The following is a 288,358-nucleotide window of genomic DNA, read 5'->3' on the forward strand; positions in this document are numbered from 1 at the left end:
ATGGGGGGCGCGCTCCGTTGAGATTTTATGGAATGAGACCACACATTAAGCTCTACAAGCAGTATGCGTTTCAGTGCATTCAAGCCTGCGGAACAGTTAAATAAATCAGGTCAAACTCAGGAGACGTACCCTCTCCGATGCTCAGACTGATTTGATATGAGGCAATCACCTTACTTTTCGTGTACATATCCATTCAAGGCACAGTAATCGATTAAATTACTGCACTTTCGTTTTATACGATCTTGCTCGGGAAGGGGGCGATTACATTATAGGATATTTTTGTCAATGTGCAAGTGGAGCACGGACAGTTGGATGTTGTGTCCAGTGTCACGGACGTTACTTGGTACTTGGGAATGTGCAAAGCAATTGCGCCATGTCCGAAGACATATGCATTCCCGGATGATTTTTTATTCACAAATAGACGAATCTAGGATCTTTGTCGACAACGATGAACTATTCCTGTTAGAGAATGTGGACCGAAAACCCTTTTGCATAATTATGTATAACGCATTGCACCATACATAATAATCACCACAATTGCCTGAGCTGTACTGGGAGTAAGGGAAACTTTCTAGTTCAGCTCAGGTTACACATCAATCATTTCGTACCTTTCAATACCACGTGTTATGCTTGTACAATGATAAGTCTTTTCTGCGAACATTCCTGTCTTTTAGATACGGTGCACAATGTGTGAAATCATAATTATCATTCAATTCCACTTATTTGGTCTATAGCGATGCCACTCAGCGGAAATACGACACATGATTACGGCATTCTCTTCCGAGAGGTTTGCCTCATATCAAGCATCAGAGAGTCTGTATTTGACCCGATTGGTTTCCCTGTTCCTCCGGCTCAGGTGAGATGAAATTCAGTGCTTATAAAGCTCAATGTGCAGTCTCATTTCCATAAAACCTCAATGGAGCACATTTCCGCTTTTGAGTGATATACACAAAATATGTCGAGAACATTCGCAGCTTATGGGCATTTCCATTGTATTGTTGACCCATTTTTGGCCATGGTCTCTCTGAGCAATGACCACCATTATTTATACGTAAACGTCTTAGGCCACGACCTCTTCCCACACCAAATTTTATGCTCACGACGCAAACGGGAAAATTGGCCACTTTTGGAACAGCTCCTTTAAACTCACTTAAGATGCATACAGTAAAGAGTGTTTAATTTGGAGCTGAAATTGTGAATTCGTAACAGACGAACATTCGAAACATTTCTTCATCGGTGGTATAATTTATTATAACATTATTAGTTTTTGTTGAACAAAAATATATAAAATGTAGATATTAAACTTCTCGTTTAGATTTATAGCAGAGACAATTCTCAAAGGAAAGGAAAATATTTATGTAGGAGACAAAGGTGTAAGTTATATCTGAACATAGACACAGCGTTGAGAGCTATACTCACTACTGTGCAATTGTAATCAGAGCTAAAGTGTAGTAAGTGTCTCGGATACGCAGGTGGATGTTTTTCCTATATATTCATTTATACACAAAATCCTCATTGTTAACGATGGTAGTAAAGATAATTTTATGGCATATATATTCGTTTGCATGTTATAAATTTGTACGTAGTTTTTGCTGTAAACAAAAGAATCGAAATCAAGATTCATTTCAATGTAGAACGGCGGTATTGAAAAGTGTCAATAAAACCATGTATTCCTGATCTGAATGTAAGCTTTGTTTCTTAAAATAGCGTGAAATAAACCTAACTCAGAATCCACTAAATGTAACTTGATTTTCAAATACTTTTCACATTAGCTAGATATCAATAAAGTGATGATTATAAAGGTAAAATGTATTTGAAGTTCCCTTTGAACATATTCTAAGTAGATTTAGGTATTTCAATTACTTTAATCCCTTTTTATTTCTGTTGTAAGTTGAAGTAAATATAAAACGGATCAAAAGCGCTTTATCAATGTATACATACATGGGTTAAAACACTAGATACATTAGCTGTTGTTTGAGAATTGAAATATACGTTTTGGCGACGTTATGACAAGTTATTCGTATCGGATAATATTCTTAAAGCCGTAGCGTTCGTTTGATGTAGTTATTAACTCAACCCCAATAGCTACCTAGCAGACATGCTAGTTGGAGTTAGCGTGTCCTTTAGAGACTAAGTTCGAACTGCAGCTTAATGTAGAAAAATGAAATGACATTTAATTTTTCAGTTTACATTCCAAGGTTCTGCTCTTTAGGCTAAGGGAGACGATGATGAAAGCAAGTGAATGCTGACGGAAAAATTCCTGGAATGATAAAGTGGGAGAAAATGGAGTACCCGGAGAGAATCCATGGACCCGATGTTGTTCTCCACCAACTTACTTGGCCGGGGATCAACCCTACGCACCAAACGTAGGTGATACCGCCGACACCGCGCCCCCAGCTCAATGATAAATACAAACAATAGGAAACTATCAATTTATTCGCTAAGCGCGCAAACTCTACTCGTATAGCTACGTAAGAAGTATGTAGCAGACATGCGAAACTCTGAGATAACAATAATCCAAAATGTGCTGCAGGACAGCACACAAAAATCCCTTATAGATTAGATGTAGCATCATTTATAAATTGGTTTGTTCATAGCACTGAATACTGGTATAGTAACTTTGGTCACACGGATTCCCGATGGAAGAGCTTCCAAATTTGAACACATTACGATGGATCATATTCCACCTTAAAGTGCAGGTCGATGTCTTACAAAGACTTGGCGCAGAAATAGAGGTTAGATCCAATCCAACGATTAGTGCGTTCATGCTTCATTTTATATGCGAGGAGAGAGTTTTCTGCCCTGAACTACATTTTCCTAAGCTTCAGCGTGATGCCTCCTTTGTGGGTTATGTACATCAGCTGTAACAATCTGTTATTTAACTGATTCTGTACATTTTCTCTTTAGATTGTTTCGAACCATTTGTTTCTTATATTCAAGCGCAAATATTTCATTCATTAATTCTCTAATGCATTTCCTTTCTCGCAATTATTATAATCAGAATAATTATTTTCATCATGACTACTTAAATATTTGAATACTATGTGTCATTAGCTATATAATTTGGCTTACTCTTGCATAATTATTATATAGTTAATTGTGTTTTCGAGGTAGACAGAAAACCTACAACAATGGGTTAGAATCTGGGCTAAAGATCTCACTGTCATACACTCCGTTATTACTTAAGTTTCATACGGAAAACACATTTAAACTTGAAAACTTTAATTCATTCTTACTCCTACTTTCGTAGATTAAAACATCTTAATCGTTTGCAATTAGAATTGTGAAGTGATCAAATTTTTCATTTTGCTCCTACCTTATTATAGCTTTGAGACAACTTAGGATGGCAGTTTGTGCCATATTTGACTGTACTGTTCTTTGCTGGTTGAAACTGTAGTTATTCATAGCTCTCAACGCATGAGAGAAAAGAATAAGCAACAAACTTGAAAGAGATTAATGTTCTGGAGACAATTTCCCGCTTTATAATCAAAGTAAAAGGACTAAGCTTCAATGATGCGGTTAGGTTTTGTATGTAGGTGGGGAAACACATTTAAATTTTTAGTTCAGTAGCTTGAATTTAATTAAGCACATATATTTTCAAAACACCTGTCTATTGCATGTAACATGCATAATTGTCGTAAAAGATAATTTCTATCGCTACATTTTTTTCGTGGTAAAATAACATAATTTGATAATACTTTTTCACGATCTCCGGTGTCCTATTTGACTAATTTCCGATAAGAATTAATTTTGTATACCATATTTCCATTTATTAAAAATTTGATTTCACATGCGATTGCTGAAATTGCATTTATTTAGATATAGCATGCCACAATAATCGCAAAGAAATTAATCACGGTTTTCACTATGTACTAACATATGGCGTTTGAAGTACGTCCGCTTAAGAGATTTCTCACAAATAGGACAAATTTGAATTCCATTCTTCATGTGTTTTCTTATATGAGACACAACATGACATTTCTTTTTGAAACATGCGCAACACATATCACATCTAACGAAATATGAAGAATTATGAATGCTTAAATGAATTGATAAATTGTGTTTAGATGCTAAACTTTTGTTACAAACTTCACATATAAAAGACGTTTGTCTTTTATGCTTACTCAAGTGAACTAAGAGGTACGATCTTTGGGAACATGATATACCACATTCCCCACAAATATACTTCTGTTTCACATGAGTTTGTTTATGCCTATGTAAAGCTGCATAATCGGCAAATGATTGTGTGCAAACTGAGTAATTAAATGGCTTAATTTTACTTTGAATAATTTTATGTCTTTTGGACGCACTGTTATCTGAAAATGATGTGCCACATTCACTACAAGTAAAAGGTTTTACTCCAGAGTGAGTACGAAGATGTCTATTTAAATTTCCTTTCTCTGCAAAACATTTTCCACATTGTTTACACGCAAAGTCTTTTATACCAGTGTGAGTTATTAAATGTCTCTTCAGGGCACATTCCTGAGTAAAGCTTCGTTCACATTTTTCACAACAATATGGCCTCTCACCAGTGTGCACTCTGAAATGAACTTTTACATTCTGGCCATCCTTGATTCCTTTTCCACATGCATTACAGCTGAAGGGGTTATACTTGGAATGAAATGAAATATGATCCTTCAGGTCCTCTTCATTAACATAGAAGTTACCGCACTCAGCACACAAATGAATGGCATGCAATTTCATATGTTTATGCACTACAGTCATGCTTTTGAAACCTTTACCGCACAAAATGCACCTAATGACATCACTTAGAATATGTATAACAGATTTATTATCAGTAAGTTCTTCATGTACTTTCTTATAACCGATTTCTCTATTTCTATCCTGTTTCTGTGTTTGAACTGAAGATAGTTTTAAACACTTATTCTTCTGAAAATATCCATTCAAATGGAATTTTGTATTATACTTAGTATTAGATGATATCTGCATGCGGTTTCTTAAAGGAAAAAAAAAAATTAATGGTACACAAGTATAAAACTGGAGTGACCAGAATCAAACAAAACTAAAATTGAACCATATTGTATTTTAGAATATGAATATGACCATCTTAAAAGCCTTAAGATAAGGAATAGGGAAGTAAATATTGTTTTTTCTTTTTTTTTAAATAATGCCAGGCAGTCCCGAAAGTTCTGCACCATACAAGAAGGAAAATGAAACACGAATATCAGAAACAACGATGAGCTTCACCCATCTTTGGGACAACACTTCATAACGATAGCGATACCAGATGTCAGCTTTAGAATTCAAAAACTCAATACAAGCAGCATGTACCTCATCATATAAATTGAATTGCCACACAAGAAATTAGAGGGAGAGCGAGACAAACCATAATCTGAAGGTGCAACATCTGAATTATAGGCAGGATGAGGTAATAAATCAAATTCATCTATTTGGTCATAATTCGAGACTTATGACTCGAAGCATTGTCAATTTTCAGCAATAACCTATTATCCTCGTTAATGCCGGACGTTTTTCGTTCACAATGGCATACACTGGAAGTAATTGTTCAGAATCCAGTTTATCTGCTACAGCACGACCCTCTGGAAAAAACTCAGAATGAATTATTCCGTCAATATTCCGCCAAACAAAAAGAATGTGCATTTTCCCAAATCTCTCTTGTTTGACATTGGCTAGGACTTCCTTTTCCTTCTTCACTCACTGTTTACGTGTGTCAGGTTTCTCAAAGACATCCAATTCTCATCCCCTGACAATTCTTCTTCAGAAACGAAGATCACGCGAGTATTTTTTTTTAAAAAGGGCGCGTTTTTCTGTTAGCTCACGGGGCTTTGTTAGGGCGATTCATTGACGTAATCCTTGTCATGCAATCCAAAATTTACTGTCGATTTGGATGTCCTAGCCATTCTTGTTAACATACGCGTACTCTTTTGTGGTTTAGTACTCAACGCACCTTGCAGAGGGCCGCTAATATCCAACAGAGGTCTACCACTGCGGGACTTAAATCACTCGAAGTAAATTTTTTAAACCATCGAGAAGCTGCCAATCGATCCAGTACTGCTTTGTTTTCTAAACGACAAATTTCCTCCGCTGCGGCTCTTGCGGTTAGTAGTTTTTTTTTTTTCATAAAAATTATAGCACACTTCGAATTGGAATTTGGTCGTTAATCATGTTACCCGTTTTGACTTTACGGGAACACTCGCTACACACGCAGTACTTGCCTTCACGACCGGCAACAGTTATCAGTGGAAAAGCCACCCATCTCTCCAAAGCTTTTCGTGTACCTCATGGAAGTGAGTGTGCTGGTGGTGAAGGACTTCTGGGACAGCTTGGTATTATCAGCGATAGTTTAATACTTTAATATTTTCCAATACTACGAAACCTGCATACAAAATGCGTATACATATACTAACATTATAATCGTAATATAAATAATATTAAGTAAAAGTAATCTCTGCATTAGTTCAGAAACGCACTTAGCTACGTAGACATACTTCCAATCAAAACAAACCACCGGTCATTCCTTACTGCTGTACTAAATTCCTGAAACTGTCGCATTAAATAAGCATCTTTTAACACCTTTCTACCCGTAAGCAAGCCAGTAAAAGGTTTAAAAGATTGATGAAGATTAGCATTTATTTTTGGCAACCATGTCAATTTGTACGTGGCTTATTGTCTAAATTGGAATTCGAATAACAGTTATGAATTCAGTATCTCACGCCTATACCATTCGTACTAAGTACGGGCATTGCTGACGCAAAAACATAGATGAAAATCGAAAATAATCAGATTTCGGTAACAATAATATTGCACGAATTCGAAACAATATAAATTTTTTATAAAGATCATGAACGATGATTCTTGAAAAGCAAGGAGATTAAGATGTTTGCTCTGAAATATTGGTCAATTCTCTGCACTGCACTCGAAATTTTTAACAAACAATTTTGTCATTTTTTTTTTTTTATTTCCATGGTATGATTTGACTTTCATGGTATGATTTGATTAGCTAGGCCTGTATTATAAAGCTATTATTAGAGTAAATCGCAATGAAATTTACTCAAGATGATACTTGAGTAAATTTCAATGCGATTTACTCTAATAATAGCTTTGTAAAGCTATCAAATTGATAAAGAGATCAAATTTACGTAATGAAAGAGCCCATAATTAAAGAGATACGATACAACGTAAGTTAATAGTTGAAAATCTGTTGGAAAAATAAGGAACCACAATTGGCAACAAGCATATTTGATGTATTACACCAAACGAGTTTCTAATTTTAGGAGGCATGACACGTAGAGCTTCAGTTAATATGCATGAACATACAAAACCACATGGAATACAATTTAATACGAGTGGAATACTGAGAATATCTGACTGAAATTATATTTTAGAAAAGCAGGAAGTAAGCAAGCATAAGCACCAAAGGTAATTTAATCAAATGTAATAGGATTTTCAAAGGTATTGACGAAAACAAATTCTATAGAATTTGGACAACTTGATAACTGCATTTCAGCCCTCGTCAGTCTCTCACATTTTTCTTAGTTATATTTGGGATTGGAGGTTATAAAGAAGGAAAGTTATACAAGAAGGAGAAAAATTCGAAAAATATCCGACCAATCTGGGTATTCTTCTAGACTCTCGTGGTTATGTTTTCAGTAGGTCCCCAAAATTCCTCAGTAGGTCCTCTATTTGAACATTTTTATTCATTCTTTGGGGTATATATCCGAGTATCTTTAAAATTATCTTCGAAATTATAGTTTACGAAAAAATATAATCACCAGAGAAAGTGTACTATATAAAATTTTACACAAAAGGGTCCTCAGGTTCTTTTTGCAGAATCATTTTCTTTTAAATTTAAAGGAACCATGAAGTTGCAACATGTTTTTCAAAACATATATTCATTTTTTAAACGATCGAGAGGGTAATGGACTGACTATTTATTTTACTGACGTAGTAACCCAGTAATTTACATTGGCATACAATATGATAAATCAGTTTGCTTATTGGTCTATTCTACCAGATCGATTTCCATGTGAACCTCTTCACTTTCCCTAACAATTTGACCGATACGATGAAGTGTTGTTCAGCGGCGCAAATTTGTCTTCAGCATAGGGGAAGACGATTTTTTTTTTTTTTTTTTTTTTTTTGTTAAGGGACGTTCAACATACTTGTGAAGTTGAAAACATTCCTGTGGAGGAAAAGGGAGCAGAGTTGTCTTGAACATTGGGAGATGAGCAGATTTGAGGCTTATTGTGGAGGGACATCAATTTCATCTCTTTTCTTTGTAGCAATCGGACACAAATAATAACATTTTTCCCAAAAAACACATTTCAAATCAGATTATTAGGTGGGACTGTCTCTCCAGTTCCAAGATTGGAGGGGGCATGTCCTTTTTATCCTCCAGACATGTGCGCCAGTGGTGGTGTTAATTCTATAATTTCTGCAACTAAGAATACTCCTAAATCTATTCCTGTATCTATGTCTGAGTTATTTCTCTGTTTCCAGCCTCGATGTTTCAAAGTGTCTTTGGAAATGCTTGCATTCTGAAGTACAGTGTAGGGATCTGCTGTTTTGTAACTGCGATTCGCATTACATGCTATTTAAAAAAAAAAAAAAAAAGAAAAAAATTAAGATCTAGGAACACATATGATTAATCGAAGTTAATGATTGTGAAATTTTCGTGTGCTCCCCACCGAAACTCGAATCAGAGATCACGTGCACCAAAAGCACACGCGCTAGCTTATAGACGGGTGTAGACAGAAGTGTTTATTGCAATTACGAGAAATATTATTTACTAATTAGTAAGTAAGGTGCGAGAAAATATTTGGATTTCTTTGCCAGTTATGTGTCTTAAGGTCACATGATGTTCAACCACTATGAATAATGTAATCCGTAACGTTTGGTGTTTCTGTAGATACTTAAAAAAGTAATTTTCGACACTATTTTATTTTTAATATACTTTTTATACAGTTGAAAATCATATTTAATATCATAATGGTTTAAACTAGCATTGTCCAGAGGCAATTTATCTTGCAAAAAATTGATTCTATGAAAAGAAAAAATAACCTCTAAAGCTCTTTCCTCTGAAGAATTTTATAAATTGCACTTTTCCTTATGACCGTTTTCCTCCAAAACAATTCCTTGTGAAGATTGCAAGAAATCAGAATTGACAACCAAACGGGAGCACGTTATATTACGCATACTTTTCAGGATGTGCGGACGATATCGAAGCCAGGGAACAGAATATCCACTTTGGTCGGAATTTTTTGAAACCAAAGTCAAACTTTACCTGCCATCATTCGGACATAAAAGAGTTTCTGATGAATTTTGTCAGGCATATTTTTAAGCAAGATGAACGAAGAATTCCAAAGTATCTCGACGAAACTAACACTAAATGGGAAGTATTTTATTAAATATTGTGTCACATAAATAAAAAGCACACGGTCTTCCCATTCCAAGATAGAATACACACAAAGTGAAAATTTCCAAAATGAAACATACAGAACTTTTCAATTAAAGTTATATTTCATTCAACTTAATAACGACTCACTTCCTTCTAGATATAGAAATTATAAAAAAGCTGTTTACGTACCTACAGACTGCTAAACCCTCAATGAAGGCATTATCAGTCGTAACATTTTTCGAATTAGATACTTCCACTTTACTCTTCATGTTGAGCGGTAATTGACATTTTGAAGGAATCATGTGTTGTGATTCATTTCTGCTGTTAGGAACGTGACATCCCATGACAACGGGACTTTTTTGTAGTTTGGAATACGGAGGTTTCAAGTTCTAATTATAATAGTCAAATGATATTCCATTGGCTACACTTGAATACGCTTCTGAATTTTCGTAACAGCCTTCGTATTTAGGTTTGATATTTAGTTTCAAGCATTCTTGCAACTCTCTCCGTTTAACTCGAGGTTTCAGATCTTTTATTGCTAAGCATCTGAATTTGACTGCAAATTATTCATGCCATTACATTCGCTAAAAGAAAGGTAGTCTTGCACAATGAATATCTGTCCATTGTATAACGTTGGAGTATTACGTGTGGTATCAAGCACATATTCATCATGTCTTTTAACTGATGGTAGCTTTCAACATAACACAACTGCTTCCTTACTTTTCTTATCGAAGCACAAATATGCGGTATTGCTATTATTGAAATCATAAGATATATTATCCATTTTACGCTGCGAAACATTCTGTTTTGAATCACAAAGATATGTTAATCTCTCGAGCGAAACAAACGGCTGAATTTTTAATTTCTTATCAATTTTTTTTCATATTCATAATTGTAGTGTCCTGAAAAGATACATATACAATCAATTATTTCTCGAGAAAAGTCTTTTAAAACACAAAATAGAGTGAACATGTCAGGCTTTGACTTGGTAGTAACACTTAAGGCAATTTTGCTATCACTAGAATATGCCTCGTAAAACAAACAAAAAGAAACGCAAAAACGGTTTACACAAGGTTTGAACATTTTAATACCTAAGTGCTAGAAATTTACACAACCTTTAAACATTTTAATTATTACCTGTTAAGGGAATAAATTTAAGCACATATAAGAACATGGAGAGCACAAATAAGCTGGTTTCATTTCTATTACCTTATACTATATATATATATATATATATATATATATATATATATATATATATATATATATATATATATATATATATATATAGAGAGAGAGAGAGAGAGAGAGAAAGATTGTGATCAGAAAAACGGAAACACCTGAACGAAATTACAACTTACCAGATTAATATGGTGTCGGGCCACCTTTCGCCTTCAGAACAGCCTTGATGAGACGTGGGATGGAGGCATACAGGTCGTGAATGGTAGCAAGTGGAATTTTAAACCATTCCTCGTGCAGGGCCAGTCCTGTGAGAGAGGATGGAGGTGGAAATCGTCGCCGGAGTCGTGTTTGCAAGACGGACCACAGATTTTAAATTATGTTGAGATCTGGGAATTGGGTGCGCCAGGGAGGTGTTGAACTTCATCCCGATGTTCCTCAAACCACGCTGCAACAACGCCAGCTATGAGAATGGGTGCATTATCATCCTGGAAGATGGCGTCATTGTCTGGGATGAACATCCGGACCATAGGATGCAAGTGGTCTCTTAAAATTGCGACATAATCGTTGGCACTGATTCGTCCGCTAAGTGTGACCACAGGACCCAATGAAAACCATCATATGGTGGCCCACAGAATCACCGAGTCGCCGCCATGTTTCACAGTTGGACGGAGACACTGCAGATCATAAGCTTCATTGGGAGTTCTTCACACAAACACGGCCCGTGGTTGAGAATAGGGTGAAGGATGACTCATCCGACCATATCACACGTTTTCAGTCCTCAACGGTCCAAGTTGCATGGTCGCGGCACCATTTGCGGCGTGCGAAACGTTATGGTCCCTGATGAGCGGTTTGGCCCGTGCAACACGACCCCATAAGTTCATGTCATATAATTCGCGAAGGACTGTGATTATCGAAACAGGGTGGGGGAGGTGCTGATTGTGTTCCTCCGTCACTTGCTCCTCAGTGGCATGACGGTTCTGCGTGACTTTGCGCTTTAATACCCGGCGTGACCTGTCACTCATGATTTTCTTCCACTCACTGTTCAGCTTCCTCGATGTGGTTTTCCTATGTGTTGTGTAGGCCGTCATCACCTCCGACACATCTAACACAGAAGCCACTGCCGGCACACTCACTCCACATAACCGCGCACCAACAATTTGCCCTCTTTGAAAATCTGAGAGGTCTCGCCTTTTACACTACCTCCGTCTGCTGCAGCCACTGGACACTGCTCTTCCACTGCGCATGACGTAGCATGGAGACCGACCTAACACACCACCACCAGCGGTCCGGCGCTGCAGGCGCCACGACACCACTGCCAACCCATACGTCTGACGTGTTGCCAACTACAGGTGTTTCCATTTTTCTGATCACCATATATATATATATATATATATATATATATATATATATAATTCTTCAGAAGTATAAATTCTCAACGCTTTGAGAAACTAAAGATCTCAACTACATGGTTCTCTTTGCAGAATTAACCCTTCGATAGTGTTTAGAAGCTTATATATATATATATATATATATATATATATATATATATATATATATATATATATATATATATATAATTAGTTGATATATAAATTTATTTCTGAATTTCGCCTGCTGGTGTTGATTTTTTGTTTCTTCTTACAAAAATAGATTTGAGCGGTAACTACTCCCAATGTTTAACTACACACTATTTATAATTAGTATCACATAAAATATTATTTAATTAGCTAATACTAGTGATAGGTAAATTCCCGGAAAGATATTTTTCGGGAATATTCCCGGGAACACTCACGAAATGGGAAATTTTTCCAGGAATTTATATACAATCACAAAGAAATTGCATTCTCTTACCATATTATGATTTCAAAGAGGAATTCTATTTTTTCACAGTATATTATTGCAGTTGTCTTTAGAGGTTTCTTTAAAATGTATATTCTGAACGGTAGGGCCTACTATGTTACTTCATTAAAATTTTATTATAATTAGAGTGTACGCATAAATGTATATTTACTTACAATATGTTCTATGAAAGTAAAAATGTGGAAAAATGATTACAGCGCTGAACAGTTAATATTTATAAGTAAGTGAATTTTTTAAACTTCACTCTACTACTGATATTATAAACATATTAAATTTTTAAATGTTATAAACAAATCAGATTGGGTAATTGCCAAAAGATACATGTCTCACCAATTTATCAAGATTTGCGCATAAATATTTATGTTCAAAATATTTGCAAGATACTGACTTATCTTTATAATTTTTCATGTAACATTGCAACACATAACGTTTCTTCCTACTTATTTTTCGAAGCTTCATGCGTTAATTCACATGTAAGAGACGTCCGAGTACTTTTTCAGAAATTCGAGCCACAGACAGGAGACAGACCGAAGTTTATTACTAACGATGGTTCGGGATGTATTAATTGTTATTCATCTCTACTTCTACATAAGTTCTGCATTACTTTACAAACTGGTTCCTTTTCATCATTTGTAAATTAGTACTTTGCTATTTTTTAGTGCAAATGGAAATGAAACTAATGAATTATATGATTAGTTATATAAAGTACAGTCAACGAATTTTATTTTTCGTAACCACCAAATTATTTAAAGCCTAGAAGTAAATCATAATAAATGAAAATAATTAGTCACACGGTTCTTATAATTTGGAGGATAAAATAAAGAAATAGAAATAAATTCCTTCCCGGGAATTTATATGCCAGGGAAAAGAACCGGAAATATTCCTTTTTTTTAAATTCCTTCCTACCGAGAATATTCCCACTGCCCATCACTAGCTAATACCAATACATTCTTTCAAACACCTTTCACACAATGAGATGAATACAAAGCAATCAGTTCGAAAACTGTTAATTCTTTGGAAAGAGAACGAAAAATCTAAAGTAAAACTATTTTTTGCTAATACTTAGTAAATTATTTTCCTCTTGTGAGCTGTTTCGCGCTGTCCTTCAGAAGCGTTGTAATCATTCTTCACAACACAGAATCACGAAATACGACTCTTACGGGTGACTTGAGCTTGGTCGCAAATTAATAGTTAGCAAAGGTACCTTCGGTCTTCGAAACATGTTTTCAATTTTCATGGGAGGTAAATGTGGTTAATCTTTAACTCCAAATCTGAAAATATATCGGTGAATGAATGTAGAGTTAATCTCCAAATCAAGCACAGAATCGGATTAGAAGTCTCGTCTCTTCTTCCGAAATAATTATATATCAAGTAATGTGAAAAGTACCGAAGGTCTCGCGTACACGATGCCGCCAAAATCGTACGGTCTATAAATCGATGCATGTCAACCTTAATATTATCCAACAACAGAAATTAGTAGCTTTACAAAAAGTTAAGATATTGTACCGTCAAGATGAGTAAACTTTCTGGAAAACTGCGCAAGATTTACAATTTTAGTTCAGTAAGGCGAGGTTGCTTCGTAATTACGTGAACAAAATTTGTTGTTTATGGCAAAGATCGTTATCCAATGACAGGCAAAGGACACTTTAGTAGGTTTCATTCTGGTAATTTTTATGGCCAAAATCCTCCCCGTATTTGGCGTTCAATCACAGCTAAAGTAGAGCAAGAATGGCAAGATAGCCACGAGTTACAGAGCCACAGCGGTACCACATCTAGCATCCTTTGCATGTCTTTAGCATCTAGCATCCTGCCCAAATCTAGCATAATTTCAGCAAGTTTATCAATAAGCCTCAAAACCTGGAAATGAGAAAGAACTTGATCGTGGGAAGTAAAAGAACGGCAGAAATGTATCCTTTCCCATTGATTTATACAGTTGGTAAACCATACAGGCAGTCTTATTGTTCGAAGAAAGTTTGAAACCTCGGGAGGTCATCCCTTTATCGATGCCTTTAGAGAAGTGTCGTGGGAGTAAATTGACCCAGTCCACCCCAGAGAGCAGTTTTTTTTCTGGCTCCATCCAGGGTTTTCTAATCCTTTGACTGCGAGGTCATTTTGTTTCAAAATATGTTAATAAAAACTTTGTATTCACTTATACGACGTATTTTTCTTTCTTTATTCTTAGAAGCCAAGCTTTTTCTGCTCTTAAAATGACAGATTATTCAGAATAATCCCAAGTTGTGAGTCTCGCAATTACTGCACTAGTTTAGTTGAATTAAAGATTTGGTGCTTGAAGTATTGAATTCTATCGTTGCATTCTTGCGATCTGCATATTTTAAGTTACGTTATAGGATCTCAACCTTGATTTTATTCTTTCTCTAAAAACTCCTCAATTAGTAATTATGAGGATCTAGCATAATTTGACCGAATGTAGCACAATTTCGATCACGTTTTGGAATAATTCCTAGCTGTGAGTCTGGCAACTCTGCAGAGCTAGTGCCCCGCACGCATATCTTTTTTCTTACGCCCGAGAGTCCACATTACTCTATTCTGATTGGTTGAGTGTTCTGACGTCACAAATCCGTCCGTAATCTTTGTTTTGATTCCGTGATTTCAATTCGACTCACAAAACTAGATCACCGGAATAATAAACAAAAAAACGAGCACTGAGCGTATTATGAATTCTCTAATTAAATAAGCGTGTTTATGGTTTACTATAGTATAGTATTGTGCTATATGCAGAGCATAATAGAGAATTCTTAATACATACATAGCATAATTCCTTGTAATAAGCACAATTCTCTCTGCACAAGTAGAATAATAGAAATACATTGCGTTTTCGTACTGCAAGAATAAACAATAGAAATATCAAATGAACGCCAATTACTTCTATGTGCCACAAACGAATATGTTACATTAATGAAATTAACACTAAAACATAAGAAGTTATTTTTAACATTTAAAAATAAGTAACCAATCCAACATAAAATAGCTTAGATAAATTCAATACAATACAACATTACCAAACATCTACTCACCTCGTTCGGTGGTCCTCTGGATGATTTAATGCTTGAAGAATCTGATAATTTCAACTGCATTTTTCTTCTTCATAAATACACTTTTTGGACTTTCTTGTCTACATTTCTAGTCCTTCGACGAACTGAAAGATCTACACTGCACTTAGACTTATTGTGTTTCGTTTGCATTAATATCTGCATTAATTAGTTCGTAGATGAACTGCGAAATAAATTCTACACTGCATTTTGTTAAACTGTAGAAGACTAAACACTATCCTTGTGGTTATGTACGTGTGTGTGTTTATATCAATGATCAAGGAAAAAAGGACTTGTAGCAAAGCTATACAACAAACATATTAATTATTTATAGACTAACATAACAACACGGATAGGGGTGCAGTCCTTGTCTACAGCTTTACAGTGGACAGTGTAGAATTTGTTTTAAAGTTCCTCTATTAACTAAGTAATGTAGATAATAGTGCAAAGGAAATGCAATACCTTTGACTAAGTACAATGTAAATTTTTCAGTATATTCAAAGACTAGGAATGTAGACCAGAAAGCGCAAAAAGAATATTTTACGGCTCTGACGAAGAAGAAAGAAGCCTTCAAAATTATCAGATTGTTCAAAAATATTGCTAAAACCTTAAAAATAGGTTTGCAATCTACCTTATTTTTACTTCAACAAATTGTTTCGTTCGAGGCGGAATAGTAACATCATTAACCAAAACAAACGCAGGGTTCATATTATTACAAACTAAATTATTAGCCTGTGGTGATAATTCCTTTGAAATATCCCTGTTATCACTTATAGCAAACCTTGGAGGTTTTCCAAATCTACGTAGCAACAAAACATTTCGATTCAAGTCTATTTGTGCTCTCTGGGATACTAAAAAGTCATTCCCTAACAACATGTCTTGGGAAAAATTGCTTAACACGCGAAAAGCATGATGAAATGTTATCCCATTAATCTTAAAACGAACAATTGCTATTTTATTTATCAAAAGAGAATTTTGAGTAATTCCTTTTATGCGTGTATCAATATTCAAAATCTTAGCCTTTGGTGAAACTAAATCTTCTCTAATTATTGATATTTGTGAAGCAGAATCTAACACAGCATGAGCATTCTTATCTTCTATCAGTATTGGCATTAAAATCATACTGTTTTGAGTGATAATGGAGGATTTTACAACATGACCCTTTTTCCCGAATACTGCGTTATCTGTAAATGTACCTCCCACATTTACAGACATTACGTGTTTAAAGACTGTTTCCGCAATAAACATGTATCCTCTGTGTGAAATCCATGACCACACACAGAACAAATGGGATGTGTTTGTGCCTGTCGGATAATGTTGATAATTACTACCATACATAGGTGTTTGGAACTGGTAATTATGAAAATTACCTCTAGGATAAAATTGATTTCTCGACTGGCCTCTAAAATTTCTATAGTTACCACGGAATCGACCTCTAAAATTTCCTCTTTGACTAGAGTTATGATTCTGATTTCCTCTATTTTGTCTGAAAAAGTTGTTCCCTTTTCCTTGAAAATTCTGTCTACTTTTATTACCATTGTTTTTATTACTACTATTACTGTTATTCTGATCAGATTGTTGCTGACTAATCTGTAAAGTTAATTTCTCTAACTTTTTCTCTAACGACTGTAATTGATCGGAGCTAACTGGACTTTGTGCCTGATTACTTGATTGACTCTGCACTTTCGGTTCACTAGCCTCCTGCTTAACTAACTTTTTCTTTTTCTTCCTCTTTTCCTGATTTTTCAGCGCTTTCACCTCTACTTCACTATCTGACTTGACCTCGGAAGAATCTGCTGTTAACGAAGTTTTCAACTTTGGAAGTACGGACTTCCAAGATTGTTTCGTAACGGAAGTATTACGTTCGCGTTTTTCCCTTCTCTGTACACGAGCTTTATTTTTCTCAAGCTTAACTAAAACACCTAACATTTCTTCTACAGTTGTAAATTCATATACTGCAATACGCTCTAAATAATAAGGTTGTAATGCAGAGGCTATAAGAGCAATCACCCTTTCCTCTTACAACTTGCCATCAAATCTCTGAATCAGCAAAAGCATGTCATACACAAAGTTAGTAACTGGTTCATCAGGTTTTTGTATTCTTTCTCGCAATTGATCTTCTATGTCTAAACCTAGTGTAGATCTACCAAATTCCTTAAAAATAAGTGTTTTTAGATTGTCATTAGATTGTGGCTCTTCACTTTGTCTCTGTAAAAATACCCGTAACCTTTTTCTAAATTGCCCTGTAAATGCTAACGGTAACATTTCCTTTTTCTTAGTTTCGTCCCAACCATTGATCCTACATACGTCATCATATTCTTCCATAAATAAACGTATATCATCACCACTTTTGACATCGAACCTCGGAATAGGCAACAAATCTCGAGCAATCTCAACCTTAACCGAATTGTTTGCCGGAGTTTCTGTATTCGTTCCCTGATTCATTTTGCTGTTTAGCCTAGTATTATATTTATGTGGAAATCTTGTTTGCGTTTGCGCTGATTTTTCTTTAATTTCACTACATGTAAATGTATGTCATCTAACAATTCTGTTAACTCATCAATGGGCATGAGCAAAATAAGGCAAGAAAAATAACCTCTTAACTTAAAAAACTAATATAACATTGTATTCTATGTAATATAACCTTAAATTCCTAAACCACCTTAAATACAACCTTAGCACTTAAATTCTAAAACGTTTAAATACACTTTGAAATATGATTGCACACTCCCGCTCTTGGTGAAACATTACGATACCGAAATCAATTTGAACAGTGAATTTCAACATACAAAATAGCTTGTAGCACTATCCAAAAGACCGCGCACTCCACCATGCTAAAACCTTAAAAATAGGTTTGCAATCTACCTTAAACGTGACCGGTTTTGTGACGTAAAAGGCAGTTAGAAACTTCTGGAGGCATGTCGAACGGAGACCTCTTGTCTGGGTCGCAAACCCCAAACAATTCTCATAAATGGAAACTACTGAATGGCCTTAACATCCACCCAGTTCCTCCAAGAAGTAATTTAAACTAGTGCAAGTCTTGGGGGCGTAGATAGCATAGCTCAGAATTAGAAACATGGGAGTAGAATTTCAAAGGTAAAATTCGACAACACAGAAATAATTTAGAATAAGAATTTAATGAACTGATCTTGAATGACTGAATAACTACAGAGCATGATGTGGACTGGTCTGACTTAAAGACTAGAGAAGACAATGCATAATCACTTACTTTTGGTAACGATGACGAGCAGAACCTCTGGTGGACAGAATGACGGAGTGACAAAAACTAATTATGAATAATATGACTCGCAGAGTTTCGACGTCAAAATAGAACTTCTCATACCCGGAAGAGAATCCGGTAGTATTTATATGATTTTTCCGTCATGTCAACATTCTTGCACATTCTTTCTGAGTCTTCCTAGTTCTAGAAGTCATAGCCGATCATTTGCATTGTAGAAGTCAAGGCACTCTAAATTTTCCATTGGATTATGAATCCTAAAGAATATTCAAACTGCCTCCACTTCATACATTGCCCGTTTTATACACATTTTAAAATTCGATTAAATATTTTGTTTCATTACATTGTGGTACACAATAATATTAAATGAACAAGAGGACCACAGTACAAGGTGACTAGAAGTTTTGTGTATCAATAAACGTAATAGCTTCCATCAATATTCACAGTATTGCCAAGGTTAAGACCGATGATCGCTTCATTAGATTCAGCATAATTTTTGAAGTAACAAGTACAATCAGATGCTACTGGTAAGAAGACATGAATATCCAAAACTATCGATATATTACTGAAAAAATACGTCACATCTGGAAGCAAATTGAAGTTAGTGAAGTTTATTACGATGATAGCTCGTTTATACACTTGCAAAATACATAAAAAGTGATTAAATTAGGTTCTATTATACTGAACGTAAATTTCAGACGATTAAGTTTGAACACTCCTTTCGCATCTACCGTATTAAATGTTGTTAGGCACTTTCACTGTGATAAAATATAATAATTATTTATTATTATTTCTCTCCGATTGTTAGTAACCGAACACTGCCTAACAACTGATTCCATTTATCAAAAGGAAAAAGCAGGTAAATCGTATAGTTATTACTATTTAATATGTCTGTCAAGTATTGAGATAAACTACTAACACAATAAAAAAGATGTAAGGCAAATCATCTTCACATTAGCTACAACCAGCACTAACTAAATCATTTAGATTAGTACTAATAAATAGCATGTTATAGGCAGTTATAGTTAGGCACAGGAGATAAATTTCAATTATCAAATATTGTTTCACTTTCAACTATTGCAGTGCTGTTTGATATGCCACATTTGTGCAATCATTCCCTCCCCCATTTATGATTTAATCTTAGTTAGTTTGGCCACCATTAGCACATATAATATGCTTAAATCTAACACAGAAAATTCTATCTTTACATATTGTATTTACAATTATGTTTTCAAACGAAGGTTATGGTGAAATCAAATTTACAAGTATTCGAAGTGAAAATAAAATTGAACCTTGAAATTAATGGACAAACATATTTTCTATCTCTCACATTTACGAATTTGTTGCCAATTCAGAATGTTAATTTATGAAAACCACGTTTTCCATAGTAACCCCTTCCAGAGGCCTCATCCGATTAGTTATCGGTGGAAATGAAAAATTCTTTTTTCCATTCCATAGTTTGCAAGCTACTCCAACTATACAAACTGAAAATTAACGACACAACATTTATACGTATGAGTTATGAGTCAATTTACGTGACTTGTAAAAAATTGATTTACACTTTCGGTTACATCTGGCAACCCTGTGTGGTACCTAGTGTATTTCAATCGTTGTTTCCCAGTTTAAAAATATATGCAAGAACAATGTTTTATTTTGGTATAACCAATATTTGTGTACCGCTTCCGGTTCAAAAGTTCTACTATCCCAAACTCCAGGTTGCATTGTCTATTGGACACCCTGTATATTAGTAGATAATACAAGATACTTGTATCTTAACAGTAAATCTTAGTACAACTTGCTTTCTTTTTAGTAACTTTTCCCTGCGTGTAAGCCTTTATCAACCTGCACATTAAAACCTACATTTAAGTGAGTTTCACGACATTTTTTCATTTTTTTTTTAATGTGATTTCCCTAAGGACGCATTCTGACAAAGAGTGGGGAGCCGCCGCTTTCTGCCTGTCACATTTTGGATGTATAAACGAGCGTTTACTTCGAGAATATCCGTACTCGAGAGTGAAACTATACTTAGGAGGACGTCCAGTTTGAAGACATTTTCTTCCTGGAAGCTGAGTTCGCCTTCGTGAGACAGCTGTGGGTTGTACAGGAATAGTGGTTGCTCTGCGTCCTGCCGATACTTTTAACAATCCCAATCCCTTTTTGCCATACGAGTGGAGAGCTGACAAAAGTGAGGATTCAGTTATAAGACGTCTATGAGCCCGATGTAAAGCTTTAATAGCAGAACGAAATTTTCCGGGATTATTATCGTATTTCATCAGTATATCCTCAAAAATTTCCTGAAGTTCTTCTGTGGCTTTCTCTTTCAGTTGCGCTGTGTGCTCAATCATTGGTAATTCACCAGAGATTAAGGCACGTTTTGAAACGTGTTCTTCACCATTCTTCTCTGAACTGGCTATATTGCCACTTGCCGCAGATGATGGTAGAATGGCTTGTCCTTTACGTGGGCTATTATACGTAAGAGACCCAAACCAATAAGGAGGCAAATCCATTTTTCCGGTTGCTACCCAATATAATTCCTCCTTGGTCTTCGAATCCTGGGGAAGTATATTAATTGAGGTTACGTTAGCTTTTATGCAAACTGCATGTTTGTGTTTGCATCGTGCACCAGATTTTCCCATCATGCAATCACACCTTCCCAAGTCCATATCAAAAGGGTACGTTGTCGCCTCATCGGAAGCAGATGCTACACTATATAATGATCCACTTACGTAATGCACTGCTAGCTTCTCGATCATCTCTGGATTTGTTTGTAGCGTGACTGCAGCACCTCATCCCATCTACCATTAGCAACATTAATGATTTTTTGTTCATAATACGATGGCATATCTCTTACCAAGAAATCTAGTAATTGAGGGATGCTGAAAGCTCTGTGCCTCGTTAAAATTCTGTCCTTCAAAACTCTAAATGCTGCTTCAGTAATGTTATTTGTATTGTTTCCATGAGTTATCATAATTTTGCGAATATACAAGCTCCAAGCATCACGTCTTTCACTATAGGTTTTGATGTACGAGACATATTGTGGATATTTTAATGAATTATCGCTACAGAGCTTCTCCAAACCATCCTCAAATTCTTTTTTGCTTGAAGCGTATACCAATTTAGAAAAGCTCCTGTAAAGGTTTTGTCTGTCACTTTTGTCAATGGAGTTCGTGGCACAATATAACCAACGCCACACAGCTTGAAGGACATGAAAAATGCAAAACATTAACAATGTTTCCGGAAAGCACACAGATAAACTATTCCGCAGTGCAATGCAGTCATCAGTGATAAATATTTTTGGCCCGGAAAGAGCACGACCACCAAAAGAATACTGTGTAAGTAGCTTTTTATATTCACTCAAGGCCTTAGACAAAATATCCTCTTTCTCAGAACTTGTAACAACTACTCCTATCGGTAATCCCCCAACAATAGTGTCAACCATTAAAAGAAAAATCCTACAGTTGAACCTATCAGCCTTACCTGAACTATCAACAAATGCTATGTCCGCACTACTTTTCAGACGGTTCACACGCTCCATTAATGGTGTACACAGAACAACGATAAAATTATTGTCTACTTCGCAGAAACTTATCCTAGGATTTTCACACTTTAGATCTGCCACTTTTTTTTTTTTTTTAAATACTTTCCATTATTTTGTTCGAGGTGTACTCCCCATATTAATTTTTAAATCTATAGATCCATTGTAGGTCTGGACAAATGGAACGATCCGCTCGGACAACAGCATAGTCTTCGTGTTTCTCCATTAGTGTTCTCTTGTGGATTTCCATTGCTTGAGATGGGCTGTTACCTGCCTTGAAAAGCTCCAAAAAAGTTCTTCTTGTTTCTGTAGACGGGACCCGAAATTTCAAAGCTTCAGATCCCGTGGTGCGATGGTTGTGGTCACCAGTTATTCTAACGATTGTTGGATGCTTCGACATGTGTATGTTCTTAGACCTGAAATAATCATAACAAAAACAATTAAATAACTAATTGTATTAAAAAGAAAAGCGAGAAAAGCTATGAAATTTAGCGACAAACACGACTAATTCCCTTACAATTATCTGAAATAGAAAGTATTTAACTGTTTCATTTATATCAGCGTCTCCAAAATTTTTAATGTTTTTGACACCCTGAAACAACGATTAATTATCTGCAGCCCCCAAGAAATAAAAGATTAGTTAAGAAAGAAATTACATATAATGAAAATCAAGCAAAATTACGATTTTATAAAACTAATGCTCAATTGCACCAATCGAAAATTAAAACCACATAAGGCACTCCGTTATTTTCATCTTTGCATAAGAGTTGATTTTGAGTTTAACGTTCCTTTCAGCAGCGAATCTATAGGAGACGGAACTTACTGATTAACGTGGAATCTGAACCACATGAGCTCTCGCCGGGAATCGAACCTGGGTGTCCCACGCCAAAGGCGCGCACGCTAACAGCTAGCCACGAAGGAGCTTTCATCTTTGGATAAGAATCTTACATTGTTGCACCAAGAGTCTGTGAAAAAGAATTAACAGGATGCTGGTGGACACACTTTTTTTTTAAAGCCATATCAACTACTGAAAATGAAATTGCATTTCTGCTTTTTCAAAATATTAAGGGTGCCCAGTGCACTATAACGGGATTTAGATATTGAAGGAAATATCTGCAGGAAATCTGTGAGTGTACCATTTGGAGTTATTATTTGTCGTTTTATATGCACAGTGAATAGCATGCACGAAACACGACCAAAGTCCAACAGCTTCGGATCTGAAGGTGAATCATCTAAGTACCTTTTTAGGTCGTTCAAAAACTTCAGGTTTACATTCGGCCCGTCCATTGATACTTGCAGCATCTTTTTCGTATCTAAACCAATGTCTTTCAAGTTTCCCAAAATGCCATCAGATGGTCCTTAGCAGTAGCATGACCTAAAAATGCGGACATAAGATGTCTTGTTCGTCCCAAAATCTAGAACTATATCTATTTGACCCTTCTGAGCGACAGGATTTAAACTTTCATCAAAAGAAATACAGATGATAGGACACTCTTTAACCACGTTTGTCAACTCTTCTTGAAAGTGTGGGCACAGTCAGTGTGCATCTTGAACTGCTTCGCAATTTCGCCAAGAAACATCACTTTAAAAAGATCACTACAAATGCCAAACTTTTAGCAAAAGAAGGGTTATAACTTGATTAATACTCCACAATATTTCTGCAGTAATAACTTCATTTTGATGATAAAATTGTTGAGTATTTCTAGGCATAACACAAGTATTGAATGTTGTGATTCTGTTATCAATAACACAAGTATGTTCGTTATTAACAACTCAAGTTCGTACTTCACTAAGTTCAGTTTTCACCGAAACAGAGTTGTAGTTAATGGAGCAGCATTCACCGGAAAAGAATCTGTTGTTGCTGCCTTAGCAGGTACCATGTGAAACAGTTTTTTGCTCAAACTTGAAGAATTTAATCTTTTAATATGCATTTTGCTTTCGACATGAGAAGGAACTGAAAAAATCCCATATTGCTAATATAAAAAATTGTCATCCATAAAGAGCAACACCCATACTTATTTTCTAAACTCTGAAGCAAATTCCAATTTGAATTTATTGTTCTGTCCAACCACTCATCTCTGAAAGAAGTCTTTCCTCTTATTTCACTCATTCTCTGAACAGATAAGTGCGACACTAATGTAAGTAAGTAAATACATAACAATGGATGCAGTATATTATATACCGTACATAATATACTCAGGTCTGCAAACTAGCTGTAGGGTAAAATTTACTAACTAAAAATGAGGAAATGCTGACTAAATACCTGACAGTACTAACATCAATCCTCATTTAAAATATGAAGCAGGCTAGGCTACAATAACAAATCAAATAATTAACTGTTTTTAAAATTGGCCGCCACCTTCTCCTCACTAAGCAGCTGTGAAAATTGAAATTCGATCTTGAAACGACAAAGAAACGCGATAACTAGGTAATGCTGTGCAATCAACTGGGGGGGGGGGGGGAGAGAACAACAGCTGCTTAGGCCAATTCCGTTGCCTCCTTCTCAATATACAATATAAAAACAAAGAAGTACGTACACAAAAATTTGTGCAGCATTGTGTACGGAAAAAAAAAATTCAACAAACACTTCGTAGACTTCACAAAATATTTCTTAAAAAATCAATAGGTAATGCGCCTTGCAACAAACACACTGACCTGAAACTCGATATCACTACTTGCATGATCTCTTGACCGACATCCCCACCTCATAACTTTCATGTCGAATAGACACCCTGCTCAGAGGTCTGATACAGTAAGCCTAAAGCATTATTTTTATTATATAAATGTATTATTAATTTATATTACAACTTGTATAAATAATTGTATATTATTCTATTCTAGTTATAATACAAGATTGTTATTACCCTGAACTTTTGGAATTCAAAAATCCAGGGTAGATTAAAAAGAATGATAATATTTGAATATTTCATAATTTTTCCAGTATGAGGGTCAAAATTCCAGTATCAAAATTAAATTCCAGTATAGTTCAAATATTTCCACTATCAGTATATACCATGAAATTGACAAGTGAAAGTGAATCACTGCGATCCTACGAGGAATTTCATAGTTTCATTTGTACAATGGAATATGATTGTTCATATTGTATTCTAAGTAGGATTATAGGAATATGTCTTTAAATATATATGCAAATTTAATAAAACCCAATATTGCCAAATAAAACCCAATTTTACCCAATAAAACCCACTGGCCTGGGCTTTAAAAAAATGGGTTTCTCACAACCCTTCTTTTAACAAATGTGAGAAGAGAGCAGTCACCAAATACCTCTTCTCAAAGAATATGGGAACGAAGAAAATTTGTGATGAATTGATACAAACAATGGCCAATGATTGTCTTTCATATAGCACAATGAAATCTTGGTAGCAGAGTTTGGAGGAGCACTAAAGATAAGGAGAGATGTGGAAGACCAAAAATAGTGGTGACCGTGGAAACTGTGGATCGTGTGCACGACACGAATCTTGCAGACAGGTGGCCTAGTCTTTCACGTATTGCAGAGACCCTTGGGATCAGTGTGGAACATGTAAATTACATCGTGCATGAAAAACTTTGTTTAAAAACGTGTCGCAAAGTGGGTACCCAAACTCTTCACAGCTGATCAGAAGCGGACAAGACGTGACTGTGCAGCGTTTTGCGCCTTCTTTTAGTAAGTGCTTCCAACTTTATTAAACAAAATGCCGAAAAAATGCCACAGAGAAAGCGAAGGATGTCGATTTCGGGGATTGTTAGGGGGTAATATTGAGCGAATAACTGGAAAATTACACACCGCATTGAAGGAAAACTGGTGAGCAAAATTGTCCAAACGCACAGTCTTCTTGCCAGACAATGCTCCTTGCCACAAAGCAAGCCATCGCAATGCACAATCTGTGTAAAATGAAGTTTGATATCATTGACCATTATATTTTCCGAATACTTAACATGGACCTAAAAGGAACTGAATTTAGACAATGACTTCATAGCAGCTGCAGAGTTGTGGTTTGTACAGCACGACAAAATGTTTTTTCATCATGGGATAGAATTGCTGCAGGATCGTTCTATTAAGAGTATCAACTTACAAGTCAACTATGTTGGATAAAATGCTACCACTGTGCACCTAGCGTCATGTTTTCACTCTGAGGCCAGAAACTTAAGTAACCCGCTTCGTAAATGGATATTCAATAAACTACAATCATACCAGGTAGGCCAATAAGTAAAAATTCAACGATCACCTAATGTGATAGCTGATGCTGTTTTTGAGATGTCAATTTCCGCATGTCTGGAGTAAACTGGATAATTTCAGACCCAGATCTGGCTGCATGTTAAATGATTTTGTATTTGTTCATCTTAAGAACGAGGTGAGAAAACATTATATTAAACAGATATGTAGTGGCAAATGGAAACAGAAATCGTACAGCCCTTTTGGAAACTTTAGGATAAACAGCCTTAGTTTGGAACCAAACTCCAGCAACGATAATACAGTAAAAAGCATTTTGAACGTCGAATTACAAGGTAGCTCGAGAAATCGGAAAATACAGGTGTAGGTGAGACGCCAATCATCTCATTAAGATATCATAAATTAAATATCACATAATCTATAAAAATATAAGTTTGTAGACATACCAACATCTCTTGCCAACTTTCTTTATCGTCACTCTGATGTGGGACGGGCATCCTGTGTGCTTCGCTGAAGCTTTACTTTTATCTCTGGGATGCGTGTTGTGACGACACCGATAATCTGCCTATAATGAAAAAAAAAATGAAATTGATGTGATAAATCCATTCTGAAGTTCTTATTAATTACTATAACAATAAATAAAATCTACTAAAACTACTTGAAGTTCAGAGATTGTAGTGCATAATTTAGTTACTGCAGTAGCGAACCATATGTATGTCACACAATGTATATTACAATAAATTAAGTTAAGCTTCTGCTCCGCCCCCAGACCCTTCGACCTATTATTACAATTTCAATTAGGGCCTACCGAAACCATGAGATACGTATTTAAAAAATCCAATTTAAATAGGATGAAGATCAGGATGGATTGACTTAAATCAGTCTGATTTGAATCACTTGATATTTTAAATAAAAATCGTTGATTTAAACTGAAAATAAGTAAAGTTCCGTTTCTGTTCTGTTATTTCGATTATGGAAGATGACAATCATAATACAATGAGACTCAAATGTACAGTATGTACAGCATTGTATGAAAACAAGTGTCATGCAGAGGATGATTAGGGAAAATCCCGTTTTGAACGGGTAACAGGGCAATCCTGTTTTCTTCTCTTCGTAACATATGGTTTATATTGTAAATCGTTAACTATTTTAACGGGGAAATCACCATCGACATTTAAGACGAAGATTCTTTTGTGTGCGCGTCTATATATTTGTTACCAGATAATAGGGCGTATTTAGAAGTGTCCTATCCCCTCTCGATTTTTTTTTTATTTTATAACTTTGGGCAAAATTTATGTATTTCGCACCGCAAGCTAGTTACAATTTCCTTAAAAAGTATGCCCCTGCCAAATATCAGTAACTTTTGTGAAAAAAAAAGTGTCACTTTGATAAGCGTTGCTGTGTTTTTTCCTTAACGCTTAACCTTTTAAATTGTATCACCTATTTTTAGGTGATAGGCTAAAATCTTCATTATTCGATTAAAAAAGTACCAATAAAGCTTTTTACTTCGTTTGCTCGAAGGCATTGTGGAGCATGTTACATATGCTTTCACGCCTCTCTGCGTCAAGACATAGGATTTAAAAAAAGATATTTTCTGTTGTGCCTATTTTTATTATTTTTAGGCAGGCCTACATTTTGCATTCAGAAGACAAAATCTGCACACTCTTTCAGTTCACCCTTAGTATTTTTTTAAGATGATTTCAGATCTCTGCGTGAAAACAGGGGGGTCTAGAGGGGCAAAAATGTAAAAAATGGATATTTTTAATAAAAAATAGCATTTAATAAAGTTTCCATACATTTTGCTTAAGTTTTCCGACGGTGGAAATTAATATCTAATAGAGTGCTCTTTTGTATGCAGTCACTCAAATTAACAACAAATTTACTTTTTTTGGCCTACCTATGCTCCGTCTTTACCATTTCAGGATTGTAAGCATGCAACCATACAAGATGCATAATTTACTTCATGAATGTAGTGTGCATCCTTAAAATGGGATAGAGAATTTTAACCGTTCAGAAACACTTGCTAATGTTGAAAGACTATTTTGTGAGAAAAAAAAAAAGATAAACGTAAGTATGCAGTCATAGAATAAGACAGTAGGGAATATGCCGTAAATACTTGTTTGGAGGGTTGGCTGGTTTAAACCACAAACCAAAAAACGAAACATGTTTTTAAATCTTGATGAATGCACACTTGTGGGTTATCACGATTCACTCCCGTATATTATTAGTATTATATTCAGATCTAAATTCCCCATTCATTCATTACGCAGAGATTATATTACAAAAGCATCTTTTTCTTTATAAGTTTAAGAATGTTTCTTTTCTGATTTTTTATAGTTGTATATTGCATTATTGTTACGCAATTGAAAAGAAAAACTCTAAATATTATTCCGGTGCTTGGGGTCCCTGGTTCGATCCCAGCCCGTCTCATCCCACTTTCTTCATTTCACTCATCACCACCTCCTTTAGCCTAACTGGCATAAAAGTGGGACGTAAAACTTCAAGAGTTCATTTCATTTCAAAATACATCGAAATGCCGCACTTTTTTGGGAGGAGGGGGTCATACAAACCCCACAAGAGGCATTTTTTAAAATCAGAAGTATCTTTGGTATCTACTTATGTATAAATGGGTCAAAGCCAAAGTGAACTCAAACAATTCTTATCTTTATTCACTTTTCTTACTTATATGTAAATTAAGTCATCGTATTTCTTTAACTTGTACTAATAAAAGTCGTAGCGAACTAACTTGCACTTAAAAAGTTCTGCACTCTGCACTATTTTGAAATTGTCCATATAATTCTGTATAATGGTTTCACTTGTGTAACTGTTTATCTTTAGTCCTGAAATGACTCTTGATAGTTATATTAACAAGCAGGGTTGGCAAAAACCATTGTTTTTATTGAAAAAACAAAAAAAAAAAGTATATTTTGTTTAAACCTGGTTTTTTTGGTCGGCAGACGTATCGCATTTGTGGCCAATTAGTCCCGGTTTCGAGTTACAATGGAGGACAATTTCTCTCGGATGTAAGCCGAGAAGCAGTTTGGATTCCGCTTTTACCTTATGTGACCGTTTCCTGCATAACCTGATTGTTGCATAATAACACCAAGTTGAAATAAACTTATTTCTGTCCGTATGTGATACAAATACATAGAGCAAATTATTTAAACAAACAAACAAAAAAAAAATTAAACCCAAAAAAACGGGTTTTAAGTGCATTGCACGTATAGGCCTAGTCGTTTTTCAGTCAATCAAAATTTACTATGTCAATATCTTTAGTAACGCACAAATGCGTAATTCAATACGTTAAAAGCATTACTTGAGCAGACGGCTCTACCAAATTTTCACACATGTAACGCATTTTTCGATTTCTTCTAGCAGAGCATGCTCTGAGTGAAGAGCTAATGCTTAAACCACGAACCAACTTGTGCTAGGTGGCCAATAAAAGCACGAATGCTATAAACCGAGTCAGAGCCCGAGCGGAGCGAGGCGGTACGTCCGTAGGGAGCAGGCGCGTCAGCGACGGGGGCATACACATAAAAAAGAATAGCGGAAAAATACATAAAATATCCGAATAACTTTCAACTTTAAAAACACTTAAATAATTGTAATAACTCTTACCTTCAAAATGGCTTCACTAGTTTTCCGGGTACAAATGGCCCGCTGCGAGGAGAAATTCATTTGGGAGTATGTTTAGTACAAGGGGTCCAGAGGCACGTAGAAAACTCAAAATTTACAGAAGAAATGAATGACGCAAGTACTTAGACGTAACATAACGTAACCAAATCTAAGCTAACCTAACATAAACTAACCCAAACTTCCCTAATATTATAGAAATAAGCGAAATTCTATCATTTTTTGGAAAATTATGCGGGACACATACACTAACATAACCTATGGCTTGTGTATAGCCCGCTCCCCCCAGTTCTTTGTCACCGGAACTGGAAGAGTCACTTCTAATACTAGTGCTACTGCTACTAATACTACTACTATTACTACTACTTAAATCGAGAACACAACCCAACCAACCCCTGCGGGGCTTCTAACCCGTTCCTACTACTACTACTACTACTATTGCTACTAACTACCACTACTACTACTATTGCTACTAGCTACTACTACTACTGCTACTACTACTACTACTACCGCTACTACTACTAGTACTACTTATACTAAAGCTTCCTTACCACAAGATTTACATCTTAAATCTTTATAACATGCGATTCCGATTCATTATGAACTAGTGTGAATCGTTAGAATCACTATGATTCGTTAAAAATCACTGGGGGGAGCGGGCTATACTCAATCCTAACCTATTTTACAGTAATCGAATGTGAACAGAAATTACCAAAATTGTAACATTTTTCAGAGAAAAGAGCTGGAGCCCTTCTGGTAAACATAGTCCTTCGTTTGTTTTGAATTTTTACTTACTTTTCCACACTTCGCGTAGTACATTATACGTTTCAACAAACCATGCCGCTGCCAAAACTTCATGATATGACGCTCTTTATCACATAGTTCTTTGTAATAAAATCGTATGTTTGCATTATATCCATCACAAATTTCCATTGCTAACACGAACAGAACATTCCGTCATTTATTTCCACCTTCTTCGCATTGTTGTATTCTTCCGCCTTCCGGTTCAGTAAATACCGGTAGTTACACTTACAATACGTTCACTCCCACTCAAAATGCATTTCAATATATCTAATGACAGAAATTACTTATGTTCACACTACTTCTTTCACGAAAAGTGTTTGACATCGTATTTAACCTATAAATCTTGTTTTTGGTGGAGCCGTCTGCTCGAGTGAACCCTGTTGAAAATACTAAATTTTCATTTGTGTGTGTGTGTGTGTGGGGGGGGGGTTGTACGTACATAATAAGAATATGAAGCAGAAGCGTCAGCGAAGATCGGTGAACACATAGAGGATGGCGCAAAACAATGTATATGGCTTAAAATCTTTTACTTTACGTATTGAATTATGCATTTGTGCGTTACTAAAGACATTACAGATTGGTGTTGCAAAGTAACATAACACATTACCAGAGTAAGTTTATTAATTTCATGAATCGCTCAACTCTCGGACATTTCTATAGTAGCGCGTGATGAGTTAGTACATTGACTTCGGATACTCCATTTCGTATCCTGTGCTTACTAGCTACCTTATGGGTGAACCCGTGGTTAAGATCGACTTTATGTTTTCTACGTAGACACGTGTCTCACAGATAACAACACAAGCATTTAGACTTACACACTAGTCTATTAAAATATTATTACGAATTTGTTTTGTAAAGTTTACAAATATGTACAGCAAATCCACACAATTATTGCGCTGAAAATTACACTACGATACTTACAGTTAAATTTTACCATTGCAATGTTTATACACTGCACAGTATTTGCAATGTGACGCCTGTTGAACTTGGAAACTACTCCTCTTTTAAATGTGTTCTTCTATAAGATATTGTCTGAAATGTATATAGCATTAGCTTATATACACAGCTAAATTACGGAATAGATTTACAAGGGTTATAATAAATCAAATCATGGAGTTCACTTACCTTATATATTGTTTGTCTTCCATCATTGTTAGTTCCTCGTTCAACTGGATAAGTAAGTGGATTTAATATTTCAAATTCTTTAAACAAAGAGATCCATTCATCCCTTTCTCTTACACAAAGTCTAAGGTCTAATTACATTGTTTTCTAATTTCACGTAATTAATATTTGTAGGTAGAATATACATTATTCTTCCAGCCATTATGCCCACCACAGCTCCACTAGTACTTCCAATCCAAGTGAACGATTCGATTTGTGTCACTACTCCGTTTCTGTCACAGGATGGAATTATAACGTATGAACAATTCAACCAATCTGAACTGCGAAATTTTTCCGGTTCTGGATTCTCGGGCGTGAAAAAAAAAAAAAAAAAAAAAATATGCGCCCCGCACTCACACAGCAGAAGAGACCGATGGGGAGTTCGGCAGTGGCTCTCATAGAGGGTGCTCATCTTGCAGTGCTCTGTGAGGAAGAAGGTTAAGTGGGCCTTTGCTATACACCCACACTAAACTTACACTTTCTCTTACATTTACTGGTACACACATTCCCTTCTTTTTTACCCGCTTTCTTTTTCATTTTATACCAACATTTACCCTTAATTTTTTGCCCTGTTCATCTTGGCTTTTCGCCCTCTTTCCCTGACTGAACTCCTTTCCCGATTTTGACCTTTCCCTGACTTGTGTCATTTCTTCTCGATTCTGTCCTGTATTTTATTCTATTTTGCTTTTGAATCATAAATCCTCTGTTTGAGGTACACATTTGACCATTAAGCACTTGTAGCACATATAACTGGTGAGCTGGTGCACCCACCTATTTGACTGATAATAGTCACAAGACAAGACAAGACGAGACGGAAGCAAGGAAAGTAACGAGCAGTTGCCACGTGGAAACAAACATAGTCAAATCTAACTGAACTGTCCAGAAGACGTAGCGTCAGGGCAAAAAGTTTCACAGGAAACTCGAGGAAGGGAGTTCGACATTGGCCGCTATTGTGTTTAGGCATGGGCAGTGGGAATATTACCGATGGGAAAGAATTTAAAAAATATGGAATATTCACAGCTTATTTTCCTGGCCTATAAATTCCCGGGAAGAAATTTATTTCCATTTCTTTATCTTCCAAATTATAATAACCGTATGATTAATTATCTTATTTTAATATATTATGATTTACTTTAGGTTTTAAAGAATTTGGAGGTTAAAATTTTTTTAATTATTTGACGGTACTTAATATAACTAATAATATGATTTTTTTAAGTTCCATTTCCACTAAAAGTAGGGTAATTGTTTAATATTGGGGTCCAAAACTAGCAAAAAGTAGGATGATTTACGGAACAAATGAGTTGATAGTGATGTTCAAGTAGTCAAGAGAGTATCGAACACATTTTTTTTTTTTTTAAGGGGAGTAGGGGATTTATACAAAACTGAAAGGTAAGTGGAAGTGATTTAGGGTTAAGTTCCAAAGTTGGGCGTCCGTTTCCAGCAAAATTTTTAAAATTTACAGGAAATATATGGATAATTTGATCGTTTGTGTGCTTGATAATATATAAGAGTCTCGAAAAATCTGTTTATTTTTTATATATAAGCGGTTATAAACATGGGACTATACAGCGAGCGGAGGGAACTACTTCGCGCAAGGTAACAAAACAGTTGCATTGTGGAAAAAAAACTAGCATATATGTTATCAACATGCGAATGTACAAGGGCAATGAAGTAACAGTTTTAACATTTGTGAAGCAATACGTTGATAACGAACAAAATCTTTTAAAAGTTTGTGAAGAGCACGGATTAATGAACCTAGTAACAAACTGCAGAAAGTGTGCAAAGGAGATAACAGCGATAAAAACGTGGCGAAAGCGGTTGCCCAACTTCGGAATAAATGCCGTGATTTATGTGAGAAAAGAAAGTGAATTGGTGGTAACGAAGATAGAAAACAACGTGCCATGCGGGGTTTCTAACCCGCCTTCATTCGCTAACGCTCGCTCTGCAATGCTGTCTGAATTTAATGTTGGTAATGTAATTTAACGTATGAAACCATAACACAACCACATCGGAATAGAATGTCGCAAAAAAAGTAGGTGCAAAAGCTGGCCAAAGTTACAAATGGTGAAAAGGAACCGCTTTGTAAAGTAACTTATAATTATGTACAAATAAAGATGAAGTACTATCAATAAACCCTGAACCACCATTAGTAATAGGCGTCGGTCTGTTTCCTCTTTCTGACTCGAATTTCTGAAGATGTACACGGACTTTTTTTTTTATATGTGAATTGACGTATGGAATTTCGAGAAATACGTAGAATGAAAGGTCCTGTATGGCAATGTTACGTGCTAAAACATAAGTAAGTATCCTACAAATTTTGTGAACATAAAATTGGTGAGACATGTATCTTCTAGCATTTACCCAATGTAATTGGTTTATAACATTTATAAATTTAATGTGCTTATAATATCAGTAATAGAGTCAAGGTGTATCCAAAATTGAACTAGTAAAATAATTATTAAAATCTTGGTATTTATCGCTTGACTATTTGGCTACAAAACAACGGTATGAATTTTTTGTACGGTACCACATATTTGTAAAATGTGCAGAACAAATTTGTAATAATATTTTAATAGACCAGTGTGTAAATAGTCAAAATATGTTGTGTTATTACCTGTGAGAAACGTATCTACGTAGAAAATTACTAAAAACAAAGTTAATCTGTAAAAAATGATTTCGCCCATAATAGGAATGTGGTAAATTCACAGTGAGTAGGTGGGTAAGCGGGGACGGTTCTAGAACACAGGTCCCACCATGTAGGTTAGTGGCTAGGTTGGTTCCTTTCTATACCAAATATAATATTTAAATCACATGGTATTGCCTAGCGAGCGTCAACGAGTGAAGGCGGTTTAGAGCCCCGCAGGGCACGTTGTTTTCTGTTTTTATTACACATATATGGGAAGGGAGACCTGTGTTCCAGAACCTTGCTGGGTGAGCGACAGTGGGTATACGTTAAACGTGACTAATCGAATCAATATTCCATACGGCATAAGAACGCACACATTGAGTGTGGCTTAGCTTCGCGACATTCCATTGTCACTTTGTAGATTGCCTTCGTATAGCACTTCTATTTATAATATCATGGTAAGGAGCGCACACATTGTATTTCGTTTAGTATACATATCAGAAGAAAGATCCCACTATATTTCAGTTTGTCATACAGGCGTATTGTCATGTCAGTTTTCATATTCTTTCCGCATATGTTATAGATTCATACGCTCTTAAAAACTACGATAGTATCGAGGTCGAAGGGCAATATGTTGTGGAGTACTCCTGAGTGTTATTCGGCATGTTTCTTTCACATATTACATCATACACTTTCTATGTCGGTTGCTAATACAGTGGATATGTCCTCTCTACGCAACTTCATATAGTGCAGCATTAAGCTTCATTTATTTCCATAATTAGTCACCGTACAGTAATATCTTTATTACATTTTTGGTTTTTCTGATGCTTAAATTTCATATATTTCTACAATTTTTGTCGTAATTTTCCCAACCGCCAGCAACGGAACCTAACCCAATGTACTGTATATGTTACTCCGTATATGTAAATTGCCAACACATTACTATTTTTCTGAATTAAGAATTTTTACCGGTAAATTGATATTCTCGTGTATTTTATTTACACTTTATGTAGAAATTACCATATAAAATTTGTAAATCTTGAACTTTATAATATATTAATTGGTGAGACGAAGATTATTATTTGACATAGATTGAATAAATGGTGGAAGAATTCGACTTCAGTTTTCAAATAATGTATTTCTACGCTAAATTTCTCTCTGTAATCCATTTTGATGCATTAGCAAAATAAAATTCCATAGTATGTCCAGGAGCAAATTGATGGGAAAACTTCAGTACTTGCTATCGGAAGACAACGATTTTTTGCCCTTATTTTTCCAAGATGATTTCACAAGGTATATTCTACTTTTATGCCAGCCTGATCAGTATGGAAAAAGTCTTAAGGGTCTTCACTACAGCGAAATTAAACTACCGGTAATTTTAGAGTTTTTCTCTAATGTTTTCAAAACTAAAAATATTCGAAAAACAGCAACGTAGTGAACTAAACAATACGATCTTTCATGTGACACCGTTATCAAAACTCATCTATCTGCTTTCCATTTGAAACTGTAGATAGATTCAGCATTTTTTCAGGTTCTGTAAATAACGACACACCAAAAACAGATAGGTTAGTTATTGTAAAGGTATTACTTGCAAAATTGTATTGTCTAGTTCACTACGATTCTGCTTTTTGAATAATTTTATTAGTTTTGAAGATATTACAGACAAAATCTAAAATTTGCGGTAATTTAATTTCGCTGTAGTGAAGACCCTTAATTGCATGATTGTATATATTTGATACAGTTTCTGAGTCGGCGAATACGTGCTGTAGTTCTATTTAGTATGAATAACAAAATAAGGAAAATATAAATCCATTAGTAGATCATACTGCTAGTGACATATACAGTATGTATTCAACGCTTGATTTTATATTTGCTACGTACGATAAGTACGTGCCAAAGACAGTTGAAATTTCAGAGAAACACCGATATGTTACAATTATGTACTACCGCAATTATTCTTATTATAAAATACATTGAAGTCTTCTTCAAAAATATTCTAATGATGATTCCTCCCCCCTTTTTTTAACACATAGTATTTTCTCTATGGTAATTCATCCATTTTCTTTCAAATGGCTTATGTGTGTCTGAAACATGATTCTTTATTATTATTATTATTTTTTAATTAGACACATGCTGTCCTAAAAATACAGGGTTGTATTTTTCAGTGATGCAAGTGTTATTGGAAAAGGAAGTAACTAGAAGTTGAGATGGCAAGTGTTTAAAACATTTTTGGTAATTTAAGAGTTTTAGTTACATCTTAGAAAAATAGCAAATAGTTCTGGCCTAGTAGCATGAATGAGCACGCATATATTTCAGTTAGTTGTAGAGATATTAAAGAGGCTCGTATAGGATACTAGGAAATATCGTAAGTTGCTAATACAAGATTCTTGAATTAGCTAGTATATCTGTAACCAGAAGTTTAATAGTTGAACGTTGAATCTTTGTGTATGCCTAGTAAAATCAAAATTTTGGTAATTGCTAAGAATCAGTCGATATTTCTGGAGTTAACTAAGCGTATTGGCTTCCAACCTTTGTTGTGTTAGTAATTTTCACTTCGCTCAAATAGTACTGTAGGTCTTAATACATATTGAAAAAAAAACTCTTACTGAGATAAATACCTCTTATCTGCTATTTGCTTTGTTCTCAAATTTAATAATCATGAGCAATATTCTTAAATTTAGGATAAAATAGTATGTAATTATTTGAGAGATTAATTGATTGTTCGAAATTGTTGTAATCAGACAATACGTTAATACAGTCATTTTATTATTTTAATTGTTATTCTGGTTCCAAAAAATAATCTTTCGAATTTTCCTTGTAGTCTTGTTCACAGAGAACAAAAACGGAGAGGAACGTGAAAAATATCTGGGAATGTGAGAAGGAACGATCTCACTGAAATAGAGCAGTGCGTGGACCACTTTGTGCTGGCTGGTCCCTGTAACTCATTGAAGCTCCAAAGCAACACAATATTGGTAAACTTGAATGGCTTCTCTATTTTCCAGTATTATTGTTTGCTCAAAATATTAAATTCCATTTATATGAAGATTTGAATCTACTTTAACGTTCTAACTTTTCATTTGTGTACTTTACGTTTCTATAAGAAAAATCTAAAAGAAATTTATGAGAATAATCTCTCAGATACAGAGGTCACTAATTATATGACACCCGTTTTAGTAGTATTGACATCTTAGTGTTCATATTGGATGTTCGTTCTTTTATAGTTTTTTTTTTTTTTTTTTTTTTCAAGATTGTAATGGCAACGTTGAGCTGTAGTTTCAGTTATGTGTAGGATCTCATATGTGCTTAAAATTGTAGAGGCTGTTGCATAACATTTCAGTTTTCGTTATCAATATCCAACCTAACAAAAACGAAAAATTACAGTTTATTTTTTTTCACTTTTTATATTAGCGGAACTATATTGAGATATTTGGAACAAAATTTATATTACCAAATACTCATATACCTAGGTGTATAGTAAATCCTTGAAACAAAACGCAAAACTGGTAATGGAAATGGCGTACGGGCAATATGTTCCGAAATATAATGCACGACTTTCCTTCGGCAATACTGGTAGTTTTTACTTTCAGTAATTATTTTTCTGTGGTGTATACAAAAATCAAAAAAATTTGAGATAATAAAGTAGTAGTGAAAGCAAAGGAGGACTATTGTAGATTGATATATATTTAGAGAGGTTTATTGTTTTTGTCTATAAGTGTGCGAGTATCCATTTATTTTAATTGGCTTCAGAATATTAGAAAATTTATATTTCGATCAATGGTCAGTCATATTTCGATTTTATGTAAACAGCAAAATCTACCTAATGCCCCTTATTTGTTTGATTTTCTGTTAATACCAAAAACGATATTGCAGTTTTTAACCGTAACTTATGGCACATATACTATAAGAGAAGTAACATGGCAAGAGTAAGCATGGCCAAGCTGTGACATATTGCCAGATCAATTTGCTCAACAAACATATCATTTTACTATTACAGCTTTGATAATACCTAATAATATCACTTGCAATTGATATTTAATTTTAGACAAATGCTTGTGACGACGTATCTAAATTGATTCTTTATCGTCACTACTAAAACGTATTTCGCAGTCTTGCATTTTCTTGCCATATATTTCTTTCTTCAACTTAAAGGAAAAATGAGAGACAGTTGGAATTCCTTTTACAAATGAGTGATATTTGTAGGAACAATTAGATGCTTCATTTTATTTCCCTTTGTTTTAAAATCCTGCAGTTAATTTTCGTGAACAAATTTATACCATTGTCCGGTTTTCGAAAACAGTGTATCGTTCATTCCGTTGAGAATAACACACTACGAAAACGTTTCTTGTTAAAGGTTGCAACGCAATCATAGAGAACTTCAGGTCATGTTTACTGTGTGTACTTACGAAGTAATTGATATTACATTATAAATAATTAGTTATTTTCGTTGTAGAGATTCCAAGGTGTATTTGAAGTTTTAACAGTGACCTAGTTGAACTTAATACAGCTAGGTAATCCTCTTCTATGCGTCTAGTTGAAGCTTATAGGGGCGCGAATGCTCAATGCTAGAGCGTTCAGCTCTGGTCCGTTGGGTTCCTGGTTTGATCCCATTCTACGCGAAATAGAGCTCGTGGTAGACAAACATCGTGTGCGTCTTTCCTTTTTCTTTCGTTTCGTCCCACTCATTGTTTTTTGTAGCCTACAGACTGAAATGTGGGAGCTAATTCTTATGTTTAAACCTATAATATATTTGACTTACATATAATCTATAATATAATAAATTTGGTAATTCTTTCTACCATATTTCTTATGAAATTTACTTTTGTGCTTGTATCTACATCACTTTTCTTATTACAGTAAATACCTGCATTACATTCTTTTTTATACCATTGAGTCTTAATTCTCTTCCCTTCCTTACTCATTAAAATGTAAAGATAACATAATACATTGCCCTGCTCTGTCTCTAGTTCTAATTCATTTCCCTTCTCCTTATCTTCAATACGAGCAACGAACTTTATCAACTCTTCTTTTGATCCTTGCCATATCCCAAAACAATCATCAACGTATCTACATAAAAATCGAATCTTTACTTTCCCCTTTTCTACCACCCGCTTCTCCTACAAATTCATAATGATATCAGACAATACCGGACTTATCTTAGATTCTATACTTCAACCATCCTTAATCCCATATATGCCATTCTTAACTTTACAGAAACCAAACTCCCATATTAAATTGATGGCGTTCCTAACTTTCTCCCATTTGCAGCCCTTAACACATTCTCCCCGCATAACTCTCTTAATCGTATCAAGTATACCACCTCTTTTTAGAATCGGGAACATGGCTTTATCATCTAAACGAAACAAAACACACACATTAATTTTAGCATTACTGGTGTAGTTTATTACCATTTAACTGCTAAAGTCTCTTGTCTATCTCTTACCTACTCTAACACTGGTTACAATTCACTTTCTAGGGGCTCCAAATAATTATTCCTACAATCAATAACTGGCCTAAGCTTTACTTCTTTTTTCTGTATTTTTGGAAAACCCTTTAACAGTGGCACTCTTCCATCTTCATTCAACAATTTCTTAAGCCCCTTCCTTTCACATTTTTCTTTAAATCCTTTTATAATTTGTTGTTTCTTCTTGTCAGCTAATTCAGACTGTCCATCCACTAAATCCTTCACCTTGTCCGCATACCATTATTCATTACCACTGTCGCCACTCATTTGTCAGCTGTCTCTCAAATTCGAAGATCTTCTGTTGATTTCCTTCCTTACCAAAACCACTGCCTTCCTAAGTAACGGAACCTAATGAAAAAAAGAAAAAAAGAAGTCTTCATTATACTTTGCCACTAAAACAAATTTCCCATTGTCTTAAATATGGTCCAATGAGAGAACAGATAGGGAAATGAATTGTGTATGTATACTTGAGTAGTTTTTGTATAACTCAGTGTACGTCTGATGAGGATCTTGGCTAGAAGGTCGAAACATCACGTGTAAATGTGTTTTTATTAAATAAGTACAGTCTTGTTCAGCAGTGTGCTTATTTTTCCTAATAAAGTGCTTTCAGTATTTTTTGAATATTAACAGCATTATAGTGTTTTATTTTATTTACCATTCGTTGAAATAACATTTAATACGATTCAAACTACACAAAATATTAAATCAAAAGTGCTCAATGGAATGTAATAGTGGCGGTGTAAGTGTTCTTTTGTTAACTTTGTGCGCACTCATGTGACGAGTTATAGTTTAATTATTTAGTTCACCCCTATATGAGAGGTTCTTGCCACATCCTGATCAGAACTCTCTAGATTATCAGCCAAACTATCCTTTAGTAATCAACATCTGTATTACACGTTTTAAATAAGTGAAATGCTATTATTGTTAAAAAGAATTAGGAATTATTTGGTAACAATAGCGGATAAATTAAAAACAGGTCAAATTCATTAAGTGGAATTCAAACAATGTTCAAGAGGATTAACAACCAATAGACAGAAGCAACTAATATCGCTATCGTGACGACTAAAGAACTATCCTTGTGTGTCTTTAAATCTACGAGAGCTTTAGAAACACAATATTTTCATTTATTTTCTTCCTTCAATTTTAATGTTCGAGCAGTAAATCTTGCGGGATACAAGGCTTTAAGCATGACCAAGTCACTATTTTGTTCTAAGAGTATTTTTCTTTAACTGACATAATTGAAGCTTTTTTGCTTCGAGTAGTAATTATGAGGTTTGGTCAGAATTTCCGTCACTTCCATGTGCTATTGCTGAGATCGTTCAAAATTTTAGTTACGGAATTACATATGTTTGAAATACATTTTTACCTTTATGTGCAGTACATTTACTCAAACAGTAAATTTAGAAAATATCGTTATACTTTGTGCAAAACCGCTGAATGTGTGGTAGGAACATATTCTTTTTATTTATGTCGTGTATAGTTTCCATATTTTTATTAAATTATTTATCGTTATGATTGATCATGTTGCATATAGGAACCACATCTTTACTGTATTAATGAAAGTCAAATGTCAAGCCATTTAAAGCTTAGTATCCTTATGCTAATTCTGCAAATGAATTTAAATGAAAATATAGACATTACATTAGCTTTTTGCAACAGATTGACATCACTGTCTCTCTAGTCTAGATCTTGCAATTAGAGCTATATGTCAATAATTAATACTAATATATGACTTATTATTTTATATCTTGGAGTTTATACTAAGTTAGAATTTCCTTCTAAGATTTGAACAGTAGGTATAAGATTCTCCATTCTTGTAGTAGTATTGTTATATCGACCCTAAACAGCAGACATAGATATTAAACACCAGTTAATTTTATGTTAGAATACTATTTACAACACTATTAGCGCACAAACTACGTTGTCGTAGTGAAAAGTAATGGGGTACCCATAGAGAAAGAAGCGTGTATTTTTTAACAAGGTCGCGTAAAATACACCATGATGATAGATATGAAGCCACGAAACCATAAACAGAGCATTTGTACTCGAAATGGCGAATAAATGCACTATTAGTCGTTGGTTTGATAAATCTTGTTTTAATGTTACCGTCAAATTAGTCCACTGGGTAACAAACATTTTATCTAGATGAGATCTTAGAAACACGAAACAAATAGACCAATAGAAATATGTTTGTTCTATTGCTGAACAGTTAGTCACACAATATGCTACATCCCTTAAGAAGCTATGTGAGATGGGTAACAGGAGAAGTTGGACTCATGAATAAACGCTAAAAACACGAATGAAGGTGTGTAGTTCTTTGAGAGTAAAGTGTTGTTCAAGTGTTCTTTCAAAAAGTAAAGTGTTCTTCGTCAAACCGAAACGTCTGATATATATATATATATAAATTGATCTAATATGAAATTCAGAAAATGTGAAGGTCACTTATTTGATCATAATCGACTTCTAGGATAATTTACAAAACCACAGAGGGCTTTGTTGGTGAAACAATAATCTGGAAAGCATTAATCTATGATGAGGGTAAAATATACGCAGTCGCAACCATTGTACAGGTACGCACTGCAGATTCATTCACTCAGTTAGAATTCAGTTTGTTGCTGACTACAGTCATGTGAGAATGTACAATAGAAACACACAGTTCAAATAATTTTTCTTTATGAGTTTCAACTGGGATACTATCTAGAACTAACTAAGAATATGGCCTACTGAACTCGGAGGTTCACTGCGGCCTTTGAAAAAGGTCTCCATTTGTTTCTGTCCGTGTCAACTGGATCCAATTTCTATTTTATATTGCTATTTCTGCGAGAATCATCTTAATACCGTCCTCTCATCTGCGCCTAGATTTTCACAATAGTCGTTTCACGATTGAACTCCCAGTTAAAAATTTGAAAGCGTTCCTATTTTCTTCCATTCTGGCAACGTGACCTGCCCACAACTTACTATTTAGAAATTACCATTAAAACATACCAACTGTCAATATTGATCAATGTTATAGAATTAGTCACAAATGCTGTTTAATTCTGAAGTTTCGGTTAGTGACACAAGATTCATAAATAAAACAGCATTTACTGATCAAAATGTGATCTTGGGAGTTATTCAGAAGAATCATGAAAGCAAATCTAGCAAAAGTAAAAGTATTGATGAAATTTGAGACGAGTAGGAATTAATAATAACACAGTGAATACTATTAGAACAACCAATTAGACAAGACCAAGAAATTTGAAATTGTTAATGTAACATATCGCTTACGATATGGATTATGAATCCATAAAAAGAGTGATCCTTTTTCTTTTACGTAGATGGAGCGTACAAAATTTAAGTTACTTTATTAAACTATGGCTCTCTTATGTTCCGGAATATTATTTCGGAACGTATAAATACATTTACGATCTGGATTATGAATGGAATTCAAATTATGGTTCAACAACCAGGATCGTGTTAAGATTTATATTGTTCTGAGAGTAACGTTCATTATATAATTGCATTTATTTACTAGAACACTTCTCAGTTTTAGTTTCTGTTCATCATATTCTTGCTTCTCTTAGTTGGATTGAATTGTTCCTAATCTATTTGGAAATATTTAATAATTCAATTGGCATGATACTCTACATTGTATATGACTTTTGATGCACAAGGAATTTACGTGTAATTTATGTCATTTCGGTTCTCTTCCGGAGAATTCTCTAAGTGATTCAAATATATTTGTCTAGATGTTGTAAATAATTCTTATAAGAAGAGTGATCCTTTTTCTTTTACGTAGATGGAGCGTACGAAATTTAAGTTACTTTTTCTCATAACGTTGGCAATTGTTCTTTATTCCTTATTGTATGAGAGCTCCCTCGTGGCTAAGCGGTTAGCATACGCGCCTTTGGCGTGGGAGACCCGGGTTCGATTCCCGGTGGGAGCTCATGTGGTTCGGAATCCACGTTAATCAGTAGGTCCACGTCTCATATAGCCTCGCTGCTGAAAGGGACGCTAAACTAAAATCAACTCAACCCTTATTGTATGAATGCCATCAATAGGGCGAATATGTTGAAGTACAAAATAATAATATGTGACTTTTGTTCCAAATTCTGCAATTCATAAATATTTTTTTCTTAATTTACTACAACTATTTAAAATCTTATTTTTCGGCTGGTTGATATGATTACAGGAAACTTAAAACACACCATCTAGTCTTCAATTTAAAACTATGTTATTGGGGTAATTTTCACATACTCAGCATTAATTAGATGTATTTGATTCTACTCCATATTTAGAAAATTTTAACGTCTTTAATAAATTTTGATAAGATAAAAAGTTTATTTTATTTTTAAAACAATCAGAGAAATTTAGATTTATTGCGTATAAGAAATTTGATAACAATTAGATTTGATTATAAAGTGTACAATAATTTAAATAGTTCATCTTCCCACGGTGAATTGTACGTAGTGTTTTTTCGTCAAATGTACTTGGAAAAAAATATCTTCAACTTCAGATTACGTTATGGCGACTTAAGTAAACTTAAGATAATCAGGTTACAAGTTCTAGATTTTTCTATCAATGACCTTAGGATATGAGTAATAATTACGAGCCTAAAGCTCAACAAGTTTTAAATTAAAATTGTGAAACATTTAGTTTGGCTTTTCTCCTTACAGATATTTTCCATTCCTGAATTCAAACTGGTCTTCAAAACGTCGACAAAGTGGTTGGCAGCCTCCTAGTATCTCTGTTCTTCCGTCTTGTTGTGGGTTATATAAGGAGCAATCAATTGAAACCCGTTCGTTCCACGTATTATTGGTATAGTGTGTAGGAAGATATTGTTTGTTTAATAGTGTGTAATGGCTAATGTCCCTGTATGTTTGGTGTAGGAACGATCTTGATAAGGGTTTCCGTTTTGCAGACATAGAAGGTGAAAGATGGCGTTCAAGACCCCCCATCCGCCCAAACAGGACCAACCTGCCGTCATCCAGTTTCTCAGTACCGAAGGTGTCAACCAGCTGAAGTGTTCCGGCGTATGAAAGACGCGTATGGTGATCATGTGTCTGCAAATCAACAGTGGTGGACCGGGCCAGAAAGTTTCGGAAGGGACGTGAACAAACCACTGATTATCCCCGTCCCGGTCAAGCCCATGTTGTTGTCACAGAAGACACGTGTGAAAAGTGAATGTGGCTATAGCTGCGGATAGACGCATTAATATTCAATCCATAGCTTGTGACTTTCACATCTTTGGGCATCTAAAGAAGGCATTCAAAGGTAAAAGATTTCAGTCTGACGCTGAGGTTGAGGACGCTGAGCGTGATTTGTTTGATAGTCAGCCATCCCAATTTTACATGGACGGCATTTATAACTTAGTGACACAATGAGACAAGTGTCTCAACGCTCATGGTGACTTCTTCTGAACAATATTTTTACGCAAGCTAACCATAGACGCCTCTAGGTAGTGTACAAGCTTCCGCTCGAAATAAAATTTACTTCATGAATTATGACCACTGAACGGGTTTCAGTTGATCGTCCTTATAGAAGAAAAATCTCGTTCAGTTCTTTACCACGAGGTAATGTGCCAGAACTGTTGTTCAATATTTGGTATGGTACAATAGAATAGCCCAACGAAAGTGTATAGTAGCAATTTATAATATATATATTATTTGTTCGAATTTTTAAATATTATTAAATTTTTCGTAAAGTGTTCGCGTAAATAGTTTATATTACGTACTTGCAAAATATTAAATAATACTTTTGATAAAGTGGATAGTTTCAAATATCTAGGATCAATATTAACAGAGGAAAATCATATTCACGAAGAAATTAAGTTTCGACTAAAAGCAGGGAATTCGTGTTACTATTCGGTTCAAAATCTCTTGTCGTCGCGAATTCTGTCGAGGAATTTGAAGCTTAAAATATACAAAACGGTAATCATGCCTGTTGTTTTGTATGGCTGCGAAACGTGGTCCCTTACTCTGAGGGAAGAACATAGACTGAAAGTATTTGAGAATAAGATCCTGAGACGAATATTCGGACCCAAGAGGAACGGGAATGGGGAATGGCGGAAACTTCGTAACGAGGAACTACATAATTTATATGGTTTACCCAACATTGTTAGGGTCGTGAAGTCTAGGAGGCTAGAATGGAAGAAAGTAGAAACGCGGGTCATGTAGCTACAATGGAAGAAAGTAGAAACGCTTTCAAAGTCTTGACTGGAAGACCGATCGGAAAACGCCCATTAGGAAGACCTAGGCGCAGATGGGAGGACAATATTAAGATGGATCTCGCAGAGATTGGAATACAAAGTAAAAACTGGATGCAGTTGGCTAAGGATAGAGGTCAGTGGAGAGCTTTTGTGAACGCGGCATTGAACCTCCGGGTTCCATAGGCCATAGAGTGAGTGTGTGTGTGTCTGACTTGCTACAGATTTTTACTTCATTCTTACGGACAAATCTAATAAAATCTTAAATAACCCCATTCACATAATTTGGTATTACCTATTACACTAGATGTAAGTAAACAACCATGAAATGAAGTCTTTAAGTTTTATGCCCCATGGTTATGCCGGCTAGAATAAAGGAGACGGTGATGATGATAAATTAATGCAATGCTGGAATGAAGAAAGTGGAAGGAAACGGGAGAACCCCTGGGAAACCGACGCGCACGGTGTTTGTCAGTAAACAACCATTTCACATTCCCATATATCAAGGGCAGTACTGCTTCTCGATTTTGTACCTCGGAAGCTCTATTGTCACATCGATATGAAAGATTTATAGGAAAGCATAATTTACTTTTGTTAAACACAGTCGTTATTGTAGTTCGAGACATAAATAATTTATGAAGTCTCTAAAATCACTATTAAGAACTGTTGTAAAAATGAAATAAAGCGACACAAACATTCCTTTACAAACGACATTCCTTTAAAATATGACTTTATTTGTCTTCCAAGGATACGACCTCAATGCGGTTAATTAGTTAGACGTCACGTTTTTTTAAACACAGACTAAAGCTGTGAAAAACTCTTCTATTTGATAAACGCTGCTTTTTTTTTAACTAAAGTAATAGCATAAAGGGAAAAGAAGTATGTGAGAAAGTGTTTGAGAATAGATCACAATGACGTCTGCCACCTCTAAGCCTGCTATCTTCAGTTTTACACAAGTCTCATAAATTGAAATCAGAGCACGTGCTATGTCTTTTTTATATGAATTTCTCTTACATATTATGTTACTTTATTTTCATCTTAGAGCTATCCATTCCGAAGTTATGACTTTTGTTTCACCTAACCAAATACGTTAGTCATACATTAAGGACTACTCATTGTTACTGGACGTGTTAAATGTTTTCTCTATTCCGGTCGATTCTCAGATCCACTCTAGGATACCAGTCACGTAAAATTTTGCGAAAAGTATCGGCTTCAATGTTGGAACAAGTGTTTGTAATTCATTCCTTGAGATACTGAGGTTTCCTAGTATTCATCACATACACAAACAACTTCACATGTACCCACTGTATTAGTCCAGTCGTGTCAGGTAAGGGAAATGAGGTAATCACTCTACAAGACTTTGCCGACCATTCAAAGTATTAGGAAAATACTGATCAATGTGTATGCGTGCACAGTTCCAGGAATGAGGTGGTACGCCATTTGCTGGGAGCAGTTTACAAATGACACATCCTTCCACACTAGTAAAGGTAAGATGTCTTTTAACATGCACCGTAATGAAGCCCTCGATGAAGATTGAATCCACAACGGGAATCCCACACACACCATTTCCTTGCCAGGAAATTCTATGAATGCATTCACTAAAGCAAAGCAGATTACTATCCGTATATTACTGTACGTTCTATTTGTTAACCTTTCCCGAGACGTAAAAGTTTTCCTCATCAGCTAACAAGACCTTAGAAGCGAATGTGTGGTTTGATTGTAGATGCTCCGTGGCACATTGAGACATTCCGAATTTCGTGAAGTTGCTGCTTATTAAGGTGCCACTTATTCATTGACATATTGCATATTGTTGGGGTGAGAATAACATTACTATAACGTCATACTCTACGCGTGTTTATCTTAGTACTTTACTGAATAATGCCGTTACTTCTACTGTTAATGCATCGTCTGCCACTAGGCATGGCCTATCAACTTTGTGTTGATCTACTACAAATACCGTTTTAATTACTTCCTCATTATTTTGAACACAGCATTGTTGCTGTTTAGAGTCTTTTCCAGATGATAGTTGTCGATTCGTCTGCAAACACCCTACTGCTCATTCACCAGAGTTATGCATGATTTTCAATGGCTTTGTATTCATCAAAGCCATCTTTTGCTAGTAAATAACCTACAACAATACAAACAAAGAGACGTTAATAACTTTGTTCTAGACAAAAAGAGCAACACTATTCAATTTCTATAAAATCGTGCTGTTAAACTGATATATCACGTGCTTTAGTTTCCGTTAAACTAATATCGTAAAATTCAAGAAGGAGCTCAAAATGAGAGAAATCATTATGAAATGTTCCCAAACATATTCCTTGTCCCTGTTACCTACCTACGTTATTATGTAAATTGTATTAGAAGCGTTAAACACTTTTCTACCAACCTATAACATAGTTTTAAAAAATTGTTGGGGGATTGACGTTTAGTTAGGTAGAGTGAATTTGGTGAAAACCGACCAATGTAAAGACGCACGGTTGTCTAGAGATCTAGGTGACTGTTAAAGCATCTTAAAGTCATATAGTCAAAGTAAGTTGTTTCAATATGCGAAAGAAGAATTGAGTTTTTCCTAGCATTGAGACCAACCATACTATCTTTGCGTAGCCGCTAGCAGATACCTATTGAAATAGAATTGTGAAGAGGAGTCCCTTCAGATAGACATTATTAAAGTTTGTAAGCTCTCCGTCGAACCCAAGCTCAAAGACACCGTCAACGGGATTGTGTATAGGAAATATTGGGAAAAGTCCGTTTAGTCATTGTGTCTGATAGATTGACTGTATTGAAGAAATTAATCTTCAGACATTTCTTCAATTTTATCGTTTTTCTTGTGATTCTCTTATTTGCTATTAATGTATTATTAATTAATTAGTCTTGTAGATGCATATTTCGTTTACATTCCTAATTCACTGGTCTCAATACGTATTATAAAACATAGACGAGATTTGACAGTTTCTATCCCAAAATATCATTTGACTCGAGTATATTAAGTTACAAGGGCTGACAGCTGTGGAACCTCACAATATAATATTATTTATATGTTCAAATATTACAGTCCTTAAGTAATTTTTGCTCTAAACAAACAAAAATTCCTGATACGAAGGATACTGAGGGTCTTGAAATCTTAAATCAACAAGCTAGAAATCTTTATTCTTGTGGTACATGATTACCATATTGCATGATCTTACACATTTCTCTAATGCTTATTCTGGAGCAATATTAATTATTTCTCTATTGAAGTGTCAATTATTTTTGTAATACATTTTTAATCTTCTGATGTCAAAGTATTAATTGTGAAATTACATTGTATAAGATTTCGAAATAATAATTATATTTTGCATTTGAGATTAGTTACTATAAATGTGAGAGAAGAATGAATCACGATAATTGTAAAATAAAATAATTCTTTGTATATTTCTTTTAGGAAAATTGGCACTAAAATGGGAATGTATTATGTAATTTTGTTTATAATTTGGGTAATAGGAACTCCAATTACAGAGAAAGGCAACGAACTATCAATTATCAGAATAGGTGAATCAAACACGGAATTGTTCGATTGTGTTTCATACGTTACTAAGTTAGCATATATCAAAACGAAACACGATGCTTAATAATTTACACAAATAACACAACCGTTAAACATGTAAATAGAATATCAAGGTACAAATATGGATTTGTTATTATTGGTAATCAATCGCAAAATGAAACAAATACACCCAAATTGACAATGAATCAATACCTCTGTCTCAAGTTGGTCAGAAGACTCAATAGATTATTTGATATTATTGCACCATAAGGATAGATTTTCAGAAGCAATTCGAAACTTAAATATCTTTTATTTAAATGCTAGATGTAAATTTGAAGTTGTTTTTCTTAGAAGAAATAACCCTTCAAATGAAGCAGCAAGTATTTTTGATATTGCATTTCGACGAAGTATATACAACTTGATTGTTGTAACAGCAGACAATAAGAAGTTGCTTCAATATATATACGTATTTCCCATTCTAGGAAACTCACTGCAAATCAGTGGGAAGAATAACACTTCTAGACCGGTGGCTTAATGGAAACATGATTAAAGGAGCTCAGTCATTTCCTAATAAAATTAACAATCTTCATTCCTGTGTGTTGGCTGCCATAACATGCCATACCCCTACTATCACATTGGAAACCAGGGAAAATGGCAATGTAGTAGCTAAAGATCCAACGCCAAATATATTGTTTACAATCGCAAAAAAGTTGAATCTTACTTGGGACATTTTTATGAGAACTAATATAGTCGATAATTGGACACCTCTACTGAATGGAACCTTTCTTAGTGATATGCAGCAAATAACATCAGGAAAGTTGGAAGCAAGCTTTATTGTTTGGGCACCAATGTTACATCTGTGTGGACAATTTCATCTAATTATAATAGGAGATTTCTACCGTATAGTATGGATAGTTCGCCAACCCCAACTTACCCTAAATTCATGCTCATAGTCTTTCCTTTCCATTTACGTTGCTGCCTTTTAATCTTATTTAATTATGGTGTTGCCTTTATTTTCATAATACTTATGAAAGTTCTTTTATAAATAGTAAGGGTTTGATATTTCCATCTACTGTGATGTACAACTTTTCAGTGCTGTAAGGTATATCAGTTCCTCAGCCACATCGTATACCTTTACCAAAACTACTATTTTTAATATAGGTGTTTGGTTCCTTTTATTTTGAAGAACATTTATCAGGCTTTGTTCTTTTCGTTTCTAACAAAGCCAGTTAAGTGCCCCTTAATTAACACAATGAAAGATCTTGTGGAATCTGGTATTCCTCTTGGTAGCTTACACTACAGTCGGGATTTTTAATGACCCTTCTGATCATCTAAGAGAAGCAGATTCTAGAGAAATAGGGTGACGTTTCTAAAGATGAATTAACAGAAAACACGAATATTGCATGTGGTGAAAACTGAGGAATAGTTATTGTATCCGCTATGGTTGACTATTATATTATTATTCTCTTTTTTGATTCACAGGGTAATATTTATATTCACAAAGTTAGAGATAATAGCTATAATGCCTAGTAATTATCTGCTGCGTCCTAATTCTCCTTACGTGAAATTTTTCAATCAGGTGATTCAAGAGTGTGTTCAGACCGGGTTGCTTAAGAAATGGAAAACTGATTATTTGAACTGCTAATAAAGAAACGCCATTCCGTGTTGCATGATGAAGCTGACAATTTAGTAATTATTTCCTTAAATAATTTAGTTCTTGTTTTCGTATTGTTTATGCTAGCCTTGAATGTATTGGCATTCATCTTATAATTAATATTTAAATGTCTGCTCCGGATTAGCAGAAAGTAAACACTATTCAAGGGTGTATCTTCAGTTGAGTACCTTCAACACGTTAATTACGCCAGATATTATAACGTTTCAATGCGATATTCTGCATTTTATTAGAAACTTGTACTTCTTAGAAAATGGTAAGTACGACTGATTTCATACTAAATTGTAATATTTAATATCTATATCTATCTATCTATCTGTCTATCTATGCGTATCTATGCTTATGTGTATATGTAAAATATACAATAATGTGATCATCTCTGTTAGTTGATACAAACATAACACATTTAAAGTAGCAATTTGTAAACATTGGTCGTAAATAAAAGGCAGGTTTACTAGAAGTTCCTAGAACATATTGTATAAGAAACTTAATGTAATGTAACTATATATATATATATATATATATATATATATATATATATATGCATGGGAAAACTGATTTCACGAACACCATACCAGCACAACTCAAGGAACATAGTTTCGGAAACATGGTATTATGAATAAGAGCCACACCTTGTAAAGAACATAAATTATTTTACACGTTGGAAAATATATTCATTTTCTACGGGAAATGTACAACTATAATGTCAGGTCTTGATAATAAATCAATATAGAATTATGAAACATTAAAACACTGAGTATATGCCTGAATTCATGGAGAAATCTGTTAATGAGAATTATGATCACAGTAAAAAAAAATGCTGGTTCTGAATATTTAGTTCTTGTTTCTTCAATAATAGCTTGATATACCGGCCGCCTACGGACCACAGACCACTGAACACTATTCTACAGACCAAATGAAACGAAAATGCCATCCTCCGGGATCACCTTCAACCGCTATGAAACATCAAAATTTCACAATGCGGCAACGTCGCAGATTGGACCCATTAGCATTACTTTACGAATACAACAAAGTTAAATCGATTGCTAAACTAATAAGTGATGCTAGTGTCTATTAATATCGACTTTAACTGTAATCTGCAAAGAATCGATATGCTCTAGCAGGATTTAAGTTGTACCTTGCGTGGAGGTATGCCTAAAGTTTTTTTTAACGGAATTTGAAAGATCTTAATCCATAAAATAGAAATACGAAGGGTGCCAGCTTGGCATTGTTGAGCAGTTTGATATACAAGCCTTTTTCAATATGGCGGCCTGCGCATTAATGGTTTCTTTTCTGGAGATACAGATTTGCTTCTTATATCAGCAAGATATTCAGTTATTGTTTTAATAATTTTGCAGATCAAATACCCTTTGTCAACGGAAATTTTGTACTATAGAACAAACTTCATGTTCACATTGTTTAACAGTGTTGCCCATTGAAATTTATTACTAGTGTAAACATTATTTTGATATGAAATGACAACTTTCATTAAGGTAATAATATTTGAACGTTTTTTTCAGTCCTTTAGGTATAGAGGAAAATTATATTTATACCTGGGATTATTGTACGCTGACATACACCCTTCTGACTTAACGTGAGGAACGAAAACAAATGTTGGAATTTTACGTCCAAATATCTACCAAATTACTCTATCTACTTTAATAAATTTGAAACATTTTTCTTTCTTTCTCATATAAGACTCTAATATGTATTAACAAATAAACCTGAAAGGGCTGGATCAATTGGGTCGAAGAAAGTGCAATCCATTATTTTGTCTAGTGACAAAGACATGATAATTTACATGTACAACTGCAAGAAATATTAAGTGAAAATTAAGATCAAGAGTTAAAAAGCTAATAAATCATGTGTATCTTCATACGCTTCAAAAGAACATATTTTAAGCCAGTTTACGAAAAAATAAATCTAAGTGTAGTTTAGGCGTAAACATTCCCGAGAAGCGTATAAGTAGATCACAACTGTCTAAATTTTACTTTACGCAGCATTGCTTGTTTTGTGGTGAAGACTGTGTCATTGAAAGAGATGTTTTCTTGAAAAAGCATCTAAACACGTGAAGAACATCAAAATTTTGCAGAATAGCTAACCGTGGTGTAGAAAACCAACATTCAAGGAAGCTATTTTGAGTGTTTGTAATCAAAGAAACAATAAATGGGCTGATGAAATTCGCGTCCGTGTTTCCAGCGCAATAAGTAGTATTCTTGCAGCAGACGCGAGGTATCACGATAAATGTAGAAAATTATTTATTAGTCAGAGCTATATAAACGAAAGTATTACTAATGTTGAAAGCTAAAATAAGGAGCAAGAACCTCTGACTGAGGTCATCAGATAAATCAGTACTCGGCATGTTGTTAAATCGAGACTTCGATATCAGAGGTTTATTTTCAGCATGAGCTTTCACCTATTTCAAAAACTTTATTTAAAGACAGTGGAGAGATGAGAAGCACCAGCAAGTCCAAAATGAAATCCATTTTGACTGTAGAAAATTCACAAAGGTTTTACTCTGCAGTGGATGAAGTATTCCTTGATGGTTGTGCTATATTGTGGATAGTTGCATGGCCAGCAAATGGAATAGTTAGAGATTATGTTGTTAAATTTTCTGAGTATCTGGAAAAGCATCTTACGCATTCAAGAGTTTGTCTCATATGTAATCGATATATTGAAGGCAGCTTTAAAAGTATGACGAGGTCCAAAAGAATGTCAGACAAAGGGTCCAAGAAGTATTGCCTCAATTTTTTGACACAGCTTCCACCACCAATGCTGTGTTGCAAGTGTACGAAAATAAAGTTCAACTCATATATATAATATGCAAATATGTAGCACAGTGGCTATTCTCTGAGAACTTGCAAAAACTTACCATAATTGATCAACTTGTAGTGCCTCTCGAAATTAAGAACAGTGTTTTGATGGAACGAATTGACCTCCGAAAATAACATGAAGAAGCTGATGTACTAATTGTTCAGAGTGTTGTGAAGAAAGTACTAGATTGCAACTACAATAACTGAAAAGTGATTTGTGATGATACAGATGTATTTCTTTCACTACTTCACTTTTATAGTCTTTATAGTTTGAAAGCAAATGTTATGGAATTGACAAGACCAAACAGGATGGTAATAGACATCAGATGGAGCAACAGTTATGAGACATAAGGACATAGTTGACCAACTGTGAGCAGCTCATGTTCTCTCAATATGTGACAGTGTAGAAAATATTTACGGAATTGGTAAAGGTAAAATAGTCAAGAGGCTTCAAGAAGTCAAAGAGTTACTCCTTTTAGGATTCCTAGATGTTAATATGTTTTCTATTATCAGTAAGGCAACATGGTTTATAGGATCATGCTATTGGAGTGCTGTTACTGGAAAGCCTAAAGCAGTACTTGCTCCACCTCTTAAAACATTACCACCAACAACTGAAGCTTTTGCAAAACATGTGAAACGAGCACACCTTCAATGTGCAATATGAAGACCTGCAATTGAACCAACTGGTCCTACTCTTAATCCTTTACAATATGGTGTCACGATAGTTCAACAAATGTTCTCGTAATAACAAAGGTGCCGAAAGGAACAAGTTGCTCCGCCACAGGTTCTACAAATTATTAAATGCAGGTGTTGAAAAATCCACGTCTGCTCATACAAGTGTAAGTTTGCATCTTCTAACCTAAGTTGTACTGTTTTTGTGGCTGTCTTGGTGAAGCAAAGTGTTAGTTAGACTCCTGCAACGCGGCTCCAGAACTTAACAGCTGAAAAACCAAACGCAAATTTCACCGACAAAGACCCTGATGATGAATGACTAAATACCCAATACGAAAGCAATCCACTTATCAGTTTGCGAACTTTCAACACGACTGGAGCAGAGTTGCCTGGAAAATAACTCATTTTGTAGTCATCGTTTTCATATCTTTGTTTTACTTAGAATCTAATAATGTGGAGTATTACTGTATGCAGAAGTTTCTGCTTTTCTTCAAAAACAAGAATGATAGAACTGTTTTTCATTATTATGTAAGATAAGTATTAACAAAATACCACTAAATCCCAGTAATTCTACAAATAGGTTTTATATTGATATTATTATAATGAGAATGTACTGTCTTTTTTATAAATTAGGTTAAATTTTCTTCAGCTTCTTTTCTATTTAAGATAAGATTAGGAAGCAGCAGTGTTGCTAACTGTTACTCACTCTAACTAACGAAAGCTACTCTATAGACTAAATATACTTAACTGACAAAAAATCAACCTATTTTATGAAAAGATCTTTGTTATTGGTAAAGTAGCTCATAATTTATACTCAAAAATAATATTGAGTTCTGCTTATAGGTAATAATTTATATGTGAATGTTACTCAAAAAGGTCAGAATAACCGCAGAACAACTGGACTGAATAATACTCTACATATTTTAATTTTTGTATCAGAAGTAAACCAAGCGTAGAGGAGAAAATGAAATCTTTGAGTTTTACGTCCCACAGTTATGCCGGTTAGGCTAAAGGAGACGGTGATGATGAGTAATGAATAAAATGGAAAGAAACGGGAGAACCCGGAGAAAACCCACGCACACGGTGTTTGTCTACCACAATGTTCACTTGGTGGGGGCTGGGATCGTACCCAGGACCCCAAGCGCCAGAGGTGAACGCTCTACCACAGAGCCACCGCGACCCACCAAGTGTAGAGGAGAGGTGGGCAATGACGATCACCTAAGAAAAATGGGTTATTACGTAGTTTCATTTGCAAAATATATTGAAAGAAATTTGTAAATACGTACTGCAATTCTTGTACAATAAGTGTGTAAAATAAAAAGAGTATCATTCTTTCAGTTCGGGAACACAGTGGAGAAAACTCAAATTGTTACTTTGGTCGCCATTCCCATCACACGTTGGTAATGACGATCACAGTACAAGCTTGATAAACACACACAGTTTCATAGGCAGTTCAAGATTTTTTACTACAGTGAGCCTTCGAAAGACTGAGAAACGTCAACTGAATGTTTTATTGACGTTTTTTCAAAGACACATCACAGATATAGTCATGTGATGAGTCCACAACAATACAGTCAGTACAATGAGTCCACGATCCACAAAGGTTACACCGATACCAAAGTTTCATTGTTTGACTCAAGTAGGCGTATTACCTATCTTAGGTCTAGCCTCCCTTATAATTTCTGGCTGGAGAAGTATTCCAAATGTTTTTTAGGAATGGCGATCACCATGATGGTAAACCGATCACGTTGATCGGCATTCACAACATTGCGCCATTTTGAAAATTGAGCTCATTGTACTGTAAAACGTAGTTTATTTGAAATATAACTATGTGTCGTGCATTAGACGTAAATATTACTTTTTATGAATCTTAGTAACTTCAAGATCTTACAACTTAAAATTGTGCGTATCGTGAATTGAAATGTGCAGATCCTTATAAGAAAATCAACAAAAACAAGTTTCAGTACGCTGTAGACTTTAGTCTAATCTGACAACTTCCTCGAAGAAACACAAGAAACCTTGCTACAAGAGACAGATGGGGAGCTCCTCCGTGGCTAAGCGGTTAGCGTACGCGCCTTTGGCGTGGGAGACCCGGGTTCGATTCCCGGCGGGAGCTCGTGGTTCGGATTCCACGTTAATCAGTAGGCCCACGTCTCATATAGCCTCGCTGCTGAAAGGGACGCTAAACTAAAATCAACTCAACTCAAGAGACAGATGGCAACACTAGTTTGACTTCTTCTCGGGTCACGCAAGAGGGCAAAGTAGGTTGATCTCCATTCCCTTCCTGTACTAGAGAATTTTGATATCTTATTTAGCATGTACCTTGGATTATGCTTCAACTTTACAAAACTCTTTTTTAAAATAAGATTTTAGGTTGGAAACGCTGTTTACTTCTTATATCAGGATGATAATAATGTGGTATAAGACTTTGTTTAGTCAATCTTAACTTGCGTGCAAAAAATAACTGCAATTGAATAAGTAGTAAGTGAATTACGATAGAAGTATGAATTTTTCATAACAAAAATGATGCGCAGGTCGCCATATTCAAAAAGGCGGCATAAGTCAAAATGCACAACAGTGCCGAGCCGGCACTTTCCGAATTTAGATTCTCTGGACTTTGAACTATCAGATACAAAAAAAAAAAAAAAAAAAAAAAAAAACCGCGAATACCTCCACGCAAGATATGGTCCGAATTTTGCCAATTTCTGCTAGACTAATATAACTATTTGACAGATTAGTAGATCTAATTCATGGCTCTTTATTTGCGACGTTGCTATGTGTTGCAATTTATGTCTAAACACTCTCAACATAAGGACTCAAAAAATATACAAATACTTGCTTTATTTTGACTTGGAGAATAATGCTCAGTATTCCGTGGGCGTCACTTTTAGAACATCCGATATATATATATTTACATCCGCTAATGATTATGACACCAAACACTATTCGAAGCTTTCTTGCACCCGCTGGAAAACGTGAAGTATATTAATATTTATTTGCATATATTGTTATTGCAGACTGTTTCCATAATGTCCACCGACTTCGATTTTACAAAATTTGAGAAATAAATTTCACTTTTTATTTTGTGGTCAATTTGAAGGCATTTTGCTATAGTACCATTAAGAAACCCATATACATCATATTACGAATCAATCATTATGGAACAATTTCATGTGTTACATGCTGCAGTGGTACCAATCTTTGAAAGTTTCATTTACAACTTTTTTTCTTTTTGTATTGGTTTTGTGAGTAATGGTGCATTCAGTATAAAGGTACAACAAGATTTTCTCTCTCTCTCTGTCTGTGTGTGTGTGTTTCTAGTTTCCGGCGTAAGCGTGTGGATACTACCAAGTATACTTTGTATACTTTCGTGTGTACATATGCTAGTGTGTGTGTGTGGCAGGGGTATATGAAGTATTAATTGGGATCGCGTACTGGAACTTATCGATATTAGTACGTACATACGTGCGGCCGTTACTTCACACGATAACTTTGGACGAATGCGAATTTTTTAATTCAGGGAGTTCCTTAATGGAGGTGATTCGCCTACTGGAAGTGGTAGAAATGGACCATTTCCGATTTTAACGTTGATCACTATAGAGCTTACAAAATTTGGACGATTACTGTGTTTGAATTTCATCGTAATCTTTGAGTCTACGTCTCATATAACCTCGATGCAGAAAGGGAATCCTAAACTTAAATAATTAAGTAACTCGAAACCGATGAGAGTACAAAACTCATGGTTTCGGCAGAAAACTAGCACAAAAATTTGGAATAGAAAAAGTAGCAAGTATCCAGTTGGAGGGCGAGGGAAAGGGTGGGAACACGGACATGAGACCATAAAACACATTAATGAAATGGCAGTCACTGATGATTATAGAGGCGGCTCTTGGGCCTAGAGCTTCGAAATTCCCTCTATGGCATTTCCCGAGCGTGCACAGTCTGAGTTACTAGAATTTTCACAGTACTATATTCATCCATCGTTTATTCAATTCCCCTGCCCGGAAATCTAAAATGAACATTGCCTCCTATAGTGCTCAATATGAATTACATATATTTTGCAGTACTGCTTTTCACGTCCATTTAGACAGACCCCCGCCTTTCAAGACTCAATCGGAAATGGTCTCAATCGTTTGTCCACAAATGTGCAGGCGAAATTTTCGTTTGTACACAATTACGGGTGACACCAGGACGAAAACAAACTGGGGGGCTGTCCAAATTTTAGCCCCACACGACGTCAAATTCAACCACAAATCGACGCAAACGATGTACAAATGATTACGGCTATTTGTGATTGAATTGGACATGGTGGGGGCTACCATTTAGACAGCCCCTACATCGTTTTCGTTCTGGCGGCGCCTCTAATTGTGCACAAACGAAAATTTCGCCTGCACATTTATGTACAAACGATTACGAGAATTTGTGATTGAATTGGGCATGGTGGGAGGGCTGCCATTTAGACAGCCCCCACATTTTTTTTTCGTTCTGGCTGCAACCCTAATTGTGTACAAACGAAAAATTCGCCTGCACATATCTGTACAAACGATGTAGAAACGATTGCGTCAATTTGTGATTGAATTGGACATGGTGGAGGGGCTACCATTCAGACAGCCCCCACTTTGTTTTCGTTCTGGCGGCGCCCCTAATTGTGTACAAACGAAACTTTCGCCTGAATATTTTTGTACAAACGATTGCGATAATTTGTGATTGAATTGGACATGGTGGGTTGCTACCATTTAGACAGTCCCCCACTTTGTTTTCGTTCTGCTGGCGCCCCTAATTGTTTACAAACAAAATTTCGCCTGCACATTTCTGTGCAAACGATGTACAAACGATTGCGATAATTTGTAATTTAATTGGACATGGGGGGGCTACAATTTAGACAGACCCCACTTATTTTTCCTTCTGGCGGCGTCTCTAATTGTGTACAAACGAAAATTTTGCCTGCACATTTCTGTACAAACGATTGAGATAATTTCCGACTGAGTCTGAAAAGGTGGGGGGGGGGGGCTGTCTAAATAGACGTCTGCTTTTCACCTCTAGTGTAATGAAATTCTTCCACGAGAAAATATGTAATCAACACTGTCAGCAGATACGTCCCCGAAAAAAATATACATTTATTTTCGCACATATATTTAATAATATTCATTTAATAATATAAAGCGCCCCGACAGCTTTATTTTCGCATTTTTTTCAACAGTTAATTAAAACCGTATTATAATTCAAAGTACTTATCATATTTCTATCATAAACAAGAATATGTAGTCAATTTTTTTTTAAATACTTTGCTCTGCAGGAACCCGTTCAGCGCGTGCAACAAGCTAAAACAACATATTTGGCATCTCACAAATGACAAAGGAGAAAAAAGAAAAGCAAAAGCAACACAGCAGTGCCTTAACGCAGTCAGAGCTGACAACTTAGTTTCGGTCGTCACATACGCCAATAGTCCTACAAGCGGTGTACAAGAGTTATACAGTTACAATATACGTTGTGCCACAATAGCGCCACAGGCGGAATGTGCACGAACTACAAATGAATATATTTCTTACAAGTATCAGTTACTGTTGTATCCTGTTTACATTCTACATATCCTTTTTTCTCCCACTTTTTGACCTTGACAAGCAGAAGTACCAGGCTTTCCGAGTTCACAACCATAAACTGTTTGTGTACAGAGTACGTTTTCAGTTCTTCGAATGACTGTGCGCGCGAAGAACAAGGGTGATGATCGGGCTACCGTATACGAAAGTCAGAAACACCCGGTTGCAATAATAAATGTAAAATACAAATATAGAGCCTTGACAATGCCGTGAGGATATATAATGTGTGTGTTCGTATCCAAAATAAAGATGGTTAATTATCACATTTTCACAGTACTGTTTAAACAATAATTATAGTTATTAGTATTACTAATAAGAAAGAACAAGTTCCAATATTATTTTTACTAGTTAAAACAGTAATGATGCATCTTAGGACACTAAATACGTTATTGTTATTGCAAATAGGGCAATATGTAAGATTACATAGACTGTTTTGAAGTCTGTCTAAAACATTAATTTCGCAACAAACAGTAGGTAATTTTATGTTACATGTTCTATAGCCTTGAAGGCAGGCTTCCGACATCGAATGTAGTGGTTTTGGGCCTCAGCTGAATGAGGAGGAGAGAAATGAAAAAGATAAAAATGTTAAATCGGAAAGAGGGGATGTGCCCGAGAATGAGCGAGGCAGGGAAAAATTCACTTTCTCAGCTGTTGTATCATGTATATCATCGACACTTTTCCTGTAGCTATAGATGGTTCCATAATTTGCTTCTGTGGACTAGTGTTTAGCTGTAGTGTATGGAATCCGCATTGTATAATACTGGAGAAAAAATTATTTGTATCTTCTTCAGAAACGAATAAATGGATTTGCATGAAGTTTACAGGTTTTGTCTAGGACGACGTTGTGTTTATTGTGAACTAAAATTAATTCAAATGCTTTAGTGTGTGCTTACAAATAATGCGTTGTATTTTGCGTAGTACTAAAGATGCACATAAGAAAAACAATTGACCATCATCGTCACACAGTCAGTATTAAGCTATCAAAGTAATTCTAGTTTATAAACATTATTATCAATATGACTAACATCACAACAAATTTCAGAACGATATACCGTATGCTGTCTAAGAAAGAGGTACACTCATATCCAAAATTATTGTAGCATGTCTATAAATATATTGTTCTAGGAATATAATTTGATAACGAATTCGCCCGGTATTTCTTAGAATCTTAGTATGTGTATAATCGGCAAAGACATCTATGTGCAAAATTTAATGTTAAAAGAGCAGTAAATAAGAACCATGAAACGAAAATAAAATTTTCTTGCCCATTTAGCAACATTTTGTTTTATTCATTCTAATTTTCGTCTTTATAATTCTTTTTCTACGAAATTTACCACAAATATACATTTCCCAATTGTACATATAGTATCAGTGTTAAAAGTAGCCTGCAAAATCATTATCATATTATATCCTTACAAGAAGACAGTTATAGATATGCGACAATTATTTTGGACATGAGTGTACATATACGTAGAAAAAATGTGCTTCTGAGAAAAACGTATGTAAAGGTTAGCAGAGTTTAAATGCATTACTGGTTACTTGCAGGACTTAGAATGCACCATAACCATATTTTTCGTTGTGTTCTGTGAGTTTCTCCCTCTTTATTCTCTGCTCTTCTCCTTGTTCTTGAGTCTTTTGTCTGTCTTTCCATTGATATGTCTGGTTTTGCAACACGTTTCAGATCAACGTCCTTCAGAATTGCTCCTGTCTACTCACCTGACGTTGTTCATAACTTGTTCAGAACCTCACCCTGATCGAAAAACCAATATTAAAACAACACAATGCTCCATACACAGCTATATGTACCACTCTTGCACTAGCAAATGGCGTTTTTGGACAGCATTGCAAATCATGCTATTCAAACTTTCATTCGGATTTTGAGTCTTGCCGCGAAGATAGTTCTTTCTTGAGGAGCTGTGGGGCAGCAAATGAGCCAAAGGTTGGGTTAATATGATTCATTACTGATTCTGTTAAAAAGTGTTTGTGCTCGTAACGTTTCCTTGTAACTTTGGTTTCTGTTGTAACCACACCACGAATTTTCTCCCTTTTTACACAGTACATACATAGTTTGGTTTGCTTTCGGTTGATAATTTATGAAAATAGATTGCCGACATAGCCTTTCGCATTGCTTGTAAACCACTCAAGTCTTCTCTTATGGCTTTCCTATAGTATACTTGTAGGGAATCGATTTCCTTTCCCGTAAGTCATCCCTCAACCCCCAGCGGTTTTCCATCTTTAAGTTTCTGTACTTTGTTATGTTTGGGTAGACGCCTTTGTCTGCCATTCATCCTTTTCCGTACATGACCAATACACTCTAACTTTACTATTTCACAGTTTTCGCCATATGGTTTACTCTCAGCTATTAACTTGAACACTAGAGTCACCATCAACAAAATATCTTGTATATCCTACACAAAATTTCCTCTTAGAACTGTTGAAAATGATTTTCACAACCGCAACCTCCATGCGTCCACACGATTCACTGTAGTTTTGGAGCATGACGATAGATGGTTTTCGTTAAATTTTGCGTTCGCTTTGTGCAATTTTGATGTAGTGGAACATGTATGGCAATATTTCGAGATGACTGCATATCTAAGACTTTGCCTGAATAAATGCTGATAAGTCATGTTACACCATATAATGAAGTATGGCCTCTTTTCATCCAAGTCCCACCTACATTTACAAAATAGCAGTTCTACATTCCTCATCTTCATGTAGTTGATTTGCTTTTACAGCTTCAGAGTAAGCTGCTTTTGAATTTTCTTTCACTACATGCTCAAGAGCTGAATGAAGAGACTTGTTTATTTTGTCAAATTTCTTTGCAGGTGGAGATATATTCATCAAAATACAAAACATTTGAGCACCTTATAGTCCTTTACCTAAGCAACGCGTTTCATTAAATTAATCTAATATTAGACTCAAGGCCTGATGTCTTGTTTGAAACGTAGAAATCGGTCTTGCCTTCACATGCTTAGCAATGTATTTCTAAGAGAAATGTAACACCACAACGCTTATCCTTGTACTGCACTAAAGACATCTGACCAGGGGTAGTACAAGAAACACATGAACATGTATTTCGAATTGCTGCACACAACGATATTAAGTCAATGAGCCGAAAAATACTTTCATTGTAGAACAATCAGAAATGCCAGAACAAGTATCGAGAGACACTGCGACTTTACTCATGGAAGTACTTCCACGTCCGAAATCAAACTCTATTTGCAAAGAGGGGCCGCGCTGGCTCAGGGGTAAAGCGTTTACCTCTGGTGCTTGGAGTCCCGGGTTCGATCCCAGCCTCTGACAAGTGAAATTTATGGTGGACAAACACCGTGTGCGTGGGTTTTCTCGGGGTTCTCCCGTTTCCTCCCATTTCTTGATTCCACCATTTTCATTCATTACTCATCATCACCGTCTCCTTTAGCCTAACCGGAATAAACGTGGGACGTAAAACTCAAAGATGTCATTTCTATTTTCAAAGCTCCTCTGGGCACTGTTTTATCTACCAAATGCGATGTAAATCTGTTCTTTCAGATTTTATGTTTTATACACACTCTTTCACTTCTTCGCATAGTCAAAAGAAATAAGCTAGCACTGCAGCAAAGTAAACAGCAGCCAGATAGAAAAAATCATGGAGTGTAATTAAAGAAAACAACGTTCGGTGGAAACACGCATGAAGTCAGTGTTTCTTCCAGACTTTTTTTTTTTTTTGAGTGTACCTCCGGAAGAGACCAAAATAACATTTCAATAATATAACAATAAATATAATAGTACCAGCAATGCCCTTCCGGATACTGTGTGTACCCCCGGAACATTTGTGCTGAAAGAAACACTGCATGACATACTATTTTAAAATGAGAATCCGCTGAATAGAGGCAAATATGAAGGTGATGTCAGTTCTCGACATTAACAACTCCTAGACAGACGTGAAAAATACATCTTTAGTAGAAAAAAATAATATAAGGAAAGAACCATGCAAAAACTGAACACAGGAGGAAATTAAATAAAAATTACATTTTACATTCGTTGGAAATCTCACATCTTTACTCATACAAAGTAAAGTTTTCCTAACCTAGACTCTCAATAGCTTCATAAAATTTACCGGCTAAAAAGTGGAAGTTACATACTTCCAGGAAACACATATTTTGAAGAAATGAAATTTTGACCCCTCATCGGGTACCATCTCCGGGAATAAAAGCTTTTTGGTAGTTTTTCTCAGTCACAGATCTGGAAATAATTGTATGCATATAATGGGTATATAAAAAGAAAATCAACTTGTACTACAGTCTCATTTACAAAAGAAAAGAAATGAGAGAGAGAGAATAAATAAAAGTTAGTATTAAAACAATTCTCCCACCGTGATCTTAAAACCTGCAAAAAGTCCGATAGGGGAATTATTCCACCTGACTGCAATTGGTGCTAGAAGCGAACGATGCAGAACAATCTCTGTCTCTTCCATCTCCTCCAAGTCCAGAGAATGGGACGTAGCACACTATAAAAGAAGGTGGATTTGGCCTTGAAACGGTTCTTCGATCACTTCACCTCCATGCTGAAAAACAGGCGCGCAGCAGCCACAGAAGCGGAAGCACAAAGAGCTTACACAAATTTTTAGTATCTTAGCAACTATGAAGTTAACTTAGAAAACTCGGCGGGCAACATCGTGCTTAGACTTCATGAGGGTTAGGCGGCTTATATCAGCGTAATATTCCACTCGAGTCTGGATTCCTTTTTTCGAGATCTTTTTCTTTCATTTACTTCATCATTCACAACTAAGCGTGTTCTTATTAACTAAAGCAAAGATTATCACGTCTTTGTTTTTCAGCAGTCTCACGTATAAACATTCTCAATATTACTATCGGAGTTATTCTCGTTCAATTATGCAATTTAACAGATTTTGTAACGAACATTTTTTAATAAACTGAATGTAAATTTTCCTATCTTTTTATAATAAATCTACTTTATTACGAAAAGGAATTATCACTTCAGTGAATTCATATTCCAAGTCCTGTTGTTTTCAGTAAAGAATGTAGGAATTGAATAGATACTGGTTCCGAATTTTCGGGAACCTCATTTCTGATGCTTCTATCCCCTGAGACTTCTCTTCAATTGGGGTACCAGATATCTTAGATCAATTAAAAACCATCGAACTAATAAAGGTGTTCTTGTCTGAAAGTACACTGCCAGTCATAAATTAGGCAACAAAGACAAAATGTGCAATAAAAATAAAGGACGAGGGGGAGGTGGTGAAATCCAAGGAAAATGTATGTCAATATATAAGGAGCATTGACGAAGATCAGGGAAAGATTGGTTGAAGAATTTTGCGATCATGTTCTCCTCACGACATCGTAAAGTACTAGGTGCTACCGAGGACTGCATGACTCACGGACTTTTTGGCTGACATTGTGTGTAGAGTGCAGAGGCAAATATAGTGGAGTGAAACACGCGAATATGACAACGAGGCACCATTTGCCGAATGAGTTACGCTAGCGTGCCATAAGTTGATTGGAAGCAGAGCAGCGTCAGGCCGGCGTGGTCCAGTGGCTTGTAATGTCGATCGAGCAGGGCTCAGCAGGTTATGGAGCAAGTTCCAAAGAACGCAAATTAGATCCGAGACGTTACATTATTAGTAATATCAGGAAGGATGATCGGTATATCCGTTTGACAAGTCGTAGAAACAGGTCTGCAACAGCAAATCAAGTACATGTGGAGGCTGTTGTTGCCACGTGACGTCCACTTTCGACGAGTACAGTACACTGGCAACTTCACGATGTTGGGTAGTATGCCAGAAGACCAGTGGTGTCTATACCCTTTACCCGGGGTCACAAGAGGCAGCGATTAAATTTGGATATGAACTCATGTGAATTAGACCCAGGAGCAAAGGCAGTCAGTTCTCTTTAAGGAAGAGTAGATTTTCTCTAGAGAGTGATTCTTGACGCAAATTTGTCCGGCGAGAAACAGGAACCCATTACCATGCATCCAACATTCTCGAAAGGGAATATTATGGCAGTGCAAATTTGTTTTTGAGAAGTGGCATCTCGCTTGGAGGACGTGCTGATCTCTGTGTTCTCCTGCGTGACATAATGACAGCTCAGCACTATGAAAATACTGTTCTGGATCGTCAAGTTGTACCTCTCGCACGTGGTAGAGGTCAGAAATTTATTCTAAACGATGATAATGCTCCTATCCACAAAGCACATTAGGTCGCTCATTACTTCGAGCAATAGCATGTTCAACAAATGGAGTGGTCATCGAGGTCCCCGGACCTGAGCCCAATCAAACATATGTGAGATGCTCTAGAGCAACGCATTGTAAGCCTTATTGTTCAACAAATGGAGTGGTCATCGAGGTCCCCGGACATGAGCCCAATCAAACATATGTGAGATGGTCTAGAGCAACGCATTGTAAGCCTTGTACCCCTGCAAAAACTCTCCAAGATCTTCAATGGGCTCCTTGTTAACAATGGACCCAGATTTCAAATGATCTGGTACAAACACTTACTGCCAGCATGAGACGACGTTGTGAATCCTCTATTGCTATGCTCGGCGAGCATATCGCTTATTGGTGTCAGCAAACTATCTTTTTTATGGCTTTAGTGCTCTTCAGTTTCAGTGCCACCTACGTCCAACATCATTTTTTCTCCACGAGCGTACTTTCGTTTGGTAATTTTCCTTGATGTACGGCGTAAAATAGCTGCTCCTTTAATTTCAGTAACAGTTTGTTCACCAGTATGCGTTTACTACCCTTATACTCCTGAGTATCCATTTGTTGCTTAATTTATGACGGTCAGTGTAATAGTCTTATTCAAATCCGTCAGCTGCAAGGAAGAGACGGAGAAGGAGTTGCCGTACTAGCATTTCTCGTGCAAAAGCGTTATACACACATAGAAAGGAATTCTTCACTCGAAATCCTTTCTAAATGGAATAGTGTGGCGTTCCAAACAATGATCCCATACTGTTTCATAAGATCACACATACTACGTCATAACTAGTTTGGTAGATTGGCACCGGGTAACAGCAGAGCCACATGTCTACACTACATACACCTAGTTTTCGTAACAAAACTGGTGGGATTGCGCCGCGTAAAAGCTGTAAAAAAAATCCCTATATACATATCTTGTTAGAATAGGTTAACATACATGTACCATTTCTTGTTGAAAACCAAAATTTTTCATTTGTTTTATTCCAAAAATGCGAATTGGGTCATACGTTAGCTTCAGTAATTTTAGTTTCTCTCACGCCAGAACATGTAAAATTATATATAATCATTAAGGACGTTGTCCCTTTCATTTCATGCATTTCCTGTTCCTATATTGGCTTGCTTTTCTGGATAATAATTGCCTTTAAATATAATTAAAATGTGTACATACTTGAAAAAGTCAATAGAACTAAGTTATTGCATACTTGTATTCCAAATACATATTGTACTTTGCATGTTGTGATAAGTAGACATTAGCACTGTCAGTTTCAGAAAACATACAGTTCCCAAGTGTGTAAACCATGTATTGTACCAACTGGTGAATATGTAACTATTCTTGATATTTACAATGTTTGTATCAAAATAAAATTTTTCCCTTCTATTGTTTCAGCCTTACGTGAATTAAACATTTGCACAGCTTTACAGTTCAATTATTTAACACGCCCATTGGATACGGACGAGAATTCAGCGTTGGAGCGCATCTTCAAATAGAAGTTTAATATATATTGATAAAAAAAATATTTGATTACGGAACAAATTTTTGAGGTAAAGTAAAGTGTTAATGAGAATTTTTCATTACATAATTAAATAAGGTATTATTTTATAACTAGAATAACACAATTCAAGTTAATGCAAAATATACATTTTGATGTGTCGTTCACATACGGATTACCTATTGCACCACTTTCTGTTAGAACTGAAGCATTTTTTAAATAGAAGACAGTTGTACTATTCAATTAATATTTCCTCATCATTCACATGTCATTTCCAAATATCATTCAGCATTTTTTAACTCTAGTAGAACATTAACATAAACCAAGACACGAAAATATTCGAAATCAAAGTTAGTATATCAAATCTTGTTTTCTTATAACATTTTTCGCAAATAAAATGTCGTACAGATATTGTCAGTTTTCTCAAAATATAATAATTATACGTAATTTTCAATGTGTAGTCTTCAATTATTAAAAGGGGTAATGACATAACTGTTAATTACAATGCAGGATTTCATACAATATTTACTTATATTATTCATAAGAAGAAGCAAAGTCGCACTAATTTCTTCGAGTATACTATGTAAAATATTTTTGCACATTCCACTATCTCATTTCATTCAGTTTTGAAGACATTTTCCTCTCTCTCTCTACTTCTTGAGGGTGATTTCACGTCGTACGAGTAATGAAACATCTTAATCATTTCGGCAATTAAACAAAATATTAAGCATTAGAAAGCGCGTAATTTATCTGCCAACAAATCACTAGTATATGCAATTTCTAAATAGTTAATTTCAATTGTTTATCAATTAATTAAAAATAAACTACTAGAGCCCTGAAATTAGAAACCAAAGGCGACGGAATTGAAGTTCAGCCCTAGATATTAGAATAGATAAATACAAGTTTAAACAGCGTAGCTAAGAAATACCATATCAAAATATACGGAGATGCTCCTGATACTATTGTTTTGTTTAGAATTATTTTGTTTAAAATACACTTGATAAATATGAAATTTATTTTTTTTTTTCAATTTCCCTCACAGTTAATCAATACATAATTACTTCTATTTTATATTTATGCAAGTTAGCACCGTCATTTCAGGCTTCTTTTAAGGGGACCAATAGCATCATCGACATAAGACTTTGACGTTTTGTACCAGTACATTAGTAGACAATCGATTAAAATATATGTATTCCTCGAGCTCTTGGAGGGGGGCAATGCCCCCTCCTGCCCTTCCTAAATGGCATCCATGCTTCAAGTTTGATTCAGCTCACTTACTTATATTTTCTTTAATGTTAATGCCCGTAAGGTACAAATCACCTACCCTACAGTCTTCTTTTTTTTTCTTCTTAAGGAAATGCCTGTTCTCTGTTCGTTATAGTGTTTTCCAACAAGTAGTAGGGTGATTAGTTAAATCATGATTTGCCGCTCCTCCTTTTTTTTCGATGATCATTAGTTCCTGCTCCGTGCCAACAGTATTTTTAAAATTTTGTTCGGGAGATTTCGTTATACAGCTCTCTTCTATTAATAAAAAGTCTTTGATATTATTCATTTTATGTTAGTAATTTAAATATTCAAATTGTTGCCTTTCAACGTGTTAAAATTATCAAGAGTATTATAGAAACTAGCAGCTTCATTGTCATAACGCGAAAGTGAAACTTGAATAAAACTTAATCAACATATCACTAATTTTAATGACGAAGGAGCTAAACCATGGCTATACAGAGGATGGCCGAGGATTACCCATGTCTGTCACACCCTTTTATTAGAACTAGTGTCATCTTAGTTTTCAAAAGGACTTCATAAGCAATACTTAATCTGCCTATTTTAAGAGTTTCGGAAGATACTATATCTTTATCACAAATTTTGAGCCGATTTCTCCCTTAGGATACCGATCCTAATGAAAGCAATATGATAAAAAAGAAAACTGATTCGACTATCTTCGAAGTTTAATTTCAAGCGATTCAGTCATTATCCGTGATGAATGTGATGAGTACAAACTATTTCTCCCGAGGGATAATTTCAGTAAACAGGGTTAAAGTAGCACTGCAAAAATACTGGTTTCTTCGGAAGTTTGGACGGAAGTGGTAAGAATTTCATTAGTCCCAGAAAAAATGTGCCCCTGTGCTACCCCCTGAAATCATCAGTACGTGGCGGTGAGGCAATCAACATCAACTTAATTTTTACAAATTGCCCTTTCTCCTTTTAGAAGGCAAGCTATCGTAAACGCTGGGATAAGTCTTCACTGACTTCATTGAGGAATTTATATTACTGGATACAAGCCCCTAATGTCGGAACTCGCAGGAAACAATATTTTTGTCATGTATTTTGAATCTCCTTCCATTTTAGGATATATATTTAGCGACAATGAGGTGGTCAAATCACGACTCTAGCCAAACGATTTGGCGTGGGAGACCTAGGTTCGATTCCCGAAGGGTGCTCAACTGGTTCGGATCCACATTAATCAGTAGGTCGCGTCTCATATAGCCTCGCTGTTGAGGCTTAAACGAGGGACTTTAAACTCAAAATCAACTCAACTCTAGCCAAGCGATTCTGATTTTCAAAAATTCGTTTTACATAATTCAGCGTTTACCTGTGATGGGGAGACAGAAAACTTCGATTCATATTTATATGTTGAGAAAGTATTATATAAATTACTTTTCTACCTTTTCCTGTAGATGCTGAATATTCGAAAACTCGATTACACCGAACCATTTATTTTATTGAGGAGTTTATATATCAAACTTCATCTATATAACATGAGGGACTTTTGAGATACTTTATTTATAGGTTAAATTTTAAAATTCCATTTCCCTCTTAGGATGCAAATCTTAGCAAAACATTGACAAGACGACAGTGCTAATTATGTTCAGAAAACCATTTAACTAAACTAAAAAATGAAGCAACCACTCGTTTTCGTATAATTTGTTTATATGTGTTGTCAAGATGTATTTAATAAGGTAGCAATCGCACAGAAGTCAGTTAGTGGACACTCACTAAATGTTCAAGTTTGGTGATGATCAACAGTTAAAATCCGGTATACAACATTTTTTATTTATTCTTCGGTATACCACATTTTTTTTATTTATTATTATGTTTACATTTTGTTAGTGATACTTTGTTAAACGACTCTTTTAATCCAGCGTTGGAGGCCCGGGTTCGATTCCTTTCGGGACCTCATGTAGTTCGGATTTCACGTTAATCAGTAGGTTTACGCCTTATACGGTCTCGCTGCTGAACGGAACGTTAAACAATTCAACAATCTCTTTTAATCAAAAAATATTTCTTAATATTATTAATTTAATACTATTCAATTTGAATATGTGCAGAAAGTGTAATTAAACTTTTATATTTATCAAATATTACAATCAGCAAGATTTCAATAAAAAGAAGGAACTTGATTGTCAGAACCCGAAAATGAAACTTTAATAAAAGTTTAGCCAATATACCTGCAACTTTAATAGAACATTACTTTCCTATTTATTATGCATCACGTAGTACTAACCATATTTGTTGTATAATTTTTCAATTCAAATTAATTTAAATATTTTAGAAAAAATAACTACATTTGTTAATCCCTTTCGTACACAATGCTGTGATAAATCGTTACATTACTACACAGACAAAAATGAAAGTATCAAAATTATTCTATCGAAAAATTTTTCTATTTCAATGCAGAATATTTTAAAATCATCATTCAATGTTTTGTTGCATAAAAATGACCATAATAGGATTGCTTTTTTTGTTTACTCTACATATGTACTGCAAGTTATACCTAAATGTGGTCGAAATAATTAATATATATATCAATTGGCGATTTAAGAAAGTGTTCGTCAACATGAAGATTTACAAATATCATTTTACGCGAAGTTGTTTAATATATATGTGAAATTAAAATTAAATATTTTTAATGACAGCACTCCAAGTTACTTTGTTTGATTTTAAATGCAATATTTAAAAAAAAGCGCTTAATACTCTTTGATGAGTGTGAAAAGGCGACGTAAATAAGTTTTCGGTTTGATGACAGATCTTGAGTTTGTCGTCTCTTTGAGCACTGAGGCTATATGAGACGTCGATCTACAGCTTCAGGTGAGTTCCGAAACAAATGCGCTCTCAGCGGAAATATGAAATGGATCTTTTCCGTTGGAAAGGCGTACGTGAACCTTATAATCACGAAGGAACAGTTTTCACTTCAAGGAGAAATCCCAATCGGAGGTAACATGAAAGAGTTTATTTCGGAAGAAAGATTAAATATTTGCATGAACTTCAGAAAGGTTAACTTTTTCAGGTCTGAAAAACCTATTTAGTCGCGGCTGAACTTCTGGAAATGTCATTTTGAAGGTAGATAGGGTCTTGAGTGTGTGTGTTTTATAATGTATTTTACAGTGATCTTATTGTTTCTCATAGTCATTCTCTGAAATGAAGTTTCTAAAGTGGCAATTTTAGTCGAAATATTCTATTTTAAGGTATGTGTATGAAATTAAGTTAGAACTCCCCCTTCAGTATTGTTTGAAGGATTGATCTTAAAACCTTTATACTTAACACGTTATCTTTCACCCAGTGTTTCTTCCGGACAAGTCCTGACAGTGCCTCCTCCAGTAATACTGAAAAGGAGAAGGCAGACTTTGGTAAGCGAACTTTGGAGCCATTTTTGCGAGGCGGTAGTGCAATTTAAACAGTTAATATTACAAACTGGGAGAGCGCTGTGGCCAAAAATAAGGTAGAAAAACCGTCTTAAAGTTTTCTATTCTCCGCATATATCGTACGACGTAAGAGTTTACCAATTGACGGGGTGGCAGAGTGAGTAAAATCTGTAACTTAGGTGTAAAGTGTCGCGGGTTCGATTCCTGTTCGAGTCACACATCTTTCTATTCTTCAACCAATAAAGTAGGCATTTGTAAATATAAGTAAAATATTAATTCACTATATGTTTATAATGAATAAAACAAAATAAATTTTCAAATCACTTGTAAAATCTTTCATTGTTCCATGTTAGCTGGCAAACAAAATTTAATCTATTCCGTAAATATACTGATATCACGAGTTATATTATCGTTACGACCAGTGGCGTATTTGCGATTTTATTTCGAGGGGGGATTTGCCAACTTTAGTCCTGGAAATGTGAAAATTCTCGAAATATTTCATTTACTTTAATATAGTAAATAACATTCGGGGGGGCTTAAACCCAGAAATACCCCCAATAAATACGCCACTGGTTGCGAAAGTCGTTGTGTAATAAATGTTCTTGACGCTTCGTGTCTACATCTGTTGACAGTGTACGAATTGCAAAGGAGTTGAGGGGAAAATCCCCTTTGCTAATACTGGATGTTGCTATAACCAAAAGAGATTTCCTCCTCATTCCCCTTGTAATTCGCACACTGTCGACAGATGTAGATACGAAGCGTCAAGAGCATTTTTTTTACGCAACGACTGCGGTAACAATAATATTTACGGAAGAGATTAAATTTTCTTTCTACCGTAGTTAAAATGGAACATTGAAATATTTCACAAATGATTTGAAAATTTCTTTTGTTTTACTCATTATAAACATATAGTGAATTAATATTTTACTTATAGTTACAAATTGCTACTTTATTGGTTGAAGCACAAAAGAGGATGTATGACTCGAACAGGAATTGAATCCGGAACCATTTACGCATGAGTTAAAGATTTTCCTCACTCTGCCACGCCGACATTTGGTAAATGTGTGTGTCGTACAATATATGCAGCGAGTAGAAAATCTTTAAGACAGTTTTTCTCCGTAATTTTTGTCATTACGTTCTCCAAGTTTCCAATATTAATTCTTTAGATGTGCACTAACAAGTCGCAAAAAATGGCCCGAAGTTCACTTACCAAAGTCTGCCTTATCCTCGTGAACATGCCCCCCCCCCCCAGAACATTAATTCTGAAAGAAAGTGAATTCACCGATTACTGACTTTTGTTTCTAATCTTGTAAACATATCTGCTGAGGTGGTACTCATAATTTACGTTTTAGCAAAATATTTTTGAATAGAATGTCGTTGAGACAAGGGATGACAACAAATCTATACTTCCTACACATTATGGATTAGAGGGAATACCTAGTACTTTGCCGTACTATGTAAGGTATGCCAAACAATTGTTCGTGAGGTGAGTGCAGAAGAAAGTAAATACGCAGTGTCATCTTTAGATTTTATTCAAAACTTTCAATTGAAAAATAATTCGTTGAGCATTGAGACAATTTTAAACATATTCAAAATACATTGATGGATTCCTAATTGAAATTCTTAATTCAGAAATCTGAGGACGATTATATTCTAAGTGACGAAAATAGCAGAGGTTCTTGTCTAACGAGTTAATTGGCTTCCTATCGTAACTCTTTATTTCTTTTCTGTACACGAAAATACATAGATTAATTCCTATAATATTAATCAAAGATACTTCTTTCTGACGTAACAAGCAATTATTATAACCACACTTATTTCTAATTTAATATGACGCGTAACTCTTGGTATAGATGTTATATCAGCTTGAGAGTTTACACTGTAAAAGTTATAGGAAGAAACTCCTTAGCTATCTGATGATTAGGCTGCTCTAGAGTGTATTAACTACTAAGGGGTGCGGGATTAAGCATTGTTCTATTGTTAAATTATTATTTATTATTTAACACTATTTTGAAGAGGGAACATAATTAAATTAACTCTCGCAGAAAATAATAAACATTTTACAAAAACGACTAATTCAAAAACTTTATCACATGAATGGTAACTAATGAATATAGATGTTCAGTTAGCACTGGCGCTTCAAAATCAGGAGTCTCCGTGTTTCAGTTAAATACATGTCTTTTTGGCTATAGATTCTCCATCTCATTCGCGGAGGCAGGGATACATATTTTTAATATATAGGCCATGGATGAATTAATAAATATTCTGTTCATTTTTTGTTAATGTTTCAGTGCACCTGGATCTTTTGGGCTATCAACTTTATCTAAAATCTTTTAAATAAATTAAACACATAACGCAATCACCATAATTTGATCCCACATTGTATACAAAAGTGAAGTCAAAACATACTCTTACAAAACATTATAGAGCTCAATGAAGAGAGTAAATATAAATTATTCATTCTAATTGAACGTTTAAAATAAATGTGAATACCATATTGTATGTATACTGATATAAAATAATTTCCCTAATATCAGAGATTCCGTTATTCAAATAAGGTTAAATACTAGCATGTGCGATCCTTCTAGTTGAAAGTTTTATACAGGTTGTTTCAAAGAACACCGACAATATTTGGGATGTGATTAATGATACCAAGATAGGACAAATGTATAGACCAATCTAGGTGCACAAATGTTCCTTTCGGAGTTATAGTCTGCCAAAGATATGCAAAATGAACTTAAAATGTTCATACGTCCAAAAGTATGGCACCCATCGTAGTCGGGCCAAGACTTCACTAAAGAACTATATGTGCTCTCTCCAAATATCCAAGTTTCAAAATCCTGTGGTATTTCCGCAACAATTTTTATAGTGGTTGTGTGTGAGTACTTCAAATTATATGCCTTTAGCCATACTCCCTCTATAAAAATTATTGCGTGAGTACCTTAAGATTCTGAAACATGTACTTTTGGATAACGCACATATTAGTTTCTGAGTGAAGTCTTGACCCTACTACGGTAGGTCCCGTACTTTTGGACCTATGCACCTTTAAAATTCATTTCTTTTCATGTTTTCTGCAGCCCATAACTCCGAAAGGAAACATTTGTGAATCTAGGTTGGTGCATACTTTTTGTCTTGTCTTGGTTCAGGAATCACCTCGCAAACGTTATCGGTGTTGTTTGGAAACATTCTGCATACTTGATACCAAATAATACATATGGTTCAGAAGTATAAAAAATATAAACTCAAAATTCAGTAAGGTTTCTCAAATTTTCTTTGGAAACACGCGAAAATCTAGTTAAGAATTTCAAAAGTACTTAAAGAAATTTATCCTAATTTAGAGATACGAATCCACTTTATTTTAATGACGTAGAGAAGTAGGATTCGATTCACGGTGGGAGCTTATGTGGTTGGGATTCCACGTGTGTTAGTAGGCCCACGTCTAATATAGCCTCGCTGCTGAACGGGACGTTAAAATTAAAGTCCACTCAACTCAACTCAGCTTCATTTTAAGTTTGATTATGAATACGAATTTGCTTTAAATCACTTGCAAAGAAAATAGAATTTTCGACTATTGCATTTTCCTTTTCATCAGTCAATAATGAAGCCCTACGTTTTCAATGCAAGAGACGTCTTCTTAATAATGCAAAACAATGGTAGTAATTAGGTATCTCTCTTGTACATAATTTCTAATTACGAAGGAATGTTACGTATGAAATTTTGGCGGCTTGGGAGCAATTGTGCAAGGTACTGTTAGGCAGTAACCGCTAGTGAGAGGCTAGAGTAGAGGTAGCATTTCGGCTTTACGTAGTGATGGTTGTGAGATCGAATCCCACTCAAAGCACATTTTATTTTTTAAAAATATAAATCTATGATTGCATCACGATTTTTTTTCTGCGTGTTTAATCTCATATTCACATAACATTTTAAGGATGAAATGTTGCCCTTAAAAGGGCTGTTTGAAACTAAACACGTTCTTAATATGATGTCCAGTGATCACCTGCTTCAACAACCGCTAATATTCGACGAGCATCCTTAGTATCATTCGACGGACATAGCCCGTTCCATTCGCAGCAAGATCTTCCCAAGCATTAACGACCGAATCCCAGAGCTCATTGGAAGGTTTAGGAACTTCATTAGCCCATTTCACCCTCAAACACCTCTTTGCCTCTGTCCAGACATTTTCTATTGGGTTAAGATCTGCTCCGCGTGAAGGCCAGTTGATTACTGCTACATCATTTTTCTGCCAGCCACTCTTGGACAACTCGTGCCACATGGACAGGTGACCGATCGTGTTGAAAGTCGATTGCTTCCTCAGGATAACGTTAGCGAACAGATGACACCATAATAATCTCCAAGATGAACTTATACTGCGCACTTGTAAGGCGCCCAACAATCCTGTGTAGATAAACAAATCCATCTGCATAGATCCAGCCCCAGACAGGCACTGATATGCGTCCACTGGAACGCTTCTGCCATATTTATCGAGGGTCGAACCTGAAAACTCTCTCACGAAAGACACAGACTGGTCCATCATTTGCAGAAAAAAATATACATTTATCGCTGAAAATGACACTTGTCCAGTTCCGAAAGCATATTTTCCTCTGCAAACTGACGTCGACGTCTGATGCGTTCCGCGGAAAGAAATTCCTTAATGGCTGCACGCCGAAGAGAGCCTCCCTAAGTCGTCTAATAGCTGTTTGACGGGATCCAGGAAAGTCAACGGCTTGTCGCAGTTGACGCGAATTTAAATGGTGAGTTTGCTTGGCTTCTTAAATTAGACGACGGTCTTGCTCGTTTGTGGTAACTCGCCGTCTCCCATTACCACGAAGACGAATTGTTTCTCCGGTAACACGATATTTATGTGACCTGTTCTAGGGCGAATGCCTATATGTTCCGCGGCTTGCTTTGCGCTGTAACCTTCGTCAAGAAGCGTTGTGAATCGAATTCTTGGTTCCTTCATGACGCCTACCTTTCAAATGTAAGTGAATATCTATAAGAAATCTCATGTATTACGTGGCATTTAGTAGACACGAACTCCCTTTTATCGAATTTTGATTATTGTCATATCAGATATTTGGTAGTGTGAATTGAGTCCTTATTTAATATTTTTACAGTATCACACGAAACACAGCCAGAGGCGTTTTCTTTCAGCTTTACCTTTGAATGTTCATAATGTAACTTGTATTCTCCAGGCGTTTCAATAACCAAACACACTTAACTTCAGAACTAGTAACAGTATATATGTATATACCTCAGTTTCATTCAATGACATCTAGAATACTTCTTACAGCATTGAGGTTATATAAGACGTAGACTTACAGACTAGCGTTTAATTTAAACAAATGCACATTCACCGATAATCGAATCCAGTTTATCTACGGGAGGGCCCCCCTAAATTTTTTGCTGCAACCTAAAATTTTCACCGTAGGCTTGCAAATGAACTATAACATGGTGATGAACTATTATATGGTTGTATCGGGCCTCCTCTAACTTCAGCCGTTCCCGATCCAACCACATTTTTGAGCCGACTACCGACCTGAATCCAATCCAAAGTGCCCCATTCCTTTCTCAAGGATACCCCTTAGCCGCAAGTAAACACAACATTCCTTTAAATTATATATACTTGAACCACTTCAAATCACATATAGACCCTATTTGATTCACTTTTAATTTACTTCGTAACAATAAATTCTATTTAATGTATGGATACAATTTATCGGTAAAATAAGTACAACTGATATAGGAATTAGGGATGGCCAATTCCAGAATTTTTATTTCCCGAAATCCGGAAAGTAAAATTGGAAACATTCTAGATTTCGGAAAATTACGATTTTGGAAAAATTTCGGAATTCGGGAAAAATCCGGATTTCAGTAAAATTCCGATTTCAGAGAAGTATCATATTCTTTCCGAAGTCCGGAATATTTTTAAATTCCGGAATTGTTCCGACATCGAAATTTTTCCGAAATCCGGAAAATAAACTTACCGACTCCGGAAAATACATTTTCTGGATTCCGGATCGCAAAAAAGTTTGGCCATCCCTAGGAAATAGTAGGCTGTAATCTAAATATCAAGGTTGCACTTCGTTAAATTTCTACATTTATTTCTTTAATAGCAAAGATGTCCCTTCATTTTACGGGAAGAGTAGTTTTATTTGAAAAATATTTTGAAGGTTGGATTGGACCTTCTTCCTTCTCTCAGAATACAGTGAACTGATGAAAAGTAAGCTCGACTCAAGTGCTTACTATGTGCACAAATTCATTTAAAATGGTTAAGTCGTTTTTCGTAGTGAAACAGAAAATATTGATGCAATTTTATACTGTTTACTGAGAAAACAGAAGAATAGTTGCGCTTCCTCCTAAAAGTGAAAATTTCGGAAACTTTGGATTTTGTGTCCATCGAGTTTTAACAAGGATTTTATATACCAGATTCCATGTTGCAATCATTTGGGTTTCGTGAGATGCTATATATATATATATATATATATATATATATATATATATATATATATATATATATATATAATATGTATTCATAATTTTTAAACCGGCTATCCCCCTAAAGCCTTTTAATGAAATTGACATAACAAAAGCAATGTCGAGTTAATTGTTCATAACTTAAATTTAAACACTAGAGATTGCTCCTTCCCTCCTACGTAAAAACGGAATTGTTCAAAATGCTAGAACAAATGCCTATGTATTTTAAATTAGGGATCTATTCGGTGACTTTCATATTCTTTACTTAAAGATCTCGAAAGATACTCTATTTTTATGTATACTTTGAATCATGTTTTCCTTCTTAGTATATGTGTCCATCCTTATTAATATAAAATAAATAAATAAATGAATAAAACACATTACACATTAAGCACATTACACCGAGTTAGTTACCGTGATAATTTTGGTTTGGCTACACTATATGTAGAACTCAAGATATAAGGAGTACAATAAAAATATTGATTGAATGAAATATATTAATTTCTTTTATCAAGGGTCACAACATTTATGTGGGGCTTTTAAATCGAGTTTTCGTTTTTTTTTTTTTGCATAGTAAGCAAATGATACTGAATTAAATGATAGTATGAGCTTGGCTACACTATATGTAGTTCTCCAGGTATAAGGCCTAGAAGAAAATTTTGCCTGAAATATATTGAATCTTATGATCCAATAAAACAAAAATATTAAGATAGGTAATTTTTAACAATGTTCGGTTTTTTTACTTTAATTAGCGCGCGTATATTAAAGGTGATGAAGGATTAAAATAAATAGGCCAATAATAAAATACATCACAGCCTCTCAAGTTACGCCCGTGGAACTCGATACAAATGTCTAATTATAAGTAAGTAGACATATATCCTAACATTTTCGAAAATTCCAGCTTTAAGAAGTAGTGGAGGGAATTTCTTCAATTGTGTTACTCATATTTTTTTTATGTATTGTATCATCACAAGAAACATTTCAACCGTTTCAAGTTAGTTTTTAAACATAATTATCACCGTTTTCGAACGAAGGCTTTATAATGTTACTTTCGTGTAAAGTCCATAGAGAAAGAGGGTGTAAAAATTTGTGCTTAAAAACAGTATCTCACGAAACTAATAAGGGGAAAGCAGACTTTGGTAAATGGACTTCGGGTTCATCCTGCGCAAGGTAGTAATGTATATTTAAATGTATATATTACAAACTGGGAGAGCACAACAGCCAGAAATAGTGGAGAAAACGCATCAGTAGGGGAGATATATATGTTTTGCCCCACTTTCCCCCTCTACCCCCTAACTGCCCCCCAAAAATTATGAAGCCGCCACTGACCATTGTACTTTAACACAGAAGGATACCCCAAAGTGAGATCGAATATGCTTTTATGACATTTAAAATCATAAAAACTTACATCTAAACTTACATCTAAAACTTACAACTTATAGCGCTGTCTTTGATTGAAAAAATAGTTTTTGTTTGGTGTAAATTGCTTCAAAAATAACTGAATTATAAGAAGATAAAGTTTACTATGTTGCATACTACAGATATATGTATACGCACTCTCGCTCAATCGCACACACACACACATTTACAATCAGCTGTCGAGCATACATATACATATATAGCAAAGAGGAAGAAGCAGGAAGTAAAACTTGGACGCTTGCCAATTTTTTTTCTCTCTCTTTCTCTTTCTTCCCCATCAGCTCTGGACGACAGAGAGGTTATGCAATAGAAAACAGAGAGAGAATTATTAACGGCGGCATATACGTCGCCTCTCATATACTTAGTATTGAAATTAACAGCTAAACATAACTCGGGCGCTCTATCCTTCGCTCAACTTTCCTCTCGTAACGATCTCCTAACGATCAGAATTCAAGCTAAACATTTCGCGCTGTTATACGAAGGACTTTGGCCGCGAGCATCTTTGTCGACAGAGCAGCTATTTAGTTCCAAAACGTGCCGCATGCGCGCGCTAGTGCTGCCCATATACGAAATGTATTTCTCTCCACAGATCTTCTCTTTTTCTTTCTGCATTTCTAGAGTTGAAAGCATTCAATAGCTGAGTTGTATATCCAAAGATCTCAGTTTTATGGCTTTATTACCATAAAACACTTAGAACATATTTAAAATTACAAGTTCGGATACTGATAATGGAATCTTCTGTTAACCTCGTTCTCTATAGGAAACAATGATTTCTTAAACTCTGTCCACTTATCGTAATTTAAGCTGAATAGACAGCCGTTAATATCGAAAACAACTTGAACTTCGGTTTGCACATTTTTCACAATTACATTGAAATTGTTAGTAAGTATAAACTTCTTTTGAGGATCCATTCTAATCACACCATTTTTTACTTCTGACAACATATTTTTGTTCATTTTCATTCATTTTTGGATTTACATACAGAACTCAACAGTTGGATAGTTACCTTTTAGACCAGTGTATTTGATTTTTATTCCATCTTTAGCAATCTCATCAATCATTTTATCTGTTAAGTGTTTTGTAAATCTAGGTGGAAGAAAAACCTTGAACTTCTCACACTCAGCCAAAATGCTCTTTCCAAATTTAGTTTTAATCTTTTCCATTTTCACAATCTTATATTCTGTATTTAATTCTAATTCTCTTAATCCAACAACTTCTTTCTGCTCAAGACTTCCAAGCTTGTTTAAAAAATCAACGTGTTTTGCCACCGTATTTATTATATATAAAATCAATGAACACTTTTCAATTTTTATCTTCACCAAAAAATATTTAATCATTTTCGTCAATTTCGTTTGATGGAAAAAACTTCCATAAAACAATCGTTAATGAAAACAGTTTGAGGGTATCTTTTCGATACCCTTTAAAGTCGCCTATGGTTAACTGATAAAGGACCAGTGATACTGGCTCTTAGATTCTTGAACCGTAAGGGGTGAGCAAAACGCTCACCCTTAAAATCTCTATATGCCCGTTGATATTTTGCTAACTAACTAAAACTCTTCTACTACTTTCTCATTCTTAGGATAATATGTAAAGTTCCTTCGTCCAATTAAAATCGCATAGCACATAGTATTAGCAGCTGCAACTTCTGCAAAGTCTACAACAATCTTTATGTTCGTTCTTTCATTTATCGATACATTCTTCCTCTTACTACAATTAATCACATACATTGGCCTGTTATCTATAAACTCTTTAGGGTCATAGTACATTTCGGTGTTGCCACACGTTATTCTCTTAAACGCAGTATAATCTTCGTACATCTTAAAATAATCCTTGTTAGCAATATCTAAGTTTCTTGATTCTTTTGGAAATACCTCATTCCTCCCATTCTTAAGATAGATATTCTTTACCTTACAATGATTAAACTTACTTGCATCTACCGTTTGTTTGCCACTACTATCAGTTTGGAACATTACAACTACGAAATCAGGCATATCAAATTGTCTAGAATTAAATTGAGTAGTAATGTCAAACTCCAAGAAAGAACCTACAACAGTCTTCTGAACACATTGATAAGTATGGAATGAAAACATGATTTTTGGTTCTTTAAGAATGCTCAACTTTAACTTGTTTTCATAATTAGATTCGTATTCAACAATAGGCATTCTTATCTCCATACTTTTTATTGTTATTTTTCCATCATGAGGAGCTGCTCCTGATCCAGCCTATTTGTACAAAACATCGTTATTGTTGTTAGCTTTTGTAAATGTTATTCTCAATCCGCCTTTCCACATAACCTCTTTATAATCACTTAAGAAGCCTGGAATTAATCTTAATGGGTACAAAACACTAAAGTCCTTTCTTAGACCAAGTTTATCATCTGTTTCAAATCCTGCTTGTTTTAAATATTCAACTTCTGGCTTGGAAATCTTTAATGTTCCGACAGCTGTAGATGTAATTCCAGGTAGCTCGATTTTATCTACAACAACTCCATGCTTTCTAACCTCGATTTGAGAAAAGAAGAATGGGAAGAAGTTATCTACAAGTTTTATAGTATCGTTTGCGCCAAATGTTCCTCCGACTGATGCACCAACAACTTCAAAAGTCATATGACAATCTGCTTTGTGTGGATGTATAAAACCATCCCCCACGTTGAAATCGAACTCAATATCTTTGTTAGCTTCATTCAAATTATTAAATGTTCTTGTGTTAGCTTTAAAACTCTGTAACTCGTAACTTTCAACACTATCCATTTATTATAAAGAACATCTTGAAACAACGCTTTATGGTAAACACCATCAAGCTATATAAATATTAGCATTGTCGTAAAGTCGACCGAGGAAAAATTTTCCGAAACTTATAATCCCCATCCCAACTTAACCTTAGCATTCATTGCAGTACCAACTCCAAAAGCAGCTAATCGTTCACCAATTGGTGCGTCACTACTAAATGCTCTTTTCCATGCTTTAGTTTCTAGTTCCTTATCTGCAATATGTCTCGACTCTGTATCTTTATTGTCTCTGTAGTATATATCGTGTTCTTTACAAGCCTCATCTAATGGGTTAATACCTTCATCACCTCTCTCTAACCTTTCTTGAAGCTTAGTCCCAGGCCCGCAAAATCTGAAACCTGGAATATGTAATTCAAATGGGAGTTTATTAATCAAATCATTTACTAATCCTTTTCCAAGCTTCTCATCATTCCAGAATCGTTGTGGTAATGTGTTTAAGATCTTAATCAAATAGCCTATACCTTTCGGATCATTAGGAATAAACTGTGAAAGCTTATTATTAATCATACTCACTATACCTACTTTCTCATTATAAAAGTTATGATTACCAGCCCTTTCTTCTCCATCTATAACTATTAACCGATCAATTAACTTTCTCACATCACCCATCCATATATATTCTTTAGGTATCTCTGTATATTGTTTAATTCCTTCACCATTCCTTTTAGGTGTCGTGTTCTTTTTAGGAGTTGGGGGTAAAGTTGGTTTAATATAATTATCCCAAATAGGCTTGATAATATTAATGTACTTTGAACCTCTACTAGATGCTACCTTTTTATCTCGATTATATTTTTGGAAGGCAGCATCTGAGTCTATTATTATTTCCTTGTACTGTTCAAAATCATCATCATCATAATCTTCAATGGTTTTACTAATATTCATCGTTAACAATTCCCATAGACCTTCTGTTCCTTTATAAGTTTTACAATTAATTATCAAATCATCACCATTCACTTTAACTTCCAAATTTCCTATCTTGTTTATTATTTTTCCATCTTCTGCAGCTCTTATTCCAAATACGCTATCATTTCTTTCACTATAATATTTCGTTGCAATCTTACCAAATGACTGTGCTGTTGTTAAAGGTTCTACTCCTTCCACTTTGTCTTTAATTTATTTTCTCATTTGTTTTATTTCTCCCGTTATAGATGTATCACTACTACTTGGAGAACTATCATAAGTTATCTTTTTAGGTGTTTCTAGTAGACTGGGATCTATTGAGACCGTCTTATGTGCAACTGGAACGAGTTCAGTTATTAGATTTTTATTTTGTTCTGCTACTTCTTTGATCTCACTCCCTAAGTTTTGAATAGCATCAATTACAGGTTGTTCTTGTGTCTTAAATTTATCGTATATACCTGCTCTTTCTTTCTTCCAAGATTTGAAGTCCTTTATCAAGAAATCCTTCAACTTAATATTCTTATCAATTTCTTTCTCATCCATTTATTGTATAGCAAACGAACGAACGTCAATAATCGTCAGAGAACGTCAATAAACGTCAAAGAACGTCAAAGAACGTCAAACGTTAAAACGTCAAAAAACGTCAAACGTCTATAAAGTGTTTTATCTTGTTCCTATACTTACCATTGTTTACCTTCCTTGTCATATCAATTACTATGAAACCATAATCTTCTTGCCAACATTTTGAACATATCTCTTTAAACTTATCATAAGACATATCTCCTCCAACAAACTCATTATACACATGTTTGAGATTAGTATCATTTTGTCTGAATATGCATAGGAAGTTGACGTTATCTCTTATAAGCTGTTTAGGTACTTTTGAATATGTTTGTGCAAGATAGAAACAGTCTAAATGTCTATGCCTACCTCTTGTAAAGTAATTTCTAACAGTATCTTGATTTTCCAAAATGTAATCGTCAAACACAACAACAGAGTATTTTTCACATTCATCAATAGGTACAATATAATCATTACCGCTTAAGAACGTTGCTATTTGCTTTTTAAACTTTAGTTCTGCCTTTTCAAATCGATCTTTTAACTGCTCATGCTTTGGCTGACTCATGCTTTTAGAATATATGTAGAAGTAATTATTGTTTAACCAACCTGGCTGTAATAAGAAGTTAAATAGCAAAAACGTCTTACCACACGCCGACGGACCCACGATAAGACATCGAACATCATCAGGTATAAGTTCTCCATTTCTTTTCTTAGCTGTTGTTTCTTTTATCATCTCTTTTACATCCCAATTAATAGTTTTCTTACTCATTTATTATAGAGAAAATCAGGGGGCCACCAGCACTGGCCCCCTTTCAAACAGTTTGAGGATGAACTGTAGGGTGAGCGTTTTGCTCACCCTTAAAATCTCTATATACTCGTTGATGAAGATTGCTTTACCATCACAACGGCCGTCGATTTTCCCGACGTCTGTAAAAGACTTAAACTCGCGCCTGTCTTCAATATCAACGTGATTGTTTACAGCGTCTCTAGTGTTTTCGTATTCAAGAATTTCCCCAGCATCCTTACCCTTGTGTCCGATATGGTGTTATTGGTTTTGTTAGCTGCTAATTTGACTTCATATGATGCTTGTTTGAAACGGTCGGAAAGCCGACCGTTAATTTTCTTCTCATAGTACTAGTACAGACCCGATTCGTTGATGAAGTTTGTGTGAGGATGTACAACTGACAAGGTCCCGGAAAACGGGACCTTGATTTGTTTGTATGTAACTTTGTCTTCTTCACCTACTCTGAAACTTTGGTCTTACGTGATGCGAAGGAAACAGTTGAAACGTTTACAAGACTTTTAGGCCCTACACATGTGAAGGGCCAAGGATTAGAGTTCTTTATACAAATACGAAACATTTTTGGACATTCGAATACAGCGGGGGCAAATCCTATGATCTTATATCTTTAAGTTGTTCTCTGATCTTAAGCAACGTATCTTTTATATATTCGCTATCCATTTCACCATTCAATGTTATTATCATCTCTAACTGTTCTTTAAATGAGTTAATACAAGTGACAATGGTTTTATACTCGTCTTTTCTTTTGCTTATGTTTAACTTCGAAGACAAACCTGTTATTATAGCACTTCCAGTTGCAAGAGACGTTGTTAATATCGAGTAAATTGTTACAGGTATAAAAATATTAATAAACCCAGTTGTCGCAGAAAGTATAACCGACAACGTGATCAAAGTGTAGTATGCATATTTAACAATTCGTAGTTTTCTCTTTTTCTTCTTTAAACTGCATTCTAACTTTCGAATGACATCTTCTATTAACTTGATTACTTTCTCTCTTGGAATATCTTTAGGTAAATCGAACTCGTTCATTTATTATATAATAAATGGCTAAGGTATTTAAGCTAACGAGTGATACTTCTGTTTTAAAGAAGAAGCTCCATTACGAATTAGACAACTAGAGCAACTATTTAAGCATAGGACTAGTTGGGTTTTACAGTACATATCTGACACCAAACATAACAACACAAAAAAAAAACAGTTTCTCATATGGTGATAGACAAGTTTTTATACGAGAAGGGCAATACAGCTTAAACAGTCTTAATGATTATTTAAAATCTCAATCCATCAACATAACATTATCAGAAGACCACTTAAGAAATAGAGTTAAAATTGAAACTGATAGTAATGATGTTACAATTGGGAGTATAGGTACTGTCCTCGGGTTTAATGTTTTTGAAGTTTTAGAAAAAAACAAAACACATATTGGAAGTAAGTTGCCAAAGTTTCATCCGTTTGATACTGTAAATGTTCACTGTAATATAGCAGATGGCATGTTTGTTAAAGATACAGAATACACACATAGATAAACAGGGATCATAGCATCATTCAAAACAGATGCCGAGTTCAAACATAGTATTATTTACGAGCCTACTTATCCATTATTTTTCCCTGTATCCAAAGACAAGGTTGACAATTTCGAGATAAGGATAACAGATGAGAATGATTCCTTAATTGATTTTGGTGGAGCAACAACAACTGTACTTTTGCAAACCAAGATTTTCTCTTAAATAAATAGGAAGATGTGTTCTATTAAAGGTTGTATGTTTAGTGTTCCTTATAACGAACTAAAGGATTTAAATATTGATCATGTATTAACAAAGAAACAACTTAACGATAAAGCCAAGAAAATTAAAGAAGGTAAAGGAATGGATTTAACTTTAACTACTGCACAAATGAAAAAGATTAAGAAAGAGCATATTGGCGGTTTTATCTTTACAATTCCAGCCATTCTAGCAGCTTTAAGGGCAGTTGGCTCATTAGCAGGTGGTGCAGCAGCGATTACTAAAACTGTACTTGATGCTAAGAAGAATAAACAAGAACTTGAAGAACAAAAGAGACACAATATGGCTATGGAAGAAAAGCAGGGAGCAGGTAAACCGAAGAAGTCAAAAAACTAAAACCATTGACCAACTTCGATATAGAGAGGTTGGCTAAAGAACTAAAGATAAAACGATTTAGAGGTGTATTTATGAGTGATGAACTTTCACAAAAACCTTATGTAAATGAGTGTGGCGTAGTTAACCTTGATAAATCAGAAAACATTGGTACTCATTGGATATGCTATTCGAAAGATAACAACATAAAGTACGTGTTCGATTCTTATGGCGGTGTTCCTCCTACACAACTGGTGCAATATCTTGGTACCGAAAACTTACTTTACAATGACGAACGAATACAAGACTTTAACTCAGTTATATGTGGTCATCTTTGTGCTAAGGTTTTAAATCTTCTAAATCAAGGGTATTCTTTTAGCGACGTTATGTATATGATTAAAAATGATTAAGTGCTTTTATGGTTTTGTATCCATAAAAGTTTTGCTTTAAGATAAATATGGAAGCTATACACAATTGATTTTTAGATTATTTTGAGAAGCATGAGGATGAGCTAGATCCACTAGTTAGTTATAATTTTTATCAGTATTTTGAGTATGTTAGCGAGGTATACAATGTTATTGATCTATGGAAAATGCTAATACCAAAATTTTTCTACACGGAAGAAGAGTTGAAAAAGTTACGTCCAATAACTACCTTAAAGGACTTGATGTTGAATTATAGCTCTAGACCATTACAATGCAGTTATTGTGGTAGTAAGTCATTAACAAAAGGTATAAGTAGTTACATTTGTGACGATTGTTTTGTAGAGAGTGGTTGGGTTTACAGTACTTGTGAAGAAACGAAAGCTGCTTGCGTACGAAAACCATGGTACGATACTACAAAAAGATTTAAGTTACAGTTATCTCGTTTGCAAGCTTTACAGGATAGAATTATTCCCGAAGAGGTGCTCAAGGTGTTAAATCATAAACTTAGAGATATACCAAGAGATTTAATATCAACAAAAGATGTTCTAGAAGTACTAAAGAAAAACAAATACACAAAATATTATGATGATGTCTATTTAATACACTATCACCTTACCGATCAAAAACCATTAAAATTACAACATATGGAGGAAACACTTATAAACGACTTCGAAAACTTACACGAGGTCTTTAGGGAGCTGTATCCGGAAAGAGCATTGTTTATTAACTTGAAATGTGTATTGTACTATCTGTTGAAAAAGCATGATGTTCATGTTGATATTGATTTTAAACACTCACCTAGACAAATAGAGATGTTAAAGAAATGTTTTGAAAAACTAGGATGGGCATTTTCTGTATAATAAATGAGTATGGATATATTTTGTAATGTTAAAGATAGAAGAGATCATGTTGATATTAGCGAAGAAAAATTAAAATTGTTGCAGAACTTAAATGATGTTGTTAGCGTAGGTCAACTTAGATCAATAGAAGTTCAATTAGAGAACGATAGAAAACGATTTGAAGATGCATTAGAAACGTTACAAGACGCATACATCAAGAAAGAAAATTTTCAAAAGGTTAGGATGGATACTACTAAATTGATTATGCAGAAAGAAACCATAGCTCTATTATGTCGATTGAGAGCTAAAAACGTTAAGGAGCCAATCTTTAGAATATTTAATCTCTCTAACGGTTACAAATTTCTCTATAATGGGAAAATAATGCACATGGAGTTAAGTTTGGATAAATACTTTCTAGAGATATATTTGGGTGATACTTTGATTGAAAATTTACCTTTTAACTTTAACAAGAGTGATATAATTACAATTAAACCAACTAAAAATTCAGCTATGGAAGAAGGGCAATTACTGTTTGTTGTAATGTACATAGAAAGAGAGCTTTCCTAAGGACGTTTGCTATATAATAAATATGGATATCTTTGGTAATGTTAAAATGACATCACAGTTAGATAATACAGTTGTGAGAAAAGATATTGCTATGTTGAAAGAAGAGCTTAACTTCATCAAACGGAGTCATGTTATAGAGCTTTACGGTCGATTGATATCAGAAAATGTTGAAACTCCGTTCTTTTTAATACATAATCTCTCTATCACATACAAATTTCTTTATAAAGGTAGGTTAATGCATATAGAGTCATCTTACAATACGTATTATATAGATCTATATTTAAATGATTCTCTAGTTGAAACTTTTCCATTGCACTTTAATACAAATGATAATTTGGCAATTAGGCCATCTAAAGATTCTGGTCTGAAACATGGTAAATTACTATTGCTTCTTATGCATGTAGAAAGAGAAGACGAAGATAGTGATGATGATGGTGAGAATGTTGAAAGCATAATATTAAAGAGCGATAGTTATTGATTTTCTATATAATAAACAGGATGTATTGTGTTAAGTGCAAGAAATCGACAGATACGAAGAAAGATACTATTAGAATTGAACAAACAAAGAATGGAAGATATCTAAAGAAAGGTATTTGTTCTGTATGTGGTATTACTAAAACTCAATTCGTTAAAAAGCCTGATTGACTAGAAGAAGGTAAAGGTGTTAGAGAAGACATTGTAGAAGAAATTCACAAACCATCTAGAAAAAACTTTGACAGATTAAGTGTGGTTATAAAAGGTATCGATGATCTTTGGCAGGCTGATCTTGTAGAAATGGATAGTGGGATGTTAAAAGGTGTTTCCAAAATCAATAAAGGTTATAAGTATTTGCTAACGATTATAGATGTGTTCTCGAAATATGCGTTTGCTGTTCCTGTTAAAGATAAGAGTGGGAAGAATGTTACAGAAGCATTCGAATCCATATTAAGAACGAGAAAACCTAGTAACTTACAAACAGATCAAGGTAAAGAGTTTTACAATAAAGAGTTTAAGAAGTTAATGGAGGAAAATAAGATTAATCACTACTCAACCTATAGTGGTAAGAAAGCTTCTGTGGTTGAAAGATTCAATAGAACGCTTAAGCAGAACATGTGGAAAAGATTCACGACACAAGGGAATTACAAATGGATAGAGATATTACCAACACTAGTTAAAGAGTATGATCATCAAATTCATAGAACAATTGGTTTAAAGCCTGTAGACGTTAATAAGAAGAATGAGCGAACAATATTGGAGAAAGTGTATCAAAAAGAATATAAGCGTGTTAAGCCCAAATACAAGTTAGGTGATCATGTTCGTATAAGTAAGTCGAAAGGGTTATTTGAGAAAGGATATACACCTAATTGGTCAACAGAAGTATTTGTTATCAGCAAAGTTATTCCATCTAATCCGCCTACATATAGAATTAAAGATTTAGAAGAAGAGGATGTGCAAGGTAGATTTTACGAACCAGAACTATTAAAGACGAAACATAAGGATGAATACTTGGTGGAAAAGGTGTTAAGAAAGAAAGGTGACAAAGTATATGTTAAATGGCTAGGGTTTGATGATTCGCATAATAGTTGGATAGATAAAAGTAATGTTGTAGTGTAAATATAAATGTTTGTCTTTTATGGTTATTACGCCATAAAAGGATAGTTCGAATGAGATAAGGGTATCGAAACGATACCCTTCATAGCATATTTCCGGGGTCGGTATTTCGGCTGTGGAGATTATCAAAAAATAAGCAACTCCTCATATACGAGGGATTGCTCCAAGACAAAGTTAATAACAAACAAATCAAGGTCCCGTTTTCCAGGACATTGTCAAGTGTACATCCTCATACAATCTTCATCAATGAGTCTGGTCTACTACAACAAACTTCATGGTTACAAAACAAACAATCAAAAAAGCTAATAAGGTATTACGATGAAAAAACCGACTGCTGGAATTCCAGCGGTCGCTCTACATATCAAATAACAGGAGGAAATACCGTTACTCTCTGTGTTAGATGATTATGTAAGGGTGTAACGATTTCAAAAATGATTAAATAAACATTTTTTATATAATAAATATGAGTACTATGGATAATTCTCCTAGTTTAAACGATATTTGTTACGAGCAGATTAAAGATAACTATTGGTATGGTATCTTCGGTGATTTCAAGTTGATTATAGATAAGAATACAGGATACTTCAATGCTACTAAGCTGTGTCAGAGTGGTGGTAAGAGGTTTGACAACTGGCTGAAAAATAAAGATTCTAAAGAATTATTGGAATACTACAATGAAAAATTAGCTTCCTATAATTGTAGGAGGCTAAATTTAACGTATTATATAGAACCAAAAGGTACAAACGAGAAAGATTTATTAATTTCTGGCACATATGTATACAAAAGAATTTTCCTAGCTATTGCTTTTTGGACATCACATGACTTTTACGAAAAATGTTCTGTAATCATCGAAGACTATTTCGTTTCTAGTTTTAAACAGATTCAAGAAGACCAAGAAGAGTTACAATCAAGAGTGGAAGAGATAGAACAACAAATGGAGCGATTACGATTGTACAATCAAGAACTAGAAAGCAAAGTTGATTATCTTAAAACAGTTGCTGCACCATATACAGAAGATCCAGGAAAGATACATAGGCTATTCATTATCAAGAAAAACCTTACTAAAGAACAACTTGAGAATATACTCTTTTACTATGACGAGGAAGAACGAGATCAAAAAGAAAGAATAGAACGATATAAGTATTGGGTTGGAAGAGTACAAACATGCAATTACGAAAGTGGGATTAAACAACTCAAACTTAAGTATCCAAGTATGAGTATTCTGCTTAACGTCGACGATCCAAACTCTATCAACTTATACAACAGAGCTAAAGAACGCTATGATGATAGAATAACTTGGCACGGTTCGCATAAGAACACAGATTTAAGTGATATAGATCTTGTTGACAGGTTTATTCAGTTAAGAGACATTTAAGTAGGAGAAACTAAATATACCATTGCTTTTATGGGTTAACCCATCAAAGTACAATTTAAGTGTTATGCATTAACCCTCTGCTGTCAACAGCGAATGCTACATTCAACATATCACCTAAATTGGGATTATTATGATATTTTCTTATTATAGCTCTCCAATCTACGTAATGTCTAAACGAATATATAAAGTCTATAGATAGGTCTTGATAAGTTGAAATGTTACGCCAATGAACTCTACCTTCGAACTCTGCAATAAATTCTTCTGTTAAATTTTGAGACATTGAAATCATTTCCCAATTTACTTTGTCAGCGTAATCTCTTATAAAGCTTTCTGATAATTGACGAGTTCCAGATATGTACCACCAATTAACTCTATCTGCATGTTCTCGTATAAAGGCTTCAGAGAGTTCGTTTTTGTAAGATATAGCATCAAAATCAACTTTATCTATAAACTCATTATAAATTCTTCAGATAGCTTTTGGTGATACGATACTTCTTTCCAATCAACTCTATCTGCAAATTCTCTTATAAAGTCTTCTGATAAGTCTTGGCTTCCTGAAATAATCTCCCAATCAACTTTATCAGCGAATTCTCTTATAAACTCTTCCGATAACTCTTTCCATAAACATATTTCACTCAAATTAACTTTCGACAGATATTTGCGTATGAAATCTTCTGTAATGTGATCATAGTTATATTCCTCCTCATAATCATCATGACCTATAGATAGCCATTGTTCATCAGTCAGTGAATCTAATATCTCATCTGACAAGTTCATAACGTTCGCATAGAGAATGTTTTGTGTAAGAAATGAGTTGTTTTCTTTAGTGGCTTTCTTGAACAAATGATCTAACATACCTATGGACACGCTAAAATTTATTTTGTCTTTATCATTATAACCACCAATATCTAAATATTTACATACACAATCAAATACAGGTTTGTAAGATAATATTTCCTTAGCACTAGTCATGTTTGTTTTTATTCTTAGATTTTTAAATTTATTTCATTTTTTGTTGGTTTTCTATATGACAAATATGGAAGCACATTTTGATTTATTACATGATAGACTTGAACTAATTCATCATGATCTTAAACTCTTAGCAACACTACTAGAGAAGCAAATACTGTTAAAGGAAAAAGAGTTATTAGTAATGCAACAAAAAACATCTGATTTGAGTAGTGATGATGAATACAAATATGGTAGTGATGATTATGATGATGATGATGAGTAAGTTTACAAAAATGATTCAGTTTTAAATGTGTATATGTGACTTTGATGGGTTAATCCCATGAAAGTTCTAGACTAACACAACGAGGAAACATATGTAGGCAATGGCGGACGCGTGCAGATGTTTAAACGATGTGTTAGAAAAAATGAAAATGATCTGAAATAACCCGGTGAAGAGTACTAACGAAGATTTTCTACATAATAAATAGGATGAATAATTATAATAAGTTTACTGTAATAGAGTTAAGGCGACAATGTAAAGAGAGGGGAATCAGAAGATATTCCCGATTAAGAAAAGCAGAACTGATAGACCTTCTTAAACAACATGACGATGAACAAAGCAGGAGGCAGATTAGAAATATATTCCCATTTAAACAAGAAGTAATTGAAGAACCGAAGCCAGCACGTATACCCATCAAAGTAGAATTAGAAGAAACAGCACTCAAGAAGCGTTTACAAACCATTAAAGTCGAAAACACAGGAGGATATAAAGACCCAATAAAATTTTTAGATACAAGTGGAAGAGTTGCTATTAACAAAATCAAAGAGGAATTAAAATTTCACCCTGTTAAAGTTAACCTTGTTTTCATTTGCGACTATATTAAAGATAAAGAAATACAAGAGCACAATTTCAAAACATCAAACGAAAGAATATTAGAATCAACTGACTTAAGTGAATATATACATCATGCAAAACAAAAACTTCGTAGAGAAATGGAAGAGTTTGAAGGTAGAGGATCAGGTTGGACATTACACCAAATTAAATACTTACAAATCAGATTAAACAAGTATGTGCCATTAAGAGCTTCTTCCTATATTGAACTTCCAAAGCAGATTCAAGATAAGAAAGCAGTAATAAATATTCAAAATAAAGATAATAAATGTTTCTTATATTCTATTGCAAGTTATTTAAAACCTATTGATAGAACCGTTTCAAAAAATCCTCAAAGACCCTCTCATTATAAACAACTTGTTAATGAACTACAAAAGAAATATTGTGATGGTATTGAGTTTCCTGTACAGTTAAAAGATATTCCAAAATTTGAAAGAAGAAGTAATATCTCCATCAATGTTTACGGTTATGACAAGAAATATAATGTATATCCACTTCAAATCACAAAAAATAAGCAGGAAACTCATATCAATTTATTATATGTAAAAGATGAAAAGAACAGTCATTTTTGTTGGATAAAAGACTTATCACGATTAATAAGAAGTCAAGTGACAAAACATACTGAGAAGTTATACTTTTGTGATAGATGTTTAACAAGACACTTTCGAAATGAGAAGCAGTTGCAAAACCATGAGCTGTATTGTAAAGAGCATGGGGCTGTTAGAATAGAACTTCCTAAACCATATGACAATCAAATAAAGTTTCAAAACTATAATCGATCATTAAGAGTTCCATTTACGATAATTGCTGACTTTGAATGTATCTTATGTAAAAAATAGAGCACAATTGTAGTAAAACAGTAAAATATCAAAAGCATAAGCCAGTGAGTTTTTGTTACTATGTCAAGTATTCAAATGGGGACTACAAAGCCCCTGTTAGTTATATAGGTCCAGATGCTGCGAAAGTATTTATTGAAATGTTACAAAAAGAAGCAATAGAAATTATGAAAATATATAAAAGGGTAGTTAATATGACCCCGCTTAGCGAGGAGGAAATAGAAGTTTATAACAGTTCGGATACTTGTCATATATGTGAGAAAAACTTGAATGACTTACCACCAGCTGTTGAGAAAAAAATAAATATACTGAAGAAGAAAATACAGTTCTACAAGGATAAAGATGATATAAATGAAAAAGTAGAAGAATGGAAGCATGAGTTAAGAATATGTTTGTATATGATAAATAAAAATAAAGCAAAGGTAAGAGATCATGATCATTTAACTGGAAAGTTTAGAGGTGCAGCTCACAGTTATTGCAATTTAAACTATAAAAATCCCAACTTTGTTCCCGTATTTCTTCACAACTTAACTGGCTATGATACGCATTTGTTTATTAGGGAGTTAGCTTATGATACACAGAAAATTAAACTGATCGCTAATAATGAGGAAAGGTACATAACATATGAAAAATATGTAAAAGCAGGACCAAAAAAATGGAATAAATTTAAGATTTGTTGATTCATTTAGATTTATGTCAAAGAGTTTAGCAGAGTTAACAAAGAATTTAAAGCCAGAACAATTTCGAGAAACATTGAAGTTTTTTCCAATTGATAAGCTTGATCTAGTTACTACAAAAGGTGATTATCCATATGACTTTTATGATTCATTTGAAAAATTTAAAGAACCTGTTCCATTATCTCCAGATAAATTTACAAACAGATTAACAGGAGAAAAAATGAGTCCTGAACGCCATAAGCTTCATGTACGAGTTTGTAAAGAATTCGATCTGAAAATAGGGGAAGATTTAACTGAACATTATAACAAAACAGATGTCCTTCAATTAACAGATATATTTGAAAACTTTAGAGATGTGTGTTTAAAGGCATATGGATTAGATCCTGCTTGGTATTATACAGAACCAGGCCTATCGTGGGATGCAATGCTAAAGATGACTAAAATTAACTTGGAAATGTTGACTGATTATGATAAAATACTAATGTTAGAAAAGGGCATACGAGGAGGAATCTCACAATGCAGTAAAAGATATGTAAAAGCTAACAACAAATATATGCAAGATTATAATAAGGATGAGTGTTCAACATACCTAGCGTATTTAGACGCAAACAACTTATATGGATGGGCTATGAGTCAATACATGCCTTATAAAGACTTTAAGTGGGTTAAACCTTACATAGATATAAAGAACATTCCAGATGACTCAGAAGCTGGCTACATATTAGAAGTAGATTTAGAATATCCAAAACATTTACATAAGAAGCATTCTGATTTACCATTAGCTCCAGAGAACATGTGTCCACCTGGCTCAAAACAATCGAAATTATTAACAACGCTTTACAATAAGGAAAGATATGTAATTCACTATAGAAACTTAAAACTTTATATGTCACTTGGGATGAGATTGAAGAAAGTGCATAGGGTATTAGAGTTTAAACAATCAACCTGGCTAAAGAAATACATTGATTTAAATACGGAAATGAGAACGCAAGCTAAAAACAAGTTTGAAGAAGATTTTTATAAGCTCATGAATAACTCGGTATTCGGAAAAACAATGGAAAATATTAGAAAGAGGCAGCCCATACAATTAGAATGTGATCCTAAGAGGGTAGAAGCATTAATTGCTAAACCTAACTTCGATTACAGAACAATATTTAGTGAGAACTTGGTGCTATACATATGAAAAAAGAGCGATTAACGTTTATAAAGCCAACATATGTTGGTATGAGTGTGTTAGAGCTATCCAAGCTATTAATGTATGATTTTCACTATAACACAATGAAGCCGAAATATGGAAGCAATATAGATTTATGTTATATGGATACTGATAGCTTTATATATGAGATTGAGACTGAAGACTTTTACAAAGATGTAGCAGGATATACATTATATTTCTTGTCATAACCGTAAACATTGATGGAGATATTACTTCTTCTTTCAAATTTTGGAATATCTTTTAACTGTACAGGAAACTCAATACCATCACAATATTTCTTTTGTAGTTCATTAACAAGTTGTTTATAATGAGAGGATCTTTGAGGATTTTTTCAAACGGCTCTATCAATAGGTTTTAAATAACTTGCAATAGAATATAAGAAACATTTATTATCTTTATTTTGAATATTTATTACTGCTTTCTTATCTTTAATCTGCTTTGGAAGTTCAATATAGGAAGAAGCTCTTAATGGTACATACTTATTTAATCTGATTTCTAGGTGTTTAATTTGATGTAACGTCCATCCTGATCCTCGGCCTTGAAATTCTTCCATTTCTCTACGAAGTTTTTGTTTTGCATGATGTATATATTCACTTAAGTCAGTTGATTCTAATATTCTCTCGTTTGATGTTTTGAAATTGCGCTCTTGTATTTCTTTATCTTTAATATAGTCGCAAATGAAAACAAGGTTAACTTTAACAGGGTGAAATTTTAATTCCTCTTTGCTTTTGTTAATAGCAACTCTTCCACTTGCATCTAAAAATTTTATTGGGTCTTTATATCCTCCTGTGTTTTCGACTTTAATGGTTTGTAAACGCTTCTTGAGTGCTGTTTCTTCTAATTCTACTTTGATGGGTATACGTGCTGGCTTCGGTTCTTCAATTACTTCTTGTTTAAAGGGGTATATATTTCTAATCTGTCTTCTGCTTTGTTCATCATCATGTTGTTTGAGAAGGTCTATCAGTTCTGCTTTTCGTAATCGGGAATATCTTCTGATTCCCCTCTCTTTACATTGTCGCTTTAACTCTATTACAGTAAATCTATTGTAATTACTCATCTTTTTTATTATATAGAAAATCTTCGTTAGTACTCTTCACCGGGTTATTTCAGTTCATTTTCATTTGTCCTAGTACAACGCTTAACATTGTACACTCCTGCCATTGTCTACATATTAAGCGTTGTATTAGAACACGGCTTTTATGTTATTAACCCATCAAAGTCACATATACACATTTAAAACTGATTCATTTTTGTAAGCTTACTCATCATCAGTATCATCATAATCATCACTACCATATTTGTATTCATCATCACTACTCAAATCAGATGTTTTTTGTTGCATTACTAATAACTCTTTTTCCTTTAACAGTATTTGCTTCTCTAGTAGTGTTGCTAAGAGTTTAAGATCTTGATGAATTAGTTCAAGTCTATCATGTAATAAATCAAAATCTTTCTCCATATTTGTTATATAGAAAACCAACAAAAATGAAATAAATTTAAAAATCTAAGAATAAAAACAAACATGACTAGTGCTAAGGAAATATTGTCTTACAAACCTGTATTTGATTGTGTATGTAAATATTTAGATATTGGTGGTTATAATGATAAAGACAAAATAAATTTTAGCGTGTCCATAGGTATGTTAGATCATTTGTTCAAGAAGGCCACTAAAGAAAACAACTCATTTCTTACACAAAACATTCTCTATGCGAACGTTATGAACTTGTCAGATGAAATATTAGATTCACTGACTGATGAACAATGGCTATCTATAGGCCATGATGATTATGAGGAGGAATATAACTATGATCACATTACAGAAGACTTCATACGTAAATATCTACAGAAAGTTAATTTGATTGAAATATGTTTATGGAAAAATTTATCGGAAGAGTTTATAAGAGAATTAGCTGATAAAGTTGATTGGGAGATTATTTCAGGAAGCCAAGACTTATCAGAAGACTTTATAAGAGAATTTGCAGATAGAGTTGATTGGAGAGAAGTATCGTATCACCAAAAGCTATCTGAAGAATTTATTAATGAGTTTATAGATAAAGTTGATTTTGATGCTATATCTTACAAAAACGAACTCTCTGAAGTTTTTATACGAGAACATGCAGATAGAGTTAATTGGTGGTACATATCTGGAACTAAACAATTATCAGAAAACCTTATAAGAGATTACGCTGACAAAGTAGATTGGGAAATGATTTCAATGTCTCAAAATTTAACAGAAGAATTTATTGCAGAGTTCGAAGGTAGAGTTCATTGGCGTAACATTTCAACTTATCAAGACTTATCTATAGACTTTATATATTCGTTTAGACATTACGTAGATTGGAGAGCCATAATAAGAAAATATCATAATAATCCCAATTTAGGTTATATGTTGAATGTAGCATTCGCTGTTGCAGCAGAGGGTTAATGCATAACTAATTATCTTTTATGGCTATTATACCATAAAAATTGTATGTTTGAAAGGGAGCCAGTGCTGGTGGCCCCCAGTTGTAACCAAATCTTCTTCTGGTAGGGATGTTCAAAACTCATTACCTTTACCTTTACCTCTACAAATCTCTTATACACAAAAACAAATCAACAACAAACTCATCGTCGTATTCTCCTTCAATATCCACGTGACAACCATACGAAACAACACAGCTGTATTTTTCTTTGACTTTGTTTAGGAGGTTGACCGAGTTTGGATCTTTGGTTTCTGATAACACTGACATTCTTGGGTACTTTTCTTTAAGACACTGAAGTCTTGCTTTGATGTTTCGCTGCTGAATCCTTCCAACCCAATATTTGTATGACTCGTAACGCCTAACCTGATCGTGTTTGTCTATGTCGTACTTGACTACTATGTCTTGAAGCTGACCGGCTGTGAGGTTCTTCTTAACAATAACTAGTTTGTGTACTTTCCCTGGATCTTCTGTATGTTCAGCTGCTATATCTCTAAGTCTTGTGTTTTCTATTCTTAAATCGTTCATTTGTTGTTCTATCTCTTCTACTCTTCTTTGCAACTCTTCTTGATCTTCTTGAATCTGTTTAAAATTAGAAACGAAATAGTCTTCGATGATCACAGAACATTTTTCGTAAAAGTCATGTGATATCCAAAAAGCAATAGCTAGGAAAATTCTTTTGTACACATATGTTCCAGAAATTTTATTATTTATCTCGTTACCTGCAAGTTTTATTTCGTATGTTGAACTTTTTAAGTGGAGCACATCTGCTCTATTTATTTTTTTGTTGTAATATTCAATAAGATTCTTTGAGTTAACCAATCGTAACCAATCTTTAAACGGCTTACCACCATCTTGACACAGCTTAGTAGCATTGAAGTAACCAGTCTTCTTATCTATAATCAGTTTAAAGTCACCAAACAAACCATACCAGTAGTCATCTTTAATTTTTTCATAGCAAATGTCATTAAGACTAAGAGAACTATCCATAGTACTCATATTTATTATATAGAAGATCTTTATTTTTAACTTCATTTTCGTTACCTGCTAGTTTTACTATGTAAGATGAGTTTCTGAAATGGTCGGAATTTTGTTGTGTTGCTAATTTTTTGATAATTTTATCGGCCCGAGTTCGGTCCACTTATTTTTTGATAATTTCCACAGTCGAAATACCGACCCCGGAAATATGCTATGAGGGGTATCGTTTCGTTATCCCCTTATCTCGATCAAACTATCCTTTTATGGCATAATAACCATAAAAGACAAACATTTATATTTACACTACAACATTACTCTTATCTATCCAACTATTATGTGAATCATCAAACCCTAGCCATTTGACATATACTTTGTCACCTTTCTTTCTCAACACCTTTTCTACCAAGTATTCATCTTTATGCCTCGTCTTTAATAGTTCTGGTTCGTAAAATCTACCTTGCACATCCTCTTCTTCTAAATCTTTAATTCTATATGTAGGCGGATTAGATGGAATAACTTCGCTAATAACAAATACTTCTGTTGACCAATTAGGTGTATATCCTTTCTCAAATAACCCTTTCGACTTACTTATACGAACATGATCACCTAACTTGTATTTGGGCTTAACACGCTTATATTCTTTTTGATACACTTTCTCCAATATTGTTTGCTCATTCTTCTTATTAACTTCTACAGGCTTTAAACCAATTGTTCTATGAATTTGATGATTATACTCTTTAACTAGTGTTGGTAATATCTCTATCCATTTGTAATTCCCTTGTGTCGTGAACCTTTTCCACATGTTCTGCTTAAGCGTTCTATTGAATCTTTCAACCACAGAAGCTTTCTTACCACTATAGGTTGAGTAGTGATTAATCTTATTTTCCTCCATCAACTTCTTAAACTCTTTGTTGTAAAACTCTTTATTTTGATCTGTTTGTAAGTTGCTAGGTTTTCTCGTTCGTAATATGGATTCGAATGCTTCTGTAACATTCTTCCCACTCTTATCTTTAACAGGAACAGCAAACGCATATTTCGAGAACACATCTATAATCGTTAGCAAATACTTATAACCTTTATTGATTTTGGAAACACCTTTTAACACTCCACTATCCATTTCTACAAGATCAGCTTGCCAAAGATCATCGATACCTTTTATAACTACACTTAATCTGTCAAAGTTTTTTCTAGATGGTTTGTGAATTTCTTCTACAATGTCTTCTCTAACACCTTTACCTTCTTCCAGTCAATCAGGTTTCCTAACGAATTGAGTTTTAGTAACACCACATACAGAACAAATACCTTTCTTTAGATATCTTCCATTCTTTGTTTGTTCAATTCTAATGGTATCTTTCTTCGTATCTGTCACTTTCTTACACTTAACACAATACATCCTGTTTATTATATAGAAAATCAATAACTATCGCTGTTTAATATTATGCTATCAACATTCTCACCATCATCATCACTATCTTCGTCTTCTCTTTCTACATGCATAAGAAGCAATAGTAATTTACCATGTTTCAGATCAGAACCTTTAGATGGTCTAATTGCCAAATTATCATTTGTATTAAAGTGCAATGGAAAAGTTTCAACTAGAGAATCATTTAAATATAGATCTATATAATACGTATTGTAAGATGACTCTATATGCATTAACCTACCTTTATAAAGAAATTTGTATGTGATAGAGAGATTATGTATTAAAAAGAACGGAGTTTCAATATTTTCTGATATCAATCGACTATGAAGCTCTATAACATAACTCCGTTTGATGAAGTTAAGCTCTTCTTTCAACATAGCAATGTCTTTTCTCACAACTGCATTATCTAACTCTGATGTCATTTTAACATTACCAAAGATATCCATATTTATTATATAGCAAACGTCTTTAGGAAAGCTCTCTCTCTATGTACATTACAACAAACAATAATTGTCCTTCTTCCATAGCAGAATTTTTATTTGGTTTAATCGTAATTATATCGTTCTTCTTAAAGTCAAAAGGTATATCTTTAACCAAAGTATCACCCAAATATATATCTAGAAAGTATTTATCCAAACTTAAGTCCATGTGCATTATTTTCCCGTTATAGAGAAATTTGTAACCGTTAGAGAGATTAAATATTCTAAAGATTGGCTCCTTAACGTTTTTAGCTCTTAACCGATATAGTAGAGGCATGGTTTCTTTCTGCATAACCAGTTTAGTAGTATCCATCCTAATCTTTTGAAAATCTTCTTTCTTTATGTATGTGTCTTTTAACGTTTCTTAACATCAAGTCCTTTAAGGTAATTATTGGACGTAACTTTCTCAACTCTTCTTCCGTGTACAAAACTTTTGGTATTAACCTTTTCCATAGATCAATAACATTGTACACGTTGTTTTTATCGTTTAAGTCTATCTCGCTATCATCCTGAAAATACTGATAAAAATTATATCTATCTAGCTCATCTAGTTCATCCTCATGCTTCTCAAAATAATCTAAAAATCTATTGTGTATAGCTTCCATATTTATCTTAAAGCAAAACTTTTATGGATACAAAACCATAAAAGCACTTAATCATTTTTAATCATATACATAACGTTACTAAAAGAATACCCTTGATTTAGAAGATTTAAAACCTTAACACAAAGATGACCACATATAACTGAGTTAAAGTCTTGTATTCGTTCGTCATTGTAAAGTAAGTTTTCAGTACCAAGATATTGTACCAGTTGTTTAGGAGGCACACCACCATAAGAATCGAACACGTACTTTATGTTGTTATCTTTCCAATAGCATATCCAATGAGTACCAATGTTTTTTGATTTATCAAGGTTAACTACGCCGCACTCATGTACATAAGGTTTTTGTGGAAGTTCATCACTCATAAATACACCTCTAAATCGTTTTATCTTTAGTTCTTTAGCCAACCTCTCTATATCGAAGTTGGTCAATGGTTTTAGTTTTTTGACTTCTTTGGTTTACCTGCTCCCTGCTTTTCTTCCATAGCCATATTGTGCCTTTTTTGTTCTTCAAGTTCTTGTTTATTCTTCTTAGCATCCAGTACAGTTTTAGTAATCGCTGCTGCACCACCTGCTAATGAGCCAACTGCTCCTAAAGCTGCTAGAATAGCTTGAATTGTAAAGATAAAACCGCCAATATGCTCTTTCTTAATCTTTTTCATTTGTGCAGTAGTTAAAGTTAAATCCATTCCTTTACCTTCTTTAATTTTCTTAGCTTTATCGTTAAGTTGTTTCTTTGTTAATACATGATCAATATTTAAATCCTTTAGTTCGTTATAAGGAACACTAAACATACAACCTTTAATAGAACACATCTTCCTATTTATCTAAGAGAAAATCTTGGTTTGCAAAAGTACAGTTGTTGTTGCTCCACCAAAATCAATTAAGGAATCATTCTCATCTGTTATCCTTATCTCAAAATTATCAACCTTGTCTTTGGATACAGGGAAAAATAATGGATAAGTAGGCTCGTAAATAATACTATGTTTGAACTCGGCATCTGTTTTGAATGATGCTATAATTCCTGTTTCTCTATGTGTGTATTCTGTATCTTTAACAAACATGCCATCTGCTATATTGCAGTGAACATTTATAGTATCAAACGGATGAAACTTTGGCAACTTACTTCCAATATGTGTTTTATTCTTTTCTAAAACTTCATAAAACTCAAATCCAAGAACAGTACCTAAGTTTCCCATCTTAATATCAATATCACATGTTTCTATTTTTACTCTATTTGTTATATGATCCTCTTTTAACGTTATGTTTATGGAGCGAGATTTTAAATAATTATTAAGACTTTAAGCTGTATTGTCCATTTGGTATAATAACAAGTTCATTTTCATAATAAAACGACGCATTATGTGTAACGTTTGGTGTCAGATATGTACTGTAAAACCCAACTAGTCCTATACTTAAATAGTTGCTGCTGTTGTCTAATTCGTAATGGAGCTTCTTCTTTAAAACAGAAGTATCACTCGTTAGTTTAAATACCTTAGCCATTTATTATATAATAAATGAACGAGTTTGATTTACCTAGAGATATTCCAAGAGAGAAAGTAATCAAGTTAATAGAAGATGTCATTCGAAAGTTAGAATGCAGTTTAAAGAAGAAAAAGAGAAAACTACGAATTGTTAAATATGCATACTACACTTTGATCACGTTGTCGGTTATTCTTTCTGCAACAACTGGGTTTATTAATATTTTTATACCTGTAACAATTTACTCGATATTGACAACGTCTCTTGCAACTGGAAGTGCTATAATAACAGGTTTGTCTTCTAAGTTAAACATAAGCAAAAGAAAAGACGAATATAAAACCATTGTCACTCTTATTAACTCATTTAAAGAACAGTTAGAGATGATAATAACATTGAATGGCGAAATGGATAGCGAATATATAAAAGATACGTTGCTTAAGATCAGAGAACAACTTAAAGATATAAGATAGGTTATGTAAATACAAGTCAAGTCTCTAATCTTTGGCCCTTCACATGTGTAGGGCCTAAAAGTCTTGCAAACGTACAAGCACTAACTAAACACATAGACGAAGAAGATAAAACACAACTGTCACATATAAAGGGGGTTGTACAGGAAACGCTACCTGTCAATTCACAGCCTCATACAATCTTCATCAACGAACCGGGTCTGTACTAGTACTATGAGCAGAAAATTAACGGTCGGCTTTCCGACCGTTTCAAACAAGCATCATATGAGATCAAAGGTGATGATTTTCTCTATAATAAATGAGTAAGAAAACTATCAATTGGGAAGTAAAAGAGATGATAATAGAAACAACAGCTAAGAAAAGAAATGGAGAGCTTATACCTGATGATATTCGTTGTCTTATCGTGGGTCCGTCGGCGTGTGGTAAAACTTTTTTGTTATTTAACTTCTTATTACAGCCAGGTTGGTTAAACAACAATTACTTCTACATATATTCTAAAAGCATGAATCAGCCAAAGTATGAGCAGTTAAAAGATCGATTTGAGAAAGCAGAACTAAAGTTTAAGAAACAAATAGCAACGTTCTTAAGCGGTAATGATTCTATTGTACCTATTAATGAATGTGAAAAATACTCTGTTTTTGTGTTTGACGATTACATTTTGGAGAATCAAGATACTGTTAGAAATTACTTTACAAGAGGTAGGCATAGACATTTAGACTGTTTCTATCTTGCACAAACATATTCAAAAGTACCTAAACAGCTTATAAGAGATAACGTCAACTTCCTATGCATATTCAGACAAGATGATACTAATCTTAAACATGTGTATAATGAGTTTGTTGGAGGAGATATGTCTTATGATAAATTTAAAGAGATATGTTCAAAATGTTGGCAAGGAGATTATGGTTTCATAGTAATTGATATGACAAGGAAGGTAAACAATGGTAAGTACAGGAACAAGATAAAACACTTCTTGAACGTTTGATGTTTATTGACGTTTGACGTTTTAACGTTTGACGTTCTTTGACGTTTAGTGACGTTCTTTGACGATTATTGACGTTCTTTGACGATTATTGACGTTCGTTCGTTTGCTATACAATAAATGGATGAGAAAGAAATTGATAAGAATATTAAGCTGAAGGAGTTCTTGATAAAGGGATTCAAATCTTGGAAGAAAGAAAGAGCAGGTATATACGATAAATTTAAGACACAAGAGCAACCTGTAATTGATGCTATTCAAAACTTGGGAAGTGAGATCAAAGAAGTAGCAGAACAAAATAAAAATCTAATAACTGAACTTGTTCCAGTTGCACATAAGACGGCTTCAATAGATCCCAGTCTACTAGAAACACCTAAAAAGATAACTTATGATAGTTCTCCAAGTAGTAGTGATACGCCTATAACGGGAGAAATAAAACAAATGAGAAAACAAATTAAAGACAAAGTGGAAGGAGTAGAACCTTTAACAACAGCACAGTCATTTGGTAAGATTGCAACGAAATATTATAGTAAAAGAAATGATACTGTGTTTGGAATAAGAACTGTAGAAGAAGATGGAAAAATAATAAACAAGATAGGAAATTTGGAAGTTAAAGTGAATGGTGATGATTTGATAATTAATGGTAAAACTTATAAAGGAACAGAAGGTCTGTGGGAATTGTTAACGACGAATACTAGTAAAACCATTGAAGATTATGATGATGATGATTTTGAACAGTACAAGGAAATAATAATAGACTCAGATGCTGCCTTCCAAAAATATAATCGAGATAAAAAGGTAGCATCTAGTAGAGGTTCAAAGTACATTAATATTATCAAGCCTATTTGGGATAATTATATTAAACCAACTTTACCCCCAACTCCTAAAAAGAACACGACACCTAAAAGGACTGGTGAAGGAATTAAACAATATACAGAGATACCTAAAGAATATATATGGATGGATGATGTGAGAAAGTTAATTGATCGGTTAATAGTTATAGATGGAGAAGAAAGGGCTGGAAATCATAACTTTTACAATGAGAAAGTAGGTATAGTGAGTATGATTAATAATAAGCTTTCGCAATTTATTCCTAATGATCCAAAAGGTATAGGGTATTTGATTAAGATCTTAAATACGTTACCACCACGATTCTGGAATGATGAGAAGCTTGGAAAAGGATTAGTAAATGATTTGATTAATAAGCTCCCATTTGAATTACATATTCCAGGTTTCAGATTTTGCGGGGCTGGGACTAAGCTTCAAGAAAGATTAGAGAGAGGTGATGAAGGTATTAACCCATTAGATGAGGCTTGTAAAGAACACGATATATACTACAGAGACAATAAAGATACAGAATCGAGACATATTGCAGATAAGGAACTAGAAACTAAAGCATGGAAAAGAGCATTTAGTAGTGATGCGCCAATTGGTGAACGATTAGCTGCTTTTGGGGTTGGTACTGCTATGAATGCTAAGGTTAAGTTGGGATGGGGATTATAAGTTTTTGATTGTTAATAGGCCCTTCACATGTGAAGGACCAATGATTCTTTTATGGGTATATCCCATCAAAGCGCTGTTTCAAGATTTTCTTTATAATAAATGGAGAGTGTTGAAAGTTACGAGTTACAGAGTTTTAAAGCTAACACAAGAACATTTAATAATTTGAATGAAGCTAACAAAGATATTGAGTTCGATTTCGACGTGGGTGATGGGTTCGTACATCCACACAAAGCAGATTGTCATATGACTTTTGAAGTTGTTGGTGCATCAGTTGGAGGAACATTTGGTGCAAATGATACTATAAAACTTGTAGATAACTTCTTCCCATTCTTCTTTTCTCAAATTGAGGTTAGAAAGCATGGAGTTGTTATAGATAAGATCGAGCTACCTGGAATAACATCTACAGCTGTCGGAACATTAAAGATTTCCAAGCCAGAAGTTGAATATTTAAAACAAGGAGGATTTTAAACAGATGATAAACTTGGTCTAAGAAAGAACTTTAGTGTTTTGTATCCATTAAGATTAATTCCTGGGTTTTTAAGTGATTATAAAGAGGTTATGTGGAAAGGTGGATTGAGAATAACATTTACAAAAGCTAACAACAATAACGATGTCTTGTATAAATGGACTGGATCAGGAGCAGCTCCTCATGGTGGAAAAATAACAATAAAAAGTATGGAGATAAGAATGCCTATTGTTGAATACGAGTCTAATTATGAGAACAAGTTAAAGTTGAATATTCTTAAAGAACCTAAAATCATGTTTTCATTCCATACTTATCAATGTGTTCAGAAGACTGTTGTAGGTTCTTTCTTGGAGTTTGATGTTACTACTCAATTTAATTCTAGACAATTTGATATGCCTGATTTCGTAGTTGTAATGTTCCAAACTGATAGAAGTGGTAAACAAACAGCAGATGCAAGTAAGTTCGATCATTGTGAGGTAAAGAATATCTATCTTAAGAATGGGAGGAATGAGGTATTTCCAAAAGAATCAAGAAACTTAGATATTGCTAACAAGGATTATTTCAAAATGTATGAAGATTATACTGCATTTAAGAGAATAACATGTGGCAACACCGAATTGTACTATGACCCTAAAGAGTTTATAGATAACAGACCAATGTATGTGATTAATTGTAGTAAGAGGAAGAATGTATCGGTAAATGAGAGAACAAACATAAAGATTGTTGTAGACTTTGCAGAAGCTGTGGCTGCTGATACTATATGTTATGCGATTTTAATTGGGCGAAAGAACTTCACATATGATCCTAAGAATGAGAAAGTAGTAGAAGAGTTTTAGATAGTTAGCAAAATATCAACGGACATATAGAGATGTTAAGAGTGAGCGTTTTGCTCACCCCACGGTTCAAGAATCTAAGAGTCAGTATCACTGGCCCTTTATCAGTTAACCATAAGCGACTTTAAAGGGTATCGAAAAGATACCCTCGAACTGTTTTCATTAACGATTGTTTTATGGAAGTTTTTCCATCAAACGAAATTGACGAAAATGATTAAATATTTTTTGGTGAAGATAAAAATTGAAAAGTGTTCATTGATTTTCTATATAATAAACACGATGGCAAAACACGTTGATTTTTTAAACAACCTTGGAAGTCTTGAACAAATAAAGGTTATTGGATTAAGAGAATTAGAATTAAATACGGAATATAAGATTGTCAAAATGGAAAAGATTAAAACTAAGTTTGGGAAGAGCACTTTAGTTGAATGTGAGAAGTTTAAGATATTTCTTCCACCTAGATTTACAAAACACTTAACAGATAAAATGATTGATGAGATCGTTAAAGATGGAATAAAAATCAAATACACTGGTCTAAAAGAAAACTATCCAACTGTTGAGTTCTGTATGTAAATCCAAAAGTGAATGAAAATGAACAAAAATATGTTGTCATAAGTAAAAAATGGAGTGTTTAGAAATGGATCCCCAAAAGAAGTTTATTCTTACTAATAACTTCAATGTAATTGTGAAAAATGTGCAAACCGAAGTTCAAGTAGTTTTTGATATTAACGGTTGTCTATTCAGCTTGAATTACGATCAATGGACAGAGTTTAAGAAGTCATTGTTTCCTATAGAGAACGAGGTTAACAGAAGATTCCATTATCAATATCCGAACTTGTAATTTTAAGTATGTTCTAAATGTTTTATGGTGATAAAGCCATAAAACTAAGATCATTATACAAGCACAATGCATAAGGAGAAGCAGTACTTTTAAATGTCATTCGAATTTTAAAGATACATGTATAAATAAGATATTTATTTGAGTTTTTTGTAATTATATCCTTAGAGTTATGCAACCTACAACACATTCAAAAAAAATCAATTTATTTCTCTATTGATTGACGTTTGAATTTTGAAAATCGGTTAATATTTGACAATGTTACAGCCAATTCAAAATTTCGGGAATTTTTTACGGGTTTATTTTTGAGTTTTCGGGAAAATGTTATTCTTTAAAAAAGTCTTAGAATTTTATGTAGATTATGCTAGTATTTTTTATTTTTCAAATTTATGAATTTTATTTTTTGCAGTGTTGCAAACTTAGGACCAAATTTGTTACTACTTAGTGATTTTTTAATTTTATAGGTTGGCAACACTTATGGGTCAGCCAAACACTAATTGCCAAAAATTAAATATCAACCCTCTATCTCTTATAGGAACCAAGATATCCACAATTTTCTTATTTTTCGTTTTAAATTTGCCGGGCAGGTGAACATATTCAAGCAGTTACTCACCTACTCAATAGATGGCGTTACATATCACTTAGTTTATCAATTTGCTAATAGATGGCGTTGCTTGTAGAAGTATTTTTTCATATATAAGGCCCGATTTTCACTTGATTTCTTGAGCGTAGTGTTAGCCGAGCTCGCTCGCTTGCAGTCTGGCCAGCTGTAAGTAGTTATCGGCGTGGACGTCGCAGGTTCAAGTCGCCTCCAAGCCAGAAGAAGGATTTTCACTCTCTCATCTATCAGCAGCAAATCAAATTGAGTTGACGTGAATGGAGACTAGCGCTAGTCGGGAAAAGAAAACGGAGGCACAAGAGAAGCAGCAACAAAAAGAAAACGGAGGCACAAGAGAAGCAGCAGCAGAAAGAGAAACAAACAGAAAAAGGAGCCTGAGAGGCAGCCAAAAGCAAACCAAACAAACAAATAAGAGAAAGGCGTAAGTCCTCTCAGGTCCGCCTGTGCACAGGTTTTGCTGCTTTTTACTTTGAAAATTTATTTAAAATGACATAAAAGCCTATGCGACATACTAACCTTTATATTCTTATAATTCAGCTATTTCTGAACCGATTTCGATCAAACAAAAACTATTTTTTCAATCAAAGACAGCGCTATAAGTTGTAAGTTTTAGATGTAAGTTTTTATGATTTTAAATGTCATAAAAGCATATTCAGTCTCACTTGGGGGTATCCTTCTGTGTTAAAGTTCAATGGTGAGTGGCGGCTTCATAAATTTTTGGGGCAGTTACGGGGTAGAGGGGCAAAGTGGGGCAAAACATACATATCTCCCCTACTGTTTTCCTATCCTAGACTCCCAATAGCTTCGTGAAATTTACAGGCTGAAAAGTGGAAGTTACATACTTCGAGGAAACACATATTTTGAAGAATTGATATTTTGACCCCTCATCGGGTACCATCCCCGCGAATAAAAGCTCAATGGCAGTTTTTCTCAGTCACAGATCTGGAAATAATTGTATGCATATAATGAGTATACAAAAAGAAAATAAACATGTACTACAGTCTGATTTGCAAAAGAAAAAATGAGAGAGAGAACAAATAAAAGTTAGTATTAAAACAATTCCCCCAGCGTGATCTTTAAACTTGCAAAAACTACGATAGAAGCATTATTCCACCTGACTGAAATTGTTGCTAGAAGCGATCGGTGCAGAACATTCTCTCACACTCTTCCCTCTCCTTCATTTTCCTCCAAGTCCAGAGAATGGGACGTAGCACTCTATAAAAGATGGTGGATTTGGCCTTGAAACGGTTCTTCGATCATTTCAACTTCTGTGCTCAAAAAGCAGGCGCGCAGCAGCCACAGAGGACGAAGCAGAAAGAACATGCAAGGAACTTATAAAAAATTTCTAGCACCTCAGCAACTGTGAAGTTAACTTAGAAAACTCAGCGGGCAGCATCAAGCTTAGACTTGATGGGGATTATTAAGCTTATATCAGCGTATTATTCTACTCGAATCTGGATTTCCTTTTTTGAATTCTTTCTCTTTCATTTTCTTCATCATTCACAACTAAGTGTGTTCTTATTAATTAAAGCAAAGATTATCACGTCTTTGGTTTTTCGGCAGTCTTGCGTATAAACATTCTCAATATTACACTGGGAGTTATTCTGTCAATTATATAAGTTAGCAGATTTTGTAACGAACATTTTCTTACTAAACTTAATGTAAATATTTTTATCTTTTTATAATAAATCTACTTTATTACGAAAAAGAATTATCAATTCAGTGAATTCATATTTCAAGCCCTGTTGTTCTCAGTAAAGAGTGTAGGAATCGAGTAGATACGGGTATCGAATTTTCGGGAACCTCATTTCTGATACTTTTATGCCCCTGAGACTTCTCTTCAATTGGGGTACCAGATATCTCAGATCAATTTCATATCAATGAACTAATGAAGGTGTTCATGTCTGATACTACATTGCCCATCATAAATTAAGCAACAAAGACAAAATGTGTAATAAAAAAAGACGGGAGAGGGGATATTGAAATGCAGGGAAAATGGATTTCATAATATAACGAGCATAGGCGAACTCGGGGAAAGATTTTGTGAAAGAACTTGCGATTATGTTGTCCTCACACTACTTCGTAAAGTATTAGGTATGGGCGAGGACAGCATGAACTCACGAACTTGTTGGCTGTCAGTGTGTGTAGAGTGCAGAGGCAAATCTACTGGAGTGAAACACGCGAATATGACAACGTGGGATCATTTGTCGAATGAATTACGCTAGCGTGCCATCGGTCGATTGGAAGCAGAGCAGCATCAGGCCGGCGTGGCCCGGTGTCTCAATATCGATAGAACAGTGTTCAGCAGGTTACGGAGCAGTTTCCAAAGAACGCAAATTGCTCCGAGGCGTTTCAGTGTTGGTCGTCTGCGTGTGACATCAGAAAGGATGATCGATATATACGTTTGACAAGTCGGAAAAACAGGTCTGCAACAGCAACTCAAGTGCGTGTGGAGGCTGTTGTTGCCATGTGACGTCCTCTTTCAACGAGTACAATACACTGGAAACTTCACGAATTTGGGTCGTATGCCAGAAGACCAGTGGTTTCTATACGCTTTCCCGGTGTCACAAGAGGCAGCGATTAAATTTGGACGAGAGCGCATGTGAATTAAACCCATGAGAAATGGCAGTCAGTTCTTTTTAAGGAAGAATAGATTTTCTCTAGACAGTGATTTTTGACGGAGATTGGTCTGGCGAGAAACAGAAACCGTTACCATGCATGCAGTATTCTTGAAAGGGAAAATTACGATGGTTCAAATTTGCTTTTCTGGGGTTGCATCTCGCTTGGAGGCCATGCTGATCTCTGTTTTCTTGCGTGACACAATGACAGCTCAGAACTATAGGGATAATGTTCTGGATCGTCACGCTGTACCCCTCAACGTGGTCAGAAATTATTCTAAAGGACGATAATGCTCGTACCCATAGAGAACAATTGGTCGATCATTACTTCGAGCAATACCATATTCAACGAACGGAGTGGCCATCTAAGTCCCCGGACCTTAACCCGATTGGGCATCTGTGAGATGTTCTAGGGCAACGCATTGTAAGTCTTATGCCCCTCCACAAGCTTTCCAAGATCTTCAATGGGCTCCTTGTCAATAATGGATCCATATACCGAATGATCTGGTACAAACACTTATTGCCAGCATAAGATAACGTTGTGAATCCTGTACTGCTATGCATGGTGAGTATATCCCTTATTGGTGTCAGAAAAAACTTTTTGTGGCTTCAGTGTTGTTTCAGTTTGAGTGCCACCTACGTCCAATATCATTTTTTCCCCACGAGCGTACTTTCGTTTGGTAATTTTCCTTTCTGTCCGGTAAAATAGAAGCTTCTTTAACTTTAATAACATTTTGTTCACCAGCATGCGTTTACTTTCCTTATACTCCTGAGTATCCATTGTTGCTTAATTTATGACGGTCTGTGTAATAGAGTCTTATTCAAACCCGTCAGCTGCAAGGAAGAGAAGGAGAAGGAGTTGCCGTACTAGCATTTCTCGTGCAAAAGCGTTATACACACATAGAAAGGAATTCTTCACTCGAAATCCTTTCTAAGTGGAATAGTGTGGCATTCCAAGTGATGATCCCATACTGTTTGATAAGATCACACATAGTACGTCATAACTCGTTTGGTGGATTGGCAGCGAGTAACAGCGGAGCCACACGTCTACACTACTTACATTTAGTTTTCGTAACAAAACTGGTGGGATTGTGCCGCGTAAAAGCTGTAAAAATAATCCCTATACACATATCTTGTTAGAATAGGTTAGCATACATGTACTATTTCTTGTTGTAAACCAAAATTTTTCCTTTGTTTTATTCCAAAAATGCGAATTGGACCATGGATTAGCTTTAGTAATTTCCGTTTATCTTACGTCAGAGCATGTAAAATCATATATAATCATTAAGAACGTTGTTCTTTTTATTTCATGCACTTCTTATTCCTATATTGACTTGCTTTTCTGAATAAGAATCGTCTTTAACTATAAACTAAAATGTGTGCATTATTTAAAAAGTCAATAGAAGTAAGTTATTGTATACTTGAATTCCAAATACATATTGTTCTTTGCATATTGTGATAAGTAGACATTAGCACTGTCAGTTTCAGAAAACGTACAGTTGCCAAGTGTGTAAACCATGTATTGTACCAACTTGTGAATATGTAAATATTCTTGATTTTTACAATGTTTGCATCAAAAAAATGTTTTGCCTTTCTATTGTTTCAGCCTTACGTGAATTAAACATTTACACAGCTTTATACTTCAATTATTTAATACACAATTTATATACGGACGAGAATTCAGCGTTGGAGCGCATCTTCAAATAGAAGTTTAATATATACTGGTAAAAGAGAAAAATATTTGCATACAGAAGAAATTTTTGAGGTAAAGTATTAATGGGAATTTTTCATTATTTAATTAAATAAGGTATTATTATCCAACTAGAATAACTCAATTCAAGTGTTTGCAAAACATCCATTTTGATGTGTCGTTCAGATACGGATTAACTACTGCACCACTATTTGTTAGAACTGAAGCGTTTTGTAGATAGAAGACAGTTGTACTATTCAATTAATATTTCCTCATCATTCACATATGTCATTTCCAAATATCATTCAGCATTTTATATCTTTGTAGTAGAACATTAACATAAACCAAGACAGATAAAAATCCGAAATCAAAGTTAATATATCAAATCTTGTTTTCTTATAACATTTTTCGCAAATAAAATGTCGTACAGATATTGTCAGTTTTCCTCGTAATTATACGTAATTTTCAATGTGTAGTCTTCAATTATTAAAAGGGTTAATGACATAACTGTTAATTACAATGCAGAATTTGATATAATATTTATTTATAGTATTCATAAGAAGAAGCAAAATCGCACTAATTTCTTCGAGTATACTATGTAAAATATTTTTGCACAATCCACTATCTCATTTCATGGAGTTCTGAAGACATTTCCCTTTCTCTCTACTCCTTGAGGGTGATTTCATGTCGTACGAGTAATCAAGCATCTTAATCCTTTCGGCAATTAAACAAAATATTAAGCATTAGAAAGCGCGTAATATATCTGCCAACAAATCACTAGTATATGCAATTTCTAAATAGTTAATTTCAATTGTTTATCAATTAATTAAAAATAAAGTACTAGAGCCCTGAAATTAGAAACCAAAGGCGACGGAATTGAAGTTCAGCCCTAGATATTAGAATAGATAAATACAAGTTTAAACAGCGTAGCTAAGAAATACCATATCAAAATATACGAAGATGTTCCTGATACTATTGTTTTCTTTAGAATTATTTTGTTTAAAATACACTTGATAAATATGAATTTTTTTTTCAATTTCCCTCACAGTTAATCAATACATAATTACTTCTATTTTATATTTATGCAAGTTAGCACCGTCATTTCAGGCTTCGTTTAAGTAGACCAATAGCATCATCGACATAAGACTTTGACGTTTTGTACCAGTACATTAGTAGACAATCGATTAAAATATATGTATTCCTCGAGCTTTTGGAGGGGGGCAATGCCCTCCCTAAATGGCATCCATGCTTCAAGTTTGATTCGGCTCACTTACTTACATTTTCTTTAATGTTAATGCCCGTAAGGTACAAATCACGTACACTACAGTCCCCCTGGTTTTTTTTTTTTTTTTTTTTTTTTTTTTTTTTTTTTTAAGAAAACGCCTCTTCTCTCTTCGTTATAGTGTTTTCAAACAAGTAGTAGGGTGTTTAGTTAAATCATTATTTGGCGCTCCCCCTTTTTTCGATGATCATTAGTTCCTGCTCCGTGCCAACAGTATTTTTAAAATTTTGTTCGAGAGATTTCGTTATACAGCTCTCCTCTATTATTCAAAAGTATTTGATATTTTTCTTTTTATGTTAGTAATTTAAATATGGGCAAACACATTGAAATTGTTGCCTTTCAACGTATTAAGATTATCAAGAGTTTTTTTTTTTTTTTTACAAACTTTCAGCTTCATTGTTATAACGTGAAAGTGAAACTTTAATAAAACTTAATCAACATATTACTAATTTTAATGACGAAGGGGCTAAACCATGGCCATACAGAGGATGGCCGAGTATTACCCATGTCTGTCACGCCCTTTTATTAGAACAAGTGTCATCTTAGTTTTCAAAAGGACTTCATAAACAATACTTAATCTGCCTATTTTAAGAGTTTCGGAAGATACTATATCTTTATCACAAATTTTGAGCCGATTTCTCCCTTAGGATACTGATTCGACTGTCTTCGAAGTTTAATTTCAAGCGATTCAGTCATTATCCGTGATGAAAGTGGTGAGTACAAACTATTTCTCCCGAGGGATAATTTCAATAAACAGGGTTAAAGTAGCACTGCAAAAATACTGGTTTCTTCGGAAGTTTGGACGGAAGTGGTAAGAATTTCATTAGTCCCAGGAAAAAATGTGCCCCTGTGCTACCCCCTGAAATCATCAGTACGTGGCGGTGAGGCAATCAACATCAACTTAATTTTTACAAATTGCCCTTTCTCCTTTCAGAAGGCAAGCTATCGTAAACGCTGGGATAAGTCTTCACTTACTTCATTGAGGAATTTATATTACTGGATTCAAGCCTCTAATGTCGAACTCGCAGGAAACAATACTTTTGTCATGTATTTTGAATCTCCTTCCGTTTTAGGATATATATTTTGGCGACAATGAGGTAGTCAAATCACGACTCTAGCCAAACGATTTGGCGTGGGAGATCTGGGTTCGATTCCCGAAGGGTGCTCCACTGGTTCGGATCTACATTAATCAGTAGGTCGCGTCTCATATAGCCTCGCTGTTGAGGCTTAAAAAAGGGACTTTAAACTCAAAATCAACTCAACTCTAGCCAAGCGATTCTGATTTTCAAAAATTTGTTTTACATAGTTCAGCGTTTACCTGTGATGGGGAGACAGAAAACTTCGATTCATATTTATATGTTGAGAAAGTATTATATAAATTACCTTTCTACCTTTTCCTGTAGATGCTGAATATTCGAAAACTCGATTACACCGAACCATTTATTTTAGTGAGGAGTTTATATATCAAACTTCATCTATCTAACATGAGGGACTTTTGAGATACTTTATTTATAGGTTAAATTTTAAAATTCCATTTCCCTCTTAGGAAGATCTACTAGTATCATTTTACGCGAAGTTGTTTAATATATATGTGAAATTAAAATTAAATATTTTTAATGACAGCACTTCAAGTTACTTTGTTTGATTGTAAATGCAATATTTAAAAAAAGCGCTTAATACTCTTTGATGAGTGTGAAAAGGCGACGTGAATAAGTTTTCGGTTTGATGACAGATCTTGAGTTTGTCGTCTCTTTGAGCACTGAGGCTATATGAGACGTCGATCTACAGCTTCAGGTGGATTCCGAAACACATGCGCTCTCAGCGGAAATATGAAATGGATCTTTTCCGTTGGAAAGGCGTAAGTGAACCTTATAATCACGAAGGAACAGTTTTCACTTCAAGGAGAAATCCCAATCGGAGGTAATTTGAAAGAGTTTATTTCGAAAGAAAGATTAAATATTTGCATGAGCTTCAGAAAGGTTAACTTTTTCAGGTCTGAAAAACCTATTTAGTTGCGGCTGAGCTTCTGGAAATGTCATTTTGAAGGTAGATAGAGTCTTGAGTGTGTGTGTTTTATAATGTAATTTACAGTGATCTTATTGTTTCTCATAGTCATTCTCTGAAATGAAGTTTCTAAAGTGGCAATTTTAGTCGAAATATTCTATTTTAAGGTATGTGTATGAAATTAAGTTAGAACTCCCCCTTCAGTATTGTTTGAAGGATTGATCTTAAAACCTTTATACTTAACACGTTATCTTTCACCCAGTGTTTCTTCCGGACAAGTCCTGACAGTGCCTCCTCCAGTAATACTGAGAAGGAGAAGGCAGACTTTGGTAAGTGAACTTCGGAGCCATTTTTGCGAGGCGGTAGTGCCATTTAAACAGTTAATATTACAAACTGGGAGAGCGCTGTGGCCAAAAATAAGGTAAAAAAAACGTCTTAAAAATTTCTATTCTCCGCATACATCGTACGACGTACGCATTTACCAATTGACGGGGTGGCAGAGTGAGTAAAATCTGTAACCTAGGTGTAAAGTGTCGCGGGTTCGATTCCTGTTCGAGTCACATATATTTCTATTCTTCAACCAATATAGTAGGCATTTGTAAATATAAGTAAAATATTAATTCACTATATGTGTATAATGAATAAAACATTAGAAATTTTCAAATCACTTGTAAAATCTTTGATTGTCCCATGTTAGCTGGCAAACAAAATTTAATCTATTCCGTAAATATACTGATATCACGAGTTATATTATCGTTACGACCAGTGGCGTATTTGCGATTTTATTTCGAGGGGGGATTTGCCAACTTTAGTCCTGGAAATGTGAAAATTCTCCAAATATTTCATTTACATTAATATAGTAAATAACATTCGGGGGGGCGTAAGCCCGGAAACACCCCCAATAAATACGCCACTGGTTGCGAAAGTCGTTGTGTAATAAATGTTCTTGACGCTTCGTGTCTACATCTGTTGACAGTGTACGAATTACAAAGGAGTTGAGGGGAAAATCCCCTTTGCTAATACTGGATGTTGCTATAACCAAAAGAGATTTCCTCCTCATTCCCCTTGTAATTCGCACACTGTCGACAGATGTAGATACGAAGCGTCAAGAGCATTTTTTTACGCAACGACTGCGGTAACAATAATATTTACGGAATAGTATAAATTTTGTTTCTACCGTAGTTAAAATGGAACATTGAAATATTTTACAAATGATTTGAAAATTTCAATTGTTTTACTCATTATAAACATATAGTGAATTAATATTTTACTTATAGTTACAAATTGCTACTTTATTGGTTGAAGCACAAAAGAGGATGTATGACTCGAACAGGAATTGAATCCGGAACCATTTACGAATGAGTTAAAGATTTTTCTCACGTTGCCACGCCGACACTTGATAAATGTGTGTGTCGTACAATATATGCAGCGAGTAGAAAACTTTAAGACAGCTTGTCTCCGTTATTTTTGGTCATTGCGTTCTGCAAGTTTCCAATATTAATTCTTTAGATGTGCACTAACAACTCGCAAAAAATGGCCCGAAATTCACTTAGCAAAGTCTGCCTTCTTCTTGTGAGTGTGCCCCCCCCCCCGGAACAGTAATTCTAAAAGAAACAGTGCTTTCACCGATTACTGATTTTTGATTCTAATCTTGTAAACATATCTGCTGAGGTGGTACTCATAATTTACGTTTTAGCAAAATATTTTTGAATAGAATGTCGTTCAGACAAGGGATGACATCAAATCTATACTTCCTACACATTATGGATTAGAGGGGATACCTAGTACTTTGCCGTACTATGTAAGGTATGCCGAACAATTGTTCGTAACGTGAGAGCACAAGAAAGTACGCAGTGTCATCTTTAGATTTTATTCAAAACTTTCAATTGAAAAATAATTCGAGCATTGAGACAATTTTAAACATATTCAAAATACATTGATGGATTCCTAATTGAAATTTTTAATTCAGAAATCTGATGACGATTATATTCTAAGTGACGAAAATAGCAGAGGTTCTTGTCTAACGAGTTAATTGGCTTCCTATCGTAACTCTTTATTTCTTTTCTGTACACAAAAATACATAGATTAATTCCTATGATATTAATCAAAGATATTTCTTTCTAACGTAACAAGCAATTATTATAACTACACTTATTCCGAATTTAATATGATGTGTAACTCTTGGTATAGATGTTATATCAGCTTGAGAGTTTACACTGTAAAAGTTATAGGAAGAAAGTCCTTAGCTATCTGATGATTAGGCTGCTCTAGAGTGTATTAACTATTAAGGGGTGCGGGATTAGGCATTGTTCTATTGTTAAATTATTATTTATTATTTAACACTATTTTGAAGAGGGAACATAATTAAATTAACTCTCGCAGAAAATAATAAACATTTTACAAAAACGATTATTTCAAAAACTTTATCACATGAATGGTAACTAATGAATATAGGTGTGCAGTTAGCACTGGCGCTTCAAAATCAGGAGTCTCCGTGTTTCAGTTAAATATATGTCTTCTTGGCTATAGATTCTCCATCTCATTCGCGGAGGCAGGGATACATATTTTTAATATATAGGCCATGGATGAATTAATAAATATTCTGTTCATTTTTTGTCAATGTTTCAGTGCACCTGGATCTTTTGGGCTATCAACTTTATCTAAAAACTTTTAAATAAATTAAACACAACGCAATCACCATAATTTGATCCCACATTGTATATAAAAGTGAAGTCAAAACATACTCTTACAAAACATTATATAGCTCAATGAAGACAGTAAATATAAATTATTTTTTCTAATTGAACGTTTAAAACAAATGTGAATACCATATTGTATGTATACTGATAATCAAATAATTCTCCTAATTTCAGAGATTCAGTTATTCAAATAAGGTTAAATACTAGCATGTGCAATCCTTCTAGTTGAAAGTTTTATACAGGTTGTTTCAAAGAACACCGACAATATTTGAGATGTGATTAATGACACCAAGATAGGACAAATGTATAGACCAATCTAGGTGCACAAATGCTTCCTTTCGTAGTTATAGTCTGCCAAAAATATGCAAAATGAACTTAAAAGTTTCATAGGGCCAAAAGTATGGCACCCACCGTAGACGGGCCAAGACTTCACTAAAGAACTATATGTGCTCTCTCCAAATATCAAAGTTTCAATATCCTTCGGTATTTCCGCAACAATTTTTATAGTGGTAGTGTGTGAGTACTTCAAATTATATGCCTTTAACCAAAATCCCTCTATAAAAGTTATTGCGTGAGTACCTTAAGATTCTGAAACATGTACTTTTGGGTAACGCACATATTAGTTTCTGAGTGAAGTCTTGACCCTACTACGGTAGGTCCCATACTTTTGGACCTATGGACCTTTAAAATTCATTCCTTTTCATGTTTCTGGCAGCCCATAACTCCGAAAGGAAACATTTGTGAATCCAGGTTGGTCCATACTTTTTATCTTGTCTTGGTTCAGGAATCACCTCGCAAACGTTATCGGTGTTGTTTGGAAACATTCTGCATACTTGATACCAAATAATACATATGGTTCAGAAGTATAAAAAATATAAACTCAAAATTCAGTAAGGTTTCTCAAATTTGCTTTGAAACACGCGAAAAAATTTGCTTTGAAATGTTACGTAAAAATTTCAAAAGTACTTAAAGAAATTTATCCTAATTTAGAGATACGAATCCACTTTATTTTAATGGCGTAGAGGAGTAGGATTCGATTCACGGCGGGAGCTTATGTGGTTGGAATTCCACGTGTGTTAGTAGGCCCACGTCTAATATAGCCTCGCTGTTGAACGGGACGTTAAAATCAAAGTCAACTTAACTCAACTCAGCGTCATTTTAAGTTTGGTTATGAATACGAATTTGCTTTAAATCACTTGCAAAGAAAATAGAATTTTCGACTATTGCATTTTCCTTTTCATCAGTCAATAATGAAGCCCTACGTTTTCAATGCAAGAGACGTCTTCTTAATAATGCAAAACCGTGGTAGTAATTAGGTATCTCTCTTGCATATAATTTCTAATTATGAAGCAATGTTACGTATGAAATTTTGGCGGCTTGGCAGCAATTGTGCAAGGTATTGTTAGGCAGTAACCGCCAGTGAGAGGCTAGAGTAGAGGTAGCATTTCGGCTTTACGTAGTGATGTTGTGAGATCGAATCCGACTCAAAGCACATTTTATTTTTTTATAATATAAATCTATGATTGCATCACAATCTTTTTTCTGCGTGCTTAATCTCATATTCACATAACATTTTAAGGATGAAATGTTGCCCTGAAAAGGGCTGTTTGAAACTAAGCACGTTCTTAATATGATTTCAAGTGATCACCTGCTTCAACAACCGCTAATATTCGACGAGGCATCCTTAGTATCATTCGACGGACATAGCCCGTGCCATTCGAAGCAAGATCTTCCCAAGAATTAACGACATAATCCCAGAGCTCATTGGAAGGTTTAGGAACTTCATTAGCCCATTTCACCCTCAAACACCTCTTTACCTTTGTCCAGGACAATTTCTATTGGGTTAAGATCTGCTCCGCGTGAAGGCCAATTGATTACCGCTATATCATTTTTCTGCCAGCCACTCTTGGACAACTCGTGACACATGGACAGGTGACCGATCGTGTTGAAAGTCGATTGCTTCCTCAGGATAACGTTAGCGAACAGATGACACCATAATAATCTCCAAGATGAACTTATACTGCGCACCTGTAAGGCGCTCATCAATCCTGTGTAGATAAACAAATCCATCTGCACAGATCCAGCCCCAGACAGGCACTGATATGCGTCCACTGGAACGCTTCTGCCATATTTATCGAGGATCGAACCTGAAACCTCTCTCACGAAAGACACAGACTGGTCCATCATTTGCAGAAAAAAATATACATTCATCGCTGAAAATGACACTTGTCCAGTTCCGATGGATATTTTCCTCTGCAAATTGACGTCGACATCTGATGTGTTCCGCGGAAAGAAATTCCTTAATGGCTGCACGCCGAAGAGATTAGCCTCCCTGAGTCGCCTAATAGCTGTTTGACGGGATCCAGGAAAGTCAACGGCTTGTCGCAGTTGACGCGAATTTAAATGGGGAGTTTCCTTGGCTTCTCAAATTAGACGACGGTCTTGCTCGTTTGTGGTAACTCGCCGTCTCCCATTACCACGACGACGAATTGTTTCTCCGGTAACACGATATTTATGTGACCTGTTCTAGGGCGAATGCCTATATGTTCCGCGGCTTGCTTTGCGCTGTAACCTTCGTCAAGAAGCGTTATGAATCGAATTCTTGCTTCCTTCATGACGCCTACCTTTCAAATGTAAGTGAATGTCTATCTATAGGAAATCTCATGTATTACTTGGCATTTAGTAGACACGAACTCTCTTTTATCGAATTTTGATTATTGTCATATCAGATATTTGGTAGTGTGAATTGAGTCCTTATTTTATATTCCTACAGTATCACACGAAACACAGCCAGAGGCGTTTTCTTTCAGCTTTACCTTTGAATGTGCATAATGTAACTTGTATTCTCCAGGCGTTTCAATAACCAAACACACTTAACTTCAGAACTAGTAACAGTATATATGTATATACCTCAGTTTCATTCAATGACATCTAGAATACTTCTTACAGCACTGAGGTTATACAAGACGTAGACTTACAGACTAGCGTTTAATTTAAACAAATGCACATTCACCGATAATCGAATCCAGGGGGTCTAGGGGAGGGGCCCCCTAATTTTTTTGCTGCAACCTAAAATTTTGCTGCAACCTGCAACGAAAAATAATTCGTTGAGCATTGAGACAATTTTAAACATATTCAAAATACATTGATGGATTCCTAATTGAAATTCTTAATTCGGAAATCTGAGGACGTTTATATTCTAACAAGTAAACCTTACGTTTGGGTGAATTGAGTTGCTGACTGAGACACATATGAGAAAGTAGTACTAAATGTAGTCAGTATTTCAGTGAAGTTATAGGTGCGAAGCTCCAGGGGTTTAGGAGATACAGCTACCAGAACATCACATGGAAGTACAGAATAGTCTTCATACAGTTGAAGGTAAAAGCCCGGTAAGACTTCTTGTAACGACAAAAGGTGAATAACAAATATATGGGTACATATTAGGACTAGGGGGAAGTCATATAGTAAGGGTATACCTGACGGCGGCCATCTTGAAATCCGCCATTTTGAATTAAGGTTGAGTTTCTAAAATAGGAATAGAGTCATGTGATACATGATTTAAGGCGCAAATTTAATCAGAAGAACAATGGTGACGTTAATTTTGATTTACGCGCAATTGGTAAAAAGTTACAGGGAAATTAAATATTGTTGCAGCATATGTATTAGTCCTTTACCCCACCTTGTAAATTTTCTGTTAATGATAATAATTAAATAAAAAGCAGGTGGATAAATATAAGGTCTATGGTAAGAGTTGCCTTGGCGGCGGCCATGTTCAAATCCGCCATTTTGAATCAGACAAAAGTTTTAACATTGACACCTTATTAATAGCAAAATTTTACCATAAATCCAACGGTATAACCATTTTTGCTCATCAAACAACTAACATTGTAACGCCACTATTGTATTTCTGATTAACTTCTAGCCCGAAGTCATCTATTGCATTACTCTATTCCCATTTCATTTTGCGCTGATTAATGATAAAGCAGAAATGGCTATACCGTTGGATTTATGGTAAAATTTGCTATTAATAAGCTGTCACTGTTATGCGTTCTGGTAAAAACTTTCGTCTGATTCAAAATGGCGGATTTGAACATGGCCGACGTCAAGGCAACTCTTACCATAGACCTAATATTTATCCACCTGCTTTTTATTTAATTATTATCATAAAGGACTAATACATATGCTGCAACAATATTTAATTTCCCTGTAACTTTTTACCAATTGCGAGTAAATCAAAATTAACGTCACCATTGTTCTTCTGATTAAATTTGCGCCTTAAATCATGTATCACATGACCCTATTCTTATTTTAAGAACTTAACCTTAATTCAAAATGGCGGATTTTAAGATGGCCGTCGTCAGGTATACCCTTACTATATGACTTCCCCTTAGTCCTAATATGTACCCATATATTTGTTATTCATCTTTTGTCGTTACAAGAGGTCTTACAGGGCTTTTACCTCCAACTGTATGAAGACTATTCTGTACTTCCATGTGATGTTCTGGTAGCTGTATCTCCTAAACCCCTGGAGCTTCGCACCTACAACTTCACTGAAATACTGACTATATTTAGTACTACTTTCTCATATGTGTCTCAGTCAGCAACTCGATTCACCCAAACGTAAGGTTTACTTGTAAGTGACGAAAATAGCAGAGGTTCTTGTCTAACGAGTTAATTGGCTTCCTATCGTAACTCTTTATTTCTTTTCTGTACACGAAAATACATAGATTAATTCCTATAATATTAATCAAAGATACTTCTTTCTGACGTAACAAGCAATTATTATAACCACACTTATTCCTAATTTAATATGATGTGTAACTCTTGGTATAGATGTTATATCAGCTTGAGAGTTTACACTGTAAAAGTTATAGGAAGAAAGTCCTTAGCTATCTGATGATTAGGCTGCTCTAGAGTGTATTAACTACTAAGGGGTGCGGAATTAAGCATTGTTCTATTGTTAAATTATTATTTATTATTTAACACTATTTTGAAGAGGGAACATAACTAAATTAACTCTCGCAGAAAATAACAAACATTTTACAAAAACCATTGTTTCAAAAACTTTATGACATGAATAGTAACTAATGAATATGGGTGTGCAGTTAGCACTGGCGCTTCAAAATCAGGAGTCTCCGTGTTTCAATTAAATATATGCCTTCTTGGCTAGAGATTCTCCATCCCATTACGCGGAGGCAGGAATACATATTTTTAATATATAGGCCATGGATGAATTAATAAATATTCTGTTCATTTTTTGTTAATGTTTCAGTGCACCTGGATCTTTTGGGCTATCAACTTTATCTAAAAACTTTTAAATAAATTAAACACAACGCAATCACCATAATTTGATCCCACATTGTATATAAAAGTGAAGTCAAAACATACTCTTACAAAACATTATATAGCTCAATGAAGACAGTAAATATAAATTATTTTTTCTAATTGAACGTTTAAAATAAATGTGAATACCATATTGAATGTATACTGATAATCAAATAATTTCCCTAATATCAGAGATTCCGTTATTAAAATAAGGTTAAATACTAGCGTGTGCAATCTTTCTAGTTGAAAGTTTTATACAGGTTGTTTCAAAGAACACCGACAATATTTGGGATGTGATTAATGATACCAAGATGGGACAAATGTATAGACCAATCTAGGTGCACAAATGTTTTTTTCGGTGTTATAGTCTGCCAAAAATATGAAAAATGATCTTCAAAGGTCCATAGGTCCAAAAGTATGGCACCCACCGTAGTCGGGCCAAGTCTTCACTAAGGAACTATATGAGCTCTCTCCAAATATTCAAGTTTCAATATCCTGCGGTACTTCCGCAACAATTTTTATAGAGGTAGTGTGTGAGTACTTCAAATTATATGCCTTTAGCCAAACTCCCTCTATAAAAATTATTGCGTGAGTACCTTAAGATTCTGAAACATGTACTTTTGGATAACGCACATATTAGTTTCTGAGTGAAGTCTTGACCCGATTACGGTAGGTCCCATAGTTTTAGACCTATGCACCTTTAAAATTCATTTTTTTTCATGTTTTTGGCAGCCCATAACTTCGAAAGGAAACATTTGTGAATCCAAATTGGTCCATATTTTTTCGCTTGTCTTTGTTCAGGAATCACCTCCTAAACGTTATCGGTGTTATTTTGAAACATTCTGCATATTTGATACCAAATAATACATATGGTTCAGAAGTATAAAAAAAATTTGCTTTGGAAACACGCGAACATCTAGTTAAGAATTTCAAAAGTACTTAAAGAAATTTATCCTAATTTAGAGATACGAATCCACTTTATTTTAATGGCGTAGAGGAGTAAGATTCGATTCAAGATGGGAGCTAATGTGGTTGGGATTTCACATGTGTTAGTAGGCCCACGTCTATTATAGCCTCGCTGTTGAACGGGACGTTAAATTCAAAGTCAACTCAACTCAACTCCGCTTCATTTTAAGTTTGGTTATGAATACGAATTTGCTTTAAATCACTTGCAAAGAAAATACAATTTTCGACTATTGCTTTTCCTTTTCATCAGTCAATAATGAAGCCCTACGTTTTCAATGCAAGAGACGTCTTAATAATGCAAAACAATGGTAGTAATTAGGTATCTCTCTTGTAGATCATTTTTAATTACGAAGGAATGTTACGTATGAAATTTTGGCGGCTTGGCAGCAATTGTGCAAGGTATTGTTAGGCAGTAACCGCTAGTGAGAGGCTAGAGTAGAGGTAGCATTTCGGCTTTACGTAGTGATGGTTGTGAGATCGAATCCTACTTAAAGCATATTTTATTTTTTAAAAATATATATCTATGATTGCACCCAATTTTTTTTTCTGCGTGCTTAATCACATATTCTCATAACATTTTATAGATGAAATGTTGCCCTTAAAAGGGCTGTTTGAAACTAAACACGTTCCTAATATGATGTTCAGTGATCACCTGCTTCAACAACCGCTAATATTCGACGAGACATTCTTAGTATCATTCGACGGACATAGCCCGTGCATTCGCAGCAAGATCTTCCCAAGCATTAACGACCGAATCCCAGAGCTCATTGGAAGGTTTAGAAACTTCATTAGCCCATTTCACCCTCAAACACCTCTTTACCTCTTTCCAGAGATTTTCTATTGGGTTAAGATCTGCTCCGCGTGAAGGCCAATTGATTACCACTACATCATTTTGCTCTGCCTGCCACTCTTGGAAAACTCGTGACACATGGACAGGTGACCGATCGTGTTGAAAGTCGATTGTTCCCTCAGGATAACGTTCGCGCACACATGTCACCATAATAATCTCCAAGATGAACTTATACTGCGCACCTGTAAGGCGCCCATCAATCCTGTGTAGATACCCAAATCCATCTGCAGAGATCCAGTCCCAGACAGGCACTGTTATGCGTCCACTGGAACGCTTCTGCCATATTTATCGAGGATCGAACCTGAAACCTCAATGACGAAAGACATAGATTAGTCCATCATTTGCAGAAGAAAATATACATTCATCGCTGAAAATGAAACTTGTCCAGTTCCGATGCATATTTTCCTCTGCAAATTGACGTCGACGTCTGATGTGTTCCGCGGAAAGAAATTCCTTAATGGCTGCACGCCGAAGAGATAAGCCTCCCTAAGTCACCTAATAGCTATTTGACGGGATCCAGGAAAGTCAGTGGCTTGTCGCAGTTGACGCGAATTTGAATGGGGAGTTTCCTTGTCTTCTTAAATTAGACGACGGTCTTGCTCGTTTGTGGTAACTCGCCGTCTCCCATTACCACGACGACGAATTGTTTCTCCGGTAACACGATATCTATGTGACCTGTTCTAGGACGAATACCTGTATGTTCCGCGGCTTGCTTTGCGCTGTAACCTTCGTCAAGAAGCGTTATGAAACGTATTCTTGCTTCCTTCATGACGCCTACCTTTCAAATGTAAGTGAATATCTATAAGAAATCTCATGTATTACTTGGCATTTAGTAGACACGGACTCCCTTTTATCTAATTTTGATTGGTTGTCATGTCAGATATTTGGTAGTGTGAATTGAGTCCTTACTTAATATTCCTACAGTATCACACGAAACACAGTTACAGGCGTTTTCTTTCAGCTTTACCTTTGAATGTGCATAATGTAACTTGTATTCTCCAGGCGTTTCAATAACCAAACACACTTAACTTCAGAACTAGTAACTGTATATATGTATATACCTCAGTTTCATTCAATGACATCTAGAATACTTCTTACAGCACTGAGGTTATATAAGACGTAGACTTAAAGACTAGCGTTTAATTTGAACAAATGCAAATTCACCGATAATCGAATCCAGGGGGTCTAGGGGAGGGCCTTCCCTAAATTTTTGCTGCAACCTAAAATTTTCACCGTAGGCTTGCAAATGAACTATAATATGGTCTGAACTATAATATGGTTGCATCGGGCCTCCCCTAACTTCAGCCGTTCCCGATCCAACCACATTTTTGAGCCGGCTACCGACCTGAATCCAATCCAAAGTGTCCTATTCCTTTCTCAAGGATACCCCTTAGTCGCAAGTAAACGCAGCATTCCTTCAAATTATATATACTTGAAGCACTTTAAATCACATATAGACCCTATTTGATTCACTTTTAATTTACTTCGTAACAATAAATTCTATTTAACGTATGGATATAATTTACCGGTAAAATAAGTAGAACTGATATAGGAATTAGGGATGGCCAATTCCAGAATTTTTATTTCCCGAAATCCGGAAAGTAAAATCGGAAACATCCTTATTTCGGAAAATTCCGATTTTGGAAAAATTTCGGAATTCGGAAAAAACCCGGATTTCAGTAAAATTCCGATGTCAGAAAAGTATCGTATTCTTTCCGAAGTCCGGAATATTTTTAAATTCCGGAATTTTTCCGACATCGAAATTTTTCCGAAATCCGGAAAATAAACTTACCGATTCCGGAAAATACATTTTCTGAATTCCGGATCGCGAAAAATTTTGGCCACCGCTAGGAAATAGTAGGCTGTAATCTAAATATCAAGGATGCACTTCGTGCTTGTGTTTTAACCTGCTTCTGATTGCTTCAGAGAAAAACCCAGTTGAATCACAGTTGTGACATTTGTATTCACCGTCACCGTGGTGCACACAACATGAGCCCATCCATGACAAAAGTTATATTGAAACTATTTCACTCTTGGCGCACTTTTGGAAAGTAATTCACAACAAACTAGGCAAATTGCGTTATCACTGTCTTCGTCAGATGACAAGATGAACCACATATTTCAGTATTACAGATTAAAATTACATCTGCTTCAGTAGAAAGGTAAAACCAATATCCTTTATAGAAGCGGATACCTAGCAAACGTTAGGCTGTTGTGTGTCGTTAAGTAGCTACTTAACTTTTATAAGAGAATTGAAATACTTTTCAAAGAACGAAAGAGAGAGAGGGGGGAAAACAATGTTCATGTAACAGAATCACTGTTTAGATAAACAATTTTCAAGTAAATAATACAAACTTAATTACATATGCATTGTTTTATTCTGTGGGGGCTGGTTGTAACAGCGTTACAACCAGACCCATTTTTTTTTTACAACGAACCTCATATTGCGGTAGCCATCTTTGCCAGAGTACTTGCAAAATTGTGTTGATTCTGTGATTGGTTTCCGTACGTAAACAAATACTCATTATATGTTTTTTAATATTTCACTTAAATTATCTATATGTTCCGCACACATATTATAATATTACATATTTTCAGGGATATAGAAAATTTATTTACCTGCCCAAAAGACACCAAAACCGCGACATCTTCAAGACGAACACGCGTTACCTGACACAAAAACAGTGACTGAACGTGCATGAAGCGCTTGTGTTTTGACTGGAACATGAACCACATCTAGTGATTAGCGTAGAAACTACTCGTTTTTTTACAACCAAAACGTGTTACAACCATACCCGGTCTCCCCTAGTTTTATTTGAAAAATATTTTGAAGGTTGGTTTGGACCTTCTTTCTCCTCTCAGAATGCAGTGAACTGATGAAAACTAAGCTCGACTCAAGTGCTTACTATGTGCACAAATTCATTTAAAATGGTTAAGTCGTTTTTCGTAGTGAAACAGAAAATATCGATGCAATTTTAACTGTTTATTGAGAAAACATAGAGGAATAGTTGCGTTTCCTCCTAAAAGTGAAAATTTCGGAAACTTTGGATTTTGTGTCCACCGAGTTTTAACAAGGATTTTATATACCAGATTCCATGTTGCAATCATTTGGGGGTTCGTGAGATGCACTATATATATATATATTCATAATTTTTAAACCGGCTATCCCCCTAAATCATTTTAATGAAATTGACATAACAAAAGCAATGTCGAGTTAATTGTTCCTAACTTAAATTTAAACACTTAAGAAATTTTTCTATCATGACGAGACTGTATTGCATTCGAATACGAAAAAAGTCATGGTAGAAATTGCTCCTTCCCTCCTACGTAAAAACGGAATTGTTCAAAATACTAGAACGAATGCCTATGTATTTTAAATTAGGGATCTATTCGGTGACATTCATATTCTTTACTTAAAGATCTCGTAAGATACTCTATTTTTATGTATACTTTGAATCATGTTTTCCTTCTTAGTATATGTGTCCGTCCTTATTAATGTAAAATAAATGAATAAAACATTGAAGTAGAAGACAGTGCTAATTATGCCTAACTATTATCATGTTACCTTCATTAAAATGTTTGCTAAAAGATTAGAGAAATTCAAATTGTATGCCAAAAATATATCTTGGAAATCACTCAAGTTTAACAGATGAAACTCAGTATATAAGTTCCTTATCAAATCTAAGCTGGTATGAGTCCCAGCGCTTTCGAACATTTCGATTTATGGGTATGAGGATATCAATTTCCATATTATTCTAGTTTCCCATAATCTATTCATAAAATAACCAAAATGTGAAAATGATTACCTCGTTTTAATTGAGTTTGTGACTTGCGTCTACCTGAGTTTTATCATCTCACTTTAATTCATAGGGGCATCCCAAAGGGGGAAGAGTGCCCAAATATACCTTTCAAATATGTTCCATACATCTAATGTTCCCGTGACAAGAGCGGCATTTCAACTAGTGTACTGCATAAATGAAATCAACCTTGACAATATCGTTGAAACGAAGAAAATTAAAGAAGAATTTTAGGAGTAATCAAAAATGAATCAAAATATTGCGATCTTGGCCAAGAATGTTATTAATGATAAAATAATTATCAAAAGATTGCGATCTTGGCCAATAATTAGTTTCTGAATCAGAGGCACAACATTTCTGAATGGTGCCTAAATAAGTGTTCATATTTTCGACAGAATAAGCACATTACACCGAGTTACGTGATGGTTTGTGTTTGGCTGCACTATATGTAGAACTCAAGAAATAAGGAGTAGAATAAAAATTTTGATTGAATGAAATATATTAATTTCTTTTATTAAGGGCCACAATATTTGTGAGGGGCCCCTAAATCGATTTTTTTTTTTTTTTGCGAAGTAAGCAAATGATACAGAATTAAATGATAGTATGAGCTTGGCTACACTATATGTAGTTTTCCAGGTATAAGGCCTAGAAGAAAATTTTGCCTGAAATATATTGAATCTTTTGATCCAATAAAACAAAAATATTAAGATAGGTAATTTTTAACAATGTTCTGTATTTTTTTACTTTAATTAATATATTAAAGGTGATGAAGGATTAAAATAAATAGGCCAATAATAAAATACCTCAGAGCCTCTCAAGTTACGCCCGTGAAACTCGGTACAAATGTCTTATTATAAATAAGTAGATATATATCCTTACATTTTCGAAAATTCCAGCTTTAGAAAGTAGTAGAGGGAATTTCTTCAATTGTGTTACACATATTATTTTTTTTTATGTATTAGATCATCACAAGAAACATTTCGACCGTTTCAAGTTAGTTTTTAAACATAATTATCACCGTTTTCGAACGAAGGCTTTATAATGTTACTTTCGTGTAAAGTCCATGGAGAAAGAGGATGTAAAAATTTGTGCTTAAAAACAGTATCTCACGAAACTAATAAGGGGAAAGCAGACTTTGGTAAATGAACTTCGGATTCATCCTCCGCAAGGTAGTAATGCACATTTAAATGTATATATTACAAACTGGGAGAGCACAACAGCCAAAAATAGTGCAGAAAACGCATTTTAAAGATTCTGACTCTCGCATATATGATGCGACGCGTAAAATTATCAAGTGACGACGTGGCAGAGTTAGGAGCATCTACGTCCCCGTGCAAATGGTTCCGGGTTGGATTGTCGCTCGAGTCAACTATTTTTGCTTTTTGCTTTAAATAAAGTCGCCATAAAATATTAATTTACCACATGCTTATTATGCATAAAACAATAGAAATATTCAAATCAGTTGTAAAATCTTTGAATGTTCTGTGTTAACTAGCAATCAAATGTAACCAATTCCGCGTTGTGCATTGATATCACGCGTTATACTATGGTTAGCACAGTCGTTGTGCAAAAAATGTTCACTTGACGTTTAGTACTAGTATATTAGTAGACAATCGATTATAGGATATCTATTCCTCAAACTCTTGAGGGGAAATTGCTGCTCTTGCTGTTCCTAAATGACGCCCCTGGCTAAAACTGTCATACTTTGCCATTCTATTGTCGTCTGAAGTACAATCCATCCTCCCTTGCAAATGTCCGGTCATTTCGCACACTGTTCACAGATATAGACACGAAAAGTCAAGAACATTTTTTACACAACGATTGTGCTAACCATAATATAAGTACGGACGCGGTGGCTCAGTGGTAGAGCGTTCACCTCTGGAGCATGTGTTTCCGGGTGCAAACCCTGCTCCCGCCAAGTGAAATTTGTGGTGGACAAACACCGTGTTCGTGAGTTTCGTCGGAGTTCTCCCGTTTCATCCCACTTTCTTCTTTCCACTATTTCATTAATTTCTTATCTTCACTGTCTCCTTTAGCCCAGCCAGCATAAACGTGGGACGTAAAACTAAAAAATTTCATTTTATTTCATAATATAACCCGTGGCATCAATATACTACGCGGAATAGGTTACATTCTATTGCTAGTTAACATGGAATATTAAAGATTTTACAACTGATTTGAACAATTCTATTGTTTTATGTATTATAAACATATGATGAATTAATATTTTATTTGTAGGTAAAAATCGTTACTTTATTGATTAAAGAAAAAGATACACTCGAGCAGGAATCGAACCCGGGATCCTTTGCACGTGAGTCGTGGATCATCCTAATTCTGCCACGCCCTCACTTGAGAACTGTATACGTCCTGTCATACATGCGCTAAGTTAGAATCTTTAGGACGCCTTTCCTCACTATTTCTGACTATTGCTCTCCTCCAGTTTGTAGTATTGACATTTTAAATGTGCACTACTGCCTTGCGAAGGATGACCCCGAAGTTCATTTACCAAACTCTGCTTTCCCGATGTTAGTTAACTCTAGCCGTGGTTTCTCAAGTTACTTTCATACAATACATGTTCCAAGCGAGGAAAGGAAATATTAAAAATATTCTCCAAAAGAGACTTTCTGATGAATGTTTCATCATAGGGAAATGATACTTGGCATTTAAACTCCTCCTTACAAATCGGTGACCATGTGATCCATCGTTTTTGGAAATTACAACTCTAGCAAAGAAAGAAGAAAACTGTTACAATATCTTAATTCCCCTTTTTTGTTCATAAACTGGCCAAAGTGAGTAAGAATTTTAGCTGTTTAAATTAAATCTAGAATGGCTATTTCATTAGTTCGTAACTGACCGTTAAAGATTGCCCCAGCCTATATTTTAAAACGAATTGTGACTTATATTTTTGACTTTTAGAATATGGAGCATTAATTATCCGCTTCCCTGGGGTAAGTTAAGGAAACACTTTTCCGCTAGTCAGTGACATTTTACTATTACTAATGCGCTCTTTTATATTGGTCATTTTCGATGGTTTTTATATATCCCCCTTCTCTCCCCATTTTGAGAGGCACGGGACCGGAAGTGTCACTGTTCATCTCAACAACCTGGAAATCTATAGATTCGCCGCTAATATCGGTCATTTTCTATCGTATTTATATATTTCCCGCTCCTCTATCTCTCAAACTGTGGGGCTGAATTTGGATTTAAACAGCATCGGAAGTGTCACTGTTAATCTCAGCTAGCCCAAACGCTATTGATGACTAATATCAGCCATTTTCGATCATTTTTAAATGTCTTTCCTCCTCCTCTCTAAAGTTACACGGTCAAAGTGATATCACAAAAACCATCTCAGGTTCGAACTTTATTTAGGTTGAAAACTTGATCGAGATAGGTCAAGTGGTTCAAATGTTATTAAGTTTTATTTACTTTAGGTATCCCCTCCTCTCCCTTAAGTTCTACGGTCAAAGAGAAATGATACAAAAAATGTCTGACCCTAACTTCATCTATGTTTAAAATTTGATCGAGATTGATCGTATGGTTCAAGTGTTAAGTTTTACTTACTTTTTAATTCATTCCTCCCCCTCCCCTAATTTTTATCGTCAAAGTAAATAGATACCGGTAAATACTATCCCGGGGCCAAATCTCATCTATGTTGAAAATTTCATCGATATTGGTTGGCATGGTTCAAGAGTGATGAAGTCACAAAGACAGCCAGTTTCATTTTTATTTTTTGCACATCTTTCCTCTCCCCCACTTTACACCGTCAAAGTTAAATTATAAAAATTGTCCAAGGACCGAACGTCACCTAGCTTGAAAATTTGATCGAGATCAGTTGGGTGGTACAAGAGTCAGGCCCGTAGCCAGCCTCGAAATTTAGGGGGGGGCTAAATGTATATTAGGGTGGGCACACACACAGATATATATATATATATATATATATATATATATATATATATATATATATATATATATATATATATATATATATAATGTCTGTCTCTGTGTGTAATGATAAGTAATTTCTTATGCTCTTAAAACTAAAACTACAGCGTGAAAGAATTACTATTAAAATTTTCCCCTCTAGCATTAGTACAACTGTACCTGAAAGCTAGAATTCTATATGTTTCCTTTTTATTTATTTGTTATGGCAACGAAATATTTTTTTCCGTTTTAACATCTTCAAGGAAATAAAAATACATTAAAAAAAATAGTTGGTCGATCGAACCAATCATTAAAATTTCCAAAGAATTAGTACAGGAAATACGTTTTTTAATTTTTGATGGACTGAAAAAATATTTGTGAAACTCGAAAACATCTAGAGAGTAACGAGATTTAATACTATCTTCATAGAGATTCTACAGAGAAGGGTCTCAAAATCTTAAATCAATATTTTGAAATACATGTGGCCTAAACAAATATATGCATATTGGAAAAATGAAATTAACAACTTACCTGTATTATTATTTACATGTCCTTAGATACGAAACTTTATATTTCTTCAAATATTACGCGCTTTATTTTACACTTGTACTTCTAAACATTTTTTGACCAGTTTTTTATAGTGGTGTTCGAAAGAAATAATGATATGTTTATGGGCTTTTGCTATCTACAAATTTATAAATTATATAAGATTAAGAAGCACAAACACAACACGCATATATACACTCCTCATGTTGGCACACTATAGTAGAAACAAGTTGAAGATTTGAACAATCACTAACAACACAATCACAGTATAAGTCTCCTTGTTTTGGATAATGCCAATCTTAGAACAATTGTGTCCAGATCGAGATTTCTGGTGATGTCATTGTTGTAACTCAACAAAACAAGATCGGCACGGTGCAGTTAATGTACAACTCCTTTTGAAAAAATGCCCTAACAAAGAAGGAATTCCTCTCACCTGAAGTAGTCCTATATAACGGTTGAGGGCTTCAGGGCAGAAATTTAGTAAAGAAAATATTCAAATTTACAAACGTAGGTATAATTTCTAATTGCTTTCTTTTTAGTAACTAAAAAAAATACATTTTGCATACCAGCTGTGAGTTCCATTTTATTACAACACATTTCAATTTTTAGACGTCGCGGACGCCGTAGCCAGGTCACGCGGACCCCCGGGGTCCGCGGACTCCAGTTTAAAAACCACTGCTGTAGACTCTTTGGAACATACTACCAACAATCATTTAGGACGATTGCTACTAAAGTCATGTTTAAGTAAAAATAATCTGTTATGTTTTGGTACTCGAGCATTTAAATAAGAAATAACTCCAAAAAAGTTCCCTGTTCTAGCGCAGTTACCTTCTTTCTGGAAACGAAATTGACAAGAGAAGTAACAATTCATTAAATTTTCTTTGTATAGTAGGCCTACAATTCATATCAAAGTATACATGAAATTCTTCTTTACATTGTATACACGACTCCAAAAGTGCATTACCACCTGCATTTCTCGTTTTCCTGCAATAGCAGGCAACCGAAAAAGCTCGGCGGTAGCGTTGGTTCCGAATTCGAAAGGCGTTGGACCAAACCTAGATTTTGTAAAAAATATATCAGTGTGGCAAACTGCAAATAAGAGAATAAAACAAATTGTTAAAAGTAACAATTTTATTATGGTGACGGAATTGGATGAGATCAAAAGTTACAAAATGATCTTGCTTAAGCAGTTCAAACAAGATGAATGGAAAGAAATAGATATCAGAGGAAAGCATTTCATCCTCCCCATCCAAAAAAAAAGAATCTCATAAAAAAGAAAAAAATACATAATGTAAAGTTTTAATATAAAAACCTCACTCTAAATGGTGAAAGATGACACCCGACAGGCAAGAACAACTGAACCAAAGTCAATGAAATTGTGCACAGATATTGCAGACGTAAAACGAAAGAATACGAGTTTCGTATTTTCCTGCAAAAACGGTTGGGTGGGACACGGACCCCTCCAAACCTTTGATCACGAAATATCAAAATTGCTACTAACGATATGTCAGAACTGTGCAAAAGACATGAAGAATTTCAACGAAACCTTTGTATGGACAGTACGCAAAAAATAAAGGAATAAGGTTTTATAATTTTCTGCGGAAAAACAGATTTAGGGGCAAAAACTCCCACCCAAAATTTTGAAATTTGACGTCCGAAAGGTAAGAAGAAGTGAACTGAAGAGAATGAAATTGTGCACAGATATTGTAGACGTAAAATGAGAATACGGGTTTCGCATTTTAATGTAGAAAACGGTTGGGTGGGGCACGGACCCGTCCCAAACTTTGATCACGAAAAATCAAATGTGCGAGTAACAGTATGTCCGATGTGTGTAAAGGACATGAAAAATTGCCAAGAAATTTTTGTATGGACAATACACAAAAAATAAAGGAAAATGTTTTTTCACTTTCTGCGGAAAAACGGTTTTAGGGGCCATAAGCTCAAACCCAAAAGTTTGAAAGTTGACGCGCGAAAGGCAAGAGGAAGTGAACCAAAGTGAATGAAATTGTGCACAAATATTGTAGACATAAAATCAGGGAATCCGCGTTTCGTATTTTCCTGAAAAAAAAAACGATTGGGTGGGGCACCGGCTCCTCCAAACCTTTGATCACGAAAAACAAAAAGTGCAAGTAAGAGCATAACAGATGTGTGTAAAGGACATGAAGTATTGAAATGGAACTTCTTCTATCGATAAAACGCAAAAAATAAAGTAATAGCGGTTTTTATATGTTCTACTGAAAAACGGCATTAGGGGGCAAAAACACCCAAAAAATAATTTGAAAATTGACGTCCGGAAGGCAAAAAGAAGTGAACCAAATTCAATGAAATTCTGCACAGATATTGTAGACATAAAATGAGGGAATACGGTTTTCGTATTTTCCTGGAAAAAAAGTTGGGTGGGGCACGGACCCCTCAGAACCTTTGGTCACGAAATATCAAAAGTGCTATTAACTGTTTGTCAGATTTCTGTAAAGGAAATGACGAATTGGAACGAAACTTTATGTACGGGCAATACGCAGAAAATAAATGAATAAGGTTTATTTTCTGCAGAAAAACAGTTTTAAGGGGCGAAAGCTCGCACCCAAAATTATGAAAGTTGACGCCGGAAAGGCAAACAGAAGTGAAGCGAAGTGAATGAAATTGTCCACGGATATTGTAGATATAAAATGAGGGAATATGGGTTTGGTATTTAGCTGGGGAAAGAGGTTGGATGCGGCACGGACCCACCTTAACCTTTGATCACGAAATATGAAAAATGCTAATAACAGTATGTCAGGTGTGTGTAAAGGACAACAATTATTGAAACTAAATTTCTTGTATCGATAATACGCAAACAATAAAGAAACATCGGTTTTTCTATGCTCTGCGGAAAACCGGCATTAGGGAGTAAAGGCTCCCAAACAATAACTTGAAAATTGACGCCGGAAAGGCAAAAATAAGTGAACCGAATTGATGAAATTCTGGACAGATATTGTAGACAAAATGAGGTAATATGGGTTTCATATATTCCTGGAGAAAAGATTGGGTGGGACACGGACCCCTCCAAACCTTTGATCACGAAATATCAAAAGTGCTATGAACTGTTTGTCAGATTTGTGTAAAGACATGACGAATTGGCACGAAACTTTATGAACGGGCAATACGAAGAAAATAACGGAGTAAGGGTTATTTTCTGCAGAAAAACGGTTTTAAGGGGCAAAAGCTCTCACCCAAAATTATGAAAGTTGACGCCGGAAAGGCAAACAGAAGTGAACCGAAGTGAATGAAATTGTCCACGGATATTGTATACATAATATGAGGGAAAATGGGTTTCGTATTTTGATGGAAAAAAGGGTTGGTTGCGCACGGACCCCCCTAACCTTTGATCACGAAATATGAAAATTGCTAGTAACAGTATGTCAGATATGTGTAAAGTACATGAATAATTGCACCGAAACTTTTTGTATGGATAATATGCAAAAATTAAAGGAATATGGGTTCTTTTATGTTCTTTGAAAAGCGGTATTAGGGACAAAAGCTCCGACCCAAAATTTGCAAATTTGACTCCCGAAAGACAAAAAGAAGTGAACCGGAGTGAGTGCAATTGTGCACAGAAATTGCAGACGTAAAATGAGGGAATACGGTTTTTTATTTTCCAGGAAAAAAGGTTTGGATAGGGCACGGACCCCTCCAAACCTTTGATCTTCAAATATCAAAACTGCTAGTAACAGTATGTCAGATGCGTGCAAACGACATTAAAAATTGCAACATGTCTTTGTGTATTAACAATACGCAAAAAATAAAGAAATACGTTTCTTTGTTCTGCGGAAAAACGGTATATGGGGCAAAAGCTCCCACCCGAGATTTTGAAATTTGACGCCCGAAAGGAAAGAAGAAGTGAACCGAAGTGAATGAAATTGTACGCAGATATTGTAGACATAAAATGAGGGAATTTGGGTTTCGTATTTTCCTGGAGAAAACGGTTGGATAGGGCACGGACCCCTCCAAACCTTTGATCTTCAAATATCAAAACTGCTACTAACATTATGTCAGATGTGGTTAAAGGACATGAAGAATTGCGACGAAGCTTTTTGTATGAACAATAGGCAAAAAGTAAACGAATACATTTTTTTTATTTTCAAGGGAAAATGGTTTTTGGGTCACAATCCCTTGTCCAAAATTTTGGAATTTCACCCCAAAAGGCAAGAAGAATTGGACCGAAGTGAATGATATGTGCACTAATATTGTAGAAGTAAGATGAGGGAATACATGTTGCGTATTTTCTTGAAAGGAAAAAACTATTGAGTGAACCGAGGCGTTGAGTGGCGGTATCAGTGGCCCGAACCGAATGAAATTGTATGTAGATATTGGATATCTAAAATATGGCCTTCCGAGTTTCACAAGTGTCGTGTCTCCATCCGATTTCTGCAATTTTGGCAGATCAAGTAACAGAAGTGCAAACAGTATAGCGTATTTTATAGTATTTCAGGAGGCACCTTTAACCCTTGCAATGTTTTTCCGCATAAACAAAAACACGTGTCGATTTATTTCCGTATTACTGTTGATCTGTCAAATTTGAAGCAAACCGGATAGGGACACTTGAGAAATACGATAGGACTTATTTTACACCTCGTCAATATAATATCTACTAACAAGTTTGATTTTCTTGGGTCCACTTCTTCCTTCGCTATTATGGTAGTATCTTCCTTTTTTCGGATGGGGCCTAGGCCCCAACACTTTTCTTTCGCAAAAATTAAAACACGTTTTATATATTGTTTTAAAAATAGTCCCTTTACGATGTTTCGTTGCAATTTTCCATATTCTTTAGGAACTACTGACGTATGCTTATTTGCACTTTTGATATTCTGTAATCAACAGTTTATAAGGTCCGTGCCTCACTCAACCGCTTTTTTCCGGAAAATACGAAACCCAATTATCTCATTTTACGTCTACAATATATGCACACAATTTCATTCAATTCGGTGCACTTCTTCTTGCATTTTGGGCTTTAAATTTCAAATTTTTTGCGGGGGCTCTTGCCCCCTAAAACAGTTTTTTCCGCAGAAAATAAAAGAAAAGCCGTATTCGTTTTTTTGCGTATTGTCCCTACACAATGTGTTGTTCCAATTCTTCATGTCTTTCAAGCATTTCTGACATACTCTTATTAGCAGTTTTGATATTTCGCGATCAAAGTTCTGGAGGTGTCTGTGTCCCACCTAAACGGTTTTCTTTTTCTCAGGAAAATAAGAAAAACGTATTCCCTCATTTTATATCTACAATATCTGTACACAATTTCATTCACTTCGATTCACTTCCTCTTGCCTTCCGGACCTTGACTTATGTTTTGGATGGGTCTGTTCCCCACCTAACAGTTTTCTCCAGGAAAATACGAAACACGTGTTCCCTCATTTTATGTCTGCAATATGTGTGTAAAATTTCGTTTACTTCGGTTTACTTGGTTTTTGCCTTTCGGGCGTCAACTTTCAAAATTGTGGGTGGGGGCTTTTGTCCCTTAAAACCGTTTTTTCCGCAGAAAATAAGAAACCCGTATTCGTTTATTTCATGTGTAGTATCTACCTTTCAAATTTTATCAAAATCGGAGTGTTACGCTTCGGAAGTGTTATTTGTTAGTAATAATATTTCTTTAAAATTTTACAAACAAATAGAGGGAATTAAAGCGAAAAATTGGGATGAATTGGAACTTTCGGCTCCTACCAACACTGAAACAAATGACAGTACAAGTATTCGGTAGACATGAAATTTGAAACTGAGATTTAACTATATTTCTGTCATGATTTTAATGCACATTGCAATGTTCTTAAATGCTAATTAAGTCAGGATTTTACATCCAAATTAAGTTGCAACATAATAATTCTTGTTAGAAAACCCGAATCGGCAATGAGAATTTAAGATTAGCCGATACTTTAGATACCATGGGAAAAAGGTTGAAGAGTGTAACCTAAGTGTGTGGCCAAGTGGGTTGCGAGGCGATTTAATATATTGCATGTCTTCTACTCGGCAGCGTCCACCTCAATCGTTTCATTTTATTTGAAAACAAAACATTTTTATCATGAGTTACACTTAAGGATGCGCACGAGACGAATCGAGACAGGATTTTCCTGACAAAATTCGAGTCGAGACACGGCTCTTCCAATAGAGAAATATACATTTTTCGAGTCGAGACATCACCTTTCCAGCACATTTTCGAGACGAGACAGCCACAAATCTTGTCTCGTGCGCATCCCTAGTTACATTAGCACACACTGCATGAGTGAGAATTTATATTATGATAGAATATACTATGAGCTTTAATAGAAAAAGTGTAGACACTCGATAATTATTAGGTAGTAAGATTTCAATAGATTCAGGGTTTATCGTGCCGTGTGTGAAGTTATGAAATATGAATTGGTTTCAACAGGTGTGGATCCAAGGGGAATTTTATAGGGGCTACAACCCCCGATGACGCTCAGGTATACACTTGATAAAATGGGTTTCAATCCTACTTTATTTACACTGGGTAAAGTTGGAAACTATGCTTTAGTCCATCCCTTGATCATATCCTGGTTCTGCGACATTAATACCTGGTCAGAACTTGCTGTTCTAAAAACCTCAAGTTCATACGCGATAAAATAGTATTTCTGCATTATGCACCTTTTAAAACTATTTTCAATATTTGTATATATCTTCAGACAAACCCTACTCGAAAAGTTTGCTTTATTGAATATTATATTTCTGGCGATGCTTCTATTATCAAATACTGTATGTAGTTTTAATTAACATAGAATTGAATATTTCAAAACAGTTGAAAACTTTCTCATTGTTTTAACTTTTCTTTAGTTGATTTTGAGCTTAACGTCCCTTTCAGCAGGGAAGCTATATGATACGTGGACCTACTAATTAACGTCGAATCCGAATCACATGAACTCCCAACGGGAGTCGAACCTGGGTCTTCCATGCGTTAACTTTGCTTGAATTTGCACTCGAACGCTCTCAAGTAGATTTAAGAGTGCTGCTAACCCTGAATTTTTCAATGAATGTATTTTTTAGTAATTATATTAATTTTACTTTTGAAAAGGTGTAAGCATTTCGCTTTTTTTTAAAAAAAAATCATTGAATGATACGTAGTCAGTGTTGAATACAGGTTTCATTTTTATACTTGGCAATAGTAACTTCCATAGTCCCCTCTCTTCTACCTCTAGACACAGAAATATTGCTTTTAATAACTGCCAAATTACGATTTTTATCAATAAAGAGTAGCTGTCCTACTAGGGTGGTCCTTATTTATATGGAAAAAAATAAATTTAGGAATTTCCGTGGACGAGCCCTCTAAAATGGTTCCATATGGGACTAAATTAAGCCAAAAGAAAAATTAGATCCATTGAATAATTTTAAATGGTGCCTCAAGCAACCTAAAGTTTTGAATCCGATTACAATACGTAGTATATGGAAAAATCTGGAAGAATCCTTTGTAATTTAGAAACGGTTGAAGAAAATGGGAAGATATCTTGAATAATGGAACTAGAAAAACAGGCCAATCTAATCCTGTATAGCATTATCATGGCGGCCATCTTGAAATCCACCATCTTGAGTTCAGGAAAAAGTTTTAGATAGGAAGAGGGTCACAGGACATATCGTTTTGAGGTAGCGTTTTACCAGAAGCACAAATCTGGCATTATTTTCAAGATACGTTATTACACAATCATGTAAGAATTATTACACATGAAAAACGAAATGCTTCTTATTGTAGTTATAGACAATATATTTGTAAGACTTTGATTTTTTTTACATAAAGTGAAACAAATTGCTAGAGAAACCTAAATCTTTGTTTCGCTATGAACTAAAAATAAGTTTTCATCAAGATGACTCATCGACCATTATGAGGAAAGAGAAAAATTATAACTTGGAAGAAGTTTTCAATCTTATTTGATACACAGTTCACTTTGGACATATCTAAGAAAACATTATCTGTGCACCTTCACTATCCACAAAAGAAACTTTCTGTTCCTCATTTTTCGTAAGAACGTTGTTGTAATCTTCTATTTGTTTCACTTCTCTTTCTGCTGCATCGTTTGTTACGTGACTGAATTTAATAGTCATTATTATTTGACCATGAAACCTTATCACACTCAAGAAACCCTTTAGGTATTTTAAATCTCTCGAGGAAAATTTGTGTTTATTTTAACAAAACGACTGATTTCTCTTTTCACAAGAATTTTTATCGTATCATCTATTGAATCAAGCCTCTTTGCTGTTTCACGGTTTCCCCTTACAGTTTTAATTCTGTCAATCATTTTTTTCATAATGCTAACTACATAAAAAAAAACTACGTGTTCCTTCGCCAAGTACCAGAGACAGCGAGAAAATTTAGAGAGAGAATTCAGCATATATTTGTCTATAACTGTACAAACCTTTCAAAAATTGCAGGTCTTGTAATGGTGAATGGGATGCTCAATCACATTTAAAGCAAGCTTGCACATATAGTCGTATTACAAAAATGCATACTCTCTGAAGGCCCGTTTCTATTTGCTTCGTTAAACGAAATTGTTAGCAAAAGATAAATGTTTTTAAACAGTAGATTGCTTTTTCCTTCCACCCTGCATGGTGAGTTGTTCCAGGCAAACGAAAGAAAACGCCTCGAGGAGGTATACCACCCAAGAATATGATGACCAGTCCTAAAATATTCCCCGTAATCTTCCTGTGGTGTGCTGTTTCTACAAGTTTGATACCAAAATTTAACACTTCATTTTTTCCATCGGAAATATTGTTCCTTACATCATCATCATCAATTCCAGGAAGAAAGTTAGTGCAACTTATTTTATACCACTCGTTCTGAGAAACGCTTAAATAGAGGAACGTTCGGTGCAGCTGCAAACCAAACACAACACTTATCAAATACACATTTTAAAACTAATTCATAAATGTGGTGTCTACAAGGAAGGTATAGAAGGTTTTTTTTTTCTTTAGCTTCTGCTTTAGCAGAATGCAAGCACCATTGACCTCGTCCCTTCTGTCTTTGAGACAAAAGAAACTCTCTATCTTTCTTGATTTCAATTATACCTAGAGCATTAGTGTGTGCTATATCAAATGAATCAGGCAAGACATTTGAGAAGACTACTTCTTTTTGCCTTTGCACTTCACTCGACGTGTCATTGTTCTTCTGTAATGCTCATCATTTCTCATACAATACAATCAGTTTGTCAACACTGCGTTGGGTATCCTTAACCGAGATCCTTGCCTTTTGCCAAAATACCTCAGTTCCTTTAACAGCTAATCGTGCACTTTCCCTCACTGTAATATTTACCGTTCTCAAGTTGTAGAAAAAGACACTCAACACTTGCTTGTTTGATGGTAATTTACTTCCCAAAATCTGTTCATTGGCACTACCAATTAAATAAATTCGTTTTCGACATATAATATGGTTGTATCCGCAGCTTGCATTATTCCATTAAAACTAACTAGAAAATTGAAATGTTCAAATGTTAACCCTGACATTTGAACTAAAAATAATATTTTTTTTTGGTTTTAAACAAGAGTTTAATTCCCGAAATCATTTCATAGATAATAATTCTTACACGACTAAAGCTATCTTTACAATACTGACAGATTTGTGTTTCTGGTAAAAGGCTAACACAAAACGATATATTACATAAACCTCTTCCTATTTAAAAATTTTGATCTGAATCCAAGATGGCGGACTTCAAGATGGCCGCCATGCCAATACTATACAAAATTAGGCGTATCTCTTCCTCTGGTCCCATTATCAAGGGTATTTTCGCATTCCCTTAAAGCGTTTCTAAATTACAAGAGTTTATTCCATACCTTTCCCATATACTATGTATTGTAATCGGGTTCAAAAGTTTAGGTCGCTTGAGGCACCATTTAATATTATTCAATGGAGCTAACTTTTCTCCTGGCTTAACTTAGTCCCACATGGAATCATTTTTGGGGGTCTCGTCCAAAGAAATTCGGAAATCAAAAATTAAGGACCACCCTACGTCCTACTAACTTTTCTATCGATTTCCTGCTAAGCAGGGATAAAGTGAATCTGAAAAGGTAGGGGGCAGTAGGTAGCGGCATGACGTCACGCCGTCCCCCATGCCTATCTTTGCCCATTGTAATTCCTTAGGAACTGGGGGACGCCATACACATTTTTTGGAGATGGGGGTCGGCGTCCACTCGCGTTCCCAAGCACTTTTACCCCTGCTGCTAAGCATTAATTGCTGTGAAGACTAACGAAAAAATATTATGTGATACTACTACTACTACTACTACTACTACTACTACTACTACTACTACTAATAATAATAATAATAATAATAATAATAATACTAATAATAATAATACAGGTAATAAAGGATCTGAATGATAAAGATATTTTTTCAACTTTCTATCCTGTGAGCTTCCGTGAATCTGGATATATTGTTTTTATAAGGAATAAAGAGGCTTCAACAACAACCTTCTGTATAATAAAAAAAGTCTTATCAGTTGTTTTAGTCAGAGAGCCACGCCTGCGGGCATTTTGCTTTCTTTTTCTTTTGCCTAGAAGGCAGCTTTAGTACTAAAATCAAGACTTTCATTGTGTCGTTGGCACGTGTCGAATCAGCTTGTTTGCTGTTCGATGTTTTGCCTTCAGGCGATCGACTAGATAGAGAGAAGAGTGAAGAAAGAAAGAAATGGAACGATATGCTTATTTCATGGAGATATGCTTGCTTCTTGGCATTGTGTTTGAAAAGCAAAACTATTCTGAATATCAATTTTGTTATTTCCATAATATGAATAAAGGGAAATGTTAATTCTCATATACAGTAGGGGTAAAACTGAGGGGGAACGTCGGGGGACGTCGCCCCTTCACTTCCAGAAAATATCTGAGGCATCCTTCTACTTTCTAAAAATTTACAATTGGCAAAGATAGGCACGGGGAGCGGCGTGACTCATGCCTCCCTCTACCTTTTCAGATCCACTTTTACCCCTGGTATATAGGAAGAAAGAAAGAAAAAAATATATATTGCGCACAAATAACAAAATAAAATATTCTACTAAAGTTCGCTTTGGCCTTGTGTGTTTCAAAATTGTTCAGAATGTTTTCCTAACTCCAATAGAAAAATGATGAACTAAAAATAATTCCTATCGAAAAAGAAAAAAAAAATATAATTTCACTTATTAAACAAAAAGAACAAGATAAAATATTTCAGTATGTCTTTGCAATTCCAAATTCTTAGAACTATTTTTTCCCTTCTGCTCATGAACACTTCAAACTAATATTAGTCTTGAACAAAACAGTCTTCAATAGACATAAAAATCTCATAATTTTAAACCTAATAGTGTGTCCACGAACCAATATTATCTATCACCGCATTCATTCGAGGCGGCATGGAATCAATTAGTGACGAAGGAAGACAGGAATGGAAAAGGAAGGAGGTGAACTGGGACCTGTATGTTAGGTGCCATCCCGGCATTTGCCTGGTATGAATGAAGAAAACCGAAGAAAAACCTCACTCAGAATGGTTGGACTGAAAAAGCTGTTACACCTTTTCGACCAAGTGTCCCCGTACACATAGTGAATGAAACCTCTTATTTCTCAGCATTTTCAATCAACAGTCTTCTTGGAGCGTTTACATGAGATCTGATTCTTGATTATTTAATGGAAGATGAAGATGTCTGGATCATTGTCCATCTGAAAATAAAATTTTTCGTTTGGTGTGGGCAGCATAATATTCAACTTCAAAGTCTTTCTTATTCCTGTTATCTAAGGGTCTTTTTCCTGTTACCTAAGGGTTGTTTTACTACTTCCTTCAAGACTAAGGACGATTCTTTTTTAATCTCTTAATCTCACTTATAAAGAATTTGTGATCCAAACTTCCTCCTTAACAAAGAGAAATAATAAAACCTGTTAAGTTAAACGCGTGAAACAATATTGGTGGAAATTTCACAAGCAGCAATTACGCAATAGATGATTAGGATATTTAAAACACAACTTATACGATAGTTCAGATGCTACAACTATAAGATCTTTTGATTGCAATGTATGACGAGTAAACGACACGCTATAATACTGAAAACAGATACACATGCTATTTACTGATGTGTGTGTTATTGTGTGCAGAAAGTAGTTGCTGAGGAAACGACACAAGACGACATCGTTCAATAGAAATAATTAAACCTTTTTCAAAACAAAATTGAATTTCCATGATACTTCACGAGACGAGAGCTCCCCATCGTGAACAACACTAGCAAAAATCACGAAGTTGACGTCGTTGTTGATAATGGTATGTATACGTTTCGAATATAAATGACCCTCACAACTGTACTGATGTAATCGCAGTTCTCATTCTTGATATCTGGGCATTAAAGATTAAGAAATAAACGCTTATACCTTGTTCTGAGAGATCATATGTTAACCCTGTAGTTGTAAGAAGTTCTAAAAGCAAATATAGTTAAATAAAAATTTACTGTTTCTGGGTGTAACTCGGTAATATTTACTGTTGTCTGGGTTTAACAAACGGTTCTGCGAACTGAAAATTTTTTAACCACCGGTCCTAGCGAGCCGGCTGAATAGCACCACTGAGCCGTGGAGAATTTCCTCGTAATAGTTAGAGTGCTCATTTTCGGCACGGGAGACCCGGGATCGATTCCTGGTGGGAGCTTATGTGGTTCAGATTCCACGTTAAGATATAGGTCCACGTCTTAAATTGCCTCGCTCTGAATAGAATAGTAAACTCCAAATCAATCCACCACCCAACCAATCGACGTCGGAATCGGGAGCGCCTTTCCGTCACAATTAGAGGAACGTGAACGGCTTGTTACACATCACAAGTCGAATTAATTATAATAGGTAATCTGGCACTTGTAAACTACTATGCATGAATTATTTGTTTTCCTCGAAAACAAAATCAGTACTGTTTTCCTTTTCTGTCTAAAAGCACTAAGCTTAGTATCGAAAAGAACATTGCTTTTCAGCAGATACTGGATTTGTTTTTGAAAGATGCCTACAGACCTCGCGTGAAAGCAGCAAGTCTCTCGCAAAAGTTAACTCACGTGAATAGAGTTGGGAATATTTTCTCCTCTTGCCCGCCTGACTTATTTCTTTCGTGACTGTATGTTGTAATCCCTTCCCCTCTTTTGCACAATGTGTGAAATTTAACTTGTATACTATAGTGAGTTACAGAAATGAGAATGCTTTTTTTTAATAAATGACATCAAATAAGATTGACAATTATCACAATATATTCAAGATGACAAATATTCATTTAACAGTCGTCGTACGTAGTTGTCTGCACTGAAATTACCATAATGTGCTTTCTTCTTCACTAATATGAGCTCCGAGCTTCGTGGCTAAGTGGTTAGCGTACGCGCCGTTGGCGTGAGAGACCGCGGTAAGAGCTTATGTGGTTCGGATTTCACTATTAATCAGTAAGAACCGTCTCATATAGCCTCGCTGCTCAAAGGACGTTAAATTCAAAATCACATCAACTATTATCTATTCCAGGCAACCTGATATGAAATCCCCTTCCTCCCGCCACTCTCCAGTACGGAGGGGAAAGCAAACCGTTGACCTTCACAGGGAGGGAAGCTTTTCTAATAAACAGAATCGTGTACACTATAAATTCGTCCGTCAATTCGCTCGCACCTGATGGTGAGAAAGCACTGCTGTTTTTACCTTCAACTCCGAATAACAAACAATTACTGTTCTTAATATTTGTCTTTAAGAAAAGTATTTTTTACTGTTTATGTATTAAAGTTTTGGCTTTAGTCCTATTTATTAAATTGCATTTCTAGAAATAAGAACTAATTCGTTATTAAGTTAATTTCCATCATTGTTTCACTTAAGAATCAGGAGAGAAAGCAAACCAATCCTGTCGACATTCTGTCTTTATTTACAATTTGAAGGAAGGCAATCTTCTGGCCCTCTGAGTATCGAGTGCGCAGACTTTCGACCTGTGCAAATATTGTATGAATTTAGCGTGTGTGGTAACTATATTATATATAGTGTCGTGTGAAATTAGTGCATATTAAATTGTATTTTGCATCCATTATATTTTGTATAGTTTATATTATCTGAAACAAAATTTAGTGCATATTAAATTGTAAATAATTGTGTATTTAGTGCTTTGTGAAGAGACAATTCATGATGCTTGCAGTAGTTCTGCGATAAACATGAGCCCGGAAAAGCGTTACGAAGTGGTGAGAAGCGTTGCATTTTGAATATCTTCCATGTTTAAGAGAACAACACTCTAATTTAATTGTTGAAGAATTCGCCGACATGACTGGGAAACAGACACGTGTAGGAAAGGCAACTGTTTATAGAAGTAGGCGGGAGGCTAAATTTAATGAAAATAAATTAAGAAGTCCCAAAAATACGCGTACAAGTATTTCCCCTCTCGGAAAACTTCACGAAATCGGCAATTCGATCAAAGGTACATCAGGCCTTTTCCCGTAATGAATTGCCAACGTTAAATAAAATTCTGGTAGCTGTAAATACCGATGATGAACTGCCCTGCTTTTCTCACTCAACTCTCCATAGACTGTTGAAAACAATGAAATTCAAGTATGCATTGCACCCATTAATTGCATTGACCTCCAGACAAGAGTTCTGTGAGAACTAAAAACTTTTGTTGCGGCCTTGGTGCCTCCGTGGTAGAGCGTTCACCTCTGGGGCATAAGGCCCTGGTACGATTCCAGCTCGTGATTAGTGAGCTTTGTGGTGGACAAGCACTGTTCTTGCAGATTTTCTCGGAGTTCTCCTGTTTCCTACTACTTTTTCCTTTCCATTGTTTCATTCATTCTCGTCATCACAGTCTCCTTTAGCCTACCCGGCATAACTGCGATACGTAAAACTCAAAGATTTAATGTCATTTCCAAACTTCTGTTACTGTCCCTCCCCCACAATGGTCGTCAGCACTATTGACAACTCCGTTTTTATTAAAATAGTCAAGTAACAATTCAAAAGTCAATTTCCTCTATTATCAATTGACTAGACTCAAGGCCCACGAAAGGCCCACGAAAGGGCTGGGCGAGGATTGCAACCGCAGAAGGCGAAAAATTTTAGGGGATTTTAGAGGCATCAAATTCACTATGATGGTTAAGCTCCAATATTATAATTTTGCTTGAAACGGCAGACTCAGACATGGGCCTGTTCAAATTACGTAGCATCTGTAGTTACTACTTCGTGTCAGGCTTCAATCAATCTGGGATTGTTTTTCTAAGTCCACCATAACAAAATTTCCCCCTTAATAATCTCAGAAGACTTCAATGTTGATGAATCTTGTATGTATGATGCTTTACCGTAAATTTATCGCCGCGTATTAATAAACAAAAAAAAAGATACTTTGCCATCATCACATCAGGTGCACGTACGAAGAGAAAAACGTAGGAAAATGATTTCACTGAAAAATAATAGAAACCAGGGCATTTTTCCTGAGTTGAGACGCCCGGGGCGAGACGCATTTATTCACTATTATCAGTGTGTACACATATGGTTATTTTTCTTCTGGTTTTTTTAATGTAAGAACACATGTATATAAGAGAAGAAACAAGAAGTGTTTATTATTATTATTATTATTATTATTATTATTATTATTATTATTATTATTATTATTTCAGATTCTATTATTATTATGGGGGGCGCGGTGGCTTAGTGGTAGAGCGTTCACCTCCGGTGCTTGGGGTCCCTGGTTCGATCCCAGCTCGCGCCGTGTGGAGTTTGTGGTGAACAAACACCGTGCTCGTGGGTTTTCACGGGGTTCTCCCGTTTCCTCCCACTTTCTTCATTCCACCATTTTCATTGATCTCTCATCATCACCGTCTCCTTTAGCCTAACCGGCATAACCGTCGGACGTAAAACTAAAGATTTCATTTCATTTCATTTTTCTATTATTATTAACTTAACGCACTGATAATTTGTCCATACATATTGTACTTGGTTTCCGATTTTATATTATGAAATTCATGTATCAAAGCAGTAAATACCAATTCAATTACCAACCCTGACATCCCTTGCCATTCCAACATTATGTCATAACCCCGACTGCCAAAAAAGAAGGAAAATAAACAATACAACTGTGCAATAAAATTTCCATTAAAATGACACATGTGCTACTTACTCACTAATGCAGTAAACGCAATTAAGTGTTTTAAAATACGCAGTGTTATTATGAAAGTTGTAATTTATTATTTAGGCCTAGACATATTTAGATACACTCTATACCTCCGTGTGCAGGGGCTGATGGTGGAAGACGGAACACCAACATTCACCTGTACTTGGGCGTGGTGGGGGAAAAATCTTCTTCTTTTTCCTTTCAGCTTATGTGAAACAGAGAATAATATGAGCTCCTTGGCAATGTTAATGGGTTATTTCATAACTTCTTCAAGAAGATCTTTGTAGGAATGAAGATTCATCAAGTAGTTAATCTATGTTGGGTCATGGTAGGCCTGCGCCGAAGATAAGATTTCACTCTTCATAAAGCCGAAAATAATCTTTCTGGTATCACTGAACTCATATAAATAGCAAGATAAAGCATTGTTAACTTAGTAACTTCCGAAAACAAATAATGAGTTATCATTTTTGGTTGAGATTTCAATGAGACAACGAGATCTTGAACACCTTCAATGACGTTCAAAGAATCATTTTTGCTTCGGTGAAGCGAGGAAAGTGCTAATAACAGTATGTCAGAAGAAATTGAAGAAACATTGGAACGACATATTCTTTAGGGACAATACACAAAAATAAACGAATACGGAAAAACGTATTCGTTAATTTTCTGCGGAAAAACGGTTTTAGGGGGCAAAACCCCACCCAAAATTTTGAGTGTTGTGGTGAGGACAGAGGAAGTGAACCGAAGTGAATGAAATTGTGCACAGATATTGTAGACATAAAATGAGGTAATAAAATGAGGTTGGATTTTGATATTTGCAATTGTACCAATGGAAATGGCACTTGTTACTTGGCTTTTGAGATTCAGACTGTGAGTTTTTAGAGTAGCTAACTACTGAAAAAATTGGTTTATTACAAATATAACTTCTTTAGTCAGTAGAGAGGATGGCGTTGATCACGGATCAAAGTTAATGACGATGTATTTTAGTGGGTCTGAGTTGGTCACAATGGTTCAGAGTTGTTATAGTTGGTGTTGGGTCAGAGTGGATTATGTTGGGTGAATGGGTTACGTTGGGTGGTGAGTCATTGTGGGTGACGGTGGGTCGTGGGTCACGATGTGTGGTGGGCCAGTATGTTGTGGATCAAGGTTTCATTGACACACGCCATCTCTGGTTAACATTGTACTAAAGAGGAGTGGCTTCGAAGGTGCTCGTCGGCGATTTTCTCAAATTTTGCACATAGATGTACCCCACCAGGAAGAAAGAAATCTCGAAACGGTTCACAGTTCTATCTCACAGAACTCAACATAAAGGGATTTGTTTGATTGGCTAAATGAAGACCTCAACAATTTAATCTTCTAGAAACGAGATTTTCTTCATCCTTTCCGTGGCGAAGTCAGAAAAATACGCGGCTAGTAAACTTAAGGTTGAAGGTTCGCGCCCAACTTGGGGTACTTGCTTTATTTTTTAGTGTTCTTACTAGGTATGGCCACAAAGTTCCGATTCCGGCCGAACCGGTTCCGCGAGGAACCGGTTCTCGGAGATCCGGTTTTCAGAACCGGTTCGAGTACCGGATCCGTTCAGACCCGAAAACCGGTTCTGGCCATCCCTATTTTTTAGTCCCCTGAATATAAACAAATCAGGCATATAGACGATTTAACATATTTTGGGGGAGTAATTTTGTGGTTCGTTGGTGTTCCGTCGAGTCTCTCCCACTGGTGGTATAATTTTCAAAACAAAAGTGGAGCACCCGGATCGTGGCTGCGGTATCACCAAGTTTTGGCGAAAGGTCGTCAGTTGCGTATTGGTGGTCCACTGACGCTTACGGCATGGGGGCTTGTATCTGAAACCTAAGAGAATAAAGAACCATGGTATCCATGAAGCCCGTTGGCAATCCTAAAAGTCTAAAACGATGAAACAGATGTCAAAACTGGAAAACACGTATTTTATAATTTCAAAGGTATTCCTTGTTCAGGTAAAAGGATTGCGTCAAGGTCCCCAGGAGAGGTGCAACTCAAAATTTGAAAATGGCAAGGGGAATCAAGTAGTATATTTAAAAGTATTGCCAAAATTAAAAGAGATGGTAATAGACTCGAGTCTTTATCCTAAACTTGTGGAAAATAGCGAGCGTTTAAGATGGTAATAAATCCTTCATTGAAAACTCCGTGACCACCTCTAGAAATGTGAAACTGTGAAACTGATATCAGAAGAGGTAAACATTTGTCTTACCATTGCAAAACTATAATGCACCAAGGTAAAACAAGAATTGCCCCATTGTGGGTTTATTACATCATTAATATTAAATTCTACGTTCCATGGTTGTGTCTTTAGGCCAAAGGACAAGGTGAGTGTGAATTATGAAATTAATGGTAGAATACAAAAATTTAAGGAACGTTGGTGCATTATACTTTTTGTTCTACGTTGGTGGATTATACTTTGCAATGACAAGACAAGTGTTTACATCTTCTGATATCGGTTTCAAAGTTTCACATTTCTAGAGATGGTCACGGAATTTTCAATGAATTTATTACCATCTTGAAGACTCGCTATTTTGCTCAAGTTTAGCATAGAGACTCGAGATTTAAAATATTCCTTCTTCTAGCAAAACTTTCAAATGATTTACTAAATTCCCCTTCCATATTCAAATTTTAAGTTGGACCCATCCTGGGGCCATCCGAGGGGCCCTTTGGCATATGTTTTACCTCGACACGGGTTACGTTTGAAAATATTAAATACGTGTTTTCCGATTTTCATATCTGTTTCATCGTATGAGATTTTTAGAGGTGCCAACGGACCATGCCGTAAGCGTCGGTGGATTACCGATGGACAACTAACGATCTCTCGTCAAAAATTGACGGCCCCGCAGCGACGATCTGCGATTGCTCCACTTCAGTTTTGAAAATTATAACACTAGCGGCAGAGACACGACGGAACGCCAACGAACGAAAAATCTACATCCCCAAAATACGTTAAATCTCCTATATGCGTGCTTTGTTTATATTTAGGTGAATCAGAAAAATCACTAAAACAAATACCACGGGATGGGCGCGAACAATCAACGTTACGATTACTAGCCACGTGTAATTCTGGCTTCCTCAGGGAAACGATGATAAAAAGCTTGCTTGCGTTAGGATAAATCATTGCGGTCTTATTAGCCAAACAGACAAACCCCTATATCTCGAGTTCTAGGAGGTGGTACCGTGAACTGTTTCAGATGTAGTGCTTTCTGGTGGAGTACAATCTATGTGCAAAATTTGAGCATAATTTGGTGCCTCTTCTCTTGAGTACAATTTTAATCAGAGATGGTGTGGGTCAATGAAAATTTGATCCACGACTCACAATGATCCACCATCATCCATCACCCAAATGACCCATTGACCCACTCTGACCCACCACCAACGATGAACCACTCTGAACCATTGTGACCAACTCCGACCCACCAAAACCCATCGTCATTAACTCTGAACCATGATCCATGTCCTCTTCTCTTTGACTAAAGAGGTTACACTTGTAATGAAACAAGACTGTGAAATTATCACTTATCGGAGTTTGAATTCCTACCGTCAATCGCTCAAGCACTGCTCTGTTACAACACCGGTGGATCTGACGTTTACGATATACATTGGTAAAATGTTTCTCATCTTCCGAATTAAAATGAATTTAAATTTATCATATATAATTATTTCTTTGTTGGCTTACAGATACATTTCGGCAGAAAAAAAGGATGAAATTTGAAAGTCTCAAATCAAGATCAAGTAGATCAACATAAAAAATAAAAGTAGTTTTCCATATAATTAAGCATGAAGTAATAATTTAAAAATGCCCTTGTAATTACACTTGGAATCTAAATTTTGTCATTTTTCTCATAACTTTATGGCTTGATTACCTTATGATCTGAACGCTCCATATATTAAAAACCAGCTTCAGCAATTATTGTAATAGAAAGCAGTGGCCATAAAATGCGAAGAACTGTAGTTTTCATTTCTCATTTTGTTCCTCTACTAATATCATTCGTTTTCGATTATTTTTACAAACCAACCCACTACCAATTTTCCATATATAGAAAATTCCCCCTCCCCGCTCATAAAAGAAAATTTTAAAAAATGCCAGGAAACGTTCTGTTTATTTTTAATAAAGAGTTATATACTGAATTTCGGCTAATATGAACGACTTGTGAGATACTCAATATTTCGCAAAAATTCGGACCCCTATTCCCCCCTAAGGATATGTATTATAATTAAAGTGATACGCGTATGATAACTTCCCAGTTGGGATTGGGGCCTGATTACATACCAAACGTCATTTCATTTGACTTTGCAATTTGACCGTGATGATCACGCATAGTTACTTTTAATTTTTTATATAATAATCCATATATTACAGGTGATTCAAAAATATGTTTTTCTAGTAGTTAGCTCCTTTAAAAGCTCACAGGATGCATCTCAAAATTGACCTCCTATTGCTATTGCCACTCTTAGAATTGTAAATATCAAAATCCAAGAGTACCTGAATTTTTTTCATTGGAAACAAGAAAAATGGAGATCTTGAAAATAAAACGTAGACAAGCTCACCAGTGTTCAGAAGATGCTGTCTACAATCCACTGAACAGAATGGGTCGGTGGGTCAGCGTGAGTCACAGTGAGTGGTGTTTTGCAGTAGGTCACGTCCTTTTGACCCACGATCCACTGACCCACGATCCACTGACCCACTCACAAATCTTGACCCATTTCATCCACTTACAGACCGACCCATTGCCCCAGTCCATCTTTGATTTTAACACGTCTTATTTCATTTAAAAGATGAAACATACATCCACAAAATTTTTCATCGATTGCGAAGGTTGGCTTAATAAATGGTCATGGTCATTTCTTCTCACGGTGAGAAATTGATACGATTAAAAAATACCTCCCACTTCCAAAATTCCATACTACTACAATATTTTCTTCTTAGATGAAAGTAATATGTCCCAATAGTTTGGTAAAGGTTGTCCCAGACATTTCGCAGTTACATTAAAATATTTAGAGCAGTACTTAATATACTTAAAATGCATTAATGCTGCCCCTGTAAATTCAAAATCCAGCTGACATGTTCGTTCAGAAGTATTGCTATTGATCTCTGTTATAACGAAACTATGGACTCTACACTAATATTGGTCGTTTTGAATCATTGGATATGTTACTCCCTTCGACTCTCCTTATTAGATGTTCTAGGGAACCTTACACCTACAGGAAGATGAACTTAATGGTCATCAGAATTGCTCCCAATGAACTTGGGGACCCCGAAAGATATGGATTCGACACTAACATTGGTCATTTTCAATTACTTCTACATGTCATTTTTCACACACTCCTTCAGGGTGCTAATGGGAGCGAAGTTACATGACATCTGGATTGCAACTCTTTATCTAAGCGATCCCCAAAATTATGGATTCGACACTAATGTCGATCTTTTTATAATTTTGATGTCAGCTCCTTTCATTCCTCCTAGGAGAGCAAACGGATGCTGAAACCGCTAGGACTACATTTGGTTTTAAATGGCATTAAAATTTCTACCAATTAATTTAGCTACCAGTGCTGCATTTAGAAGCTCTGCGTCCCTACGCACTTTTGCTCTCGCCGCCCCCAATTACTACATATTTCTCCGACCCTTGATCCCTAACTTAAAAATAAAACAATTAGGGCCTTATGCAGAGTCGTTTTGAAGCGCGATTAGTGCCATACTAAAGAGTTCGACTAACATAAGTCTCCTGCAGTAATCAGTGTTTTAGTATGATGATAATCATAGTCGAAACGACTCTGCATAAGGCGGTTAGTGTTTAATTAGTGAATTATTTACAGTTAAACACCACTCACTAGATGCTACAGCTACAACTACGTAACAAAAAATATCAAATGGGAAATATGTTCTGAATTATTTTTAGATCTCTTTATTGATTTTTTAACTTTTTCATGCGAAAAAATGAAAATATTTAATTTTTAAACATTTCGCTCTTCAAAGGTGTTGCTCTCAAGGCACGAGCCTAGTTGGACTAATGGGAAATACGGCACAGTTAGCGGCGCTGAAAAATTACGATTCGAATGTAATATCGGTTGTTCCGATATTTTATGTCGCTACGTAACCACTCTAGGTGCTAATGGGAGCTTAATTGGACTTGGATTGAAAGTAGAACTATTTACCTAAGCGAACTATGGATTCGATACTGATATCGATTCTTTTATAACATTTTTATATGTATGCCGACAGTACTCTTTTCCATATTGTAAGAAGTATGGTTAAAATTGCTCTAGACATATCGAAATTGTGTTGATGCACACACACATACATCAACTTATATATATATATATACCGAGTGAGCGAGCGAGCGAGAGAGAGAGAGAAAGAGAGAGAGAGAGGGCGACCCAGGGCATCACCACTTCAACATTGTAAAAGCATATATCATGTGTTGAATTGAAAATCTATGTAAAGACTTTCTGCTGTGGCATGCTTCATAAGGGCAATTCCAGTCTGCTCACGTGACCTTTGACGCTCATGAATTTCTTGCGAACGTTCCGACTTTGGATTCTCTGTTTTTACCATCGTTTTATGCTTCGGATAATTTTTCAAGAACATAAATGTCATGTTGTAATATGAATGTTGAGAAGTAACCTATATATGACAAATAGCTGCAAATAAATACACTATATAACCTATTTCTTGTTATGGTATTATTTTCTTAATTTGTATTTTACATTCTCATATATAATACCGACCTACTGTGAACACTTATATCAGATGTTATATTTTTACCATAATAATTACTATGTTCTGCAATGATTATGTTATATATATATATATATATATATATAGATAGATAGATAGATAGATAGATAGATAGATAGATAGATAGATAGATAGATATAGAAATAGAATTTCAAAAAATGCAAGAACCAGATGGGATTCGAACTCATAACCTTATAATTTGACATCCAACGGCTTGCCACTTTTTTTTAAAAAAAACTTCCAGAGTTATTTTCTACTTTCACCACTTTTCAGGACTACTAGACTCGACAGGGACACAAACACAGAAACAGCGAGGTCAGTTACAATTCCACCCTTCATCTTCAAAGGGATTCGAACCCCCAATGGGTTTCACCTAACGAATGTCAGCCTAACGCCTCAGACCGCTCGGCTACACCCACCGGCATCCACTGAGCCAACCCACGCACTATTCGGAACGTGCTTCTAGAGATGTATTCGGCTCTCTAGATAATTATGACATTCATATTAGAGTCCTGCAAACCCAGTCCCGAAGACGGCCCAGCCCGACCGGCCCGGATGGACCTGTATTCTGTGCCCGGCTCGATCCGGCCTTGCCCAGTGGAATATGAGAAATGTGTCGTCATAATATTGATGTCCTTTTCTCCTTATTGATTGGGAAAATCGTTTGAAAGGTTACCCAAGGTTTACTTTCTATATTCTATTCTGTCTGTCTATTTGTTATCTGTACTTGCTCTGTCCAGCCATGTTTATTATACAATAATACAGCTCATTGAGTTAAAAGTCTTGTACTACACTCATTATTGCGTTACCAGTAACAGAGAAGATATGTAAAACTGCTTCACTGTATATAATACTAATACTACAACTCCTACTGCTAATATTACTATTACTATTACGATATCGAATGATAGTGCTAATTCCACTATTGCTGTCACTCCTACAAATATTACTACTACCACTACTACTACTACTACTCATTACTATACCAATACGACAGCGAATACCACTACAGCTATTACTAGTAATACGAAAACAAAACAATGAAAATGAAATCTTCGAGTTTTACGTCCCACACTTATGCCGGCTAGGCTAAAGGAGACGGTGGTGAAGAGAAATAAATGAAATGGTGGCATTAATAAAGAAGGAGGAAACGGGAGAACGTCGAGGAAACTCCCACACACGGTGTTTGTCCACCACAAAGTTCACTCGGCGCGAGATGGAATCGAACCAGGGGCCCTATGCACCAGAGTGAACGCTCAACCACTGAGCCACGTTCCAGGAACACCTAATAGACCCTTGCGTCTTGGTGATTTATTTTATCATTATATTTTGTTATATTTGTAGTATCAAACTATAAACAATACAGGAACATTTAACAATAGTGGTATTTGCCTTGCTAATTGAACATTACTAGAAATTGCACTGATCTTATGAACACGTCAGTTCACGGTTTCGGCCTCCGTGGTCTAATGGTAGCGTACCAAATTTATTTAGTAGGTCAAGTCCTTGGCTTCATCATACGTTCTTTAGGTAACTACGGCTCAGGCCGTATGGATGATGACGGGATGAATTAGTGGAATAAAAACAGTGGGAGGAAACGGGACCACCCCGAAAACTCCCACGTACACGGTGTTTGACAACCACAAACCTCACATAGCATGAGCAGGAATTGATCCGACAACCTCTAGCACCAGATGTGAGTGCTTTATCTACTGAGCCACCGTTGTTCCTCGTAGATCAAGGATCGCTTCACATTCTGTAGATACCGGCCATAATAACTAGCGTTTCTGTTTTTTTTCTGTACTAAGAAGGTAAATTTTGTACCACCAGACATGTCAACTCTGACGCGAAATCGTAGCAGTTATAGTAGTATCTAGCTGTGGTCGTAGTAGTAATAATAGAAGAAGTAGTAGTAGAAGAAGTAGTAATATTAGTAATATTACAGTACTTTGCAGTCTTGAATAAAGAGTCAGTTTCCCAAACACATTACGATTAACATAAGTTGGCAGTAAGACTGTACGATCACAGCAAAGGCAGGAGTAGTGGAGGACATTTAAGAAAAAAATGACAATATTAATTTCCAATCCGTCTTTCTGTGCCCGGGTTGAGCCAGACCGGCTGGGCTCGGCCCGGAAATACATGCGCCCGGTTCGGCCCTATAGTATTTGTGTCCGTCCCGGTTCGGCCCGGAATGTGCCGGTCCAGTTAGGGCCCGGTCCAGTTTGATATTACTTGAAACGGTCAGGGCCGGGTTGGGTCGGCCCGGGCACATTCCTGGCCGAACCGGGCATGCCCGGCCCGTGCAGAGCTTTGGTTCATATCCACTGCAAACGCTGTTTTTGTTCTTTTTTGACTTTAATTTAGTACTCAGGCGAGAATTATGTTCTATGTCTTAACTTTCAGCATTCTTTCACATATGGAAAGATTCGTTTACGTATCTAAAATTTAATTACGTATGGAGAGCTAAGTGAAAAACGCATGTGCTGACATTAATACAAAGTTTCAAAATATTGTATCATTAAGTATTTCAATCAATGTTGCTTTTTTCATACAATTAGTAACGAGTCTTATTATATTTAAAACAAGGAAAACACATCTGCAAAGTTATTCCCGATTACAAATGTTGGCTTCGATGTTCGAACCTGGTTTACTTTTTTCCCGAACATACTCGAAGTTGGACTTAGAATATTTTTGCATCAAAACAGCAATAAAGAACGCCTTCGACCTTTGAGACAAGATGTACCTTTCGGGAGTCAACTTTCAAAATTTTGGGGTGGGTTCTTTTGCCCCTAAAACCGTCTTTCCGCAGAAAACAAAAAAACCGTATTCCTTTATTTTTCTGCGTATTGTCCATACTAAAAGTTCCTTGCAATTCTTCATGGCCTTTACACAAATCTGCCATACTGTTATTAGCACTTTTGATTTTTCGTCATCAAATATTTTGAGGGGTCCCTGCCCCACACAATCGTATTCTCCATTAAAATACGAAACCCATATCCTGATTTTACGTCTGCAATATCTGCGCACAATCGGTGCATTCTTTCTCGTCTTTCGAGTCAATTTTCAAAATTTTGGGTAGGGCTCTTGACCCCTAAAAGCGTTTTCTCGCAGAACATAAAAAAAACCTATTCCTTTATTTTTTGCGTATTGCCCATACAAAAAGTTTCGTAGCAATTGTTCATGTCCTTTATATACATCTGACTTACTGTTACTGGCATGTTTGATATTTCGTGAACAAAGGTTTAGAGAAGTCCGTTCCCCACCCAACCGTTTTCTCCATTAAAATACGAAACCAGTATTCTCATTTTATGTCTACAATATCTGTGCAGAATTCCATTCACTTCGGTTCACTTCTTCTCGTCTTTCGGGCGTCAACTTTCAAAATTTTGGGTGGGACTCTTGCCCCCTGAAACCATTTTCCCGCAAAACATAAAAAACTCTTATTCCTTTATTTTTGCGTATTGTCCATACACAAAGTTATGTTGCAATTCTTCATACATCTTACATACTGTTACTAGCATTTTTGATATTTCGTGATCAAAAGTTTGGAGAGGTCGGCGCCCCAAGCAACCATTTTCCCCAGGAAAATACGAAATCCGTATTCCATCATTTTATCTCTACACTATCTGTGCACAATTAGTTCACTTCGGCTCACTTCTTGCTTTTCGGGCATCAACTTTCAAAAGTTTGGGGTGGGCTCTTTTGCCCCCTAATGCTGTCTTTCCGCAGAAAATTATAAAACCGTATTCCTTTATTTTTTGCGTATTGTCCATACAGACATTTTCTTTGGAATTCTTCGTAGCCTTTACACACATCTGACATATTGATACTAGAACTTTTGATATTTCGTGATCAAATGTTTAAAGGGGTTCGTGCCCCACCCAACCCTTTTCTCCAGGAAAATACAAAACCCGTATTCCATCATTTTAAGCCTACAACATCTGTGCAATATTTCATTCACTTCGGTTCACTTCTTCTTACCTTTCTCGCGCCATATTTAAAATATTGGTGTGGGTTCTTTTGCCCCACAAAACTGTCTTTCCGCAGAAAATAAAAAAACGTATTTCTTTAGTTTTTGCGTATTGTCCATACAAAAAGGTTCGTTGCTATTCTTCATTTCCTTTACACTCATCAGACATTTTCACTAGTACTTTTGATATTTCGTGATGAAATGTTTGGAGAGGTCCGTGCCTCACACAACCGTTTTGTAAAGGAAAATAAGAAACATGTATTTCCTCATTTTATGTCTATAATATCTGTGCGGAATTTCATTCACTTCGGTCCACTTCTTCTTACCTTCCGGGCGTCAAATGTCAAAATTTTTCGAGGGGACTTTTGACCCCTAAAACTGTTTTTCCGCAGAAAATAAAAAAAAACCGTATTCCTTTATTTTTTGCGTGTTGTCGATAGAAAAAGTTTCGTTACAATTCTTCATGTCCTTTACACAGTTCGGAGATACTGTTACTAGCACTTTTGATATCTCATGATCAAAGGTTTGGAGGGGTCCGCCCCACCCTACCGTATTTCCAGGAAATTACGAAGCCTGTGTTCCCTCATTTTATGTCTGCAATATCTGTGCAAAATTTTATCCACTTCGGTTCAGTTGTTATTCCCTTTCGGGTGTCAACTTTCAAAATTTTGAGTGGGGCTTTTATATTAAACATTTACTTTATGTAACTTTCTCTTTTTTATGAAATTCTTTTTTGGGGGGAAGGAGAGAAATGATTTTTCTGATATCTGTCTCTTGCCATTCATCCTTTTAGAGCTGCTTAAGTAAGATCATTTTGTAACTTTTTATGTGATATAACTCCGCCACGATAATTAAACTGTCATTCTTAACAATTTGTTTTATTTTCTTATTTGCAGTTTGCCACACTGATATATTTGTTACAAAATTGAGGTTTGGTCCAACGCCTTTCGAATTGGGAACCAACCCAACTGCTGAGCTTTTTGGGTTGCCTGCTATTGCAGGAAAACGAGAAATGCAGGTGGTAATGCACTTTTGGAGTCGTGTATACAAATAAGAATTCGAGATCAGTTGCTTTCATAGGTACTAAAAAGTTCAAGTTAAGAACTAATGATTTAAACAGCTATTTACTTATTTCTATTGAAGATATCTCTTCTTCAAAATGAAACTACATTAACAAATTTTTACTTTTGTGGGTACTCGAGCCCCATGGGTACAGCGCTCGCCTTCGGCGCGTATGGTTTCGGGTTCAAACCGTACTGGGAGTCCTCGGATTCAAACCGATAGTGGTTTGGATGTTACTTTAAGCTATACGTCCCGTGTCTTTATAGCCTCCCTGCTGAAGAGGGACGCTAAACTCTCCAACGCACCCCGTTTTAAGTCAAAGGTCAAATTTCAAATTTATAAAGCATTATACATATTATCATCGAATAAGGTTCAATTTTTAAGTGAAAATTATGTTTTTCCTATAGGTGCAACTACTACCTCCGTATAGTCCGCTGCATTTTTTGTTTACATACCAGAAGATTGCAAGCTATTCTTTTACAAAATAGTAATTTTGAATAATTAGGCTTACGTCTGATGATCTGCATGAACATTTGATTCTGGCACCAAAGATTGGCAATAATTATTAAATTATATTAATATAAGTATCTAATATTTCATCCCCGAGAAAGATTAAGTGAATCGAACTTATTTTTAGTTTAAAGATATATTAAAAGTATTACTTATCTATTCCAAGTTATTTAACAAATAGTCAAGTTGCTGATACACTACAATTCTCATTCTTCAAGTCAACTTCGGTGCATCTTCAGAAACCAGCATCGATCAACTTTCAATTACAACCATGTTCAACTCATAACACAACAAGAGTAAGCACAATTCAGAAAAGGAAACTTTTCTTACTCCGTTATCACGTGACATAAAACGTAGTCAAAATTCCCACCCCTCTCTCTCCATGTCCAATATACACAAAACAAACCCATACACCTGTGTGATGATTAGAGCGAAGCAGTTGCGACCCCCTGTTGAGGGATGCTGTCTTTTCAATCTCTCGCATATTGACCGAAAGCCAATGACTCACAGCCAAAGGATGTTTTCAGTTGCAAATTCCAAAAAGGAGAGGAAGAAGTAAACTCTTCGTCCGCAAATTAAGGTAAAACTATGTTGTTTCTGAACACAAATGCATGTTTGCCGATAGAATAACCATAAATTATTTTTCTCCTGCAGCGAGGGTCGTTTGCACATGAAGCATTAAAAAAAAAGTCTCACGCTCAAAGAAATATTAGCAATTCAAAGAAGCGTAGCGCATAAATAGGCCAATACTCTAAATGAGGATAATAAAAGTAAATTTTAATTTAGCACTCTAAAGTACATTTGGAAATACAATTTCTTCCAACATTTCAGTCAGTGTTCGAATTAAACTTTCGAACGAGAGGAGGATGCTTATATATTTTTTATGTAAATGTAGAAGGCGAAAGTTTATCCCAGAAATGGATATGTTATGTTACTTCTGTGATACGAGCCGGACATACATTTTTACCGAAGGGGAATTGCCCCGGCTTCCCCCGTTAATTCGAACTGACTTTAGTTAGGGGGCTGAAAAAAATTTAGGGGGGCTGAGCCCGCCCTAGCCCCCCCTTGACTACGGGCCTAACAAGAGTTATTAAGTTTTATTCATTTTCATACATGTCTCCCCCCTAACTCTTTGTTCTACCTTCAAATGGATATGATAAAACTACCCCAGGTCTGAACCTCATCTATGTTGAAAATTTGATTAAGATAACTAGGGTGTACAAGTGCGATGAAGTCACAAAGACAGTCACATTTATTTTCATTTTTCAACATATATCTACCCCTACCCCTCCCTTACGTTGCATCGTAAAAGTGAAATGGCAATAACATCCCAGGTCCGAACGTAATCTATATTCAAAGTTTGATTGAGATCGCTGGGGTAGTTCAAGAGTTACAAAGTTTTATTCATTTCCATATATTTCCCCTTCTGCCTTCCTCCTTACCTAAAATCTACCGTCAGAGCAAAATGATAAGAAAAACTTCTCAGTTCCAAACTTCATCTAGTTGAAAATTTGATTGAAATCGGTGGGCTGGTTCAAGAGTTATTAAGTTTTATTTATTTTTTCTATCTCCCCCTCCTTCCTCACCCCTAAGTTCTACCATCAAAATGAATTGATAACAACACCCCCAGTCCAGAACCGCATCTACGTCAAGAATTTGATTGTTATTGGTCTGGTGGTTCAAGAGATTAAGAGTCACACAGTGAGTTTCAATTTTATAAAATAGATTTACTGATATTTGAACCCGTATCACGAACCTAGAAGCACAATTTTTGGAAGCTGAAAATCAAGTTTAATTATGTGTCACAATACTTCAGCGAGTGATCAACTTCTCTACACAGTTTGTGACTTCTCTACAGCATTTCGGGTTACGTGGAAACTCCTCCATGCATGGCTTGTAGACCTTTCACAGTTCACAAACCAATCATCTTCCCTCAAACTGATAGTTATAAGACTGATCAGTTGGTTCACTGGGAATGTAACATCCCTTTCAGAACGGAGACTATATGAGACATGGTTCAATAACACTTGGAAACCTAAACTAAATGGATTCCCATCAGAATCAATCTTTTGATAGGGTTGATTCCATAAATGTTGCATTCTTTTCATTCTCACGTGAGTATTCCAAAATAGAAAATGACCTTCCAGAATACATATTATCTCTCCACTCGGTATTAACACTAGTTTATAAACCATATTCTCCTTATATAGTGAACATGATTTCTTTTTTTACAATACTGAAACATATAATGATAAACAAATATATTAATATTGTTTCTTTTCTCTTCTCTTTATGTTTCCACAAAGAGAAGTATTTCATTGATAACATTATTACTTTTTTTTAAAAAAAAGTATGTTCAGTTCACAGTTAACACACAGATAAAACAGGCACTTTAAAGCGCCTCAGTTTATTTGCTTTGCTCTTCCCCTCAGTGGTGACTCACGAAACTTTCTACTTTCATTTCAATTACTTGTATATTTAGTTTTGGATGTAAGCTTATTTTGATATATTATTAATGGAAAGAAATCTACAACACCGTTACTTTTGATCTACTTAGGTATAATCATACCTTCAGCCTTATATTATTACTTTAGACAAAAACAAGAAAAAATCTAACAGAACGAAACCATATACAGGGTATTAGTGAACTGTACCGACAAACTGCAGAAGGTGATTCCTCACATCAAAATAGGGGAAAACGTTCATATGGACCTATGGCGAAAAGTGGATAGTTCCAGAGCCAGGGCTGACCAAAATCGGGAAAAAGCCAAATTTAAACCGGCTCTATCTCGAATTCCAGAAACTGTGGATGGTGGTCCTTATCAGCGTAATGAAAGCTGAAGTGTTCGCAATAATGTGTGATGCAATGTATTTCGTCATGGTATATTTCACGTTCTCTTCGCTTATAAGCGTGAAAGAAAACATTACAGCATGCGTTTTCCCGATACGAGAAACCATGCTGCTTACGATCCATAACACTTCCGACATCGCGGTAAAGGATTTTGTGTTCACTGCTATCAAGGCTTATCATTTGCCTACCTTGGACCGATAATGAAGTCAGAGCGTATTTCAAAATTCGGTTGGTGGTATGTCTGGGAATTTCATCCTGTATGGAATATTCTGTATACCCACTGAAAATTAATGAAATATGCACTTCTGGATTGCGTATGGGTGACTTCCTTTACCTGATGAGGACCACCATCCACAATTTCTGGAATTCAAAATAGGACATATTGAAGTTTTGATTTTTCGCGATTTTCGACAGCACTAGCTCTGAAACTATGCACCTTTCTCCACAGGTTCATATGAACTTTTTCTCTTATTTTGATGTAAGGAATCACCTCTTAAGAGTTTGTCGGTATAGTTCATTAACACCCTGTATAATACTCTAATACTACAAGTAATGACTGTTCCTTTGACGAAAAGATAAAGGGTAAATATTACAAGTAATGGCTGTTCCTTCGGCGAGAAGAAACAAAATACACTTGACGAAGACTGGAACATGGATCAGCTGATTGGTAGATTAGAATGTTATCTACTATGCCACATACTCAGGTAGTTTTCTTTTCTATACACTTTAAACATCCAGTTTGTGATTTTTTTCTGTTGTCTTACCATATATCGGTTTCCCTGCTTTCCCTGCTTATCACACTATTCGTGTTATTTGTTGTGTAAATTGCATCTGCAAACGTAATATATTTTGTTGATTTACCACCATCCACAGCTTTTAAAAGTTTTTATTGTCAATTACATTAACTGAACCGATTTTCTCATATCTTCCATCGCGTCAAGAAGCAACAGATACTACCCTGCGAAGAACATGCATTTTCTTATGTGACAAGCAATACCTATCAGGCCGTGAGTGCCATTACTTCTTTCTACACCCTTTCCCTTCGTTCGGCTCAACCGTGTTGTACGAAGAAAGCCGAAGGTTCGAGTCAGAGTGATTGAGTTATATAATTGTATTTTATTTATTTATTTACTAAACAATTTTCCGATACAACAAACATACCATTACTTTTGTAAAATGTTTATTATTTTCATGAACCAGAGAGAATTTTCTACTTGGCTTTAGAACTATCCCTACTAACTTTTAATCGACATCAAATAGTTCACGTTCATTATTTGTCTATCTCCTACATATTACTTACAGAAACTATGAGGAGTAAATGTTTTATTTAATTACTGTTTTACTAAAGTTTAGTCATATGTTAATTAAAATTCCACTATTTGTAAGTTTCTCATTTCGGTTATGAAAATGATTATAAATGAAGCTTCCGCTTTTTATAAAATTCTTGACAATTTTAATGTTTTTAAAGACATAATTCTAAGTTATTTCGGAATATTCAAATAAACTAGAATGAAGAGGATAATACTAAGGAGCATTATTAGAACATAGCATTGTTCCTTAAAGAAATTCACAGAATCAAGCTCTTCCAAAAATGAATAAGTGAATAAATAAATAAATAAAAACGTTACTATAACGTGTGGGATTCGAAGTGATGATCGTGGAAAAAAAGTATGTCAAGAACAAGCTTTAACTGACTAGTCTACAAAGGCACGGTAAGGACTGCACCTTGGCAGACCCATATAACGAAACCATTAACACAAAATCTCTGATCGCTTCCTACATTTCGTAGTTTATTTCTATTTAGTCCTTTGTTTAAATGTAGAATGCTTAATAGCAATGATTGTTAGAACTGTGCCACATGTATAGTAACTAACCTTATGACAGATTTACGTTGTATTTTTAACAAAGCATAAAATTCCCTCCCTCTTTGTAAATTTCCCTGCGCGTTTCCCACGTTTACCAAAATGGAACTTAGAAGTTTTCGATGAAAGTTTCGGAGATTTTTTTTTTTAAATTATAACTATATTATTTCTTAATTTTTTATTGAAATAGTTTTTGGAAATATGAGTTTTGTTTTTCTGCTTATTTCCAAGAAGAAATGTGACATTTTCTATCTCAAGAGAGAGAGAGTTATTTCTATTTATGTAATTTCTAAAGACATGCGACAACAATTTTGGACATAACGGCACATTTTACATTCTCACAATTTCACTCATCTTTACTCATACAAAGTAAGGTTTTCCTATCCTAGACTCCCAATAGCTTCGTGAAATTTACAGGCTGAAAAGTGGAAGTTACATACTTCGAGGAAACACATATTTTGAAGAATTGATACTTTGACCCCTCATCGGGTACCATCTCCGCGAATAAAAGCTGAATGGCAGTTTTTCTCAGTCACAGATCTGGAAATAATTGTATGCATATAATGAGTATATAAAAAGAAAATAAACTTGTACTACAGTCTGATTTGCAAAAGAAAAAATGAGAGAGAGAACAAATAAAAGTTAGTATTAAAACAATTCTCCCAGCGTGATCTTTAAACTTGCAAAAAGTACGATAGAGGCATTATTCCACCTGACTGAAATTGTTGCTAGAAGCGATCGGTGCAGAACATTCTCTCACACTCTTCCCTCTCCTTCATTCGCCTCCAAGTCCAGAGAATGGGACGTAGCACTCTATAAAAGAAGGTGGATTTGGCCTTGAAACGGTTCTTCGATCATTTCAACTTCTGTGCTCAAAAAGCAGGCGCGCAGCAGCCACAGAGGACGAAGCAGAAAGAACATGCAAGGAACTTATAAAAAATTTCTAGCACCTCAACAACTGTGAAGTTAACTTAGAAAACTCGGCGGGCAGCATGAAACTTAGACTTGATGGGGACTATTAGGCTTATATCAGCGTAATATTCTACTCGAATCTGGATTTCCTTTTTTGAATTCTTTCTCTTTCATTTTCTTCATCATTCACAAATAAGTGTGTTCTTATTAATTAAAGCAAAGATTATCACGTCTTTGGTTTTTCGGCAGTCTGGCGTATAAACATTCTCAATATTACACTGGGAGTTATTCTCAGTCAATTATATAAGTTAGCAGATTTTGTAACGAACTTTTTCTTACTAAACTTAATGTAAATATTTCTATCTTTTTATAATAAATCTACTTTATTACGAAAAAGAATTATCAATTCAGTGAATTCATATTCCAAGTCCTGCTGTTCTCAGTAAAGAGTGTAAGAATCGAGTAGATACGGGTACCGAATTTTCGTTAACCTCATTTCTGATACTTTTATGCCCCTGAGACTTCTCTTCAATTGGGGTACCAGATATCTCAGATCAATTTCAAACCAGGAACTAATGAAGGTGTTCATGTCTGAAACTACATTGCCCGTCATAAATTAAGCAACAAAGACAAAATGTGTAATAAAAAGAGACGGGAGAGGAGATAATGAAATGCAGGGAAAATGGATGTCATAATATAACGAGCATAGGCGAACTCGGGGAAAGATTGTGTGAAAGAACTTGCGATTATGTTGTCCTCACACTACTTCGTAAAGTATTAGGTATGGGCGAGGACTGCATGAACTCACGGACTTGTTGGCTGTCAGTGTGTGTAGAGTGCAGAGGCAAATCTACTGGAGTGAAACACGCGAATATGACAACGTGGGATCATTTGCCGAATGAATTACGCTAGCGTGCCATCGGTCGATTGGAAGCAGAGCAGCATCAGGCCGGCGTGGCCCGGTGTCTCAATATCGATCGAGCAGTGTTCAGCAGGTTACGGAGCAGTTTCGAAAGAACGCAAATTGCTCCGAGGCGTTTCAGTGTTGGTCGTCTGCGTGTGACATCAGAAAGGATGATCGATATATACGTTTGACAAGTCGGAAAAACAGGTCTGCAACAGCAACTCAAGTGCGTGTGGAGGCTGTTGTTGCCATGTGACGTCCTCTTTCAACGAGTACAATACACTGGCAACTTCACGAAGTTGGGTCGTATGCCAGAAGACCAGTGGTTTTTATACTCTTTCCCGGTGTCACAAGAGGCAGCGATTAAATTTGGACGAGAGCGCATGTGAATTAAACCCATGAGCAATGGCAGTCAGTTCTCTTTAAGGAAGAATAGATTTTCTCTAGACAGTGATTTTTGACGGAGATTGGTCTGGCGAGAAACAGAAACCCGTTAACATGCATGCAGTATTCTTGAAAGGGATAATTACGATGGTTCAAATTTGCTTTTCTGGGGTTGCGTCTCGCTTGGAGGACGTGCTGATCTCTGTTTTCTTGCGTGGCACAATGACAGCTCAGCACTATGAAAATACTGTTCTGGATCGTCACGTTGTACCACTCACACGTTGTCAGAAATTATTCTAAAGGACGATAATGCTCGTACCCATAGAGAACAATTGGTCGATCATTACTTCGAGCAATACCATATTCAACGAACGGAGTGGCCATCTAGGTACCCGGACCTTAACCCGAATGGGCATCTGTGAGATGTTCTAGGGCAACGCATTGTAAGTCTTATGCCCCTCCACAAACTTTCCAAGATATTCAATGGGCTCCTTGTCAACAATGGATCCATATACCGAATGATCTGGTACCAACACTTATTGCCAGCATAAGATAACGTTGTGAATCCTGTACTGCTATGCACGGTGAGTATATCCCTTATTGGTGTCAGAAAAAAAGTTTTTGTGGCTTCAGTGTTGTTTCAGTTTGAGTGCCACCTACGTCCAATATCATTTTTTCCCCACGAGCGTACTTTCATTTGGTAATTTGCCTTTCTGTACGCTGTAAAATAGAAGCTTCTTTAATTTTAATAACAATTTGTTCACCAGCATGCGTTTACTTTCCTTATACTCCTGAGTATCCATTGTAGCTTAATTTATGACGGTAAGTGTATTAGAGTCTTATTCAAACCCGTCAGCTGCAAGGAAGAGACGGAGAAGGAGTTGTCGTACTAGCATTTCTCGTGCAAAAGCGTTGTACACACATAGAAAGGAATTTTTCACTCGAAATCCTTTCTAAGTGGAATAGTGTGACATCCCAAGTGATGATCCCATACTGTTTGATAAGATCACACATAGTACGTCATAACTAGTTTGGTGGATTGGCACCGAGTAACAGCGGAGCCACACGTCTACACTACTTACATTTAGTTTTCGTAACAAAACTGGTGGGATTGTGCCGCGTAAAATCTGTAAAAATAATCTCTATACACATATCTTGTTAGAATAGGTTAACATACATGTACTATTTCTTGTTGTAAACCAAACTTTTCATTTGTTTTATTCCAAAAATGCGAATTGGACCATAGATTAGCTTCAGTAATTTCCATTTATCTTACGTCAGAGGACGTAAAATTATATATAATCATTAAGAGCGTTGTTCTTTTTATTTCATGCATTTCTTATTCCTATATTGGCTTATTTTCTGAATATGAATCGTCTTTAACTATAAAATAAAATGTGTACATTCTTTAAAAAGTCAACAGAACTAAGTTATTGTATACTTGAATTCCAAATACATATTGTTCTTTGCATATTGTGATAAGTAGACATTAGCACTGTCAGTTTCAGAAAACGTACAGTTGCCAAGTGTGTAAACCATGTATTGTACCAACTGGTGAATATGTAACTATTCTCGATATTTACAATGTTTGTATCAAAATAAATTTTTTCCCTTCTATTGTTTCAGCTTGTTAGAATAGGTTAACATACATGTACTATTTCTTGTTGTAAACCAAAACTTTTCATTTGTTTTATTCCAAAAAAGCGAATTGGACCATAGATTAGCTTCAGTATTTTCCGTTTATCTCACGTCAGAGCATATAAAATTATATATAATCATTAAGAACATTGTTCTTTTTATTTCACGCATTTCTTATTCTTATATTGGCTTGCTTTTCAAGATAAGAATCGTCTTTAACTATAAACTAAAATGTGTACATACTTGAAAAAGTCAATAGAACTAAGTTATTGTATACTTGAATTCCAAATACATATCGTTCTTAGCATATTGTGATAAGTAGACATTAGCATTATCAGTTTTAGAAAACATACAGTTCCCAAGTGTGTAAACCATGTATTGTACCAACTGGTGAATATGTAACTATTCTTGATATTTACAATGTTTGCATCAAAATAATGTTTTGCCCTTCTATTGTTTCAGCCTTACGTGAATTAAACATTTACACAGCTTTACATTTCAATTATTTAATACGCAATTTATATACTGACGAGAATTCAGCGTTGGAGCGCATCTTCAAATAGGAGTTTAATATATACTGGTAAAAGAGAAAAATATTTGCATACAGAAGAAATTTTTGAGGTAAAGTATTAATGAGAATTTTTCATTACTTAATTAAATAAGGTATTATTTTACAACTAGAATAACTCAATTCAACTGTTGGCAAAACATCCATTTTGATGTGTCGTTCACATACGGATTAATTACTGCACCACTATTTGTTAGAACTGAAGCGTTTTGTAGATAGAAGACAGTTGTACTATTCAATTAATATTTCCTCATCATTCACATATGTCATTTCCAAATATCATTCAGCATTTTATATCTTTGTAGTAGAACATTAACATAAACCAAGACACGAAAATATCCGAAATCAAAGTTAATATATCAAACCTTGTTTTCTTATAACATTTTTCGCAAATAAAATGTCGTACAAATATTGTCAGTTTTCTCAAAATATAATAATTATACGTAATTTTCAATGTGTAGTCTTCAATTATTAAAAGGGGTAATGACATAACTGTTAATTACAATGCAGAATTTGATATAATATTTACTTATAGTATTCATAAGAACAAAATCGCACTAAGTTCTTCGAGTATACTATGTAAAATATTTTTGCACATTCCACTATCTCATTTCATGCAGTTTTGAAGACATTTTCCTCTCTCTCTATTCCTTGAGGGTGATTTCACGTCGTACGAGTAATCAAACATCTTAAACATTTCGGCAATTAAACAAAATATTAAGCATTAGAAAGCGCGTAATTTATGTGCCAACACGTCACTAGTATATGCAATTTCTTAAGTGTTAATTTCAATTGTTTATCAATTAATTAAAAATAAACTACTAGAGCCCTGAAATTAGAAACCAAATGCGACGGAATTGAAGTTTAGCCCTAGATATTTGAATAGATAAATACAAGTTTAAACAGCGTAGCTAAGAAACACCATATCAAAATATACGAAGATGCTTCTGATACAATTGTTTTCTTTAAAATACACTTGATAAATATGAAATTTTTTTTTCAATTTCCCTCACAGTTAATCAATACATAATTACTTCTATTTTATATTTATGCAAGTTAGCACCGTCATTTCAGGCTTCGTTTAAGGGGACCAATAGCATTATCGACATAAGACTTTGACGTTTTGTACCAGTACATTAGTAGACAATCGATTAAAGTATATGTATTCCTCAAATTCTAGGGGGTGGCAATTGCTCCCTCCTGCCCTCATTAAATGACATGCTTCAAGTTTGATTCAACTCACTTATTTACATTTTCTTTAATGTTAATGCCCGTAAGGTACATATCACCTACCCTACAGTCTTCCTTTTTTTTTTTTTTTTAAGGAAACGCCTGTTCTCTCTATTCGTTATAGTGTTTTTCAACAAGTAGTAGGGTGGTTAGTTAAAGCATGCTTTAGCGCTCCCCTTTTCTTCGATGATCATTAGTTCCAGCTCCGTGCCAACAGTATTTTTAAAATTTTGTTCGAGAGATTTCGTTATACAACTCTCTTCTATTATTAAAAAGTATTTGATATTATTCTTTTTATGTTAGTAATTTAAATATGGGCAAACAATTCAAATTGTTGTCTTTCAACGTATCAAAATTATCAAGAGTATTATAGAAACTAGCTGCTTCATTGTCATAACGCGAAAGTGAAACTTTAATAAAACTTAATCAACATATCACTAATTTTAATGACGAAGGGGCTAAACCATGGCTATACAGAGGATGGCCGAGGATTACCCATGCCTGTCATACCCTTTTATTAGGACATGTGTCATCTTAGTTTTCAAAAGGACTTCATAAACAATACTTAATCTGCGTCTTTTAAGAGTTTCGGAAGATATTATATGTTTATCACAAATTTTGAGCCGATTTCTCCCTTAGGATACCGATTCTAATGAAAGCAATATGATAAAAATGAAAACTGATTCGACTATCTTCGAAGTTTTATTTCAAACGATTCAGTCATTATCCGTGATGAAAGTGATGAGTACGAACTATTTCTTCTGAGGGATAATTTCAATAAACAGGTTTAAAGTAGCACTGCAAAAATACTGGTTTCTTCGGAAGTTTGGACGGAAGTGGTAAGAATTTCATTTGTCCCAGGAAAAAATGTGCCCCTGTGCTACCCCCTGAAATCATCAGTACGTGGCGGTGAGGCAATCAACATCAACTTAATTTTTACAAATTGCCCTTTCTCCTTTTAGAAGGCAAGCTATCGTAAACGCTGGGATAAGTCTTCACTTACTTCATTGAGGAATTTACGAGGGTTGGAACTTAAATAGTGGCAACAGTGCTGTGGAGACACTATGCAATGAAATGTACTAGTGGCGCTGATAGCGCACGTTGTTGACATACTTACCTAACCTCCGAGCAAATAGACTCGCCCGTCGCACGTCACCGGCAGGCGCATAAGAGAGGGAAGCATAAGCGAGGGAAGCGAGTAAAGGAACCCATCGTTATTTGCGCATGCCCAGGCGTTCCTTCAGGATGCGAAGCACAGTCGTATGCGCTAAGGGCGAGCTCACGAATCGTCAGGCGTCGATCACTGTCCACTAACGCGGCAACAGCTTGCACTTCTTCTTCAGAGACGCTAGGATGACTTGCCCGATGCATGTCTGCCACAGTTTGCCGACCTTCGTTGTAGGCTTTTACCCACCGTGCCACTGTTCAGTACGGCAATGCCGATTCCCCACAAGCCTCTTGAAGCCCTTGATGACTGTCGTACTGTATGACCTCTGGCACATCCAATCTTGATTCAACTCTGTTGTTCCTGTTTCGAAAACATACTGACACCATTACGTTAGACCGCTCGCTCACAAGTGACTGTGCTTCCCTCGCTTGTGCGCCTGCCAGTGACGTGTGACGGGCGAGTCTATATGCTCAGAGGTTAGGTAGATATTTCAACAACGTGCGCTATCAGCGCCACTAGTACATTTCATTGCATAGTGTCTCCACAGCAGTGTTGCCACTATTTAAGTTCCAACCCTCGTATATTACTGGATTCAAGTCTCTAATGTCGGACTCGCAGGAAACAATATTTTTGTCATGTATTTTGAATCTCCTTCCGATTTAGGATATATATTTTGGCGACAATGAGGTGGTGAAATCACGACTCTAGCCAAATGATTTGTCGTGGGAGACCTGGGTTCGATTCCCGGAGAGAGCTCAACTGGTTCGGATCCACATTAATCAGTAGGTCGCGTCTCATATAGCCTCGCTGTTGATGCTAGGGATGCGCTCGAGTCGAGACATGTCTCGAATCTCGACTCGACTCGACTCGAATTCGTGTCGAGATTCGAGTCGAGACACACTTTGTAAAATTCGAGACGAGTCGAGACAAGCGTATTTCTCGACTCGAATTTTCGAGTCGATACACGAGTCGAGTCGAGACGGCTCTTAAAAATCTCGACTCGACTCGAATGTCTCGAAAATCTTTCTATAATTTTTAATATTATTTTGAAGAAAGATTCACTCAGAAACAGCCTTGAAACAAATTCCAGCTTTTATTCCTTCAGAAAGGTACAGAACGCATAAAATTAATAGTTAATCTTTAAAGATCAAGATTTAATTTTCAGCTCAATTCAGTTAATTTGAACTAATAGTTAATGTCGTTGTATTTGGTTGTACTGCAAATATAATGATAATAATAATAATTGATTATCTAGTTTGTATAAAACTATTATCCGTAGTCTAAATCTAGTTTGTATAAAACTATTGAGATAAAGTGAACTTCATAAATTCTCTGAATGAGCAGTTGGTAGTCTATAGTAATTTAGCATAGTTATAATTATTGTGTTTTCGTTCCCATGAACGCAATAGGGTTACGTAACTTCTGGATTATTCGCTTGCCCAACTATTTTGAGGCATTAATATGTTGCAGCATATCATGAGCTACGGATAATATATAATGTAACATTTGTTGTACATCACATATTATGATACGAGACTATTTTACATAGTATATATTATCTAATATAAATAAAATAAAGAGTTTGTTTGTGTTTGTCTGTCTGTTTGTGTGCGACCTGGGGACCAGACGAGTGGACCGAGAGTTCCCAAAATTTGGTCACGGCCACCTTGGTCCAGGCCCCAGATCAAGACGAAGCGTTTTTTTAAATTTCGAACCAGGGGAGTCTCGGGGGACGTTTACTGGGACCGACCTGGGGGCCAGACAAGTTGACCGAGAGTTACCAAATTTTGGTCACGGATACCTTGGTCCAGGTCCCAGTCTAAGGCGAAGCATTTTTGTCAAAATTGGAACCAGGGGATCTCAGGGGGCCGTTTACCGAGACACGTAGTAAAAGTAATCCAAATTGATCGACATTAGTGTGAAATCCATAGTTTTCACGGCCGCTGAGACCAATGGTGACACTTCCATCAGCGATGACTTGCAAATTCAGCTACCACTATATGCGGGCCGGGTGTCAGCGGGTGAGGAATACCGAGACATGTATAAATAGCCCATATCGATTGATATAAGTGTCAAATCCATAGTTTTCGCAGTCCCTGAAATGAATGGTGATACTTCCACAGGTGTTGACTTCCAAATACAGCCCCCATGCGAAGAATGGGTATATTAAGCTAGTATTACAATACATGGACTGCTTGGATGCCAAGAACTAGTATAGATAAGTACCTTTCACTTCTGTGAATAGGTATTTTTTAAAAGGATTTTTGTAAACACTAAATTATAAAACAATGAACTACACACAGTAGTTATGGTTTTGGTTCCCAACATAAAAGAAATATGGATTGTTCATGAGATATTGAACTTTAACTTTCACTCCTGGAAAATTTCAATTTTGGAGTTAGGCCACTTGGCATCAAAGCAGTTCACTGTAAGATAAATATATTCCGCACATTAGTAACATAGTTGTTCAGGAGCCTTCGATTTTCATCCTCTCAAATGAAAGCTGAACGATTGCTTGATGCATGCTGACTATATAGGAGAAATAGTATATTAAGTTTTCGAGCTTTGGTGCGTATCCGTATTTACTCTCTGATATAACTTTAAGTTTACACTCAAATCGAGCTAATTGTTTAATGCATTTCGAAAGCTTTTGTTTTTATGCAGCTCATTAAGGAAAATCTATTTCATAATCGTAACATTTATGTACTAAGAAACTATGAACGTAAAGTGGATTCGACCTAGCCCCGTGGCTGCTGTGACTCAGTGGCACAGCTTTCACCCTTGGTGTGTGAGGACTCTGATTCTGTGTGTGTGTGTGTGAACTCCGTGGCTAGTGTACACGTCTTTGTCGTGGATGACTCGCGTTCATTACCGGCGCGAGCTCATGTAGTTCGGATTCCACGTTAATCAGTAGGTCTACATTTCATATATTCTCGCTGCTGAAAGAGACAGTAAAGTCAAAATCAACTCAACAATATATATGTGTGTGTGTGCTTATGTGAATTTCCTCGTGGCTGTATGGTTAACACATACGCCTTGATCACGGGAGACTCTGGTTCGATTTACGGTAGAAGCTCATGAAGTTGTTACCGGTATCCCACTTTAAACTGTAGATCCATGCCTCATATAACCATACATATAATATATATGACTTTGATACACTTATTTTCCGACTTGGAAGCCATCGAAAATTTCCGGACACAGAGTCCCGTAGACCGAAAATGAGAAACATGTCTACAGAGTAAAACTGCCATAAAAATTTAAGCTTTTTAGGCTAACTTAATCCTTATATATAATGCAACTAGCTTGGCCAAGTTATAATGGAGGAAATACTATCATTTGCGACACTCTGAGAATAGAAAATGTTCGCCAGGTATTACTATCCCCCCTCTTCTGCAGAATGAAAACCCTGACTAAAACTCAATATTATATATATATATATATATATATATATATATATATATATATAACTATTTTGTGTAATGTAACAAACAGTGGCGGATAGTATTCATGTTTTCTTGCAGAGGTCCTTACGAGGGTTCGCTTCCATCTTCCTCTCCCCAAGAACTAAGATAAATTAAAAAATTGCGATTACTTGTTAATCTTGTAAAATTGCGATTACTTGTTAATCTTGTACGAAGGACGCAATTAAAGTCCCAGTGTAACACCCCTTCACATTTAGATTTTTTCCCTGGAAGAAAACCAGTTATTATTGTTTCTTAATTTCTCAGTCTCGCCTACATAAACATACGAATAGAATTAAAGGATAGGACATGTTTGGAGTGTTTGCACGTGACATCTAACTATATTTCTCATCAAATGTGTCACAGATGAAAATGTCCGTTTGTACTGCCTCTATTTTCTTGTACATATGTTTCATTTATGTTATGTTGCTAAAATTCGTTAGGAAACAAGTACAGACTGCGCCTGTGTGCCTGACAAAACGTAAATGTACTGGATAATTATTTTTTCACTTTCTTCAAAAAAAAAAGTAACCCATCTCATGTCGGCTAACAAAAGGAGGTAGCGGACCAAAGATAGCCGTTGTTTACCTAAGGCCGTTACACAGCAGGGGTTTCATTTAGTCAGAGGGAAAAGAAAAAATAATTTAAAGTTTCTATATTTGTTATGAACTGCAATATACTTCTTCCTTTTATTTTAAGAACCATTTCCTTGTCATTTCTCTGCATCAGAAAAAAATGCAAAAAAAATCACTAGAATGTGCCTATTTACCCAAAGTACGTACTAGATCACTACTTCAATAGTAAAATCACTAAATCTAGTATTATACGAAATCATAAATGTGGCATCCCTGGGTTGGAGCGAAATTAATGGTTGGAGTAAAAAACTAGTCCGTATTTCTACTGCGTTCTGTTGTTGAATTCACAGAAATGTTCAAAAATAAATTCAAGAAGTAAAACACGATTCTACAAAAGACTGTTTACTTGTTCACTGGTTTTAGTATTGTGAACTGAAACTCAAGTGGGCAGTCATGTTGAATACTTCTGTCCCTTTCTATTTACAACTTGAGGTGGGATGAGGGTCAGGATAGATCTAGTGATATACCGCTAAAGGAAGTGCTTCAGTACAGAGTCGGAAGCGGTATGTATTGTTTATACTACTTACAATGTTACCCGCCCATAAAATATAAATTCACCCTTTCTCCCTTCCCTTTTTCGAATACAATGAACCGACTCTTTTGCTGAAGAAAGATGCTAAGAGAAAATTGAAACATCTGTGTCTAAACTTTCTTTGAAGCGCAGTCTTTTGTATTTGTAGGGCTTTGCGAGTGTTTTCACATCAATATGAAGAGATAGTTAGCCAAATCTTTTACCATGGACTCCTGCTGTGAACTGACCGTGAGTAAATACCCGATCTCGCTGTGCTCAATTTCTCTCGCACACGTGAAATGGGTTTGTTGTTTCCAAAACAAATAGGAAGTTATCTTGTGCTTTTGCATTTCTGCACGCACACAGGTACCATTGCTATGTTTTAATGATCAGAAGAAATATCATTACCATCCGATATATATGATACGAAACAGCTAACAGAGGGAGGCAAAGATTATAGTATACCAAGCTTTCCGCGTGGTACCATTATGGAGAATAAATATTTGATAAAGCCACGTAGATGCGCTTAAACCTATTCCATCTGTCGTTATAATTTTTCTGCTCTCATCAATTTCTCAGGAGAATACGTACAACATATGTCCAAATTCCATATATACTTTTTCTAAACTAATGAGTAAACTCATTAAGAACACCAACTGATGTCAATAAACAGGAAAGAAAACAATACTTTATACTTCTATCATTTGGTACACATCTCTATGAAGCATAGCTTGTTTCTTTTCGAAATAGCTCCTTCGTGTCACAGCTGTGGTTAGTTTTGTTTTGTGTTAGGATGAAAGAGAGAAATGCAACATTTGCTTCGCGGTGAAATTATATATATTATTAAGATGAGTGGTGATAAGCGTGGTTTAACAAAGAGTGCCTTTCGGATGCACAATTTAACGGATAGTTGCAGTCCGTGTTGAGAATCAAACCAAAGCTATGTAAGACATGTTAATATTGAGCTCTTTTGTGGTAAAAGTGAACTTCAGAAACACACAAAAGACTTGAAACATCAAGCTAATGTAAAGCAATTGAAAAATAGTCTACCTATCGCTGCATCTTTTCTGTGGCAAGGAACATGCAGTGCGCAGCAACAAGAATCCTGTTAAGGACTTTTTTCTCGAACATAACATTCCCTCCCACACCATAAAAGACAATATAATGTTTGTTAAAAGAAAGTGCACATAATATTTTAAAATTTTGTTTGTGATCCTATCATGCATAATTATAAATAATGCCTTTCATACTACGAGAATGAGTTCAACTATACGTCATGGCCCCTGTAAAGCGGGGCGGCGGTGGCTCAGTGGTAAATCGTTCACCTCTGGTGCTTCGGGACACTGGTTAGATCCCAGCTCGCACCAAGTGAACTTTGTGGTGGACAAACACCGTGTGCGTGGGTTTCCTCGTGGTTCTTCCGTTCCTCCCACTTTCTTCATTCCACGATTTCACTAATTTCTCATCATCACCCTTCTCCTTTAGCCTAACCGGCATAACCGGGGGACGTAAAACTCAAAGATTTCACTTTATTTTTTCCCTCGAAAGCGATATTTTTCAAAATTATTTATTGTTAGATATTGTAAATTTACGGTATCTATTTTAGTGGACGGGAAATTTTGCATCTAATCGGATAATTTCATGGCTTCTAAAAGGAATTCAGTTACGAAATTTGCATCACTGTCTTTTGAAAGGATGCCTAGAAAAATACTACTAGAAAATAACTGAAAACACAAAATGGATTTGATAGCAAAATTCACGTCATCTTGGTGCGTCATCATTTTTCTTTAAATATTTGTATTTAGTATTAGATTAAGTTTAGTGTCCCTTTCAGCATCAAGGCTATATGAGACGTGAACTTACTAATTAACGTGGGTTCAGAAGCACACGAGTTCCCATCGGAAATCGAACCTAGGTCTCTCGCACCAAAGACGCGTACGCTAATCATATGGACAAGGGTGTTCAATATTTAGTAATGTGTACATAAAGTTGTGAAATTGCGCTTGTATAATGGAATGCAATTCCTTCTACTGATATAAACCTTCACAATACTCAGCTGGACAAAGTATCTTTAAAAAGAAAATGTCACTCTTTATGTTTCAGTTTCTAGTTCGACTGAAGGATGGAACAAATTGCAATGAGCGTTTTTGGATCCTACTTTGTGTAGTTCATTCATCATAAACTTGGTATTTGATACGGATATGAACTAAAAACGCACAAATAAAAAATTTAAGTCATTCAAATACCTTTAAAGAAAAATTGAATATATATATCGTTCGTGAAAGAGTCATGTTATTTCTTTAATACAAGTACATGAATACAGTTAGCTCCTCTTAATGAAAATAAGTGGTGGATGGTCTTTAAAACTAGTGTGGAAATATTAGTAAAGAATCTGGTATAATTTAGAAAAATATATGGTAATTCAGGCCCGTGTTTGGCATCATCGATTGTCTCTAGAGTGGCAACCCTGACTTAAAGGTTTCGCTTCGAGAATAAGGATTCTCTGGGATATATCAGATATACAACTCGAGTTGGAGCAGTATTCTTTATAACAAGCTTTGAAGTAGGCAGCATATGTGTTGAAATAAGTTATTTCTGAGTATATGAATGGAATTCAGAACTATTTTGAGTCAGTTCGACTTGTTTATACTTAAGGCAAGGTAAATCAATCCCCGGATAGAGAAATAGATTACTCTTATGTTATTTCTTAGTAGGGAACATCTAACATTTTCACGGGAGAGTGTCTTTTTATGGATATTGACATTTCCACGTATATTTAAGATTGCTAGCAATACCTGGTTTCCATAGTAACGGAGCAAGTTGTAGGGATTTTAGAGTGAGAGCCTTATTTGAATTATGAGCAAGAAGGATGCTTGTTTACGAGGTTCAAAGACTGTTTTTAAACCACAGTCTGACTGTATTCAACTGAGTGTGAATTTAAAGAATACTGGACTAGTTCTCGATGCGAACCTAACCTCAAACAAAGATTCTGCTGAAGGCGCTTCACTTCTCTGGTGAGAGGAATTTTCTTATATTCAACCAACCCAATCCTATAAGTAACAGAATTAGTCTTTTTGATAGAGAGTCTGTTTATAGACCATTCCATGTTTAGGACTTTAGGCCAGACAGCTTTCTGATTATTGAAATTGTCTTTTAGATGTGAGGGAGTATGATGTAAGAAAACACATGTTCTGCTCTCTCATGATTAAAGCACAGCTTAGCTGCGTTAAAGAAAATCAATTTGAAGTTATAGTTTCATGAAGGCTTAAGTAGGCGACTTCTTCTCCGGACTGAAAAGTTGGTCTTTTATTTCATGACAGTTAACTTAAAGGAAATTCTTCTCAAATCAGAGCACCATTCTTAAGCACCAAAATATCCTGTATGGACTCTGGAAATGTTTTATTTATCAAAGTTTCCCTAAACATGTGGTATGTACTACTCTGTGCTTGTTAATTACCCTAGACAAACTTACCGGGCAGTTCAAATTTTTACAGTTAAAGAAAAGATTACAAGACTAATAATTATTTACTATATGTTATTACTATAGAGAGAGACTGTCGAGTCGAGACACGAGTCGAGACAGAAACATATTTTCGAGTCGAGACAACATTTTCTCGAGTCGAGTCGAGACAGGCTTAAATCTCGACTCGACTCGACTCGTGCGCATCCCTAGTTGAGGCTTAAACAAGGGACTTTAAACTCAAAGTCAACTCAACTCAAGCCAAGCGATTCTGATTTTCAAAAATTCGTTTTACATAGTTCAGCGTTTACCTGTGATGGGGAGACAGAAAACTTCGATTCTTATTTATATGTTGAGAAAGTATTATATAAATTACCTTTATACCTTTTCCTGTAGATGCTGAATATTCGAAAACTCGATTACACCGAACCATTTATTTTAGTGAGGAGTTTATATATCAAACTTCATCTATCTAACATGAGGGACTTTTGAGATACTTTATTTATAGGTTAAATTTTAAAATTCCATTTCCCTCTTAGGATGCAAATCTTAGCAAAACATTGACAAGACGACAGTGCTAATTATGTTCAGAAAACCATTTAACTAAACTAAAAAATGAAGCAACCACTCGTTTTCGTATAATTTGTTTATATGTGTTATCAAGAGGTATTTAATAAGTTAGCAATCGCACAGAAGTCAGTTAGTGGACATTCACTAAAAGTTCAAGTTTGGTGATAATCAACAGTTCAAATCCGGTATACAAGTTTTTTTATTTATTATTCGGTATACAACATTTTTTATTTATTATTATGTTTACATTTTGTTAGTGATATTTTGGTAAACGACTCTCTTTTAATCCAACGTGGGAGGCCCGGGTTCGATTTCCTTCGGGACTTCATGTGGTTCGAATTTCACGTTAATCAGTAGGTCTACGCCTTATATGGTCTCGCTGCTGAACGGGACGTTAAACAATTCAACAATCTCTTTTAATCCAAAAAATATTTCTCAATATTATTAATTTAATACTATTCAATTTGGATATGTGCATAAAGTATAATTCAAACTTTTATATTTATCAAATATTACAATTAGCAAGATTTCAATAAAAAGAAGGAACTTGATTGTCAGAACCTGAAAATGAAACTATAATAAAAGTTTAGCCAATATACCCGCAACATTAATAAAACATTACTTTCCTATTTATTATGCATCACGTAGTACTAACCATATTTGTTGTATAATTTTTCAATACAAATTATTTTAAATATTTTAGAAAAAAATAACTACATTTGTTAATCCCTTTCGTACACAATGCTGTGATAAATCGTTACATTACTACATAGAAAAAAATAAAAGTATCAAAATTATTCTATCGAAAAATTTTTCTATTTCAATGCAGAATATTTTAAAATCATCATTCAATGTTTTGTTGCATAAAAATGACCATAATAGGATTGCTTTTTTTGTTTACTCTACATATGTACTGCAAGTTATACCTAAATGTGGTCGAAATAATTAATATATATATCAATTGGCGATTTAAGAAAGTGTTCGTCAACATGAAGATCTACAAGTATCATTTTACGCGAAGTTGTTTAATATATATGTGAAATTAAAATTAAATATTTTTAATGACAGCACTCCAAGTTACTTTGTTTGATTGTAAATGCAATATTTAAAAAAAGCGCTTAATACTCTTTGATGAGTGTGAAAAGGCGACGTAAATAAGTTTTCGGTTTGATGACAGATCTTGAGTTTGTCGTCTCTTTGAGCACTGAGGCTATATGAGACGTCGATCTTCAGCTTCAGGTGGATTCCGAAACACATGCGCTCTCAGCGGAAATAAGAAGTGGATCTTTTCAGTTGGAAAGGCGTACGTGAACCTTATAATCACGAAGGAACAGTTTTCACTTCAAGGAGAAATCCCAATCGGAGGTAACCTGAAAGAGTTTATTTCGGAAGAAAGATTAAATATTTGCATGAACTTCAGAAAGGTTAACTTTTTCAGGTCTGAAAAACCTATTTAGTTGCGGCTGAACTTCTGGAAATGTCATTTTGAAGGTAGATAGAGTCTTGAGTGTGTGTGTTTTATAATGTATTTTACAGTGTCCTTATTGTTTCTCATAGTCATTCTCTGAAATAAAGTTTCTAAAGTGGCAATTTTAGTCGAAATATTCTATTTTAAGGTATGTGTATGAAATAAAGTTAGAACTCCCCCTTCAGTATTGTTTGAAGGATTGATCTTAAAACCTTTATACTTAACACGTTATATTTCACCCAGTGTTTCTTCCGGAAGAGTCCTGACAGTGCCTCCTCCAGTAATACTGACAAGGAAAAGGCAGACTTTGGTAAGTGAACTTCGGAGCCATTTTTGCGAGGTGGTAGTGCAATTTAAACAGTTAATATTACAAACTGGGAGAGCGCAATGGCCAAAAATAAGGTAGAAAAGCCGTCTTAAAGTTTTCTATTCGCCGCATATTTCGTACGACGTACGAATTTACCAATTGACGGGGCGGCAGAGTGAGTAAAATCTGTAACTTAGGTGTAAAGTGTCGCGAGTTCGATTCCTGTTCGAGTCACACATCTTTCTCTTCTTCAACCAAGAAAGTAGGCATTTGTAAATATAAGTGAGATATTTTTTCACTATATGTTTATAATGAATAAAACAATAGAAATTTTCAAATCACTTGTAAAATCTTTCATTGTTCCATGTTAGCTGGCAAACAAAATTTAATCTATTCCGTAAATATACTGATATCACGAGTTATATTATCGTTACGACCAGTGGCGTATTTGCGATTTTATTTCGAAGGGGGATTTGCCAACTTTAGTCCTGGAAATGTGAAAATTCTCGAAATATTTCATTTACTGTAATATAGTAAATAACATTCGGGGGGCGTAAGCCCAGAAACACCCCAAATAAATACGCCACTGGTTGCGAAAGTCGTTGTGTAATAAATGTTCTTGACGCTTCGTCTCTACATCTGTAGACAGTGTACGAATTACAAAGGAGTTGAGGGGAAAATCCCCTTTGCTAATACTGGATGTTTCTATAACCAAATGAGATTTCCTCCTCATTCCCCTTGTAATTCGCACACTGTCGACAGATGTAGATACGAAGCGTCAAAAGCATTTTTTACACAACGACTGCGGTAACAATAATATTTACGGAATAGGTTAAATTTTGTTTCTACCGCAGTTAAAATGGAACATTGAAATATTTTACAAATGATTTGAAAATTTCTATTGTTTTACTCATTATAAACATATAGTCAATTAATATTTTACTTATAGTTACAAATTGCTACTTTATTGGTTTAAGCACAAAAAAGATGTATGACTCGAACAGGATTTGAATCCGGAATCATTTACGAATGAGTTAAAGATTTTTCTCACGTTGTCACGCCGACACTTGGTAAATGTGTGTGTCGTACAATATATGCAGCGAGTAGAAAACTTTAAGACAGCTGCGTTCTGCAAGTTTGCAATATTAATTCTTTAGATGTGCACTAACAACTCGCAAAAAATAGCCCGAAGTTTACTTACCAAAGTCTGCCTTCTTCTTGTGAGTGTCCCCCCCCCGGAACATTAATTCTGAAAGAAACAGTGCTTTCACCGATTACTGATTTTTGTTTCTAATCTTGTAAACATATCTGCTGAGGTGGTACTCATAATTTACGTTTTAGCAAAATATTTTTGAATAGAATTTCGTTCAGGCAAGGGATGACTTCAAATCTATACTTCCTACACATTATGGCTTAGAGGGGATACCTAGTACTTTGCCGTACTATGTAAGGTATGCGGAACAATTGTTCGTAAGGTGAGTGCACAAGAAAGTAAATACGCAGTGTCATCTTTAGATTTTATTCAAAATTTTCAATTGAAAAATAATTCGTTGAGCATTGAGACAATTTTAAACATATTCAAAATACATTGATGGATTCCTAATTGAAATTCTTAATTCAGAAATCTGAGGACGTTTATATTCTAAGTGACGAAAAAAGCAGAGGTTCTTGTCTAAGGAGTAATTGCCTTCCTATCGTAACTCTTTATTTCTTTTCTGTACACGAAAATACATAGATTAATTCCTATAATATTAATCAAAGATACTTCTTTCTGACGTAACAAGCAATTATTATAACCACACTTATTCCTAATTTAATATGATGTGTAACTCTTGGTATAGATGTTATATCAGCTTGAGAGTTTACACTGTAAAAGTTATAGGAAGAAAGTCCTTAGCTATCTGATGATTAGGCTGCTCTAGAGTGTATTAACTACTAAGGGGTGCGGAATTAAGCATTGTTCTATTGTTAAATTATTATTTATTATTTAACACTATTTTGAAGAGGGAACATAACTAAATTAACTCTCGCAGAAAATAATAAACATTTTACAAAAACCATTGTTTCAAAAACTTTATGACATGAATAGTAACTAATGAATATAGGTGTGAAGTTAGCACTGGCGCTTCAAAATCAGGAGTCTCCGTGTTTCAATTAAATATATGCCTTCTTGGCTAGAGATTCTCAATCCCATTCCGCGGAGGCAGGGATACATACTTTTAATATATAGGCCATGGATGAATTAATAAATATTCTGTTCATTTTTTGTTAATGTTTCAGTTCACCTAGATCTTTTGGGGTATCAACTTTATCTAAAATCTTTTAAATAAATTAAACACATAACGCAATCACCATAATTTGATCCCACATTGTATACAAAAGTGAAGTCAAAACATACTCTTACAAAACATTACATAGCTCAATGAAGACAGTAAATATAAATTATTTTTTCTAATTGAACGTTTAAAATAAATGTGAATACCATATTGAATGTATACTGATAATCAAATAATTTCCCTAATATCAGAGATTCCGTTATTCAAATAAGGTTAAATACTAGCGTGTGCAGTCTTTCTAGTTGAAAGTTTTATACAGGTTGTTTCAAAGAACACCGACAATATTTGGGATGTGATTAATGATACCAAGATGGGACAAATGTATAGACCAATCTAGGTGCACAAATGGGACAAATGTATAGACAAATGTATAGACCAATCTAGGTTTTTTTCGGTGTTATAGTCTGCCAAAAATATGAAAAATGATCTTCAAAGGTCCATAGGTCCAAAAGTATGGCACCCACCGTAGTCGGGCCAAGTCCACTAAGGAATTATATGAGCTCTCTCCAAATATTCAAGTTTCAATATCCTGCGGTACTTCCGCAACAATTTTTATAGAGGTAGTGTGTGAGTACTTCAAATTATATGCCTTTAGCCAAACTCCCTCTATAAAAATTATTGCGTGAGTACCTTAAGATTCTGAAACATGTACTTTTGGATAACGCACATATTAGTTTCTGAGTGAAGTCTTGACCCGACTACGGTAGGTCCCATATTTTTAGACCTATGGACCTTTAAAATTCATTTTTTTTCATGTTTTTGGCAGCCCATGACTTCGAAAGGAAACATTTATGAATCCAAATTGGTCCATATTTTTTGTCTTGTCTTTGTTCAGGAATCACCTCGTAAACGTTATCGGTGTTGTTTTGAAACATTCTGCATATTTGATACAAAATAATACATTGGGTTCAGAAGTATAAAAAAGATAAACTCGAAATTCAGTAAGTTTTCTCAAATTTGCTTTGGAAACACGCGAAAATCTAGTTAAGAATTTCAAAAGTACTTAAAGAAATTTATCCTAATTTAGAGATACGAATCCACTTTATTTTAATGGCGTAGAGGAGTAGGATTCGATTCACGGTGGGAGCTAATGTGTTCCACGTCGATTCCACATGTGTTAGTAGGCCCACGTCTAATATAGCCTCGCTGTTGAACGGGACATTAAACTCAAAGTAAATTCAACTCAACTCAACTCAGCTTCATTTTAAGTTTGGTTATGAATACGAATTTGCTTTAAATCACTTGCAAAGAAAATACAATTTTCGACTATTGCTTTTCCTTTTCATCAGGCAATATTGAAGCCCTACGTTTTCAATACAAGAGACGTCTTCTTAATAATGCAAAACAATGGTAGTAATTAGGTTTCTCTCTTGTATATAATTTTTAATTACGAAGGAATGTTACGTATGAAATTTTGGCGGCTTGGCAGCAATTGTGCAAATTATTGGTAGGCAGTAACCGCTAGTGAGACTCTAGAGTAGAGGTAGCATTTCGGCTTTACGTAGTGATGGTTGTGAGATCGAATCCTACTTAAAGCACATTTTACTTTTTAAAAACATATATCTATGATTGCACCCCAATTTTTTTTTCTGCGTGCTTAATCACATACTCTCATAACATTTTATGGATAAAATGTTGCCCTTAAAAGGGCTGTTTGAAACTAAACACGTTCCTAATATGAAGTTCAGTGATTACCTGCTTCAACAACCGTTAATATTCGACGAGGCATTCTTAGTATCATTCGACGGACATAGCCCGTGCATTCGCAGCAAGATCTTCCCAAGCATTAACGACCGAATCCCAGAGCTCATTGGAAGGTTTAGAAACTTCATTAGCCCATTTCACCCTCAAACACCTCTTTACCTCTGTCCAGACATTTTCTATTGGGTTAAGATCTGCTCCACGTGGAGGCCAATTGATTACCACTACATCATTTTGCTCTGCCTGCCACTCTTGGACAACTCGTGACACATGGACAGGTGACCGATCGTGTTGAAAGTCGATTGCTTCCTCAGGATAACGTTAGCGAACAGATGACACCTTAATAATCTCCAAGATGAACTTATACTGCGCACCTGCAAGGCGCTCATCAATCCTGTGTAGATACCCAAATCCATCTGCAGAGATCCAGCCCCAGACAGGCACTGATATGCGTCCACTGGAACGCTTCTGCCATATTTATCGAGGATCGAACCTGAAACCTCTCTCACGAAAGACACAGACTGGTCCATCATTTGCAGAAGAAAATATACATTCATCGCTGAAAATGACACTTGTCCAGTTCCGATGCATATTTTCCTCTGCAAATTGACGTCGACGTCTGATGTGTTCTGCGGAAAAAAATCCTTAATGGCTGCACGCCGAAGAGATTAGCCTCTCTAAGTCGCCTAATAGCTATTTGACGGGATCCAGGAAAGTCAGTGGCTTATCGCAGTTGACGCGAATTTGAATGGGGAGTTTCCTTGTCTTCTTAAATTAGACGACGGTCTTGCTCGTTTGTGGTAACTCGCCGTCTCCCATTACAACGACGACGAATTGTTTCTCCGGTAACACGATATCTATGTGACCTGTTCTAGGGCGAATGCCTGTATGTTCCGCGGCTTGCTTTGCGCTGTAACCTTCGTCAAGAAGCGTTATGAAACGTATTCTTGCTTCCTTCATGACGCCTACCTTTCAAATGTAAGTGAATATCTATAAGAAATCTCATGTATTACGTGGCATTTAGTAGACACGAACTCCCTTTTATCGAATTTTGATTGGTTGTCATGTCAGATATTTGGTAGTGTGAATTGAGTCCTTACTTAATATTCCTACAGTATCACACGAAACTCAGTTACAGGCGCTTTCTTTCAGCTTTACCTTTGAATGTGCATAATGTAACTTGTATTATCCAGGCGTTTCAATAACCAAACACACTTAACTTCAGAACTAGTAACAGTATATATGTATATACCTCAGTTTCATTCAATGACATCTAGAATACTTCTTACAGCACTGATGTTATATAAGACGTAGACTTAAAGACTACGTTTAATTTGAACAAATGCAAATTCACCGATAATCGAATCCAGGGGGTCTAGGGGAGGGCCTTCCCTAAATTTTTGCTGCAACCTAAAATTTTCACCGTAGGCTTGCAAGTGAACTATAATATGGTGATGAACTATAATTTGGTTGCATCGGGCCTCCCCTAACTTCAGCCGTTCCCGATCCAACCACATTTTTGAGCCGGCTGCCGACCTGAATCCAATCCAAAGTGCCCTATTCCATTCTCAAGGATACCCTTTAGCCGCAAGTAAACTCAACATTCCTTTAAATTATATATACTTGAACCACTTTAAATCACATATAGACCCTATTTGATTCACTTTTAATTTACTTCGTAACAATAAATTCTATTTAACGTATGGATGCAATTTACCGGTAAAATAAGTAGAACTGATATAGGAATTAGGGAAGGCCAATTCCAGAATTTTTATTTCCCGAAATCCGGAAAGTAAAATCGGAAACATCCTAATTTCGGAAAATTCCGATTTTGGAAAAATTTCGGAATTCGGAAAAAATCCGGATTTCAGTAAAATTCCGATGTCAGAAAAGTATCGTATTCTTTCCGAAGTCCGGAATATTTCTAAACTCTGGAATAGTTCCGACATCGAAATTTTTCCGAAATCCGGAAAATAAATTTACCGATTCCGGAAAATACATTTTCTGGATTCCGGATCGCGAAAAATTTTGGCCACCGCTAGGAAATAGTAGGCTGTAATCTAAATATCAAGGCTGTACTTCGTGCTTGTGTTTTAACCTGCTTCTGATTGCTTCAGAGAAAAACGTAAAATTTCTACATTTATTTCTTTAATAGCAAAGATGTCCGTTCATTTTACGGGAAGATAAGGGGAGACCGGGTATGGTTGTAACACTTTTTACATTTTTATCCATAACTAGACTCCAATTGAAGAAAAATACGAATTTTTGCATGTGCTCGGAAGTTTGGACATCCTTCTCTCAAAATACCTAACAAATATCAGATAATGTCAAGTATTTGCTGAGATATAGTGGAAAAACAAATACTCTCCAAATGTTACAACCAACCCCGACGTTGATGTTGGTTGTAACAGTGATTGGGGTTCGTTGTAACCCGCTGTATCTTTGGTAAGTGGATACAATTGCTATTACATATATTAAAATATTAACACAAAATTAGATTATAAGATCGATATTTAATATGTTCCTCTGTTACAGGTTGAGAGAGTGACATAGATTACGTTTGAGAACTGTATGATTAATGAAAGTGCTGTTCTTTTTTTACATACATACATACATATATATATATCACTCTCTTCACATTGGAAATCTATCTTAGCACCAAATGAATAGCTAGATCTACAGTTTACAGTATACATACAGTAAAATAGCTAATAATTTGATGAATGAACAGAATTGTATGATATATTTAGGTTTACTTTGTCTTTTACACATCAGGTTTACCTAAAGAAATGTAACCCTAACTAGTATTGACATATTTCTTTTAACTTAAAAATGTCAACAGATCATTTGTTATAATAACCATAATATGTAACACAGTACTAGACCCTATGCACATCTACATTTTGACATCTAGATCTACTCTAGTATCCTATGCACTTTGACACTCGAATCTACACTTTCAGTTACCTAGTCTACTTTTACTTTTACCTACATTGAATAATTTGAATCACAGTTGTGACATTTGTATTCACCGTCACCATGGTGCACACAACATGAGCCCATCCATGACAAAAGATATATTGAAACTATTTCACTCTTGGCGCACTTTTGGAAAGTAATTCACAACAAACTAGGCAAATTGCGTTATCACTGTCTTCGTCAGATGACAAGATGAACCACATATTTCAGTATTACAGATTAAAATTACATCTGCTTCAATAGAAAGGTAAAACCAATATCCTTTATAAAAGCGGATACCTAGCAAACGTTAGGCTGTTGTGTGTCGTTAAGTAGCTACTTAACTTTTATAAGAGAATTGAAATACTTTTCAAAGAACGAAAGAGAGAGAGGGGGAAAAACAATGTTCATGTAACAGAATCACTGTTTAGATAAACAATTTTCAAGTAAATAATACAAAGTTAATTACATATGCATTGTTTTAGTCTGTGGGGGCTGGTTGTAACAGCGTTACAACCAGACCCACTTTTTTTTTTTTTTTTTTTTTTTACAACGAACCTCATATTGCGGTAGCCATCTTTGCCAGAGTACTTGCAAAATTGTGTTGATTCTGTGTTTGGTTTCCGTACGTAAACAAATACTCATTATTATCTTTTTTAATATTTTACTCAAATTATCTAAATGTTCCGCACACACATTATAATATTACATATTTTCAGGGATATAGAAAATTTACTTACCTGCCCAAAAGACACCAAAACCGCGACAGCTTCAAGACGAACACGCGTTACTTGACACAAAAACAGTGACTGAACGTGCATGAAGCGCTTGTGTTTTGACTGGAACATGAACCACATCTAGTGATTAGCGTAGAAACTACTCGTTTTTTTACAACCAAAACGTGTTACAACCATACCCGGTCTCCCCTAGTTTTATTTGAAAAATATTTTGAAGGTTGGCTTGGACCTTCTTTCTCCTCTCAGAATGCAGTGAACTGATGAAAACTAAGCTCGACTCAAGTGCTTACTATGTGCACAAATTCATTTAAAAGGGTTAAGTCGTTTTTCGTAGTGAAACAGAAAATATCGATGCAATTTTAACTGTTTATTGAGAAAACATAGAGGAATAGTTGCGTTTCCTCCTAAAAGTGAAAATTTCGGAAACTTTGGATTTTGTGTCCATCGAGTTTTAGCAAGGATTTTATATACCAGATTCCATGTTGCAATCATTTGGGGGTTCGTCAGATACTACATGTATATATATATATATATATATATATATATATATATATATATATATATATATATATATATGTATTCATAATTTTTAAACGGGCTATCCCACTAAAGCATTTTAATGAAATTGACATAACAAAAGCAATGTCGAGTTAATTGTTCATAACTTAAATTTAAACACTTAAGAAACTTTTCTATCATGACGAGACTGTATTGCATTCGAATACGAAAAAAGTCATGGTAGAAATTGCTCCTTCCCTCCTACGTAAAAAACGGAATTGTTCAAAATACTAGAACGAATGCCTATGTATTTTAAATTAGGGATCTATTCGGTGACTTTCATATTCTTTACTTAAAGATCTCGTAAGATACTCTATTTGTATGTATACTTTGAATCATGTTTCCCTTCTTAGTATATGTGTCCGTTCTTATTAATGTAAAATAAATAAATAAATGAATAAAACATTGAAGTGGAAGACAGTGCTAATTATGCCTAACTATTATAGTGTTACCTTCATTAAAATGTTTGCTAAAAAATTAGAGAAATTCAAATTGTATGCCAAAAATATATCTTGGAAATCACTCAAGTTTAACAGATGAAACTCAGTATATAAGTTCCTTATCAAATCTAAGCTGGTATGAGTCCCAGCGCTTTCGAACATTTCGATTTATGGGTATGAGGATATCAATTTCCATATTATTCTAGTTTCCCATAATCTATTCATAAAATAACCAAAATGTGAAAATGATTACCTCGTTTTAATTGAGTTTGTGACTTGCGTCTACCTGAGTTTTTATCATCTCACTTTAATTCATATGGGCATCCCAAAGGGGGAAGAGTGCCCAAATATACCTTTCAAATATGTTCCATACATCTAATGTTCCCATGACAAGAGCGGCATTTCAACTAGTATATTGCATTAAAGAAGTCAACCTTGACAATATCGTCGAAACGAAGAAAATTAAAGAAGAATTTTAGGAGTAATCAAAAAAAAATGAATCAAAATATTGCGATCTTGGCCAAGAATGTTATTAATGATAAAATAATTATCAAAAGATTGCGATCTTGGCCAATAATTAGTTTCTGAATCAGAGGCACAACATTTCTGAATGGTGCCTAAATCAAGTGTTCGTATTTTCGACAGAATAAGCACATCACACCGAGTTACGTGATGGTTTGTGTTTGGCTACACTATATGTAGAACTCAAGAAATAAGGAGTAGAAGAAAAATTTTGATTGAATGAAATATATTAGATCTCTTTTATCAAGGGTCACAACATTTATGAGGAGCCCCTAAATCGAGTTTTTGTTCCTTTTTTTTTTTTTGCGAAGTAAGCAAATGATACTGGGTTAAATGATAGTATGAGTTTGGCTACACTATATGTAGTTCTTCAGGTATAAGGCCTAGAAGAAAATGTTGCCTGAAATATATTGAATCTTTTGATCCAATAAAACAAAAATATTAAGATAGGTAATTTTTAACAATGTTCTGTAATTTTTTACTTTAATTAACGCGCGTATATTAAAGGTGATGAAGGATTAAAATAAATAGGCCAATAATAAAATACATCACATCCTCTCAAGTTACGCCCTTCGAACTCGATACAAATGTCTTATTATAAATAAGTAGACATATATCCTAACATTTTCGAAAATTCCAGCTTTGAGAAGTAGTAGAGGGAATTTCTTCAATTGTGTAACTCATATTATTTTTTTTTATCTATTGGATCATCACAAGAAACATTTCAATCGTTTCAAGTTAGTTTTTAAACATAATTATCACCGTTTTCCAACGAAGGCTTTATTATGTTACTTTCGTGTAAAGTCCATAGAGGAAAAGGGTGTAAAAATTTGTGCTTAAAAACAGTATCTCACGAGACTAATAAGGGGAAAGCAGACTTTGGTAAATGAACTTCGGGTTTATCCTCCGCAAGGTAGTAATGCACATTTAAATGTATATATTACAAACTGGAAGAGCACAACAGCCAGAAATAGTGGAGAAAACTTATCTTAAAGATTCTGACTCTCGCATATATGATGCGACGCGTAAAGTTGTCAAGTGACGACGTGGCAGAGTTAGGAGCATCTACGTCCCCGTGCAAATGGTTCCGGGTTGGATCGTAGCTCGATTCAACTATTTTTGCTTTTTGCTTTGAATAAAGTCGCCATAAAATATTAATTCACCACATGCTTATTATGCATAAAACAATAGAAATATTCAAATCAGTTGTAAAATCTTTGAATGTTCTGTGTTAACTAGCAATCAAATGTAACCTATTCCGCGTTGTGCATTGATATCACGCGTTAGACTATGTTTAGCACAGTCGTTGTTCAAAAAATGTTCACTTCACGTTTAGTACTAGTATATTAGTAGACAATCAATTATAGGCTATCTATTCCTCAAACTCTTGAGGGGAAATTGCTGCTCTTGCTCTTCCTAAATGACGCCCCTGGCTAAAACTGTCATACTTTGCCATTCTATTGTCGTCTGAAGTACAATGCATCCTCCCTTGCAAATGTCCGGTCATTTCGCACACTGTTCACAGATATAGACACGAAACGTCAAGAACCTTTTTTACACAACGATTGTGCTAACCATAATATAAGTCCGGACGCGGTGGCTCAGTGGTAGAGCGTTCACCTCTGGAGCATGTGGTTCCGGGTGCAAACCCTGCTCCCGCCAAGTGAAATTTGTGGTGGACAAACACCGTGTTCGTGAGTTTCGTCGGAAATCTCCCGTTTCATCCCACTTTCTTCTTTCCACTATTTCATTAATTTCTCATCTTCACTGTCTCCTTTAGCCCAGCCAGCATAAACGTGGGACGTAAAACTAAAAAAATTCATTTTATTTCATAACATAACCCGTGGCATCAATATACTACGCGGAATAGGTTACATTCTATTGCTAGTTAACATGGAATATTAAAGATTTTACAACTGATTTGAACAATTCTATTGTTTTATGTATTATAAACATATGATGAATTAATATTTTATTTGTAGGTAAAAATCGTTAAATTATTGATTAAAGAAAAAAATACACTCGAGCAGGAATCGAACCCGGAATCCTTTGCACGTGAGTCGTGGATCATCCTAATTCTGCCACGCCCTCACTTGAGAACTTTATACGTCCTGTCATACATGCGCTAAGTTAGAATCTTTAGGACGCCTTTCCTCACTATTTCTGACTATTGCTCTCCTCCACTTTGTAGTATTGACATTTTAAATGTTCACTACTGCCTCGCGAAGGATGGCCCCGAAGTTCATTTACCAAACTCTGCTTTCCCGATGTTAGTTAACTCTGGCCGGGCTTTTCTCAAGTTACTTTCATACAATACATGTTCTAAGCGAGGAAATGTAATATTAAAAATATTCTCCAAAAGAGACTTTCTGATGAATGTTTCATCATAGGGAAATGATACTTGGCATTTAAGCTCCTCCTTACAAAGCGGTGACCATGTGATCCATCGTTTTTAGAAATTACAACTCTAGCAAAGAAAGAAGGAAACTGTTACAATATCTTAATTTCCCATTTTGTGTTCATAAACTAGCCAAAGTGAGTAAGAATTTTAGCTGTTTAAATTAAATCTAGAATTGCTATTTCATTAGTTCCTAACTGACCTTTAAAGATTGCCCAGCCTATATTTATAAACGAATTGTGAATTATATTTTTGACTTTTAGAATACACGAGCATTAATTATCCGCTTCCCTGGGGTAAGTTAAGAGAAAATAGTTCCGCTAGTCAGTCACATTTTACTATTACTAATGCGCTCTTTTATATTGGTAATTTTTGACGGTTTTTATATATCCCCCTTCTCTCCCCATTTTGCGAGGCACGGGACCGGAAGTGTCACTGTTTATCTCAGCAACCTTAGAAATCTATAGATTCGCCACTAATATCGGTCATTTTCTATCGTATTTATATATTTCCCGCTCCTCTATCTCTCAAACTGTGGGGCTGAATTTGGATTTAAACAGCATCGGAAGTGTCACTGTTAATCTCAGCTAGCCCAAACGCTATTGATGACTAATATCAGCCATTTTCGATCATTTTTAAATGTCTTTCCTCCTCCTCTCTAAAGTAACACGGTCAAAGTGATATCACAAAAACCATGTCAGGTTCGAACTTTATTTAGGTTGAAAACTTGATCGAGATAGGTCAAGTGGTTCAAATGTTATTAAGTTTTATTTACTTTAGGTATCCCTTCCTCTCCCTTAAGTTCTACGCTCGGCTAGTTCAAGAGTTACTAAGTTTTATTCATTTCCATATATTTGCCCTCCTGCCTTCCTCCTTACCTAAAATCTACCGTCAAAGCAAAATGATAAGAAAAACTTCCCAGTTCCAAACCTCATTTAGTTCAAAATTTGATTGAAATCGGTCGGGTGGTTTAAGAATTATTAAGTTTTATTTATTTTTCCTATCTCCCCTCCTTCCTCTCCCCTAAGTTCTACCATCAAAATGAATTGATAACAAAATCCCCAGTCCAGAACCGCATCTACGTAAAAAAAAAATGATTGATATTGGTCGGGTTGTTCAAGAGATTAAGAGTCACATAGTGAGTTTCAATTTTATAATATAGATTTACTGATCATTTGAAATCGTATTACGAACCTAGAAGCACAATTTTTGGAAGCTGAAAATCAAGATTAATTATGAATCACAATACTTCAGTGAGTGATCATCTTCTCTACATAGTATGTGACTTCTCTACACTATTTCGGGTTACGTGGAAATTTCTCCGTTCATGGCTTGTAGACCTTTCACAGTTCACAAACCAATCATCTTCCCACAAACTGATAGTTATAAGACTGATCAGTTGGTTCACTGGGAGTGTAACATCCCTTTCAGAACGGAGACTATACGAGACATGGTTCAATAACTTGGGATCCTAAACTAAATGGACTCCCATCAGAATCAATCTTTTGATAGGGTTGGTTCCATAAATGTTGCATTCTTTTCATTCTTACTTGAGTATTCCAAAATAGAAAATGACCTTCCAGAATACATATTATCTTTCCACTCGTTATGAACACTAATTTATTAACCATGTTCTCCTTAAATAGTGAATATGATTTCTTTTTTTAACATACTGAAACATATAATAATAAACAAATATACTAATATTGTTTCTTTTCCTTCTCTTTATGTTTCCACAAAGAGAAATATTTCATTGATAGCATTATTACTTTTTTTTAAAAAAGAAAGTACTTTCAGTTCACAGTTAACACACAGATAAGAGAGGCATTTTAAAGCGCCTCAGTTTATTTGCCTTGCTCTTCCCCTCAGTGGTGACTCACCAAACTTTCTACTTTCATTTCAATTACTTGTATATTTAGCTTTGGATGTAAGCGTATTTTGATATATTATTAATAGAAAGGAATCTACAACACCGTTACTTTTGATCTACCTAGGTATAATCATACCTTCAGCCTTATATTATTACCTTAGACAAAAACAAGAAAAATCTAACAGAATGAAACCATAAACAGGGTATTAATGAACTATACCGACAAACTGTAAGAGGTGATACCTCACATCAAAATAGGAGAAAAAGTTTATATGGACCTATGGCGAAAAGTGCATAGTTTCAGAGCCAGGGCTGACCAAAATCGGGAAGAAGCCAAATTTAAAGCGGTCCTATCTCGAATTCCAGAAACGATGGATGGTGGTCCTTATCAGCGTAATGAAAGCCGCGCTTACGCAATCCAAAAGTGCATATTTCGTCAATTTTTAATAGGTATACAAGGTATTCCTTACAGGTTGTAATTCTCAGATATGCTCTCAATAGAGTTTTCATATATACGCTGATTTCAAAGAGGGTCCAAAGTAGGCAGAATGTAAGCCTTAACAATAATGGACATCCAATTCATCGGAGGGAAGTCGGAAGTGTTAGGAACGTTTTTTTCTTTTCGCAATAATGTGTGATGGAATGTATTTCGTCACGGTCTATTTCACGTTCTCTTCGCTTATAAGCGTGAAAGAAAACATTGCAGCATGCGTGTTCCCGATACGAGAAACCGTGCTGCTGACGATCCATAACACTTCCGACATCGCGGTAAAGGATTTTGTGTTCACTGCTATCAAGGCTTACTATTTGCCTACCTTGGACCGATCATGAAGTCAGAGCGTATTTCAAAATTCGGTTGGTGGTATGTCTGGGAATTTCACCCTGTATGGAATACTCTGTATACCCACTGAAAATTAATGAAATGTGCATTTCTGAATTGCGTATGGCTGACTTTTTTTACTTGATAAGGACCACCATCCACAATTTCTGGAATTCAAAATAGCACATATTGAAGTTTTGATTTTTCGGGATTTTCGACAGCACTAGCACTGAAAATAATGCACTTTTCTCCACAGGTCCAAATAAACTTTTTCTCTGATTTTGATGTAAGGAATTACCTCTTAGAGTTTGTCGGTATACTTCATTGACACCCTGTATAAAACTAATACTACAAGTAATGGTTGTATCTTTGACGAAAACATAAAAAGTAAATATTACAAGTAGTGGCTGTTCCTTCGACGCGAAAAAACAAAATACACTTGACGAAGACTCGAACATGGATCAGCTGATTGGTAGATTAGAATGTTATCTACTATGCCACATACTCAGGTAGTTTTCTTTTCTATACACTTTAAACATCCAGTTTGTGATTTTTTTCTGTTGTCTTACCATATATCGGTTTCCCTGCTTTCCCTGCTTATCACACTATTCGTGTTATTTGTTGTGTAAACTGCATCTGCAAACGTAATATATTTTGTTGATTTACCACCATCCACAGCTCTTAAAAGTTTTTATTGTCAATTACATTAACTGAACCGATTTTCTCGTATCTTCCATCGCGTCAAGAAGTAACAGATACTACCATGCGGAGAACATTCAATTTCTTATATGACAAGCAATACCTATCAGGCCGTGAGTGCCATTACATCTTTCAACACCTTTTCCCTTGGTTCGGATCAACTTCGTGTCCTTTCGTGTGGAACGAAGAAAGCCGAAGGTTCGCGCCGACACAGTTTCACTTCAAGCTATCGAGTCAGAGTGATTGACTTATATAATTGTATTTTATTTATTTATTTACTAAACAAATTTCCGACACAGCAAAAATACCATTATTTTATTATTTTCATGAAGCAGAGAGAATTTTCTACTTGCCTTTAGAACTATCCGTACTAATTTTTAATCAACATCAAATAGTTTACGTTCATTATTTCTGTCTATTTCCTACATATTACTTGCAGAAACTATGCGGAGTAAATTTTTTGTTTAAGTACTGTTTTATAAAACTTTAGTCATATGTTAATTAAAATTTCACTATTTGTAAGTTTGTCATTTCGGTTACGAAATTGATTATAAATAAAGCTTACGCTTTTTATAAAATTCTTGACAATTTTAATGTTTTTAAAGACATAATTCTAAATTATTTGGAAATATTCAAATAAACTAGAATGAAGAGGATGATACTAAGGAGCATTTTGAGAACAAAACATTGTTCCTTAAGGAATTCACAGAATCAAGCTTTTTTTTTTAAAAAAAAAACTACTTTAACCGACTATTCTACAAAGGCATGGTAAGGACTACACTTTGGCAGACCCATATAACGAAACCATTAACACAAAATCTCTGATCGCTTCGTATATTTTGTAGTTTATTTCTATTTAGTCCTTTGTTTAAATGTAAAATGCTTAATAGCAATGCTTGTTAGAGCTGTGCCACATGTATAGTAACTATCCTTATGACAGATTTACGTTGTATTTCTAACAAATCATAAAATCTCTCCTTCTTTGTAAGTTTCGCTGCGCGTTTGCCACGTTTACGAAAATGGAACTTAGAAGTTTTCGATGAAAGTTTCGGAGATTTCTTTTTTTTTAATTATAACTATATTATTTCTTAATTTTTTATTGAAATAGTTTTGGAAACATGAGTTTTGTTTTTCCACTTATTTCCAAGAATGAATGTGACATTTTCTATCACAAGAAAGAGATTTATTTCTATTTATGTAATTTCTAAAGACATGCGACAATAATTTGGACATAAGGGTACATTTTACATTCGTTAAAAATCTCACATCTGTACTCACACAAAGTAAAGTTTTCTTATCCCAGACTCCGAATAGCATTGTCAAATTTACAGGCTGATAAGTGGAAATTACATACTTCCAGGAAACACATAGTTGAAGAATTGAAATTTTGACCCCTCATCGGGTACCTTCCGCGCGAATAAGAGCTTTCTGGCAGTTTTACTCAGTCACAGATCTGGAAATAATTGTATGCATAATGGGTATATATAAAAATACACTTGTACTACAGTCTCATTTGCAAAAGAAAAAAGAGAGAGACAATAAAGAAATATTAGTATTAAAACAATTATCCCAGCGTGATCTTAAATTCTGCAAAAATCCGATAGAAGCATTATTCCCCATGACTGCAATTGATGCTAGAAGCGATCGGTGCAGAACTATCTCTCAGTCTCTTTCCTCTCCTTCCTTCTCCTCCAAGTCCAGAGAGTGGGTCGTAGCACATTATAAAAGAAGGTGGATTTGGCTTTAAACGGGTCTTCGGTCACTTCAACTTCTGTGCTCAGAAGCAGGTGTGCAGCAGCCACAGAAGCCGAAGCAGAAAAAACATACAAAGAACTTATAAAAATTTCTAGTACCTTAACAACTATGAAGTTAACTTAGAAAACTCGGCGGCCAGCATCAAGCTTAGACTTGATGAGGGTTAGGAAGCTTATATCAGCGTAATATTCTACTAGAGTCTGGATTCCTTTTTTCAAGTTCTTTCTCTTTCATTTTCTTCATCATTCACAACTAAGTGTGTTCTTATTAATTAAAGGAAAGATTATCACGTCTTTGGTTTTTCGGCAGTCTGGCGTGTAAACATTCTCAATATTACTCTGGGAGTTATTCTCAGTCAATTATGTAAGTTAGCAGATTTTATAATGAACAGTTTTTACTAGCTTAATGTAAATATTCCTATATTTTTATAATAAATCTACTTTATTACGAAAAGGAATTAACACTTGAGTGAATTCATATTCCAAGCCTGTTCTCAGTAAAGAGTGTAGGAATCGAGTTGATACTGGTACCGAATTTTCGTTAACCTCATTTCTGATACTTCTATCCCCCTGAGACTTCTCTTCAATTTGGGTACCAGATTGGGGTACCAGAACTAATGAAGGTGTTCTTGTCTGAAACGACACTGCCCGTCAAGAATTAAGCAACAAAGTGTGTAACAAAAATAAAAGACTGGTGAGGGGATGATGAAATACAGGGAAAATGGATGTCATAATATAACGAGCATAGACGATGATCGGGAAAAGATTGTGTGAAAGAACTTGCGATTATGCTGTCCTCACACGACTTCGTAAAGTATTAGTTACGTAGAAGACTGCATGAACTCACGGACTTGTTGGCTGACAGTGTGTGTAGAGTTCACAGTTAACTCTACTGGAGTGAAACACGCGAATATGACAACGTGGGATCATTTGCCGAATGAATTACGCTAGCGTGCCATAGTCGATTGGAAGCAGAGCAGCATCAGGCCGGCGTGGCCCGTTGAATCACTATCGATCGAGCAGTGTTCATCAGGTTATAAAGCAAGTTCCAAATAACGCAAATTGCTCCGAGACGTTTCAGTGTTGGTCGTCTGCGTGTGATATCAGAAAGGATGATCGATATATACGTTTGATAAGTCGAAAAAACAGGTCTGCAACAGCAACTCAAGTGCGTGTGGAGGCTGTTATTGCCATGTGACGTTCTCTTTCAACGAGTAGAGTACACTGACAACTTCAAGGAGTTGGGTCGTATGCCAAAAGACCAGTGGTTTCTATACTGTTTACCCGGTGGCACAAGAGGCAGCGATTAAATTTGGACAAGAGCGCATATGAATTAAACTCATGAGCAATGTCAGTCGGTTCTCTTTAAGGAAGGGTAGATTTTCTCTAGACAGTGATTCCTGACGGAGACTGGTCTGGCGAGAAACAGGAACCCGTTACCGTGCATCCAGTATTCTTGAAAGGGAAAATTATAATGGTTAAAATTTGCTTTTCTGGGGTGGCATCTCGCTTGGAGGACGTGCTGATCTCTGTTCTCTTGCGTTACACAATGACAGCTCAGCACTATGAGGATACTGTTCTGGATTGTCACGTTGTACCCCTTGCACGTGCTAGAGTTCAGGAATTCATTCTAAAGGATGATAACGCCCGTACCTATAGAGAACAATTGGTCGATCATTACTTCGAGCAATACTATATTCAATGAATGGACTGACCATCTAGGTCCCCGGACCTTAACCCGATCGGTCATATTTGAGATGTCCTAGTGCAACGCATTGCAAGCCTTATACCTCTCCGCAAATTTTCCAAGATCTTCAATGGGCTCCTAGTCCACAATGGACAAAGCTACCGAATGATCTGGTACAATCACTAACTGCCAGCATAAGACAACGTTGTGAATCCTCTATTGCTGTGCACGGTGAGTATATCCCTTATTGGGGTCAGAAAAAAACTTTTTGTGGCTTCAGTGTTTTTCAGTTTGAGTGCCACCTACGTCCAATATCATTTTTTCTCCACGAGCGTACTTTCGTTTGGTAATTTTCCTTGCTGTACGGAGTAAAATAGACGCTTCTTTAATTTCAATAGCAATTTGTTCACCAGCATGCGTTTACTTTCCTTATACTCCTGAGTATCCATTGTTGCTTAATTTATGACGGTCAGTGTAATAGAGTCTTATTCACACCCGTCAGCTGCAAGAAACAGACGGAGAAGGAGTTGCCGTAATAGCATTTCTCATGTAATAGTGCTATAGACACATAGAAAGGAATTCTTCACTCGAAATCCTTTCTAAGTGGAATAGTGTGGCATTCCAAGAGATGATCCCATACTGTTTGATAAGATCAGTCATAGAACGTCATAACTAGTTTGGTGGATTGGCAACGAGTAACAGCGGAGCCACATGTCTACACTACATACACCTTTGTTTCAAAACTGGTGGGATTGCGTCGCGTAAAAGCTGTTAAAAATCCCTATACACATATCTTGTTAGAATAGTTTAGCATACCTGTACTATTTCTTGTTGTAAACCAAAATTTTTAATTTGTTTAATCCAAAAAAGCGAATTGGGTTATACATTAGCTTCAGTAATTTCCGTTTATCTCACGTTAGAGCATGTAAAATTATATATAATCATTAAGAACGTTTTTCCTTTTATTTCATGCATTTCTTATTCGTATATTTGCTTACTTTTCTGGATAGAAATCGTCCTTAACTATAAACTAAAATGTGTACATACTTGAAAATGTCAATAGAACTCTACTCGAATTCTACTCGAAGTTATTGTCTACTCGAATTCCAAATACAGAATGTTCCTGGCAGATTGTGATAAGTAGACATTAGCATTATCAGTTTTAGAAAACATACAGTTCCAAAGTGTGTAAACCATGTATTGTACCAACTGGTGAATATGTAACTATTCTTGGTATTTACAATGTTTGTATCAAAATAATGTTCTGCCGTTCTATTGTTTCAGCCTTACGTCAATTAAACATTTACACAGCTTTACACTTCAATTATTTAGTACGCAATTTATATACAGACAAGAATTCAGCGTTGGAGCGCATCTTCAAATAGGAGTTTAATATATACTGGTAAAAGAGAAAAATATTTGCACACAGAAGAAATTTTTGAGGTAAAGTATTAATTAATGAGAATTTTTCATTACTTAATTAAATAAGGTATTATTTTACAACTAGAATAACTCAATTCAAGTTAAAGCAAAATACACATTTTGATGTGTCGTTCACATACGGATTACCTATTGCACCACTTTCTGTTAGAACTGAAGCATTTTGTAAATAGAAGACAGTTGTACTATTCAATTAATATTTATCATCATTCACATATGTCATTTCCAAATATCATTCCGCATTTTATATCTTTGTAGTAGAACATTAACATAAACCAAGACACGAAAATATCCAAAATCAAAGTTAGTGTATCAAATATTGTTTACTTATAACAGTTTTTGCAAATAAAATGTCGTATAGATATTATCAGTTTTCTCAAAATATAATAATTATACGTAATTTTCAATATGTAGTCTTCAATTATTAAAAGGGTTAATGACATAACTGTTAATTACAATGCAGAATTTGATATAATATTTACTTATACTAATCATAAGAAGAAGCAAAATCGCACTAATTTCTTCGAGTATACTATGTAAAATATTTTCTCACATTCCACTATCTCATTTCATGCAGTTTTAAAGACATTTTCCTTTCTCTCTACTCCTTGAGGGTGATTTCACGTCGTACGAGTAATCAAACATCCTAATCCTTTCGGCAGTTAAACAAAATATTAAGCATTAGAAAGCGCGTAATTTATCTGCCAACAGATCACTAATATATGCAATTTCTAAATAGTTAATTTCAATTGTTTATCAATTAATTAAAAATAACCTACTAGAGCCTTGAAATTAGAAACCAAAGGCGACGGAATTGAAGTTCATCCGTAGATATTAAAATAGATAAATACAAGTTTAAACAGCGTAGCTAAGAAATACCATATCAAAATATAGGAAGATGCTCCTGATACTATTGTTTTGTTTAGAATTATTTTGTTTAAAACACACTTGATAAATATGAAATGTAATTATTTTTTTTTCAATTTCCCTCACAGTTAATCAATACATAATTACTTCTATTTTATATATGTGCAAGTCAGCACCGTCATTTCAGGCTTCTTTTGAGGTGGCCAATAGCATCATCGACATAAGACTTTGACGTTTTGTACCAGTTCATTAGTAGACAATCGATTAAAGTATATGTATTCCTCAACCTCTTGAGGAGCAATTGCCTCCTCCTGCCGTCCCTAAATGACATCCATGATTCAAGTTTGATTCAACTCACTTAATTACATTTTCTTTAATGTTAATGCCCGTAATGGATCTAATATGCATGTCATTAAGTAATACATATATATTAATTAATGTTACAATACATAACTTCAAAAAAGATATGTCCAATTATATAATTAGGCATTATATTTTAGGGTTGCACAATAATAAATAAGACAAATTACAGAAAATATGAATTAATATGGAGCCACTTATGAAGAATCATTTTTTATTGGACTCTCCAATTGAATTAATACACTAACAAAGATCCTCAGAATAGAGTTTACCCTAGTTTAACGCTCTTCTTGAAATTTGTATACATATAGGCTGTACCATATGTCTAGGACGGATCGAAAGCGGTCTCCTCTTTACGGTAGAAGGAGTTCAAAAATATTCAAGGGCGCTGATCTAATGCCAAATATATCAACACGGAAATATATTGGTGCCGGGTGTAAATACTATACATAAAGTGAACTCCGATAAATGCAATGATAAAAGGGGTGGTTACTCCTTTATATGGACCTCTAAAAAACAGATGGAACATTCATACACTTTTTCCTTCCGTGGTAATCCTTTAGTACAACGACTTCTTCGCTTCTATCGATACATCATTGCATTAGTCTAGATCGACTTTCTTGTGTAATATTTTGACCCGACAGAGTTGTCATTTCCTTAACAAAATACTGGATATTATATCAGTTCTTTCGTCATTTTCTGAAGGCCTCCGACGGTAAATGTGTGCCTCCTTCCGATCCTTGTCCATAAGACATTTTTTCCTAATTTCTTTCATTAGCTCATAAAGTTTGTCAATCCATTATCCTAAAAAATATGTATATACGGTAGTTGCGCCAAATATCAGCGTACCTCTTATCTTCAATGGTCCGTGTAAATTTGAGAGTAAGATGATTTTGCATTACAACATGTCGTTATATAACTGCATTTCTAGTTAATATGAACTTCGTATTCCTTTTACCGCGATTGAGCTCCTTCGTGGATAACCAGTTAGCGTACTCGCTTTTGGGCGTGGGAGACCCGGATTCGATTTCCGGAGGCATCTCATGTGGATCGAATTCGATGTTAATCAGTAGGTCAAATCTCATATAGTCTCGCTGCTGACAGGGACATTAACCTCAAAGTAAACTTAATTATTTTACCGAGGCTGAATTGTTTTATGAATCATGTGTTGTGTCAAGAGTAGAAAAGAGATGAATCGTAGAAAGCGGTAATGAGCTTCTTTTATTTTGATTTTATCAAGTTGAATGCTGATAGTTCTATATTCTCGCCTGCGTATTACTAAAATTGTGAAACAATTGCATGCAACTTTACTATCTTAACGGGAGTGACGGACAGAATATGTGAATAGTTATATCTTCCTAATTTGGTCATGTATGACTGCAATTGGTATTTTTTAAATTCCGGAATTATAATAGAGTGTATTTCATGTTAAGCATATGTTTTATTCTGGTTGTATACACAAGTTTGTTTCCAATACCTGCAGGGCCGGATTTAGCATTTTGGCGCCCCTAGGCCCAATAATTTTTTCCGCCCACAAGTCTGGTTAAACTTACTTTCCTAAAAAACCTTTATTAAAAAATTACAGCCAGTTCTCCCGTGTTTGAGATCAATGTTCTAACGAAGTTTATGCATAATGTTGAAAAATAGTTTAACTTTACCAACAATTATTTGTTCCAATGAACTTCAAAATCAGAATGCTTTATTAGCCTGATTTTTAAAAATCAATTCAAAAAATATGTTAACTTATAGCTATTTATTTTTATTTCTAGATATTTTTCTTCTTTTTTTCTCTCGGTCGTGCGCCCCCTTGGAGCTTTCGCTCATAGGCCCGGGCCTACCGGGCCTATTGGGAAATCCGGCCCTGAATACGTGAATACTTTTCAAAGGAAAAAAATAATGAAATTTTTGAGTTTTACGTCCCACGGGTATGCCAGTTAGGCTAAAGGAGACAGTGATGGTAAGAGATGAACGAAATGGTGGAATGGTGAAAGTGGGAGGAATCGGAAGAACCCCAAGGAAAACCCACGCACACGGTGTTTTCCAACACAAAGTTCACTTTGCGGGAGCAGAGTTTGAACCCGATACCCCAAGCACCAGAGGTGAACGCTTTACCACTGAGCCACCCGGCCCCTACTTTTCAAATGCTATCATACGGTTGATGCCTGTTATGTTGTGCATAACGTCCAATGAGCACAGCTATTAATTAGCGAACATTGCTTTACTTATGCATATTATATTGTTAATTGCATACACTGGAAAAAGCAGAAAAAATTATTGAATGATTTTGTATGTGTCCACTATAAGTACTAATGATTTATTTAGTGTTATGTTTAGCTTACATTATTTTATTACGTTGCAAATTATCAATGAGCTGGTAAAGAAGAACTAAACATATTGTAATACCCAGAGAAGATCCAAAAAATATGCTTCGCAACCGAAGAATGCAAATGAACTATTAAAAAAGTATCGATGCTTTTTCGGTGTTTCTCGAATGACTTGGTCCGACCAAGTAAACAGAAAGGTTCCGAAAAAATACAATTGGGCAATCAGAGAATTCTTACACCGTAAAAGGAAGACAGTCGTATGGTCACTGACTGCTTTAGTGAAATCTGATTTTTAATAAATATATTTTATCTATTAGATATAGATAAGAAGAGATATACGCATTTATCTTTCGTTGCTATTATTGTTCGTGTACACCATTGTACCAGGAGATAAGAAACACTTCCAAATCAATTACATTCTTGTGAAGCAACATTTCAAGACGAAGACACTCCCAGGAGCGGACATTGATTTGGATCACAATCTCCTGGTGGTGGAAGTGCAAGCTTGGTTAAAGTCGATCAAGAAAAATGGGAGAAGAAATCGAAAATGGAACTTAGAGCAACTAAGATACATCGACGACGATGTGAAAGAAGAGACTGAAGAATAATTTTGTACAATGGTAGATAATGATCGACAATATAGAAAATAACTGGGGAAAGTTAAATTCTACTTGACACACTCGACAATAACATTAGCAGAATGGAAAGGGCACTGAGAACACCATGGATAACGGAAGCAATGCTTAAGAAGATGGAGGAACGCAGAAGGGCATAAAACATGGACATCAAAGAATACAGAAGGCTGAATAATGAATTGAGAAGAGAAAGGGAAAAAGCCAAAGAAAAGTACATGGAGCAGATATGTGAAAAATAACGGAACTTAAAACACGCGACAGATATGATCTGATGTACCAGAAAGCATAAGAATTAGGAGAAAAAGCTAAGAAAAATATACGAACATTTGGCATCTCAGATCAACAAGGCAATGTAATCACTGACTGTCAAAAAAATCTTTAGAATTTGGAACGAATTCATAAAAGATCTTTATGATCAGAAGAACAGTCCCATAGATATTGCGATTGAAGCAGAGAAATGGGTGGATGATGATGATAAAGGATCTTGTTTATTGAAAAGTGAAGTAATACATGCAACCAAAGACATGCAAAGCTGGAAAGCCACTGGAGACGGCGACGTAGCAGTAGATTTGCTCAAGGGATTAGGAGACAATGCAATGAAAGTATTGACTTACCTGAGTGGAGAATGGCCAAAGGATTTTCTTTATGTTACTATAATTTCATTGCTCAAAGAAAAAGCAATCACAGGAGTGCAGCGATTACAGAACCATTAGCCTGATTTCCCACACTGGAAAGTTTATGTTACGCATACTGAATGGAAAATAAGATAGATGAGAGGTCAGAAGAAGACCAATTTGGAATTCAGAAAGGAAAAGGCACTAGAGATGCTACTGGATTCATGAGAATTATATCAGAAAGGAATTCTTGATGTAAAGGTAGAGTTAGTTGTGTTTGTGTTTCATCGACTGGCGAAAACCTTTCCGCCAGATAAATTTTACTTCGAAAATACTTAAAGAAATTTGAGTCAACTGGAGAAATCGACGACTTATTCGAAGCCTGTACATAGGACAACAAGTGAAGTTATGTTTGTATGTAGCAGAAACCAATAGCGTGCAGGTTTGAAGAGAAGTCAGAGAAGGGTGTAGTGTGTTGCCCCAATTATTCAACATTTACGGTGAATGTCTAATGGGGGAAGCATTAATGGGAATTAGTGATTTCAAGATTGGAGGGCATATCATTAACAAGACCAGGTATGCGGATGATACGGTTATTATCACTAAAACCGAAGAATTACTACAGGAGATGATTGACAAAATAGTTGGCACAGGAAAACTATATGGAATGGAATCAACATCGTAAAGTCGAAAGTCATGAGAATATCCCGTGGAAACACGCCATTATGGATGAGAGTAGAACAAAGAGAATTTGAAGAGTTCGATAATTTCAAGTATCTGGGGAGTATTTTGACTAGAAATGCTTACTGCAACAAAGACATCAGGTAAAGAATTGCCATGGATAAAGAAGCATTCAACAAGAAAAGATCACTCTTAATTAGCATTCTCAATATTGGACTTAAGAAGAAGTTGGTCAAGTGCTATATGGAGCATTGGAACTGTATGGTTCAGAGACTTAGATATTACGGAATTTAGAGAAGTATTTGGAGAGCTTCGAAATGTGGTGTTGGAGGAAAATGCAAAAAACAAAGTGGACAGAGAGGGTAACAAAAGAAGATGTTTTAAACCAGAGAGGAGAGAAGATGACACTTCTATTAAGTTCTTTGATAGGAAAGCCAATTGGATTAGACACATCTTGCGAAGAAATTGTCTTCTTCACACCGCCATAGAAGGAAAGATGCAAGGGAAGCGAGAAATAGGCAGAAGAAGAACACAGCTGGTGTGATTGAGAAATGGAACAAAATATTGGAAGTTAAGAGAGCAAGCTGAAGATCGAAAAACATGGAAGAAACATTTCCAGGGCCAAATCTAAAATTGGAAAAATAAAAGAATAATTCTCATTACTCCCAGGACCTGCCGAAAGGCGTGCTAATAATAGTAATAAACCATTGTTATATTGTTCTCATTATACAGTAATAGATTATTTGTTAAGAACTTTAGTTTTTCAAAAAATAAGTAGAGGTCTCCTATTATTGTTTAATATAATTCATTTTCAGAAATCATAGAATGTGAAAAGATATTCAGTAATATTATCAGATACATTTTATCGCAAATCAATAGAAAATGGTGAAGTTGTCGTTACTATATACTGGCAAAGTATATAGGAAGACTTTCAACAAAGCGGAAATGATATCATAATTCTTAATTGCTCCTTTACTACTGTCCTTGAAGTAATATTAGAGCTTACTGAATACCCTTACACTCAAGCCCATCTATTGTTTTAATCCTGTCTTATACAATCCTATGTAATAGGTATTTCACAATAGTAAGAGACATCTTAATGCATTTTTAGTGCATAGCAAATGATTTTCCCCTTATTTGAGAGAATCTAATGGATTGCTTTCTTATACGTTCGACGGATATTGGTCACATAATAAAGGATTCTGATTTCTGTATGACAAGTGTGTCGATATCGCATTCATAACATCCAAACGTGAATCGTATGCTGCAACTAACAAATGTTCGTGTTCATAAGATCATTAAAGGACACTGGAAGAAGTTACAGAGATACTTTATTTTCAGGCCAGTCCGAAAGGAAACGTTAAGAATACAGAATTGCCACTTATAATAAAAGTTATGAAGCTAAAAGCTACACTCGAAAGCATTAAAATATTTTCGAATGTTTGATCTTTCCTTCTTGATCTAAAGGCTGTAGATTAAAGTAAGAGCCTGAAATAATATGTGAATAAAATGGAAATAGACAATATTAATCAACATATAAGTGGTATAAGCCTACTTCGAATACGGAAAAGAGTGTCATGTGAAATTATTATTTTCTTTTTCTAGAACAAGTAAATCCAACACTAGAAATACTAGAAAGTTCACAAAAGTCCAACTGTCAAAATTAAACATGTGCTAAGTGTGAATAACTACTTAAACAAAATCAAAATACCACTTGTTTCAAGTAAAAAAATGTTTAGATGTATTGCAAAGTGAAAACAATAACAGAGCTTCTTCTGCCTTGATGATTGTATTTCAACAAAATAGTTTTTGTACAGTCAGCGACAGTAGAAACTGGAGGTTGGATAATAAGAAATGATAGCTTTTTCCAGTAGCAGAATAGTTTCACTCGATGTCTGATAGTTGGACAACCAACATGACAGCAAATACGTGCCCGAAAACATAACATGCCAGGATATTACTCCATTTGGAGGAAAAAGTATCACTATCTGAGAGCATCACTTAGAGAAACAACCACGAGATAAATCTGCAGAAAATCTATTCACTTTAAGATCAAAGAGATTGGAATTAATGCAAAGGAAACGAAAAGAATAATACGCATCATGCAGAGACCGAAAAAGTATGGAAAACTAAACAAAATGAGAAAAGAAGGCAAGAAGGAAAGGAAAGAGCAAAAGACATGGGAATAAATTAAATTTTAACACTTAAGGATAAACAGTGTCCGTCTTTCCTCCTGCCCGCTGTATCCGTCCTAGTTTTTCTCCCTTCATAGGATAAATCTCATTCTGCATCAAACGCGAACATCATTTATAGTGTTTAATTCCTTGAAAAAAGTTAACTCCATGCAGGCCGAGACTCGAACCCCGGACCCTTAGAACGACAGTCAGACGCTGTAACCACTTACCTACACACGCTATGTCAACTCCGTGCGTTTATAAACCAGCCATTACCCGCGCTGTTATCAAACGTCTTAAATCAGCCAATGTCGGGAGCTACCCCAGTTACACTTGAAGTTTGAATTTTATTTACGGCCTTTAGCCATCTACGGCAACAGGCCCCATGTTTTCATTAAAAGCATTTGTTTTGTAGATTAAAATCAAGAATAACTTAATCTATACTCTTACTTACTGTTGTCTATATATATATATATATATATATATATATATATATATATATATATATATATATAAAGAGAGAGAGAGAGAAAGAGAGGTATATAAAAATCGGATTAATGGGGGTTAAAAGAGTGATTCCGTAACCTCGAAATGGGTCTTCAAGACGGTGATCGCACCATTACTGACATCTGGTAGCCGTGTTACGTAACACACACATTAGAAATAAAGCTTCGAAACGATTTGTTGCACGTTGTGCCGTGCATAAATCGGTAAGGTGACTGCATATTGAGTAGGCAACTCGAGTTCGAGTCTCGAATACACCATTTACTTTTTCCTTCAAACTACTTTTCTATATTTTTATATATGTTATTAATAATTGCTTTCTTGCATTTTAAATTATCTTAAATTATCTTAAATTAGTGAAGGTTCAGTAAAGTCAAGAAGGTTAAAATACATATATATGATAGTTTTATCCGTATGTACAGTCCAGAGAGGGAGAGGTCCGGGGGCCGCGGGTCAACAGAACGTGACCCACTGCAAACTCCCACCCACTAAGATCCACTCTGACTTAACAACGTATAACGACAAACAGACTTATTCTGCTCAGTGCATTGTAGACAGCTTCTGAACACTGGTGAACTTGTCTACTTTCAAGGCATCCTTTTTCTTTTCATTTGTTTCCATTGACAAAAGAACTTGAGGCAATTTTAGATATTGATATTTGCAATTGTAATAATAGCAATAGGACTTATTTGAGATTCAGCCTGTGATTTCGTGGGGGAGCTAACTACTGGGGAAAATGTTTGAATCATGTGTAATATATGAATTATTATATAAAAAATTGAATGTGACTCTGTGTGCATGATCATCATATCCAAATTGCAAAGTCAAATGAAATGATTTTTGGTATATACTTAGGCCTCAATCTCAACTAGGAAGTTTCATACATGTATCGGTTTCATTATATTACATATTCTAAGAGGGACCGAATTTTTGCGAAAAATTTAGTATCTCGCAAGCCGTTCAAGTTGGAGAGCTGATATTCAGTATATTAATTCTTTATCTAATATAAATAAAATAAAGAGTTTGTTTGTGTGTTGGTCTGTCTGTCTGCCTGTCTGTCTGTGTGCAGCCTGGCAACCAGACGAGTGGACCGAAAGTTACCAAATTTTGGACAGGGGTACCTAGCCCAGGCCCCAGATCAACACGAAGCCGTTTTTTCAAATTTCGAACCAGGGGAATCTTAGGGGGGCTTTTACCGGAACCGGCTTGGGAACCAGACAAATAGACCGAAGGTTACCAAATTTTAGTCACAAATACCTTGTTCCACGCTCCAGATCAAAGTTAAACGTTTTTCTCAAAATTCGAACCAGGGGGTCTCAGGGGGGCGTTTATCGGGACATGTAAAAGTAGTAGAAAATTTCCGATATTAGTGTCGAATTCATAGTTCTCGCGGTCGCAAGCTCCTCTCGCAATAAACTTCCAAATTCACGCTATTCGGCTCCTTGCCAGGGGTCACCGGGGGAGGGGGCTGAAATATCGAAACATAAAAGTAATCCAAAATGACCAATATTAGTGTCAAATACATAGTTTTCGCGGTCGCTAAGATCAATGGTGACACTTTTATTAGCGATGACTTGCAAATTCATCTACCATTGTATGCGGACCGAGGGTCACATGTGTGTGTGGAGGGGGGTGGTTACCAAGATGTAAAAATAATCCAAAATGACAGATATGTATCAAATCCATAGTTTTCGCGGTCGCTGAGCTCAATGGTGACACTTTCATTAGCGATGACTTGCTAATTCAGGTGGAATTGTATGCGGGCCCGGGTCACATGTGGGGGAAGGTTACCAAGACATGTAACAATTATCTAAAATGATCGTTATAAGTGTCAAATCCATAGCTATCGTGGTCACTGAGCTCAATGGTGAAACTCCGAGCACATTCACCCCATTCGGCTAAGGGCCGGAAGTAACGGAGGGCGACACCGAGACACGTAAAAGTAATCCAAAATGACCGATATGAATGGTGATTCTTCCAGAGGCGTTGACTTCTAAATACAACTCCCATCAGCTGGGGACCAGAGACGTTCTTTTTAAATTACAAACAGGGATGTCTCAGGGCATGTTTACAGTGATATGTAAAAGTAGTAGAAAATTACTGATATCTTATCTTTTAGTTGTTCAGTATGTTTACATAGATATTTTGTCTGACCCTTGCGAAAAGTGGGTATTTCAGCTAGTTATTAATAAATGCATGGTACAAATTATTAATAATATACAGCGATAAAATTTTTAAAGCTGACGCCCGAAAGGCAAGAAGAAATGAACCGAAGTGATTGGAATTGTGAACAGAGATTGCAGACGTAAAATGAGGGTACGGGTTTCGTATTTTCATAAAGAAAAACGGTTGGGTGGTGCACGGACCCCTCCAAACCTTTGACCACGAAATATGAAAAGTGTTAGTAACACTAGGTCAAATGTGTGAAGGACATGAAGAATTGCAGGGAAACTTTACGTGTTGACAATACGTAAGAAATAAATGAATACTGGTTTTTATTTTCTGTGGAAAAACGGTTTCAGAGGGCAAAACTATCACAGAAAATTTTGAAAGTTTACGCCCGAAAAGCAAGAAGTGAACCGAAGTGAATGAAATTATGCACAGATATTTTACACACAAAATAAGGGAATTCGAATTTCGTATTTTCCTGCAAAAAAAGATGGTTGAGTGGGGCACGGAGCCCTCCAAACATTTGATCACGAAAACATTGTAAGCATTAAAGGTGCCTCCCGAAATATTATAAAATACTATATATACTGTTTGTGCTTACTGTTGATCTTCCAAATTTGAAAAATCGGATGGATACACTTGTGAAACACGAAAGGTCTTATTTTACATATCCAATATCTACACACAATTTATTTCGCTTCTGTCCACTCCTTCCGCCACCAGACGCCTCGGTCCACCCAATTTTTTTTTCTTTGCAGGAAAATACGAAACACGCATTCCTTCATCTTACCTCTACAATATTTGAGCACAGTTTCATTCACTTCGGTCCACTTGTTTTTGCCTTTTGGGCGTCAATTTTCCAAATTTTGTGTGGGGGCCTTTTCCCCTTTACCGTTTTTTCCACAGAAAATAATAAAAATGCATTAGTTTTTTTCGCATATTGTCACTACACAAAATTTCATTGCAATTATTCATGTTCTGTAGGCACTTCTAAGATATGTTATTAACACTTTTGATATTTCGTGATCAAAAATTTGGAGGGTTCTGTGGCCCACCTAACCGTTTTTCCAGGAAAATACGAAACCCGTATTCCCTCATTTTATGTCTACAATATATGTGCACAATTTCATTCACTTCGGTCCATTTGTTATTACCTTTCGGGCGTCAACTCTCAAAATTTTGGGTCTGGTTTATCGCCCCCTGAAACAACTTTACCACAGAAAACAAAAATACACGTATTAGTTTATTTTATGTGTAGTATCTACCTACCAAATTTTATCAAAATCGGAGTGTTACACTTGGGAAGTGTTACTCGTCAGTCATTGTAAAACTATTTTCCTTGTTTTTCCATCAATAAGAAATTGCCTGACAAGTAAAGGGTCCCAATGGATGAATCGAGTTGCGGGATGACACTTAGTGCGACTGATAGAGGATATGGAAATATGTATATGTGCAAAGTTATAAGGGCTGAACGCAATAAGAAACGAATGGGGGTCAAAATTGATGGGAGGAGGGCTATGCTATGTTATTAAAATACATCAAATAAACTATTGAATCATGAAAATAGTGAAAGATAGACAATGCAAAGGGTGATAGTTTCTCATATTGACAGAAGAAAAATGGGCAGAGTAGATCGCGAAACCTCTGGCGGAACCTTCAAATCCGCCATTTTGTAATCTGTGATAATTTTGGAAATGGAAAGGTAGTGATGTGATATATCAGTTAGGGCCAGCATGTTCTCAAAAGTCAATTATGAACTTAAGTGATCGGTATCTGTACTTAGTTGTTACATTTAGGATAATCTTCATAGTTATTTACGAACATCTAGGAGACTGATACTCGTATGTTGAAAGTTTGGACTATCACGAAAACACATGTAAGTTGAACATGTCTAAAGCCAAGAAAACTAACCTCGAAATTTGATATCCAAGTTCTATATAATTATATTTCACTGTCGAATATCAAATTTCACTGTTAGTTTTCTTAGTTTGTAGATACGACTTATTTTTTGTCCATAATACGACTAATAATGCTAAAAGACTCACAAATCAAATTTAGTTCGCACCTGTAGCATTTCTTACAATCAACGTTCAATTGTAGTTCTTAGCCTTTCAAAATTATGAGCCTCATAGACTCCTTCTTTCTTACAAATATTAGTATCAATAATATAACCTATTGAAAAATTAGCTTAACGGTAACCCACCGACAAACTGTAAGCAACCCCTGTAAAATGAAATGAAGTATTTCATTTTAACGAACCACGATTATGCTCTTTAGGCTAAGAGAGACAATGATAAGGCAAGTGAATGTTGATGGAAGATATGATGGAATGAGAATGTGGAAGGAAATTAAAGTATCCCGAGAAAACCCACACTCGATACGATGGTGTCCACCACACAGTTTCTTGGCTGAGGATCGAACCAGAGGCCCCACGTACCAGAAACAAGTGTTTACCACCGAGTCACCGTGTCCTCCCCCAATCCCTAAGAGACGCGGGCATCCAGTTAAGAATAACTGACATAAAAAAACGTACTTACCATTTTCTCACAAAGGAAGCTCCACGAATCCCACATTCTGACCGTTTGTACTTCTTGTATGTTGGTTTATCACAAACATTATTTAGTATATACATCTGTCAGAATAATAGTGTTTCCTCCAAAGTAGGGGCAGGTTACTTAGTGATAGAGCGCTTACTTTTCTTTTCCATTTAGCAACATTTTGATGTGCTCATTCTAATTTTCGTATTTATAATTTTTTTCTATGAAATTTAGCATAAATATACATTTCCCGATTATACACATAGTAACAGTACTACAGTTGGTACTCCGGCACCAACATAAATAATCTTATGGGTGCGGCGCACCCACAAGATTTTTAGCTTGAACCCGGGTTTGAACCAGTTTCTCTTGCGTTTAAATCAGTCGTGTTACCGACTGAGCTAGGGCAGCCCCAATTTATCCTTATAGTACCGATATATTTTACTTTCTCGCAGTTCAGGCCTTTATGACAATGTTCATAAAGTATTTTAACTAAAAGTAAATCAATCAAACATCGAGACTTCCCTGAATACGTATAGGCTATTATGACCTGCCATTGATATGCACCCACATAAATCTTGGAAAGTCTGCGCCATTGCTTTCAACGTACTTAATGTTTTTAATTGGACATCGGCCACTGTCGTTCATCTGTTTGCAAAATGGCCTTTTCTTCACAAGTGGTGAGAAGACAAGACTTCTTACCACCTCCGCCTCATGTTTTGGCCAACATCAAGGGTCAAAATTCATTCACATTGCTTGCTTGAACAAAGCGTCTTTGCTTGGGGATGTCATGACATCCGCCTCTTAAAAACAAGAAGTGAGGTACCAAGGAAGCAAGATAGGTTTCATCATGCTATAGAGAAAATAACAAGAGATTAACAATTATAACAAATAACTTGTTATTTTCTCTGTGGTTTTATTGCGCTGGCCTGAAGTCAGGCGTTGGAGCTTTTAGTAGGCAATTTTCAGAAAAAAAAGAATGGTGGAAATAATGAATATTTGAATGAAAGGAACTTTGTAAAAATCAACAATGATCAAAATTTTTAATTGTGCCGAATTACACACAAAATGCACACAGATTGGCATTACACACAAAATGCACAAACAGGCCAAAATTGCACACATTTTGTGCAAATTCACACACATTGGCAACGCTGTTCGTAGCATTAGAGTATAAGAAATTCCTACTTCATCTGTTAACAAAACCTCGAAGTTCATCTTTGTGAATCAAAGTTATACTTTGGCAACTGCGCTTTCATTGTTTAAAGCAAGTTTTATTTTGTAGTTTTGAGATAAGGCGTCTTTGAAATTGCTACCAATTTGGACCATATGATCGATCGATTGACAGTACCTTCAGTAACAAATTTGCATTGAGATCATTTTCGGATGTGCTGCAAAAGACTGGTGACAGGGAAACTGATAATCTAACCGCCTCGGAAGGAGATTTGGATCCGCCCCTAATTAAGATGGTAGATAAAGATAACTTTCTCTGATATCTAACCTGTCATTATTTAGCATGGTTTGGTAATTTAAAAATCCAGTATTTCTACCATATTTTGAAAAATTTATTTAAAAGAAATTAACCCAATGTTACATTTGGGGCGGTAGGGGAGCGATTAAAATTTAAAGTGGGGAGTCTGACAATTGATTTCTTATAGCTCCAGTGAAATTCAGAAAAAATGAATTTCATATTAAAAAAGAAATACAAAATACATTTTCATGGTAACTCTTACATTCATTATGTTATTATAAAGTTAAAGGTACTTTTGAAATTGATTAGAGAGAATAGATATGTATTTAAGTAACAAAACCACTTGCGTAAGTTTTTCAAAATATCAAGTTAGAAGAACGAAGTTTGTCTTCCACTGCCATCTCATTGCTCAAAGATACCGGCGATGAAACAATTGGCCGGAAATCATGCGGCCGCTTCTTACATCAAATCATGAAGAAGAAGATGAGTGCCAATGTTAGGTACGTAAGTACAGTTTTTTTTCTTTTTTAAGGATCTCCTCTTGGAACTATACGTAGCACATTTGAATACTTTACTTGAAATAAAAATACAGCTGTTTAAAGACAATTGATTGCCTTTGTCTTTGAATTTCATATGTGCACACAGAATTTGTTAAACAAGACCGTACATGTGATATGTTTGAACTATATGCAACTTATTCTCACGGGCTAAACTCAGTCTTCTGAAGTCAATCGACAAATGATTATGTATTACAGACACTAAGACAACACTAGGCTCCCAAGTTTCAAAATTATATTGTGTATGAAAACAGATAGTAGAATTAATTCTTTGTCACAAGAGACCTTGGGTCTGAAAGAAATTCAGAGGGAGTTCAAAGGAAATTTCTATACTCATAAATAAAAGTTGTGAATTTATTGTGTATTGAACCAATAATATTTATGCTTACATTACCCATACGCTGATATTTTATCGATACTTTTATTTCACATTTACCAAAAGGCTGGATTACGATAATAATTCTAAAAGAAAGATGCATTGTAATCAGGTTTTACAAGGCAATCCCGAAAGACAAGCTATCCAATCCCGTAGCCCTTTAAAAAATTAAGAAAAATTTCTTCTTCACTTCCTCTTCCCCCAAAGGGTTCACATTCATCGAAAAAATGAAATGAAATTTCTTTAGTTTAACGTCCCATGATTATGCTGTTTATGCTAGAGGAGACAGATGATTAATGAAAGTGAAAGATTGTAAAATTAATTGTTGGGCTCTCACAGAACCACGTACAACAAAGACATGCGCTAGCCAATAGACCAACGAAGAGAACTTCCACAGTTCTCGAGTGGAAACGTATCGGAATTCTTTCTTGGCTACAACTCAAGAAAATAATTTAGTTATCAATCGATAGATCTACATTAAAACAAATACAAGCATCGCGAGCCTTAACTTGATTTAAACTTACAGTTACAAGATATTGCGCAAGTATCTAAGCTACCAACCCATAATTAATCTTTTAGTCATTAACATCTTATTACTGAGTTTTACAGATTTCTACTGTTTTATAATGAAATCAAATATAACGTAATCATTTTTTTTATATAATCTGCTTAATACACTGTAGAAATTCACTTGTGTGCTATCTTGTTCTTAAATTGTTAATTTCCATGCATATGCCATTATCCACAATACATCTGCATTACTGCAGGAATAACCATTACTGCATTTAATAACAACTATATAATTTATGGAGTTCTTTGTTAAGCGAAACAGATTAGGCTACTTATGACATGTAAACTGCAACTTTTGAAAATCGTTGGATACACTGCAGAGTGACGCTCACCGTTCCCCTGTCCCACCGCGCTTACCTAGAAACTGATGTAAACACAACACTAGCGCCCTCCACGAAAAACCGCACTAATATCCTGGTCAGGTAATAGCATATATTACCCGCTTTGCTAAGTTGAAATGAAAATTTAGAAGCACAACTCCGTATTTCATGTGTTTAGTACCCGTGAAATATGCTGTTTTCGTTTTTAATCGCATCGATTTAAACAGCATCGGAAAGATCATTGATCATCTCGGCGACCCCAAAAATCATGGATTCGACACCAATAATGGTCATTTTCGGTCATTTATATGTATATTTCCTCCTCCCCCATGTTGCTGGCCATGTCACACGTTGCCCCCCTCTGAAAATATCTAGATTCGACACTACTAATATATATATAATTAAGAAACAATATGTTTGTGACTCTAAATCTCCCGAACCACCCCACCGATCTTGATCAAATTTGTAACATGGATGAGTTTTACGGCTGGGCTGGTTAAAGGCTATTCACTTTGAAGGTAGAGCTTAGGGGGAGGGGGTGTAAAAATAAATAAAACTTAATAACTCCTGAACCACTCTACCGATCTTGATCAAATTTTCAACATACATGAGGCTCAGGCCTGGGATCGTTTTTGTAATTTTAATTTAACGGAGCAACGTGGGGACGGAGAAGGAGGGGAGATATATAAAAATCAATTTATATAAGACTGAAAGTGACTATTTTTGTAACTTAATAACTCTTGAACTATATCTTGAATATCCGACCGATTGCAATCAAATTTTCATGATATATGAGGTTTGGATCTACAAACATTTTTGTAATTTCACTTTAACGGTACATCCTAGGGGTGGGGAGGAGGACATATAAATAGAAATTAATAAAACCTAGTAACTTTTGAACCACCCAACCAATCTCCATCTAATTTTGAACAAATATGAGGGTCGGGACTTGGGTGTTTTTTTTATCGTTTCACTTTGACGAGCCAAGGTAGGTGAGGGGGAGGGGGAGATATATATGTAAAAAAAATAAATATGACTGCCTTTGTGACTTCATCACTCTTGAACCACCCGACCGATCTAAATCAAATTTTCAACATACATGATGACTTTAGGCTATTCACTTTGATAAAGCAACGTAGGGGAGAGCGAGAGGAAGTGAAATTTAAAAATTATGAAAAATGACTGATATTAGTGTTGAATCCATAGTTTTCGGGCCCGATGAGACAAACAGTGACACTTCTGATGCTGTTTCAATCCAAGTTCAGCCCTAATAGTTGGGAAGGGGGGTACAATGGAGGAGAGGGGTATAAACATATAAAACTGATCGAAACTGAGTAATATTAGTGTCGAGTCAATAGTTTTAGAAGTAGCTGAGATAAACAGTGACAATTCTGATTCTGTGTGCCACAGCACGGGAGAGGGGGAGCTGTATATAATAATAATAATCAAAAATGACCAATATTAGTGCCTAATCCATAGTTTTCGGGATCACTCTGATGAACTGTGACATTTTCGATCCGGTTTAAATGAAAAATCAGTTCCGCCACTTGCGGGAAAAGAAGAAAGTGATATATAAAATGATCGATAATGGCCACTATCAAGTCAATTTTATAGTTTTCTGGGTCGCTTAGATGAACAGTGGTACTTTCGATCCCGTTTAAATTCAAATTCAACCCCATAACTTGGGGGAGAGGGAGGAAGAGATATTTAAAAATAATGGAAAATGACCGATAATTAGTGCTGAATCCACATTTGTGGGGGGTCGCTGAAATGAACAGTGACACTTTCGATGCCTTGGCCCGCAACATTGGGGAGGAGGAAATATACATATAAATGACTGAAAATGACCATTATTGGTGTCGAATCCATGATTTTTGGGGTCGCCGAGATGATCAATGATCTTTCCGATGTTGTTTAAATCGATGCCATTAAAAACGAAAACAGCATATTTCACGGGTACTAAACACATGAAATACGGAGTTGTGCTTTAAATTTTCATTTCAACTTAGCAAAGAGGGTAATATATGCTAGTAATACTAATAAAGCTCAGGTATTGTCCTTCCTCTATTTCAAAACCACCTATTATTTAAATCTCTTTCCCATAATATCTATTACTGGAGCTATCAGTATATTTTTGTTTTTCGACCTTATACAACACCAAGGTTATAAAGGAAGGTCTTTTTAATGTGGGTTCGGCACTTGAATCTGATTGGCCGTTCCCAACCATACTATCTCGCCTCCAGAAAAACTGGATTACAGGGCAGAGTCTAAAGCAAGAAATTTCTCTTTTTTGCTAAAAAAACTAGTTCGCATACTAGTCATAGCACATGTTTAGAGGTTTTTCAGCAAATCTGTATGAAACGAGCCCTGCAAATGACACAGGACAAAGTTGAGCTTACACCAGGAGTCGAATCTAGTATCATCCTAAAACAAAAAGAAAAAATCTAAATGGCTGACTACTTTAATGCTCATAAATCATTCTCATGTAAAAATTTAGGGTGAACCCTTCCCCCTAGACTCCCTATGGATACGGGCCTGTGTGACCCCCCACCCTCGAACACAATTTTCTAGAAGAAAGACTCTATTCTTCCTTTTGTCTGTCTAGTTTACTGAAAACATGAAAAGCAAACTAGGTCACAGAACATAGAGTTGGAAATGATTGACATCTTGCATTGCAGACATATTTCGTACCGTTGATGATCTTGGGAGGTTTTTCAGGGACAAAATTCCCCTCGGAGTTTTAATTCTTATGGTGCTGCATATGAGTTGAGTTGATTTTGTCGTCCCTTTCAGCAGCGAGGCTATATGAGACGGTACCTACTGTTTTACCGTGAAATCCGAACTACATGAACTCTCACCGAAATCAAACCCAAGTCTCCCACGCCAAAGACGCATACGCTAACCACTTAGCCACGAAGAAGCTCGGAGCTCATATTAGAAAAGAAGAAAGCACATTATGGGAATTTCAGTGCAGACAACTAAGTACGACGACTGTTAAATGAATATTTTTCCTCTTGAATATATTGTAATAATGGTCAATCTTATTCGATAATGTCATTTTAAAAAAATAACATTCTCTTTTCTGCAACTTACTACAGTATACAAGTTAAATTTCACAGAGTGGGCAAAAGAGGGGAAGGGATTACAACGTACGATGGGCTTCGCTTCCTATCCGATGAACAAAACCTTTCTTGTAACATTCAGCGTTGCAAAGAACCTGTGTGACTGACTGATAGCTACACATAAATTGACAGAATGAAAGTCTTAATTTTAGTACTGAAGCTGCCTGAGGCAAAAAAGCAAGCACACCGCAGGCGTGGTGGCTTCTGTGCCTCGTAACATTGTGTTTTTTAAAAAAATCAGACAATGTCAGTTGTGAGTTTATAATACTACTGATAAGGTTTTTTTTCTTTTATACAAATCATATTGTTGTTTGAAGCCTCTTTATTCCTTCCAAAAACAATATAACCAGATTCACGGGAACAGACAGCAATTGTAATAAAAGTTGAAAAATGTATTTATCATTCAGTATTATTATTATTATTATTATTATTATTATTATTATTATTATTATTATTATTATTATTATTATTATTATTATTATCAGACAATATTTTTCGTTAATCCTCACAGCAATCAATACTCAGCAGCAGGGGTAAAAGTGCGTGGGAACGCGGGGGACCCTATCCCAACCTCCAAAAAAATGGGTATGGCGACCCCCACTTCCTAAGCATTTACAATGGACAAAGATAGGCATGGGGTACGGCGTGACGTCAAGCCGCTACCTACCGTCCCCCTACATTTTCAGATGATTCCATCCCATCTAGCCTAATCCCACTTAGCCTAACGATTTTTCAGCCACTTATATCTCCAAGATAAGAATGCCTATCATTTTAGGCGAGGTGGGAATTCCCATCTTACTTAATCCCATCTCGTCTAAAATTGCGGTAGGATGCAAGGAAGAAATTTCTGTACTGAAGAGGGGATTCCTCTACTAGCATTTTAACCAGATATTTCAATCAATATTGGCAATCTCTGTCAACTACAATATAAATATATAAGTACTATACAAGAAGAAAGCATACGGGGTAGGCGATTTAGTGAATTTAGTTCACTTTTGGTTTGTTTTGGGAATACTGGAAATTGATTGGCAAAGAGAAGCTAATCAGAAACAGGATAGAAATATAGAGCGTGTTTCAGAACAACACTGACAACGTTTGGGAGCTGATTCCTGACACCATGATAAAACAACCTGGGTGCACAAATACTTCCTTTTGGCGCTATGACCAGCCAAAAACCAGTTGCAAAAATGCCGAAAACAGCGATAACTCGAGAACAAAATGTCGGATCGAAGTCTGGGGAAAGGAAATGCATATTATTTTTAGCCATGGCTTCCATTAATGCACAACTCGATATGGTACAGGAGCAGCACAAAGGTCACCTCAAAGAAATTGAAGAATTATGGGGATATTTTATGAAACGTTGACCGAGGCAAGTTAACTACAATTAAATAGGATATTCAACTAACAGGAATCTTAGAACACGGTCAAAGTTACAAGAACATCATTAAAATTATAAAAAAGGGAAGATGGACACATTTGATTGATCTACTTTGTCTCAGTATAGAATTCGCTATCGAGGAAGAACTGAATTTATATGAAGTCCATAAAGTTTAAATCTTATGCCTTCTAGGCTAATGAAGTCAGAGAGATCACGCATGGATATTGGGTAGCGTCTGCGACTTTCGCATAGGAGACCCGGCTCCGATTCGCGGCGGGAGCGCAAGCATTTCGGACCTCACGTAGATCCGTAGCTCCATATCTCATGTAATTTTGCTACCCAAGGGATGCGAAACTGAAATCCGATCCAATAATAAAGAGAGGTAATGGATGGAAGCTAATTTTTGGGAAATAATTCGTGAAATGAGAATGTAGGAGAAATAGGATAATTCCGAGAAATCTCACGGGTACGATGGTATCCACTACAAACTTTAAGTCTGGGATCGAACGAGGTCCATCCCGCACCAGAAGTAAGCGCTCTATCACTAAGTAACCTGCCCCTACTTTGGAGGAAACACTATTATTCTGACAGATGTATCGATATACTAAATAATGTTTGTGATAAACCAACATACAAGAAGTACAAACGGTCAGAATGTGGGATTCGTGGAGTTTCCTTTGTGAGAAAATGGTAAGTACGTTTTTTTTTGTCAGTTATTCTTAACTGGATGCCCGCGTCTCTTAGGGATTGGGGGAGGACACGGTGACTCAGTGGTAAACACTTGTTTCTGGTACGTGGGGCCTCTGGTTCGATCCTCAGCCAAGAAACTGTGTGGTGGACACCATCGTATCGAGTGTGGGTTTTCTCGGGATACTTTAATTTCCTTCCACATTCTCATTCCATCATATCTTCCATCAACATTCACTTGCCTTATCATTGTCTCTCTTAGCCTAAAGAGCATAATCGTGGTTCGTTAAAATGAAATACTTCATTTCATTTTACAGGGGTTGCTTACAGTTTGTCGGTGGGTTACCGTTAAGCTAATTTTTCAATAGGTTATATTATTGATACTAATATTTGTAAGAAAGAAGGGGGCGATAAACCAGACCCAAAATTTTGAGAGTTGACGCCCGAAAGGTAATAACAAGTGGACCGAAGTGAATGAAATTGTGCACATATATTGTAGACATAAAATGAGGGAATACGGGTTTCGTATTTTCCTGGAAAAACGGTTAGGTGGGCCACAGAACCCTCCAGATTTTTGATCACGAAATATCAAAAGTGCTAATAACAGTATGTCAGAAGTGCCTACAGAACATGAAGAATTGCAACGAAATTTTGTGTAGTGACAATATGCGAAAAAAACTAATTCGTTTTTTTATTTTCTGTGGAAAAAACGGTAAAGGGGAAAAGGCCCCCACACAAAATTTGGAAAATTGACGCCCAAAAGGCAAAAACAAGTGGACCGAAGTGAATGAAACTGTGCTCAAATATTGTAGAGGTAAGATGAAGGAATGCGTGTTTCGTATTTTCCTGCAAAGAAAAAAATTTGGGTGGACCGAGGCGTCTGGTGGCGGAAGGAGTGGACAGATGCGAAATAAATTGTGTGTAGATATTGGATATGTAAAATAAGACCTTTCGTGTTTCACAAGTGTATCACTCCAATTTTTCAAATTTGGAAGATCAACAGTAAGCACAAACAGTATGTATAGTATTTTATAATATTTCGGGAGGCACCTTTAACGCTTACAATGTTTTCGTGATCAAATGTTTGGAGGGCTCCGTGCCCCACCCAACCATCTTTTCTTTTCCAGGAAAATACGAAATTCGTATTCCCTTATTTTGTGTGTAAAATATCTGTGCATAATTTCATTCACTTCGGTTCACTTCTTCTTGCCTTTCGGGCGTAAACTTTCAAAATTTTCTGTGATAGTCTCTAAAACCGTTTTTCCGCAGAAAATAAAAACCAGTATTCATTTATTTCTTGCGTATTGTCAACACGTAAAGTTTCCCTGCAATTCTTCATGTCCTTTACACATTTGACCTAGTGTTACTAACACTTTTCATATTTCGTGGTCAAAGGTTTGGAGGGGTCCGTGCACCACCCAACCGTTTTTCTTTATGAAAATACGAAACCCGTACCCTCATTTTACGTCTGCAATCTCTGTTGACAATTTCAATCACTTTGGTTCATTTCTTCTTGCCTTTCAGGCGTCAGCTTTAAACATTTTATCCCAGTTTATTAATAATAATTTGTATCTTGCATTTATTAATAACCACTAGCTGAAATACCCACTTTTTGCACGGGTCAGATAAAATATCTATGTAAACATACTGAACAACGAAACGATAAAATATCGGTAATTTTCTACTACTTTTACATATCACTGTAAACACGCCCTGAGACACCCCTATTTGTAATTTAAAAAGAACGTATCTGGTCCCCAGCTGATGGGAGTTCTATTTAGAAGTCAACGCCTCTCGAAGAATCACCATTTATCTCAGCGACCGTGAAAACTAAGGATTTGACACTAATATCGGTCATTTTGGATTATTTTACATGTTTCGGTATCCCCCGGTGACTCCGGACTGCATATAATGATAGCTGATTTTGAGTAATCGCTAATGGAAATGTCACCATTGATTTCAGCGACCGTGAAAACTATGGATTTGACACTAATATCGGTGATTTTGGATTACTTTTACGTGTCTCGGTGTCGCCCCCCCGTGACTTGCGGCCCTTAGCCGAATTGGGTGAATGCGCTCGGAGTTTCACCATTGAGCTCAGCGACCACGAAAGCTATGGATTTGACACTTATATCGGTCGTTTTAGATAATTGTTACATGTCTCGGTAACCTCCCCCCACATGTGACCCGGGCCCGCATACAATTTCACCTGAATTAGCAAGTCATCGCTAATGAAAGTGTCACCATTGAGCTCAGCGACCGCGATAACTATGGATTTGATACATATCTGTCATTTTCGATTATTTTTACATCTTGGTAACCACCCCCCTCCACACACACATGTGACCCTCGGTCCGCATACAATGGTAGATGAATTTGCAAGTCATCGCTAATAAAAGTCTCACCATTGATCTTAGCGACCGCGAAAACTATGTATTTGACACTAATATTGGTCATTTTGGATTACTTTTATATTACTTTTTTTTTTATATTTCAGCCCCCCTCCCCCGGTGACCACTGGCAAGGAGCCGAATAGCGTGAATTTGGAAGTTTATTGCGAGATGAATTTCATTATTGATTTCAGCGACCGCGAGAACTATGAACTCGACACTAATATCGGAAAATTTCTACTACTTTTACATGTCCCGATAAACGTCCCCCTGAGACCCCCTGGTTCGAATTTTGAGAAAAACGTTTAACTTTGATCTGGAGCGTGGAACAAGGTATTTGTGACTAAAATTTGGTAACTCTCGGTCTATTTGTCTGGTTCCCGAGCCGGTTCCGGTCATTCCCCCCTAAGATTCCCCTGGTTCGAAATTTGAATAAATGGCTTCGTCTTGATCTGGGGCTTGGGCTAGGTACCCCTGACTAAAATTTGGTAACTCTCGGTCCACTCGTCTGGTTGCCAGGCTGCACACAGACAGGCAGAATGACAGACCAACACACAAACAAACTCTTTATTTTATTTATATTAGATAAAGAATTAATATACTGAATATCAGCTCTCCAACTTGAACGGCTTGCGAGATACTAAATTTTTCGCAAAAATTCGGACCCTCTTAGAATATGTAATACAATGAAACCGATACATGTATGATAACTTTCTAGTTGAGATTGAGGCCTAAGTATATACCAAAAATCATTTCATTTGACTTTGCAATTTGGATATGATGATCATGCACACAGAGTCACATTCAATTTTTTATATAATAATTCATATATTACACATGATTCAAACATTTTTCCCAGTAGTTAGCTCCTCTACGAAATCACAGGCTGAATCTCAAATAAGTCCTATTGCTATTATTACAATTGCAAATATCAATATCTAAAATTGCCTGAAGTTCTTTTGTCAATGGAAACAAATGAAAAGAAAAAGGATGCCTTGAAAGTAGACAAGTTCACCAGTGTTCAGAAGCTGTCTACAATGCACTGCGCAGAATGAGTCTGTGGGTCGTTATACGTTGTTAAGTCAGAGTGGGTCCTAGTGGGTGGGAGTTTGCAGTGGGTCACGTTCTGTTGACCCGCGGCCCCCGGACCTCTCCCTCTCTGGACTGTACATACGGATAAAACTATCATATATATGTATTTTAACCTTCTTGACTTTACTGAACCTTCACTAATTTAAGATAATTTAAGATAATTTAAAATGCAAGAAAGCAATTATTAATAACATATATAAAAATATAGAAAAGTAGTTTGAAGGAAAAAGTAAATGGTGTATTCGAGACTCGAACTCGAGTTGCCTACTCAATATGCAGTCACCTTACCGATTTATGCACGGCACAACGTGCAACAAATCGTTTCGAAGCTTTATTTCTAATGTGTGTGTTACGTAACACGGCTACCAGATGTCAGTAATGGTGCGATCACCGTCTTCAACACCCATTTCGAGGTTACGAAATCACTCTTTTAACCCCCATTAATCCGATTTTTATATACCTTTCTCTCTCTCTCTCTCTCTCTCTCTCTCTCTCTCTCTCTCTCTCTATATATATATATATATATATATATATATATATATATATATATATATATATATATATATATATATATAATATACAACATTAAGTAAGAGTATAGAATAAGTTATTCTTGATTTTAATCTACAAAACAAATGCTTTTAATGAAAACATGGGGCCTGTTGCCGTAGATGGCTAAAGGCCGTAAATAAAATTCAAACTTCAAGTGTAACTGGGGTAACTCCCGACATTGGCTGATTTAAGACGTTTGATAACAGCGCGGGTAATGGCTGGTTTATAAACGCACGGAGTTGACATAGCGTGTGTAGTTAAGTGGTTACAGCGTCTGACTGTCGTTCTAAGGGTCCGAGGTTCGAGTCTCAGCCTGGATGGAGTAAACTTTTTCAAGGAATTAAACACTATAAATGATGTTCGCGTTTGATGCAGAATGAGATTTATCCTATGAAGGGAGAAAAACCAGGACGGATACAGCGAGCAGGAGGAAAGACGGACACTGTTTATCCTTAAGTTTTAAAATTAAATTTATTCCCATGTCTTTTGCTCTTTCCTTTCTTTCTTGCCTTCTTTTCTCATTTTGTTTAGCTTTCCATACTTTTTCGGTCTCTGCATGATGCGTATTATTCTTTTCGTTTCCTTTGCATTAATTCCTATCTCTTTGATCTTAAAGTGAATGGATTTTCTGCAGATTTATCTCGTGGTTGTTTCTCTAAGTGATGCTCTCAGATAGTAATACTTTTTCCTCCAAATGGAGGAATTTCCTGGCATGTTATGTTTTCGGGCACGTATTTGCTGTCATGTTGGTTGTCCAACTATCAGACATCGAGTGAAACAATTCTGCTACTGGAAAAAGCTATCATTTCTTATGTATCCAACCTCCAGTTTCTACTGTCGCTGACTGTACAAGGTAAGCTTCGGTATGCGGGACAGTTATTCAGTTACTTTACATATCTTTTGAGAACATACACTTTTAGTAAACATTTCTAAATATATACACATGCTACAGTTTATTTAACACAAAAATGATGATAAATCATCTTTAATTCATTTATTTTGACCTTGTTTTGTTACATATCAAGACAATCGGATTTACATTATTCGGTAATTATACATTATAGAAACTTGTTTAAAATAGACCAAAATTTAGTGACATTTCAACTCTAATCATTTATGAAAATATAATTTATTGGAATATAATTAAAATTATTTAATAGTTTTATTTATGTTTAAACAAACAAATAAATAATCGTAGCAATCATGCTACTATTTATATTGTCAGGGACATTGTGAAGGTATTCTGCCGTCACAACGAAGTGTTTATAACAATAGCAATAATAATTATAAATGTTGGGCACGACAGGTTGGACTTAAATTTTCCGAAATTGATAAATATTATTTACTTGAAATTATGGACAGAAATAATCAGATTAATATTGAAGTTATATTTTAGTTTCTACTTGCTTCCAGTGCGACAGAGTTGATTTATACTGCAGAGAAAGAATTTGTATTTTCTCTTAACTGGTTGTTGTGTATGTATTTCTCAGTCAATAATATTGCACACTGTTTCCTTTGTTCACGCGTTACCAATCACCTAATATAACGTTAATCTACATAACTTGGATTTTCATCAACCACATAGAGATCCATTGAACTGTAAGCCGAATAACCAGAGACCAAACAAAATCGACTGAATGATGTGGAGACAAGAGAGTTAAAGACTAGATTTGCTACGACAGGATATAGTCTTGCCGTCCACGATTTAGAGTTTAGAACTCCCAATCTTACCTCTGTCAAGAAGGGGTAATATCTGTTTGTTACGTAGTTGAATGTCTTACAAGGATGTGTCGAAACTGGGGAGAGTGTTCGTATTTCGATAAAGTTCATCGTCGATGAAACGCCAGTTTTTCTATATATCAGCGCTTGACTTCTATTCGAGTCTTCTGACGACCAACTATCTAGACGAGATGTGTCAAAGGGAGAACAATAACCCATCAGATGAGTCATTATTTAAGGACTGCCGAGAACGTCATGCAAGTGCCGAGAGGATTAATCCTATCCTATCCTTACTTTGTCTTACTCTTTATCGCTCCTAAACGTCACATTCTGCTTATAATTTAAGTGTTCTATTTCACTTACAAAGCAACCCAGATCTCGATTTCACAACTTTTGGTCTACCAATTTTAGTTTACAAAACTCCTGGAACAGCTCGTCAGTTCTAGTCCCCAACATTGGTAATTTGAGCTACCCGAACTGACTACTGTACTGCATTGTAACTGCGAGTTTCGGAGTAAAACGAGTTTTAAAAATGTCTATGTGTTGTGATAAGAACTGACATTTTACGCACAAATTTATATTTCAAGTTGTAAAATCTATATTATTAATTAATTATTATTATTATATTTGCTGGAAATAAAGCACATATTTTACTTTTGGTCAGGACAGTGTCAGTAATTTGATGCAAGTAGGTAATAACTCATGATGAAAACAATAAACACGATATGAAAGTTATAAATATAATAGTTTGTGCTCTGCAATATGAATTTTCTTTGATGTATGACAGTAACACATTTAAAACCTCGTTTTCATTTAATATTATTCTCTACATGAGTTTTTTCAATCTCATCTTTTAAATTGTTCCAAATCAGAACCGAACACCTCATGAGAAACTTGCTACAATTACATAATATTAAACGGTAACTCAAGTTTCTTTATAGAATAGTTAACAGTATATAATATGAGAAAAAGACACCAATAAAACTTTGTAAGTTTTGACCGGCTGACACGATTTAATACGTTAATTTGAATATGAGTAATTGAGGTAGGTGGACATCTACAATTGTATGGTATCATTATGACGTTATCTTGATGTCCACTATCTTTAATACAGGTTCACTTTTATGATAGGAAGAAGTCATGTTAAACATTGTTTTGGAATGACCCAAATTATAAGGACGCTTTTGGCCATGGCCGTACACAAGGGGGCCCTCACGTATACATCTGTTCGCATAGAATTAGTTCTACTTTAGTGGTAGTATGTGATAATAATAATAATAATAATAATAATAATAATAATAATAATAATAATAATAATAATAATAATAATAAGTTATATTTGTAATAATTATTATTATTTTTACTAACTCAAGGGATTCAGGCTGGAATCCCCGCCTTTCCGCCCGGGCCAGTCCGCTCTTGGCAGTCAGGACTTCATTTTGGCCGCACTCCTTCGATTCATCTAGAAGAATCCAGAGGGACCAAAGCCAATTATTGCCAGTCATGCGCATGCGGTTATTGTTATATATTATTTTTTCCAGATGACTTGTTTCTAAAGTCAGCTCCGTGGGTCAAGAGTAACCCCTGCCTCTACATCGTGAAGTCAAAGATCTTGAGATGAGTACGTGTAATTGTATGAATTTGGATGGCGACGGTCCCCGATCATTAGAAAGTGAATATGGGAGAACTATGAAATAAGCTAAATAGATTCCCGTAATTTAATTACAAAATTACAAGGCAAACGCATTTTACCTGATCCCAAACAGATAGCGACAAATATACAGGATAAGAGGAGCACACTGATGGGCCAAATTATAAAGACCTTAACTATTTATCCCTCTATGAGCAACGTTTCCTTCATTGGCTCCCTGGCGAAGTCGGAAGAACACGAGCCTACGGATCATAAGATTGGTGGTTCGCGCTCACCGCAGGATATTTTTTTAGTGTTTCTTAGACTCAAATAAAACACTGTTCTGACCAGAGCAGAATGAAATATATTAAAAACTATACTTACAATGTGTTACAGTTTCAAGGACCTAACGTCCTCTTCATCAGACACACCGTTAGGTCCTTGAAACAGTAACACATTGTAAGTATAGTTTTTAATATATTTCATTCTGCTCTGGTCAGAACAGTGTTTTATTTGTTACTCTACTTATCCAGAGCCATGGAGTTTGTTCTTAGACTCACTTTAATGTAAACAAATCGCACATGCAAGGACGCAGATCCTGGGGGGCCGAAGGGTCCCGGGCCGCCCGTACCTCATGTAGGTCCCCCTAGTTTATTTGTGAATATACAATATTTGGCATAATTTGAGTGCATTTTGTCTTAAAATCTTCATATATATATATACAGAGTGAATCAAAAGTCTGGACACGGTGGAATAAATCGAGAACTTAACTTCGGATCGAAAAATAAAAAAAACACGTGTTTAGTAATATTAAAAAATCTATCTGATGAAACCAAACTCGACCCTCTAGACCCACCCCCTGGGGGTTGGAGTGGGGTCAATTTTGAAATTTCTAATGGAAACCCCAATTTTGGATTGCAGATTTAGATTCTACGGCCCAAACTATGTAAAGTTTCATCAACACTTTTCCGTCGATGCATAACATGGCGCAGTAATCGGGGAAAATAAATGGCCCCTAAATACTCCCATTTCGTTCATGAGCTTGGTAGTATTTCCGACCTCTGTTCTCGTTCAGTGTCACTGGTTCATTTCTCTGTACCTTCACGTCACTGGATAGAAGCACACTACACACAGACAGAAGACACAGAGAAAGGCACACCTTCTTCATTCGGGCTTCGGGCAGTATCAGTGTTGCAAACCAGAAAATTCAAAAGCGGCAAGTAGAGGTCAAAAAATAAAACAATTAAAAGTAAAAGGAAAATTGAAGAAAAGTATAGCTATTGAAGTATCTGCTTATTGCACTATGGTGTTTTTTGACTTCTATGTCTAAGATGAAAATGTATTGATATAACTGTTTTCTAATCGCTAAAATATGACATTCATTAGGGTCGATTGTACCATTCTCTGATAAAGATAAATTATCGGAATGATCCAACCTTGTCGCGGTAGTAGATCTCATCTTACACAAAATAACACATGACCACTGCGACCAGTGTTATCTTATCTGACGATTAAAAGATATCAGGATAGTGTAGAATTGGCCCTATAACGCGCAAATGTTCGAATGATGTGAAATTATCAAAAATAGCCTGTAACTGTCAAGCTAATTTATGTTTGAAATAACGGGTGAACCAAAAGTTTGGCCACGGTAGAGTAACTGGAGAAATATACTTCTGATCAGCAAAAAAAAAAAAAAAAAAAAAAAAGTATTTAATATGTTTCAAGAAGCTATCCGATTATATCAAACGCAACACTCCGCCCCCACCTTCTGAAAAGGAGTGGGGGGCATTGATTTTTCAAATGGAACTCCAATGTTTTATTGAAGATTCGGAGACTGCATCCCAAATAATGTAAGGTATAATCAAAACTTTTTCGTCGATGTGTGATATCATGCTGTAATCGGCGAAATTAGATGCTCCCCTCTTCGTTTATGAGCTTGATAGTAGCTCCGACCGTCTGTACAAGGTGCAGTATTTTGAGAAATACGCGTCGGATCAACAAAGTTATTCAATGGTACCAAACACGATACCGCACCCTACCGCTAGTTGGGGTTAGCTGAAAGATTTGAAATGGAAGCTTTTATTTCTTATTGCAGAGTCGGATTCTGCGCACAAACCTGTATAAGATTTAGTCGAAACATCGTTGCCGCTGTAATGGCGAAATCAGGAGAACTTCCTATATGAACTTTAATTAGCTTCAATGCTGTAGACGTGATGAAAGAAGTATACATGTGATCAAAAAACAAAAGAAAATATGTGACTATTGGGTTTGTTAGGGTGTTTATCGTTCCTTTTCCGCAGTGGGACGAGAGAGACGGGACCTACAGTTGAAAGTGAGTTCCGAACCTCTATTAGGTTTGGGAACCGAGACGTTCCCCATGAACAATTGCCGACGAAGTTTGTCCGACCGTCGTAGATTATTGGGTGACAGCAGCGAAAAGGGTGTGCTAGTGCTGGTACAAAGGCGGCTGCCTATTTGTCGGCTTGGCAGCGAACACCGTGACGGCCCCACCGCTGTTCAGGAACGGCAGCTATGAAACTGACGGTTGTCTTGGCCCAGCAGTGGCACGACGTCGTCCCCCGAAGCGACGGCATCATGATTTTCGCCATCATTTCGCCTGATTAGTGCGAATAGTCGGACTGCGGCTCACGAGACTGCTCGCAGTCTCGCATAGTTTTAGATGGGTGAAATTATTATTGAATTCTTTCTTTACTTCTTCTTCTCCTTATTATTATTATTATTATTATTGTATATTATATTATTATCTGCTAGTAGTTGTAGTTGTAGTAGTAGTAGTAGTAGTAATAGGAATTGTAGCATTAGTTGTAGTAGTAGTAATTGTAGCACTAGTAGTAGTAGTTGTTGTAGTAGTAGTGATAGTAGTAGTAGTCTGTAAAGGGTAGTAGTCTGTAGTAGTATGTTTTAATTTTATTTTTAATCCTTTCATCCTTTAATTTTTAAATGTCTATAATGTGCAGTGGCGTATTTAGGGGGGCTTCCGGGCTTAAGCCCCCCCGAAATCTTACTTAGTATAGTAAAGTAAATGAAATATCTTGCAAAATTTTCACATTTCCAGGCAAAGTCCCCCCGAAAGTTAGCAAAGCCCCTCCCGAAACAAAATCGTAAATACGACATTATTAATGTGTCATCAATAAATTGATCACACTGGACCCTAGACAAGATTAGATTCTGTCGTTCCAATATAATTTCAAAACTAAAGGAGTTACCACTAAAGAGCATTGTGTGAACAGAGTGCACATTTCAATACATATGTACGGTACCACCTTAATTTCCTGGCATGGATGGGGCCACGGTGGCTCAGTGGTAGAGCGTTCACCTCTGGTGCTTGGGGTCCTGGGTTCAAAACCTGCTCCCGCCAAATGAACTTTGTGGTGGACAAACACCGTGTGCGTGGGTTTTCTCGGGGATCTCCCGTTTCCTCCCACTTTCTTAATTCCACCATTTCATTCATCTCTCTCTTAATCACCGTCTCCTTTAGCCTAACCGGCAAAATCGTGGGACCTAAAACTCAAAAATTTCATTTCATTTTCGTGGCATGGAGTCCTCTTAAGTACGTTGATCAAACTTTAGTTCGGGATAGACATAACGAAGGTTATAGGCATAACCTGTAATTTGGGCATTATAGTGGAGCATTTGTACAAGAAGTGATACCTGTGTGTGAGTGTGTGTGTTATTCGTTTCATTATTGTTTTCTCTTCTCGCATGCAACGTATGGATGTGTGAATTATAACATGTTTAGTGGCACGTGACATGGGATTGCAACATTGGAATGGCATTGCTCGTTCGTTCATTCACATGTTAAAGCGACGTTCACCTGAGCGATTCGTTTATAAGTGGCAGGTCGTTAACGGTGACGGATCTGTTGGTAACAATTCTCGGTCTAACAGTAAAATGTCCCAAACAGTTAATTTACTTTCGCCGATTATGGCACCATATAATGCATCGACGGAAAAGTGTTGATGAAACCTTACATAGTTCGGGCCGTAGAATCCAAATCTGCAATCAAAAATTGGGGTTTCCATTTGAAATTTCAAAGTTGACCCCACCGCAGCCCCCAGGGGGTGGGTCTAGAGGGTCGAGTTTGGTTTCATCAGATAGTTTTTTTTTAAATATTACTAAACACGTGTTTTTTGGTTTTTCGATTCGAAGTTAAGTTCTCGATTTATTCCACCGTGTCCAGACTATTGATTCACTCTGTATATATATATATATATAGTATTAGGTTGGTCTTTAATTTTTCACTTCCAAATTTATTTGGACGAAGCCCCTAAAATGGTTCCGTATGGGACTAAATTAAGCCAGGAAAAAAATTAGATCCATTGAATAATAGTAAATGGTGGCTCAAGCGACATCCGATTACAGTACATAGTATATGAGAAAAATCTGGAAGAAACTTCTGTAATTTAGAAACGCCTTAAGGGAATGCGAAGATACCATGGATAATGATTTAGAGGAAGACACACACCTAATGTTGTATATTATTGGTATGGCGGCCATCTTGAAGTCCGCCATCCTGGATTCAGATCAACATTTTTAAATAAGAAGAGAGTAGTAGTACTCTCCCCGTATATTGAGCCAAGTCAGCAAAAAAATTGTGACGTCATAGGTCAAAGGTCAATGACCTTGGCCGGGGTCAATGACCTAGGACCACTCCCTTAGATTTTGGAAATTGCCAAATCTAAAAATTTGATGTGGTAGCCTAGGACCATGGTATGTACCTCTATCAGTATTGGGGCTCTATGTCGTTCCCTTTTATGGGTAAAAAATTGCCGAAAAGTCACATTTTTGGGCGTTTTGACCAAATTTATCCTCTTTGATGAGGTTTAAATACCTTATATAGTTATATGGGCGTATACAGGAGTTCATTCTCTTTCATAAGACATGGGTATATTAATGCACGCTTTTAAAATTTTGGGAGGGGTAATTTGGCACTTCCCTAAAATTTTGGAAATTGTCCAATTTAAACAGTTGGTATCATAGTACAGAATCCTAACATATGTTATCATAAATTTGGGTGGTCCACCTCGTTCCCTTTTAGGGGTATAAAATTGTCAAAATATAAACGTTAGCAATACGTTGTACCACGTGTTTCGTTTTTTGGCCCATTTAATCCCCTTTGATGAGGTCCTATTACCTTATATGGTTATATGTTTATGTATAGGGATCCATTCTCTATCTAAACATACGTACATTGGTGCACCCCTTTAAAATTTTGGGAGTTGTACCTTGGCCCACCCCTTCAATTTTGGAAATTGATCAATTTAGGCATTTGGTATAATAGCACAGGACATCAATATGTATCATGATAAATTTTGGTGGTCCATATCGTTCGCTTTCATGGGTACAAAATTGTCGAAAATTAGTACGACCACGTGTTTAGTTTTTGGCCCAATTTATCTCCTTTGATGAGTTCCTATTACCTTATATGATTATATGGATATGTATACGTGTCCATTTTTTACATACGATATGGATATATTGGTGCACCCCTTAAAAAAATTGGGACGAGTACCTTGTTCTACTCTTTCAATTTTGGAAATTATTTAATTTAAACTTTTGGTATAATAGTATTGGACCTTAATATGTATCACTACTAATTAGATGGTCCATCTCGTTCCCTTTCATAGGTAAAAAATTGCTAAAATACAGCGGACTCTTTTTAATTCGAACTTGGATAATTCGAATTATTGGATAATTCGAACAAAAGCTTATTCCCCTTGAAAACTGTATTAAAAACAATTGTTAAAAAATCGTGGGTAAATCGAACATTTGAAACTTCTGTTTGGATAATTCGAAGTATTTACAGTGGAAAATTTGCAGTGTTCGACAAACTGCAAATAGAACAATGTAATTTCAACTTGTTTTTATTTATATGTTATTATATCCAGAAGCGACCATGGGAAAGATACTTTTTTTGATACCACCTCAGCTGGACTCCGTCCCACTATAGAGAATCTGGCAGAAGATGGTACGCATCTCTCCACCTCCTCAATAACCTGGAAGTGTTCATCCCTTCTGTATAAATGTCAATGACCTTAAACCCTGTCCTCCACCAGCAAATGACTTGCAAGAACGAGATATTTGTGCAATTGTTTTTAACTGAACTAAAACAGTGACAAAAAGGTATGTAGATTCGTTTGTGATATATCGGTGTGCATTATGGTAAATGTCGAATCGCGGCGCCTATCCTTACGAAAATGTGATGTTTTACAGGTAAGGTGCATTGCATGTTTAGTAGTTTTTCATATACAGTACAGTTATTTTGTTCCCTTGATTTTACTTTAAAATGAGAGTTTTTGGTTCATTCGAAGTTTTGATAATTCGAATTTTTTCTTGTCCCCTTGGACTTCAAATTGAAGAGACTCCACTGTATAAAGGTAAGTAATACGTTGTACCACGTGTTTGGTTTTGACCTAAGTTATTCCATTTTATTTGGTTTTATTATTTTATATGATTATATGAGTATGCAAAGGGGTCTATTCTATTTCTTAAGATATAGATACATTGGTGCATCCGTTGAAACATGTGAAGGAGTACATTGGCCCCACCTTAAATTTCGACCCTAATAATATTAGTATAAATTTGGGTGGTACATTTTTTTCCCTTTTATGGATAAAAAATGATACAATTCAAATTTCGGAGGTTATTGACCTCTTTGATGCGGTTTTACTACCTCTTATGACTATATGAATGTTTTTAGGGATTTATTTTCTTTACAAGACATGAGTACATTGATGCTTTCATCTTAAAATTTGGTAGAGGTATATTGGCTTACCCTTAAGGTTAGGAAACTGCCCAGTTTGATATAGGTTCTTAAAATGTACTATTATAAATCTCGCACCCTTTCATGGGTAAAAATTACCAGAAATTAGTATGACCACGTGTTCGATTATTGACTCAATCTATTCCCTTTGATAAGGATTTAGCACGTTTTGTGGTTATGTACATAGGTTTATTACTTTTATATTTTTATGTTCCCTTTTAATTTTTGTTAGGACATTCTTTTATTTGGGAATTACCAAATAAAATTCGTAATTGAGCTCTAGGACCCATTGTAAATTTTGGTGTCCCTCTTATGGCCAAAGATTTAAATTAGAAGGTCATTGACCTTTCTTTTGATACGGCTTTATTATTGAACCAGTACATGATTATTACTTTTTTCATAAGACACAAGTGTATTAGTTTACCAATTTTAAATTTTGGGAGGGGCACATTTCTTATTGTTAAATCAAAAATTGGTAATTGTTTTTAGAATTGGGTGGTATCTCATTCTTTGGGTAAATTATTTGTCAAATATTAGTATGTTCATCTGATCAGTTATTGACCTATGAAAGGATTATGGGTCCAGGACATTGGTACATTTAAACTCTGTAGGATAATTTGAGAATTGTCAAAACGAAATTACATGATTGGTCTCTAATATTCTCGCCTATGGGCCAAAATAAAAACGTAAGCAATACGTTGCACCATGTGATTGTTCTTCATGAGATAGCGAAGAGCGAAACCGTATATTTGTTAATCGAATAGTTAGAAACCGGATAAAGTTTGAGGGTTAACCGTGAAAATTTTGTTTTCAAAAATATTAGTTTGAAATTTGAAACTTTCTGGTTTATTTTTTCAAAACCGAAAATATTTACGTTTGAAATTTTTTGTTTCGAATTTTTTTGAAATTTTTAGTTTGAAAAATCGCGTTTGAATTTTTTTGAAATTTTTTTGTTTGAAAATTTTTTCGTTTCAAAAATTTGTTTGAAAACTGTTTTGTGGAAAATTTTTCTTAAAATTTTTAGTTTGAAAATTTTTTGTTTAATATTTGCTTGGAAAATTTGGGTTTGAATTTTTTAAAAATTTGTGCACTCTTTGGTAAAGAACCGGAACTGTTTAGAACAAAAACATCTGGGAACTTGTTTATCATGATGCAATAATACACGTTAGAACATGGGGTTGTACTTGAAATGAAAAACACAAATCATTGAAATGGATCATTTTATTACACTGCACTGGATAATCGCATACGTCCATATCAGATAAAAGATCTGGACATTGTCGATGTAATGTACTTATAACTTCTTGTACTAGTTTGTTTTTATCGTATACTTTTAATTCCAATTGAAGTCTTCTAAGGTCTATTGCAATATCGATATAATGAAATGGTTAATTCTAAGATTTAGGTATAACGAGAGACGTACGTAGAACCATTCTTTTAAATTTGGGAGTTGTGATAAACAGAATTTTAGTATGGGGCTCGAAATTTGAACGTTCAATAATCAATCGATATAAAACAATACTTTGAACAGTAGTCACAACTCACAGTCTAAGGTCATTGTTGGTGGTTGGCTTTTACCTTGAGCTTTCAGAAATCTGATAGGTAACGTTACTGAATCTTATGACTCATAGACTAAAGGCAATACATGCTACAACACTTTGAAATTTAATCATAACTACTAAAGTGACGTAGTCTGACCACTAGTAAAGTTATTGTTCATGCAATTAGATTGGCTGATCACTATCCTTCATGCAATCTGATTGGTTGATAGCTATCTTTCATGCAATCTGATTGACGGATGATTTTCAAATCTTTGCTGCATACAGTTTTAAGTTTTGTTTAATATTTATTGATTACTGTTTAAAAATCTTGGTTTGAACACTCGTTCAACATTTTGCATTCACTGATAAATATGATCAAAACCGTTTATTTGTTAATAGAGATCAACCATCCAGATTGCATGAAGGGTAATGATCAGCCAATCAATTTGCATGGACAATAATTTTGCTAGTGATCAAATTACGTCACCTTAGACAGTGAGTTGTGATTAAATTTCAACGTGTTGTACCATGCATTGCCTTTAGTCTATGAGTCATAAGATTCAATAACGTTGCCTATCAGATTTCTGAAAGCTCAAGGTAAAAACCAACCACCAACAATGATCTTAGACTGTGAGTTGTGACTACTGTTCAAAGTATTGTTTTATATCGATTGATTATTGAACGTTCAAATTTCGAGCCCCATACTAAACTTCTGTTTATCACGACTTCCAAATTTAAAAGAATGGTTCTACGTACGTCTCTCGTTATACCTAAATCTTAGAATTAACCATTTCATTATATCGATATTGCAATAGACCTTAGAAGACTTTAATTGGAATAAAAAGTATATGCTAAAAAACGAATTAGTGCAAGAAGTTCAAAATACATTCTATCAACAATATCCAGACCTTTCATCTGACATGGACGTATGTGATTAACCAGTGCAGTGTAATAAAATGATCCATTTCAATGATTTGAGTTTTTCATTTCAAGTACAACCCCATGTTAACGTGTATTATTGCATCATGATAAACAGTGTTCACAGATGTTTTTGTTATAAACATTTCCGGTTTTTACCAATGAGTAAACAAATTTAAAAAAAAATTAAAACAAACTTTTTCAAACAAAAATTTAAACAAAAATTTCGAAACAAAAAATTTCAATAAAAATTTTAAATCAATTTTCAAAAAAAATTCAATCGAAATTTTTCAAATAATTTTGAAAGGAAAAACGAAAGTTTTCAAACAAAAAAAAATAAAAATACAAAAAAGTTCAAGCAAAAATTTTCAAACAAAATTTTTCAAACTAAAATTTTTGAAAACAAAATTTTCAAACTTAAAAATTTCACGGTTAACCGTCAAACTTTATGCCGTTTTTAACTATTCGATTAACAATTATACGGTTTTGCTCTACACTACTTTATCAAGGACAATGACGTGGTGCAACGTATTGCTTACGATTATATTTTAGTTCATAGGCGGGAATATTAGAGACCAATCACGTAATTTCATTTTGACAATTCTCAAATTATCCTACAAAGATTAAATGTACTAATGTCCTGGACCCATAATCCGATCGTGGGTCAATAACTCATCACATCACCATATTAATATTTGACAATAATTTACCCAAAGAATGACATACCACTGAGTTCTAAGAACAATTACCAATTATTGATTTAACAATAAGAAATGTGCCCATCCCAAAATTTAAGATTAGTATACTAATACATCTGTGTCTTATGAAAAAGTAATAAATCCTGTACTCATTCAATAATAAAGTCGTATCAAGAAAGGTCAATAACCTTCTAATTTAAATCTTTGGCCATAAGAGGGACACCAAAATTTACAACGGGTCCTAGAGAACGATTACCGAATTTTATTTGGTAATTTCCACATAGAAAATCGTCCTATGAACCCCAACCAAATTTAGAAGGGAACATAAAAATATAAAGGTAATAAACCTCTGTACGTACCCATATAACGTGCTAAATCCCTATCAAAAGGAATAAATTGAGTCAATAATCTAACACGTGGTCATACCAACTTCTGGTAATTTTTACCCATGAAAGGGTACGAGATTTATAATGGTATATATTAAGAACCTATATCATTATACCAAATTGGGCAATTTCCTAATCTTAAGGGTGAGCCAATGTTCCTCTACTAAATTTTAAGATGAAAGCATCAATGTACTCATGTCTTGTAAAGAAAATAAACCCCTAAACACATTCATATATTTATAAGAGGTAATTAAACCGCATCAAAGGGGTCAATAACCTCGGAAATTTGAAGTTTTAACATTTTTATCCATAAAAGGGAACAAAATGTACCACCCAAATTTATACCTATTAGGGTCCAAATTTTAGGTGGTGCCAATGTACTCCTTCAAATGTTTCAACGGATGCACCAAGGTATCTATATCTTAAGAAATAGAATAGACTCCTATACATTTCCAGATAATTAGATAAGGTAATAAGACCTCATCAAAGGGAATCAATAACCTCCGAAATTTGATTTTTAGCAATTTTTCTTACCCATAAAAGAGAACGGGCTGGATTACCCAGATTTATAGTAATTCATATTGGGGTCCTATACTATGATACCGAATTTTTAAAGTAAACAAATTCGAAAATTTAAGGTGTGTGCACTAATATACCTATGTCTTATGTAAGTTAATTGACAGTAATATGTATCACTATTAATTAGGTGGTACAACGTATTACTTACGTTTATATTTTAGCAATTTTTTATCCATGAAAGGAAGGAGGTGGACCACCTAATTAATAGTGATACATATTACTGTCCAGTACTATTATACCAAAAGTTTACATAAAACAATTTCCAAAATTGAAGGGGTGGGACAAGGTACCCCTACCAAATTTTAAAGGGGTGCACCAATGTACCTATGTTTTATGATAGAGAATGGACCCCTAGACATGACCATATAACCTTATAAGGTAGTACGACCTCATCAAGGGGGATAAAATGGGCCGTAAACGAAACACGTGGTGCAACGTATTGCTTAAGTTTATATTTTGGCAGTTTTTCACCCCTAAAAGGAAACGAGGTTGACCACCCAAATTTATAACATATATTAGGGTCCTGTACTATGATACCAATTTTTTTAAATTGGGCAATTTGCGAATCTGAAGGGGTGGGCCAAATTAACCCTCCCAAAATTTTAAAGGGGTGCATTAATATTCCCCTGTCTTATGAAGGGGAATGACCCCCTTATTCGCCCATATAACTTTATAAGGTCATTATACCTAATCAAATTTGATAAATTGTCAAAAAAAAACCAAAATTTGACTTTTTGGCAATTTTTCTAAGCATAAAAGAGAACGAGATAGAGCCCCAATACTGATAGAGGTACATGCCATGGTGATAGGCTACCACACCAAATTTTTAGATTTGGATGTTTCCAAAATCTGTGTGGTGGTCCTACGTACCCATGCCAAAATTTAGGGGATGGGCCAAAGAATCCCTGCCAAAACTTAGAGGGGTGGTCTAAGTACCCCGGGGTCATTGACTCCGGCCAGGGTCATTGACCTTTGACCTATGACGTCACAAAAATTTTGCTGACTCGGTTTAATATACGGGGAATACTACTGGGGTCATGTCACATGACTCATGTGACATGTCATTTTGAGGTAGCGTTTCACCACAAGCACAAATCTGGCACTATTTTAAAGATAGCTTTAGTCCTGTAAGAATTATTACCAATGAAAAGATTTCTCCTTTTCACAGATAATTGCCAAAGTTGTGCTTGTGGCACTATTATTCAATCCTATATTAATTTTAGTAAATACCGTAACAATCATAATTGTATTAATGCATTTAATTATTGGACTAGCATATTTATTTCCGTCATATCAAACAATGTAATTACTTCCTACTTAATTTGGTTTTTTAGTTGGTCAATATATGGCAGTAGCAAATGATGTGTTTGTACTTTGTAAGTTGTTTAAAATGTAAATGCATAAATATAGAAAATATTTTAAGTATAATTTTGTAGGCAAAAAGTTTAGTTTGCCCGCAGTAGTTTTGCTGCCTGACATTCGATTTTTAATATTAAATTGAAGCTCATCAAAATATTTTATATCTATTTTAGTATTTGTAAGCTACAGAGGAAAGGATTGAACTCTGGTCACAGAGAAGGTATTGCCTTTTACGGCCCACCCATGTTAGGATGGGAATGAAACTTGTTTTTTTTTCTTAAGTTATTTTAGTTCAAATGTCAGGATTAACAGTTGGATATTTCAATTTTCTAGCGAATTTTAATGGAAAAATGCAAGCTGAGGATACAATATGTATCGGAAGGGAATTTATTTAATTCGTTGTGCCAATGAACAGATTCTGGAAAGTAAATTACCGTCGAGTGAAGTGCAAAGGCAAAAATAAGTAGCTTTGTCAAAAATCTTGCCTGATTTATTTCATATAGTACACGCTAATGCTCTAGGCATTATCGAAATCAAGACAGATAGAGAGTTATCAAAGACAGGAGGGACGAAATGGTAACATACTTGGTAACGACGAGTTTGGCACGAAAAGAACCAAAGGGATATGCACGGCTTTAAAAGAAAGAGAAACGCAAAAGAAAAGCCACTTCTGAAAATGATTTGTTTGAACTTTACACACCAAAAGACGTGGAGGTGAACAGTTCAAGTAATGAAGAGAAAAACCCAGCTGAGAATGTTAGAGAAGATGTAAAAATGGATGCATGTGTGCCCGGACCCTCTAAGAGATGTAAAAGGGAAAAAACTAATTTTATTACTCCAAGACTGTTGCTGTTCTTGATGGATACAAGGTCACTGATAGATCTGACGGTGGTGGCAGAAGCATTTGGCCATGATGTATAGAAACTAGTAATAAATACGTCTTCCATTCACTAATGCCAATAGAAAATTCGTAGCGAAGTTGCAAAGGACTATAAGAAACAATTTCAGAGTGCACTAAGTGCGTTAGTTGTGCATTGGGACGGAAAACTACTTCCAAAATTGACTACCAGAGACACTGTCGAAAGGTTATCAATAATTATTACAGCATCGTCATGAGAGTCTAATTACTGTTCCCATTTTGTCATCATCAAGAGAACATATTATTTTTATTATAGTTCATTTACTTGAAGAATTGAACTTGGTAAAGTTCATGCAGACAGTTTGTTGTCACACTACTCCGTGCAATATGGGTCATGTCAACGGTGCTTGCGTTCTGCTAGAGAAGAAGCTCCAAAAAATTATATTCCTTCCCTGAAGACACCCCATTTATGAATTGGTTTGATAAGTGTTGTGTTTGGTTTGTAGCTGGACCAGGCGTTCCTCTATTTAAGCGTTTTCAGAGAGAGTGGTCTAAAATAGATTGCACTAACTTTCTTCCAGAAATTGATGATGATGATGTAAGGGACAATATTTCCTATGTAGGAAATGAAGTGTTGAATTTTGCTATCAAACTTGTAGAAGCAGGACATCGCAGAGAATATTACAGGGAATTTTTAGGACTGGTCATCATATTCTTGAGTGGCATACGTTCCGGAGGCGTTTTCTTTCGTTTGCCTGGAGCAATTCACCATGCAGGGTTAATGGGAAAAGCAATCTACGTTTTAGAAACATTTCTTTTTCGCCAACAATTTTGTTTAACGAAGCAAATAGAATCGAATCTTCGAAGAGTATGCATTTTTCTGATATATGTGCAAGCTTGGTTTAAATGTGATCGAGCATCCCATTCACCATTACAAGACCTGCAATTTTTGAAAGGTTTGTACAGTTATAGACAAATAGATATAGAATTGTCTGAAGTGGCTCTTTATAAATTTTCTCGCCATGTCTGGTACTTGGTGGAGGCACACCTAGCGTTTTTTTTAAATAAATTTAGCATTATGAAAAAAATGATCGAAAGAATTAAAACTGTAACGGGAAACCGTGAAACAGCAAAGAAGCTTGACGAAAGAGGTGATATGATAAAAAGTCTTGTGAAAAGAGAAATCAGTGATTTCGTTACAACAAACACACAAATTTTAATCGAGAGATTTAAAATACCCAAAGGGTTTCTTAAGTGTGAACCGATTTCATTTTCAATTAATAATAATTATCTTCAAGGAAAGATAATAGCTAAATTTATTCACGTAACAAACGGTGCAGCAGAAAGAGGAGTGAAACTAATAGATTACAACGAGAAGCAGTTTCGTTTGCAGATAGTGAAGGCCCACAGACAATATTTTCCTAGATGTGTCAAAAGTGAACTATGTAGCAAATAAGATTGAAAATTTACCACAAACCTACTACAGAATAAGGGATATTTCAATTTCTTCCAAGTTATAATTTTTCTCTTTTCTCATAATGGACTATGAAGAGGGTTGCGCACGAGACAAGATTTGTGGCTGTCTCGTCTCGAAAATGTGCTGTAAAAGTGATGTCTTGACTCGAAAAATGTATATTTCTCTATTGGAAGAGCCATATCTCGACTCGAATTTTGTCAGGAAAATCCTGTCTCGACTCGTCTCGTGTGCATCCCTAACTATGAATCATCTTGATGGAAACTTATTTGCAGTTCATAGCGAAACAAAGATTTAGCTTTCTCTAGCAGTTTCTTTCAGTTCATTTATAAAACTTCCAACATCCTTACAAATCTGATGTCCATAACTACAATAAAATAACATTAAATCGAAGCAATTCGTTTTTCTCAAGTAATAACTATTACATGATTATAGGTAACTTGAAAACAATGCCAGATTTATGCTTGTGGTGAAATGCTACCTCAAAACGATATGTCACATCACTCTCTCCTTATGTGAAAATTTTTACCTGAATTCAAGATGGCGAACTTCAAGAGGCCGCCATGATAACGTTATACAAGATTACATTGGTCTCTTTTTCTATTTCTATTATCCAAGATATCTCCCGTTCATTTTCTTAAGCCATTTCTAAATTTCAAAGGTTTCTTCCAGATTTTCCCCTTTACTATGCATTGTAATCGAATTCAAAATTTTAGGTCGCTTCAGGCACCATTTAAAATTATTCAATGGATCTAATCTTTCTTCTGGCTCAATTTAGTCCCATATGGAACCATTAAACCATTTTAGGGGGCTTGTCCAAGGAAATTCTTAAATGTATTTTTCCCCATATAAGTAAGGACCACCCTAATATATATATATATATATATATATATATATATATATATATATATATATATATATATATATGCTTTCTGCATCTGAATGACCCCTCCCCAAATGTACAGAGAAATCGGCGCCCTGGCACACATGTAGGCAATTTTAGATTTTGGAGGAGTAATTTTATGGCACATTAGTGTTTGTCGCGTCTCTGCCGCTGGTAGAACCCAAGTGGTATACTTTTCAATACGGAAGTGAGGCTACAGAGGATAGTCACTCCGGAGCATCCAATTTTTGCCCAGAGGTCTCTGGTTGCTCATCGCTAGTCCACCGACGTTTTCGACATGAGCTTGTGTTTCAGGTTGTTTACATTATTAGTTTTCTTTCTCTACCTTTAACAAAAACAAAACTTCCGTACAAACTCATGATTACTTAATGTTATTACTTAGATTCTTTCTCTACCAGAACTGGCAACTATGAAACTTCTAGCTTCCTTAACTATATTTCTTGTCGATTTCAATTATATCAAATTATCTAGTGTTTATATCCCAATTAATTTTACATATAAATTGTCAACTCCGAATATATCGTACTAAGGTGACTGGTACTATTGCTGATACATCTTTCTTGATGGAATTCTACTTTGATTACGTTACTACTAGTCCACAATTTGCAATAAAAATTTGTTTCATTATTTTATATTCAACAAACTCAATTCTAATAACAAAATATATACCACTGTTACTTACTGTCTGTTATACATCCCTTGCAATATCTCCTGTTTACGTTACCAGATATAAAACACAGATAATACGGAGCACATTTGCTTAACATCTTTCACCACATCATCAGTTTATTAGTCGTACCTACACTATATTCTGCGTATGATATCAATTCGATGTTGTTATTTCCTCCAATGTTTATTTGGTTTCTGAAGCTGAGACAGAATATATCTTATCCTGTTGCGCAAGCGCACACTCACGGCTTACCACTATAAGATACTAAAACATACATTCACGGCAACTACTCGAAGGAAAGTCACCATTGATCTAGAACCATGAGGAACGAAATGAAGTGGGTGCTCGTTATTTCACCACGCACACACTTCTCACTCAAAACGCTTCTCTTTGACGACTGGTTCTCTACGTTGACCCTTGCTCAACCACTCTTTATGTGCATTTTGATTTCGAAAAGAAAAACACCTAGTTTTCATCGCATTTTATAAGGTGTATCAAGAAACAAACATCCCACTAATGATGCAGCACTTGTCTCTATATACCCATTCTCCTCTGTACCTGAGCTGGGGTCAACAACTCATGTGGCTCAATACGATATTTCCTTCTGGTTTACCGAAGTTTGTGAATGCGACGAAATAGAGTGGACTGGGATTTCCGAATTGGCACGACAATTTGAAAATTATAACTTTGCAAGCAATACACGACTTATTTAGGTAGCACTACTAAAATAGAAGCAGTGAACTAATACCTACAATTTCATATAAATAACGATTTGCAAAACACCAGTAGCTGGTTCCATATTAAGAAGAACGTGAATAAATATGTTTCCTTCCTTCCACTTCCCTCTCTATCTTTCTGATACATCAGTTCAATCTAGATATGACTTTAGTAACGTGAGCCACTATGTTCCATTTGGTGTAACTAGTAATATATACTACAATAATGAAAGCTCACCAAGCCAGGACTCTGCTTTCTCAACCTAAAACCGAAACATACCCGTTATATGTCAGATACACTAATAGACTTGTAGAGCGTACAGCTTACTGTTAGATCAAAAAGCGGAATTTGTTATCGGATATCAATTACTTACCTGTTATATTATGTTGCGAGATTTTAGGTTGACATCTTAAATTTCATAGGATCCTCGTGGAGTAGACAGAACCAAAAACCACTGATATCATAAGCCTTATTTGCTTCAGAATCCTTTTATTATCCTCACGAAATGTCAAATTAGTTTACTACCTAACTCTGAAAATGCAAAGTAATAATAATAATAATAATAATAATAATAATAATAATAATAATAATAATAATAATAATAATAATTCTCCAAGTAAATTCTTATTCTCAATCAGTCATTATTAAGTGACCAAACAATGTTGAGAACAGATCTTTAGAACAACATAAGGTGTTAATATTGCGAGAATATGTCAACATAAACAAACTGCCTCAAATGTGAAAGAAATACCAAACGTTACTTGAAGCTAGAAATGAAGCGGAACCAGATAAATATATTTCTTTATACCAATAATATCTATGAGGTTAAGTTGACTCCAAACAATATATTTTCTCTTCTGACATGAACCATTACTACAATACCACAAACTGCATCAAAGATTGGAATACTCCCTAAATCCAGGAAACCCTTTAAATACAGGTAACACGTGCTCCACAAACCGAATTACAACACAGTGCTGACGTCAAAAGCATGACTGTCCAATTAACAACAGGATTTTTAAACACATTGCAAAAAGATTAAAATTTAACCAAGCACTAAACTGAAAATAACACATTACTCTTTTCTTTGTAACTAGTTGACCATAAAAAAAATTAAGAACCTAGAAAATATAATTACTTGTATTATAAATTTCTAGTCAATGTGTTGGACCTCTAAATTATAAATGCTTTCCTAAATTCAATGGAATTAACATTATATCAAACAAACATTGTAAAGAAACTGACTCTGTATTCAACCAAAAGACTCACTTGTAATGTATGAAAAATATGAAAATCGGTCTTCTGCTCACAAGAGAGGTACCAAATCTGTCCTTGTCCTAAACGACGCGTAGTTCTTCCCCAGTGAGTGGATGTGCTTCAAATTAGAAGAGACTAACAACAAATAATTAAATATTTACAAGGAAAGTTACTTGATAATCGAAGTAAAGTCTCTTAGCAATTTCCATTGATCCGTAAGCTTTGTTATATTTCTCGATCTGTACAAAACACTGAGTCGTGAGAAATGTAACATGTTGAAAGGAAAAATAATATATTATTGAAATGAAAAGCATATATATATATATATATATATATATATATATATATATATATATATATATATATATATATATATATATAATAACTTCTTTGTGTTTTTTTAAGTTTTAATAATTTAGCTTTAGGTTTTATTAAATTTGGATTTTTATTGAACAATGCCAAGATTGTTTAATCTGCGTTAGTTACTTAATGTATAATCATTGCAGCTATACTGAATTGTCTAGCAATGAAGTATAAATTGACTTACGTGTTATTTGTTTGTAGTTTAAATATACAGTGAAACAATTTGCTTGGTTCATTAACTACTGTTTAATATGGTATAATGACCTATTGTAACTAAGAATGCGAAATGTTATCAAGTGTTGTTCACAATAACTTGTAGTAACTATATAATATTTAACATACTTGTGCTTAGAGTAATGAGGATGCCATATGATTTTATTATCGTGCGATTTGTAGTATATGTAAGATATATCCTCAAGAGTTCTCCATATGAAGAATTAATAGTCAAGGTTACTTGTGAAGGGTCAAGTGTACACTAAGAAAATATTGTTCATGGTACTTTGTATGTGTCTCCTTCACGATACAGTGATGGTGTCATGCTCCTTTTACATCCACCATAGTTTCGTCTATGACATTTTTCAAAATTAACATTCTTATTGTTGCCTCAACAGAGATGAATCACTCAGAGAAAGTATGATAATTTGTTGCTTTAAAAAAACTTAGTCATAAAGAGTTTTATACAATTAAAATGAAGAGTGCCCTTACATATTTGTTGTAATTTGTAATGAGTATAGGCCATTCATATTGAAAAGTGGTACAACATATTTGTAAGCTTATATTCGTCGCATTAAGGAAAATATGAAATATTTTATATTGAATTCTGGATGTTTAAAGTTTGAATGTTTGAATTCTGGATGTTATATTGGATTCTGGATATTTCATACTCAGGTTAGAGCTTACAGGTCTGTCGTCACTTGTGAAATGTCCATCGTTCAACGTGATCATTCGTAGTAAATTCGGTATGATTGCCTTCACGCTACAAATGTTTCGGACTTCAATACGTATTGTCTTACTTTAAAATTAAGACTCGTATATCCTTATTCATCATCAATAAAAGTATAGTTAACTATTTACACTTTCCTGCAACTAAATATAATTCAAAATACCAATATATATATACATACACACACATATATATATATATATATATATATATATATATATATAGCTTGGGTCTAAAATTGCCAATGTTACTTTTCCGAGAAAATGAGATACGTCTATAAATGGATGTTTTCTTGTACAAGAAGAGCAAAGTCAACACTAAATAGTTTGGAATATATACCATTCATATTAACATTTGCTTTTCTTGCTCAAAGAAATATCCATTTATAGGCATTAAAATTTGACGAACATCTCTTTTTTGCCAAAAAGTATTATATATATATATATATATATATATATATATATATATATATATATATATATATATATATATATATATATATATATATATATATATGTATGTATATGTATGTATATATATTTGTGTGTGTGTGTAAAAGTTGTAATAAAATGGTTCTAAGTATATACTGTAGTTTTGTTTCATACTCATTCCAGCAAAGATGATTCAAATCCATTTTGTGCATATTTTATTTTTATACAACATACTTACGAATGCGGAATGTGCAGGCACAAAATCTACAAAAAATGAAAACCTATTTCCTAAGTTTCTGCAAGAACATAAATCGAAAATGTTCCACAATGATAATATTCAGGAAAATTATAATTCATATACTGGGAGTAAGAATGCCGTCACTCGCTATCGGAGGTCTGTACAGGACAATCAAAGGTTAAAAGGTAAATATATTTTTAAATAATTGTTGCTTGAAGTAATAAATTACAGGTACGTTGTTGACAATATGTATTTAGAAACATTACAAGTATACATGTCTACGAACCTTTTATTTACGTACACTATAGAATCTTTAAGAAATTCAAATTTCTAGAATTGTAAATCTCAATCGATTTATACCAAAGCATTTACTGTGAATATAATCAGTGAGTTTTCTATTCTCTATCACAACAAAACGAATAACCGAAAAATTTTGTACAGCTATTCCAAAAAGAATGACTACACTGATTATAGCTATCTTGAACTTAAAATCCTCTAAGTCCAACTTTGGGTCCCTTAGGAAATAGTAAGCCAAAAGTGCCAGGTTCAACAAAAACTTTGTAACTGGGAATGGATTTGTGCAAATATAGTTTATATATTTTAAATGTAATAAGACATATTTAAATGTTAATTGTTGAAGAAATAACATTCATTTTAGAGTATTTCGAAATTATACACACGCTTAACACTTATTGGTTTTGTCACCTAAGTTTCCATACATAAACGAACATATCTACCGGAATGGAAGACAGTGACCATAAGTCTCGCATCCATAGTAGAGTGAAAAAGACGAAAAAGAAAACAACAGCCTTTACGACGGTTATGAATGTCATTCTTTTTTTTTTCAAAAGGAATGCGGAAGTGATGTTCATGCTAGCTCTGGGACTTTTAATTGTAAGGTCGTGACTTCGATTCACATTTTCGAGTGTTAACGAAAGGTCTCCACTGGCTTCTACCCTTAGGCAACTGTATCCATTTTGTACTTTGTATTCCTATTTCTGAGAGAAACATCTTAATAATATCCTCCCATTTGTGCCTAGGTTTTCCTAATGATTGTTTCTCGATTGGTTTTCCAAATAAGACTTTGAAAGCGTTATTACTTCCTTTTATCCTGGCTACATGACCTGCCCACCTGAGCCTCCAAGACTTAATGATCCTAACAATGTTTGGTAAACCGTATAAATTATGTCGTTCCTCATGAAGTTTCCACCATTCCCCATTCCCGTTCCTCTTGAGTCCCAATATTCGCCTCAGGATCTTGTTCTCTAATACTTTTAGTCTATGTTCTTCCCTCAGAATAAGCGAACACGTTTTGCAACCACACAGATAAACAGGAATGATTATGATAATATATAATTTGAGCTTCAAATTTCTCGACAGAATTCGCGACTAATAGAGATTTTCGACTGAATAATAACACGAATTCCCTGCTTTTAGTCAACAGTTATTTTTTTGCCGTATTATGATCCCGACATACTTCCATATATTTATTTTTCTCTACATTTACTTCTAAACCCATGTTCCTCCAAGAGTTTATTAAAACCTGCATTTCGTTCTATTATTCTCCTATCATCCCCTATTAAATTTACATAATCAGAATATGCCATAACTATTGGATACCGGCCCTGGTTGCTACCTTTGATTTTCCTTATAGGATATTCTGGGACTAAGTTGAATAATAATGGCGACAATGCACCTCCTTGTTTCAGGCCATTCTGACGTGAAAGCTCATGGACAAAAATTTCTCTACTCAGACTTTACTTGGGATTCATTTAAACATATCTTAATTAATCTAATTGGGTTTTTCGGTATTCCAAATTCTGTAAGAATGTTGTACAATGCTTCTTTCCTAACTGAGCCGTAAGCATTTCTAAAATCAATAAATAGTTTATGTATCGGGGTATTGTATTAACACTTCTTTTCGAATATTTGTGGAATGGTAAATATTTGGTCATTAATTGATCTTTTTCATTTAATCCACACTGCATATGATGTCGTCCTCGGTAATAGAATGTTTGAAAGGATTTTATAGGATGTTGGCAGAAGAGAAATGCCTCGATAATTATTATTGTCAGTTTAGACGTCTTTCTTTTGAATTGGAACAATGATTGATTTTTTCCACTCTTGTGGCAATTCTTCCTTGTTTCATATAAGGAGAACGAGTGCTTATCTTTTTGCAGAACATTTCGTCTCCACCTAAAATTATCGTTTAAATACATAAGTAATTGTTAGGTTTAAAATATAACATATTAGATGTGGCAGGTATTAACCGAACTCAGTTTATTATTTGTGAATGTTAAATACAAATTAAGTAAACGTATAATAGTAATACAAAAGTGTCTGTAGTGTATTTGTCTGTACCTATTTACTTCTCAATATTCTCATTACAGTATGGGAGTTACCATCTTATAGATAATATTATAATCTGTAAATAGGGGACAATTGTATCTGACGTTAGTTTAAGTCACTATTAAAGTTTAGTATTATTCTAAATGCACTTTATTCGTCTAATTCATAACCTGAGTTACATAGAGTAAATCGGTGTGTTTTACTCCTTTGAAATAATTAGCATTTCTCGTCTCACTTTACTCGATATACTGAAGCATATGCAATTATTTTTCATTTAACACATCCAATCTGGGGTATAGTAACACGTCTGGTGGAAGAACCAGTGATGGTCGAATAGGTAGCATTAGTAAGTCATTAATCCAATTTTCTAGTTCCGCAAGGTCGAAATTTCTTTATTTGGGAATTTCGCTATTCTAGAAAATGAAAATGACATAACCGAAAATATACAGGGTGCGGCACGTAAAACCGGCCCGTAAAGTGAACACATAAAATGAAATGTAATGTATTGAATATGATTAACTACAACACATGAATGAAATGTAATGTATTGAATATGACTACTCACCTTCACAGCAGCCTTTACAGCAGGTGATGAAAGTGTCCTCCGCCCACTTCAACACACATGTGAGCACGATTGAGGAGATTCATATATACCCTTGTCAGTTCTTGTGTTGTAATGCTATTGGTGACATCCTGGATCCTGGTCTTGAGTTCTTCAATTGTGTGTGGATTTGTTTCGTATACTCTTCCCTTTAACAGTCCCCATAAGTAAAAGTCACACGTGGACAAGTCCGGTGACCGAGGAGGCCACAAGCCTTTGCTGATTGTCCTCTCTGGTGTAAATATCTCATGCACAAGGGACAATGATGCAGCTGATGTATGGCATGTTGCACCGTCCTGCTGAAAGTAACATAACTGACGCTCCTCTTCGGTCAAGTGTGTATAAAGCTCCTCCAGGATTCCCGTATACACGTCACTGTTCACTGTCGTCTCAAAGAATATGGTCCCAATAACGCGTGTGACGGAATTGGCACACCAAACACCAATCTTCTCATCATGCAAGGGTACCTGGTGGATTGCGTGTGGATTTTCTGTCGACCAATATCGTTGTTTTGGGAATTTACGTACCCAGACAGGTGAAACCGACCCTTCAACAATGGCAACACGCTCGGGTATCGAATACGGCATTATCACACACTGACACTCACCCGGCTTAACACAAAGAGGCCTTTTTCTCAACTGGTTTCGACAAGTTTCACTGGCTGCGGATGCACGTGACTGCTGCAGGTCACGTAAGTCGACCCGACCTCGACACGCCATCTCTTGGTAGGAAGGTAGAATATTTAAGTGTTGCCAAAAACACAATATACCAGAATATTACGACGGGCCGGTTTTACATGCCGCACCCTGTAAAATATATAAATAAAAACTTGACAGAATTGTAGAGAAAGAACCAAATAAATGCAAATTTTCACAAATTGAGCAGTGGAAGTAATGTAGAATATGTTCATTGTCATTTGTTGTTTAAGATGTTCATTCATTGGCTACATCGAGTCTACGATGTTATGGAATATCTTAAGTTCAATAATATAGTTTGAAAGGATATAGATATCCTTTTCGTTGAAAAGCTGTAATTCAAAATCAAGTGTTCTTTTTACAATGCATTTGGACGCTCATTTGTAGAGGGCTGGATTCCGAATTGCCAAGTTTGGAGTTTAAATCCAAAAGATGTCTTTTCCTTGTTAATAGAATTGCACAGACAAATAATACAAGGAAGGGTTACTAAGAGAGAAAAAACCAGAAAAGTAATGGTAGTTCTAAAGTGTTGTTCTGGGAGTTAGAGTGGTGACACTAATAATGTATTCAAAACTCTTATGCATTTATAACACTTTCGATTCTTATGGACGTAGAACAATTAGATGACCAACAAATATATTTGCTTCTTCTACCTGCAGTCTTGTCCTGGAAACAAGGTCCTACAGATCTTCCCGTGCTCTTGATTGATCTGCCTTAGCTCAACTGTGCTTTAAACCATTCATCTGCTCAGCTCATGGGGTTGATCTCTGCTACACGAGGCGGCAAGTGAATTAAAATCAATCTCAGACTACTCTGCGAATATATAATATTGTCTCTGCGAATACAGGAAGCCCATATTCAGTATGATAAACGTTATACATTGGACTATACCTAGGTACAGAAAACGGTGCCTCTCATTCGATGTTGTGAATATGGAGTCCTCTTAGAAAACAACATTTCCCAGTTGCGATCCAAATGAGCATTTGGAGATTCTTTCTTCGTCTGAGAAATCTTCCTTCACCTCAGCAACACAGGTACTTAACCGAGCATGACAAAACCTTCAAAGCGCTGTCTGGGTGTTACCAGGAAAGTGAGAAGCTTCACTTAGATCTCTAGTGTGTTTAACCAGGTTTCTTATACTAAGTTTGCGTCCTTCATGGTAAAGACATGAGGACTACCAGAAGATCGTGAAATACCAGCCTGATCGTAGTACGATATTGTCGAAGCCATCGCGTGACTATAGAGTCCGGAGTAGCCATTTGTCTGCCAGCTCCAGTTGCAGCATAGACCTCCAACTCCAATAAGGTTATAGGGACTAACTGTCTGTGCATGATCAGCAATGCTTTGAGCTGTAAGACACAAAAAGTCGAATCGAGAAAACAATAAGTATGATGCTTCTTAATTGTTCTGTATATATGTATGCATGTCACAGTGTACTAAGTGCGATGTAATATTAAGGTTATGAATTTTTAGTCTCAGTCAAACTACGATTTGTTTTTTAAGTTATATAGTTGTGTCAATATCATATTCTGTTTACGAAATGCAAATCATTACAGAATCGAGAGAATAATAAGTATGTATGTTTCTTAATTGTTCGGTGTCTATGTATGTGTGTTACAATGTAATTATTCCATGAAAAACATATTGATTTTCCTTTTTACTTCAAATTCTTCCATTCTTAAATCTTACGTCTTTTCCTTTAGTTTCGTTTTCCTCTGTGTCTTCATTTGTTTATAATAAAATAGATAGAGAGCGTACGAATAAAATTGAGAGAGAGATAGAGGACACGGAAAAGAAAGGCGGAGAGGAAATGATAACTGTAATTGCTCCTAACTGTAATATTAAATTATGTTATTCACAGTCCTTTGTGTTTTCCGCTCTCCCTCTTTCCATTGATATATATAACTATGTGTGGCGCGTAAAGAAAGAACATTTACAACATGAAACAGGATATATACAATGCAATAACATATATATTAACTTTGAAATAACTATTATAGTTCAACTGCAAATTAAAATTGAATTGTTAACGCACTTCGTTTAAATGACTTAAAGTCGCAAGTGCGATAACTTTTAGTAGTATGTGATATTTAACATCGCATTTTATATTGGAAGAAAATGTACATCCCTTTCTAGCGTTATTGTAAAAACAGGTTCTGGTATTGTTAACCTATTATTGACATTCTGCAAACATGGAGAATTAGTTAAAGAAAAGAAGGAAAATTGAGTAAGTGAATGAGATTTAATCAAAAGAGAAAATTATGTCAATAAACTATAATAAATGTTAAGCGAAAGTAAGACTTGGATAATAAACTGAGGCCAAGTCCCATTACGCTTGAATCTTTTAACTGTGGAAGAGACAATGTTGTGTAATGTCAGGAAGCAGAAGATAACTACATCCCCGATATATATATACAGAGTGTTTCAAACCAACACTGACAACTTTCGGGAGGTGATTCCTGACATCAAGATAAGACAAAAGTATAGACCAACTTGGGTGCACAAATGCTTCCTTTCGGAGTTATAGGCTACCGCAATCATGAAAATTTTTATGTCAAGTCATGCATGTAACGATGCATTATGAGACGTACTTATAGCTGTAAATTAATCTATCTTCAGTTTCTGCTGAAAACTCCGTTTCAGACTATTATTCAAAACAATAACATATTCTTATTTTCCACGAAAAAGAGAAATCAACGTTAGAAGAAACTCAGTAGAAGATAGAAATTGCAAACACAGTGTACTTGCTTTGCACAGCTGAGAACGGCCCGCCAACATTTTCCTCATAATAAACGTTTCATAAAGGTCATAAGTAAGTTCAAACTTCTATCATTATGGATAAGATCTTAGATGATTCCTGTGTAGAGCCATTGTGGCTCAATGGTAGAGTTCAACTCTGGTGCTATGGATCGTCGATTCGACCTCTGCTCATGTCATGTGGACTTTGTGGTGAACACCATATATTTTTCAGACGTTATCCTGATTCCTCCCACTCTCTTCATTCCTCAAATTACTCGCCCCAATTTTCAATCCTTTCAAACTTTGTTCACAAGACGTGAAATTATGTCAGATCTAAGTTGTAGTATTCGAGTTGCTGTATATTTCCGCTGTGCAATAATATAACCGTCTTACTTTCATTATAGAATTCATCTCGGATTAGAATTACTGGTTATCGGATAATATTGTAGAATATGGTTAACAATGTCGCTCCTGCGCCCAAACTCTTCGGGCTGAAGTTCCTTATATGCTCCAGCCAAGTAGGCTTTTCTTAACTAAAATGTTAACCTTTGGTGCAATAATCTGATTTCTGTCCCGTGGCATCAAATAGCTCATGTTCCGACGTACCCATATCTTTGTACCCTCATTTCGTCTATTTAAGAAGTTTCTTCTTGGAATGCTGATCAAAATGTCCCACTCACTAACGAATGCCTGAATAATGTGAGATTACGATCTCTTCAATATACGTGGTTTATTATTAAGCAACACAATTCTATGGTAGGCTGCATTTCATAAATTATAATACTTCGTATTTTCAGTTGTGGCACTTTCAGCGCAACAATATGCTCTGCTTCACAATCGACTGTCACCTACTAAAAGGGTGTTGTATGCACTATTACAAGAACAGGAATCGTTGTTAATCGTCATAAACATATGAATAATGTAAACAATGCTCCTAATAACACACATTACACATGTTTTGCATATGGGAAATCAATTAATGAACATCTCTGACAAAATCGGAAAAGGATATACTCTTCCTCTGGGTCTGTGTATTCTGTATAGCCTATTAAAATCTGCTGATTGATTAGTTTGATTCAATAGTATTTATATTTTATGAAACTGAAGATCAAAATGAGATATAGAAATGTTCAAAACTCCAACGAACCAGATTGTTGGCAGTGGCAGGTACAACACGAAATATCTCACAATAAAGACTTATTATGCATTAAATTCAGTTGTATGCGATGTTGAATTCGTGAAAGAAAAAAATATCGAAGCAGAAGGGGAAGAGTATTGTAGTGAAGATTTTTGGTATGGCGGCGTTCTTGGCTTTATTGACGATACGTTGCCTTATTACTTCAACCAGAAGCAGGCACCTACCCAAGGGGGTCCGTGGTTTCCGGACACCCCCCTTCGAGACCAGAAATGAAACAATTAAGAAAGTAGGAAACAAAAAAAAAAACGAGAAAAAGAAGAGTCAGCGTTAAAAATAAAAAGATAGAACAAGCATCTGGTTACCCTTTCTTATGACGAGATTTGTATTTCTTGCAATAAATGGTGGCGAGTGAGCGGGATATCCTGGAAAAATCAGGCTATTTGAAATTTCTAGAAAAGTTATGGAATTTTCAGAATTTCTGCTACTAGTCAGGAAAGCTTCAAGCTTTCGAAAGCATAGTGCCATTCTGTAACAGTGCAGAAATTTCTTATCATAATTTTTCGTCATTGCTTGTCTGCAGTGTCAAACATGTTATTTCAGAAACAGTATTCTACTGCTCCTCTAACCTATCATTTAGAGCAGACAGTAGTCGACGGAATAATGAAAACAAAAAAAAAAAAACTTATGTGGAAAGAAAGTTCTGATAACATTTGATTCAGCAGAGAATGGAACGCAAATGTTGTAAAATATTTTGCAAGACATTATTGAATATGTACTTTTTATAATAGTTGAGGTCATAATGAAAGGAAAATTGTTATATTGGAATGAACAGTGGAAGGAGCGTAGATTGTAAAATCCTTTTCAATACTTATTTTTATTCTTTTACTCGAGATTTCTTCATAGTTTGTTATTAAAATACTGACATATTCTCATTTTATTGTTCTAACAAACCAAAATATGTTGCCAGTAAAGGAGTCTCGATTGATGGACCTCCTGGTTCTTCAGTATTTCATGTTACTCCTTCCCCCCGCATTACGAAATCCTGGCTTAAAGAACCAATATATGTTCCAGTAAAATAGTTTAGAATAATCGAGCCTCTGGTGTGATGACTACATTACTTCAAGTCACGGACACCCCCGGTTTACGAAATCCTGGCTACGTGCCTGCCAGAAGAAAATCAAACTACATCGCTTATATTGTAGTGATGAAGCATCCATATTCTCACCTGCATTGGGTGTGAATAATAATGAAATTTTGTATGTCTAGAGCAGCGTTTCCCAACCGGTGTGCCGCGGCACACTGGTGTGCCGTGAATGAGCCGCTGGTGTGCCGCGAGGAAATCGAAACAAAATTGTTAATTCTATAGGTATCAAATTGCAAGACATGGGGAAAATGTGTAATTGTATTTCACAGTACAATGAGTGTTAGTGTGAACCTCTATTATGAATCTACAAGTTTAAGTTTCATACCTTCTTACTTTTCTGTACATTTTTAATGTTGAAAAAAGTATTTGTTATCATTGTTATGACCATTATTGCTTCTTTATTGTTGTAAATATTTCGTAACTTGAAATTTTAAAATATCATTTAATCCTTTAGGCATAGCAAACATGGCAAACATGCATACTAATTACCTACATTTGTTTTAAAAGTACAACAGATTTGTTTCTTCGATCGTTATTTAGTAATCTTCCTTCTTAGTGAAAGGTTGGATATAATTTTCGAAAAAGAAAGCGTATTTTTAAAAACCCGAGTGCAATATTTCATTGCGATTGCTATCTATTTTAAAATTAGAACGAAAAATAAGATAATGATTTACCACGGGGAAAACCAGTGATCAAGGTTTCTTCTCTGTGAGGAGATCAGTAATCACTAAAAAAAAAAAACTGTATTTTATATTTACAAATAATAATATTTATGTGTGTGCCGCGAGAATTCAAGTTACATCCGTAGTGTGCCGCAAATTGAAAAAGGTTGGGAAACGCTGGTCTAGAGTAACGTTTTCCAATTTAGTACAGGTAATAAAATAAATAAGTAGAAGCAAAAATCAATTTCCGTTAGAAAGCAAAACTGCTGGAGTGAATACTGAGCACAAAAAGATAAATTTAATTTGGCTTCTTAAATGGTGGTAGCACTCTCATAAAAATTATAATTTTAGCAACGGTGCGGTATAGTCCCTAGAATTATGTTAGTTCTCTTTCCAAGGAGAAGAATAGTCGAAGTGTTATAAGTAGTGGTGTGATAATGACAACGTTATCGGTTCCAATTACTCTATTGTACACTTATACTTTTAATTTAATTTGTTGTTATAAACTGAATGATAAGTTTTCTTGACTGAAAGTTCTCATCTCGAGAAGAGATGCAATAATCATGCACATGTTAACCGTTACAATAGATATTATGGAAATATTATCAAGAACAGCAATCCATTTTGATGTTTAATTATGTTTCTGTTTATTATTCTTGACTAAATTACAGTTCTCGTTTCATTAGAATACAGCAAGGAATAGTGAATGATATCTTACAACGTTCAACAAGAAAGAACCTGTGTTACTTTGATCTCGTAAATGCTTCTAATCGAGACATGCTCGTATTATTAAATGAACATTAAATTACACAAACGCCTGTTATGTGCTCATAAATACTCAAAAATATACATTTTTACTATTTGCCAAGTTTGAAACGTATGCTTCGGTTTCTATTGATGCAATAGTTAGTACAAATTTAAATTTCACACAATCGCCATCTCGTTTGCAGTTTCTTAGATTGCCCTTTTGTTTCTTTAATTGTATTTTGCGAATACCCTGGAAACCAATCATAGAACAACAGAAAATATTTTTTTAGCTTTAATGTGTAAATAATTTAATAATAATTTATTTTTTAAAAAATGAAGAAATACAATTGTTTTGCGCATGGAGGAAATTTTCGGAAAACAAAGATGGGAGTCAAATAATCACTCACGGCGTGATATTTTTTCATAAAGTTTCAATAGACATATTAAAACTGAAAATTAAGGGAAATTAAGGTAATGTTTCAGGTAATGCTACTCTGAGGGAAGAACATAGAGTGAAAGTATTTGAGAACAAGATCCTGAGACGAATATTCGGACCCAAGAGGAACGGGAATGGGGAATGCCGGAAATTTCATAACGAGGAACTACATAATTTATATGGTTTACCAAACATTATTACGGTCGTCAAGTCTAGGAGGCTTAGGTGGGCGGGTCATGTAGCTAGAATGGAAGAAAGTAGAAACGCTTTCAAAGTCTTGACTGGAAGATCAATCGGAAAACGACCATTAGGAAGACCTAGGCGCAGATGGGAGGACAATATTAAGATGGATCTCGCAGAGATTGGAATACAAAGTAGAAACTTGATGCAGTTAACTAAGGATAGAAGTCAGTGGAGAGCTTTTGTAAACGCGGCATTGAACCTCCGGGTTCCATAGGCCATAGAGTTAGCTTTTAGTTAGTTAAGGTAATTATCAAACGAAAACATTCACGAATTGTATAAAATGTTGTATACTGAGAAACACAATGAAAGTGTGAACAGGATTGATTTTTCCTTCGTATGTCTAAGGTTAAATAAGATCACTTTGTAACTGTCTCGTGATATCAATCGTTCTGTACATAGTAAACAATATGTTATTCACGATTGTTTATTCTCTGAAAGGGGATGGATTTTATACGATTTTTTGCAGTTAGCTACACTGACATCTTTTGAACAAAGTAGAGACTTGTAGAGTGGCCTTACCTTGTTCTCAGCAAAGCCAACATCACTCAAAAGTTGTCTAACGGTGAAGAATGTTGAGATCAATGTGCAAATGCATTTTTTTTTATCGCGTGTGTAGAATAAAACTAACTTTTAGAAGACAATTTAGGTCACAAACATTCACAATTTAAATTTTTGAACATTTTATTTGATCAATAAAACAACGTGAATAATCCAAATTTACAGAAATCTATGCGTTAGTGGTAGAGACCTTCTACTATTTCTTTTAGAACTGACAATTTCCAAATTTAAAAGTGGACAAATGTACACTTTTCATAATTTGAAAAGCTCTGCCATTGTATCAAAATTCATCTTGCAATAGAGCCCTATTCTACTTGATCTTGAGACTAATTTTAAAATTGTGCCTCATATTGCTTCAAATATTCCATGAAAACTCAAAATTCCCGTCAGAATTAAAGTGTTGTTTACGTATAAATTTGGAACTGTTTACTTTTAGAAGGTAAAAATCAAAGTTACTCAAATTTATAGAGCTTTATATTCGGGACATAAAAAAACATTTACCATGTATGACTTTTAAGAAAATTCCTAAATTTAATGGTTCCAAAACACACTACTCCAAGTTTTGAGTAGAAAATATCAAGGTATCCTGAAGCAGAGAAATTGCCTTTGTACCCAACCATATAACGTAATAATTTCTAATAGCAATATAAATTAGGTCAATCATTGGCCATGTGGTTAGTATGTAACATATTGGTATATTTTTGACATTTTGAGCCATTGAAGGTATAAGCAAAAGCATCCAAATTTACAGTTACATAGTACAGTCCTAAAGAACTGCTTTCAAATTTTGTTTATTGAGAATTATAAAGGAGAATGGATGGTTTTCCCATCCATATAATTAGATAACGTCATAAAATATAAAAAAAAAGACTAAAACGGATCAAAAACACCCAAAACTTTAAATTTTGTACTTCTTAAATCATGAACGGCGAACAAGATGAACAATCCAAACGTACAGGGGCTCCTTAGGTGGTATAATACCATACAAACTTTCTGGTTTGTCAAGTTCCAAAATTTATGTTATGTGATTCTATGTGCCACTCCTAACATTTGAGTAATCCAATGTACCCTTTGCCAAAATTAAGAACAGTTTGTTCTAGATACCACTGGACCATGGCCCTTGAGCAAGCGATCCGAAGGCACCAACATTTCCTTAACTGTTGTGCATACCACAAGCTGTAACACCGAAATTGAGAACAACCTGCCGATGTAAATTTGAAATACTTTATAGTCATGTACAATTAGAAAGACATGTATCGGTAATACATTAGATCCAATTTGCAGCCACCCACGTAATTTCCGTCTATGTCTACTTCAATTATATTAATTGAAGGAGGTTTCATTTTAGCTTTGAAATGGATGGGCAGAGTACGAAATTCACAACGAAAGCAAACGTTAATGGTGTTTGGTACCCAAGAAAACACTTTCGCAGCAGAAGGATGATAACTGACGTATTTTCCTTCTTCTAAGATGAATCTGTATTATTACGACCGTGTTCTTCAGTGAACACCATAACAACCACATTATCATTCGTTGTGTGTACAGTGTATTATTGAATTACATAGTGCATTTGAGACTGGAGGAAAGCATTGATCATGCATGAAATACAAACTTGATAACATTGAAATTATCAAATCTCCACAACTGAAGGAAATAAGTTGGTAAATATTTGTCTGCGTGCACTGAAACACAAGATTTTGCTTATCATACAGAGAGAGAAATAAGAAAATGAAACGTACTCGAAACTTCCGAACTGCTTGGATTCGAACTCAAACCTTCTAGGTAAGAACGTATTGTGCCAACTACCTGTTTACATCAATCACTTGTTTCAGGCTGCAGAGTAAGTGTTAGTTAATTAAACACTTTTGATGTAAGAGAATAGAAGATATTAAGATTTATGTGATAGTTCGATCATTAGTTGAGTTTCCTTCATCAGATATCATTATTTAGGCTGCTGTAACTTGTGTGGAAATACGTTTTTATATAGCTAAGAATGAAACTACGCTTCTGCCATAAACAAAGTGCGATTTGACTGTCAATAAAATCTAGTGTGCAATAACTCAATAACCAGATTTGAGGTAGCGTAAGAAATAATTGAGTAGTCTGGGCAAAGAGCTTGTTGATATAGTGGTCGTGGGCTATTTGAAAGTCAATCAACTAAAAAATTTTCAACCTATGTTGAAATAAGGCAAAATAAGTACCTACGTTGTCTTTTATTATAATTAATGGTATGGTATCAATTTTTGGGGGGAAAGGCGAAGGTACTCAACTCGACTTAATATACATAATATTTAAATGGAACGAAATGAAATATTTCAGTGTAACGCCCCACCATTATTCCCTTTAGACCAAGGTGTAAGTAACGTTGCAGCTTAATTCTGAGTTGACGAATGCATTATCATTATTTTGCTCAACGTGGGTTCTGTACGTTCTTTGGTGGTATTATGTTTCAGAAACCAACACAGACTTGACTCACTCTTAATTACACATCAATAAGCAAGTAAGTCCAACTTGAATAGTTTTCATTTTCACAGCTATCTTTATTATGACAACCTCGTATGGCCACATATAACAAATCTATTCCCTAAGATGCCATCATTTACATACATTAATCTCTAGCCCGCTTCTAAGTCAAGTATCTACTACACAAAAATGTAATTAACAATTCCTCAATTGGGCTCTAATTTTCAATAACGATGGTATCCACCTCAACAAATATCCGATCTTCAACTCGCTACATTATGTTACAAACAAACACTAAATTCTTCTTCTTTCTTCGTGAAGCCTGTTAAAAATTCGGTCACGCTTTCCACAAAATATCCTTCTAATTCCTTACATAAGGGAGACAATGACTAGAGAAAGTTAAAAGTAATGTAAGAATTGGTGAAATGAGAGAGTTTCAGGAAGTGGGGGTACAGCAAGAAAACCCACGAATACGATGTTGTCCACCACAAACTTGGCCGGGGATTGAACCAGGGAACACCCGCACCAAAGGTAAGCGCTCTATGACAGCCACCGTGCCCCCACTAGTACTATTTAGCATTGCACTTTAAAGTAAGTCTCGTCTTATAGAACTCGTAGATAAAAGGGACTTTAAATGTCAATTAATCAATCAGTCTATTAGCCAAACACACTGATTTATATGAGAAAGTGTGCAGTAGGAAAATACGAGTAATAACGACTATGTGTAAGTTAGAACTGGGCTAAGATGTACTGAACCTTTGGAGGTCAGTTTTAAGAAGTAATTTATTGTTATATGAAAACAACATTCAAACCCCATGCGCCATTTTACTTGATAATCTACAATTTTTCTCCAAAATCATAATCTAATCACTATAGAGCTTCTATTGTTCCTGTTGAAAAAATGATCTGTGCTTTTTAGTCTTATTTTGAAACTAATTTGACACAATTAAAGAATTTCTGCTGCTAACAAGAGAATGTCTTTATGGTGCTGGACGACTCGCTATGTACAATTGATCTGTGAAAATGCCACAGTGGAAGTTTCTTAATTCTTCACATATGCATCTTCGAGGGATGCGATACACTTTATTTTCCTCAGATTCAACTGTTTCTTCTAAATTGGTAGGTACACTTGCTCAAGTCATCAGCAGAACTGGTTCTAATATATTTTACTCCCTGGCGGCAGCAATTCGTGATGCGGGATTTCATTCATATTGAACCCAAACCACACCGTAACCTTCCTCAGAATAACTGGGATTTAGGATTTAGGATTTAGATTTCTGGGCTTTCGGCATCTAAGGCCATTTAGCCCTTCACGATTTGAGGGATGACGTCCCTCGGCGAGCACACAATCCGGGGAAAGGGAAGGACGAAAGGATTGGGGAAGGAAGGAAGCGGCCTGGGACCTATAAGTTAGGTACCACCCCGGCATTTGCCTGGTGGGAATGAGGAAAACCCAGGAAAACATCATTCAGATTGGCTGGCCTGAAAAAGCTGTTACACTTTTTCGACCGAGTGACCCCACCGGGAATCGAACCCGGGACCGCTCGCACCAAAGGTGAGAGCGTTAGCGACTACGCTACGCGGGGCCACTCTCAGAATAACTGATAGGGTTTACCACAAACTGTTGAGTTTCTTCTTAATTAGAAGACGATTCACTTGTACATAGTTGCCTAAGGCTATCCACCTTTTATCACTCGCAGATATGAATTCTGTTATCTAAATATTCTTGAATAGGGTCATGTGACAACAGAATATATAGCTTCTTCTTATAGCCGACCTTCTGGAAATGATTTAACGCAGTTTGGTGTTGGATGATGAGGTTACTTGTGATGTCAGTAGCATGTTATGGTTACTACGAGCTCAATTTTCCCCTCCCAGTAATTAGATCAGAACAGAAGGACCCAGCAAATTTTATAAAGTTACGGAGCGCAAAGTATTTCCATAACTACAATGATAAAGTGAGATTGAGTTGGCTTTTATAACATTTAAAATCATAAAAACTTACATCTAGAAACTCTGTAACATAAATAAATTTTCAAAGTAAAAAGCAGCAAAACCTGTGCACAGGTGGACCTGAGAGGACTTACGCCTTTCTCTTATTTGTTTGTTTGGTTTTGCTTTTGGCTGCCTCTCAGGCTCCTTTTTCTCTCTTTCTCTTTCTCTTTCTCTTGCTTCTGCTTCTGTTGTGCCTCCGTTTTGCTTTCCCGACTAGCGCTAGTCTCCATTCACATCAACTCACTCTGATCTGTTTGGCTTGAAGAGGAGAGAGTGAAAATCCTTCATCCGGCTTGGAGGCGATTCGAACCTGCGACGACCACAGCAATAACTACTCACAGTTGGCCAGACCATGAGCAAGCACGCTCGGCTAACACGTACTCAAGAAAATCAAGTGAAAATCGGTCCTTATATATGAACAAATACTTCTACATTCAACGCCATCTATTAGCAAAGTGATAAACTAAATGATATGCAGCGCCGTCTATTGAGTAAGTGAGTAACTGCTTGAATATGTTCACCTAGCCGGCAAATTTAGCTTAAACATCAATATTTTTAAGAGGATAGTTTTACTCCTCCATAGTTGCAATATGCTAACTCATCAAATAAAAAAGTTGGCAAATTTCAGAAAAAATATGAGTTTCCTACACTGCAAACAATAAAAAATGAGACATTTGAAAAATGAAAAATACTAACATAATCTGCATAAAATTCTAAGACTTTTTTTAAAGAATAACATTTTCCCGAAATCTCAAAGATAAACCCGTAAAAATTTCCCGAAATTTTGAATTTGTATAACTGCCAAATATTAATCGATTTTCCAAATTCAAACGACAATCAATAGAGAAATAAATTTACTATATTTTGATGTCGTGTAGGTTGCATAACTCTAAGGATATTATTACAAAAACTCAAATAACTATTTTATTTATATATGGATCTTTAGAATTCAAATGGCATTGCGTTCTGTATGTCTTAAGGTCTTTGTTTTATAGCTTTATAACCATAAAACTCTTAAAATCAATTAACTATAATTTAAGGCATACTTAAAATTACAAGTTTAGGTACTGGTAATGGAATCTCCTGTTAACCTCGTTCTCTATAGGAAACAATGATTTCTCAATCTCAGTCCATTAGTCATAGTTCAAGCTGAATAAGCAACCATTAATTTCGAAGACGACTTCTGCGCTTTCTTGAACATTCTTAATGATTACAGTTAAATTATTAGTAAGAATGAACTTCTTTTGAGGATCCATACTAATCACTCCATTTTTTACTTTAGAAAAAATTTTAATAATTTTTGTTACTTCTTAGATTCATTTTTAAAGAACAGCTGGTGTATTTTATAACCATTAGAAAGATCTTTCATTCCATCATACCTCATAAACAGTTTCTTAGTTTTCATTTCTTTTAAAACTTGATCAGTATCTTCATTATATCACTGTGGTAATAAGGTTTTGTATTTTTCATTTAAATATACTAATACTCTTTCACCAGTGTATTTTGTTTGTATCAATTTCCATAAAGTTACTTCGTATGAATTTCTTTCTCCAGATCTTACAATTTAACAGGTTTTAAAATGGTAATATTGTTTTTCTTGTTTAACTGTGATGCCATTTCCTATTTATTGTACAAAAAACTTTTAAAAACTTGTTCATTTTTGTAGTGATCTTATCTCATTATATATATAGTTAATTCTATCAACAATGTCTTTTATATGTTCGTCTGTTAATTCTCCATTCATTACTTTAATAGCATTAAGCTCATGCTTAAACATAGCAATTTTAGTAACCATATTTTTATAATATTCTTTCTTCGAGGCTATATTAAATCGTGTAGATAAGCCAGTGATAACAGCAAAAGCAGATGCAAATGCTGTTGTAATAATCGAATAAACTGTAAAAGGAATAAAGATATTTATAAACCCTGTAAAAACAGCAAGTAGTATCGAAAATGCAATAAGAGTAACATAAATACATTTTAATCTCTTAAATTTTCTCTTATTTTTTGCTAGTAAGTTTAGGGGTGTTAATATAGTATCCCCAATTAACGCAATTAGATTCTCTCGTGGAGTGTTATCTGGAATATTCATTTTATTAAATAAGTTTTTATGATATTGCCATAAAAGCACTTACAAACTAAACATATAATTGATTTATATCTTCTCGGTTATATTTTTCTTTTCGAACATCATATTCAATTTTTTTCTTACCAATCATTACAACATAACAAATCGTTTTATCTGATACATCGCTTTCACAATTAACAGTTAATTTCAAATTGGTTCTATCATTTACAGTTACTGATTTATACTTGTTTGTATTAATCACAAACATCGGTCTATTTTCTAAAAATTCTTTAGGATAATAAAACATCTCAGTGTTTCCATTGTAACTCTCTGGTATATTGCATACATTTTGTAAGCTTTGAGATATTTATGCTTTTCAAAACCTAAGTTCAAAGATTCTATTGGAAAAGACTCATTTCTTGAATTACGAAATTGGATATTCTGTATTTTACAATGATCAAAGTAGCTTGAATATCTTTCTTGATTATCATTCCTATCAGTTTTGAAAAATGCAATTACAAAACTAGGCATATCAAATTCACTTGAGTTAAATTGTGTGGTTAGATCAAATTCCAAATATTTACCTGTAACTGATTTTTGAAAACATTGATATGTGTTGAAGTAAATAGGAATCTTACACTCTTTTAACATGTTAGTTCTTAGCAAGGTAGCATAGTTAGGTTCATAATTAACACTACACTGCTCGCGCGGATTACAATTGTAGTCCAGTGGGTTTCAGTTTTCAGGCATCTGAGAGTTGACAACACTTGTGACCTTGAGCGGTCGTCTACCTTCCTCTCTCATTTCTAGAACACCATTAGTCGAGTGATAGCACCCAAAGTCAACGCACTGATGTTATATAGATTGTTATTTTCGCATGGACTACTATTGTAATCCGTGCGAGTACTGACGTGATAGTTTGTTTTCTGTCTAACGTTTTAACTGTTCTTGTTTTGAATGTATTATTTCACATTATTCGCTCAGATATATGTGATATATGTTAGTTTAAAATCTCAGAGCAAGAACAGATACGACAGTGGCTAACAGAAACTGAAAGTGACGACGAAAGTGTTTTGAGTATAGAAGACTGAGAAGAAATAGAGGAAGATGTCGAGTAGTGACTGTGAAGAAAGTGGTAGTGACGATTTGGAAGAAATAGAAGATGAAAGGAACGTTGTTATCCAGGAAGACATGTTTCATGGAGAATTTTACAATGGAAAGGACAGAATTACCAGATGGTATATTGACCTTGTGCACCCAAGAAATACGCGAGCACAGCATCATAACATCATACCTACACTGCATGTTATTAAGATAGAACAACACTAAATTTGGAGTTGACATATTGGACAGATTGTGTCGCCAGTGTTATACAGCCAGGAATTCGCAAAAATGGCCACTCACTCTCTTCTTCCACGTGTTAAACGTTGCTGGAGTAAACGCTCTCATTGTTTTCAATGCAAATAACAATGGTGCTATGATCAACCGTAGAGACTTCCTGCAATCTGTGGCTATGGGACTTATCAAACCTTTTTCTGGAAGATGAAGAAATAAGAGCACCCGAAAAAGATGCTTCAGGTGCAGTAAGTCGATCTGCTCTGACCACAAGCACATTCTTTACACTGACTCATATGACTGAAACACCCAAAATTTTGCGTACTTTTGACCTTGTTTTCAAGTGTAAAAGTTAAACTTGCAAACAATTTAACAACTTTTTATTTTTTATAACAGTTTTTACCACTCTAAATGCAAATTTCCTCTTTTATTTGAATTTTTAATCAAATAGTAAGAAAATAAACGAACATTTACAAAAATATAGTAAATTGCATACGCATTCTAATATATTGTCTTCTAATTCTTTTTGTGGATTATTAAACAAAATGTTTGCACTGAAATGTGTTCCTTATTGCTTGTGAAAACCCACAAAAATAATGTAAAAAATACCGATTGGATAACCACTGAGATATATGTATTTATCAAATGGACTACTATCGTAATCCGCGCGAGCACTCATGTTTCAACAATTTCATGCGAGCACTGTAGCGTTAACAATAGGCATTCTTAACTCCATATTAGTAATCTTAACTTTACCTGGATATGGTTGATCTTTCTCATTCGTTCCATCCTGCTTTCTAGTTTTCCAGATAGCAAATGCATTATCATCAGTACCACTTCTTTTAAATGTATATTTCAATCCTCCTTTCCACATAATATCTTTATAATCAGAACAAAATCCTGTTAAAAGTCTTAGTAAAAATACAAATTCTTCATCTGTTCTTCGCCATGTAATTCCTTCGCATCCACATTCATCATAATGATTTGCTTCTGGTTATGAAATTGTACATGTGTTTACAGCTGTTGAAGTTAAACCAGGATAATCTATAATGTCCAATATCTGTCCATGCTTACTAACTTGCATTTCAGAAAACAGATGTGGGAAGAAGTTGTTAACAAGCCTAATATTTTGACCAGCAGTATATTCACCATTAGCATCTCTACCTCTAATTTTGAAAGTTACATAAATATCAGCATAACAAAGATGAACGAACCCAACCCCAATATCTATATCAAACTCAATAGATCTGTTTGTCTTATTTAAACTTTCGATTGTCTTTTGATTAGGTTTAAAGGATTGTAATTCATATGACTATTTTATCCATATTTATTATAAAGAAGAAATATTGTTATCGTTTTACGAGTTCAACCCATAAAAGAAACTTAAATATAACTTCTCCAGATATCCTTATTTCTATTCACCTGACTAATGATTTCTGAAAAACTATATCCATCTGTAAACATTTTTAATACTACAATACATAAATGCCCACAGATTACCTCGTTAAAATGTTGTATACGATTGCTACTGTACTTTATATTATGAGCAAGGTATTTTACGAGTGTCTTTGGTGGTTTACTTCCGAGTGAATCAAACCCATACTTTCTATTTACTTCTTTCCAATAACAAATCCAATGAGTTCCTATATTTTTTGATAAGTTAACAATACCACACTCATTCTTCTTTGGTTGTTTAGGTAATTCATCACTCATAAATACACCTCTAAAGTTTTTCTATCCTAAGCTGTTTAACAAGATCAATTAGATCTATGTTACTTAAGGCTTTGATTTATTTTTCTTTACTGTTTTGGCCTTTAAGTTTTTTTGGAAGCTTACCACCTTATTTCTCTTCCATTGCTAAGTTATGTCTCTTTTTTTCTTCTAATTTTTTTATTCTTTTTCACATCGTCTACCGTTTTGTCTACAGTAGCAACTCCAGTAGTAGCATAACTAATAACACCTATTAAAGCTAGAATGGTTGGAATAGTAAATATAAAACCTCCATAGTGAACTTCATTATCATTCGTCTTTATTCCTTTGATTATTTTCTTAACTTGAGGTATAGAAAGAGTTAAATGCATTTGTGTACCTTCTTTCATCTTTTTGGCTTTATCATTTAACTGTTTCTTAGTTAAAATGTGATCAATATTTAATTGTTTAAGTTCCTCTTTAGGAATTGTAAATGTAAAACTACTTAACTTCATACTTATATTTATTATAAAACTTTTATGGAAAAACCCATAAAAATTAAACACAATACTTACAACCCTAAACCAAACCACACTTTTGCATTTATAGCCAAAGCAGTTCCCAAAGCTGGTAATCGTTCCGTTATCAAGCTTGCATCTTTAGCAAAAGCTCTTTCCCATGCTTTATTTTCCAATTCTTTGTCTGCAATATGTCTAGAAGCTGTATCTTTATTATCTCTGTAGTAAATATGTTCTCTACAAGCTTCATCTAGTGGGTTAATGCCTTTATCACCTCTTTCTAACCTTTCTTGTAGCTTCGTAAAAGGCCCACAAAATCCATAGCCTGGTATATGTAACTCTGGTATTCCCTTCATGTTTAAAATCTTACTCAATATTCCTTTTCCATATTCTCACTATTCAAAATTTTGGTGGTAACGTTTTCAATATATTTATCAAATAACCTATACCCTTTGGATCATTAGGAATAAATTGTGCGAGTTTAGAATTAATCATATCAATTATGCCTACTTTCTCATTATAAAAGTTATCATTTCCAGTTTTTTCTTCTCCGTCTATAACTATTAACCTATCTATTAACTTTTTACATCATCCACCCATATATATTCTCTAGGTTATTCGTTGTATATTTTTATTCCTTCTCCAGACTGAGGTGTTTTCTTTCTTGGTGGTGTTTTTTTTAGTGTTGGTTTTATATATTCATTCTAAAAAGGTTTGATAATTTCTTTGTATTTTTCACTTCTACTAGATCGTTGTTTTCTTGCATTTGGATCATTGTTATGAAATACTACATTAGAATCAATAATTATTTGTGTATATTTTTCTAGGTCATCTTCATTATAGTTTTTTGGATTATGTTTTGTTAGTAATTGCCATGAACCTTCTGTTCCTGTGTAATGTCGATTATTAATAACTAAATCATCACCATGAATTTTAACTTCTGTATACCCAATCATATGTACGATTTTTCCATCTTCATCATATGGTTGAATTCCAAAACTTTTATCATCTCTAGTTGCATAATATCTCGAAGCAATCATACGAAAATGGGTAGCTGGTAAAGATTCTATTCCTTCTACTTTATACTTAATTTGCTTTTTCATATGTTTTATTTCTTCTGTTATAGGCGTATCGTTTTCGCTTATTGAACTCTCATACATAGGAGGTGTTACTAATAAGCTTGAATCTACTTTCGCGCTTTTATTTACAACTGGAACTAACTCTTAAATTAAATTTTTATTTACTTCTGCTACTTTTGATATATTTTGTCCTAAGCCTTCAAATGCATCTATAACAGGTTGATCTTGTTCTTTACATTTTTCATATTTACTTCGATTAGCTTCTTTAATTTCCTTAAATCTTATAACAAGTTCGTCTTTTAACTTTATATATTTCTTAGCTTCAGCAGCATCTGACTCATTTATTATATAAAGAAAAAATAAAAACGTAAGCTAACGTAATACAACATAGAAGTTTAGATACGTTCAATCACGTTTCGCTCCAGTCTATAGTTTTAAAAACTTTTTAATTTTATTTCTGTATTTACCATTATTCGTTTTCCTAGTCATATCTATTGTTAAGAAACCATGTTCTTTTTCCCAACACTTATTGCATAAAGTTTGTAATTTTTCAAACGACATATCTGATCCAACAAATTCATCATATATGTGCTTTAAATTTGTGTTATTCTGTCTAAAGATGTAAAGAAAATTTAAGTTATCTCTTATTAGCTGCTTTGGCACTTTAGAATATGTTTGTCCGAGATAGAAACAGTTCAAACCTTTATGACGACCTCGAGTAAAATATTCTCTAACGTGGTTTTGTTGCTCTAAACTGACTTCATCAAATATTACCACAGAATTGTTCTCACAGTCATCTAACGGAATAATCTCTTCGTTGTTTCATTTTACTATTGCAATTGTCTTATTAATACATCGTTCTATGTCTTGGAAAAGTTGTATTAGTTGTTGGTATTTAGATTGATGTAGACTTTTAGAATAGATATAAACATTTGTATATTTAAGCCATTAAGGTGCTAACAAAAAATTATCAATCATTAACGTTGTTTCACCACAACCACTAGGTCCAACTATTAGACATCTTATATCATCAGGTAGCAATAAACCCTACTTCTTCTTTTTTACAGTTTGGTCTGATAACCTTACTCGGATATCCCATTTATTCATTTCAACTTTTATTATATAATAAATGAAAGTATTTAATTTAAACGGTTATTCATCTGTACTAAGCATGTACTTGCATTATCCATTTGAAAACGATTTACAAGTAGCTGTTGCAGGATTTTATACAACATACTTAACTCCAAACATTACAGAAAGTAATAATAAATTAACATTTTGTAGTAACTTTTCTAACTATCCTATTCTTACAAAACCACTCTTAATTCAACCTGGTGAATATAATTTAAAAGAGAAGAATATATTAAATCAAATCTTCTATACTCAGCCGATGCTTATAAAATTATTAAATTTACTGACGACAGAGAAAAAATAGAGTTAAAATATTTAGCGAACATTGTGATATATCCTTAGATACCATTAACACTGTATTAGTTTTTAGTCAGAAAAAGTTAGCTAAAAGTTCAGAACATGTTGGAGATATGGTGCCAAAGTTTCACCCATTCGATACTATAAATATTCACTGTGATTTAGCAGAAGGCATGATTTTAAAACATAATGATACAACACATAACGAAACAGATTTAATTGCAACGTTTAGAACAAATGCAGAATTTAGAGAGCCAATTTTATATGAGCCTAGAGAGAAGATATTTTTCCCAATACATCACAACAAATTTAATAATATCAAAGTTTCAATTCGAGATGAGAATGGTGATTTGATTGATTTTAATGGAGCTCGTATAACTGTTCTTCTCGCTGTTAAATAGATATAAATTTTATATATAATAAATATTGATATCTTTGGTAATGTTATAAGTAGGAAGAATGGCGTCATTAGCGAAGAGTTGAAAAACCTTATTGATTTAGAAAAAAGTTTTTACATCAAATAATAGAACATGGGTTGTTTTTAAAAAGAAAAGACTTGTTGATGTAGCTGATGCTATTGACCAACAAGATGTAGTAACTTTTCATCAGCTTGAGTCAATAAATAGTCAATTAAAAGTGATAGAAACAAATTTGAGGATGTATTAAAATCATTACAAAACACATACATTAAGATAGATGATGCTTACGCTTTTCGGAAAGAATATATGGAAGAAATCCAAAAGTCTAAAAATATTGCAGTTCTTTTGTTTAGTGCAAAGGTTCCTATATAAGAGTTCAATAAACACAAAGCAGAAATGTCATCGCAGTTAGAGAATGTTGTTAGAAAGAATGATATAGATAAATTTGTTACAAAAGATTTCCAAAAATCAAACAAAGAAGCAAATATGTTCATTATGAAGAAAGAAACTATAAACCTATTATATCGATTGAGAACCAAGAATGTTAAAGACCCAATCTTTAGAATATTTATTTTATCGAATGGTTATAAGTTCCTCTATAATGGAAAAATAATGCATATGGAATTAAGTTTGGATAAATACTATCTACATATATTTTTGAACGATACTTTAGTTGAAAATTTTCCTTTAGACATTAAAAATGGTGATATATTTACGTTTCAAGCACATAAAAATTCAGCTTTCGAAGAAGGACAATTACTATCTGCTATTATGTACGTAGAAAGAGAACTTAAATGATTTTCTATATTATAAACAGGATGTATTGTGTTAAGTGTAAGAAATCAACACATACGAAGAAAAATACCATTAGAATAGAACCAACACAGAATGGAAAATATATAAGGAAAGGTATTTGTTCTGTATGTGGTGTTACTAAATCTCAATTAGTTAAAAAGAAAGATTAACTAGAAGAAGTTAAAGGTATTAGAGAATACATTATAGAAGAAATTCACAAACCTTCCAGAATGAATTATCCTAGGTTAAGTGTTATTGTTAAAGGTATAGATGATTTATGGCAAGCAGATCTTTTAGAAATGGATAGTGGAGTATTAAAAGGTGTTTCCAAATTAAATATAGGCTATGAGTAACTGCTAACGATTATAGATGTGTTTTCGAAATATGCCTATGCTGTTCCTGTTAAAGATAAGAGCGGTAAGTATGTTATAGAAGCATTTGTATCTATATTAAGAATGAGAAAACCTAGCAACTTACAAACTGATCAAAGCAGAGTTTTACAATAAAGAATTTAAGAAGTTAATGGAGAAAAATAAGATTAATCATTACTCAACCTATAGTGGTAAGAAAGCTTCTGTTGTTGAGAGATTCAATGGACTCTTAAAAAAAACATGTGGAAGAAATTTACAGCACAAGGAAATTATAAATGGATAGAGATATTACCAACACTAGTTAGCGAATATAATAATCGTGTGTATAGAACAAGTAGTTTAAAGCCTATAGAAGTTAACAAAAAGAATGAGCAAACAATATTGGAAGAAAGAATATAAGCGTGTTAAACCTAAATACAAATTAGGCGATCATGTTCGTATAAGTAAATCGAAAGGATTATTTGAGAAAGGATACACAGCTAATTGATCAACAGAAGTATTTGTTATTAGCGAAGTTATTCCATCTAATCCACCTACGTATAGAATTAAAGATTTAGAAGATGTGCAAGGTAGATTTTACGAAGCAGAACTATTAAAGACGAAGGATAGAGATGAATACTTGGTGGAAAAAGGTTTTGACAAAGAAATTTGACAAAGTGTACGTTAAATAGTTAGGATTTGATGATTCGCATAATAGCTGGATAGATAAATGTAAAGTTGTAATGTAAATATAAATGTTGTCTTTTATGGAATAATAACCATAAAAGGTTAATTTGAATGAGATAAGGATAAAGAAACGTTACTCTTCAAACAAGAAAGGGTAACGAAACGTTACTTTTCAAACAACAAAGGGTATTCATACATTCGATAAAACTTAGATATTATAGGGCAACCAACAATAATAAAACGTTTCTTAATAAATAAATGGACAGTTCAATTGATCTACAAAATAATTTACTCGTTGACAAAAATAAAGCTTCCATGGATGATTAAATTTTTATCTGTTAAAACCACGGATGAAATCTCCTTAAAATTTCTCTTATCTTTTGCGACGATGTGTAAGGGTAACGACTTGTGGACATCCATATCAGAAGAAGATTTGGTTAAAGAAATTGATTGTTTATATGATCGGTTAACATTTAATCCTACGTAGAAACTTATTTCATAGTGATGAAAAAATCAAAACTGGTCTATATAATAAAAATGGAGAAACATTTTGATTTATTATATGATAGACTTAAACTAATTCACGAAGATCTTAAACTCTTAGCAACACTATTATAAAAACAACTATTATTAAAAGAAAAGGAGCTGATATTAAAAGAAAAAGAGAATGCAGAACACTCACAAGAATCAAATTGGGATAGTGAAAGTGAAAATGATAATGATGGCGATGAAGGTTATGATGATGAAGTAGATTCTTCTTAAGTCGCAGCGGTGTTTTATGAATTATTTATATAAAAAGCCATGTAACGAGTGAAAATGAATTACTAACTTTGTTGGGTCACCCCATGAAAGCCCCGTCTTAATACAATATACTAATAAACGTGGAGATTTTCTTGTGATAATGAGTATTAGCTGTTGTATTAGATATGAAAATGATTAAAGAAAAATAATTATGATAAAAAATTGGGAGATGGCTAGTAAACGTGTACTCGATTTGAAACATTTAAAAAACTGTAATGATGAATTCCCTATTTGCAAAGAACAAAAACGTGGAATGCATGAAACTAGATGTGGTCATGTGTTTTGTCAGGATTGTATATCTCGCTGGTTAAGAAATCATAACACATGCCTCCTATGTAGAGAGGAACTTCAAAATCGAGAAAATTATTCTGATGATGATATGAAAGACTTTACTAATCCTATACACAACGATGATGATGATATGGAAGACTTTACTAATCCTATACACAACGATGATGATGATATGGAAGACTTTACTAATCCTACAAACAACAATATAGAATTATTTCTCCATCAGCATCTTCACGAAATTGTTGAAGACGTTATTTATCTTAATGATTACGATGCGCAACATGTTTTTGATTCTGTTCTTGAAATTTTAAGAACTGATCCTGATTTAATAAATTCAATAGAAGATGATCCTGTTTTAGAACCCATAAGAAACTGAGCTAGCGAAAGAATTTAAAAATGTAAAGAAGTGGAATTTCTAGAAAATCTTATATGGAAAATATTATATAAAAGGTTTAAAAAAATAAATCTTATAATAAATATACTACTCGTTTAAACCATGTCTACCTATTCGTTAACTGAAAAAAGTAAGTACAAAGAGCTTCAACCAATTAAACTTGCTGAGCTGAAGAAAAACAAATCATATGAAATTACATCTTGGAGATTTATTAAAACCAAAGCTGGAGAAAAATTATTAATACATTTAAATGACAAAATGAAAACTTTGCTTCCAGATAGGTTTAAAGAAGATACCGAGCAAGTAAATGACGACTTAAAGAAAATGAGAATATTTTTAAAGTACAAAGGTAAAAGGAATACAATAATGGATTTAGCAGACATGATATAGAGTTTGAATCAGAATCTAGAAACTAGATTTTAATCGTGTAACTTTGTGAAATATTTTTTATGGCAATAATCATAAAAATGAATAAGTTTTCATTAGACCATTAGTAACTTTGATGGATTACTCCAATGAAAGCCATGTTCTAATACAATATGCTAATAGACATCGAGATTTCCCACGTCACATGAATATTAGCTGTTGTATTAATAACGAAAATGATTAAAATATTTATTTCGTATAGTAAAAAACGATAGAGTAATTATGAATAAACACACAGTAATAGAATTAAAAACTTGTGTAAAGGAAAATGGATAAAAGGTTATTCCCGATGAAGAAAAGCAGAACTGATAGACCGTATTAAAGAGCATGAAGATGAACATAACAAATTAAACTTTAATCAAACATTACCATTTCAAGAAGACATTTTTAAAAACCCAAAACCTAAGAGATTAGATATTAAGAAAGCTTTAAGCCTGTTTCCATTTAAAAAAAGATGTATTTGATGAACGAAGAATCAAAGTTGAATCAATACCAATCGATGTAAAACGTCAAAATAGTGTATTAAAATCAAGATTAGAAACATGGAGATTTACAACAGATTACAAGCCACAAGATCCACTCGATCAATATATTAATGCAACATCTAAAGCTATATTAAACAGATTACAAATTAGCCTAAGTAAACATAGTTCATTGACAACTACTCTTTATATAAGTTGTACATATAAGAAAGGTGAAGAAATTCAAAACTTCTATTTTAACACTGAAAACCAAGAAATATATCAATCAAGTAATTTAAAAGAAGAAATAACTAAGATGAAACAAAGATTAAGAACAAAAATGGATGAGTTCAAAGCTAGAGGTTCTGGCTGGGCTCTTATTAACTTTTTACAACTAGCAATCGTCAAATATACTCCATATAGATCTACCTGATAAAATTAAAAATAAACAAGCAGTCATAAATGTAAAGAACGAAGATAAAAATATTTCTTATATTCCATTTGTTCTGCACTGTACCCAGCTAATAAAGATCCACAACGACCTTTCAAGTACAAGCAATTTGTTAAATACTTAGAAGAAAAATTAAAAGATATTAATTTTCCTGTAAAACTAAGCGATATTCCAAAAGCTGGAAGATTACTTAATATTTCCATAAATGTCTGTTCCTATGATAAAGACTATTCAATCTATATACTACATCACACGCGAAACAAGAAAGAAAATCATGTCAATTTATTATATATATAAAAAATGAAGACCGAGTTAAAAAACATTACTTTTGGATTGAGGATTTAAGCAGACTAGTACGTGCACAGTTAACTAAAGAGAGAGCTCGAAAATATTTATGTGGTAGATGTTTGTTATACTTTTACTCCCAAGACGCTTTAAATAAACATGAGCAAGATTGTTCGTCAAATGAGCCAGTAAAAATAATAATGCCTGAAGAAGGTAAATACGTTGAATTTAGAAACTACCAATACACAACGAAAATGCCATTTGTTATTTATGGTGATTTTGAATGCTTGCTACATAAAGTTATGAGTTGTCAAGAATGTTATCCAGATAACGAATCATATACGAAGAAATATCAACAACATAAGCCACCAGGATTTTATTATGTAGTAAAGAGCGATGGAAATAAAACTAATCGTGTTTTGTATAATGGTAAGAACGCTGCTAAGAAATTTATAAGACTGTTAACAAAAGAGGCCAACAACATATCGAACATATACAAACAAACTAACGAATTACCATTAACAAAAATTCAGAGAAAAGATTTCAATAAAACTAAATCTTATTACTGTAAGCAGAAGTATACTAAAGAAAATCATAAAGATAAGCATCATGATCATATAACAGGAAAATTCGTAGCACCTCTATGTAATAACTGCAATTTAACAGTTAAAGTACCAAAGTTTCTACCAGTGATCATACATAATTTGACAGGATATGATTATTACTTATTTATAAAAGAGTTTGGATGTAATAAAGAAAAAATAGATCTAATACCCAATAACGAAGAAAGATACATATCATTCAGTAAAAAGATTGGAACTATTAAATTTAAATTTGTAGATTCGTTTAGATTTATGGCTTCTAGTTTAGAAAAATTGCCATCGAACTTGAAATCTGAACAAATGATAGATACCCAACACTTTTATCCTAATCAAGAACAGTTTCAACTTGTAATAAGAAAAGGTGTTTACCCACATGATTATGTTAACAATTGGAATAGGTGTAGAGAAAGAAAATTACCGCTAAAGGAAGCATTCTTCAACAAGCTTATGAACACACATATAAGTGATGAAGATTATGAGCATGAAAAGAAAGTATGGGAAAAACTCAACATTAAGAATCTCGGACAATACCATGATTTATATTTAAAACCGGATGTATTATTGTTAGCAGATATATTCGAAAAATTTAGGGAAACATGTCTTAAAGCTTTTGACCTTGATCCTGCTTGGTATATGACGGCACCAGGTTTAGCTTGGAATGCAATGTTAAAGATGACAAATGTAGAGTTTATTGTTGTGTGATTCTGATATGGTATTAATGGTAGAGAAAGGTATAAGAGGTGGGATTAGTCAATGCTCAAAAAGATATGTTAAAGCAAATAATAAGTATACGAAAGATTATGATGAGGATAAAGAAGATTCTTACGAAATGTACTTAGATGTTAATTACTTGTGTGGGTGGGCAATGAGTCAATACTTGCCATTTAGAGGATTTAGATGGTTAGGTGAAGACGAGATCAGAGAAACAAATTTCACAAATATAGCTGATGATTCTGATACTGGTTACATATTAGAAGTTGATCCTGAATATCCTAAAAAAACTACATGACTATCACAAAGACTACCCATTAGCACCTCAAAACATGTGTCCGCCTAGCTCGAAACAATCAAAGCTATTAACAACCCTATATGACCAAGAAAAATATGTAATTCACAATCGAAACCTAAAACAATGTCTATCACTTGGATTAAAACTTAAGAAGATACATCGAGTAATAGAGTTTGAACAATCAGATTGGCTAAAGAAATATATTGATTTAAACACACAGATGAGAGAGAATGTAACAAATGATTTTGAAAAAGACTTCTATAATTTCATGAATAATTCAGTATTTGGGAAGACTATGGAGAATATTAGAAAGAGAGTTAATATTAAACTTGTAAGTGATGAGAAAAAATACCAAAAGCTTGTAGCAATATCAAATTATAAGAGTACTACAGTTTTTACGGAAAATTTAGTAGCTGTTCACAGGAACAAGGTTAAAGTGCAATTTAACAAACCGATTTATGTAGGTATGTCAATTTTAGATTTTTCAAAATATTTAATGTACGACTTCCATTATAATGTGATGAAGCCAAAATACGAAGACAAAATAAAAGTATTTTATACAGATACCGACAGTTATATATACCATATTCAAACAGAAGATGTGTATGTGGATATGAAAAATTATATTGATTACTTCGACACGAGTGATTCTCTAAAGATAACAAATATAAGATACCACAGGTTAATAAGAAAATACTTGGTAAGATGAAAGATGAACTTAAAGGAACATTCATAGAAGAATTTGTTGGTTTAAGATCAAAAATGTATTCAATCAGGTTCGAGAAAGATAAATGTTGTAAAAAAGCAAAAGGAGTAAAGAAATTTTATAAGTAAAGAACTGTCATTTAACGATTATAAAGACTCTTTATTCAACCAAAAAGAATATTATAAAAAGATGAATTTAATCAGAAGTTATAAGCACGATTTGTACAGTATAGAAGTAAATAAGTCAGCTTTAAGTTGTGTAGACGATAAAAGATGTGTTTTGAGGAGTGGAATAACTACTCTACAATGGGGACATTATAAGATAGGAGAGATGTAGATGTAAGTTAGGTATAAGTTAATTTTAGGTTTAGATATAAGTACAACTTTATGGATATAACTATAAAGTTTTCACAGGGATAATATAATAAGGAACTTTAAATATAAAAATTATTATATTTTACAAACATAAATAAGACACTTTTTGAACCATGTAACAAATACTTACTAGATATAGAAAAACATCATAATATTAAAACACATAAAGAAAATAGTAAAACTAAAATTTGTAAGAAATGTAAGAAAGAAAAATATAAAGCTCAGTTTAGATATATAGAAAAAGATTCTCTTTTTCGTGAATGTCTGTACGAAACATTATCACCCTTAACATGTTTAATGTGTCAAAAAGAATTAAAATAAACCCAAGATATCCAAATGCTAAAAAATGTATAGAATTTACAAAACTAAAACAGACTTTAAGTATACTATAGTTAAAGGTACTCACTTAGAAGGGTTACAAGATATTTTTGATTATGTAATTATTAATTAAGAAACTTATGCTGTTTTCTTATGCTATCTAAAGAAGAAGAAGAAAAAGCTGTATTAAAACTACCATCTAGATACGAAAAACATTATGAACATCTTAAAGAAATATTATAAAACGAAAATTACATATATACCAGAATGAATATAATCGAATGTGTTATATAATTATATTTATTAACTCCAAGTTTTTTATGCGGCAATGAGGATTGTTTAAATTGTAATTGTATTTTCTAAACATTTAAACTTTATGGTTATAACATCATAAAGTCCTATTCCCAGAGTACCCTACTCAATCTCACTTTATCATTGTTGTTATGGGAATACTTTGCGCTCTGTAACTTTATATAACTAGTAGAATCCTTCTATGCTAGCTAAAATACTGGGAGGAAGAAAATTGCGCTCGTAGTAACCATAACATGCTACTGATGTCACGATATCTTATAACCTAGTCAGAAAGAATTTTGCCAAAAACTCATATATTTTTCCTGTGACCGGTCCTCACTGCGAGGAGTATTCTGGACTTTCCGAAAGATGGTGACTTAATCGTTTTTGAATCTATTTTAATAACGTATCTTGCTAGTGATGAGTAAATTACCGGGAAAATATTTTTCGGGAATAATCCCTGGGACTTTCCGGGAATTTATATAAAAATAAAAAGAAAATTGCATTCTATTACTATATTATGACTTCAAAATAAAATTCGTTTCATCACAGTGTACTTATTGCTGTAGTCACCAGAAGATTTTTGAACTGTATATTCTGAACGGTATTATTTTATTTTAT

The 288,358-nt window shown here is 35.0% G+C and overlaps 1 protein-coding gene, 1 long non-coding RNA gene and 1 pseudogene across 2 annotated transcripts; 1 reads left to right on the forward strand and 2 right to left on the reverse strand.

Moving 5' to 3' along the window:
• Positions 1-3,480: 3,480 nt before the first annotated feature.
• Positions 3,481-26,979, reverse strand: LOC145669709 (uncharacterized). The gene is made up of 4 exons (XM_081738020.1): positions 26,859-26,979; positions 22,187-22,660; positions 9,569-10,281; positions 3,481-4,957 (listed from the first exon to the last, which is right to left on the reverse strand). Exons 3-4 carry the CDS (start codon positions 9,721-9,723, stop codon positions 3,850-3,852), a joined length of 1,263 nt encoding a protein of 420 aa, XP_081594146.1. The 5' UTR covers positions 9,724-10,281; positions 22,187-22,660; positions 26,859-26,979; the 3' UTR covers positions 3,481-3,849.
• A 35,378-nt stretch (positions 26,980-62,357) lies between these two features.
• Positions 62,358-63,027, reverse strand: LOC145669854 (uncharacterized; annotated as a pseudogene).
• Positions 63,028-68,172: 5,145 nt separating this feature from the next.
• Positions 68,173-206,337, forward strand: LOC145670613 (uncharacterized). The gene is made up of 4 exons (XR_014128359.1): positions 68,173-68,298; positions 114,646-114,804; positions 173,502-173,660; positions 206,185-206,337. It is a non-coding gene; the product is annotated as an uncharacterized LOC145670613 (long non-coding RNA).
• The last annotated feature ends 82,021 nt before the right edge of the window (positions 206,338-288,358 follow it).

This window comes from Thermobia domestica, chromosome 14 (assembly GCF_964235325.1).
Source record: "Thermobia domestica chromosome 14, izTheDome1.hap1.1, whole genome shotgun sequence".
Lineage (NCBI taxonomy): Eukaryota > Metazoa > Arthropoda > Insecta > Zygentoma > Lepismatidae > Thermobia > Thermobia domestica.

Coding starts and splice junctions, on each gene's coding strand:
- LOC145669709 (XM_081738020.1), bottom strand. CDS start 9,723: ATGGGATGTCACGTTCCTAACAGCAGAAATGAATCACAACACATGATT. Junction 4,958..9,568: donor GAGGGTTTAGCAGTCTGTAG/GTACGTAAACAG, acceptor TTTTCCTTTAAG/AAACCGCATGCAGATATCAT.